General features: G+C 39.7%; 32 protein-coding genes, 2 long non-coding RNA genes and 4 other non-coding genes across 63 annotated transcripts; 17 read left to right on the plus strand and 21 right to left on the minus strand.

Annotated features, from left to right (window-relative positions):
• Window positions 1-1,742: 1,742 nt before the first annotated feature.
• LOC135680022 (transcription factor bHLH162-like) lies at window positions 1,743-3,723 on the minus strand. Its single transcript, XM_065194008.1, has 3 exons — window positions 3,477-3,723; window positions 2,732-3,031; window positions 1,743-2,056 (listed from the first exon to the last, which is right to left on the minus strand). The coding sequence occupies exons 1-3, from the start codon at window positions 3,606-3,608 to the stop codon at window positions 1,988-1,990; spliced, it is 501 nt and encodes a 166-aa protein (XP_065050080.1). The 5' UTR covers window positions 3,609-3,723; the 3' UTR covers window positions 1,743-1,987.
• A 5,055-nt stretch (window positions 3,724-8,778) lies between these two features.
• Window positions 8,779-14,361, minus strand: LOC135583141 (protein SICKLE-like). Of its 4 annotated transcripts, none has more exons than XM_065114789.1 (3): window positions 14,213-14,361; window positions 10,506-10,890; window positions 8,779-9,823 (listed from the first exon to the last, which is right to left on the minus strand). In XM_065114789.1, the coding sequence occupies exons 2-3, from the start codon at window positions 10,855-10,857 to the stop codon at window positions 9,192-9,194; spliced, it is 984 nt and encodes a 327-aa protein (XP_064970861.1). In that variant the 5' UTR covers window positions 10,858-10,890; window positions 14,213-14,361; the 3' UTR covers window positions 8,779-9,191. The 4 variants fall into 4 exon arrangements, with proteins under 4 accessions (XP_064970861.1, XP_064970998.1, XP_064970927.1 ...); XM_065114926.1 differs by having other exon boundaries at window positions 8,779-9,814; window positions 14,167-14,324; XM_065114855.1 differs by having other exon boundaries at window positions 8,779-9,817; window positions 14,167-14,324.
• Window positions 14,362-14,558: 197 nt separating this feature from the next.
• On the plus strand, window positions 14,559-18,864 carry LOC103988009 (pentatricopeptide repeat-containing protein At3g22670, mitochondrial). Of its 6 annotated transcripts, none has more exons than XM_065114410.1 (7): window positions 14,643-16,604; window positions 17,198-17,443; window positions 17,718-17,806; window positions 17,894-17,977; window positions 18,182-18,325; window positions 18,408-18,498; window positions 18,598-18,864. In XM_065114410.1, the coding sequence occupies exon 1, from the start codon at window positions 14,873-14,875 to the stop codon at window positions 16,559-16,561; it is 1,689 nt and encodes a 562-aa protein (XP_064970482.1). In that variant the 5' UTR covers window positions 14,643-14,872; the 3' UTR covers window positions 16,562-16,604; window positions 17,198-17,443; window positions 17,718-17,806; window positions 17,894-17,977; window positions 18,182-18,325; window positions 18,408-18,498; window positions 18,598-18,864. The 6 variants fall into 6 exon arrangements, 5 of the variants coding, with proteins under 5 accessions (XP_064970482.1, XP_064970545.1, XP_064970606.1 ...); XM_065114473.1 differs by having other exon boundaries at window positions 17,241-17,443; XR_001975616.2 differs by lacking the exons at window positions 14,643-16,604; window positions 17,198-17,443 and adding an exon at window positions 14,559-14,636.
• Window positions 18,865-19,173: 309 nt separating this feature from the next.
• LOC135594366 (ATP-dependent DNA helicase MER3 homolog) lies at window positions 19,174-35,949 on the minus strand. The gene is made up of 28 exons (XM_065087400.1): window positions 35,753-35,949; window positions 35,211-35,331; window positions 33,442-33,625; window positions 32,543-32,704; window positions 32,242-32,479; window positions 32,118-32,154; window positions 31,990-32,036; window positions 27,145-27,182; window positions 26,914-26,935; window positions 26,595-26,807; window positions 26,213-26,369; window positions 26,072-26,123; window positions 24,702-24,773; window positions 24,547-24,596; window positions 24,306-24,423; window positions 24,151-24,214; window positions 23,989-24,072; window positions 23,015-23,140; window positions 22,704-22,900; window positions 22,435-22,623; window positions 22,086-22,337; window positions 21,908-21,957; window positions 21,770-21,787; window positions 20,375-20,457; window positions 20,090-20,288; window positions 19,879-19,916; window positions 19,266-19,750; window positions 19,174-19,179 (listed from the first exon to the last, which is right to left on the minus strand). The coding sequence occupies exons 2-28, from the start codon at window positions 35,288-35,290 to the stop codon at window positions 19,174-19,176; spliced, it is 3,261 nt and encodes a 1,086-aa protein (XP_064943472.1). The 5' UTR covers window positions 35,291-35,331; window positions 35,753-35,949.
• A 220-nt stretch (window positions 35,950-36,169) lies between these two features.
• LOC135615900 (LRR receptor-like serine/threonine-protein kinase GSO1) lies at window positions 36,170-39,687 on the minus strand. The gene is made up of 2 exons (XM_065115007.1): window positions 39,394-39,687; window positions 36,170-39,319 (listed from the first exon to the last, which is right to left on the minus strand). The coding sequence occupies exon 2, from the start codon at window positions 39,309-39,311 to the stop codon at window positions 36,381-36,383; it is 2,931 nt and encodes a 976-aa protein (XP_064971079.1). The 5' UTR covers window positions 39,312-39,319; window positions 39,394-39,687; the 3' UTR covers window positions 36,170-36,380.
• Window positions 39,688-40,861: 1,174 nt separating this feature from the next.
• Window positions 40,862-49,037, minus strand: LOC135615954 (uncharacterized). Its single transcript, XM_065115108.1, has 8 exons — window positions 48,339-49,037; window positions 47,333-47,423; window positions 46,556-46,933; window positions 46,405-46,457; window positions 45,758-45,795; window positions 42,918-43,236; window positions 42,218-42,525; window positions 40,862-42,007 (listed from the first exon to the last, which is right to left on the minus strand). Exons 1-8 carry the CDS (start codon window positions 48,864-48,866, stop codon window positions 41,371-41,373), a joined length of 2,352 nt encoding a protein of 783 aa, XP_064971180.1. The 5' UTR covers window positions 48,867-49,037; the 3' UTR covers window positions 40,862-41,370.
• A 257-nt stretch (window positions 49,038-49,294) lies between these two features.
• Window positions 49,295-57,376, plus strand: LOC135616162 (uncharacterized). 2 transcript variants are annotated; one of them, XR_010488296.1, is made up of 4 exons: window positions 49,295-49,447; window positions 49,711-56,866; window positions 56,960-57,018; window positions 57,120-57,376. It is a non-coding gene; the product is annotated as an uncharacterized LOC135616162 (long non-coding RNA). The 2 variants fall into 2 exon arrangements; XR_010488291.1 differs by having other exon boundaries at window positions 49,711-57,376.
• Window positions 57,377-58,515: 1,139 nt separating this feature from the next.
• LOC103987955 (phosphatidylinositol/phosphatidylcholine transfer protein SFH8) lies at window positions 58,516-65,984 on the plus strand. 2 transcript variants are annotated; one of them, XM_009406440.3, is made up of 15 exons: window positions 58,516-58,772; window positions 58,867-58,993; window positions 59,910-60,210; window positions 60,836-60,935; window positions 61,542-61,808; window positions 61,920-61,997; window positions 62,097-62,198; window positions 62,285-62,334; window positions 62,428-62,527; window positions 62,610-62,708; window positions 62,785-62,901; window positions 63,299-63,431; window positions 64,589-64,992; window positions 65,357-65,431; window positions 65,519-65,984. In XM_009406440.3, the coding sequence occupies exons 2-15, from the start codon at window positions 58,960-58,962 to the stop codon at window positions 65,537-65,539; spliced, it is 1,881 nt and encodes a 626-aa protein (XP_009404715.2). In that variant the 5' UTR covers window positions 58,516-58,772; window positions 58,867-58,959; the 3' UTR covers window positions 65,540-65,984. The 2 variants fall into 2 exon arrangements, with proteins under 2 accessions (XP_009404715.2, XP_009404707.2); XM_009406432.3 differs by having other exon boundaries at window positions 58,588-58,772; window positions 58,856-58,993.
• A 492-nt stretch (window positions 65,985-66,476) lies between these two features.
• LOC135616087 (uncharacterized) lies at window positions 66,477-72,213 on the minus strand. The gene is made up of 4 exons (XM_065115288.1): window positions 72,024-72,213; window positions 71,260-71,904; window positions 69,443-69,871; window positions 66,477-66,887 (listed from the first exon to the last, which is right to left on the minus strand). Exons 2-4 carry the CDS (start codon window positions 71,849-71,851, stop codon window positions 66,721-66,723), a joined length of 1,188 nt encoding a protein of 395 aa, XP_064971360.1. The 5' UTR covers window positions 71,852-71,904; window positions 72,024-72,213; the 3' UTR covers window positions 66,477-66,720.
• Window positions 72,214-73,921: 1,708 nt separating this feature from the next.
• LOC135616234 (phosphopantetheine adenylyltransferase-like) lies at window positions 73,922-77,766 on the plus strand. The gene is made up of 6 exons (XM_065115451.1): window positions 73,922-74,225; window positions 74,309-74,380; window positions 75,190-75,249; window positions 76,866-76,960; window positions 77,069-77,138; window positions 77,264-77,766. Exons 1-6 carry the CDS (start codon window positions 74,037-74,039, stop codon window positions 77,369-77,371), a joined length of 594 nt encoding a protein of 197 aa, XP_064971523.1. The 5' UTR covers window positions 73,922-74,036; the 3' UTR covers window positions 77,372-77,766.
• Window positions 77,767-81,095: 3,329 nt separating this feature from the next.
• On the minus strand, window positions 81,096-90,467 carry LOC103987904 (U-box domain-containing protein 5). Of its 3 annotated transcripts, none has more exons than XM_009406377.3 (6): window positions 90,119-90,467; window positions 88,648-88,726; window positions 87,951-88,136; window positions 85,694-85,801; window positions 82,152-83,353; window positions 81,096-82,029 (listed from the first exon to the last, which is right to left on the minus strand). In XM_009406377.3, the coding sequence occupies exons 2-6, from the start codon at window positions 88,702-88,704 to the stop codon at window positions 81,258-81,260; spliced, it is 2,325 nt and encodes a 774-aa protein (XP_009404652.2). In that variant the 5' UTR covers window positions 88,705-88,726; window positions 90,119-90,467; the 3' UTR covers window positions 81,096-81,257. The 3 variants fall into 3 exon arrangements, with proteins under 3 accessions (XP_009404652.2, XP_009404644.2, XP_018674244.2); XM_009406369.3 differs by having other exon boundaries at window positions 90,102-90,467; XM_018818699.2 differs by lacking the exon at window positions 90,119-90,467 and adding an exon at window positions 89,337-90,075.
• A 3,269-nt stretch (window positions 90,468-93,736) lies between these two features.
• On the plus strand, window positions 93,737-94,786 carry LOC135598712 (glucan endo-1,3-beta-glucosidase-like). Its single transcript, XM_065094258.1, has one exon. It carries the CDS (start codon window positions 93,737-93,739, stop codon window positions 94,784-94,786), a length of 1,050 nt encoding a protein of 349 aa, XP_064950330.1.
• Window positions 94,787-96,108: 1,322 nt separating this feature from the next.
• On the minus strand, window positions 96,109-97,893 carry LOC135616455 (uncharacterized). Its single transcript, XR_010488344.1, has 2 exons — window positions 96,826-97,893; window positions 96,109-96,431 (listed from the first exon to the last, which is right to left on the minus strand). It is a non-coding gene; the product is annotated as an uncharacterized LOC135616455 (long non-coding RNA).
• An 8,228-nt stretch (window positions 97,894-106,121) lies between these two features.
• Window positions 106,122-108,201, plus strand: LOC103987897 (probable glycosyltransferase At5g03795). The gene is made up of 5 exons (XM_065101751.1): window positions 106,122-106,484; window positions 106,564-106,632; window positions 106,712-106,816; window positions 106,907-107,016; window positions 107,106-108,201. Exons 1-5 carry the CDS (start codon window positions 106,122-106,124, stop codon window positions 108,199-108,201), a joined length of 1,743 nt encoding a protein of 580 aa, XP_064957823.1.
• Window positions 108,202-114,096: 5,895 nt separating this feature from the next.
• Window positions 114,097-119,221, minus strand: LOC103987876 (wee1-like protein kinase). Its single transcript, XM_009406326.3, has 10 exons — window positions 118,933-119,221; window positions 118,789-118,849; window positions 118,639-118,705; window positions 117,663-117,929; window positions 116,885-116,946; window positions 116,668-116,777; window positions 116,553-116,593; window positions 116,326-116,471; window positions 114,955-115,308; window positions 114,097-114,434 (listed from the first exon to the last, which is right to left on the minus strand). The coding sequence occupies exons 1-10, from the start codon at window positions 119,142-119,144 to the stop codon at window positions 114,312-114,314; spliced, it is 1,443 nt and encodes a 480-aa protein (XP_009404601.3). The 5' UTR covers window positions 119,145-119,221; the 3' UTR covers window positions 114,097-114,311.
• Window positions 119,222-119,628: 407 nt separating this feature from the next.
• Window positions 119,629-121,301, plus strand: LOC103987861 (pentatricopeptide repeat-containing protein At1g77360, mitochondrial-like). Its single transcript, XM_009406313.3, has one exon. The coding sequence runs from the start codon at window positions 119,688-119,690 to the stop codon at window positions 121,194-121,196; it is 1,509 nt and encodes a 502-aa protein (XP_009404588.2). The 5' UTR covers window positions 119,629-119,687; the 3' UTR covers window positions 121,197-121,301.
• Window positions 121,302-123,528: 2,227 nt separating this feature from the next.
• Window positions 123,529-129,620, plus strand: LOC135616525 (rust resistance kinase Lr10-like). 2 transcript variants are annotated; one of them, XR_010488375.1, is made up of 5 exons: window positions 123,529-123,668; window positions 123,790-124,651; window positions 124,757-124,926; window positions 125,009-127,681; window positions 127,782-129,620. XR_010488375.1 is itself a non-coding variant. In XM_065115867.1 (4 exons), exons 1-4 carry the CDS (start codon window positions 123,647-123,649, stop codon window positions 126,115-126,117), a joined length of 2,163 nt encoding a protein of 720 aa, XP_064971939.1. In that variant the 5' UTR covers window positions 123,529-123,646; the 3' UTR covers window positions 126,118-129,620. The 2 variants fall into 2 exon arrangements, 1 of the variants encoding a protein (XP_064971939.1); XM_065115867.1 differs by having other exon boundaries at window positions 125,009-129,620.
• LOC135616580 (beta-1,2-xylosyltransferase XYXT1-like) lies at window positions 126,997-129,218 on the minus strand. The gene is made up of 4 exons (XM_065115943.1): window positions 129,084-129,218; window positions 128,871-128,948; window positions 128,495-128,617; window positions 126,997-128,416 (listed from the first exon to the last, which is right to left on the minus strand). Exons 1-4 carry the CDS (start codon window positions 129,208-129,210, stop codon window positions 127,224-127,226), a joined length of 1,521 nt encoding a protein of 506 aa, XP_064972015.1. The 5' UTR covers window positions 129,211-129,218; the 3' UTR covers window positions 126,997-127,223.
• A 2,821-nt stretch (window positions 129,621-132,441) lies between the features above and the next one.
• LOC103987842 (uncharacterized) lies at window positions 132,442-136,055 on the minus strand. Of its 2 annotated transcripts, none has more exons than XM_009406280.3 (3): window positions 135,932-136,055; window positions 134,185-134,253; window positions 132,442-133,503 (listed from the first exon to the last, which is right to left on the minus strand). In XM_009406280.3, the coding sequence occupies exon 3, from the start codon at window positions 133,473-133,475 to the stop codon at window positions 132,654-132,656; it is 822 nt and encodes a 273-aa protein (XP_009404555.2). In that variant the 5' UTR covers window positions 133,476-133,503; window positions 134,185-134,253; window positions 135,932-136,055; the 3' UTR covers window positions 132,442-132,653. The 2 variants fall into 2 exon arrangements, with proteins under 2 accessions (XP_009404555.2, XP_009404545.2); XM_009406270.3 differs by having other exon boundaries at window positions 132,442-133,537.
• A 3,227-nt stretch (window positions 136,056-139,282) lies between these two features.
• On the minus strand, window positions 139,283-153,324 carry LOC103987827 (pyridoxal kinase). Of its 3 annotated transcripts, XM_009406257.3 has the most exons (13): window positions 153,217-153,324; window positions 153,032-153,142; window positions 151,727-151,820; window positions 151,480-151,584; window positions 149,752-149,835; window positions 148,993-149,066; window positions 148,249-148,313; window positions 145,582-145,645; window positions 143,836-143,901; window positions 141,828-141,884; window positions 141,101-141,145; window positions 140,949-141,002; window positions 139,283-139,632 (listed from the first exon to the last, which is right to left on the minus strand). In XM_009406257.3, the coding sequence occupies exons 2-13, from the start codon at window positions 153,110-153,112 to the stop codon at window positions 139,492-139,494; spliced, it is 930 nt and encodes a 309-aa protein (XP_009404532.2). In that variant the 5' UTR covers window positions 153,113-153,142; window positions 153,217-153,324; the 3' UTR covers window positions 139,283-139,491. The 3 variants fall into 3 exon arrangements, with proteins under 3 accessions (XP_009404532.2, XP_064972373.1, XP_064972496.1); XM_065116301.1 differs by having other exon boundaries at window positions 153,032-153,309; XM_065116424.1 differs by lacking the exon at window positions 143,836-143,901 and having other exon boundaries at window positions 153,032-153,310.
• A 4,284-nt stretch (window positions 153,325-157,608) lies between these two features.
• LOC135616828 (uncharacterized) lies at window positions 157,609-159,287 on the plus strand. 3 transcript variants are annotated; one of them, XR_010488522.1, is made up of 3 exons: window positions 157,630-158,442; window positions 158,650-158,820; window positions 158,985-159,287. XR_010488522.1 is itself a non-coding variant. In XM_065116517.1 (2 exons), the coding sequence occupies exons 1-2, from the start codon at window positions 157,780-157,782 to the stop codon at window positions 158,710-158,712; spliced, it is 726 nt and encodes a 241-aa protein (XP_064972589.1). In that variant the 5' UTR covers window positions 157,609-157,779; the 3' UTR covers window positions 158,713-159,287. The 3 variants fall into 3 exon arrangements, 1 of the variants encoding a protein (XP_064972589.1); XR_010488525.1 differs by having other exon boundaries at window positions 158,995-159,287; XM_065116517.1 differs by having other exon boundaries at window positions 157,609-158,442; window positions 158,650-159,287.
• Window positions 159,288-163,172: 3,885 nt separating this feature from the next.
• LOC135616984 (delta(7)-sterol-C5(6)-desaturase-like) lies at window positions 163,173-166,251 on the plus strand. Its single transcript, XM_065116818.1, has 3 exons — window positions 163,173-163,555; window positions 164,585-164,890; window positions 165,821-166,251. Exons 1-3 carry the CDS (start codon window positions 163,321-163,323, stop codon window positions 166,111-166,113), a joined length of 834 nt encoding a protein of 277 aa, XP_064972890.1. The 5' UTR covers window positions 163,173-163,320; the 3' UTR covers window positions 166,114-166,251.
• A 481-nt stretch (window positions 166,252-166,732) lies between these two features.
• LOC135616895 (mitogen-activated protein kinase kinase kinase 1-like) lies at window positions 166,733-177,839 on the plus strand. 2 transcript variants are annotated; one of them, XM_065116718.1, is made up of 9 exons: window positions 166,733-168,392; window positions 170,886-170,970; window positions 171,160-171,222; window positions 171,547-171,704; window positions 172,233-172,308; window positions 172,406-172,465; window positions 173,611-173,718; window positions 176,868-177,113; window positions 177,320-177,839. In XM_065116718.1, exons 1-8 carry the CDS (start codon window positions 167,278-167,280, stop codon window positions 177,039-177,041), a joined length of 1,839 nt encoding a protein of 612 aa, XP_064972790.1. In that variant the 5' UTR covers window positions 166,733-167,277; the 3' UTR covers window positions 177,042-177,113; window positions 177,320-177,839. The 2 variants fall into 2 exon arrangements, with proteins under 2 accessions (XP_064972790.1, XP_064972726.1); XM_065116654.1 differs by having other exon boundaries at window positions 166,734-168,392; window positions 177,265-177,839.
• A 965-nt stretch (window positions 177,840-178,804) lies between these two features.
• On the plus strand, window positions 178,805-183,810 carry LOC135617024 (pentatricopeptide repeat-containing protein At4g19890-like). The gene is made up of 3 exons (XM_065116911.1): window positions 178,805-181,682; window positions 182,932-183,090; window positions 183,204-183,810. Exon 1 carries the CDS (start codon window positions 178,812-178,814, stop codon window positions 180,900-180,902), a length of 2,091 nt encoding a protein of 696 aa, XP_064972983.1. The 5' UTR covers window positions 178,805-178,811; the 3' UTR covers window positions 180,903-181,682; window positions 182,932-183,090; window positions 183,204-183,810.
• A 2,554-nt stretch (window positions 183,811-186,364) lies between these two features.
• LOC135583197 (metacaspase-1-like) lies at window positions 186,365-188,688 on the minus strand. Of its 2 annotated transcripts, none has more exons than XM_009406188.3 (5): window positions 187,702-188,684; window positions 187,289-187,619; window positions 187,101-187,221; window positions 186,806-187,000; window positions 186,365-186,518 (listed from the first exon to the last, which is right to left on the minus strand). In XM_009406188.3, the coding sequence occupies exons 1-5, from the start codon at window positions 188,225-188,227 to the stop codon at window positions 186,459-186,461; spliced, it is 1,233 nt and encodes a 410-aa protein (XP_009404463.1). In that variant the 5' UTR covers window positions 188,228-188,684; the 3' UTR covers window positions 186,365-186,458. The 2 variants fall into 2 exon arrangements, with proteins under 2 accessions (XP_009404463.1, XP_064973131.1); XM_065117059.1 differs by lacking the exon at window positions 186,365-186,518 and adding an exon at window positions 186,565-186,717 and having other exon boundaries at window positions 187,702-188,688.
• Window positions 188,689-190,050: 1,362 nt separating this feature from the next.
• On the minus strand, window positions 190,051-192,328 carry LOC103987775 (VQ motif-containing protein 9). The gene has a single exon (XM_009406178.3). The coding sequence runs from the start codon at window positions 191,021-191,023 to the stop codon at window positions 190,244-190,246; it is 780 nt and encodes a 259-aa protein (XP_009404453.2). The 5' UTR covers window positions 191,024-192,328; the 3' UTR covers window positions 190,051-190,243.
• A 423-nt stretch (window positions 192,329-192,751) lies between these two features.
• On the plus strand, window positions 192,752-194,272 carry LOC103987768 (uncharacterized). Its single transcript, XM_009406165.3, has one exon. The coding sequence runs from the start codon at window positions 192,752-192,754 to the stop codon at window positions 193,856-193,858; it is 1,107 nt and encodes a 368-aa protein (XP_009404440.2). The 3' UTR covers window positions 193,859-194,272.
• A 56-nt stretch (window positions 194,273-194,328) lies between these two features.
• LOC135592678 (small nucleolar RNA U54) lies at window positions 194,329-194,412 on the minus strand. Its single transcript, XR_010479186.1, has one exon. It is a non-coding gene; the product is annotated as a small nucleolar RNA U54 (small nucleolar RNA).
• An 82-nt stretch (window positions 194,413-194,494) lies between these two features.
• Window positions 194,495-194,576, minus strand: LOC135592674 (small nucleolar RNA U54). Its single transcript, XR_010479185.1, has one exon. It is a non-coding gene; the product is annotated as a small nucleolar RNA U54 (small nucleolar RNA).
• Window positions 194,577-200,680: 6,104 nt separating this feature from the next.
• On the plus strand, window positions 200,681-205,174 carry LOC135617254 (sulfate transporter 2.1-like). Its single transcript, XM_065117317.1, has 12 exons — window positions 200,681-201,176; window positions 201,257-201,305; window positions 201,425-201,632; window positions 201,733-201,907; window positions 202,404-202,469; window positions 202,563-202,793; window positions 202,886-203,012; window positions 203,350-203,636; window positions 204,201-204,394; window positions 204,472-204,545; window positions 204,633-204,709; window positions 204,817-205,174. Exons 1-12 carry the CDS (start codon window positions 200,871-200,873, stop codon window positions 204,970-204,972), a joined length of 1,950 nt encoding a protein of 649 aa, XP_064973389.1. The 5' UTR covers window positions 200,681-200,870; the 3' UTR covers window positions 204,973-205,174.
• A 3,853-nt stretch (window positions 205,175-209,027) lies between these two features.
• Window positions 209,028-209,099, minus strand: TRNAW-CCA (transfer RNA tryptophan (anticodon CCA)). The gene has a single exon. It is a non-coding gene; the product is annotated as a tRNA-Trp (tRNA).
• Window positions 209,100-211,899: 2,800 nt separating this feature from the next.
• Window positions 211,900-215,542, plus strand: LOC103987749 (very-long-chain aldehyde decarbonylase GL1-9). Its single transcript, XM_009406141.3, has 2 exons — window positions 211,900-212,708; window positions 214,650-215,542. Exons 1-2 carry the CDS (start codon window positions 212,460-212,462, stop codon window positions 215,190-215,192), a joined length of 792 nt encoding a protein of 263 aa, XP_009404416.2. The 5' UTR covers window positions 211,900-212,459; the 3' UTR covers window positions 215,193-215,542.
• Window positions 215,543-220,071: 4,529 nt separating this feature from the next.
• Window positions 220,072-221,632, minus strand: LOC135617364 (homeobox-leucine zipper protein HOX21-like). 2 transcript variants are annotated; one of them, XM_065117490.1, is made up of 3 exons: window positions 221,283-221,604; window positions 220,825-221,201; window positions 220,072-220,523 (listed from the first exon to the last, which is right to left on the minus strand). In XM_065117490.1, the coding sequence occupies exons 1-3, from the start codon at window positions 221,437-221,439 to the stop codon at window positions 220,176-220,178; spliced, it is 882 nt and encodes a 293-aa protein (XP_064973562.1). In that variant the 5' UTR covers window positions 221,440-221,604; the 3' UTR covers window positions 220,072-220,175. The 2 variants fall into 2 exon arrangements, with proteins under 2 accessions (XP_064973562.1, XP_064973623.1); XM_065117551.1 differs by lacking the exon at window positions 220,072-220,523 and adding an exon at window positions 220,539-220,730 and having other exon boundaries at window positions 221,283-221,632.
• A 3,696-nt stretch (window positions 221,633-225,328) lies between these two features.
• LOC135583203 (ATP-dependent 6-phosphofructokinase 5, chloroplastic-like) lies at window positions 225,329-238,529 on the plus strand. 2 transcript variants are annotated; one of them, XM_065117651.1, is made up of 14 exons: window positions 225,329-225,488; window positions 225,868-226,216; window positions 226,450-226,531; window positions 227,787-227,860; window positions 229,056-229,167; window positions 232,244-232,339; window positions 232,441-232,542; window positions 232,671-232,745; window positions 232,934-233,074; window positions 233,231-233,347; window positions 233,418-233,522; window positions 233,953-234,033; window positions 237,528-237,656; window positions 237,782-238,529. In XM_065117651.1, exons 1-14 carry the CDS (start codon window positions 225,476-225,478, stop codon window positions 238,016-238,018), a joined length of 1,713 nt encoding a protein of 570 aa, XP_064973723.1. In that variant the 5' UTR covers window positions 225,329-225,475; the 3' UTR covers window positions 238,019-238,529. The 2 variants fall into 2 exon arrangements, with proteins under 2 accessions (XP_064973723.1, XP_064973772.1); XM_065117700.1 differs by having other exon boundaries at window positions 225,333-225,488; window positions 237,851-238,529.
• Window positions 238,530-241,190: 2,661 nt separating this feature from the next.
• On the minus strand, window positions 241,191-245,613 carry LOC103987714 (uncharacterized). Of its 2 annotated transcripts, none has more exons than XM_065117812.1 (2): window positions 245,363-245,613; window positions 241,191-241,929 (listed from the first exon to the last, which is right to left on the minus strand). In XM_065117812.1, exons 1-2 carry the CDS (start codon window positions 245,588-245,590, stop codon window positions 241,510-241,512), a joined length of 648 nt encoding a protein of 215 aa, XP_064973884.1. In that variant the 5' UTR covers window positions 245,591-245,613; the 3' UTR covers window positions 241,191-241,509. The 2 variants fall into 2 exon arrangements, 1 of the variants encoding a protein (XP_064973884.1); XR_010488776.1 differs by having other exon boundaries at window positions 241,795-241,932; window positions 245,363-245,503.
• Window positions 245,614-246,075: 462 nt separating this feature from the next.
• Window positions 246,076-248,404, minus strand: LOC135617551 (rust resistance kinase Lr10-like). Its single transcript, XM_065117924.1, has 3 exons — window positions 247,619-248,404; window positions 247,361-247,530; window positions 246,076-247,278 (listed from the first exon to the last, which is right to left on the minus strand). The coding sequence occupies exons 1-3, from the start codon at window positions 248,305-248,307 to the stop codon at window positions 246,170-246,172; spliced, it is 1,968 nt and encodes a 655-aa protein (XP_064973996.1). The 5' UTR covers window positions 248,308-248,404; the 3' UTR covers window positions 246,076-246,169.
• Window positions 248,405-248,495: 91 nt separating this feature from the next.
• TRNAA-UGC (transfer RNA alanine (anticodon UGC)) lies at window positions 248,496-248,568 on the plus strand. The gene has a single exon. It is a non-coding gene; the product is annotated as a tRNA-Ala (tRNA).
• A 739-nt stretch (window positions 248,569-249,307) lies between these two features.
• On the minus strand, window positions 249,308-261,076 carry LOC135583207 (uncharacterized). 3 transcript variants are annotated; one of them, XM_065118016.1, is made up of 11 exons: window positions 260,859-261,076; window positions 260,495-260,638; window positions 260,237-260,419; window positions 259,977-260,076; window positions 259,853-259,883; window positions 258,624-258,666; window positions 257,945-258,097; window positions 253,390-255,586; window positions 251,441-252,821; window positions 249,792-249,875; window positions 249,308-249,607 (listed from the first exon to the last, which is right to left on the minus strand). In XM_065118016.1, the coding sequence occupies exons 2-11, from the start codon at window positions 260,551-260,553 to the stop codon at window positions 249,549-249,551; spliced, it is 4,290 nt and encodes a 1,429-aa protein (XP_064974088.1). In that variant the 5' UTR covers window positions 260,554-260,638; window positions 260,859-261,076; the 3' UTR covers window positions 249,308-249,548. The 3 variants fall into 3 exon arrangements, 2 of the variants coding, with proteins under 2 accessions (XP_064974088.1, XP_064974180.1); XR_010488799.1 differs by having other exon boundaries at window positions 249,542-249,607; window positions 249,792-249,948; XM_065118108.1 differs by lacking the exons at window positions 258,624-258,666; window positions 260,237-260,419; window positions 260,495-260,638; window positions 260,859-261,076 and having other exon boundaries at window positions 259,977-260,078.
• Window positions 261,077-261,305: the final 229 nt, after the last annotated feature.

Consider the following 261,305-nt stretch of genomic DNA (forward strand, 5'->3'; position numbering starts at 1 on the left):
ATGCCTAGAGATATCTGCATAAGTAGTTTGATGGTAAGCCTTAGTACAATGGTAAGATTATTTTTTTGCACACCTTGATATTGATAGTTTTGATTATCTCATAGCAATTATAGCTTTTGCCATGTCTAGATATAACTGTTCAGTACTATAATCTTTGAATGGAAGAAATTCCACAGTCATACCGATGAATTTACATTGATGTGATAGTACAGTGCTCCTCAATCCGACCAATCCTCTTCACTGAAATCGCTCCAAAGTGCGACGCCCGCTGCTGCATTGACGAGACATTGGCTCGTCTTCCTGTACTCTGTTTGGGGCCGAAGAGGTGATCACTTGTCGTTGGGTCGCCCTCTGACTAAGTCCTCAGGCCTCGATTGATTCAATGCCGTCGGATTGTTTTCGAGGAACTTTGACTTCAAAGACAATTACAAAATTAAAATTAAAATATAATAAAATTCAATTATATAATAATAATAATAATAATGGGTTTCATGTCACGACAAAGCGGTTAATGCTTTCGCGTCAAGAGTCGGTCCCCCGATGACGCACATCCATCTGTCGTGACTCGGGGATGCGTTCGTGGTCCTTATTGAGATCTGCCACCTCATTGTGGGCCCATCCGTGTTCCGTGACGTACGCTTCGTGGCCGGAAGACAAAAGCCTCGTGGGGACAATCGTAACCTCCGTCGTGCCGTCTGTTTCCTGCGGGCACCATCCGCCGACTGGCCTGTCGGATCAACGCACGAATCTGGAAGCGCCAACTGGACTACCGGCGGGCCAGGTCGCCCGTTGGTGTCGCACGAATCACCTCGCGCCTTCTCTTGCCCGTGGGGTCGTCGCTAGCATGTGAAAGCACCGGCCGCTAGGCCATGGAATCGGATGTCCTGAGAGGCTGGCGGTGTTCTCAGCTTGGAGTGTCTCACGTTCCTGATGTGTGACATTCATATGCGTCAATGATAGCATCGTCAGGTAGGAGAGGGATCACATCAACCGCAGCGTTTTATTTCTTGCACGGGGTTGATTCAATCCAGTCAAATAGCGTTTTCTGAACACTAACCATGTGTGCTCCTCCTCCTCCTCCTCCTCCTCTTATAGAGAGATGAGCTCAGCTTACGACTACTTGAGCTCCTTCTACTGCTTCCTCTTCTGTTCTCTTCCAGTAGCTTGAGAGAGAGTGAGAGAGAAAAAGATAGCAGAAGCTTCAGCTCTCTCTTTATAGAGAGAGGTCTTTCCTCCTCCTCCTTTTATAGAGAGAGGATCTTCATCTTGCTGTGGAGCATAGACTATACCTACCTTCATCTTGTTAGGCTTCTCTCTTTTTCCAGTAGCTTTACAGAGACAGAGAATGTGTGTGTGTGTGTGTGTGTGTGTGAGAGAGAGAGAGAGAGAGAGAGAGAGAGAGAGTTTTACAATATCATCATATTTGGTCATGATTTTTACCTTCACATTGATGGATTTTTCACATATTAAATTGTTTACAATATCATATTTGGTGTTAAAATTATATCCTATTTGAGTTAGGAAAAAACAAACCATATTTATCGAAAACTCATAATAAAAAAATTTAATCCTAATCTCATTCAATATTATATTAACAATCGTCTCGTTGTTTGATGCTCCATAGGATCGAAAAACCGTTTTGGTTTTATGCTCAGGCATTTATATGAAAAGATGACTAATTAAGAGGAAAATGAGAGGTATTGGAATAGTTGTCATTCACTTTTGCAATCTTATTACAATGTGCACACTTTTACACATACATAATTAAGGGACTTTAGCATAAGCATCAAACTTAGCCTCACATAGGGCTATTGCCAACTGGATAAGAACAAACACAGTGTCCATTCCATGATATCAATTATATTTTAGCTTCTAAGAAGAATCCTGATTCAAAGTTTGATTTGCATAATAACAGTTCAGTCACATGAAACTATTGTGACACTTTGTAAAGATTCCATGTTTTGAAGTAATCTTGCAGGTTGCATCCTCAACAAGCCAACTTCTTCAATTTCTCATTTACACTTGATGGCTCCAAACCAATTCTTGAACAAAAAGCCTGTGGATTAGAAGTAAAACAACCAGAAATAATGATCAGATATTATGCCTAATCAAGGTTTATCAAAATATTACTTTTTTTAAATATTTCTTTCACCAATTTGGTTATAGGAGAATTGATTTCTTGTCATTTGAAACAACTTGTGATGTAATCAAGTGTGCAAATGAACTGAGACAACAGTAAGTGAGAGTGCAACATATCTACATAAACTGTAGCTTAATTAATGCAAATGGTGTGCTCCAAATGTTATATGTTCTGAAAGAAAAGCAAAATTGAACACCTTCCTCCATAAGTAATTATTTCCAAAGGAGTAATTTACATTTTTTTTTTTTGTAGTTGATATGCCTAATTTTTGATATTTTATGTACATTTAAAATCATTGTCATATACACATTTATAGAATTGCTTTAAGAGAATTTAGAAAAAGACAGTTGTCAAGTTATTTATGGAAAGTCCTAAGCTGGTGAAGAATGCATAAAGACACAATTAACTGAATGAGTTTTCAATGAAACTGGAAAGAAATCTAAATTAAAGACAAAAATTCAAGGAAATAAAATGGTGATTTTGAACTAAGCAGGAAGCTCGATATCAGTTGTTCGGATGACCTTAGCTAGGATATGAAGATTGGTCATCCAAAAGTCTAGGTTGTCTAATGATGTTTGAGTCGATGATTACTTGACAGTGAATGGTGTGGAAGATCCTGCCACCCACAAGATTGAAACTGGCACTGATGACTTCAGCACCTTCTTCCTCGAGGACCCCGATAACCTTGCGAAACATGTAACTTGATCTCGACCCGGAAACGAAAGACACCAGTAGGGTAGAATCCATGCTTCTCACTTCAACCAGGAGGAAGTGTAAGTCTGCCGTCACACTCCTCATTTCCTTCTTCTGTTTCAGCTTCTCTATTCTCCCTTGCAGCTCTTTAATGTAGTTGAAAGCTTGGTCCAACTGATCTTGGTCTCTCATGGCACGCTGTTACGTTAGAAACAAGCAACAGATTAGGCCTTCATCATAGTAGAAAGCCTAAAATCATAGAGTTGCAAGTCGAAGATATCAGTCGTCTTAGAGAATCGAGGCAAGCAGGTTATCAGTCGTCTAAGACTCTCTCATCTTGGAAAGATGACAAGGAAGCAAAATTCTGTCGTAATATCTGAAAAGATGATTCTATATATATCCAGTAAATTAATTGTAAGAATATCTTATAAAGAAAAACATGTCATATGGGAAGCCGAATGAACCCTTAACATTCTATCTTCTTTCGAGTATAGTAATGTACATAGTATCGACCCCTGTAAACAGATGAGATGAGTTCAGTGTGGTGAGAGTGAATTCTAAAGCTATCAGAGTTAGATTTTTACCCTCTTCGCCCATCTATGCGTGTTATATATATGAATATATATGCGTATGTAATATGTACCTTGGACATGGTTGTGTCTTTGGGGATGAGGGAGGTCAGCTTGAAGCAGAGATTCTTCATGCAGATTCTCCTGTTCCTCTCCACAGTCCTCCTCTCGATCTTGGCACCTTCAACTCCAGCACTGGCCTTCATCTCTCTCTCTCTCTCTCTCTCTGTGCGTGGAAATGGAGAACGAAGAGAGAAAGAAGCAGTGGAGGGTATGCAGAAACCTAACAAAGGAGTTCTTACGAGAGTATACTTTGCCGCAAAGTTCTCTGAATATAAAAAGGAGAAGGAGAAGGTGAGATGATGTCCCTTTTGGTCGGCATGGTTACACGTTTTAAGCTAGATTAAATCAACCCCATGCAGAAAAATAGAACCTGTGGTTGCTGTGGTATCTCGCAATCCTGTCAATAGGAATAGGAATGTTAGGCACTTCCTTGCGAATGCGAAAGAGAGCAACCTCAACCAACACCCTTAATTACCTGCTGATTGACTTCACGCAACTCTGCATGCTCTTGTGATCCCTTCGACTACTGTTGCTCCGAGATTAGTGCAATAGTGGTTATCAAATCGGGCAGACCATCAATCCGGTTTAATCTCAGGCCGCCAACCGGTTGAACCACATGCTTGGGAATTATATGTAAAATATATAGATAATATTATAACATAAGTTTTATGATAAGAGTGAAAGAGGATGAGATGGAATGAGAGTGTAACAAATGTAACAAAAATATCTTTAATGATAAATAAAATTAAAAATATATTTTAGAAATCATTTGATCCAACGGTCTAACCAGTGAACTTCGACCGGTCCGGTCGGTCCGGGCTTTACACCGTTTCTAACCGCAGCGTCGTCGTGCGCCTTTAGATTCCTAGATTGTGTCGATGGAATGGTGTTGAGATTCGTGCAACGATCGTATGGGCCACTTGGCGCAATACGTGCCATGTGTACTTCGGCGCCGTGCATGACTTGAGACACGAATATGAAAGACACTTCTCGGTGGCGCGATCTAAGTCGCAACGAATGGATGACGCACCTGCCGGCGTGCGTCACACCCCCTTGTCGGTTGCTAAGTCGTGACGCGACGGCCGTGGTACGGCCGACCCTATCACGCCATAAGTCGCACGTGGAACGATTTCATCGGCGAGGATCGGTTAACGCCGCCGTGCCCCCAAGACGGGATGAATGAGTTCCGACCATGGACACCGGTCGCGTCAGAATGGAGCGCTCGAAGTCAAACCATGTCGATCTCAGAGTAGGCAATGGAGACCGGCAAGCAATTAAATTCTTTCTCTGTTCCTTTCTTTCTTCTTCCGCCCGGTTGGATTCCTCAATCTGCGTAGCCTCGACGTATCACAAATTTCTCTGCTCTATTTTGGTTGGCATCATGAGTTCCAATTTTCTCCCTTTGAAAACATGCATTACATGCCAAACGCAAATGTGTGATCCAAAGGAGATCATCGGATCCTTCTCGTACAGTAGGAATGATTGAGCAAGTCATGGCTAACGAATGCAAAAAGAGAAGCAAACAGTTCATGTTAACCTCAGTCGTCGTCTACGTTAAGATCGAGGATTTCTACGGTCGAACTTTTCGTTCGAAGGTTACAGTTTTCTTCTCTTTCATTCTTAAAATGAAAAAAATTCATAATCTTTATAATAAATAAATAGTTGGTTTCAAGCGATCGAGAATTCGAGATTTTTCGGTTCGATGGATCGATCGAATCCGAGTTTTATAAGTATATAATTCAAGCCAAAAGAAGGAAAAAGTAACGCCAAGCAACTCTGTTCTCACGCTTCTCTGCTTCCAGTGTAAACCCATCCCGGCGAGACGGCGGAGGGGTCGAGTCTCTTCTCGCGTCGCATCGAACGCGAGTCGTAGTGTGGCAAGCAAGTCATGGAGAGTGAAAGGGATGTGATGATAGCAGGATAATGTCAGTCGTCGGAATCAACTCGCGTCACAACGAATGCGACTCGTAATGTGGCAAGCAAGTCGTGGCCAGTGAAACCTCGACACCGTGAGAAGGCCCTCGGCCGGCTGCGGACTTTTCTTCCTCGACTCACCCATCCATTAGAAGTTTCTTTTCGATCGAGGATGCCAGCCAACTAAGTTGACGAAGATATCGGTATTACAATCTTTATTGTTCTTGGATTTTGATTCGTTTGTCCTTCGTAGGTTTGGAAATGAGAGCATAAACAATATTTAGTTCTTCTGTTCATGTTTTTGCTCAATGAGTTTTCCCTTTTTCTCTACTCACTAAAAATGTTATGTAGGATGAAATGCAATTTATTTATAAGAAATTTAATAATTAAGAAAAAAATTCTGCTACAAAAATTGTAGAAATCATATTAATTCTTCTCCAAAAGAGGAAACTACTGTCCATCTCTCTCCAAAGGTTATAAGGTTTTCAAGGAACAAATATGATAAAACTATAGTTATGAGGATAGATACAAAAATCACTTTGCAAGTAAATATTTAGATACATATGCTATTTTAAAGAAAACAAATGGTTACAGAATTAGACTTTTCTACTTTGGTTTCATAATGCGACTTCAGCTACAGTGTCATATTCAGTGTCACACAACAGAGTGATTGGTACTGTGGTTGAATTCTGCTGTTGCACTCATATTCAATCTATATCTCCAAGTTTGACAATAGGATGAACATCAATAGCATCTACATCCTGCCGAGCAATTAATTAAACAGCCTAAGATAAAAAAAAAAGTCAAAGCTATAATTGGTACATTGCATTTCCTTGGCCACCAGACTGAAACATACATAAGTTCAACGCAATGCCCTTTTCAAAGCAAGCAAAAAATTGCAGTTCCATAATCCTTTCATCTTGTTTCCATTAAGGAAAAATTGAGATAAAAAATATTTGGATATACAAGGATAATAAATAAGTGAATTTATGGTCACCGAGTTAGGAGATAGCAAGAGACGGCTACCGGCCATCTCTTCGAGTATCATACCACCTCCTTTGTTGGTATTAATTGCTTGCAAGATCTTCATAGCATCAGGCTTCCTTTTTTTTTTTTTTTTTGCATCTCCCAAGAACTTGGACAACAATGATGAATTGCTGGCAACAATTTCTGTAAGCTTCAACATAAGCTGCAATTTTCAGTATGGCAAGTGAGACTCTCAGATATCTCATTAAATTCATATCTAAAGCAGCAGGAAACTCTGAACCAACCATAACAAGAGAAGCTCTAGCCACATTTTTCGCTTCAGTATAATGTAAATTGAAATAGAAAGGAAGTAACCTGTCAAACAACAAAGGGCAGCAGCAGATCTCTTGAAAGCATATACCAAAGCTATACATGTCCATCTTGTAATGTAAAAGATTCAATCTAGAACGTGAAAATGCTCCATCAAATTTTACACACCCTAGAACAGAGAACAAATTAGACCTCTGAGTCAAACTTCATGTGCCATTCCAAACTTCTCTAGTAGCTTTAGTAACTTGTGACACTAAAGCTCAGGTATCGAAGGATGGAGCATAGTTATGAGAACAGCTACGAAAACCAGTAATATTATGAGAACAACACTTCTGGAGCCATATATCCAAGACTTCCCCCTTGGGATTTTGAGACTCACATAGGCAACATTAAAGCCAACAATTCTGAACATTTCATGGATATCCAATCAAAGGTTTTAAATATCAGACATACTGTATGGAATGATCTGGTCATTCGAGAGCGAACCAGCAAGCAAACTGGTTGGTCCACTTCCTATTTCATGTGTGTACCAGTTGTATGAAGCAAAACTGGCTGAACAGTTTGTCTACAGCTTTCAGAAATCTGTGAAGTTTAAAGCCTTTTCTATCTTCGTCACCGCAGATGTAGTCCATGAGGCACCTCCTCCGCTGCCATCTGCCACATCCACCTCGGCAATTGGCTCCTCCCATCACCACCACCTACGTGTCATCTCCTCCTCATCTTCCTCCTCTTCCCCCACCTCCACCTTCTTCAATTCCTCCTCTGGTTCCTCACTCCTACTACTCCCCTCTTCTCTTCCTTTTACTCTCTGGTCCGACTGTACCTTGTATCGAGCCATGGTACCCATATAGATTCAGCCACTGACCGATATCAGCATCACCTTTTTTCAGAGGAAAATGGGAAAACCCCCACTTCACAAGGGAGAAAAAGAAAAATCAAGAACAAACAACAAAGACAAAGAAAATGAAGATGAAGGAGAAGAAAAAACTCATAGTTGCTCCAAAGCTTCAGCTAGGTTGTACCATCTTTCCTGAATAAGCCTGCAGCACATGTGCATGCACTTGCATGATCATATTGATGTGCACATACATAGAACATGGAAGATAACTTTGAAACCACCACCAACATAATCTACAAGATCGAGATTATTTATCAAAATTAACAGCTAAAAAGTGATTAAAAAAAGAATGACACATTCATCACAAACAAACAATTAGACCATCACTCAAAAACCATGCGCATGTTCAACCAAAGTGTCCCATCTGACTCACCAAGCATGATTAACTCCAGTCTTTTGTATGCTTAGGAGTGGTTTTCATTACACAAAGGAAGATGTGGCTGCTCAATAAGGAATGGAGCAGTGGAAGTCAAAACTGGATTCTTTTTATTTTGGACTTCTCCAAATACTATGTATTAGATCTGGGACCTGCATTCTGTTTGCATGACTCCTATAAAGTAGTGGGGTGCCACTTTTATGTGTGACTACTGAACACATCTAAATGCCCATGTCAGATTTAATCCCTCATCTTAATTGCTTGTTCTCTCCCTCTTTTGTTGGCATTTTTGTTACCCATGTACATCATGAAATTAATTTGGTGACTGACTGATTGTGTTAATTATAGGAAGGCGAGTATTCTGTGTTGCATGTTGGAATTCAGATGATGCTCCTCCAGTACTTTCACCTTTTTGACTCTTAATTCCAATATCTCATGAACAATTTGTAATCATAAGAGGATCTCTAGCTTGAGAGAGCCCCCATCAGGTTGATCAGTCAGTAATAAGGAGGGGAACCTGGCAACTAATTAAGCCCTTCATGAATATGCTACTAAAAATTATAAATATTTGTCATATTCTACATAAAGATAGTTTTATATTAATTTTTTTGTGATAAGAGTCGTCAGAGATACTTTTTTGCTGCAAAAATAGCTACCCAGAAAACATTGATTGATATTTGGAAAAATAGTTTTCAGTAGTCATAGGAATTGGAACAAAGTACATAAAGAAACATTCTTTTGGGAAAGAAAAAATTCAAATCCACCATGGCCATTGAGCTCAGACAAGCCTATTTTGATCATATGTTGACCAACACAGTATTGCTTACTATTGCAGTTAATATTGCATTTGCATCATAATTTATAAATAAAACATCTTCCTACACACTAGAAATGAAAATTACACTGAGCAGCACATCAATTCCAATTGTCCAAGAATATTCCTGAGCCCTTGACTCAAATCTTAGGCTTACATATATAGCTTGTTAGCTTTGCAGATCAACTATATCAATACAGTTTCATTTGATACAGCAGTGCTTGATATTCAATCCAACTGCAACTTTATATGCATATTGCTCAAACAAACATCATTTTCTACAATCATTCTGCACCTAATTTAGTCGATCTTGCCAACAAAAACACTCATGATGCTGATAATCCTATCTTCGATGATCCATAATGTTATAGCTGTTGCAAAATATTCCCATAAAATGTCAGAAGCAATTGTGGGACTTAAGATTAAATTTAATCATGATTGATGGCCTCTTCAAAAGAATCTGCAAGGACCTCAGCAAGGCTCCACTTAGAATTAAGTTTATTGATACTCTGAGTCTCAGATACTTTACGTTTCTTCCCAGATATTGATTCTGGAAGCCAATATCCAGGGCCAGCCATTGGCTCCAGTATATTTCCAACAATAGGTTCTAAGTTGCGCCAAGGATCTTCAAGCATTGACTTACAGTAGTATCTCTTAGGTTTTCTTTGAACTGAGGCTTTGTCATTAGAACTTTGGCCTCTACCACAAGTAGCTGGTTTCAGACTTGAGCCACTGCTAATTTGTAGGCTACTGCCTCTGACAGAAATTGATTGTGGAGTACCACTACTTTGGGCAATGCTATTAGGGCTTCCCCAAGGTCCAAAATGAGGGCCTGAGAGAACACTAATTGGAGAGTTTGTGGGAAAGCCACGGATACCACCAGATCTATTCCAGGAACCTCGGCCACTAGCAGGAGTTCCTTGGTGCCCAGAGAAAGGAGTTAGCAACCGTACAGGGCTTCTCCACGGACTGCTATGAAGACCACATGATGGCATTTTGTAAGAAATAGAATCTGGAAGCTGGGACATATGAAACTGATTGTTCCCTCTTCCTGCTATAACTAGCAAACACAGAAGATAAGCAATTCCAACTTCTTTGTTTCATAAAAACAGTAACTATGTGTATATAAAAATAAAAACAATAATCACATTATCGAATTATACTATTATAGTAACTATTACAAAAATCATATAGAAGATCCAAAACTTATCATCATGTAGCTTTAAAGTCAACCATAAGCCTCTTTTGTGGTCCCAATGCATCTCTAACCACCATGCAGGTGATGTACAGGATAATGCAACAAAAAAAAAACATATTAGACAAATTCCAAATCCTATGACATCTCCATTTCCTAAAAATAATAGTATAGCTTCTCCTTTGTTTCATTTTCATACTCAAATTTTCAAATACCGGTCGATCCAACCAAGGACTAGTACGGGACCATAATACCATGTGGTTCAATACCGATTGATTTTTTTAATAATTTTTTTTCTAGAAGTATCAGACAATTTGAGTCATTATATCACCTGTAATACCATACAAGACCAACTAGGCATCAAAATCAATGTCAGGCCGAGACTCCTTGGTCATGGATGTTTTCTAGACCAAGCAGCATCAGAAAAACTGAAAGATAACTAGGTCACAACTAAATACTGCTCCAGTTCTAAACTAAACGAGGAAAATAAAAGAATAATAATGAAATCAATAGGAAGGTAAAGTAAAAAATATGAGGAATTGCTTACCAGTAGGAAAAGATGATGGTGCCGGATGATAGGGGTTTGAGGGAGTAAATCCGATGGTACCAACACCATGGCTGGAAGAGTTAAATCCCATGGCATCAACACCTCGCATCCTCTTGCTGGACGTGAAGGCTGACAGGGGATCGGTGATAAAGAAATCACTATTAGAGATGGATGGCTGGCACTCAAGGGCCGGTGGTGGCTGGATTGGAGAGTTAGAGATTTGAGGTAGCAAAAGGAGTGGTGGGGGAACAGTCAAGAGTGAGTAGGAGGGTTCCAAGATGGTGACCATGGCCCGAGAAGCCTGCAAGCTCATGGCCCGAAGCCTCTCCCTCCTCTTTGTGGACTCCTCCATGGAAGTGAAGACAATGATCCAAAAGGTGAAACCCTAAAAGACCACAATAAAGATACAAAATATTACATCATGTCAACATATCAGAAACAAGGCATCCGGCAGCAGAATACAAGTAATCATGTCCATAAGAATTGTCAACAATTCTGATAGGTGATTAATGGATAAATTGAAAGTGAAAACCCAAACATTCCCTATTAAGATCCACATAATCAATTATGCCAAATTAAAATTAACAGCCTCACTGTTCAGATTCACATAATTAGGTAGCCCAAGTGAATATTTAACAGCATAAAGGAGATATACTTGAACTAACATTGAGTAACTTATAGCAAATGAACAGAGTATAAACAAATTAAATATTAAAGTTACAATTAAGAATATAATGACCAAAGAAAACAAAATTTATAGGCTTAGTTTGAATTGAATTATATAAAAGATAGCTATTTCTCAAGAAGAAATAAACTAAAGTTATTCACATTTTGCACACTCCAAAGTATCATGTTACCTGTTATACCAACAACAATCTTGACTTTCTAGAGTCACAACCCATAAGGCAAGAAAACAGAACCACACTGAACTGGCTCCAATTGTCACTGAACCAACATGAATTGGGTTTAGTTTCCACAAGACCAGACTGAACCCCACTGAAGTGGCTCCAATTGTCACTAAATCAACAAGATTTGGGCTCAATTCCTGTTGAACCAGACAAGACAGGCCTGAACCAAGATTTCTAATCTAAGCATGAATACAGTGGGCCACAATGACCCGTGCAAGGCCATGCTATAGATCTACTTCTGTCATAACCCGACATGATAGTATAACCGACCCCATTAATTTCATTGAATTTAAACCAGGGTTCTGAATTTCGATGTATACCGCCCGATAAGGGCGGTACGTACCAATCCAAGAGGATACCAGTACGCGGACCATCCTCTATCGGGCAGCACCAGTGTTTTGACCGATACCGAGGCATACCGACTGGTACCGAGATGTACCGACCGGTACCGCCCCGGATTTCGACCGTTACCGAGGCATACCGATCGGTACACCCTAGCGTGGTAGGCGAAGGTATTTTTAATGTTTTTGGGTGTACAATCGTTACGCCCTAGCGTACCGACGGTATATACCGATACATACCGTACCGAGCAAAACTCGGTACGTCGATACGGACCGGTATTCAAAACCTTGGTTTAAACCACTAGTTCAAAATGCTTAAATCAAAGGTAACAATAGTACACTCATCAAACATCTTAATCTTTGCCCACTTCTGATGTGGGACTAATCAGAATTCCTAATATTGATATATATAGCAAAATCAAGAATAATATTATGTAATAAAAAAACTACTTGAGTCCTATAAGCCGATGTCACCCCCTTCTTTTCTTGCAACCCCAATCCCCTAAGCCGTCGAGTCACTACTTGTGTGATGCAATGGGAGGGGTTATATATATATATATATATATATATATATATATATATATATATATATATATATATATATATATATATATATATATATGGTGGTTTCCTAGGGTTTAAACCAAGGTATGCAATTTCGTACTGTACCGGAGTTTCGACGTTCGCTCGGTACGGTACGAAACTGTATACCGAGCGGTATACCATTCGGTATACCGCTCGGTATATATATATTTATATATATATATATTTATAAAAGGCGACGTTGCCTCGTTATATATATATATATATATATATATATATATATATATATATATATATATATATATATATATATATATATATATATCGTTCCGTCCGGTAGCGGGCGGTACGTACCAAACGGTATTATTCAAAATTGCATACCTTGGTTTAAACTACAAGGAAAAACCTTAAATTGATTTGATTTCAAGTTTTCCATAATGGGTATGGGCTGAATTAGGAAGAAGTTTCTCTATATATGCACATATGTTTAATTTAAGTAGGGTTCACTTTAAGAAATAAATTTTCAGTGATTATAACAATTTCCTTGTGAAAACCATGTAAATTATGGTAGCAATTCCTACTTAAACATATCATTTCCGTTTTTCGTTTAATGACCTTGAAAAAGAAATTTAATTTTCCAACTCGCCATCAGGTTTATAACCTCTAACAAATAATATTTTCAAAAGTACACTTGGGAAGGATCTTTTTCATTTGGCAAAATGGTGAAGGTGAATTTTGATCTCAAGACCTTGTAAGGATCTGATAGTGTTCTTACAAGCTAAGTAAGCTAATACCATTTCGAATAACAAACCTATATCGATGACTTGGATAGACAGATACATACCATGTGAGGTATGTACATACCACTATACTGTGTGAGGTATGTATCGGTCAATTAGAGCAGACCGCTTGAAACAAGAGCGGTCCACATACCGGTTCATACCTGGACCATTGTATACCACCCATTTCATATTGATCGAAGCAAGACAGCGATCCATAGCTAATACCTTAAGATTTGTAAGGGTAAGATTTCAAACCATCAACCTAAGGTAAATGAGTCAGGTACATCACCATCAAACTAATATTTTAGTTGTTACGATTGGAGAATGAAGATTCGGATCGTCAACCTATGATAAGTAAGTCGAATATATCAACGTTAAACTAATGTTTTAGGTGTACAAATCTTTATGATAAGGTTTTTGGAACCCTTAATTTAGGGTAAATGTACATGATATATCAAAATTTATGGGGTGAGGTTTTAAAGTCTCAACCTAAGATACGTGAGTGAGATATACCATCACCATAATAATATTTTCTGTTTAAAATTTCTGGCATAAGATTTTGAACAGGTATGTGAATCATGTCAATCACCATTAGAGTTGTGCATCTATCCTCAACCTAAGATAAGCAAGTCACGTATACCATCACTATATTAATGTTTAAAGTATTAAAAAAACAATAGAATGAGGTCCCAAGCCCTGATAAGTGAATCAAGTAAAGTTAGGAACGATCATGCACCTGTAAATTGTAATTTGAAAAACAAAAATATGGAACCAAATTCAATAACTGTTCGAGTTAAGTAAATATTATTGAATACTGATGTTGCAAAATCGAGTAGATAACCTAGTAATTCTACACCTATTTTACTAAAACAGATTTTTCCTTCTATTATGCACCCTTTTTTTATCCACTATAAAGACGTTCAATTGAAGCAGTTTTTTTATTCATCAGAAGTTCTAACATACACACAATAAAAAGGAAAAGGAAAGGCTTTATTAAAATATATTAAACGTAACAAAGATATTAATCAACAGGTTCGAAGAGATGATGAGATGGGAGGAACGAAAGGGAACGGAGCAAAGAAGAGACATCGGTTCAAGTCGTCGGCGATGACCACGTAATCTGTGGGGATTACCAGAGGCAGACACGGCTCCCACTCCGACGACTGCTCAACGGCTGGCGGCAGCTATCGGCGAGGAGCGGTACGGAAGACCTAGGAAAAACCGGGGGCTTCGCTTTTCTGTCACATTTTATGGTCGAGGCCGAAACCTACTGTAAAGGAACTGTTATGGGTCCCACTGGTGTTTTCGTTTCATCTTCAATTACTATGAGGGTAAAGGTTTGGGTAGATCAGTCAAAACAGAAATTAGCCGTCGGATCTGCGTAACCACCGAGACCCGTTAGAAACGGACTTGGGGTTCAGAGCTAAGAGTCTCCGTATCCAACACCAAGATCCGATCCGATTCCAACTTGGGCAGGAATTAGGGCTTCGCTTTCAACCAAAAACCCATTGGTCTTCTCTTTTATCCTTGGGGAAGGAGAGAACCGCCCCGAGAAAGGTACCTCCTCTTCCCAAAGTCGCCTCCTCTTCTACCATTTCCGATCGATTCTCGAAGTGTCCGCTTGTTCTATCGCTCTATTTTTTCCCTTTTCTCGAAATATATGCTTCTTGAAGTGTTCAAAGTTATACTCGTAATGTTCATGTTAAAATTGTCAAAGTTGGAATCTTTCATCTATAACGCGTTGGTTCGGTGATGAAAGTTGAATCTTTCATCTAGTTTTGTTTGGTCGTGTGATGTTAGCTTTGTTTGCGATGGCTCGATGTGGCCGAGTTCTCATGGTTCCTTGTCGTACCGTGCGACAGAAAAGTTCGGTGCTTTACAGCCTTTTTAGTGGCTTCTGCAACTCCGCTGATTTGCCGGAGCTGCCTGATTGGTTTAGGTACCCGCAGGGCCAGCAAAATTTTGTGGATTTTGATGATGATTTTGTACTTCCAACCAAGTTGGAATTTTTGGAAGATAGTGGTTGCAGTTTGAAGGCCCACGATTGGAGGTTGGATTATAGAAGGGGGTCTTATGATATCGATGATGGTGATAGTGATATCGATACAATCTGTAGCATCTTGAAGTCAAACTTCACATCCGTTGAAGCTGTCTTTCAAGCTTTAAATGGCTTCTGTGTACATGTGTCCGATGATTTGGTTGATAAGATATTGAAGAGATTTAGTGATGATTGGAGTCGAAGCTTTGGCTTCTTTATGTGGGCTGATACTCAAGTAGGTTACCAACACTCTCCTCATTCTTATGATATGATGGTTGACATTTTAGGAAAGTTGAAACAATTTAATGTGATGTGGAGATTGGTTGATGAGATGGTTCGGCTTGGGGGTTTGGTGTCACTGGCAACTATGACAAAGGTGATGAGAAGGCTTGCTGGAGCTGGTAGGTGGAATGATGCCATAAGAACTTTCCATCGCATTGAGAGCTTTGGTGTTAAGAAAGATACTATAGCCATGAATGTACTGTTGGACACTTTATGCAAGGAAAGGAGCGTTGAGCACGCAAGAGATGCCTTTTTGGAACTACGGATTGAAGTATGGCCTAATGCCAGTAGTTTTAATACTTTAATTCATGGGTGGTGCAAAGCACGGAAACTAGAAGAGGCTAGGAGAGCAATGGAGGAAATGAGAGAATTTGGTTTTAGTCCTTGTGTGATTACATATACTAGTCTCATTGAAGCTTATTGCTTGGAGAAGAACTTCAGAATGGTTGATGCGATCCTTGATGAGATGCGTGTGCATGGGTGTCAACCAAACATTGTGACCTATACTATTATAATGCATTCTTTAGGGAAAGCCAAGGAAATTCAAGAAGCTTTGATGATTTATGATAAGACGAAGACTGATGGATGTGCTCCTGATACGTCATTCTACAACTCTTTGATTTACATACTAGGTAAGGCAGGGCGATCACGAGATACCAATGACATATATGAGGAAATGTGCAAGAATGGCATCTCTCCAGATGTAACCACATTCAATACCTTAATTTCAGCTGCTTGTGATCACTCTCAGGAGGAGAATGCCTTGAAGTTACTCTTTTCTATGCAAGAAGTCCATTGCAAACCTAACATCGAGACCTACACCCCGCTATTGAAACTTTGTTGTAAACAGAAATGGGTGAAGATCCTCATGTATTTACTTGGACATATGTTTAAGAAAGATATTAGTCTTGACCTTAGCACCTACAGTCTTTTGGTACATGGGCTTTGTCGAAATGGGAAGGTAGATCAGTCATGTCTATTTTTTGAAGAAATGGTGTTGAAGGGGTTCATTCCTAAACAACATACATACAATATTCTAATTAAGGAACTTAAAAGGAAGAATATGGAGAGTTTAAAGGTGAAAATACAACAATTAATGCTGCAGGCTGAGAGTATGAAGCTATCTAATCTTCATGCAGTCAATAAGGATGATATTGAATGAAGGCCAAGTGATTGTTTGTGGTGGCAGTGTATCTCTTTCTGAAGTAAGTTTCACCTTCTGTTTCTTGGTCTTTGTGTGTTTCTTCTTGTCTACCATTTACTATTGTACGAATGCAACCCTTTTGAAGTGTTTTATCATTTTTTTTGTAAGAAGGTGTTAGATGTTTTAATTGTTTGCTGGACAACTTAATTTTTCTTGAGCAACTTAACTTTCAGTTGAAGTTTGTCTAGCTATCAATGAAGTGGGTTTTTACAAACCATACAAAGCAATCTTGATTCTCCTTATCCTCTTTCTTCGGCATACCGGTTCTTATCAAACTTGTATCACTCCAGCTAGCAGTTGGTATCGGTCCAGTATTGAGATTTAAAAACCATGGTCACCATATATTTTAATCGCCAAACTCCACATATCTAGTGATTTAGGATTCAAAAAGTAAGGTTCTAGTTTAAGAAGATTGATGACAATGTTTTGCACTGCTATTTTGCTTTTCTTCTTTTCTGAAACCCAACGGGACCTTAAATTGTATTTATGAGTGATAATTAAAGAATAAATAAATTTATAAAGAATATTTTCTATTTTGATACAGATTTCATTATCCTGATTTAGTGATGACATGGTAACTAATTGTAACCGTAGTTAGGGTAAGGCAGCTAACCTCTTTTGGCTGCTGGAGCTCCAGCTAAGGTTGATCTGGGCTCGGATTTGTTGAGTTATCATAGTGCTTCCTGGACCAAGCCCCCCTAGTCTATGCTGAGATGTGCGTCTCTAATCTACTCGGTGCTGATCGAAATGACTTGAGCTATGCTGTTTCGGGTAGCGCTGGCCTAGCTGTGCCAACGTAGGTTGTGCCGATCTCAGCTATGCACCAGGTACCCAGACTAGGTAAGTGCTGAGGATTTTATTGTGTTGCCCAGGTGTCAGCATTTTATTGTCCCTGACTATTTTATCATAACAGAAGGATTATCTTTCCACCTTTCTTTCATAATTTTAATTTGCTAATCTCTCCAGTGATCTATACACATGCATATGACAGTATCATAATCTATACACATGCATGTTGTAAGTAGTTCATTTAGCATTTAGTTTTTGTTTCTTTATCATTATATGCATTACTATTATCTCATCAGATTCTCATTGGTTTTGGTTTTGGTTTTAGCCTTCACATTATCTCTGCTGAGGATCAAGCAGTTGGGTCTATTTGTCTTGGAGATCATTGTTATCAATGCATTTGTCACGTGGGATGTGGTAAACATAGAAGTTTTCTGATAAATTTGCCACTGAAACATGCTTGTGTTTGCCTGCTAAAAGTGAACTCCAAAATTTCTGATTCAGGCTGATTTGCAGCAACCAGTGTTCATTTGTCCAAAGCAACATCTATGGTGGAAACTGATGGGCTTGCAGTGTGCCTAAGTCTAGGTGAGTGCCCAGGCTGTTGCCTGAACTGTTTGGAAAATGATGTTGATGTAAATAGCTTTGGGGACATTTCCTAACTTGCAAATAGTTTTTTGTTCTTCTCTTTTTTCTGTAAGAGAAAGTAGATCAGATCCCTTATGACTGAGCAACCCTCCTTCTCGAACTCTGTTGGCTAACTGCTGTTTATATGTGTGCCTACATTGCAAGGGTCTTCTCACTAAATTGAAATTTCAATTCTAGAGTTGGATAATGCTGTTGTAGCATTGTGATAACTTGATCCACCCGATTAACATGCCACACAGCGACAGAGGTGGAAACAAGGATCATCGACAACAGGCTCGCTAGCTCAAGGTGCAGAAACTATCATTTCTGCAGAAAACCTCATGCCACTGAGAATACATATATTTTGTTATTTACTTCTCTATATTTACAGTGAGACAGGAAGGTCTGAAAGGATGCCATGGTAGGATGAAGATTCATCAGCTGAAGTACTTCCCTTGCATGTTGGAGAAGCACAGAATCAAGTAAGCACAAGCATAACCAACTTATTTTGACTTTTATATTGTTCCGATATGTGTGCACTGTCAACTTTATGATTGCTTAAAGATGGTTTTCATTGCCAGCCCCCTCAACTTCGGCGCATTTGAAGCCCGTTCTTCATTTTCTGTTCAAGTGCTTTGTACCAAGTACCAATTCCATCATTTCAAATTTCATTTGTGAATGGATTATCAATCATTGACACTAATCTTATTATGTTTCCATATTCATCTTCAGCACATTTTAATGTGCGACTGAATAGGTTAGCATATCACTGTATTTAATGCTGTTCTTTAGAGGGCAACTGATGTTATCTATCCTCAGATTATGTACGAGTCAACTGGTTTATGCAACTGTTGCATATGGTCATTATACTGTAAACGGTAATTCATACTGCCAACAATAGCCCTACAAAAGGCAAGAGTTAGAAACTGCCACAAGCAGAACAAACGAGAGAATACAAAAGGCAAAAAGTTGCAACGATGGATTGCATTCATCACCCAGATAAGCTTTTTGGCATAGTAAAAGGCTCAAAAGAAAGATGCACATTGGTTCTTGGTTCAGGCACCAGTCATTCTTCCTTTGAAATCTAAGGTCGTGAGCAATAAAAGAAAAGGATGATGTGAGTAGTAATGCATGAAATTGTGGTAATATTGCCAAAGTTATGTCTGCGAATTCAAAACAATTAAAGAAATGAAAAGACACTCTTAAACCCAAGGAAAGATTCTGCCCTGAGGTTGTCATGTACACTTACAGAATGACCCTGAGAACAAATTGGGCTATCAGAAATTGGATTTGATTCATTGGAAAATGATCTTTTGCAGCCAACAGTTTGGACTATTTCCAGCGAGTCACTGCAGGGCTTGTTGCAGCCAGGTTGATGACAAGTCGGGCTAAGCTTGTAAGGAAGCTGTGGCTTTAGCACACTGTTGAGGTTACTAGTTGTCACGGCTCTTTCTGTCTCTGTCAGAAAGCTGACAGGGAGACTCAGTTCCTGGGAAACTTCACTAGGCTCTGAATCTATGAGGATTATGTGGTTTAGATCTGCCTCGACATCAAAACCTTGGTTCTTGGATGTGTCTCTCCTCAGAACTAAAGGTTGGCAGGCATAATCCATGACTTTTGATGTCAAGAGAGTTGGAAAACTTTTGGACTTCTTACGGATGTGCTCAAATATAATTTCTATGGACTTTGTTTTACATTCAGTTTCTGAAGGTTCCGGAGTCAAGGCATCCAATCCTGAAACAAATTTTGATTGTAAACACCGGGAAAATTCAAGGAAAAAAATTTGTTTCATAATTAGCTAAAGAGAGAGTTCAGGGGGTAGATTTTGGTAGGTATGATGGAGCAGCAAGTTGTACGCATACCTTTTCCAGTTTCTTCCTGCAGGAGATCAAAGCTGGGCCTATATCATTAATGCCGAGAGAACTGTGGTTAGTCAAGAATAAAAGTAGCAAAGTAGCAAGGTAGCAAGGAAGAGGAAGAGAAAAATTCATGATCCTACATGGTTGGCACATGTAATAGATATTAGCAATGTGACATTTGAGGTTGTACAAATAAGGTGGAAAAGCCACTTACATTGATGAATTTACCCTCAAGTTATCTAAATCCAGAGTTTCATCACACATGATCTTGGAGCTGCTTTTCTGATCATCCTCGATGAGATAAATTTCCTCTGGAAGTGCATAAGGCATAGAATCTTCACACAATGGTCCTCTAGTCATGATTGAATTGTTTCCCTTGGTAACTACAAGCTTCTCATGTACATCGAGGCCAACTTCGACATCAATGCAGTACATAAGAATTTGGCAAGAGGTAGATATAATTCAATTTAGGAACTCAGATGGAAATAGTAAATCTTACCATACTCTTCAAAGATTAAATCAGCTTTCAAAGTCACCCGTGCGTTCTGAGGACATGAGACAAGAACAGTAACAACATATGGGCTGCACACAAGTAGAGTACCTCAGCCATAGGTAAAGTATCAAAGGGTGCTTCTTTCTAATGATCGAGGACTAAATAGAAGATAAAACATTACAAACAGGAAAAAAAATCTCCCATCATCTTTCTTTTCAGCCATAAAACATTATTGTTATGTGTTATTGAAAGAATACTAGAAAATGACACAAAATAGTAAAAAGAAATTGATTTCCTTTACCACTTGATCGAGTTAAAATCATTCTATTAGAAAACTTACACGACGCACTATATTTTTCATATCAAGAAGTGGGTGCAATAATATGGATGATAAATATATGGCTTAGTCAAAACTGCATTTGACATGTTACTTGACTACGAAACTGAAATGACACTGCACAATGTTTTCATGTGAAAGCTAAAGACATGATTCAGACAAAGTTCAATTTGACATATTACTTGACTATGAAACTGAGGTGGCAAATTCCTTTTTTTCTTATACTGGATCTGCGCAATATTTTCATGTGAGTGATGCAGAGTTTTTAGACCAATTACACCAGTGAAACCTAGATTTAAGAAAATTTCTGAAGCCACTCAATGTCTGTTCAAGCTTCGGTGGGATTATGCATCTAGCCTCCAATATAGGATGCACGTCATGTGACAAAAACACAAGGAAACATCATACCTTGACAAAATACTTAATAGGATTGTCTGCATTATTTAAAAAACTCAATGTTGCAAAACAGATTATCTGATACAAAATTTCATATGCATGTACAGGACATGGAACAACATTATAGGGAGCCATCTCCGTGCTACCACCTTTATTTATACACATGCACCTGCATGTCACCTTGATTCAGAGTAACACTGTTGTGATCCTTACCATCTTCGGCAATTCCTATACTGGACTGCTATGATCAAATAGACATACTTTGCTTAAGAATTATCTTGGGCCAATTTAAGCTCCATAGGTTCTTAGTTAAAAATTGTATTTCATAGAATTATTAGTTGAGTTTGTAATTTCTTCAAAGTTCAAAAAGTTGGAATCATGTCTACTTAAAAGATTTAAATCTGTGGTCGATACTGGTTTTGATAACTGGTTGGATCAGTACAATATCTGTATGCTGCCAATATACCAACTTTTACTGCCCAATATCACTCGAAAAAAATTGGCGCCCAATGACAACAAGAACACTAAATTTGCCCAGTGACAACAATTGCCGACCTTCTTATGCATATCAACACACAAAAAAAAAGATGCAAAAAAGAGCTTGTAGAATCATATTATATAGGATGAAAAACTTGAAGAAAACAGTTGAATTTTTTTAGATATTGTACCTGGGAAATTCTTCAGCTCTGTAGTAAATAATCCAGACATGGTGGAAACATGAACAGTAGAAAAAGAAATGTTATGGTATCATAAACAAAAGCCATGAATTTATTATTCCTCGCAATTGGACCTATGCAGTAGAATACCTTATCTTTTCATGAAAGAGTATCATAGTATCTTCGTCTGAGCCTACCAACTGCACAAAAGACATTCTTTACACTTTCAGAACAACGAAATATTAAGAACAAGCGAGAGACTGAAAATTCATATATGGAATAAGGCTGCGTTGTATGCAAAGCAAGCAAACATAAGTATTAGACATACCATATCTGCATAATGGTGTTTAGTAGATGTAGCCGACAGACATGTGCGATTCAGTGTTACTATCAGTTTCAACTTTCCTGGCTTTTTGCATTCAGCCTCCTCCATCTTTATTTCGACCTTCGGAGGAAGTAATAACAGAGATTCTTTAACATGGTTTCCAAATGGATACTTGCGACCAGTAATTATTTCTATTTTTCTTGGATCAGCTGCTCCCAAGCTTTCGAATGAATTAATTCCTGCTGAATATAGTGCCTTACAATGAGGAAAAAAAAACACATTCAGGAAGAAGGTTATAGAGACGCCATTAATAAAATAATATAGCCAAGAAAAAGAGGCAGTCAAGTGAAACCTTTGCAGTGACCATTCCAATGCCAGGAAGTTGTTTCAGCAAGTAAGGACTGTTCTCCCAGAGTCTGTGGTGTAAGCATTTTGCCAGAAGAGTGGAAGTTATGGTTCCCTTGTAATTCTTTCTATAGATGAAACATTGTTTAATACATTTAGCAATCCTACACCCGCTCATGCATATTGAGTTCATGTCCTGCATTAATATCAACAACCCATGTAAGAAAAATATTAACAAGATTATGGGCTATATCATCAGCTACCAGCAGAGGAAACCTGGTTAAGGGATAAATCATGAACCAAAGGATCACCAGTCAAGCAGTCATTTGCTAGTACAAATATCTTCTCTTCTCTTGTCTGGATACGCTTTTTTCGTTTTCCATTTTCACTGAGCACATGGAATCGAAGCCGGCCTTCTTTATCAGAATTTACGTCATTCAGAAGTTTCTTCTCATTGCGCCTCAGTTGAATCCCTGAAGTATGGAGAAGGTGGTGTCCAAACAGGGATAGTGAGGTTAAATTACATCTATATCTGTTCCATTGAAACTACAAAGGGATTGTTCTTTATTCTATTTAAACCTACATACAAGATAACTCTTCAGAATGTGAAATGATACGAAGCACATCTTCTACACTGCAACTTCCAGGAGCGTTCACAATAAGCTTCATAGTATTAAATTTCAAGTAAAATTTTGTCATCAGGATACCAGGTTCTGCAATGTCAAAAGCTGAGTCAAAATTTTAAAAAAAAGTCACATTCTCTAAGTTACATGGATAGCATCATTGTAGGCAAAACTGCTGTTTCATCATTACCACTAACCCCACCAGATATGCACCAAACTAAAAATATGATGGAGACATTGAACCATTTCAAACTCCTATGCACCTAACAAGATACTATGAACAAGGATCTTTGCACACTGATTTAACCGAAGGAATTAAAGAGGCACAAATAAATGAACTGATAACAAAATTGGACTTCAACTTGGAGACAATTGTGTGATTCCACTGCAGTGGGTCACTTTCTTTTCAAATAAGTGCTATAGGAAAATGAAATTTCTGATAATAGAAGGCTTAACAAACTATTTCAAATTATTTCAAAGCACAAAACACTTTGATGGCCATCAAGCATTAGATGCCTGTCAACCAAAAGCAAGGATGATAATAAATGAAAAGCAATTTTCAACGGAAGGACAAGGTAGAGGAAGGAACGGAAACAATTCTAATGTAAATCAGGTGCAAGGTAGAGGAAGCAAATACTCTATGGAGCATCATCAACTGTCATCATATGACCTTTATTGGCAATCCACGTTCCTTGATATAATGCAAAATCTATGTTTTCCTCAGTTAGTTAACAGAAGAGAAGAAAAGTATCTTTAGCTTTAAAAGAAAAGAAAAGGCATGCATTATGTGCACTGAGCATTTACATGAATTCAGTCAAATCAGTTAGTAGTGATTTTGTTACCAAAATAAACAGTGATTTTGAATTATGAGGTAAAGTTTTCTGGAAATCAGTCAAATCCATACTCAAAATTGCACAAAACATGAGATACATAGGTACCTAAAGGTTTTAGCAGAAAACCATCATCATCTGTCCAGATCATTCCATGTTCTGACAACTCCTTAATCTTTTTAACACATATTTCTGTGATGAAAATAAGAATATTGGGATCACAAAAGTTGAGGACATACAGCTTAACAATTTTACAAATTGTGAAATAACCTTGCATGTGCTTTTCCAGACATTCATGAGGAATTCCTCTCTCTATGCCGTAGTTTTCTGGATTCTGAGTTTACAAATGTGGACTCAGATAACTGATATCAAATAACACATACAGATACAAAGTACAAACAACATAAATAGTGATGAAAGTGTACCTTCTTTATCCTGACATACAGGTATGAACATTTTAGCCACTCAATCGCTAAGCATATATCAGATATTATCAGTTGAACGATTTCGGCCGTCAGATGCTCCATTGCACATGTAAGCAATCTAAATCATAGGATTGTTATAGACAGAACCTAAGCATATAATTAAAACGACATATAAAGCTAGAAGAAGTAAACAAGAAAGTTCATAAGTCCAAATGCTTCTGAATAGGAGTTTGTGACATACTGAGACTCAACCATTTCACATCCATTTAGGAGGTTCTCGTACAAATGCACCTATAACATGAATTAGAGAGAGCTCAGATAATAAATTTTATCAGGGAAAAGCCTTCGAGTAAATAGAACAAGCATATGTCAAAAGGAATATTATTTGGATATAACTGTGTCCCTTCTTGTCATTATTATAACTGTTCCTGCATCATCAAATGGTGGCCGTCCAGCCCTGCCACACATCTGCAGAGACCCAAGTATAATGTTTTACTTTCTTAAAAGCAGTACGATACAGAGATTATTTGTAATAAGCTTAAAAAGTATAATGACATGCAAGGGTCACAATAACTACTCTTCAGCCATACATTCATATTAACCTGATCCTATTTTTGATATTGTCCAGAAATCATGATCACACAATAAATATGTAGTCACCGGCTCCATAAATTTGGTATCAGTTACACTTAATAGAACCCAAGAATAAAATCTGTCTCTTACTGTTATCAATTGTCCGTCAGACTGGTATGGTACAATTATCAAACCATACAATATGTCAGCATGGATCTGTACTAATTGGCACAGGAGGGAGGGAAGGTGGAGGAGGTATGGATTTGCTTACTGATGTTAATGAGCTGGACAGAGTGGATGGAGACAGTGGACAGATGGGAAGCATTGGTGACGTTGCAGCCAACAAGGAGAGCCACAGAGGTGTCAGTTACTATTGGTGCGGATGGCATAGGTCTGCTATCAGCAGCTAGTGACAGAGATGATGGAAGCATGGGCATAACATGCAAGGGGATCATGTGAGAGTTCAAGAGTAGGTTGCAGGGGCATGTGATACTGGCAAAGCCAGCAAGGGTAACAGGGAGGAAGAGAACAGTGAGGAACAAAAAAGTTCGGGAAAAAATGATGATGGAGAATAAGATTTGTGGTTATAAAATCAGGTATCAGTATCAGATATTAGATTTACCATCTGGTACAACCTAAAACTGAAAGATCATCAGTCTATGACTGTCATGCTATAAACCTAGTATCGAAATGGACCGGGCAAAATTTTTTGATCCAGGTATAGGTTTGGCTATTGGATCAGCAAATATCAATCCATACAGACTACTATAACCAAAACTCAAATCCTAAAACTATGGGAATGGTGAAACAAAGATTATTCTTGCACGTACATGGATAAACATAAATCCAGCAAACCAAATGCATTCATTAAGATTAAAAAAATCAACTTTTGACTTTTAAAAAGTCACAATTAAGATGAATATGCAAAATAATATCAAGCGAGTTTCGAAGTTCGAACAATTCACCAACCATGTGAACACAGGCTTTAGCTGTTAATTATATGCTAAAACCTTGAATCAAGGTGAAATACTGCTGGTTTTTCTTCACATTGTGCAAGTAAACAAATATACCAGAATTATCAGCCAAAAAAGCCAGCAAAATAAATTGATTTTTCATCCAAGTGGCTAAGCTTCAGGTTTTTTAATCAGTTTCAGGATATGGCACAGAGGAAGATAAAGGCAACAAGTAATTACCTGCAATACCATAGATAGCTCATATTCCATGTAGAGACCCTTCTCTCTGTTACTGTGGGAAAAAAAAAAGCAAAATCAATAAGAATTTGTGTAAATTTCAAAAATAAGCTGAGCTTAACTTTAAGTGCAATACAAACTTACAAATACTGTGTTGATTTGACCACTACTGTATGTGCCGGTAGATTGATCCCATGTGCAAGTGTGTTTGTAGTGCAGAGTATCTGGAGGTCGCCTTTCAGGAAGAGACCCTCAACAAGGTTACGGTCCTTCATGCAAAGCCCACCATTATGATAACCAACTGCAAAGAAAAGAGATGGCAGTTGATCACATGAACATTCGTGAACAAATCTCAATCAGATAATCTATTTCAAAACATCAAGGTAACTTTCAAAGATAGACCTCAGGTGAAGAGAAGAAATAACTAACGAAAAAGTAGACTGCATAATTAGGTAATATGTGCTTATGTTACTACTTGTCTCAAGCTGTCTGTACTAGATGCTGTGAGAGGACACAGAAATTATACCACCATGAATGATGCATGATTGCATTTGCTTGTCAGTAAAAGAGAGAGAAGCTTCCTTTAGTTTCTGCTGTTGTTCTATGGATTTTATGAACGGATTTGAATAACCAAGACTCATTGCAATCTGAGAAAGGCATTGTGCTGATTCTAGTGCTCCTTTTCTGGTAGAACAGAAGATTAGTGCTGATTTCCCTCTTGAATACTGCATGAGGATATCTGTAATATACTCTCATGACTTATAACTGCTTGAAATTGCAATAAAACAAACCAGGAAATTGGAGAAAAGAATGAGCTGTTCAAAAGATTTAACTTTTTTTCTTACCAAAAATAAAGTTCTGAAGGCGCTGCACCAAGTAATCAGATGATACAGCATAAGAACCACAAACAAAATGATACAGTGTAAGAATAAAAAATTACTATTGATCATATAACAAATGAAAGGTTAGAGCTTCTTGTCTTTGATGATCACTGGAACCTAAAATAAGTGACAGTGACTAGTGCAATATCACGTCAAAATTACTAAAATAAAGAATGTAAAAGGCCAGAAATTTACCCTCTCAAACAAAAAGTCATTTTTTGCTGGGGCATAGCCTGCATGGATGATAATAATCAATGATACAACATAAAAATGTAAAGTACACAGATTTAAGATAAAATAAAAACATCTAGTCCCTTGTACCATATAAGCCACTAATTCATTAAGCAAAACTTTGAGGAAAACATTGTTTCACACATCCATATGGAGAAGCATTATGCAGGCAATAGGTGTAGAGCTTAATGATATGTTACATGGATCTTTTAATGTCATTGTGATCTGTAGAGTCATATGTTTAGTTAAATTAAAAATATTTTAGTTTTTATTCATAGTTTCTATTAAAGCCTTTTCAGGTCTTTCTCTACTCTTCTCATGTCACTATTAAAGCCTTACATGGATCTTTTAATGTCATTGTGGTCTTTCTCTGTTTAATGTCATTGTGATCTCTAGGTTTCTTGAGCACATGTCCATACCAGTCCATACCACTGCTGATAGAGTGCTAAACTTTAAAATACTAAAGGAGTCATACATCTCTTGTTACATATTCTACTTAAACCCTAGTACACCTCATACTTGTTGTATAAAGATTGAATTTGGCTTCCTTTTACCATTCTTCTGCATCCATTATCATATACCTATATGTTGTATATACTATATACGCAAGATATGTTAGAATGTTGACCACAAATGGGATACATCTTTTCTACTAAATGTCAATTCATGATTCGTAGAGCAAGAACAATTTCTAAGAGAGTTCTTTGATTGATACTACTTAAAACTTACAGGTTATTCAGTTCGCATAGCAGACAGAATTTGCAATTAACACATTGGGATAGTAACAAAAAGAAATACATAGTTTGGAGTGAACGTTTAAACTGGAGTTACCAATATCATGATACAACAAGAATTTCAGTTTTGCATTTTGCAGCATGCATGCTGATAGAAGCTGTGCTATCTGGTACCTCTTGGCACGTTCTCTGCCAGTTGACAGAGTATGCGAATGTGCCGAGTCAACACTATGAAACCAAATGGATAAAAACTAAAGGACTGAGGTGGCAACGTCTCTTTTCATTTACTAGTACCTAACTAGTCAAAAAAGTATTTTGCTAATTAGCTCAAATGATAGAATTATAAACATAGTACTCCAAAGATGGTGCAAAAAGAGAAAGGATGCGATCAAAAGAAGATGAGAAGGACAAATTGACATATTGAGACCACTGTTCAGTTTCATTTTCCTTATCAGTGAAGTAAAATAAATAAATCTTTGTTTGACTGGTGCCTCAAAAAAATGGATCATTACCTTTTACTATTAAATCCCTTTCTAGTCTCTTACATCACACAAATCAAATGGTTAGGTATGAGTATGACAATGGAGTTCATAAGAAATATGTAATATGGAACAGAAGTGCCATCTAGACAGTAAGAAATGGATGCAGAAAGAGAAAACAAAAGAACTGAAAAAACAAAAAGAACTGTTGGGATAAGGCAGAAATACCAGAGAAAAAAGAAAATTAGGAAATTAAATTATCTGAAAACTGGGGAATTGTTTTTTATATTCTATTTGAATTAGTAAATAAATTTTGATTATACATCTTTGTGATATATAAGAAACCAACCAGAAAATCAGACCTATACAACATAGGAATTGCAAACCTTATTATCTTTTGTAAATGTGAGATCAACAGCTCAGCAACATTTTCACAACTTTCCTATGTTATAATCAAAATGAAACTGCAACGATTCCGGGACAAAAGAGTAACCACCAAAGCTTCTAAGAAAATATCTTGTACTAAAGAATGGATATCAAGCATTTCTCCATAGAAAAAGTGAAAATACATATTCACTATTCAAACTCGAAAATAATCTTTCATTTACTTTCTATTATCATCTTGATTTATGATGATGGTAGTGATGCTAGTGGCAGTGATTTCATTTACTTTCATATGCTAGTGGGAATAATTATGGTGTGCAGTAATGGGGCTAATTACATATTATCCCTTGTAGTTAGACACTCTTAGCATCCTGATCCCTAGGTTTAAAAAATTTACATTAGAATTCCTATAGTTATGAAAGTGAAACATCTAGGTCCATTTACCCTAACATCGTCGATTTTACTAACGAAAACATGAAAATAATGGACAAAAAAATAATTTCAATGTTTCAATTGGTAGTAGCGAACAGTGTCGATGGTGGCAGATGATGACACCACTAGAGGCCACAGATGTCTCTTGTGGATGAAGAGAGTAACGGCGAGAGATAAGAGTCGCTCTACATCTGTGTCGACACCAATGCAAATACAAAGTGGCAAAAGGGCCGCTCACTGCATAGGCATCGACGCAATTGCCGAGTAATGAAAGGGTCGTTCACTGTATTGGCACTTGCATCGACGCCGATGCAGATGCCAAACGACCCTTTCGCCGCTCGATAACTGTGTCGACGCCGACGCAGATGCAGAGTAGCGACACTCTGCATTTGTGTCAGCACCTATATAGATGTCAAGCAGCCCTTTCGTCGCTCAGCAACTACGTCAACACCTAGTGAGCAATCCTTTTGCTGCTCTGCATCTACATCAATGACCCTTTCATTGCTCACCAACTGCGTTGACGTCAACGTAAATGCAAAGCGGCCCTCACCTCTCGTCATTGCTCTCCTTATCCACAACAACCACTCACGACTCCCAACGGCGTCACCATCTGCCGCCATCAACTGAAATGTTGAAATTACCTTTTTATCCATTATTTTTATGTTTACATTGGTAAAGCCAATGGTGTTAGAATAAATGGACCTAGATATTTTACTTTCATAACTATAAGGATTCCAATATAAATTTTTTAAGCTGGGACACCGGAATAATAAGGAGGCCTAACTACAGGGGGTAATCTATAATTAGCCCGCAGTGATGTTGCCTCCTCCCACGAGAAGTGATGCAGGTCTTAAGGTGGTGTAGGGTCCCAAGATGGCATGGAGCCTGATGTTGTGTGGAGGAAAACCATATTTGATATCCCTGGTGAGATAGGCTGATTCACCATCTTGGTGTACTAACTTCCAATGTTGCATATAGCATCAATTTGTACATGATGGTATTTGTGCTCTTTGTCCCCCTCCAGTTAGCTATTTGAGGTGATAATGGTGTCATGACAACAATAGGCAATGGTGTTAGTAAAAGCAATGTTGATATCGTTATGATTGTAGAAGTGATGCAGGTCTCAAGGTGGTGAAGGGTCCCAAGGTGGCATGGGGCATGATGTTGTGTGGAGGAAAACCATGTTTGACGTCCCCGATGAGATAGGCATGATTAACCATCTTGGTGCACTAACTTCCACTGTTGCATATAGCATCAATTTGTACATGATTGTATTTGTGCTCTGTCCCCCTCCAATTAGCTATTTGTGGTGATAATAGTGTCATGACAACAAAAGGCAATGGTGTTAGTAGAAGCAATGTTGATATCATTAAGATTGTAGAGGTGAAATTAGCAGTCGAGTAGTGGTAGTGGCAATAATAGATAATGGCGAAAGCTAGCAACAGTAATTGTGATGGTGATAGTATTGACAGCAGTGGTTGCAATCGCAAGATGGTGCGAGGGTAGTGGAAGTAGTGTCAGCAGAAGCAAATAGAGGCAAAGAAAATGAGAAAAGAGATGGTGCTAATAGTGGTTCTGGTGCCAGTGATAGAGAGTATCAAAGGAAAAAAAATGACGTGGCGGTGGTTGAGTAGTGAGAACGACAGTAAAGCCATGCTAATACAGTAGTTGCATTCAGATGCAAATCCCTTCTTAATAGCAAAATAGCTACCTTGTTCATACAAATATTAATATTATTGATCAAACAGAATTGCAAAACAAGTATCAGACATTTGATAAATAAAGGAAAGAAAGACAGAAAAAATTGTAAACAAAGATTTTCTGGTGAGGTACACTGAATTCATTTTTTTCTTGTAGAAGCAACTGAACCTCATCTTGACCATGTGCCAGCGAGGCCATTTCCATTACTTCAAATTTCAAACTAGCCTCAGTAACCACTCTAGTTACCTGCCATTTAAATCACTCTTTGAAGATTTTGGAGAACTATTTTGTACTTTTCAAAATTCTTTACAAAATTGAGAAGTTAGATAACAAATTTTAAAAAATAAAATTTCATGAACACATTTTCTTGAGAATTTTTCTTATAGAAGACTTGAAAATTCTCTCGAAGTAAACACACCCTACATCAGCAACTAATATAGTATGCAGTTATGTACTACATAGACAATTAGTAAATGTGCATAGTGGTGTCTTAGAGGCAAATACTGAAGAAATATGACATAAAGTATAAGGAAACAGTGCTGAAATTTTGACTAGTTTGATAATCAGTTATTAATGAGTGAAGCCCAAATCAAGAGTATAAACTACTGAATGTTGGTTGCTTTAATCAGGAGTTCCAATATAAAAGTTAATGCCAATCATTTTTGTACTGGAGAACCCTAATAAATTGTTGCTTATATAAGTATATAATTTTTTGCCTTTCACCAATGCAAATATATAAACTCCTCTTGTCCTGGTCCTGATCTTTTATGATAGACAACACCTCTGTTCATAAAAAACTAATAATTGCTTCATTGGACCTTAATCCAACTCAAAGTCACTGACTAGTTTAGTGTATTTTCCCTCAACTATAACACGGCAAATCTCAGACACTGTTGTTTCTGGCTTTTATATGGTTTCAAGTTTAAACTTTCAACAGTCATAAAACTATGAGCACCTTCAGCAAATGCAGTAAAATATTCTTGAACTCTTTGTAGAAAAATGAAGAAATTAATAGAAAAAGAAAGGCAAAAAGATGGACATTGGCATGGTTAGATAGGAAAATGAAAGCTTGTTTATACCGAAGACTTTGGTCATCAATTGTACTGGCCTCATCTCTTCTCCAAATCTGTAATGCATGCAATAAAAGGATTTAAAAGCAGCTGTTGGGCCAACAAACTGCTGTTAGATTAGATTTACCATAGAATACCTTTTAATTCCTTGAGCTGGAACCGAGAGCCATTCAGCTGAAAATATCAAATCCAAAAAAGGGACAGCTCAGTGCTATCTTGAGATCCTTGAAGAAAATTACAATAAAATCAGTTACAACCTACCTATGTCTTGAATATTTGGAATTGTTGCAGAAACTGCAAGGAATCGAACATATGCTAGAGGACTAGAGCGCATCTCAGAAATTCTGGAAAGCATCTTTATTCTACTAATTATTGCTTCCAAAGTAGCTCCACGAGGATCATTGAGAAAGTGAACTTCATCAATGAGTACGAGCGCAATATCACTGAAGAAACTCAAATCACCATTCCTTGCACCATGACGGGTGACAGCATCAAACTTCTGTAATGCCAAAATCCAGATTAAAAAGGACCAAGGTAACTAAATATAAAGTTGATCCCTTACCTCAGGAGTAGTTAGAATGATATCTGCCTCTTGTATGTTCTTTGCCTTATAAGATTCATTATCACCTGTCATCTCCAAGCACTTAATTGCCAGTGAATGAAACTTCATACACCAATCACGAAGTTTTTCTTGTACCAAGGCCTTTGATGGAGCTATATAAATCTACACACATGTCAAATAACAGAATGAAAACTAGGTAAATATTTGACAAGTATTCTAACTTATGCTACCAGAACAATATTTAAATTATCAGGAATATATGTGCCTCGATAAGTAAAATAATTTTGCATTTGCACCTTGGTGAATCGATAAAGTGCAGGCCTTGGTACAATGGTAAGGTAGCTCCTTTGCAACTTGAGAGACTAGGGTTCAAGTCATGGAAACAATCTCTAAATATAGAGATACGGGTACATATATTGACCCTCCCTGATTCCCACGTTGGCAGAAGCTTTGTGCATTCGGTTTAGTCTTTACCTTAGGTAATATTTACTAGTGTATATTTGTTTTGTCTATTTGGTTTAAGTATCAAGAATTTTTTAGATGGTATAGGAATTTAAAGGCAGTTTATTCATTCTACAGGCTTTGAGTTGTACAGCTGAATGAGAATTTGTCCCAAAAATGAGTGACTGAGAATTCAGAGATCAACTACCAGAATGATGTACCGAATGGCTGCCAAGATACAATGCACTCACAATTGCAAAGATAGTATCAATTAGGAAAATGGTCTAACTGACTTGTCCATTCAGAACTATTGTATCATATTTGGAAACTTAGAGGTTAGGATGTATGGAAATATTTTCAATAGCTTGTTCTGAAGTTATAATCAATGAACATTTCAAATCTGACAGTTGTAAAAGAAGCATTATGCACAGTAGAATACACCTGAGTCAGAAACTTACTGTCTTAAGTGTTCCTTTTTTATGATTGAATTTCCCCTCTGAAGAAAGGAACTTTGACATAAGCCTAAGAATGCAGAGCTCGAAGAGCACTGTTTTACCGCTTGCAGTTGGTGCTGAGATGACCATGTTTATATCCGAGAGGAAGCAGCCAGAAAAACATTCACTCTGCAAAGAATTGAAGTACCTGCAATAGACAAACAGCACTATGTATAGAATTAACGATACTATCAACATTTTCTTTAGCACAAGTGCCTAGAAACATAATGCTTAGATATTTGTGCACATAGATTCAAATACATAGAGTACACTAAATGAATTCACAATTTACATGACCTTTTGAAATGGGACCAATTATGTATTATCCCCTATAGTTAGACCTTTTTATAATCCCGATCCTTAAACTTAAAAAACTTATATTGAAATCCCTATGGTTATAAAAGTAAAATATTTAACTTTATTTACCCTAATGTTGTCGGCTTTACAAACGAAAAATATAGCACATGACAGCACATGCATGAATGATATGAAAATAATGGACAAAATATAATTTCAACAGTGGTGGCAAACGGTAATGCCATGGGTGGCCGTTGTGGTCACGATCGACGAGAACGATGTGGTGGTTAGCCTTACTGATGTTGATCAAAATATCGACGACGAAAAGGAAGAGGAGGCAAAATGGTAAGGCATTTGCGTCGACACCAGAAGAGATAGAGGAGGGAGGTGAGGCATCTACATCAGCACTGCACCGCGCTACCTCCTCTTCCTCCTATGGCATCACTCTACATCTGCATCGGTGCCGGAGGAGGAAGAGGAAACAGGTGAGGCATCTACGTCGGCGTCGCACCACTCTGCCTCCTTTTCATTCTTACCGACCACTGCATCATTCGGTGTTGCACGGCATTGCCTCCTCTGCGTCGACACTACACCGCTCTGTCCCATCTTCATTCTCGCCAACCACTATATTGTTCTGTGCGACATCGCACTACCTCCTCTGCATCAACGTTGCACAGCTCTACCTCTTCTTCATTCTCGCCGACCACTACATCGCCATAAGAGGAAGAGGACGAAGAGCGGTGCGGCACCGACGTAGATGCCTCACCTGCCTCCTCTTCGTTCTCACCGACCACCACATCACCGAAAAAGGAAGAGGAGGCAGAGCATTGTCGCGCCGACACAAATGCCTCCTCTTCCTTCTCGTCATCAATGTTCGGATCGAAATCGGTAAGGCCAACCACCGCATCATTCTCGTCGACCACCACCACAGCAACCATCTACTGCGCCATTGTCCGCCACCACCACTAAATTTTTTTTTTGCTCATTGTTTTCATATTATTCATGCACGTGCTATCATGTGTTGTATCTTCCGTTGATAAAGCCGATAACATTAGAGTCAATGAGATTAAATGTTTCACTTTCATAATTATAAGGATTTCAATGTAAATTTTTTATGTCTAAGGACCAAGATGCTATAGAGGTTTAACTACAGGAATAATCTTTAATTAGCCCTATAAAATGCTTTGATTTTACAAATAAGTAGAACAGATTATGACCTGCTTTGTAAAATTATTTTCAAAGAAACAATAATTTTTTTCCAATAAACCTAGAAGTAAACACTCCCTCTAATGTTTGAAAAAATAGGAGAAAATATACAGCAGTTTGAAAAAGACTAACCCGGTTCCAGGGTCCACAATTATTCATTCTTCCCATTTCACAGTTTTAAAGAAAAAAATCAAACAACCGAGGAAGTCATAATTTTCATCATTCACCACCTGAAATTAAATGTGGAACGGAAGGGTTGTGGCAAGTCAGCTACAGGAATCAACGAGTGTTGATCTCTATATAATCCCATTTCTTAGTTCCTGCTGAAACTTGCAAGGATTTACACAGAATCTGGCAGGCAAAAAAGACAAAGAAGAATGCTTAACCAATTAGATCAAAGAAATAGGAGGGAAAAAGAAAAAGAGCGATACCCAAATCGACACATATCTAACTCCCAAATGGGTACACTTAGTCACAGCATTAAGACAACTAGTATGAATGAGATCGGAATCAACTCCAATGTCAGATATTAATCGAAACAAACCAATTTCGTCTGAGATATTATCCGAATCCTACATCGATCTACAACGTCAAATGCGAAACCCTAACCATCCTCAACAGTCGTACTTCACGAAAACTACTTACAGAGACCTGATGAACAGGTTTAGCCCTTCCCACCAAAGAAAACACAAAGAAATGGCTCCGATCTAAAAGAAGATCCAAATATGAGTCAAATCTAACCAACACCAGAGGAATCAACCTAGGAGTTTACCTTCTTTACAGGATATAGGGATTGGCCTCGGGAAAAGGACGACGGGATGGAAGAGAGTAGAAGCAGAAGGAGCGGGAAGGCTTGGCGACTTACTTCTCATTGCGATGTAGCCCGAGACAGAGCGAGCGAGAGAGAGAGAGAGAGAGAGAGAGAGAGAGAGCCTTCCTTCGCAAGGGTCGGGAAGCAATGAGCGCCGGGAAGACGGAAGATGGACCGCCTCGGCTTTCTCCCCCTTTTATAGGCGAATGTTAACGAGTCCCGTAGTTTAAAGCTACTGTTGTATTGAATGAATGCATTGGCGGGATGACACGATATAAACAATTTAACCAATTGAAGAGTTAATAGAAAAAAGAGAACCCGTAAAATTACCTAAAAATTAGCCAACGTGGCTAAGTTTTCGTGCTTTGCATGATAGACTATGTCTTTAATGGGCCTTTGCACTCCTTAATAAAAACATTTGTACGTTACAAGTCTCGCAAGCGCTAAACCGTGAAGGAAGAAGAAGAAGAAGAAATCGAGCACCGATAGAATGATATCAGAAGTGATCAGCTCACGATTCTGAATCATCCAAGTCGGTAAGAAGAAGAAGAAATCAAGCACAAATAGAATGATCTCAAAAGTGATCAGCTCACGATCCTGAATCATCCAAGCCACCAACTTCCATCTTCTGTTGGAGAATGCTAGTCTCAGAGGTAGAGCTCTGCTTCTCTGATGAAGTAACCATGCTCGTAGAACCAACCTTCCAGAAACTCTCGAACCTGTCACCGCCACCACCGCCCCGTCTCTCTTGCTTCTCTTTACACTCCTCGCCGTCGGAATTCGAGACGGAGACCTCTCTCCATTTGCTCCACAACCTGATGATGATGCAGAGCAACACCACACAGACGACAGCTGAAATGGAGACGATCGCAACTATGATGCCTGCCACTGCTGCATTGGACAGTCGACTCATGTCAGAGCTTGATGATCTTGTTATACAAGCAGTCAGTGGTGCACCGCAGAGTTTGGTTGCAGTGAAGGAGCTAACTGGGAAGCTCGAGAGCCCTGCGGGAATCCAGCCATAAAGAAGGTTGTTCGATAGATTGAGTCGATGGAGACTGGTGATCTGCTCCAGAGAAGCAGGGATTCGCCCGTCGAGATGATTGAAAGAGAGGTTAAGCCTCTCTAACTTGATAAGATTTCCGAGAGACGAAGGGATGTCTCCTGACAAGTGGTTTCTGCTCAAATCCAGCATCACCTGAAGCTCAATCAGCTGTCCGATCTCCGAAGGTATCGAACCAGTCAAGGAGTTCTCAGAGAGCCTCAGTTCATAGAGCTTCTTGCAGTGTATAAGCACTGCGGAAGGTATGGTGCCGGTGAGGTTATTCCGCTGCAGGTTGAGAACGTTTAGCGAAGTGAGCCTCCCGAGCTCCGGCGGGATCATCCCCGAGAGATGGTTGTCTTGTAGAGAGAGTTTAAGAAGCCCTGAGCAGTTCCCGATCTCTGCTGGTATCTGTCCACTGAGCTCATTCCATGATAGGTCGAGCTCTCCAAGAGAGTGCAGGTTTCCCAGCCAAGAACGGATGGTACCTGTGACCCTGTTCTTTCCAAGTAGGAGGTGAGTTAGTCTGGTGCAGTTTGAGAGGTCGGAGGGGATTTCCCCGGTGAGGTTGTTGGAGGACATGTCGAGGAAATCGAGCCATCGAAGGCGGCTGAGTTCGGAGGGGATGCCGCCCTGCAACAGGTTGTGGCCTAGTCGAAGACGGGCCAGGTTTGTTGACTCACCGAGTGTCGGAGGAATTACGCCGGAGAACGCATTGTTGGTCAAGTCCAGTTTGACGAGAGCGTTTGAGCCCAAGAGCGGTGAGATGCTCCCGGTGAACCTGTTGTGAGACAGGTTGATGATGGCGAGATGTTTGAGAGAGGAGAACAACGAGTCTGGGATCGGACCCTCGAGCGAGTTGTTGTACAACGTGATGAGGTTCAACTCGGTGAGGAATCGGAAGGTCGGAGGAAGAGTCCCCGAGAGCCGGTTGTCAGCCAAAGCCAAGGCCTGGAGCTTGTTGCAGTCGCCCAGGCTCGGAGGAATGGGGCCTGAGAGATCATTCTGCCGCAGCTGAAGCACTACCAGATTCGTGAGCTTCCCAATCGTCTCAGGGATCGGCCCACTGAAACTGTTCCCGAAGAAATCGAGCTCTTCCAAGCTCGAACAGTTCGTCAATTCGTGCGGTATGATCCCGGTCATCTGGTTCTCGTACAAGAACAAGAGCTGTAGCCTCTGCAACTTGCCGATCTCTGCCGGAATGCTGCCTGTTAGACCATTGTGGAAGAGCGACAGCATCTGCAGGTGGCTCAGGTTTCCCAGCCGCGGCGGTAAACCCCCGACCAAGCTGTTGTTATGGAGCACGAGATCGACGAGGTTGGTCAAGCGATCGATGTCCGACGGAATCCCGCCGCTCAAGCTGTTGTTCGAGAGATCGAGCGAGCGGAGCGAGATGCAATCCATCAGCCCCTGGATCGTGCCCGACAGGTGGTTTCCGGCGAGGTAAAGATTCTGCAAGCTTGAACTCTCGTCGCAGAGGTCTCCGGAGATGCTGCCTTGTAAGAGATTGTTCGACAGGACCAAGTACCGCAGATTCTTCAGCTGCCTCGTGGAGATGCTGATGGCGTCGGATAGGTTGTTCTTCGACAGGTCGAGGATTCGCAGCAGAGTCAAGCGATTCAGCTGAGGAGGAATGGTGCCATTGAGGGCGTTACCCAGCAAGTTCAGGTAGCTCAAGCTCGAAAGACCACCCAGAGCAGTGGGAATGGAACCAGAGAACTGGTTATTCGCCAGATTAAGAACCTGCAAGAAGGCCAGTCTTCCAATGGACGAAGGGATTTCCCCCTGGAGCATGTTGTCCGCCATGGACAGAACTTGGAGAGCACTGCAGCCACCGAGTTCGCCAGGCGTTCGACCGGTAAGCCTGTTCTGCTGCAGGTTGAGGGTCTTGAGGCGGTTCAAGTGGCCAATCTGGGCGGGGATGCTTCCGTTCAACTGGCATTGGGCGAGGCCAAGAACCTCCAACCCAGTGCAGTTGCCGAGATGTGGAGGGATCGTCCCTGACAACATGTTGTCTCCCAGTCGCAGAACCTTGAGATCTGTGAGAAGGCCGATCTCGGGAGGGATGAAGCCGGAGAGGGAGTTGGAGAAGAGCAGCAGTTCTCTGAGGCGCTTGAGCATGCCGATCTCAGGGGGGATGGGTCCGGCGAGGGAGTTGGAAGACAGGTCGAGCGTCTCAAGGAACGCAAGACCCGCGAACTTGGAGGAGACAGAGCCGGAGAGGCCGTAGCCGGACAAGTTGAAAGCGACGACGTGATTCCGGTCATCCGAGCACGTGACTCCATTCCAGCTGCACGTATCAGGAAGCCCTGGCGACCAGCTCGCCATGGCTCCTCCGGGGTCGATGAGGTCGGACTTGATGGCGAGAAGACGAGCAGCAGTACTCGTGGGGGTGCCTCCGCATGCGATCATCGCCACGAAGCTCCACGTTGATAGGGACAAGGCAAGCAAAAGGAAGTGCTTCGTCATGAAACCCATTCTGGAACCTGTATCAACAATGAGTTGGATCTCGAAGCAGTTCGCACTAGATTGCCGAAGAAGATGAGAGAGAGAGAGTCACCTGCACCGACAGAGTACGCCGTCGGAGTCTGAGATCGATCACCATGTGTGAGTGAGCAAGGAAGGTGAGCTATCTTAACATGACACAGCGAGTACGTGCATCCGATTCCATGGGTTGCGATGGAGCCAAAAACATGATTCAGAGCTTTCTTCAACCAAAGCTCACCTAATGCATAAAGAAGGAGAAGCCGGCAGCAGAACTGTCACAACCACCCCACCGAAGGAAGCCATGTTCATCACCCATATGTGGGTGGCCGGGCTTCTTCTCTTGGTCCCCAAACAGAGAACCTATCTGAGGAGATAACCCAAACCAATATAATAATACCTTAATTACTGAAATATTTCAAGAAAATGAGAAATAAAAAGGCAAACACAATATTTATATACTATTTATATATATAAATAATACAATTTAAATTTATAATTATTTTCTTTCACATAAGAAAGAAGCTTTGGATGCTTGAATTATTTATTCCTTAAGAATTACTTCAGAAATGAAAGAATATTTGTGAACCCCAACATCACTTTTCAAAGGACAAAAGGGAATTGGTAGAAATAAACCAAAAGTAGCTTAGGATTTTAGGAACGAGGAAGCTGCGGAGGTCCGTACTGATTGAAGGGAAAGGTGGTGAAGGAAGGAAGAGGAAGAACAAAAACAAAAGGGCAAAGGAGAAGGTGGGATGATTCGAGACAATACACGTAACGACACAACACAATGTTTCTTTCAGAAAACCACAGAACATGAATAAAGTGAATGGACAAATAAAACGTTACTGTAAAGGGAGCACCAATAATGGTGCCTCGTGATTCGTGAAAGTTTCTTCTTCCTCTCGAATCACTGAACTTTTGTTTCACGAGCTACGACATGAAAACAATATTTTTTTTTTTTGGACCTGATATTGAATTGGAGATCAAATTTTTTTACAATTGATTTGTTTTTTTTTGTGGCTAATGAATAGGATTTGACTTTGAGGAACCAAACTCGTGTAATTGTTATCCTTCTGGGTTAGTGGTTATACTACTTTTTGTCATTTTCCTGGTGAAATTACTTGGAAGAATGGAGAATTATGGAACATATTGAATATAATAGATTACATAAACAAATTAAGGTATTAAATTGCTTTAGTATGATCGAAACTAAAATATGAAATTTAAACTCACTTTGATATGAGAAAATCCTCTAATGTTTTTTGATGTGATCATTTCGATACTTTAGTCGGTCTTGAAACGGAATAAAAAATTTTAGCAAACAATTATTAATGTCTATGGCTTAGTAGGTTTTTTATAATCGATTTAACTAGAGAAAATATTTTGAAGTAGGAATGAAATATTCTACATCTTCATTATTGTTATTATTATCATAAAAGGTAAGATCTCATTCATCACATCAACATCCAGCTTGTGTCAATATAGCCCAAATCCACATATTGCCAAGCTTACATTTTGAAAGACAAATTAATGACTAAATATACTTCAACAGCAGTGGTTTTTCTCTCCAGTTGAAAAACTTGTTCATCCAAAAATTCTAACAGCAAGTTGATTTGACTGCTTAACATCAGTTCAAGTTCAGTCTGTGGCAGTTACATTTGAGTCATTGTAGTTGGCTCAATATAATTGTAATATTGAAATCTTCCATGACAGAACATTCATAATGTAGTATGCATTGCACAAAATTATGCTTCAGGCAACAAATCAGCACAGAAACTGGAAACTGTAAGCCTTTTCTGAGGTGTTGAGTCTCTAGGTATTGGAGCAAAATTATTCGGCAGGTTATATTTGATCGTGCCATCCATGATATAACTGGCTGACAATCTTTTCTGCTGGTTCATCCTTTTCATTATGATAATCAACACCAGTCACAAAAATCTACAACAGTAGCCAAGAAAATACCTGATTAGAGCTTGCTCAGCCTAAATTGACCAGCAAATCTATTTTAGGGATGACATCTAATGTTATCTTGATACATTCTCATAGTCTTCTATTTGTTCCCTGATATGCTGTCTTGGTCTGCTTCATCAGATTTGTCAACTTCGATTAGTCTTCCACACACCCATTTCTTCTTGAGATTCCTCGAAGGTACAGTATCTTTCCCTTCTGACGTTCTGATATCCTCTTTTTCAGAATTGTTTTCATATTTTACGGCCTTACCAACAACAGATTGACTCGTTTGGTTGCTGATCTTTTCTGATCCCTTTCCCACACTCTCAGTATCCACAGGTAAACAAAATCCTGTAGACTTCTCTGTACTTTGAGTAACTGTTGAAGGTTCCCAGCCGTTCACCGCAGGTTCCAGTGGTAACCGGTCAGAATCAATATCTGTATGGTTAATTCTACTTGAAGGGGGTGTATGAAAACCATTTACAAGTCTTTCTTTGAACTTCTCAATGCTTGGCACCCCTGGATTGCTATGGAAATGATTTAGTGGTCCACCAAAATCTAAAGATTTATCACTATAATCCTGTGTTGTTAACATTCCAGTCTCTATGTTTTCAATGGACCGTGTTGCCTCAGCAATCAGCTTCCTAGTTTCCAATAGTGAAGTTTGTGCAAGAGGGTTATTCAATGCAAACATCTCAAGGGCTTTTGCAGCCTTTTCTGCTTCAGCAATTAGTAACCTGATCATCCAAAAAGTAATTATAGTTATGATAATGGAGATGACTAACACACTGAAGAATGGTTATGCACAATGAATGAACAAAGAAAATAAACTAAGCTGGTTCTACCTTAAAGTACATAAAGCTAATATGTTGAAGCCTATGCCATCATATATTAAAGCAAGAAACATGGTTGCTTAGTTGTGTTAACAGTAAGCATGATGGACTTACTTAGCCCTTTCGGTAACCTCTTGCTTTTTTGCTTCCCTCGCTGCTCTCTCTTCTTTGATCTTCTTTATAATCTCAAATTTGAAACTTACCATTGGGTCTTTGTATAATGGAGTTGAGTTTTTCCTTCCCTTGGATATCACTTTCTTGATACTTCTGTCCTCATAGTTACTGATGCTGGGCTTCATGGTTTTCTTTCTCATGGTAATCTTCACAGAAGTTTCACCACTAGGTTTTCTTCGTATTCTTTCAGCTCCAATAGCTGTACCATGATGCTTAGCCATTGCACTGCAAACTCGAGCACGATATTCCTAATACAGAAAAAGATAATGTCAATCGATACTTTGAGGCTATTGGGGAATTAAGAATATAAATTGTAATTCTAAAAATAAACTCCACTCTTTTTTCTCAATACTCAGACTTGCTTATGACATCCTTCACATTGTTATATAAGTATGCTAACTGGAACTGGAAGTATCATAGACATGAATGCATCTAATAACTGTCTACTGTTATGAACATGATTGCACTAAAAAAATGATAAAAAATGAAGCTTTTGCCTTACATAAAATTGTGTGAAAGGAAAAAAAAAAGATAGCTAAAACAGGAAAATGAATGCTTTGTGAATCTTTTTGCGTGTCACTCTCTGAGAAAAGGTAAAAAATCATGCTATAGAAACTACTGCAGAAAAGGTAGTAATTACAGCATCAGCCCACTTGGCAGCAATGGCCTCTGAAATCTTTCTTCGCTGCTCAGGTGATTTTGGTGCTCGTTTACTCTCCTTTGTCCTGAGCTTTGTTTTCCTCTTCTCCATGCTCTCGAGCCACTGCCGCTTAAGCTGTTCATTCAAGATTTTGTATGAATCCCATTGCAACTCACCTTCACCAGCACAACCCCTTCTGGCAGAATCTGCAATACAATTCTGCCACTCAAAAAAGCACCCTTCCTGCACCATCAGCATTTCATGTCGTTTCCGCCAACCCTCACGTACTCCTGCACTAATTTTCATTCTTGTTTCCTCACTGCAACAATAATACAAAAAAGACAAATAATTTAATGCACACAAAGTTCTTGCGGTATTAACTTGGTCAACAATGAAAACATGAAAGCAAACCAGGTCAACCCACTTAGTTTCCAACATGGTAAAACTAGAAGGTAAGGATTTTCAGAGCAACTATGAGCACTAACTACTTATTTCAATTTAAACCCCTTCAAAAGGTGCCATTAAATGTAGAGTTCAAAGGGAAAAAGAATTTTCAGGTAAAACTTCAAAATTGTAAAGATTACATCCTAACAAAATCAAGTCTTCATGCATCTTATTGGTATCAATTTTATTTATCCTGAACGTCACTTTTATCATTTGAAAACAATAATGTATACGAGAGTCCAAAACAACTGCTGATAGTTTAACAATCTTCCTCAAATCTTTTGCATTTTTGAGTTCTTTGAAAACAATTTTTTGTTTTCTCAACATTATATTCTTCATTTACCATTCTCAATGATTATTGCAAACAAAAGTCTTGATGTTATCAATTCATAAAGCAACATAAATTTTATTTTAACTTGCTTGACCTTCAAACCAAAATAAGTGAATAGGCAACATCACCGCTCTATGTATCCATCAATTTAACTCAATCTATAGATATTGCCAATGCACCATAGTATGTTACATTTCAAGCCTTTAATTCTTGTGAAAAAACTTCAAGCATGCAAACTCCATACCAACATAGCTCAAGAGCATGTGTGATTTCCACTAGAATGGATATAATAATGACAACAAATCGCTTTTTCTATCAAGACATATGCATGACATTGTTGAATCTCAGATTTTGATGATGAAATCAATTGATGTGTTTGTGATCTAATCTGCGTTTTGAGTGATGCAAGACTAGCTTCGATTAAGGAGAGGCAAATTGATTGAAGCAGGAAGAATCGGATGTTGGACTGGAGTTGAACATGTCAGGAGATTGGACATCGAGCCGGAGGATCGGTCGATGTGTCGGCAGAAGGCTTCGGTTCGTGAATTCGGGCATAAGGCCAAGAAGATCGGACATTGCGCCAAGGAGACCGGATGTTGCGAGAAGACAACATGTTGATTGGGCAATACGCCAAAGGAGAAGACGATGCGCCGAAGGATCGGACGAAGCGCCGGAAGAACCAATGACATGCCAAACAACATATGATTCGTGCTTTGTAATAATTTGTCTAGATCGAGTTAGTTTAGGTCTAATTTAGTTGGTTTAGAATGTAATTACGCCAACTTTTGGGTCACTGAATGAGCTTTTCTCTTGACCCAAAATAGTTCCAACATAGGCCCAATTAGCCCATAATTGAGTTTGTCTAATTACATTCAAAACTAACTCAATTAGACCTAAACTAACTCAATCTAGACAAATTATTACAAAGCACAAATCATTTGTTATCCGACATGTCATTGGTTCTTCTAGCGCTTCGTCCAATCCTTCGACGCATCGTCCTCTCCTTCAGTGTATTGTCCAATCAGTATGTTGTCTTCTCGCAACATCCGATCTCCTTGGCGCAATGTTCGATCTTCTTGGCTCAATGCCCGAATTCACAGACCAAAGCCTTCTACCGACACGTCGACTGATCCTCCGGCCCAACATTTGATTCTTCCTGCTTCAATCAATTTGCCTCTCCTTGATCGAAGCTAGTCATGCGTCACTCAAAACGCAGATTAAATCATAAACACATCAATTGATATGATCATCAAAATCCGAGATTCAACAGACATAAGCATAACAACATAAAGAATTCTGTGAAGCATTTTCTACCAAGATAATATAGATTGTTTAACACATCTCAGACCAAGGATCTATATAACTGATAAGGCTGTCATATTCCAACTTCCAAAATGACAAAGGCCACAAGTGCAGCAGAATGTATTAACCATCACGAGATTTATTTTAGCCAAAAAAGAATGCTGCCACCAAGCTGAGTTGTTAAAGCCCCAGGACACATCAAGATGCCAAGGTTTCCCCAAGCCTCAGCATTAGTGATGCATCACAAAGTACGAGGCAAGGCATGTGTCTTACTGAAGAAAGGCACAAACGTAAGTACATATGAAAAAAAATTAAAGAAGTCAAAAGTGAAATCATTCTACAAGTGTGATGTAATTGCCATCACCTAGTATCTAAATAATAAAAAAACGCATTTTAGCCTGTTAGCTCAAGGTCTAGTGTTATGCCAATTATAAAAGACAAAACATGTGAAAAAAAGATAAAAGCATAGTTATGACAAGAAAGGGAAAAAATTAAAGAAGAAACGGAGAGGAGAAGACAACAATGGTGAATTGATATGTCAGAATGTCCAATTCTAAATGTTGTATCCATCTCAATAAAGAAAAATGTTCTGCATCAGTTCCATTTCTTTTCCTCCCAAGGAGATGAATTTTCATTCCTTTCACTATTGGCTCAAGATTTGTGCGTCAGTTATCTTCACACCTTAGGTCATTGATAAATTTTCATATAAGAATTTCTAGATCATAGTTGATGAATTTCATTGAATAGTCAAAGCAGAACTAACCTTTGAGCATGTCCCAAGTTCATTAACTTCATTTTGACCTGCACATCAATCAAGTTATTTATAACGAAAATAACCAGGAGTTGCCATAATCCAATAGAACATGTATGCTATTTGTGCAATGTAACTTTCTATGTCTGTAAAGATGTAAAATAGACTATCAATCTACGGATGGCAGGAAATAAATAGATATATCTCACTGCAGAAACTCTAGCATATATGATTGCCTGTACAAAAGTTCAAATAAAGGTATATGTCACTCCATATAGCTCTGTGAATGGTTTTGCAATCTCCAAGCCAAAGTTTAAATAAAGTTTTCAACAGATCCAGCATGCTGATTAATAAATATCAGTAGGCTGGTTTACTTACATTAAATATTCATATACCCCCAAAGCATACTAATCAGCACTCATATAACAAAAGGCAAATACCTAACAGATATAAACAACACTTCAAAAGATCGGGATCAATATAGTTCACAAGATATGGACAATTAAAATATATTTCAAATTTTCTTGAATTATATGGACAATTATGCCAGAAATGACAATTTCTTATGTACTTGTAATTTTCCTTGACAAAATTTAAACTGCTAATGACAGTTCATACATAATAATTTCACCTAGTTCCTAGTTCTTACATGACATCACCTTTGGATCCTGCATTGCTAATTTGGTCCTCTCTCGAATGCGCTGAAGAGTCTCTGTGAAAATTTTATATGAATAAGGAGATGTAAGAAAGATGTATTTCAGAAAACAGGGAAACAAGACTCAATGTAGTCAGTACACTTGAATCCTTTACCTGCACTGTGCTTCCTTCCCTTGTTCCATGGTACATTTCCTTTATTTGCTTTAGAAATCCTCATCCTTCTCAACTTTTCTCTGTCTTCTATTACAGAGGTTTCATCATTTGTTGATTCAATTTGAATTGCTTGAGCATCCAAGTTAGAATCTAGTAATTTGGTATCACATTCATGAGGAACCAAGCATGCTGGCATGCTAGTGGCAACTGCCTTCATAAGTTGTCTATTTTTATTGTGAAGACAAGATCCTTGAAATTTTACTTTTCTTGAGAAAAATATCTGATCCTTACACTTTAAACCCAACTTTCTTTCCTTTGGATGTGAAACTCCAGAAGCATCTAGCTGATTTCTGAAGTAAGTTTGAGAAGTAAAATAATCTGCAGCAAAAACAAGCAATAAAGAAACATATGTATGACAATAAATATTGTCCAAAAGCAAAAACTGGCATTTTTACGAACCATTAATTTAGTACTTGACTTGATGTCTCTAGTCTAATTGCATGGTGAAGAGGATGCGTCTACTCTAGATTAGGCATAATGAAGTGAGGAACCAATGTAACAGCTGCAGAATCAGGATAAAAACCTCCAACCATAACATTGGAAAGCACAAATACCATACTTCTGTCAATGCCCTCACACAAGAACTCACAAGATTGCAAGAAAATATTTCCATTTAAGAAAAAAGGAGAAGTCAAAAACTAAATTGTCAACTCTGCAGATGAAGGTAGAACTCTAGGGAGTAAATTAGCACAAAAGACTTCATATGTCCAGATTTACCTGTTAAACCACTGTCCAATCCCTCTAGAGATGATGTTTCTGTAATTTCACCAATCCGATCAAGATCTCTTGGTAGGCATTGCATGCTCACCTGGAAATGCATGTTAAGTGGCATGTATCAGCAATTGCTTATGTAAAGAAACAAATATATAGCTCGGTGGCCTTGCAGCAAATACCAGAGGAGCTTGGTTTTGTTACTATTATAACAACGACAACAACAAACCATAATGCTTGTTTTTATAACTAAGAAGTTGAAATAGTAAAAAAAATCATCAGAAATAAGTGTGATCAAATGGTGAAATATATCCAAATAAAATTCCAGTTTTGCCAACATAGCAAACTGGTACTAGCTGTCATGAGAATGCAAATGAAGAAGTAAACTAATCAAACTTTCTAATATAAAAATTGGAAGTACTCAAGGAAATTATCATTTACAAACACTTAGCCATCCAAGCATAGGAAAGGGCTGGTATGCTTGCAGTACCAAATTCTGGAGGGTGCATGCCATCAAGAATTAAAGAGTTCAAAGTTGTAATGTTACTAGGCCAAAAAATTTCAACGGCAGGCACAAAGCATATTAATGTTGCAAATAAAGAATGAGCTAAGAATCAGCTACTCTCAATAACAAACAATCCGATGAATCATTGGTTTGAAGTGAGCAACAAAAAAAAATACAAAGAAAAATTATCCTGACTGAGGGGAGATCCACTTTATAAACACTCGGATAGATTGTGTATTTTTTTTCTAACAGAACCGAAGATAATTTCTTGCAGCTTTAACATAGACGCTAAAGAGAGTACAGAATGCATGTATCAAGTAGGCGAGCAACAGAGTCGATAAAACATAAAACCATATTCATCCAAATAAATACTAGAGAATTATGTCAAAAGAATCACTAATCCAATGAGGTAAAACATACTCATGGTGTCAGAGATAAAGGTACTACAGGATATTCATTGCGTTTGATAATAAATTCTTATCCAGAAGATGCTCTGCCACAACAAACCTGAAGCTTAGGCTCCTTCCAATCACTAACGGGATCCAAAAGAAACCCAGCCAACAATGTTACGGCTGCTGAACCCATCATCACAAGGGAAAGAACGGAGCTATCTCCAAGTCGAGTAGAATCCAACAAAGAAGAGGAGGAATGAAATGGGAAGGGAGATGAGGAGGCCAAAACGGCAGCGCACGGACTGGCGGCGGTCAGGAAGAGCCCCAATAACGCGGCCGCCAGTACCGGATGCTTGCGCACACCGAGGGATTCAATAATCAAACTCAGGAGGCCACCGCCGCTGCCAATTGGGTTTTGCTTCACCTCCTCCCCCTCCTTGACTGCACCAAAGGAGCAGGAAACGGGGCCGCGAACTCCGACAAATGGGGGAAGGGGAAAGGACTTGGTGAGAAGACATTTGCTGCCGAACAAAGGGTTCCATCTGAGAAGAGGACGAGGAGGAATGGTCTTCGGTTCGGGCAGTTGGCGTAGAAAGGATGCGGCTTGAGGGAGTAGGAGCGAAGTGGCAGGGGCGGAGGCCATCTTGATTCTTGACCTAAGAGAGACACATCCAACGTGCTACATTACATAGTTCCGACTCGAGCGGAGAGAGAGAGAGGAGGAGGAAGACGAGGGTTTGATTTCATGTGGAAGGGAGCGACCGAGGGAAGAAGAGAGAGTGCGGTGAAGAGGGAGGGAGGGAACGACGGAGCGAGGGAGGCTTATCCATCCGCGGACGGATGAACACACCTGTGTTAAAATGGCGCTTACGTGGTGCCTTGCGATTGGAAGTGTCCCCACCGCAGGGCGGGCCCCAGCATTGCCTCAAATCACAGTACGAGAAGGTATGAGACGTCGTCCACGTTAACAGAGAGGGAGTACGAGTGCCTTACGGACGAATCCCCTCTTTTCCCTGGACCGCAATGGAGGCGGCGATTCTTCCCGCCAACTCTTGGGCTCGGTGTCGGGCCATTAGCCACCGGAGGGTCGCACCGCCAGATCCCCACGCCGATTATCATGGCGGTGATGAGGTCTGAACGCGATGGCGGAAGCAATCGGCTGTTTCTCTTGGGAACGGGGTTCGTCGGGCGATACCCGTACGATCGCATCACTAGACAAGGCTGGTAGAATCTAATCCACCCTTTTCCTTGTGAATTGTATCTCCTCCGTTTTCTCTTGTGGTTTATCTCCTCAATAGTAGTTGTTTAACCTAGATCGTTGCTTCTTCACCACGATCGAATTGGAATCCTTAATGTTTCAAGTAAATGTTTTTCCCATTATTTTTTGTTAATTACCTCTGTATTCTAGAGCTAGCTTCTTGTGAAGTATGTTATAACGTGCTTTTCATTTGGAATCTCATGGATCTTTCTCTTCCTTCCCTTTTCAGACATTTCTGTGGCATCAGTGTAAATGATCCTATGAAAAGAGAGCTCAAGGAGATGGGATTAGAGGCCTTTATTTTTTATGAGTTAAGCAACAATTAAGTTTTTTCTACCTGTAGACAATTTTATCATAGTTTATTGCGTAGTGTATTTAATTAAGGAAGAAGAATGTCTGATCGAGATTCCAAGCATGAATATGATGGCACTTTGTGCTATTTTATCAATGTCAACAGAGCAAATAAGGGCTATAAATTTTGTTCTTTCATATAACTTTACATATCGTAAATTTTGGTTGCCACAAATGCAGGCAACCAAACAGCTTCTTAGAGTGGCCTGAATGGATTCAAAGAGTTATTTACTCTTTCACCAATAGACATAAAATTAATCAATATCATTGGTTCAGTCAGACCAAGATGCGGTCCAGGCTCGGTGCTGGCTCAGGTCTGATTCGTCAATCAATCTGCAGTTGGGCTTCAATACAGACTGGAATGGGTTTGGTTCATACTCAGGTCTAGCTTGAGTCTGATTTGGGTTTGGTTCACTATAAGCAGGTTAGCCTAGACGAGCGCCTGGGATGCCTAGCAGCCAGCCTGAGGTGCTTGCCTAGGTCACACCCGACATGTATTGAGGTGCTTAGGGCTTGCTTTGCTTGGTTCGAGCGCCTATTAATATCACTGGCACACTAATGTCACGGACAAACTTCTAAACAAGATGTTTGATGTAATGCTCATGTATGTCCGTGTCTCTTGGTATGTTCATGCCTTGTACAGAATGTAGAGGGGCGGCCAAAGGCTTAATAGTCTCATTTTAGTTGGGTTGGTGGCCTCTTTAGGCTTGTAAATAAAGATTGTGTCATGTGGACACGTGCGAGAGATTTTCAGTCTGTAATGGACCATTTTACCCTTTGTTGTGCCACTGTTCAGAGCTTGTAAAGTCTGTTTGTAATTTGCATTGTCTATGAAGTGTTTTTCGGAGATGTTTGCTTGTGGATCCCGATTGAGGCGTTCTCTCTAACCCGTTCTCTCTTTTGTTGGTCCTAAGGGACAAAGGGAGGCTTCGGGGAGGCTGACCTTTGCGGACGGACACGCAAGGGTGCCGCACGACTTAGGCAAAACCAGCTAAGTCCGTGACAGATGGTATCAGAGTGGGACAAGCACTCATAGAAACACTTAGCATGCAAACGTGGGGGACCTAGCGGGGCTGCGTTGAGGGCAGTCAGCACACGCGCGACCGTTTGGGGGAAAACGGGCATGGAGATGTAAGGAAAAGGAGTCGCTCGGAGGAGCGGGCATCTAACATTGGCATTCAGAGGAATGGCCAACCCTTCGCGCAAGAGGCACCACGAGAACAGGCAAGCTTGGAAGAATTTGGAGCGCACAAAGGTTGGGATGGCTGAGTTTGAGCTACGGCTCAACGTTGACAACTATACTTGATGGTGCTCAAGGCAAGCGAGGCGCTTGGCAAAGGATGAGACCATGCAAGGTGGAATGAGTTGTTCAGCGATCGAAAGAGTTGTGCAAAGCTCACAGAGGTGAGGGGAATTGCTAACTCAAAGAATTCGATACTCATGCATGGGCTTGTATGCGGACGATGGAATGTTCGTGGCCATCCCAAGGCGACCGAAACTCGGCGCCATGGAGCATTGAAACTTTCTCTTCGGCATGTGAAGGATACGTCCGTAGGAGGCTGAAGTGTGCAATGAGTTCAGCATGTTGCTAGGCCTTGAGGGGTGCAGCGGGGACTGTATTGACGGGGAGTCGCAATCTAGCAAGTGCGTTTGCAGGAGGCAGAACAATGCACAGTTTGTTCAGCAGATCGGAGTAGTCCAAGGGGATGGTGGTCTCCGAAACGAAGAGAGATGTTGCTCCAATGGGATAGTTATCCAGGAGGGATAAGTCCCGGCTCTCCGAGGGAGAATCATGTGAGACGGACCTCACAAGTTGAGGAGGAGTACCTCAACAAACAACAATTCCACGAAGCTCGATGGACTGAGCAAGCGGCGAGGAGTCGTCGCATGATCTCGCTTGAGAGAATGCATTGGTGGATGCATTGCGAGATCAAGTGGGGGAGCGATCCAAAGCAACTTAAATGAAGGCACACTTGGAGTCGATATGGAGATCGGACTCAAGGGAGGGCTGACCCGTGGAATGGTGGGTGCGAGGGCCACCATCGACTCAATACAAAAACGAGGAGCGGAGCAACTTGGGTGTAACTTGGCGAAGTACCCAAGCCGCATGAAGGGAGCCAGCATAGAAGTTGGAACATGGAGCAGAGGCACAGTGCTTTCCCTAGACAGAGGTCAAGGACATGAACTCTTGCAGAGGCAGGAGTAGAATCATGTTGTTCCATGGGTCCTTCATTCTGACAGAGCGGACTCATCTTGCATGGTGCCAAAGACGAAGGGAGCTTCGGGGCACATGCACCTTATCTCGGAGGAGCATTTGATGGAGGAACTAAGGCGACTCAATTTGCGGAGGCGAAGTTGAGTTCAGAAGGCCTTAGCACGGGGCAAGAGGACGCAGAGGCGGGTACTCTTGAAGAATATGCCACAGTGTTGTCATTCAAGTTGCCATGAAGGAAGCGGTGCGCAGCGGAGATTGTGCTGGTAGGGGCAGAGGCCCAGGATCCAGACAATGGTGCACAAATTACAGTGAAGTCGGTGGACTTCGGGAGCTACTAGGCGACGGACTGTCCTAGAGCGGTGCTTCATCTAGGTGTGACCCAAGAGTGGGTGGATGAAGGTTGATTGCCAAAGGAGCGAACAAAATCGAAGGTGGAGGAGACCCTGCGATGTATTGGCAAAGGCCACACATGGAGGGTTCACAATTCGAGTTTATTCCACAAGGATCAGAATGCAATGGAGATGTCACCAGGAGGCGACATGGTGCAGCGGATCGTGGTGGAACAGTTCGTGGCAATGCGATACACACGACCTAGTCCCGGGAGGGACTATATCATATGGAGGTATGATCGGGAGCTACTGGAAGCTCCACTTCGGTGAACAACACGACGGCAAGAAGGGCTATGGATTTAAGGAGTGAAGGCCATGGTACCGCAGAGGCGGGTCTTTCGTGCGTGCATCGAATTTTGCATCGGATGAAAACCTTGGTCATCAGCATATGGGGGCTGTGTTCCACCAAGGGAAAAGTTCGAATGCAAGTACCAGTGAGTTCCATGGGAGGGACTTTATCATGCAGAGGTATGATCGAAGCAGCTGGAGAGTTGGACTGCTCCAGAGCTCATATTCGCTTAAGGGAGCCCGACAAGTCAGAGGACAAGGTCGAGTAAGCGAACGTTGCTACCAAGGAAGCTAAGGAGAACAGAATCGGTGCAGACCCTATAATGCGATGGCAGAGGCCATGCATGGGAGTTGCAGTCTGTCTTTCCATCGACCAAAGGAGAGCTGCTTGGAGAACACAGATGTGTTGAAGCAGGGGGTCGAAAAGGGCGAGGAAGCGACGACGAGTCCAGGGGGACTTAGCTACCCAAAATCAAGCATCAGTTAGAATGGAGGTGGACTCGGAGGAGTGCCACAGAGACATATCTACTGATTGTGAAGAAAAGGGATGCAGATGCGAGGCAACGGATAGTAGCGCCATGGGCATGGCTGCGCCATGGTACCGCAGAGGCGGGACTTCCGTGAAAGTCATTGATCCCTTGCTCTCATGGAGGGAGAGTGCTTGGTCGTGAAAGGGGCCGAGGAGGTGGAGCATGCAGAGGCAATCTCCAAGTACCGAGACAAGGCTGAAGGGCAGAGGCCGAGGAACTTCGTAAGACCGGTGTCAACAAGTTTCTCATCAAGATAGCCGTAAGTGAAGGACTTCGGGTCATGCAAGAGTGCACGACCAAGGAACGAAGCAAGCAGTACGTAGTGCTGTACCTTTGCTACTCAGTGGAGTAGGCGGCAGGGTTGATGGAGAAGACGGTACAATCCCAGAGGCGACCTCATCTATCAGAGAATTACTCCAAGTTGGGGTGAAAACTTCCTGCATTCCAGAAGTTCAATGGCATTGAGAAGGTGAATCACAGTAGCTAACTCAACGCAAGGAGTGCAAACACTTCAAGTGCTTCAGAAGTGTGAGCAAAGAGCAGGCGAAGGTTAGTAACCAGCTCGATGCATGAAGTACAACCTCGAGGAGGCGAGCGAAGTCAAGTATCCTTTGCCTTCTCAACTCTTAAGAGGATGGGAGAAACCGAGTACCCCAATTCTCTTATCTATCCAGCAGAGGAGCTCTGCATATGTTCAAAGACCCTTCGAAGATAATGGAAGACAATAGTTGTCAAATCCTCACCAACGGTGATCAGTGCTACTGAGAGTAGATTGTCCGCTTCATTTCCCAACGAAATGCCAATCGAAAGCGGAAGTGATGCGAACCTACTTGGATGCGACAACTAAGTGAAAGAAGAGTCAATGAGCAAATTTTGTGGAGGAAGGACCCAAAACTTCAGAAGTTTGCGAGACGATGCTCGTTAAAGCTCCAACAAGCATCCACCCAGTTCAAGCAGCATGAGGAATTTGAGAGACTGGCGCAATAAGGATGGTCTTTTCCTTCATCTGGGGGATCCGCAGGAATCAACAATGATCAACACAACTCAGCCAACCCCACACCAGAGTCAGAGTCATTGGTGAGTTGAAGCAGCATGGCGGATCAAAGGTTCGACTACTCAAAAACAGCAGCGGAGAGCAGCTAGGAGCCAAGAGGCGCATTGTAGCTGGAGCAGAAGATTGAAGACTCAGCAAAGGCGAGAAGTTGCAGTGTCGACAAAGGCTTCAACGAGGACGTCGAAGGAATAAGTGAGGGAGAATGTCACGGACAAACTTCTAAACAAGATGTTTGATGTAATGCTCATGTATGTCTGTGTCTCTTGGCATGTTCATACCTTGTACAGAATGTAGAGGGGCGGCCGAAGGCTTAATAGTCCCATTTTAGTTGGGTTGGTGGCCTCTTTAGGCTTGTAAATAAAGGTTGTGTCATGTGGACACATGCGAGAGATTTTCGATCTGTAATGGACCATTTTACCCTTTGTTGTGCCACTGTTCAGAGCTTGTTAGGTCTGTTTGTAATTTGCATTGTCTATGAAGTGTTTTTCGGAGATGTTTGCTTGTGGATCCCGATTGAGGCGTTCTTTCTAACCCGTTCTCTCTTTGTTGGTCCTAAGGGACAAAGGGAGGCTTCGGGGAGGCTGACCTTTGCAGACGGACACGCAAGGGTGCCGCACGACTTAGGCAAAACCAGCTAAGTCCGTGACACTAATCTACCATCACATGTTATAGAAGCAGAAAGCAATCTAAGAAACTATTTATTATTCTTGGTAAGTTTGAGATCTGTATGTGATGATAATGCACTCAGCTAATTTCGCCCACTACATGTTTTGACTAATTTCTAGTAACTAGCAGCTAATCAAACTGATTGATTTTAAATCTTTAATTTCATAATTATCTGTAGAGAAGCATGTGCTAGCTAATTGATTTCATAATCATGCAAATTCTTTGATTATATGAAGAGGTAGAGAAGTATGTATTTACAAAACTGAGTGTGTTTCTCTGCCTAATTGAAGTTCATGTAGTAAAGGACATGTACCAATGACAATTTTAGTTTTGCTTCATGACAACTAATGGTTTACTGTCAGCAAATCTAGATGTATTCATTCACCTGCTAGCAGAAAATCTTAGATTTATATGTTATATTTCAATATTGGATATATTTTCAAGGTGGATTGCCTGGATTCGAAAGTCTGAAGAACTCACTAGGGATCTTCTATGATATGGAATCTTCTGGCGGTGTTTTTTATGAATAAGAAGTTTAATTTAGATGACAGTACTCTTAAAATTAAAGTCTTTGGTTCTTTTTAATATGGTTGGTAATTATTTCGTGATTTCTAATATGAATCAAATTTCTCTAAGAACTAGGTTACTTGGAGGATAAGGAATTCAAAGTATGGAAAGATTTCTGTGTGAAGAAACAAATCTTGGAAATTAGGATATAGTTATTCAATAAATATCCTATGTATATAAAGTATTGATGACGAATGCATAATTTTTTTATATGAGATGTGTGGAAAAAAAAAAAACTTAAGAGTGCTTCCAAGGGAGTCTTAAGTTAACTCAAGAAGACAACTATAGTTATTATTTTCATAGACATTAGTAAGAGTGCCGAATCACAAAGCTTATTATCTTTTGATTCTCTGAATTGTTCCTTAATACTAGTATTGCCTCTTTGTAGGTATGTTTTTTGTTTTCTCAAAGTTTATTATTTTTTATTATCTGAATTGTTTCATAAGTATTGCCTCTTTTTGGTTGCATTTCCAAGTGATCCAATGATTTAAGATGACCCCATTGAAGACTTAGAAGCTGATGTAGGAGATGTCGTTGCTGGGACCTTTTGGTCCTCTTTATACTGAAGAGGATTATCTTTTGATTGTTAAAATATTATGTCTTTATAGTGTAAAACTTTTTTCTATGAAGATGATCGTGTAGACAAAATCACGACTAAGGGGACTCTTCTTGAGTGCATAGCTGCTGCTGGGTGGGTGTAAAACTATTAAACAGTCGTATACTAGGAGTCAACCCTCAATGTCACCCCGCTCAAGTCAACGGGCATTGCATTATGGTGCAAAAATCAATGAACTCATAATAGAGACTCCTATTAAAACAAAGATAAAGGGGCTTCTTATTTACTTTGAAAATGGGAGGAATTCCTCTCTTAAGAAGAGGAGGCCTAGAAAATCCTCCATTTTAAGATGCAAATAGACTTCTTATATGCAGATCATTGTGCTCGATATGCTAAGAGAATCATGATGTAGGATTAGGTCAAATGAACAATAAAAGATGCCATGTTAGGAGATGCTTCCCCACAATGCGCACCATCTTAACATGAAGCTACTGCAATAGTGTTAAGAGATCACTGAGCCAATCTTGGCATTTGTCCCCAACACTGATGCTATCTTTTTTATTCCCACTGTAAAAGTGTTAGTCATATATTTTTCGAATGCTCTTTCAGTTCTACAGTATGGTCACTTATTAGGTTAAGCTGGACATTCACTTTCAACACTTGGACTCATGGCATGCTGGAAGGGAGTGATCTCAACAAGCATGGTGCTATGACCTTGAGAGCTTTGATCGCATATACCTTTTGGTTAATCTAGAAGGCCCAAAATGAGGTAGTTTTTGGGAACTGCAAGAAAACTCCAAAATCCATTTTCTATCAAGTGATGGTGCATGGTTTTGATTGTATTCCTTCTTCCATATACGAGGGCCAACAAGATTTGATAAACCGGATCAATTTTAGATGGTCTCCTCTGCAGCAGGACTGGTATAGGCTCAACACTGATGGCACTTTTCATGAGCCATTCCAGGTTGGTGGGGTGGGATTTTTGCTGCTTCGTGACTCTATTGGCATCTGCTTGTTTGCAGGTGGCAAGAACACTGAAGGCAAAGGCAGCTTCCTCAACGAGTTGGCTGCTATTCGTGAAGGACTGCTGTTGTGTAAGGAGTGACGAGTGGGGAAAGTGGAAGTGGAGACGAATGCAGAATACATGGTACGCCTGTTGCCACGACACTGTGATCCCCCTTGGCGATTTACAACCTCATGCAAGATGTTTTTTTTAGATGCAAAAAATTTCTCATACTTTTTCATGAAGGAAATTGATATGCCAACTAGTTGGCAAATAGGGTTAGATCATTCAGATCTCAATTTTTGTTCCAAGGGAATTGGCCCAAAGCCTTCAACTTTTTTCTTCTTTTTTAGTACTGATCTAAGTTCGATATTTGAATTAATCTAAGCTGTTTTTTTTTTTTCGAAAAAGAAAATTATGAAGCTACTGCAAAGGTGTAGACATGTAGAGGGAAAATGATATTTAATCTCTTCTATTACCGAGTGTTAGGCTTACCTGATTTTGTGATTGTTTAAGTTCAGTCACGCTGGTCGAAAAGCTACAGATTCGGCCTTGTCAACGCATTCTGTGCATCCTAACCTGTCCAAGGGGGCACTATGGTATCGAGATGGTGACACCTGCGATAGTGAGTGACGTTGTCGCGAGGGAACCGATGCGAAGACAGGTATATTTGATCCTTGCTATGTATTATTATTATTTCCCCATCAAACAATTTTCTTTTCGGAATATTTTCCAGCTGCCATCCGTTATTAATCTCCCTCATGATAATTGTTTCTTCAAAGAGCCGATCTGCACCAGTAAATAACATTATTACAATCAGAGACATTCCAAAGCTAATATTCTTCTCAGAAAGACAAATAAGAGTCGCATCTCCCCAGCATTATCCTCCAACCAACCAAGATGGTCAGTCAGCCTGTCATCTCTTTGGTATCATCGGTTGACATTATATTATTGCAGTCAAAACTCATGTTTGGTGATGGTGAATAAGGTACAGCTTGCTTCAGCATTACTACGACCCAAAACTCTTTTATTTCGAGTTGGTGGTAGTTGATTAAAATGGTACTCAATTGCTTCTCTTAATTTCGAGTCGGTAGGGGTTGATTAAATAGTACTCAATTGCTGCTCATAATTCATTTACTTCTTAATATATATATCTGTAGTATTTGCAACATCTCTCCTATTGGCCCCACCTTATATGGGCCCCAGACTCGGACATCGAATATTTGGAAAATAAATGCTAATTCACATGTTTATGTCGCAATATCAGCGGTTTTCAATAATAATAATAATAATAATAATAAAGCCTAGAGAGAATAAAAATATCTTGAGGTCGCTTAAAACCGGCGCGTTCCGCTTGGGACCCACTATCCGCGGGGGGGCAGCACCAACCACGTGGCTTCTGTTGGGGCCCCGCACACTCGAGTGTTTGCAGCTTGCGGTTCGGGCCCTCACCGAAAGGCCCCCGATTTCTCGGCCGAGGAAGTCGCGATTCGTTTCTTTATCTACGTCGCTAGTTTCGCCTGCCCCCCTCATGCCCTTCCCGCACCTCAGCTCTGTCCGCTGTCCTACCGCCGCTTCTCCGCTGCCGTCCCCACGATCGATCTCGCGCCTGAACCTATCGCCTGCGTCTGGATCATCTCTGCATCCGTCTCGAGGCGCCAGATCTTTTGAGGTAGTTAGGTTCCGACTCCGGTTGGGGTTTCTGGGAGATCTGGGCATTCTAGGGTTTGCAATGGATTTCTGACTCGAATGTAGCTTCTTTGCAGGAGTAATTGTGCTCGCTTAGCCTCCTCTTCCTCATCCTCCCCCCGTGGTATTTTGATCGCGCTGGTTTGTTTGCCGTGATATGTCCTTGTGATATGTCGGGGCCACTGGATCGGTTCGCTAGGCCCTGTGAGTCGCTTTTTTCCTTTTCCTTGTGTCAGATCATAATGACTAGTTTAAATATGTGGACTTTGGATTTTTCATTTTAGATCAATCTGATCTGCTTGCTTCTTGTATGAGATCTTAGCAAAATACATCCTTGGTTGTTTATAGCTACTAGTAGGGTATCGATGTATGCTGTAGACTGAATTTGCTGTTGGGTTTCTGATTAATGATTAAGTGTCTCAATTTCTTCATGAGCTATCACCACATTCAAAGAAAAGCAGTATGTTCAATAAAAGCCCTTGGTGTTTAAAATTATTCATTTGTTGTTCCATGTTTTACAAACTTGAGTCAGGCCAATAAACATTAGGATGGGATTCATTTATTGATAAAAATTATCAATATTGCTGCTAGGTGGCTCCTAACACAGACCCGATGCATGGGATCCACGAGTGTGGATGCTACATTATCAGGTCTGTGACAGACCACATTACCGTTAAAATTTGCATGGGTAATTTACCCCATTTAAAAAGCATTTCCCCAAATGTAAACTTATTTGTTTCTGCCTCAAACAAGACTTTACCCAAATTTTTCGATCGGATTTATTGCTTGACCTGGCTTTAGTCATTTTGTATTTGATGTTAGAATCCAAATTTTGTAACAAACTTACAATGTACAAGCATTTTTTTTCCCTTTGTTTGGAATCAAAGTGATTAGTAGTGATGTGTAAATTTGTTAATCAGTCATTTGGCAAGATATTACAAAACATTTGGGATCTTTCTACTCTTGAAGCTCTATCATTCTATGTCACTCCATTTGTTTCCTTTTCTCAAGTGGCATACTCTTCCATTTGGCATAAGAAAAATTCTCTTGTTTTTCTGCATCCTTTATAACGTATCTTTATTCATTAATGAATCATGTATGACATCTTTACTTGTTATAGGCTTTGAGGGGTTTTCAAGCCATGATGAGCGAAAGGAACGAAAATCAGATATTGAAAATTCAGAAGATGAAAGAAGGACAAGAATTGGATCGCTGAAGAAAAAAGCTATAAATGCATCTACGAAATTTAGGCATTCTTTAAAGAAAAAGAACAGAAGGAAGAGTGATGGTCGGGTCGTTTCTGTTTCAATTGAGGACATAAGAAATATTGAGGAACTAGAGGCTGTTGATGCATTCCGTCAGTCACTAATTTTAGATGAATTGTTGCCTGCAAAGCATGATGATTATCATATGATGCTGAGGTAAGTTATTTCTCTTTTACCAATGTTTTGCCATTAAATATCTTTATATGCTTTTGCCATATATCTTTAAGCTTTTTTTGCAATTTTGACCCTTGTTACCTTCACGAAAACCACCTTTCTTTTTCTCTTGATCCATGCAACCAACCATGGTAGGGAAGATTTATAAGGCTGTCATGCTAATTCTTTCTGAGCAAGTCATTCATAGAACTTATCTACCTTTCTTGCACTTAAATTTGTATTGATTTGCACTAGTGCTTTTTATTTGTCTTTTTCAAGGCATCAAAATATTTCAGAGTTTTTTTTTCTGTATTTCATCCTCAATTATTGTTAATATGCAATTCCTTTAAGTCTGCTTAGCTTGATTTATAACTTCTAAGTTTTCCTTCTTCATTTGTCCTTCTGTCGATTCATACTTAGCCTTTCTGTTCCTGGATTATAGGTGTATAGTTCTTTCTAGACTGAAGAAGATTTTAATATTTTGTTTTCTTTTCACTAATTACCTGAAATATTGTTGTTTCTTCAATATTCTCATATACGTTTTTCCTTATGAAGCAAATTATGCTTACCTTGTTGCTTTGCAGTTAATTTTTCATGCCTAATATTTTGAAAACTTGTTTTCTTATAGATTTCTGAAAGCACGGAAATTTGATATCGAGAAAGCAAAGCATATGTGGGCCGAAATGCTTCAATGGAGAAAGGAATATGGCACGGACACTATTGTTGAGGTTATTACTTATTGAACCTCAAACACTATGAAGCAATTATTTAGTATACAACTGAATAGCTCTGTGAACACCTGTTAAAACGTATAAAATAATAGAGACCTCGGGAGCTTGTCATGTTTATGTTAAGTCAATTTCATGAAGATTTATTTGAGGCACATCTTCAGTGAATTTTAATAACCTAGGAATGGACATATTTATGAGTTTTGATATGTTCTCCTTATATTAACAAGTAAATATTAAACTGTAACATGAGATGCTTATATTAAAATTGTAAATCATCTCACGTGCTAGAATTTGCATTCAAAGGAATGACAGAAGTCATTATCTTGTTAAACTTATATCTTGTTTATTATCTGCATATTACTTTAAAGTTTAAACTGTTACTTTGGAATATAATTTTCTATTAAATTATTTCTAACTTTATATGAGTGTTTCTAAATGATTATGAATTTTTGGTTGGACAAATATAAAACCTTCTTGTAAACTAAACTGCATATTCTATTTTCAGATGTTGGCCTCCTTTTCCCCTTATCCCGTAGTAGCAGTACATCTTTTGTTTACATTGTCTTTACTTTAATTATCTAATTGAATTTGATCTTTCATCAGGACTTTGAGTATTCTGAGTTAAATGAAGTTCTACAATACTATCCTCATGGTTATCATGGGGTGGACAAAGAGGGGAGACCTGTTTATATTGAAAGGTTGGGGAAAGTCGATCCTAACAAATTAATGCAGGTCACCACTATGGAGCGTTATGTAAAATATCATGTGAAGGAGTTTGAGAGGAGCTTTTTAATTAAATTCCCGGCTTGTTCAATTGCTGCAAAAAGGCACATTGATTCAAGTACAACTATTCTTGATGTTCAAGGCGTGGTATGTTATAACAGACTCAGCAACATGAAGAAACATAAATTTTCTTTAGTTAGAATGTACAGTGAACTGATGCATCACTTCAATTCTTGACATGATCTGTCTGATTTATAGGGTTTGAAAAACTTCAGCAAGACTGCCAGAGAACTAATTCAACGATTGCAGAAGATTGACAATGATAACTACCCTGAGGTATACAAGACATAGTCATCTTCACTTGAGTGGATTTTGAATGTAGTAATATTCACATTGACTAGAAATGCCTGTACCTTGTTGAAACAATGTCTGTAGACCTTGCACCGAATGTTTATCGTCAATGCGGGCCCAGGATTCAGGCTTCTGTGGAACACTGTAAAGTCCTTTCTGGACCCAAAGACTACTTCTAAAATTCATGTAAGTTCTTTTTCATATCTTGATGAAATGGATCTTTACTCAGACGAGAAGATGCATGCTGAGATTGTTTTTCCAACTTCCATCAGGTTCTTGGAACAAAGTACCAGAATAAGCTGTTAGAGATAATCGAGCCCAGGTATGTCCTTTGCCTATTATTTTATACAACATTTGACCATGAAGGCAGGTGTTGACTCTACCTTATAACATATTACTCTGAATTATTCTCCAGTGAGTTGCCAGAGTTTCTTGGTGGTTCTTGTACTTGTGCAGATCATGGAGGATGCCTAAAATCTGAAAAAGGCCCATGGAAGGACCCAAATATACTGAAGGTATCTGTTAGAATCTCATTTTTTTCAACATTTTCTTTCCTTTTCATGTGCAGTATTTACCATGAGATTTGTTGGTATACAGATGGTCCTTAGTGGTGAAGCACAATGTGCCAGGCAAATTGTAGCTGTTTCAAATGGGGAGGGAAAGATCATTGCATACGCTAAGCCACAAAACCCAACAGTGAGTTCTCATTTGATATCGGTTCTTGCACTTAAATCAAATTTCTGTGGTACTGAATTATTTGTTGCTGAAACAGATAAGGGGTAGTGATACATCTACTGCCGAATCTGGATCAGAAGCTGAAGATATCGCTTCTCCTAAAGCAGCACGGGCTCATGTATCATATCCTCGCTTGACCCCAGTACATGAAGAGGTAAGTTTGTTTATTATAGTTGTTCAAGAGGTGTATAATCAGTTTTTATTTCCTGTTGCTTCAGAAAGGAAGCTGAATTTTCAAATTTTGCAGTTATTAATCTTCTCTAGCATTGCTTATGACACTGTTTATCCTCTTTTATTGTTCTCTTTACTGTGGACTTGCACAATATCACTAATTTTGCTTTCATAACAAGAATTAATTATGTCCTTTGTTTTTCTTTATTTGCAGTCTTTTGGCTGTATTCTGTTCTTAACTTTAGCTTTTAGTCTTTATGCCACATACACCTCTTGTTAACAGTGATAAATGTAGTTGCCTCTGAAATTGTGAAGATATCCATTGGTGGCGGTTGTAAGAAGTCATTATTAACATTTATGAATCTCGTCTCCTCCTGCAGGCAAAAATGGTTAAGGCAGCTAGTTTCTCTTCTGGATTTCCACAGTATGATGAATACGTTCCCATGGTAGACAAGGCTGTTGATGGCGGCTGGAAGAAAGAAGTCTCTAACAAAAGGCTATCTACATCTAAAGGTCCATGAATCTAATGTTTTTTTTAATAGTTGTTATTGCAAGTAATTTCATCTTTATTGCTGATAATTAGAGATATTGAGGATGATCTCAAATATTAATGTTATCCTACACTTGTTTGATTGTTGACATAACAAATCGATTTTATTTGTTGGTGATAAAGGACTATTTGGTCGGTCGGCCATTGGTGCGGCCTGTAAGCTCGCAAGAAATTGTCCGTTTTGGGCGATGGGCGTACCCGCACGGTTTTGTCCTTTCGGAGCATGTGAGCTTCAAAAGGCACCTCTGAGAGTAAGGGAGACTCAGTGGACTTATGAGCCCTTGGTTCCCATACTCTTCAACCAATGTGGGACTAAATGGTTTTATCAGTGCTCCCTCTCGTATGGGAGCAAGGACTCATAGCCGAGGTGCACGACTCAGGAGCTAGTTTGCTTGGTCGAGATGTAGGCCTCGGCCCCTCCTTCTAGCGCCAAAATATTAAGGGACTATTTGGTTGGTCGGCCATTGGTGCGGCCCGTAGGCTCGCAAGAAATTGTCCGCTTTGGGCGATGGGCGTAATCGCACGGTTTTGTCCTTTCGGAGCATGTGAGCTCCAAAAGGTGCCTTTGAGGGTAAGGGAGACTCAGCGGACTTATGAACCCTCGGTTCTCATATTCCTCAACCAATGTGGGACTAAATAGTCTTATCAGTTGGCAAACTATGGCTTCAAGATACTGGGTTTTCAATGGAGTTGACAAACTTCTTTAGAGCAAATAGATCTACATCATTTTACAATTTGGTCAATTATCTTATTTGTTTAATCACCAAAATCCATGGACCAAGCTATTTTGGGTTTCCTCCCCTCATCTAAATATCTTCTAAACGTCTAATTTGGAAGTTCAAATTCTTGCTAATCCATGCCATTTGCATCAACTTGGAAAAGTTCGGATGTCAACTTACATGGTTATTCAAAGAAGCACCTCAGAGTTCTGTAGGCTTGTCTATTGGTGATTACTTTGGGCTCTTTTTGGATCCTCAGCAAATTATTTGAATGGTTCAAAGAGAATAATTCCTGGAGGTGAATTTTTATTGCATTTGGGATGCCATGTAGCTTTTAACCTGTCATCATGCTGTATTATTGTTTTCTGAGATAAAGTTGGCTCATGTTATCTTCATTGCAGGAGAATGCTCTATCTATAAGACACACAACACTCCTCAAGGAGTTCAAGCTCGAACAATCCAATTCCTTGTGACCATCATCATGTATCTCTATACACTGGTTTATTCAGTCATCAGATGTGTGTCAAAGAGGCTAAAGAATGAAGTCTCTGAAATAGATGAACACGATCCTTCTTTTGCTGCGGATCCTGTGCCCAAGGAGGAATTCCGTCCTCCTTCACCTGCTCCTGTATTTACAGAGGCTGACCTCTTTTCACGCCTTCTAAGAAGGTTGGAAGAGCTGGAAGAAAAGGTGGACACCCTTAAAGCAAAACCATCTGAAATGCCTTCAGAGAAAGATGAGTTGCTCAACGCAGCTGTTTGTCGGGTAGATGCATTAGAAGCTGAGCTTATTGTCACGAAAAAGGTGTGCTTTGTCCTATCTATCTATTCCATAAATCTTAATCTAACACAAGTGCCTGTGTTATAGAAAGCAACACTTACTAGTGGAGCATAATATTCAAGCCAAAACATTGTCTTTCTTGTCACTTGAATTCTTTGATAAGTGAAACTATTCTCAAACCTGTTCTAGAAGTTCTTAAGTCATGATTTAGATGTCCTCATTGCCATGCGTCGTTTTGCACGTGTGCTTTTTTTTTTTATACATATTCCCTGCAGTCGTGCAATTAGTTAGCATATGCTCTCTCTTTATGTTTATGATATTTTTGCTGTTTATATTTGAGAATGTGTTCTCCTACATGCATCAATGAAATGGTTATGTTCTTTGGTAGGCTTTGCATGAAGCTCTTATGAGGCAAGATGAACTTCTTGCATATATTGACCGTCAAGAGGAGGCCAAGATGCGGGTTAGTCAGATGGTCAATTTCATAAATTCTGTCTATGCTGTCGATTGACAAGTCGAATAACTGACCTACTCTTTGGCATTTCTGCAGAAGAAGAAATTTTGCTTTTGAAGCAAGGGTGAAATGGATGCCTTTCACCACCTTGAACTTTGTCCCCTCTTCTGCTTAATGGACCATGGTTTTGATGTGAATTCATCAAAACACACCAGCCCACTGACTAGAACAGTGAAATAAACCATGAAACCAGACAGTTTGAGAAGTAAATAATCTAGTTTTAAGTTGCTGGCTCGCTTAATCTCTTTGGAAGCCACTTTGTGCTCTTATTCCAATGCTTTTGCCACCTGATCCATCAATATGCAGTGGCTTAGTGGACCAAGATTGGCGGTGGAGATCAACAGTCGTAAATAAATGATATCTGTTTTATTTCTCTGACAGCAATCATGGCATGATCCTTTTGTCACTACCGGCTTGGTTCGGATTGGCATATTTGCGATAATATGGATTTTGTATTCTTGTTGGAGTCATTGGTGTCGTATGGTCACCGGCCTTTGATGAATTTGATGTAGTCAGTCTACTATGGCCATTGATCTCTCTCTCTCTCTCTCTCTCTCTCTCTCTCTCTCTCTCAGATAAAATTTTGAAATTATGTTTTTATAGAATTTTTTTTAATTTCTGTACAATATTTCTTATTTTCTAAGAGATGAAATTATTCTTGACTTTGTCCCGTTGTCGCCTGATCCTCGCCACTTCTGCCCTCATCTATCCTTGGTTATCACCTTTGTCCCACTGTGAAATCCATAATCTTGTGGTGTTGTCGTGGAACACTCCCTCGAACATCCTTTGCGGACAACGAATGCGTGTGGGCAATGACTACAACAACAAGGGTGTGCAAGCAAGATCGTGTGGGCAAGGGCAAGGGCACACAAGTTTCTATAGATCTCGAGCAACTTTCACCAATTCGGAGAGAAAAAAAATCTTGATCATTAAGGGTGCAACCTTACAATATTACATCCATGTCCACTCCAAGAAGAAACCAAAACCCACCCCATCAAAAAGATCTTCAACAACACAATTATTCACTTCGGCATCAAAGAAACAACTTGTATCATGTGGGATTGACCCACCCAATCCAATTATATACAGAAAGAGCAACAGAAATGCTCGAAAGCTGAAGACCAATGCGTAAGCCCAGAGATCTTGTTCCGCTTTTACTTCCTTATTATGTACATGATGTTATTATGTAGTAGTATAAGCAAAGAAAACACTTAACAACTAGCACAAATCTTTTGCTTTCATTTTTCACGGCTCTCCGTGGCACTGCCTTCAGTTGTTGAAGACCTCGAGACAGGAAGATAAGACCATGCAACTGCAGTGGCACCAACAGTCACAAGGAGACCAACCGTGCACCAAAACCATTTCTGCCTTCTCTTGCGCCTGTTACGATGTTGTCGTGCCAATTCTGCAATGACAATAATCAATGATCAAAAGAAGCACAAATGTTCCTTTTACTGCTTTCACTTATGGGTGCGGAGATGGGCTCAGGTGCAGGCATGGTAGTTCATAATTCTGAGTGCAGGTAAAAGTTGGGTACATTATCTAAAACTAAACAGAAAATGTAACAGGTTAGCAAACTGAGAATATTGCATTAAAAGCAATCTACGTATTTCAAATATCATGTTAATAAAGTTCATTTACTAAAAAAAATCACAAAAGCATATCTGTGAAGTAGACTGAGCTAAAGCTGCTAGATAACAATAATCAACACTGCATGTAGGCTGATATCATACCTCCACAAAGCTTAGATGTCAATGGTACTTAGGGTATGAAAGTGATCCAAAATTGTTGCTTAAAGTGAAAGCTACCATCTAAATGTAAGACCACCAAACTTACAGAAATGATGCAGCCATGATTCAATTGGAGCAAATTGAAGCAACTCCGTTAGCGGCAAAAATGTTGTGGATCCTTGCAATAATTGTTGTGAATCTCACCAAACTAATGTCCAAATATCATGGTGATACATTTCAAAAAATTAATTCTCGCATTAAACATCAGATGCTTATTTATCTTTTAGGTATTCAAGATTGATAGAGAAAAAAACTATTTTTCTAATATATTATGTTCATAGCAAAGACTAAAAATATCAGCATAAGCCAACTAAAGCTGCAAAATATCTGGAAGAAGTTGATCCAAAATGTCAGATCTACAATGGTCTTCTCATGTCTCTCACAATAATTGTTGTAGGCCTCACCTGACTTCTCTTCAAAAATATTCTCATAAATTAAATTCAAAAATTTATTTTTCACATTTAATTTGGTATAATTGATTAATTTTCTTATTATTTATATGTAACAGATGAGCTTCATTCTAATAAATTATTTATAGCAAGATAACAAAAAAATCAAACTAAACCAAATAAATTGCAAGCCTATTAGGGATAAGTTAATCCAAAATGTCAGCCTTAGACCCTAACCTTCAAGTGAAAAGACTTCAAAGAACACTTCCTTTGAATCATAAAATTAACAAGTGTTTTGAATAATGAATAATTGTATCAAACTAGCAGCATGAATGACCAGTCATTCTCATAATGCCCCCTAAACTAGAATCCTGCCCCTGCTAATGAAATATGTCTAGTCAAATAAAAAGTCATAAAAATAAGGTCATCCATTTTTCTAATAAATTTATCATATCAGAATCAGCCTGACAGTGCAAATTAAGTGTAAGGTGAATAGAATGAAAATAAATATCTACTGTTAAGAAATGTGGCCTCAGTGATACATGAATCAAAGTTTTTTTTCTGTTTAAGGTTAACTACAATTATATTCCATCATCTCTCAATGATACCAAAGTTTTCCAACTGGAAATTCTGCAAGAAGGTAAAAACTGTGGAAATACATAAAAGGCTCCAGTATCTTCAGACTTCAACCTCTTGGTTAAAAGCTACAAAGAGGGATAGTTCTACTTTGAATCAGTGATTTAAAAAGCGCTAGGCGCCAAAAGGCGCCAAGGTCCAAAAATGCCCGAGGCGCTAGGCGCTCGCCCGAGCGAAGCGAGGCGCTAAAATATAAAAATATATAATATAATTAATAAATATAATTATTTAAAATTTTAAATAAAAATATGCTATTAAATTAAGAAAATCTAAGAGCGGCGGGAAGCAGTGGCGAGCGACGACAGCGGGAAAGGGAAAGGGAGCAGGAGGCGCGAGCAGCGGGAGGGCTCGCGGGAGGCGCGAGCAGCGGGAGGGCTCGCGGGAGGCGCGAGCAGCTTGGAGGGCTCGCAGGAGGCGCGAGCAGAAGGAAGGCTCGCGGGAGGCACGAGCAGCGGGAGGGCTCGCGGGAGTCGCGAGCAACGGGAGGGCTCGCGACTGGGTTCGCGGGAGGCGCGAGCAGCGACAGCGACGAGCAGCGGCAGCGGGAGCAAGAGCGACGAGCAACGAGATCGGGAGCGGCAGCGGGTTAAGGTTAGGCAAGGGTTATATCGGTTTAGTTGGTTCGATTGAATCAACTAACAACCGAACCAGGACCGAACCAGACCTAAAATCCTGGTTCGGTCACTTGGTTTACCCAGGCGCTCGCCCGAAGCGCCCAGCGCCTGGGCTCGGGCGAGCGCCCAGGCGACGCCTGTTTGAAGCGCGCCGCCTGGGACATTAGCGAGGCGCTCGGGCCTCACCTCGCCTCGCCCGAGCGCCTAGGCGAGCGCCCGAGCGCCTCTTTCAATCACTGCTTTGAATTTCCAAAGTTTGTTAACCAAAAAATATTGTGTGTGTGTGCATGTGTGTATGTGGTTCATCAGTCAGCAAATACTGATTAGTGAGACTTGCCCAAGGAAAAACCTGCAGTTCTCTTTATAAATTGCTATTCATAATCTTGATGACACTTACAGCCATGGAAATATCATATATGAATTCAAGACAGGATCAAAAGGATGGACAGGAATTATAGCCAATAACATGCTTGATTAAGACTAAGTGGAGAAGTAATGTGTTTCGCTTCTTAATGTAAATTTAGCACTCACCAACTGCTTCTTGGTTTCTTTGAGACATCTCCCTGTTTGCAGCTTCATAATACTGGAGGCGATCACGTAATCTAGCAATCTCAAAGTTCTTAGATTCAATTAGAGGTTCTGTCTCCATTTCAACCTCAGCACGAGAACAAGCCCTGCCTATGGCATCAGCCACAAAGCGTGAAACAACAATATGCTGGCACAACTCTGCAGGATCAACATTGGACTGTTTATCCACCTCAATGGTGAAAGTTGGAGCAGAAAACTTCAAGCCGACAAGTGACAGATGATGACTCAGCATCTTCCACTGGTTTTGCAAGTTCTCAACTGCTTCTTCAGTTTGCTTGCGTTTCTCTATCTCCATCAATAAATTCAGCCTCGTCTCACGCAGTTCATCTTCAATAATTCGATAAGATTGTGAAGTACCATCACTGGAAATCTCTGTATCAAGCAAAAGAAATTGAGTACGTCTAATTTATGGTCTTTAGTGAAATCTAGATCATGGATTGATTCAGTTACAAAATGATCAACTGTTAAGTATGTCATTAGAATACTGATCATCTGAAGAAAATATTAATGTGATCCGACAAGCCTCGAGAAGGCAAGCCACAATTTGATGAGTATGTCATTTATAGGTCTATCCAATGTTTTAAAAGTGGTTTATGCAGTTGCATATGTGGATCGATCGCAAGATGCACTTATTAGCAGATCAGCATTTAACTGTAATCAACTAACTTAAAATGCAATGACTTGTAATTAGACTGTAACCTCCTTTACAAGTTGTCAAGCTAGTATATTGTACTCTGTTCAATTTTTTTAAAATTGCCAAAATATTAGATACTTTAGATCAATCGCAAACAAAGAGGCTCATCAATTTGGGAAGCTGTTATTGGAATAAGAATTTCAGTGGAAGTTGAGTATAGATTTCTATCAGATATAACCTTCTCAACTAGCTGTGATATAAACATGTAAATCCTATAGTCGTAAGATAATGAAACTAACTTCTGTAACTGCACAAGCGAATATAGCATATTATATGCTGATAAACATTAGATGAATAAGCAATATAATGATTCATTCATTTAGGCTAAATGTAAGAGTTTATAGCACTTAGCTAATAATATTGCTACCATATGATTCTATCTGCATGCCCAAAGATGATGCATCCTTTGTGGCTTTGGGACTTTACTCTTGTTCGAGTTCCATGGTTTTTGTGACTTTGCTACCATATGATTCACAAGTTAAGAAATGCTTTGGGACTTTACTCTTGTTCGAGTTCCATGGTTTTTGTGAAAAATCCAGATGCTTTCAAGGTTGTGATGACCACAAATCCAAATGCTTTCAAGGTTGTGATGACCGAATCCATGAGACACTATGTGCTCAATCGACGCAACAACTTTCTATGTAATATAAACATCATTAAGTGCTAAAGATTTCCCTTTTGGACTTTTATATTTCCTGGAGTCCTTGACAAACTTATTTCACGATATGATTTCTTTTCCCTACCAATATTCTCACTTTCTTATGTTATTCTATTTACATATTAATCATCCCCATTTAATACAGGATCAGAGATTATACAAACTACTTTTCGAAACTTGACACTAAAGAACTATTCTACACATATAAGATATTCTATTGCAGAAAAACTCCAAGTTTTTCAGCTATTGTATGAGATCCACTGAATCGATGAAACTAGCATCAAACATCATATCAATAATAGTCATGCTTCATAACCTCAGATGGTACACATATTGTCGAATAATACCAAAAACAAAAAAAGAAGGCCAATAAAATCATAGTATTATCTGAGACCTATGAAAGTGTACCTTCAAACGCATCGAAATACTCCCCCGAAGGAGTACCGGGCCTCCAGCACACAGAACCATTACTTCTGTCGAGCTCAGGATTGCTAGAGGTGCTAAGAGAGTCCTGGGGATCAAAGAAATCCTCAGTCTCCATGTCTCCTTCCAAATCAACAGGGCATGGCTCGGCCAATTCCTCGGACCCGACAACCCCACTTTCCACATGCACGTCTTTAAGCTTCTCTTCCTGAAGTTCAACTGTGACCGAGTCCGGTTCACCTTGGCCTCCATGCGAAGCCCCGGGCTTCCCTTTCCCATCGAACTCGTTGCCATGAGAACCATTCACACCAACTTCAACTCCATTTCCATTGACGGCCTCAGCCTTCTGCACCACCTGCGGCGGCGGCGGCGGCGGCTGCAGTCGGCTTCCACCGTTGAGGAGGCGCGGCCCCCGTCGCTTGTGGTTGATGATGTAGGGAGACGCGGGAGGGAAAGACGAGGGGGAGTCCGGAAGCGGAGTGGACTCGGGAATGGCGTAGAGAGCCGGCGAGATGTTGGGGCGAGGGATGCACTTCGTCGCGGACGAGTTCGGAGGTATCGGTGGCCGCCCCACCATGGTCGGCGCCGGTGGAGGTTGCTCGGGAGCGGCGGGGCTCCGAGACTCCAGCCCTAGAAAGGTCAGTATCGCCGACCCAAAGCGAACCCTTGCAGTTAGCTAAAGATGGCGTCTATACCGACATCCAAAACCTCATCACAAATCATCATCAACAGCACAAACGAAATCTTACCTGAATATAAGGAATCAGCTTGGAACGGTGGAGAAACCGAGTCGAAGCAAATCAGCGAACGCAAAGATAGGACCGGTAAGATCGACAGCAGAGCGGAGGCGATCGATCGATTCACCCTAAAATTGGATAACCATCCATCAAAAACTGTAAGATTTGGGGAGTCGGCGAAACCCTATAATTTCAAAATGAGTTGACCTCCAAAATAAATAGAAAAACATTATTCTGCATATTATGATATATTTCACGCTACTATTTTTCTTACAGCAATCACATTTCGAATGACGCTCGTTGACCCAACGAACAATGTTAGCATTGACCGACCGAATTGATTTCTCTATATATATATATATATATATATATATATATATATATATATATATATATATATATATATATATATATATATATATATATATTCGAACTTTGTAATGGGCAAAAGTCAACGCAGTAATGGATGTTATTTTTTGTAATGTAGGATTAGGTAGATAGTAATGATGCAAATATTTGATGGGTACAAGATGTCGACTTTTGGGTCGGGTAGTTTGATATTTTCTTTATTTTGATATTTTTTTAAAACAAATTTTATTAGGATCGAGTCGACACCAAGAGGACACCAAGAGGAGAGGTGGATTAGTATAGCGGATAATAATGCCATCGGTTCAAAAAATCTTCGTTTTGATTAAAATCGATCTCCGAAGATAACTTGAAATTGAATGTTTGTTCGAATGTAAGTAAGGATTCAGTTTGTAATAAAGGTAAATAGCAAGAAGTAAATGCAAACCAGATTTTTATAATGGTTCGATCGTCGTGACCTCATCCACTCTCGATTTCTCTTTTCGTCGAAACCACCAGCATCCACTAACGGTCTTCATTCAATAGGCAAAGATCAATCACCTTTTTACAACTCTATTTTCCTTTTGAGAGAAAACCTTTACACCCCCATAACCTCTTCTTTTAAACTTCACTAACACTTAGAGTTTAAGAGAAGTTCATACAATATTACAACAGTGTTTTCTTTTTTTTTTTACTCTCGATTCTTGTGTATGTTAACCAAGGATGACAACGATATTTATAGGCCTTAAGTGAATTCAAACTTGAAACATAAAAGTATCTCATCCCTGATTTTCGAGGTACTGACGGTACCACAACCCAGTCTAACAATATAATCACCTGACACCCTACCACTAGGCGGTACTACCGCCTAGTTTAGCTACCGCCTAGTTTGGCAATACTACATCCCAATCGAATTAGGTCAAGAAATTACATTTTATTGGAGAGGTTTGGGTGGCGAAGTCAATTCATTCATGGTAGTTTGATATTTTCTTTATTTCGATATTTTTCTATAGCAAACTTAATATGTGGGGGTCGATACATAATTTTTTTATAAAATATAAAAAAATTAATGTAAAAATATTTTAAAATATATAATTGTCGTGTTTCACTTTCACAAATGTAATAGGATATGATGGTTTAAGGGTTGAAAATTTAGGTGGAGATGATAGATGTGGATTATTATTATTCCTATGTATCTGGATCATAAAAAAATGACGAGACTGATAGATCTGGATTATTATTATTCGTACGTATCTTTATATCAATTTAATGTTTATCGGATCTAATTTTAAAATTAATCTCATAATTTAATTTACTGATATACCCTATCATTGGTATATCAATCTGATCGTAGTTTGATCATTGTGAACTTTGAGATGACTTCTAAAATAAATATGATTTAATACGAAGCACTATCTTATATCGTAAGATCGATCATCGTATTACTAGTCAGACAAAAATAAAAAACCTTACATTTGGTTCAAAAGTTCAAATAAACCGTCTGAATTTAACAAATCCTAATATTGATCGGTGTGAGTCAAAATTTGACTGTTATCGATCGACCGTTCTGACAAGCAAAAGTAGCAGTGGAGGGAGATGGAATTCCGTCCAGATTCCAATAAGAGGGGGCGATAGCTTGGAAATAGGAGGCCGACTTGGTATCGATAGATTGAAGATGACATGACCTTTCCCCTTTCGATTCCTGGACTCTCTCCTCCCATGGATGATCTGAAGACGACGACCTCTCCTCCCTCGCCAGATCCCGATCCCCGTCCCGATCACTCGTCTCAACCTCCGAATTCGTACGCGGCTGTCGTGATCGGCGGCACCTTTGACAGACTACACCAGGGCCACCACCTGTTCCTCAAGGTCCCCCTTTTCCCTCTCCTTCTTGCCATGCGGGTTATCTACCTTGTGATGGTCTGCTTGTAGCTTAAGCTTTCGTCCTGTAGGCATCCGCGGAGCTTGCGAGGGAGCGCGTCGTCGTGGGGGTTTGTGATGGACCCATGTTGAGCAAGAAAAAGGTGCCCTCTTGTTCCTTTTTCTTCACCTTTTGTTCGATTTGCCTGTTTGGAAGCAAAAATAGGTAATAAAAATTGAATCAGAAAGTCCTAATCGTGCAAAGAACAAATCCGAAGCAAATCTTATTCTTATTCGCACTCTGCTGGTGTCCATATATCAACTATTTGATCTGTTATTCAGCTAATCATCATTTGACACAGCCATTAAGTGAGAGTTTTCCATTAGTTAATTGTCGTCTGTAGGACTCTCTATGACACCTCCAATGAGTCCCACTTCGAAAATTGGGAGAAGACTTTAGTTGGTCTATAAAAGACTGGATGAGTGTATTACCATTAACTTAAGCTTCAGCATTCAATATTACGTGGTTCTACGCTTATCAAGTTAGTAAGTCAATTATCCGACCAAAAGTTAGATTGTGAGGAATGATATCAAGGCTGACATGTGATATGTGAGGTTTGGTCCAGTGGTTGAGGGATACACGAGTGTGACTTAAGCATTGTAGATATTCTAGACATATCGAGTTAGCGAGTAGTTATCCTGTCGAGCTGGGTTGTGATACTCTTTTTAAGGTCAAAATAACAAAACACTTGTTGCTGCCCATCGAGACTGAGCAAAGCAATCGCTCATTGCTTACTGCACTGTTACAAAATCTAAAATTGGTTTAGTAACTTTAAGGAGTATTTTGATCCCAAACATGGACTCAAAATCTCTTATTATTTAGTCTACTGCTGACAGTTGCTACAAGTACTTTTGCTGAATTATTGGTTTTGAGGATCTAAACTCTCTTGTCTTTTGGTCCCTGAAATTGCAGTATGCTTTCCTAATAGAACCAGTTGAGAAGCGCATGCAAAGTGTGAAGGACTACATTAAGGTAATCTTTTGAGAGGTGCATCAGATATTCTACATTGCTGAATGAATATTGTTAATTATGCATCATTCAATGAGCAGTTCAATTGTGGCATACAGTAAATATCATGAATTTTATGTAGCTATTATCACAAAATTGGTATGCTAACTTCAGACTTAAAGCTGCTTGTACTTCCCATTTTGTTCATTTGGAAGATCTGATTAAGCATTCCTTGTCTCATGATCTAGCAGTTCTGTTTTGGTGCGACATTAGTTTCAGGCAGCAGAAATTTATTTGGATTTATGTATCACTTTGTCATTTATCTTAACTGTTTATTATCATTTTATATAGAACACTAAACTCTGAAAAATGAATGACAGGAAGGATAGGGAAAGATTTTTTGCTCATTTATATTACGTGTAGCTCCTTGCTTTTGTTGTTAACAGTTCAAGGGAGCAACTAACATACTGATGACCTGTCTGTGCAGTGAGTCCCTAGTTCTGATTCTTAAAAAAACCTTAGCTTGTACTAGTTTATAACTTTATTATTAATGTTTATATAATCATGTAATAGTGACTTGTGACAACATGGAGATCTATCATGAGCTAGAGCAATTTATGGTCGATTCACACGATTGTGTGCAGTTTACTTAAATGGTTGCAGTTTTTGATGAGATGATAATTGCAACAATCTATGGCTGGCATCACTCTTTGGTGATTCTTCAGGTTTCACCTTCTTTTTTCCTAACAAAATCTCATGTATAAGTGGCAAGTATTTAAAGAAACCGTTCCTTTTCTCGTCAGTAGTTTGTCGAGATAATTAGGCCTTCCTTGGAATGAGTTTCTATTAGGCCTTCATCCAGTTTCTATTAGCCAAGGTTTTAGCTGCTATGGCTGACATCACTCATGTATAAGTGGCAAGCCTTTAAAGAAACAGTTCCTTATCTCGGCAGTAGTTTGACGAGATGATTAGGCCTTAATTGGAATGAGTTTCTATTAGGCCTTCCTCCAACTTCTATTAGCCAAGCAGTTATGGCTGGCATCACTTTTTGGTGATTCTTCAGGTTTCACCTTCTTTTTTCCTATGAAAACTCATGTATAAGTGGCAAGCCTTTAAAGAAACATTTCCTTGTCATGGCAGTAGTTTGACGAGATGCTTAGGCCTTAATTGGAATGAGTTTCTATCGGGCCTTCCTCCAACTTCTATTAGCCAAGCAGCTATGGCTGGCATCACTTTTTTGGTTATTCTTCAGGTTTCACCTTCTTTTTTCCTATGAAAACTCATGTACAAGTGGCAAGCCTTTAAAGAAACAGTTCCTTACCTCGTCAGTAGTTTGTCGAGATAATTAGGACTTCTGTGGAATGAGTTTCTATGAGGCCCTCCTCCAGTTTTCTCAAAAGGAGAAAACTGTGAGCAGTTAGAATATGTGTCTCCACGACAATATCCGAGCCTTTGATCAAGCAATCTTCTATCTCTAAAAACAAGATCCAACTGTTGATGTTACTCGAAAGCTTTTCACAACTTTTGCTCATTTATTTGAAAAATGTTCTAATTCTTTCTGGGCCACTAGTGATTCAGATGTTCTCATTGTATATGTACACATACTTATTTTCTTTCCCACCACTGATTCTTTTTTTCAGTCCATCAAGCCTGAGCTGACGGTGCAAGTCGAGCCAATCATGGATCCATATGGTCCATCCATTGTAGATGAAAATTTGGAGGCAATTATTGTGAGGTATCATATCTATCCTTCAATCCTTATCGAATATACTCCTCAAGACAGAATCAATCACAATTCAGTCATTAAAAAGCCACATCTAAATCCTTTGGGTTTGTCTTCCAGTAAGGAGACATTGCCGGGAGGAATTGCTGTTAACAGGAAGAGGGCTGAGAGAGGCTTATCACAATTAAAGGTACATGAACATTAAAAATCCACAAGTATCTCCTGTTATTTTCTTACAAGTCAACCATAAATAATTAGTTTTTGATATTGTTCTAAAGGTCCGGTCGGTTGATTCTCATTGTTGTGTGAATGCAGATTGAAGTGGTGGATTTATTGCCAGAGGAATCTACAGGAACCAAGATAAGTTCTTCAACACTTCGAAAAATTGAGGCTGAACAAGCGATCATCAATAATCAGCAATAGCAACATCAACAACTAACACTTCGAAAAATTGAGGCTGAACAAGCGATCATCAATAATCAGCAATAGCAACATCAACAACTATCACATTCAGAGTGTCCCACATAGATACTACAAAACTACATTCAGAGTGTCCTACATAAATACCCTACAAAACTTTTTGACAAGGACATATGTTCGATTGTTCAAAGTTGTGCCGCAAAAGCTTACATCTTGTAGTATCCTTTTTACACACAGGAAGCAGATATATTTACGAGTGTACTTTCCACTATTGTAGTAATTTTATTTCTACAACTTGTCAACTAAAAAGCTGTAATTGTGAATTTCACAAATTCAAATAAACATTTTTATATGTTAGAAATTCTGATTTTACATAAAGAAAAGATATATTACATACATATTCTGTTTTGCAATTTTATTTCTTGATCTAAAAGAATTTCAAATGGTTCCTCAAGATATGAGCATTTCAAGTGCCATCAACAATTACATGGATAATACACTAAAAGGGAGGGAGGTGTCAATCCCTAATCCGTGTGTGAAGGCATTGACCTCGGTGATCAGTACTTCTCCTTCATCCAAGAACATCAAGTTCGAGTTGGATGGCTCCTCCATCTTTAGACTGTTTGCTGTAAGGGATTGATTTCCTGCAAAAGGTGTTCGATAAAATGACCAAACAGTTCAGAGAAGGATCCAACATGTTCTAATAATGATCATAAATATTACCTTATAATGCTTGCTAGGGTTGGAATTCTACATCAGAGAAACTGTGCAAACCAGCATCCCAAGCAGAAGCCCCATGAAACTGGAAATATCATGCCAACATATGTATGAGTTCATCTTATAATCTCCAAAACACGGAGCTACAGGAAGGTGTCAGGCACCGTAACAAGTGACTCAGAGGCATTCATGGCCATGTTCTCCAGTCGAAGGCCAGATAGATCGAACAGGTCTGACGACGCCCCAGTCACAGGACTGCTGCTGGAATTGCAGGATGAGTTCAACTGCACCATCACCAAATGGAGACCAAGATGTGGTCATGGAAGTCAACATTTGGATTCAGACTTTTACCTCTCCATCAAAGAAGTGCATTCTTGGATTCACGGCAGCGAGCTTCATTGACAGGAACTATTGGACGCACGAGGAGGAAGACGGATCAGTCACAGCTTACATCGTGGAAGGATAAAGATCGAAGGGTATGCGTACCTCGACTTGCCTTTGGAGGGACCGCACGTAACATATGACACCATCGGTCGAACAGTTAGAAGGCACATACAAACCAAAGAATTCACAGTGTTTCCTGCATGGAAGCGGCATGCTCTTTCAGCTACAACCGGCGACCTGCAAACCAAGTGTTGTACTGTTACTTCGCTGTCATGCAGCGATCCTGTCTCAAGCATTGCCCATTATGGATCTATCCTCTCTCGAAGTCGAATGGATGAGGATCCATGCAAAAGAGCAGCCGCTGCGTCTGTAGTTTGTGTAGGGGATCGGTACGAGGTGAAGAACAGGAAGAACAATGTGGAACACTAGCAGTGCTCCACCTTCTCAATCCCAACTGCTCCTTGCTTCCCTCAACGATTAAGATTTGAATAATGAAAATAAAATTTACTTTAGATTTAAGTTGTGCGACATATCAAGGATTCGGAGTTAATCTATGTCTAACGTCTGAGCTTATCGTAAGTCTAGTGTCAAGAATATAGAGGATTCGACGGATGATCCTATAAAAATTATGTCATAGGCGTATTCGATAAAGATCTCTCTTATACTTAAGTTGGTAGAGATTTAGATAATTCAATTGTACTAATGAGTAGTGTTCTTAGATAGATTAAATGATGCACTTGGAGGGTCTTTCTATAGCGAGCTTTAGTATCCGTAAAATTGAAATTGAAAATTGATCCGCGAGACGATTATACAGACGTCAATCAGATATTTTTATCGACATTGATTAAGCACGAGGCCTACAGGGTGATGTGTTTTAGATTAATTACGTGTCACTCCTTCTCATTAATTATTTATATATATATAAAGATATGATATATATGAACTTTCTTCTAATCTCAATGGAAGATTCATAAACAAGGTTTGCCCTAACAAAGAATTTAAGTTAGGAAGGAATACTATGAAACCTTTAATAAAAATTATCTTGAATTTGAATCTTTTTCTAATAGATATAGATAGGCCGAAGATGAAGGAAATAAAATTTATGTGGAAGAATATGTATAAAAAAAATCTAAATTTATGCCAAAGGAGACAACAAAAAAAGTGGAAGAATCCATGACTCAATTTGAGACTCGATCAACTCCAATTCATTTGTGGTTGTTAGTGCATGTTTGATGGGGCTTCTTCTACATCTACTTGCTCTTGCTAGGTTGGTCTTCCTTTTGGCTTGCAGATGATGGTGATGGTGAACGACACCATCTTGTCTATTGCAATTCAATTGTTTGAATCAGTCAAAGAGTGGCAAAGGGTCATATGAGGTTGTGGGGAGGGGGGATTTCTTATCCTACCACCTTTTCTATGTGTGGTCTTCTTCCATTCTAATGCATACATATGTAATCTATAAAGACTCAATATATTTTTTAAAAAAAATTAAAAAATCTCAATTAGCATAATAACTTTCAAAAATTCTTGCAGAATATATTTTTCTTTTTCAAAATGGTGATATTACCTTTGTCGGCCATCGTCTCCACCCAACACCGTTGCTGCTTGTCGCCGTCACCGAGGTGGTGATAAGCGAGAGGCGATCCTTGTGCCCCCTTCCTGCCTCGTGCAAGGACGCTAACCGCAACACCCTTCACCTGTGTCTCTGTCTTAGCCACTTATATTATGGGCAAGGACAATACGGGTGAAGTGAATAGGGACAAATCCGATAAGATCTAATGGAGCCCACAGAGACAAGGGCAAGTTCGACGATGGCGAACGAGGCCCACAAAGATAGAAAGTTTAACATGAGCCATCGAGGTTTGCGAAAGCAAGGGCAAATCCAATGAGGGCCAATAAGGCCTATGAAGACAAGGACGATAATGCAAAATAAATGCAACAACATATCCAATAAAGGCAACAACAAGTTCGATAGAGACAGCAAGCCCGACGAAGATAGGGGTAAAATAATATTTCAATGCAAAGAGAAATATTTTGTAAAAAAAATTAGAAATTAGGACGTTCTATAAAAATTTCTCAAAACTAAAGATTTTTTCAAAAAAATTCACCCAATATATATTTGTTTTGATTCACAGCGATCTGTCTTTCTTGGATACTAAAACAGGAAGGCATTGAAGACATGAAATCATTTCAGATAATGGAAAGAACATCATATCAATCGAAACCACGCGGAGAACATTGCTTTGGCACAACTCGAAACAACATACCAGAAAGGGAGGGATAAATCTGACCACATACACAAAGATATAGAAAATGCATGTTTATCCATGCAATAGATCACGACCACGGTAACACACCTTCAAAACTTGATTTCTAGAATTACTAACTTAACAGTGTGGATGATTCATCTTTATGATACAGAGGCAGTAAGTACCCAATACTTCTTTGTCAATCCATCGGCAAAACCGAAACTTGCTTTGGAAAACAACAGCTTAGAGAAACTTGCTTCTGGTACTAACAGCATGAACATAGACCCGATCTACCAAAACCCCACACCTATTTGTCTATACACTCAATCAGAAGAATGGACAGAGAAATATGGATGAAATATTGGAATACAAGTGGATGACCATAACATCTCAATCAAGTATTCCACCAAAAATGCATAAGCTTTACATAATCCTTCCTAACTATACAGGCTTAAGGAATGTGTATACATGTGTGTGTGTATATATATATATATATATATACAAGAATACCATACATACCTCAATGTCCAGCAAAGTGCCTAACAAGGAGTTGAGGACTGTGGTTTTGAGAACCACCTTATTTTCCTTCTAAAGAAACCGACAGATTTGGAATGCGGTCGTTCATTTGCAGAATGGCCTACAAAATGCTGCGTCGGTTCAGGTTCGGATTCAGGATTAATATATAAATTGACAAAACGATCACTGTGCCTGACATCTCTCAAACGATGGAGCAGCCTTTGAGAAACCTCCTTGCCCTTGGCATTCCCGTTAACAGATATATTAACAAGAGCTGGAATCACACCCTCATCCATGATCAATAGACAATTTTCAAAACTCTGAGAACATACGGCATAGAGGATATCCACTGCAAGTTCTTGTTCTTCTTTGCTGCCAGTGTCAAGCAGCTCAGATATGGAAGCAAGGCAGGCAGTGGCTTTGGCTACCAGTATGGCACCCTCTTCATTGCTGCTTATGGTCTGGATGATCTTTAAGCAAAGATGTACAAGTATTCCATCCATCATAAACGAGGCAAGTTTTGTTATGCATCCAGAGGATAAAATATAAGATTTTACATCCTTGTCAGCTGATAAATCAAGCAGAATGTTCAGAGAGAGTTCAAGGTACTTGGGAACTTCTGAGTCTAAGGATTTCAGAACAGTGGTTAGAACACCAGATGACAGAATGTCCGATCTACAGCTTGGATCCTGGGCCAGAATATGCAACAGCGTTAAAGCTTCTATACTTGTCTGAGAATCAAGAAAGGATAGCAAAAGCTGCAATGCATCTTCAGTCAAGGATGAGAGTTCAAACCTGGACAATCATCAAGATGACTTCATGAATACTGTAAATTGAAAAGGACTAGAGACAGAATATGGGATAGAGAGCATAAAACAGCAAACTTCTATATACAATGGAAAGATAAAGGTAACCACCTGTTCTTATTCAGGAAAGCGAGAAGTAACTTATTTCCATTTTTCATTGCTTGCGCATTGGCCATTTCACATGCATTCTTCAGAACACTAATTAATGCTTCTGCAAAACCATTGGAGAGCATAGCATGAGCCATCTCCTCATCACTTTCCAGAAGGCTTTTCACATTTTCCACTGCTTTGTCTTGAACGTCAATTGGAAGTTCCAAGAGTCTACAGAAAAATCTCAAAAACATTTCATGATTGAAGTTGGAGAACGACTGACATTGTTGATAATCATCACTCCATGAGAAAAAATGAGCATAGTCATCCTCTACATTGTTGGTGCTATTGACGTGGGGTGATTCTGAACAGTAACTAGCATCAGATGAGATAAATGAAACATTGCTGTGATCATTTTGAAGAAAATAGTGCCTAATACTCCCATCTAAAAGTGGTGCAGAAACATTCTTCAGACTTGATATGGAGTAACTATGAGTAGGTTCCCAGCAGTAAAAATCTGCAGGACTGCATCCGGAACAGGGTTCTGGAACCTTGATACCATGTTTCATGGACCAGTTAGTAATAAGATCCTTCATACAAGAATTCGGAACCACATAAAAGTTCTCCAGTTTTCTTTGAGTCTTTGGACATGTATCGTGTCCCTCACTAAACCATTTTTCTATGTATATCCTTTCATATGTTTGTCCAGAGGCTATAACTACAGGATCATACATCAATCTGGATGATATAGGACACACAAATTCCTCAGGAGGTATAGCAGCTTGACACAAATTCGTTGGAGCCTCACCTTGATCTCCAGGCTCATCATAATTTGAAGAACTACTAGTGCTGCTGGCAGAGTTCGTGTGTCTAGTAAAATTCTGACTACTTGATTTGTCATTCTCTTTGAGCTCATGACTATCCTGCCTAACATTCTTTCCATGCTTCTTCAGGAGGTACATAAAATATTTCACGATCTTCTCCTTTTTTGTATCAGACCCATCCAATTTATCAAGTAGTTTGTTCAAGGATCTTCTTTCTAATAAAATGGCCTTAGGAGATGTCAGCTTCAACCTCAGAGCTGCAATCTGAAAAGTCTCAAACTCTTCATCTTCACTGGTGTCCGCCCGGTGAAGCAGATCCAGTAAAGCTCTGCCAACCTCCTCTTCCGAAGAACCCACTTCAAATTTTGTGAGACTAAGATATTCCAAAACTGCAGCAATCTGTTGGTGATATCTAAATGTCAGTGCATCGGAATCATATTTTTCGAAACTAAGACTGATGCTAATCACAGTGATAAGCACATAAAAGAGAAACAGACTTCCTTTTGAGAAATTCATTATCAGACAAAGTTTTAAGAAACATATAGCCTGCATATTATTGCCAGAATACTGTGTAAGGTAGATAATCAAAAACTCAAAGCAACAGGGTCTAATTGAATGTGCTAAAGAATAACAATAATGCATTATCAATTTGGTATGCTATCTAGTCTATCCTGCAGATGGAAAAACCTGGTTAACCAGAAAGTTAATGGCATCAGAATTCTATTAACATATAAAAACTGGTAGAAATATATATGGTTAAGACTTAAGATTCAGTAATTATGACAGCAACATGGTTTAGTACGTGAGCAAAAACATTACAAGTAATGCAGGATAAGAACCTTATCTTTGTATAAGGTCATTCTAAGGAAAGAGAACAGTAACCTATTGGCAAAAGTTGTTAAAAAATAGCATACACAAGAACTACATTTCCTTCAATAAAAAATTCTATGCTAATTCATTTTGCCCTATTGTTTCCTCTTCTTCCTCCCCATCTAGGTTTATCTCAAATTGCTTATTTGGCAAAAAAAAAAAGCAATAATAAATGAACTCAGCTTTCTCTCAGAACCGAATTATATTAATATTTGTTACAATTGATGCTTTCAGAAAATTCCTTACTTATTTGCTTTAGTGAGATCAAATGCACCGTTTCTTGACAAAGATGATGAAAGAACTCCCTGTTAATATTTTATAAGACAAAACTTAGAAATCTCAAAGTGGTGACAATTAAACGACAAAAAATATCCTAAATCTTACATAATAGTTTAAACCAAGGTTTGTCGTACCATGGTATACCGCTCATTACGGGCGGTACGTACCGATCCAATAGGGGATCAGTATGGACAATACATACCAATCTATTGGTATATCCCACCGTACCATGCGTCAGTACGTCGATACTTACCGTACCAATAGCCGGTCGATACATCAGTACGGACCAATAAGGCGAACCATAGTTTAAACCAAGGATTGAAATATCGTACCGAACCGGAGTTTCGATGTTCGCTCAGTACGGTACGATACTGTATACCAAGCAATATACCGTTCGGTATATCGCTCGGTATATATATATATATATATAAGGCAACGTCGTGTCACCTTTTCCTTCTCCCACGTGGGGCGACATCGCCTCGTATATATATATATTCCGTCCGATAACGGGTGGTCCATGTACCAGTCAGCTGACGAACCGGTACGAGCGGTACGAGCAATATTATTTGAATTTGTATACCTTGATTTAAACAACGATAATCAAGGAAAAAAATCAAAATGAAAATGTTTAATCATGTCAAAGCTTGTTGATAGTTGACTAAGGCTACGTTTAGGAACACGTTTACATTTCTAATGTGCAATTGGAGAAAGGGGTTTGAGTGAATGTGTAGTTGTGAAATGCTTTGAGTGATTGATAAATAATAGATGAAAACTGTATTTTAAATGTATATTGATATAAGTTTTGTTTGATAAAATTATATTTCAAAAGTTCATTGAATATTTTTGACAAATTTACCCTTCTAATACTCTTAATATTTATTTAAAATGAATATATTTTTTATTTAAATTAATAAGTAAATAACTAAAATAAATAAATGACTGTATGTAATCTTATAAAAAAAAATCGTATGGCCCAAATATATAATAAATAAATAAATAATCATATAAATAAATATGAAATAATTTATTAAAAATAAATAAATAAAATTTCAATTTATAAAAAAATATAAATCATATTGGTTTCTCACTAAATCATTTTAATAATTTTGTAATTTTAGATAATGTTACATGGTGCCTTTGGAATTTGAAAAATCACATTAGCATCTTGCAAATATTGAAATGCTAATACTATCCTGATATAGTATCAGTATTTAAGCATTTCCAATGCAACATCCAAGTCCGATGCGATTTTAAAAAAAAATTATCAAGCACCAATTCACAATTAAAATATGCATTGGGCTCTTAATGCACATTTCAAATGTATTCCTAGACACACTCTAAGGACCTCAAAAGTTTTTAAATTTCGTTAGCAAGTGAACCAATATATATTACAACTCCAAAACATACTCTTAATATCAGGGTTTGCTGTAAGGTCACTTAATATTTCAAAATTGAGAACCAGTCCATGTGACTGCTGATCAATCACCAATCATAAATATATGGAAAACATTCTATCCCAAAGGTATGCAGATTGTAGTTATTATTAGTGCACAAATGTGAAATGTGAATCAAACTGCAATCCTGACTAACCTTAACTGCTAATGGTGGCGGTACCATAGTTTGAATTTGACATAGACTACGAATTAATGAGCTTCTTATCCTTTCACATCTTGATAAAGTTGTGTCCTTTGATATTGCCTGCAAAATTTATAGACATTCGAAAACAAGGAAATATGGGAACAAGTGAACAATAATATTTTATGAAAGGATAAATTAAAGGAAATAAAGCAATGCAAAAATTATGACGCATTATGTATGAACACACAATTATAGTTGATTAAAATTTTACAACAATCAAATAAATGTGTATGAAAAGTCAAGAATAGCTTCAACAATCAAATCTAGTTAAAATATATAGATTTTGTATCAAATTAGTAGCATAAACTGGCTCAAATCAAACTAGCATTTGTATAAAATCAGTGGCATAAACAGACACAAATCAAACAAATATTTCTAAGAAAATTCAAAGTGTGGGGATACATTCCAAACCAGATGGATGAAGTTTGTTGGCAAAGAATTATTTATCAGAGACAGCACAAAATTGAAAGAAGTGGTTCCACAGCACTTAAAGAGAGTCGATTATTACTCTACTAGATGCAATTAGATGATACAAGGATACCTTCCTTTGCCTTTATCAATGTCTCACATTTCCAGTGGTCAACTCATGGGTAGAGTTGAGAGACAATATGGTGTTCAAGTATCCTTTTATTACGATAGGAAAATTACAGATTACCCACCTGATAGATATCACAATTATCACTTTACCCACCAGAAATGTCAAAAGTGACACTCAATCTACCTAGTTATCAATCCATCAAATAGGTCATCTTTTTATTATTCATTGTCATGGGTCCATAGTTAAAAAGACAATAATGTATTGGCATCTTATAGGCAGTAATTAGAATGGGAGAGGAATGCAGTCAAGGCAAAATCAAGATCGTTTTGTAAGTCTAAATGCTAATTACTTTTTATCCATAAGTTATCATTGCATATTGAGGGCATTATTGTGTTGCAGGACTAACAGCAATGGATGACAAAATGGTTATGCAATAGATAGTAATAGTGACGTAATGATAATGGTAATGGTAACATATGCAATGGTAATGGTCGTAATGATAATAGTAATAGTCGTAATAGTAATGGTAATGGACATAATAGTAATGATAATGGTCAAAGTAACGGTAATGGTAATAGTCGTAATTGTAATGGTAATGATAATATACATAATGGTAATGGTCATAGTGATAATGATAATGGTATTGGTAAATAATGGTAATGGTAATGGACGTAATGGTAATGATCGAAATGGTAATAGTAATGGTAATCTTCCTCAAGGTCTTCAATTTCGAATAATACCGACGGTACATACCAGTCTGTCAGCAGACCGGTACATGAACCACCCGTTACCGTATATATATATATATATATATATATATATATATATACGACGTCGCCTCTCTTCTCCCCAAGCGGGGTGACATCGCCGAGGCGACGTTGCCGAAAAAGGCGATGTCGCCCCGCGTGGGAGAAGGGAAAGGCAACGCGACGTCACCTTTTATAAAAATATATATATATATAAATCTTATATATATATATATATATATATATATATATATATATATATATATATATATATATATATATATCGAGCGGTATACCGCTCAATATACGGTAACGTACCGTACTGAGCGAATGTCGAAATTTCGATACGGTATAATATTTCAATCCTTGATCTTCCTAGCTCTTCTAAACTCCAAAAAGAACATAGAAGAAATTAGTGATCGTATATCGTCGTTTCTAATTTACATGTATTCTTTATCTTCTTTTTCTTAAAATAAATATTAATCTTACAAAAATCTTGAGCATTTTGTCACAAATACAAACCATTTGGAATTTCTATGCAACTGCTAGTTATCACATGTGAATCCGGTTATGAATGTGTATTTTCCTTTAGATAAACAAAAATCAAATTCTTTCAAGAAAATACAGAAAGATATATCAAATCCTACTTATAAATTGTGTTGTATTAACATTATCCTTCCTATTCATATCCTCTGTTCTCAATCATGCTTCATGATCCTGAAGATAATAGAGTGAGGCATGTTGGTCAAGTTTACACTTATCATCACTTCATACTGTGGAATTAGTTTCTGAACTTACATTATGTAACATACTTCAAGAGTTCTTACGTGTAGTGCAAAGAAAGGTGATGATTAGTTATAGAACAATAATAAAAAATCCATATGATGTAAATTTCCGCAACAATCAAGTAAAACTATGAAAGTACCAAATAAAGCTTGCTGGATTCAGCACAGTGCTGAAGAAGTAGCTTGGCTTTGTCAATTGAAGTGTTTAAAGAGCATAACTCTTGTATCCCAGACGAACATCCTGGTCGAGCTGATTCTATTGCAGGTAGAATCAAATTGATATTGTTCAATAACTTTGTAAGCTCCAAACATATTGAATTGTTGACCTGAATAAAAATTGAATATAAAGAAGCATAATTACAAATTCTGGAATTTCAGATCTGGGTTCTCTAATGAGCTGGTAACAACAGCAAGAAAGGAGACAATGTCATATCGAGTATAAAATTCCTAAACTAAATCTCAATAAGTGTGATTAGTGTTGCACAACTCTCAATATGAGTCTTGAACTGTCAAAGAGAAGTGGTAGATTATTACCTAATCGACCATTTCATTAGTTTTGATTATAACACTTCTCCAACAGACTCAATATAGCACGAATACAGTGCAAAATTAAATATGCCAAAATGCCATCACACCAGCTTATATAAATGAATATAATATTACAAGTCATATGAAGCATATATCAAAGTTATAACACTAACAGATTTCAAACTTCAGGTTCATACAGACCAACATCAATAAAGTTAATCCAGGGCACTGGCAAACATTCAGAGGAAAAGACTGTGGCATAGTAAATAAAAGGGCTTAATAAAAGGGTGTAGTAAATAAATTATATACCTTGGTATCACAATGATTTTGAAGCTCTTTCACAACACCAGTAACATCAGTCCCCATCCAATAACAACCTTATATTGATCTGAAAAAAAAAAAAAAAGATGAGACATTCAAAATCAGTTAACTAAAAAACATATAACCACTATCAACACCTTAGAACACAAAATAACCTTCAAATAAACTTATTTGTAATCCATAAGACACCAAGCAATACTTGGATCATCGATGCCAATGGAAGTTAAAGTACTCAAAGATTGTTAAACACAAGTAGATGAAATACACATCAATCGGTCAATTATCGATGATAGTTTCTAGCAAGAAGTGAAAAAAGAAAGAAAAAAAGAAAGTCAAGCTTCAAAGAAGTAGAACGATCTAAAATAAACAAATAGCACTATTTTAATGGATTCTCGTTAAGAAACACAAGCAACAAAAGTACAGCAGCTTGATTCCTCATAAAAGGTATAGCAGCCTGGTACATCAAATTTAAAATAAAAATCACAGTGAAATTAAAAAAATATATATCAAGGAAATCCAAGATGCCACACTCAAAGTAACGAAAATGTAGATATTAGAAAAAACATAGGGTATCTCCAAGCTTTTCCCTCTCGTAGTGATACATTCACTGACAATGAGTTACAAGCCCAATAAAAGAAGACTGAGTAAGCAATTGGTCTTGATCCATTTAAACTTACACAATCCACTCAGCTAGGTAATTTCATCCTTAGGGGGAAAAGAAGAACTTAAGCAGAGAAAGGCCTTTGAAAGAATTTTGATTATTCATTGCAGGCAAAACACCTGCAGGGACAAAAATAATATCTAACATGTTATCTAAATTTAACTAGTATATTAAATAAAAGTGATCTTAGAAACACAAACACTTTTCTCTCCCTTTCTTTTTCCAAATAAGTAGATGTCCTGTTTACGCCCTAACATACACCAAGCAGTACGCCAATGTTATGCTGCTCAATGCTGTCTGGCAAGACTAAATGAGACAGCTGTTAATATAAGCAGGAACAAGAAACAGTTTCTAAATTCTATAGGTATTAATCTTTCTCAAAGATCTAATCATATAAATCTCTCCAACCACAACCCAATTAACAAAAGAGGAAAACTATCATCACCCGTACATATCTAGCAAAAAAACGAGAGTCAAGAATGACCATTCTTTTCGTTGTGCAAACTCAGAGCAAGACAAAGCACAATCATCCAGATTATATATGCCAACAATTTTAAGTGAATACCGGAATTAATTCATAAAAGGAACAAAACCAGAAGGAAAACAAGGATTTAGATATGCAGAGCTCGAAAAACAAATGAATTCATTACGAATTTGAGAGTTATTCACGTAGCGTAGCGAAAAATCTCCTCCATCCGATCAAACAATGTGTCAACAAGAAAGTAAACAGCGGAAGATCGCGTCTTTACTATCGGTATTCCTACTAGAGTAGAAGCATCACCATAAACAAAGACCTACTGAAGCCCTTCTTTCGAACCAGAGTTCCCGCTACCGCTTTCCTCCGGTGAAGGGAACAGAACCCCCGGAGGGAGTCGAACGGAGGGGGGGAAGCTGGTGACACAACTCGACCGAAGGTTAAAGGGGAAGTAAGAGGAGGGGAAAAGGGGGTTTGCTTATGAGGAGGAAGAGAAGCGAAGAGGAAAAGAAGAGGCCGGAGAGAGGTGATCCGAGACGGCAGAGCGGAGCCAGAGCAGCAGGGCTGCAGATATAGACGAGGACGAAACGATTGCAGCGGTGGGGCGGGGGAAGGTGAAGCCGAGTCCTACGCACCAGTGGGCGTGGGTGGGGAATGGGAAAATTCTTCGGGCAAATTCCCCTAAAACACCTCCAAAATCCCACAAAGCATCATATTTAAACAAAAATATCGTCTCATTCTCCACTTACAAAAATATCGTTTTATCATCTCCTTCATTAATTATAAATTATATTCTCTATAATCAATTATTTTTATTTTTTTTAATTATAATATAATCTTTATACTTACGAAAGTAAAATATTTAACCTTATTTTTTCTTATATGAAAATACTACACGTACTGAATGATAAAGATAAAGTCAACATATGCTTGGAAATAAATTTTATAATAATTATGTTAGTAAAATCGATGATATAAGAAAAAATAAAATTAAATATTTTACTTTGATAAATATATGAATCGAAATATAACTAATTACATAAGGTAATATATAATTAACTCCTCTTCCAACGTACTTGTCTCTATTATTTCTATGGGAAAAGATCGTGTGAGCTATGGGATAAGAAGACTAAGGAAAAAAAGGTCGAAGAGGAGGTAGAAACAAGCTACAACCGAGAAAGGCTAGCGTATCTTTTATTAGAAATTTTTATTTCTATTAGAAAATAAGATACACTTTAAAATGAAACAAAAAGAGGTGTTTTACGAAAAGTAATATAAACTCGGGGCATTTTGGGGAATTTACTTTTTTTTTTATTTTTCTTCATTTAAGAAAAACGTTGTTTTTACTAGCAAACACCGGGCACAATCCATCTCAAATAGAAAGACGCCACGTCAGAATAATGCGTTCCCAAATTAGACTTGGCCTTGTAGATTTGGTGGTGGTAGTTTTGACTTCACATCTTTCTAGAGAGAGAGAGAGAGAGGCAATCGCTTTGATTCTGTCTCATAGAACTTCAAACTAGAGCAGTTAAATCCATGAAATTTATTATTATTATTATATATATATATATACATAAATTAAATATCTGCTCTTCCATTTGGTCTGTGAGCATCACAAATAAATTAAATCTTTTTTAATGGGAATAATTTATGTCGAGGCAATTAAATACTGGCATCATCGAACAACCATTGAAATTTGAGCTCATCATGAAGACGACCGCCAGAGGTTGCAAGGTACAAAGATCATCGACGCTTCAACCGATGGCCAAAGAAAGCGGGAGATGGAGAAGAAGATCTGATTAAACCCAATAAAAGGGAACAAAATTGCTCGTGATGGAAGCATGAGCTGAGCTTGAGACCATAAATGCCGCCTTGCGGTGAACGGAGAGGATAAAGGTGAATTCCCGGGGGTCTCCGTCGGAAACATCGCCATCGAATTGACTTCTGCGCCAGTAGAAACAAACAATGACGACAGGAGAACTCGCAGTGTTCCCAAGATAAAGACGGCTGTCATATCATATTCACCCACCGGAAATCTCCGGTAATTCCCAAGGACCGGTGAGAACCGCATGACCGGATCTAAAGCAAACAGCCAATACCATCACTGACGCTTGACGCCGTCAATTATATTCCCTCTGCAAGGCTGGCTTCGAGTCGCACCATGGAGAACCTCGACCATACTTCACCGCCGGAAACACGTTTTCTCCTTGCACCGAGTCGTGAATCATTGCATTGCATCAAACAACTTGCTGTTGATCTGGTCGCAGCTGCTCTTCCAGAATCTAAATCAGCTGAGTCGTAGCGCTCGGCATCTGCTCATCAACGCAAAGGAAACTGGAAAAGTTGCAGCATTAGAAATCAGTATGGTAAGTGAAGAAGATATGTTCATGACCTAACACAGGATTATCTGATGTGATCGCTGTCGAGAGATGCTATTCTTCTAGAGAAGTGACTGAGCTAACAAGCAATGATTCCATGACCTACCTTTGACTTGATGATAACTTGTGATCTCACACTTGGAAGGCATCGAGTGAGCGAGATGAAGCACACATTATTGAGAACCATAATAACTCAGAAATTTGCCAGCCTTATTGCATTAAGAAAAACAGTAATATTTCGACAATAGTCAATGTCGTTTATTATCCTGAGAACAAGTAGGGTGTACGTTGGGCCACGGAGTTCTTGGGCATGAGAACGAGATACTCCACTCGTGGATCTCGTTAGGTAGACTATCGATTGCTTGGATGCAGGGAATGGATAGCATCAACTACAACAACACACTGCTTCCAACGTGACGCATGAAACTACATGTTGTGACCATAAAGCACAACAAAGATGTTGGGAGTTAAGATAATGTGCCATTTGAGAGAGACTTGGGGCCATATTAGTGACGATGACAAGCTAACTCTTCTTGGACGTTGGTCTATTGCATCGGCTCAATTTTTCTTGTTAGGTTTACAGTATATAATAGTTAATGGGCGTCTATGACGTCTAACTTGGGTCAGACCTTCAATATCAAATAGATTTTGATGATTACATATTACCCTCTATAATTAGCTATATTTAACATTTCAATCTTTATATTTTTAAAAGTTACAGTACGATTCTTATATTTATAAAAATAAATATTTAATTTTATTTCTCTTCGCATCATCGATTTAAAATACTATAACTAATTACATATGATAATATTTGATTAGCTCTCCATCTAATGTAAAAGAATAAAGACCTTGGGAATTGCCTTTCAAAATAGATCAATAAAATAAAAACAACATTGAAGGTTTATCAGACGAAGCATCATCATTCAGATTGTGTCTGAACAAATATACTCTTTATTTGCTTAAAGAGAAAAAAGTTACGGTAAGAATAGAGTTTAAAATTGAATTCTCTTTTGATTTCCAAGGGATATTTTTAGAACTTTGTGAAAATAATGATTGTATTCTTTAGAAGATTGGGAATATTATTTATTTTGATATAAATTTTACTATAGAAAGAGAGTAGTAAGTGAGTTAAATATCATTATTTATTCTGATCCTACTAATTGTTCGATAAATCAAACTGATTATTTGATTGGTAATTAATTAGTGGATGTGAATTAGTCTTGACTACATCATAAAATTATACATATATATATATATATATATATAATATAAAAAATGATATTTAGCTAATCTTCTACTCGGTCTCATCACCACACGTCTCGTGTTGGGAAGCTTTTGTTTCGTGTGAAGCGGAAAAGAAAGGCTGTCATGTAAAGGAGGGAGAAAGGCACGGTGATTCAAACACCATGGTCACCCTCAGCGCCTTAGTAGGCGCCCAAGTTTGTGCCGCTAAATAGCAAGCCATGAGCAGTATATATATAAGAGGAGGAGGAAGAAGACGCCATCATCCCTACCTCATCATTCGTTCTGTACATCAGAACTGCTCCTCTACAAAGAGCCATGACGAAGAAGCCCAGCTCTTCCCTCGTCCTCCTGCTCCTCCTCCTCCTCCTGGTTCCCCGGGCCGATGCCAGCATCGGCATGTGCGTTCCCACTGCTGCCGCCCATCTCGTCGACCCCGCCGTCCTCGTCAACCTCCTCAAGGCGCACTCCATCTCCATGGTTCGCCTCTTCGCCCCCGTCCCCAGCATCCTCACCGCCTTGAAAGGCACCGGGATCCGGGCCATGGTGGGCGTCGGCAACGACCAGATCGTCCCACTTTCGTTGGGCGGGCAGGACGCCGCCCTCCGCTGGTTGAAGATGCACGTGCTCGCCTTCCTGGACCCCAAGCAGCTCCGCTACCTCGGGGTCGGCAACGAGGTCCTCCACGTCGCCGAAGCTCTGATCATCCCGCACGTGGTGCCCGCCATGAACAATCTTCACAAGGCGCTGCAGCAGCTGGGCCTCGACGGCACCGTCAAGATCTCGTCGCCTCTCGCCTCCAGCATCCTCGGCGTCTCGATGCCGCCGTCGTCCGGGGCGTTCACCCCCTTATCCCTCCCGCTGGTCCGGCCCATGCTCAAGTTCCTCCAGGACACCGGGTCGCCCCTCATGGTGAACACGTACCCATTCCAAACCTTTATCCAGAATCCCCTCCACCAAGCCCTAAACTTCTTCCTCTTCCACCAAAACGCGCCGCCGGTCAAGGACGGCGGGCGGAGCTACACCAACATCTTGGACGTCATCATGGACGCCCTGGTGGCGGCGATGAAGAAGGAAGGGTTCTCAGGGATCCCGGTGTCGGTGACGGGGACGGGATGGCCGATGCAGGGGAACAACAAAGCCGCGACGCCGGCCAACGCGGCGGCCTTCGTGCATGGAGTGGTGCAGCGGGCGTTGGAAGGCACCGGCACCCCCATGAGGCCGAAGCAGGGGTTGGAGGTCTTCTTGTCAAATATGTTCAACCACCAGAACAACAGTGGGAATGAGACTAATCATGAGGTGCATTTGGGCGTCTTCAACCTCGATGGCACAACGGTCGTCAACGCCACCTTCGGACGTGCGCATTAGAGTCGGTGTCTCCATCGACCGCAGCGCCACAAACAACATCTAAGCTTTCTTCTTTCGTCTTCAATAACTTTAGTCTTCGGAGCCCCTCACTCTTCAAGCATGCAGTGATGGAGACTCGTGCGATTAATTTGCTTTCCTACCAAATAACGATTATTATTGGATTTATTATTTCTCCTTTGCAAACAAAAGATATTGACAGCTTATATAAATCGATCAATGTGTTACACAAACATATAAAATGAAGCAGTGAGTTCAATGTGTATCGACCAAAGCCACCTGCCAACAAATGGTTTTGGCTTGAGATGACTACACAATGACATCAAACATAATTAAGCTGCAGCAATATTGAGAGCATAAAGTTATTTCTTATAAACATGCGATACAGATTGTCAACCTAAACAAAAAGGTGGAAACAATGGGAAAGCATTTACCTGTTCATGCATAATATATTATTTAAGCTGTTCAACTACTGTTCTAACAACACAAGGAAAAAGAAGGTGTCAAATCACCTGCCTTTTCTAAATAGCTACATAATGGTTTTCCAATTAAAATACAAATGTAGACTTTTGAAATCACAGAGCAAAATAAAATTAGACTTCTTTAATGACAAGGAATTGGTGATGTTCTTGCCCAAGTATTACACAAGGAGAACTATTCAATATTGAAGTAATAATGAATTTTCTGAATAAAGCTTCTGTAGCTATGTTTGTGGACCAGCATATGCAAGCATTCATGTCACAAAGAGATGAATTTTCACAAATTCTTTTGAAGTAGTTACCCAAAAATCACATTCTAAGAGTGCAATTATATTAAAATATGTAATGGAATCATCAAGACAAATCTAAGCTCCAGTACAACTATTAAAAACTATAATTGGTTCAAACCAAAATTTGCAGATACTTCCAATCAAATAAAGCAATTTAAGAATGCAAACATCATGCCTTTAAAGTTAGACTTCTTTAATGATAAGGAATTGGTGTTCTTCTTGCCCAAGTATTACACAAGGAGAACTAGTCAATAATGTAGTAATAGTGAATTTTCTGAATAAAGCTTCTGTAGCTAAGTTTGTGGACTAGCATATGCAAGAATTCATGCCACAAAGAGATGAATTTTCACAAATTCTTTTCAAGTAGTTGCCCAAAAAATAATTGCATTCTAAGAGTGCAATTATATGAAAATATGCAATGGAATCATCAAGACAAATCTAAGCTCCAGTACAACTATTAAAAACTATAATTGGTTCAAACCAAAATTTGCAGACACTTCCAATCAAATAAAGCAATTTAAGAATGCCAACATCATGCCTTTAAACACAACTCAACTAATAACAAAATATGTATACATTCATATATCAAAATCTTATAAGTATATAATTGAGAAGGTGTTTGCTATTGATTATTTATTGGACAGTCAAGAAGGAAAATCCATTATTAGCCACTCAAATATGATCCACAAATCACTAAGACAAGGGAAGTTCACATTGAAAACCATACAAGTAGCATTCCACATCTCCTACTTGGCTGCTAAGCACATGGCACTGCTGCATGTCAACCATCATCAAGAGAACTATTGGATTTCTAGGAGTCTTTTCTCCATGGCTCTAGTGACCAAGGAACTCAAATCCTCAGCAATCCTATTGCAGCATCTGTAAGGCATTGTGTTCAGACCAATCAGCATGTCATACTAAAGACAAGGAGACTTCTTGAGAAAGCAAGGAAGTGGGAAGAAGATGGCTGCCCTTGGGAGGAGAATAATCTCATGGCTAAGTAGCATTCGCAAGTGCTAGGATGTTCCAAGAGCTCTCAAGGTTGTGAGAACAAGAATTTGGGTTTCAGGTGACGTATTTATCCTCTGTTTAACATTGATATCTGATTTCATGAGACATTGCTAGAGATCTTCACTGATCACAGTGTAATTGCAATTTTAGAGGTAGCAACTCATGCTAATGTAATATGTGGCTCTAACAAGACACAAGACCACCAAAAGAAAAAAGGAATGCCAGGTCCAGCAACGGAACTAGCGGCAGTGACGGAGAATACCAGAAAGAATATAGAAGACGATAGCTGAGAAAGGCCGCTGGATGTCAAAGCCTCTCTTGAGAGATCTCGATGGCAGTAGCGGGCGAAGACCGGCTTGAGGGGTCTCGCCGGAACCAACGGGCGGCGAAGGCTTGGCTAGGGTTCGTCTGCACGAATCGCGACCTCTTCACTTAACCTCTTATTTCCTCGTTATATAGTTTAGCCTTATTGAGTAGACTCGGCCAAACTTAAGCTGACTCGTTTGAGCCGATCGAGTTTAGCTAGTCGACTCGCTTGAGTCAACCGGGTTTAGTGAGTCGACTCGCTTACGTTTTAGTGACAACGTATGCTTACTGAGCAAATTGTTTATTTCAGGCGATTCCATGAGTAACACTCCCATGCATCAGCTGTTCTACCTAATGACCAGTTCTACTTGTACCTATTGCGGCGGGGGCATCGCTGTTAGCTCCCTGCTTGGCTAGGGTTCGGGGGTCCGGATGTCGGGGTCTCGTCCGGCGTCCCTCGGGGTCTTCCGGCAACCGAGCACGGTGGTTCGGGTTGGGACATTGGCTTGGGAGGTCGGGTCGGCAGGGAGCTCCGCCGCAGCGCCTGGAAGAGTTGTGGCCTCGGGCACCTGCACTAAGGTCGGGCCGAGGCACTCGACCCGACCCGTCCGACGGCCAAGTTAGCGATGTGGAGAGGGTTTTGGAGGAAGAGATGCCTCCATACAAGTGTGGTGTGTGAGTTTGTCCCGTCTTCTCCTTTAGTATGCGAGGGTATTTATAGGGAAGCTTACTGTGCTTGATGTGCCCCCTTGCGGGGGCAGGTAGCGTCTGACACTGGCGTTGGCGTGGCGTGCGAGATCGAGCCTGGACAGAATATTTAATGTGCCTTGGTCGGCGTTTCAGTCCGTTTGACTAGGTGCTGAGGAGTGATGCGTCATCTGGGACAGGTGTCGTCAGCCCCAGTCTTGTCGCCATTATTTCTCTCATCATATTCCACCCCCTGAAGGGAGCCACGCATCGGTCGTTGTTGTAAGAGGGGTCCGAGGCGTGGCTTCAGCTTTTAGTGCTCGTTCTCATAGAGCATCTGTTGATTCGTTACCGAGGGCGGAGTCCGAATTTAGCAAGTAAGGAAGGCTGGTCGTGCCGCGGTGAGCTCGGGCAGTAGGGGGTCGAGGAGCACAACGCAGGCGGGCAGGCCGCGTAGGCGTGGTCTCGGGTAGTACGGAGCCGAGGAGCATAAGGCAGGTGGGCAGGTAGGGCCGACGAGTCATAAGTCGGAGATCGAACTGGAGCGACTCGGGCTATGGTCTGAGCCAGCGAGTCGCAAGTCAGAGATCGAACTGGAGCGACTCGGGCTATGGTCTGAGCCAGCGAGTCGCAAGTCAGAGATCGAACTGGAGCGACTCGGGCTATGGTCTGGGCCGGCGAGTCGCAAGTTGGAGATCGAATTGGAGCGACTCGGGCTATGCGCCAAGGAGCACGACGCAGGCGGGCAAGCCGCGCGGGTGTGTCTTGGGTCATGGGCAACGTGCGACCGATGAGCACATCTCAATCGGGAAGCCAAGTAGGGGTCGTGGTCTCGGACAACGTGCGACCGAGGAGCACAACGCAAGCGGGCATGCCGCGTAGGCGCGTCTCGGGTTATGGGCCGAGCCGGCGAGTCGCAAGTCGGAGGCCGAGCTGGAGCGACTCGGGCTGTGAGCCAAACCGGCGAGTCGCAAGTCGGAGGTCGAACTGGAGCGACTCGGGCTATGAGCCGAGGAGCACCACAGGCGGGCAGGCCGTGTGGGCGTGTCTCGGTTGACACGCAGCCAAGGAGCACAACTCCGTCGGGCAAGTTGATCAGAGGTGGTCTCGGGCAACACGTTGCCGAGGAGTATGACGCAGGCGGGCAGGCCGCGCTGAGGTGGGCTCAGCCTCTCTCTAGTCTCCTAGGCCTTGCCAAAACCTGCAACGAATTGCATATGTGATAAGCACTACCGGTATCCAATACTCATGTGTTATCATAAGAGTCTGACAAATGGAGACTGATCATGAATATACCTGAAAGCTTCATCAAGCTTTTGTTTCGCCCTTTCTGCAAGGTACTCTTTGCAGTTTCTCTTCTAGTGCCCATCTTTACCACAGTGGAAGCACTGGCCTTTGTCCTTTGTTGGGTCTTTCTTAACAACCTTTGCTTTACCTTGTTTGCCCTTGCCCTTTCCCTTCTTAAGGGACCTTTCTGCTTTCCTTTTCTTTCTGGTCTCACCAGTGTAGAGAACTGACTTCTCTATCTTAATAGTACTCTCTGCCTCCCTCAACATATTGAGGAGCTCTGGGAGAGTCACCTCAAGCTTGTTCATATTAAAATTCATTATGAACTGTGAAAAGGAATCTGGTAGGGACTGAAGCACAATGTCCACACACAAGTTATCCTCTAGGACCATTCCTAGACCTGTGAGTTTCTCTATCCACTCAATCATCTTTAGGACATGGTTCTGAACCGGTGTCCCCTCAGTCATCCTAGCCCGGAAAATGCTCTTGGATATCTCATATCGTTGAGTCCTTCCCTGTTCCTCAAACAATTTGCGGACATGTAGGAGAATGGATCTGGCATCCATCTTTTCATGTTGTCTCTGTAACTCTGGAGTCATAGAGCCCAACATATAGCACTGAGCAAGAGTGGAGTCATCAATGTACTTCACGTAGCGAGCGATCTCATCCTCGCTTGCCCCTTCTTCGGGCGTAGGCATCACTGTATCAAGGACGTACACGATTTTCTCCGCTGTGAGAACAATTCTAAGTTACGGAGCCAATCCGTATAATTTGGACCAGTGAGGCGGTTGACATCAAGTATGCCACGTAAAGGATTTAAAAGCGACATTTTCTGAAAATAAAGATGTAGCAAAAATGAATAACATGCAGATTTTGTAAGAAATAAACTATCAAGATATGGACTTCTATCTTAATATGCTCCCACTATTTTACTAACGAGTCACGCGACACCCTTAGCACGTGAAACGGAAGTCTCCGGCAGACTTCTAGTGGGGATCAGGATCCAATCAGCGTCTTAGTGTAACCTCGAGGGACTCGACCAATCACACTAAGCCTAAAAGGTAGGCAACTCTTGCCGATCACAACTCCTTGTGATTCCCGTCCTGTTCGGCCTCCGAATCACCATGGCCTCGAGGGACTCGACCAACCATGATGCTCGGTTAAGTCAACACCTTCGTTACAAGATGAGTCTGATTTGATGATATACCCTCGAGGGACTCGACCAAGCATACCATGCCCTCAGGTCACCGGTGACATCTCTATGTCGTAAGCAAGATAGCGAATCGCGATATAGGTGAGTCTCGAGGGACTCGACCAACTCAACCTACACCGAGAATCGGTTCCTACTCGTAACGATGGAAGGCCACGTGGGTCAATCTAATTGCCTCACGTTTACCGACTTAATATTATCGAGAGATGTTTCTATAATTTGGTCTCCTAATATGACATGTCACACATATACATATTTAATATATATCTACATCGCATGCAAATATATATACATATCTAGTATGTGTATATGCAATCACACCAGATGATCATGGACCACAACCTAATATGATTAGGCCCGAGCCAGTAGGCCTAATCACTCACATCAAGATCTATGTGTGCAACGGTGCATCTCCATGCCCTGTGATCGTTCATCTCGTCCTCGTCGGTTCCGTCAACATCTTGATGCATCTCCATGCATCACGATCGTCCGTCTCGTGGGTCCCGCTATCGCATCCACGCTCCCGCTGCGCCTCCTCATGTGATTACAACTTAATCATAGGCACGCAGGCCCGACAATAAACGAGAAATATAATGGAGGTTCGTAGACCTCAATAATAATAATCACAAGTACACACATCACACGGTCCATGATCATCCGTCCACACATCATACATCATGTATAAATAATCATCATCATGTAGGACTACTAGATAATAATAAAAAATAATAATCAACTAAACCTTTTAATTAATTAATATTTTTCTGAAATCAGGGACATATAGGGAATTTCTCAATTCCTAAGGGTATTTTCGTAATTTGGATAAAAAGACAGAAACTGGAATTTCTTAAATTCACAGGGGCAAAAGTGTCTTTTTCCCAGAAAACCCTAATGCCCTACTATCCTTTGCTGCTGCCGCCGCCGCCGCCACCCTGCTGGCGGCGGCCTGTGCGGCGAGGGGCGGGGCGCTGCCCTCGCCTGCGGGCGGCACGCCCGGTGGCGGCGCTGCCGCTGCAGGTGGGCGTCGCCGCCTCCGCGGGCAGTTCTGCCGGCGGGGCAACGCCCGCAGGCGGTGCTGCCCCTGCAGGCGCCGCCGCCTCCGCGGGCGGTTCTGCCCGCGAGGCAGCGCCCGCAGGCGGTGCTGCCTCGCTGGCGGCCGCCCCTGCGGGGTTTTTGCCCGTGGGAGCAGCGGCCACAGGCGCCGCTGCCCTGCGGTGCCTCAGCCCGCGCTGCTGCCCCGCGGCGCCTCTGCCCGCGGGCTCAGCGGCCGCAGGCGCCTCTACCCGCGGGCTGCCAGCCCCGCCGGCCGCAAGCCTGCTGCAAGCAGACCGCCGGTCGGTTGCTGCAGGCACAGCGCTTGCGCATGCGCCGGCGCTGTGCTGCCTGGCTGCGGCTGCGGCTGCGGCTGCCTGTGCAGGTGGCTGCAGGTATGCAGATCGAGGGCAGCAATTGTTGCTCTGATACCACTGTTGAGAAATCATGAGGGCGACATCACAGCGGAAGAACAAGAAAACAAAAATCCCTGATTCCCAAAAAGATGTTCGTCGTCGTGCGAAGATTGGTGCGCAAAAATCCGCAAAACACAAAACTGCGTATAGAGATTGTGTTACCTAGGGAGATCGTATATCCCTGTTTCCTTGCAGATCAGGGTGAAGGAGCGACCTCCTCTCTAGCGGTGATCCACACAGCAGGGTTGCGACGACGCTCCTCAAAAAACTCCAGGCCTACTCTAGCCTATGGCTAGAGGCTGTGAACCCCTTCTATTTATAGAGATCCCGTATCAAACCCTAATGGGTCCTTCCCTAGTGGGTATTGGATCTGCATCCAATAAGACAAGGGCTCCGTCGGATATCTCATATCCGAACCTCTACTCATCGCAATGCATACCATATGTGTGTGACCCTCTAGGCCCAATATCGAGCTGGCCGTGAGTCATACCTGTTAGAACTCCTTCTGACTGAGTGAATTATTATCTCTGTAATAATTCACTTGACTCATCGACTACGGACGTACTAGGCCACTACGCCGTAGTCCCCAGACGATACAAGGGAATCCAATCCATTGGACTTGTCTGTCCTCAGTTACCATGTACCTATAGTCCCTCATCCATCCAATATCCCAGAGACCGTATATCGAGCATGGTGCTGTCAGACCCATACGGTTTCTACTCGAGTCTCACTCTAATCGGATTCTCCCGGAGAACTCTTTCTCTCTTAACCCGAATGACCCTGGCCAGGGATTTGTCTGAGCAAGAACACATGGGATATTCCTCTCATGACGCCAAGAGTGGATGATTCTCTGTCGACACTCAATAGCCCTCGTAAGGTCGACTGCCGCTCCCAATGACCAGCTGTACTAGATATGGGAACAACCAAACCTATAAGTCTGGTATCAAAGAGTGGAGCACTCATACAGGACATCCTTGATGTCTCAAGTCTAAGGACCAGATACACCACTAGGACTACGGAATCGCTGTATGACAATAAGGCATCATCAACCATCCAGCATTCCGTAAGCGGATCAATCAGTGAACTCATTCTCCAATGAGCACCTGTATTGTATCCCTAGTGTCCCTACACGAGCAGCTATGAGACCAGCTGCATCCATCATATGGACGGGTATACAACACACCAGTCTGTCCGGTTATCACGATGTCCCTCTCGAGTAACCTATGACCGGGATTATTTAGGATATGTGTTTAAAGGTGAATCGATCTCATTATCGTGATCTCATCACGATCTAATTCCCATTGCACAAATCCAAGAACATCACAATATATATGCATTTATGCAACAGTTATAAAGTGATATACGCCAAAATATAATAAGCAAAAAGATTCTGTATCGAGTCACACGTGCCATCACTCACGTGATTGGCTTGCTGGGCACCTATGACTAGCAACGCCAACACTACTGTCAGAGGCTACCAGGAATATGAGCATGCCCCCTGTAAGTAGGCACATCAAGAAACAGTAAGCTTCTCTATAAATACCCTCGCATTCTAAAGGGGGGGGGAGGAGACAACTTAGCTAAAGAAACCCCCTTTACCATCCACTGACTTGATCATCGGAGGGGTCGAGCCCAGCACCCCGACCCGACCTTTGTGCAGGTGTGAAGCCAAAGGTCCCCCTAGGACGCGCAGGCGAGGAGTTCCTGCCCGGAGAGGATAGCGATCCCATCCCAATCAGACCCACACAATCGATCACCTCAGCAGTCTCGGGATACGTCCCCGGGAGATCCCCCATCATCCGAACCCGAATCAAACCGCGTCGGCCCCGAGGCCACGGCGTAAGGTTGTTTACACTAACACTTGTTGATACGGAAGAGGACGTAGTTTAAGGCCACTTTGAAAGGTGTTGTCGACGTAGGTGTCGAAGGGGATCGTGTTCACCATGAGAGCCGACTTGGTCGATCAGTAGTAGGATGATAATGGAGACAGAGAGCTAAAGGAGGGTGGTGGTGGAGGGGGAGGAGGATCATAATCTATCATAATATCATGATAGATATGATAAATATTTTGATTAAATGATAAAAAAAATCCCAAGTTTAAATTATTAGGAAAAAAGTCTAATATATTTATGTCCCTCCCAAATATCTAAATTGCCCGGTGTCTTAAAAATTTAATTACTAATTTTGTCCACTTGTTTGAGAGTACTTGTAAGAGTCTCAAAACCTACTTAATTAGGCAACCAAGTTTTTTAAGTACATCGAAGGCATTCCTACTCAAGTCATCTCACTCAATCTTTGTTTGATGAGTCAATTGATTTTGGTCCTTCAATCACGGATCAAAATACTTAAATAGGAATTAATATAGTATACTCATCAGACCCATATAAGTCAATCACACACATTATCCACTTCCAATGTGGGACTAATGAGATATTACAATTCAGCTTTGTGTGTCACTAAGATGTGTCATGGGTCGATTTGGCCTTACGATCGTCGAAATGTGCTGTGGGTTGATTTAGCCTCGTGCATCATCAAAGTGCATTATAGGCCAATTTAGCCTTGCATGTAGTCGAAATGCGCTACGAGCCGATTCAACCTCAAGCATGTTAAAACATATCTTTGACTAATTTGACCACAGGTGTCTCGATTATTCACACGTGCCTCCAAGCGTTGGTTGCTTGGATCATGGGGGATTCTAAAAGATTATAATAATGACTCGAATAATATTTTAGATTGTGCCATGTGGTTCCCTTCTTGAAGATTCAGCTAAGCTTTCTATTATAAAACGATCGACCTTGCGAATGTACTTGAGAAGTCTTTTTTTAGTAGGTTTTTATCTTTGTGTTAATTATAAAGAAGGTGATACGCTTCGTTTCTTTAAGACTTAACAACGAGATATCGACCATGTGGCATCGATGCCACCCAACATTGAGGTGTCAGTCATCTGGTGCTGATGTATCAACCACGTAATGTCGAGATATTGATCATGTCATTATTTTCATAACAATTTTTTTAAAAATTAAAAAAAAAGTTCATAATATTAAATGGCATATATGAAATTTATCATTTGTGCAATAATATAGTAACCGAGTCTAATATCTCAATCGAGATTAATATGTCATCATCAACACTATGCCCAACGAGATTCAAGCATGACACGTCACCAAACAATCCATCAAATTAATACGATGCTTGATTGCATTAACCGTAACATTCTAAGATTAAATCGACCTTCCACGTCTAAAACATGTCCGACGATCCTACACCATTATTACAAAAGTAAATACTTATATTCTACACAACCTTTAGAAAAACCACTATAAAAGCCTCACTTGAACTCTCTCTCTCTCTCTCTCTCTCTCTCTCTCTCTCTCTCTCTCTCTCTAGCTCTCTCTAGCTCTCTACTTAGTATTCCATTCAGATCTTCCAAATTCTCCAAACTCATTTATTAGCTTTGGTATCAAAGAGCTTTTGTTTCTATCTCTCTACTTTGCATTCAATTCAAATCTTTCAAATTCTCCAAATGCATTTATAACTTATTTATAAATGCATCAAAATAAGTTAGGAAAAAGGTTGGAATAAGTTATAAATGCATCAAATTCGCTTATTGGAATCATAAATCAATGAAAAATCAATGGAATAAGTTATAAGTTGATTTGAAACAGTTCCAATAAGCGAATTTGATGCCGATCGAGTTATGCTAAGCAGCGACGCTCGGAAGGTGGCAAAAGAGAACTCGAAGAGGTCTCATTTCGGTGGCTTATGGAACTCAAACGTCGTCAACTTTGGGAAAGTCAATGCATTGCATTGTGACCAAACCAAATGGATTGACTCAACTCCTCCCTCTCCTCACAAATGGTTCGATCTATATGCAATTAATCATGTCTCCTCGTTTCCATCCATTATCTCATTGTGCATGCACGCATATTAATACAATTAATTAGATTCAATTTTATTATCAAATCATTTGATCAAATATTAACGATATGCTAATTAATTGAAGTATTTTTTTATAAAAAAAAATAAATTTGAAGTTGTTAATATATATATAAACTAATTTTTTTATAGAAAATATATGGTTATTGTGATAACCATTCCCATATTTTCTAGTAATTGATATGTATCCATCCTATTAAATGAATAAACATAAAAATCACATATTTTTCCTTTGAAGATTCTACTTTATTTTACATAAATGGATTTCAATTTTTTTATTGGATATGTGTTTCTGATTTGCTAAGCAGTGAATCATCTAATAATAATAGTAATAATTATAATACAATATTATTATTATTAGATCTCTTCAATTCAACTATCACATACATAACATGAGATGATCCTATTCTAATTAATTACCAATCTAAGACTTCTTACCATAGAAAACCTATGAGCCAACAACTACCCTCAACAATGACATTAATTACCAGCAAATCCATCACCTACACGTTAGGACTACAATGGTAATCGTCGAGGATAGTAGGGTCATTTTACCTGCAAATGGCCACAGTTGTGCTCCTCCTGTCTTCCCCCTTCTTAAGCTCTCGATTCACCCTCGTTTTCGAGACCGTATCGGGTTGGTCTCCGGCGCCAGCGGAGGACGCGCACTGACCACCGTCGCCGATGGACGTCATCGGAATTGAGAAGGCAGTTTCCAGCCGCCTCGGTTGCAGTGGCGGCCTGGCCGGCGGAGGGTGGAGGACGCTGGTCCTTCTCGTCGTTGCCATCGTCACGTCCGCTGCGACGCTCTTCGCGTCCTTCTCCTCCTCTACTGGCCGCGTCTCCATCTGGTTCTCGGTCCCTTTCCCTGCTCTCTCCTCCTACGGTGACGTCGGGTCCAATTCCTCCTCGTCGTGGCCTACTCTTCCACTCTCGCATGCTCCTCCGCCGCTTGCTCGTCCTCTTCTGCCTCTTGGTCCTTCTTCGTCCCCTGTTGCAGCTGCACCACCTTCTCCGTCACCGACTGCATCGTTCGTCGCCTCGGAGGTGTTGCTCCCTACTTTCTTACGTGGCTTAAACGTATACGTCGAGAACAGTTCACTGATTTCATGTCGATACACTGCAGACGCCGCCTTCCTCTGCACATTCTCCTCCTCCTGATACCGGTGGAACGGCGACGCCTTCTCCTACAGAGGTTTTTAGGCCTTCTCATGCTGTTTCTTTGTCTTCCACTCGGAGATTAAGTGTTTGATCTCTTGTTTTGATTCGGCCAGCCTGTGAACAACACCATCAACGAAGCTGTCACCATCAATCCGCCTTCTTCTCCAAGTGAGATTTCTAATGCTGCAGAAGTGAAGGTGCCGACTTCCTTGCGAGAGGTACACGTTTAAGCTTACTCTTCCTCGATTCGTGACCAGGTAACAGTGTTCTACCATTGGCTTCATAGGTGCCCTGTTTTGCTATTGCAGACGGATCTGCAGCTCATACAAGCCAAGAGAGAGATTGCTGCTGCACCAATGATTTCGAATGACTCTGATCTTTATCCTCCATTGTTCCTCAACTTTTCAGTCTTCAAGAGGTGAGGACGAAGGAAGAGTGTTGAACTGAACGGAAATCCCCTTCTCTAATCCAAAAGTCCTGAGAAATCTAAGCTTCAAATACTTGCAGGAGCTACGAGCTGATGGAGAGAATTCTGAAGGTGTACGTCTACGAGGATGGAAACCGACCCCTTTGCCACACACCTGTGCTCCGCGGCATTTACGCCTCCGAAGGATGGTTCATGAAGCTGATGCAGGAAAACCAGCAGTTCGTGGTGAAGGACCCCGAGAAGGCCCACCTGTTCTACCTCCCATATAGCTCGCTCCAGCTTAGAACTCATCTTTACGTCCCCGACTCGCATAGTTTGCAGCCCATATCCATCTTTCAAAGGGACTACGTGAACTCGATCTCTGCTAAGTATCCATTCTGGAACACGACGAAAGGGGCAGATCATTTCCTCGTTGCCTGCCATGACTGGGTAAGCGGTCTCCCTCTCTCTCTCTCCCTCTCTGCTTATGATCATGTCGTATTCCTCCTAGTGCAGGCACCTTACACAACAAAGCTTCACAACGAGTTGCGACAGAACACGATCAAAGCAGTGTGCAACGCAGATGCTTCCGAGGGGATCTTCGTCCCCGGAAGAGACGTCTCCCTTCCTGAGACGCACATCAGAACGCCCGAAAGGCCAGACAGCGACATTGGAGGAAGACCTGCGTCCGAGAGGGCTATTCTGGCGTTCTTCGCAGGACAAATGCACGGCCGCGTCAGACCGATCCTTGTCGGACAATGGCGGGGGAGAGACGAGGACATGAGGATATACGAAGCTCTGCCGGCGGCCATCGCAAGAAAGATGTCGTACGCCGAACACATGAGGTCGAGCAAGTACTGCGTCTGCCCCATGGGGTACGAGGTGAACAGCCCGAGGATCGTGGAGGCCATCCATTACGAGTGCGTGCCGGTGATCATAGCCGACAACTTCGTGCTGCCGTTCCAGGAGGTGCTCGACTGGAGCGCGTTCTCCGTTGTGGTGGCGGAGAAGGACATACCGAGGTTGAAGGAGATACTGCTAGGAATCGGTGAAGAGAGGTACATGACGATGCAGATGAACGTGAAGAGGTTGCAGAAGCATTTTGTGTGGCATGGGAGGCCGAGAAAGTACGATCTGTTTCACATGATACTGCACTCCATTTGGTATAATAGACTGAACCAAATCCCCGTCCAATAACACTACATACCATTCGTTTCATCCTTAAATATAGTTACTGTAATATATGTTACAATTCATTGAATTTTTTTGTTTTTTTGTTTTCCAAAACTTACTCTATTTTCACATTGTAAACAATCCTAATTGTATCAGCTTTTATACAACTCATGTTTCTTATGCAAATTGTATCTAACGATCCAATAAATATATTGGGCGAATCATATCCATCAACTGATAAACTGATACATATCGTCCGAGATGATACATCATCTTTTCACATAAGTTTATAGAGTTATTACAACCAAATATAAGACCAAGATGATACATCATCTTGACATATAAGACCAAGATGATACATCATCTTGACATCTCACTTACCAAATATCAAGATCCTAGACATCTTGTAGTAGAATCAGCAGATTCATCTAAAAATTTTACTAGCTTTTGCACCTACAGTGATACCAATCACGGTTCTACAAGGGGCGTTAAGTCAAACTTGAACCATATGGGTTGGTCCTAATCGCGGGGCGCTATGTGTTCGCGCCGCAAGGGGCGTTAAGTCAAACTTGAACCATATGGGTTGGTCCGTAACCAAAACCGAAATCCGACATTGGGGTAAAAATCATCAGATTCATCTGATCGTAAACAAATGGCTTCACTGTTCCCTGCTTCAATGAATTAATAAGCCTCGATTCATCGAATCAACTTTCTTGAAGCAGAGTGGGGACCTATTTGTTTATGTTCGTCCAAAGTTTGATGCCAAAGCATGCCAACATGTAAATAAATAATCCCTGTTTTGGAACAGAAGAGTAAACAAAGCCAAGAGACTGGGGAAGGTAGGGAGGAGAGCACAAGCAAAACTCCTGTTCCTAACCCTATAATGTGACTATCATCAACTCATGTTTTAAAGCTTTAGTAACCTAGAAACAGATCTAAGCTAAATCAAAGAGACCCTATGTGCTGCAACAAAGCTAAGTTACATAAGCAAATGGTCCTACTTTTTCTGGTAAGTAAACAAGCTATTTTTCACTGGAGAAAAGCCTCTCGGGAAGTCCAAACCAGTTGTATATCATGATGATTTACCAAAAGAAAAAGGAAGCAAAGTTTTTTTTGTTGAAGTTTTACTGCAGAGTATCCCAAATTCTGAAAATCCATGAAATGTTCTAAAAAAGTGAGATAACAACGGATGAACCGATTGAAATAATTTATGATGGATGAATCAATCTCATTTATGAGGGAAAAAAATAGAAAAAACTATACTAATTTAGAAGAAATTACACTAATCATAAACTGAGTAGTTGCACTCAGTAAACATCACTGGTTCATTCATTGCGGACCAGTTCAACCTGTTCGGACTATTATGGACCGAACATGTCTCAGTTGTTAAGAGTGTTACTAAAATTTTTAGAATTAAGGACATTCTGCAGTAAATTTAAAAAGAGGGACGTTCTATGGTAAAAACTCAAAGTTGGGTCTTCTTCTAAATAAATTGGCCATGCAATTTCAAAGAAAAGATTCTTTGATGTAGTTTACTCTTTTTTCAAAGTTTAGCCACACTGGAAAAGCCACAAGACTGTGGTGCTTGTGTCAGCTTTCCAGTCCTTTCATTCCCTTGTTCTTTGGCTGAGATGGACAGAGATGCCTTATGAGCATATTTCTTTGACATATTCCCCCCACCCACATATGCTGCTACTATCTCTTGTCTCTTTGCTTCACTGTCAGCTGGTGCACTAGAAAACAGAGTGTTCTTTAATGGGATGTGTGAAATCCAGGAGAACCATCCTTTTCTTGAGCACATCAACTCATCCTTACGTCACTGACGAATCTTGTGAGGTCCTGCAGCCCTAACCCAATACTGAGCTTCAAACCAGCATGAAGGATCATTAATGATCAATCACCCACCATCCTCAGATCTCAACAAATATTCTCTCCATTGATACTCAACCTTTGCCAACTTATAAACAAAGTAAAAGAGATGGATTGATTAAGTGGTCTTGAGACAAGGATAGAATTTGAGCAGTGTCAACAACCTACATATTTCAGCCTCCAAAATGAGGAGGCTATTCATCCTCAGACAACACAATGACAAAGTCAGAGTTTATACTGAGTCCTCAACTAATAAAGATCTATGTAAATGTAACAAGACAAGTATCCATTGTAGTCTTCAAGATGCAGATATCATTTACTAATCAAAGTTAAAGAAGAAAGAAGACATAAAATAATGAGCTGCAGTATGGTCACTATGCAATCAAAATCGCAAATATTATGTTGTTCCTCTAAATATAGAGTTGATCAGGACCAAGGTTTGCAAAAGCTTTGGCATGTCTTGGGATACTTGGTGTGCAGGTGAATAAACCAACAAAAACATGCCCAAAACGGCTCTAGGGTTGTAACATGCAAACTATCCCAAACCAAGATGCTTATACCGCCACAGATCCAACAACGACCGTAATGAATCGGAAAATTTCCGAATATATTCCCAAATGAATCAAAATCCAGAATTATATGATCTATATCCCTCTAACAAGGAAAATAAATAGAAAAATATCATCTTTTTAGCCGCAAAGATCCAATTTTTATCAAGTTACTCATCAGAACCGATCTTCCCAGATTCAAAGAAATAGAAGCCCAATCTCCGATTTCACTGATTTCAAAGAAATCAGTTCTATTCAACCACGAGCGAAATGGACACGACCTAATATACTTTTGGTTTCGAAATCCTCCCTCTCACCCTATAACTTTTCCGATCAAAACGAACAAGATTTAAACTTCATCAAGCAAAGAAAGACAATAATTACGATCGCCAAAGACCGGGACGAGAAGACCAGAAGAGGGACCAAAAGCTGCAGATTTACCCAAAAGAACCCACGCTTTTCGATCAAAAACCCGAGCGAGAGAGAGAGAGAGAGATAAAAAGGCTACCAAAGGGCACGCAGTCAATCGAGAGAGGGAATCGAGAAGCTTGATTTTCGCCAGGTATTCTCGAATTCACTTGATGCAAGTGAGGAAGCGAGCCAACGGGAGGGTCGACGGCGAGGGACCTGACCGGAATCCGGCGGTCAATCACCGAAGGGTTGGTTCCCGACCTGCACCAAGCGAACCCGAGAGTGTGGCGACGAGAACAGAGGATCGGGGGTGCAAGCAAAGGGGGAAGCGGGTCCTAACAACCCACTTTGATCGGGACATTAATGCTCGCGGACTTCAAGAATGGGACTGAGGTGAATTTAAGAAGGCCGGGCCGCGTCGGTGACGAGTCCGCGGCGAAAGGGTAGAATCGTCCATTCGTCCATCGCCGACCCCTTCCGTGTCGGCAGCACGTGCACGCCTCTCAGTCACGTGATCATTCGCAGAATGATGTGCCCTTCTATAATGATACGTCTCAAACAATCCTTTTCCCTCTCTCTCTCTCTCTCTCTCTCTCTCTCTCTCTCTCTCTCTCTCCGTCCTTTTAAAGCGGGCCCACCTCACACAGCTACACCATTGGATGAAGGAGGGAAGGAAAAGGAGAGGAAGAAACATCTTTGAACTCATTGGGTGATTCAATTTCGATTCCACCATTCGTGAACTAAAACCAAAATTGATGATTTTGGTTCGATTCCAAATGGATTTAAAAAAATTAAAATTAAATATTAATAAGGTGTATATCTTAATTAGGTCTCAAACTCCTAAACCACCGACGAATTCAGAATTAGAAACCTTACTATTCAACTTAACCTAACGATATTAGTTTTACTAATAAAAATATAAAAAATAAAAGATAAAAAAATAATTTTAATATTTTAATTGATAGTGACAGATAACGATATCGTTGGAGGCCGCAAATGATTATCGTAGATAAAAAAAACGATGACGAGAGATAAGGGTCGCTCCGTATTTGCATCGGCATTGATGTAATTAGTTGACTTTCACCTCTCGTCATCGTTCTTCTCATCCATAATAATCATTCATGGCCCCTGACGATACGATGTTGTTGTTCGCCACTATCGATGTCATTTGTCATCACTAACTGAAATATTAAAATTATCTTTTTATCATATATTTTTATATTTTTATTGATAAAATCGATAATATTATTATAAATGGATCTAGATATTTTATTTTCGTAACTGTATGAATATAAGTATAACTTTTTAAAGTGTAAATATTAAAATACTAAAGATAATTAACTAAAAAGAAGTAGGATAATAAATAATTAGCCCCTGTGGAGTACAATCTGACCATTATGTGAAGAATCTTGTTAGAGATTTCAATATTCATTAAAATAGAATTACTAACATGTTTGATGCACTTGTCACTTTAACAACATGTTCGATTGAGTCATTTTCTAGGCCAAGTATTTACACTCAAGAACCAAATAAACTGTTTGGTGAATTATAAAATGGAATGATTAGGCTAAAATTTTGGTATATATATAAACATATAATTAGAAAAGCAAAAGAAATGTCATGAAACAAAAGATGACATTAGTATAGTTTTTTTTTTTTGATGAAATTGATTTTAATTTAAGACAAATAATTGTACACCTAAACTACCAACTGTAAGCTTTCAGATAACTTGGTAATTGTCAAAATTTGACAAAAACAACTACAATAATTTGCAATACCATCATCATATGAACTTAAAAATTGTTCCACCAATAATTTATCTTGTGACGAGGATAGTAATTATGATAAGACTCGGCTGACGTCTGATGACGCCTCATGTCTCGATCGGCGCGACAATACCTGGTCAAACGGACCAGAACGCCGGCCGAGGCGCATTAACGTCTGCTTAGGCTTTGTTCTTCACGTCACGCCAACACCAATGTCATACGCTACCAGCCTGCCCCCTACAAGCAGACACATTAGGAAATAGTAAGCTTCCCTATAAATACCCTCGCATTCTGAACGGGAAGACAGGGGGAGACACACCAAAAAGACTTCTTCATTTGAAATCCCCTTCACATCAACTAACTTGATCGTCGGAGGGGTCGGGTCGAGCCTCTCGACCTGACTTGTGTGTAGGGATAAAGACGAGGCACCTCCTATCGCATGCCCAGGCGAGGAGTCCCCTCCCAGAGGAAACGGCTGACCCGTTGCGATCGGACCACCGCGGTCGACCACCTCAGCAGTCTCAAAGGTGGCTCCAAGAAGATCTCCAATCATTCAGACTCGAACCCAACTGTGTCGGCCCCGAGGCAATGGCTTAAGGTTGTTTACACTAACATTTTGATGCTAGAGGAAGGGCCCGGAATGTCGGGTGATCACCCAAGCGACTAAGATGAGCCCACGGCTGAGAGGTCACACCCGACTGAAGCCTCGGGGAAACATCCCCCGCACGGAGACCATCGTGACGAACACCGCACCACGACCTCAAAATGATATTGGTGAATATTCAATGACCCGGGCTTGTCGCCGCCCGACGGCGCCCCAGCCGACTCGACGCCCGTGTCATCCGAGGCATTTCAGGACCTCGCCCGTCAAGTCCGAGCTCTGATGGGTGTGGTGTAAGCCATTATCCCGCTCGTTCCTCATCCGGCGCACCCGCCTGCGATCGAACCACTGCGACAACACAAGGCGCTCGTTCGGGCCCACATGACACTTCCGGAGCCCCCCACTTCGCCTCAGGTCCAATCGGCCCCACTCGGGGATCCAGTGATGGCAAACCCGAGCGACCGTCCGGAACCCGAGGCACTCTCTTCGAACTCCCTATGGGCCTAGTTGCGCTTCGTCAGCTAACGACTTGACGAGATGCAAAAAGAGGTTAGCAGGTCCAAGGGAGAGCTCGAGGAGGACGCACACCAAAGGTCTCCCTTCACGCCCGAGATACGGGATCAAACAATCCCCCGGATTAAAGTTATTTACACTAACATCTTGTAGTCCTTTAAACCCAAATTTGCTAACATTTAGATGAAAACGCTTCTTAACTAGCCAAAATGACAATGTCTTTTTAGCACCCTTTGAAGGATACAAGAATGTTGTGTTCATATGACAAAAAAAGCGTGTGCTTCATAACATCTTTACAAAAAAGTTGGGCATCACATTTTCTTTGTATGGTACAGAAAGAGATGCACAAATTGTGCATATCGTGGCCCACCAAAAGCATTTCCAGTTCGACACAAAATCCATCTCCAGCTTTCAACTCGATCACTATCAAAGTTTAGTTAATTGACGATGAGGCTGCTTGCAGGAGAATCCTCCTGATTTCTCAAATGTAGGATGCTCCATTAGTTCTTTTGCAGATGGCCGCTTTATAGGGTCAGGATCCATCATAGCCTGCACAAATTTCACAAGTATCAGATGCCGGCACAGCAGTCTGGTCGATTAAATGGTCTTCTTTTATTACCATCATGTCATACATTTTTATTAGCACTAGAAATCCTGGAATTCAGTTGATAGTAACATTCCTAAGGAAGCTTTTTTTTAGTTAACAAAGGATTTCTAGCATGGCTGAGAAATTGCTAATAGCATCAAAATATAGTAAAGCATGAATGTTTACAGGTTCAAATTAGTTCACTTAAATTTCTAATCATTGTATAGAGTATAAGATATACTTCATTCCTACCTTCTTAGAAAACTAAGTTACTTGGAGAATCCAAGGGGTGAAGTTTCATTCATGAGTTCCAGAGATACTACATTAAGGGCAATAACAGGATGATCTTTTCGATTTCATAGCATGCGTCTTATCCACCAAGCAACAGGCTTTATTCAACTTGCATTCACTATTTGCACAAAAAAAATTAAAAAGTGAAAAATTACTGCAAAGAAAGTTTTATCACAAGCATGGAGGATATACCTTGAGTAAATTTTGAAGCTGCACAGTGTACCCAGGTAGCAATTGAATTTTGCCCTCTCTGAGGTTTGAGAACTGAGGACCAGAATCAGGCAAACGGGAACCCTTCACAAGCTCATAGACAGATGCTCCCAAGGAGAAAATATCAACCTTATCAAGATACTCATACTTGTCGTTTAACATCTCTTGAGGCATGTAACGTACATCACCTTCTTCGATCGGTAAACTCTTGTCTGTAAGTGTTGCACAACCAAAGTCTCCTAGCTTATAAACACCATCTTTCACATAAATATTTTCGGGCTTCACATCCAGGTGGGCTATTCCTCGTTCATGCATAAAGTGCAATGATTTGGAAATCTGTAGAACATCCAAAACAATTAATTTAAACAGTTGAATGAATTAATTCACATAGTAGTAACATCATTACAGGAATAAGCAGATGCAGTTTTTCTAAATGGCATTTCTTAAAAAGCATGAGTAAGATGGACCAATTTTAAAATAGAATACATGAAAAGTTAAAGAAAAAAAATTATAATTGGCTTTTGCTCATATCCTGTGAGATTAGTGTAACAACAGGGACAGTATGTACACAGAAGCCACCAGAAACTCTGCTCATGAATCAATATGTTTTAAGATATGGCTGGTAGTTCCTTGGATTATCTTATGAGTAGGTTACATATTATCTATTTATTAAGAATGCATGTTTCACTAAACCAAGCTATCTTATCTCTTGATTATTGTGTTTAATACAAAAGGCATCATGCAAATGTTTCATTTAAGTAACTTGTTTCCAGCTAGGGAAGGTTTAGTACATATTATAAGTGAATCAAGATAGATGATCTTCATTGATGATAATCAAATATGGCCACACAGATTGGTAGCATATACACATATTACTAGCCTTTTGGCAAAACATATTCGTTCTTGCAACTTCTTTCCATGACCATCATGAATATAACTGCCCAAAAAGAAAGCTCCAAACCTCTTGGAGTCACTACCAATAGTGATATACTAAACGTACATACTTCAAACTTCTAGTAATGCAAACATCTGCTTTGAACACAATTGTTGAAAATTCTCCATTATATTCTCTAAATCATGTCACTTCAGTTGCTCTCTCAGTAAAATTTTTGTTGCATTAAGGAAACCTCTTACATTATACTCTATGTTTTTATTTAATCTAAGATAATACCATATCTTTATCAGTTGCCATCAGTCAAATTTCAGAGTTTGCACTTGTGCTGCAAACTTATGCAAGTTAATACCTTATCTTTACAAGTTTCCACATTTGCACTTATGCCGCAAAATCAATCTGCTGGCAACAAATGAAATATCATGCAAAGCAAAAAAGTTTCAAGCAAAAAGATTTAGAACCTGATATATAATTTTGAAGGCTTCTCCACCCTTTAAAGTCTGACCTTTACTTATGGAAAGGCTTCGATCACAAAGTTCCATCTGAATATAGAGTTGCTCGTTTTCAAACCAAGATGTGTAATATCCAACTATATTTTCATGTGATCCTAAAAAAAAGAAACAATTAAGATAGACAATTATGCAAACAAGAAAAGAGAAGGTAGCTGATGTATGAAAAAGGAGAATACCTAAGGCTGCAAGAGTTTGAACTTCCATCAAGGCATACCTTCTGTAAAATTTGAGAGAGATGCAATATTAGACAACTTTTATCTAATTGAATGACTGAAATTTCATCCAAATTACCTTTCAATGTCATGACGCAATTGTCTGATGATTTGTTTCACTGCATACAAACAACCATCTAGTCTTTTCAGAACTTTGAACACACGGCTAAAATTTCCGCATCCAATTTGCTAGAGAAGGATACAAGTTACATCAGCTATAAGTTGTAAGCAATATAAAAAAGCTTGAAAGTCCCAAATATTACAAAAGGGTTTATTTATATGCTTTCAGCCCGGACCTCAATTTCATGGAAATCAGTGTGATATCGTGAAAGGCCAACTCCACCAATGGAAGGAAAGACTGCAGATATTAGCACCATGAATCATCAGTATAGTACATTAACAGGCACGTATATATATACATATGCATATATGTATGTATATGTATGTATGTACATATATACATATACATATACATATACAAACATACATACATATATATATATACACACATTTATTGGCAAACAAACCAACATAGATTTATTGACATAAAGTTGTCCAAAATTTACTAAGGCCTGGAGCTAAGTAGATATTCATTCAAAATCATGATTTTGAGCATGTATACAAACTTAACTGATGGCATTGAAACAAATAGGACAATTCAATAGATCAATGATATGGAATGGCTTTCCTTAACTAGGACCATGCTTTAACCTGGAGAATAGCAATTGAGGTTTTAATGTTTAAATATCACAAGGGAGAATGAAGCAGATTTACAAGAAAATAGTATCAAGAATAAAATTAAACAGTTTGGTGCTCATTTAGTCAATGTAATACAAACCTACATGTGCAGAAAATGCCAAATGGTATCTTCAATTTTTGTATGTAAGCCTTTAACTATGTTATCCAACTATTATCGGATGCAATTAGGCTCAAGAATATAATGAAAAAGGAGAAGATAGTTTAAATTTGGATGCAAATTATTGAGCAAAGGAATATAGAACAGCTTGGAATGAATATTCTGTCATCAAGAACATCAAAAACATAAAAGTTAAAATAATCAAGAAGAACTTTGACCTGTGGATTTAAATCTTCTGTCATCAAAGATACCTTGAACCTCTGATGCAACTGTTTTTATATATGGATTCCTAAAGCAGAGAGGAGGTGTAATTCGACAACGCAATGCAACTGCAGACTTAGAAACATAATTTCTTCTCTTTTGCGGCCCAATTTGAACTGACTTGCCTTCCACAATTTGATCAGAGTCACAATCATCCAACTGAACCTCCGCAACCTGTTGATGGCATGGAAAGATGGTGGAGAGGTATTTACTTGGAGAGCACCCTGCAAGAGAGAACAAGGTAGAATGCTGCTGATATTAGTTCTATATATTGAAAACAGAATGAAAATTGACAACTGACATATTAGAGCGCTTTCTGGTCCTAGAACCATTGAGAAATCCATTCAAGTTAGTAATTTATTTAAAAAAACTTAACTTATAAATGATTACCCTCACTATCTTGGACTATTGCTTATGGGAATGTGCTTTTGGCACTTCTAACACTCTATTGCCTTTTAGCTCGTCTCCTTTCTGTTTAAATATCACAAATAGAAAATGATGGAATCCCCCACTCTGGCATTTAGACAATAGAAAAAAGACAAACAAAGAGCACTGATAATCTTTTGTCTATTGTATAAAAAGAACTTCTGTGACAAATTTCAGTTCCCCTTAGGACATACTGCACTTAAGGACGTTTAACACCTATATTTTTTTTTTACATTCAAAAATATTAATTGGGTCAAAATAAATCAATAAAGAAAATATCTATTCAATAATGGTAAACCAGTAATCAAACAAAAATCTAAACACAGCCAAAATTAAACTCTGGGAGAAAGGATTAATTGGGCCAAATCATAGAGGAGTGAACTTCAACAGTAGAGAATGAGATACCAACTAGACAATCAAGTCTTTACTACATCAAACGCAAAATTAGCATTCTTAGTCTAGAAACCAAGGGTTAGAAAGAAAGCCCATGGGATGAACTAAGCATACCACTTTTGTGCCTCTTGTTCCTGCCATTTGTTGTCTTCTCCGGCGAGTTTGGACAAGGAATGTTCTCCTAAAAAGGTCCAAATCAGCAAAATGCAGGCTAAAGACTAACAACCACCGAAATCAAAGAATAAAAATAGCCATGGCTTTTACCTTATCGACCTCGAACCCATTATCAATCTGTTGGCAATCCGGTGTGATATAATCTGGAGTACTAGAAACCCAAAAGAGAAAAAGCCACGACGTTTAACAAGACCAGAACTCCCAATCAGAAGCAACAAAGGTGGAGTCACCTACCAGAAGAAATCTTGGCTGAGGATGCAGTCCTTATCTTCCCCTCCCTCCTCGGCACCGACGGGAGGTGCGTCGTCGCCATCCCCCTCCCCCTCCAGAAGTTTCTCGAAGGGGAAAGGTGAGCCGGTGGAGGCGGAAGAGAATCCCTGAAAGGGAGGAAAGGTCACGTGCCCGAGCTGGAAGCTGAGATCACCAGCGGGAAAATCACCCTCCATTTCCGTCACCACGGCCGCCGTCGCCCCCCTACTCCTTATCCCTCTCCCTCTCCCCTTAGGGGTTCTCGATCTCCTCATCTTCCCACTGCCCTCCGCCCCCTTTTAGTACATCGATTCCACTAATAACAAAAGAATGTAAAAAAGAAATGATTTAAATCGAAAGCTTGTCGACCCTCTGAAAAAGGAATTGGCGGGAGAAAAAAGATAATTTGTCGTTCTCGTACCCAACCAGTTTACCTCCTGCCTGTGACGTGTCACCCACCTGAGACCCCACTTATCTTCTATTCACAGATCGGTATGAAAGCGGGTAGGTGAGGTCTGAAGGACAGGGAACATTGAACTCTTCCTACCCGTTTGCTGGAATAGAAAAAGGAAATTTACTGTTGATTAAAATTGAACCGGACCGGGTTGTCGTTGATACTGGTTCGGTCTGCCTAGGGCCGGTTCGTCGTCCTCAGCGAAGTAACCCTCGGTGGCTTTGGCTTCTTACAGTTCTGCTGAGGTGTAATAGTGCAGAGAGGGAAGAGGAAGCGAAGGGGAGTCATGTCGAAGCGGCCGGCGACAGATGAGATCCCCCGTCCTGACTCCGGCAAGCGGCACTATGGAGACACCCCCGCTTCCGTCGTCGGGGACCAAAACCGTGGGTCTCCGCCCCCGCCGCGGTCGTCCTTTCCGTCCTACCTCGACGCCGGCCCCGAGTTATCCCCCAAGGCCCGGCTTCTGTGCGAGATTCTCGCCTCCAACCCGCCCACGGAGGTGGAGCGAGCCCTCGACGCTGTCGGCGTCCGTGTCTCCACCGAGGACGTGGAGGCCGTGCTTAAGTTCTCCTACTCCCAACCGGGCGCCGCTGTGGCTTTCTTCCGGTGGGCGGGATCCCGCCACCTCGCCGATCGCCACTCCCCCTACGCGTGGAACCTCGTGGTCGACCTTCTAGGGAAGAACCTACACTTCGAGGCCATGTGGAACGCCGTCCGCTCGATGCGCTCCGAAGGCCTTCTCTCCCTCGCCACCTTCGCCTCCATCTTCTCCTCCTTCTGCGCCACCGGCCGCCCCGATGACGCCCTCGCCGCGTTCGACACCATGAACCTCCACGGTGTCCCCCGAGAAACCGCCGCCCTGAACTCTCTTCTCTCTGCTGTCTGTCGCGAGGGCCGCGTCGCCACCGCGCGCCTCTTCTGCGACGGCGCCCGCTCGTCCGTAGCTCCTGACGCTGACTCTTTTGCCATCCTTCTTGAGGGCTGTGAGAACGATGTTGACCACCGGTCTGCCCGTGAGGTGTTCGACGATATGATCGCTACTGTCGGCTGGGACCCGGCCAACGTCCAGGCCTATGACTCCTTCCTCACCATCCTCGTCCGGTCGGGCTCCTATGGCTTTGCTGAGGCCCTTAGGTTCTTTGAGAAGATGAAGCAAAAGAGGTGCTTTCCAGGAATGAAGTTCTTTCGGGATGCCATCGAGGTGCTCGTTAAGAAGAAGGATGCCCACGAGGCAATGAACATCTGGGAGGAGCTCATGGGACGCAATGGGTGTTTCGCGGACACACCCATGTACAATTCAATGATAGCCTTGCAGTGTGATCTCAATCAGATCGATGTGGCTCTTCGGTTCTTTGACGAGATGATCATCTATGGAGCATTTCCTGACTTACAGACGTACAATGTCTTGATTCAGTTCTTGCTTAAGGGAAAGAAACTAAGGGAGGCTGCTTCTCTATTCAATGAGATGGTTAAGAACGAGTGCTGTCCAACAGCAGCTAACTGTGCTTCCTTGATGAAGACTTTGATGGATTCAGCAGATTTTGACATGGCCTTAAAGGTATGGAAGTGTATGACTGATAATGGCTTGCCTCCATTGGAGGAGGCCGGAAACATGTTGGTTTTGGCATTACGTGATGTGGACATGCTTCCTGAAGCTTGTAAATATGCAGAGGATATGATAGACAGAGGCATTAAGTTGAATTCATCTACTCTGTCTAAGCTGAGGCAGAGCTTACTAAAAATTGGTAAGGGTAGCATCCACGATCATCTCCTCAGAAAATGGAAATCTCGTTAGACAGTGTGTTTTGAATTTTTAGATGATCATAATACATTATGGTGTTACTTGTGATCCTAGCACATAATTATCTTTCTAATTCTACTTGAGTTTGTTATTGGCATATCATGAGATCACATTTTATTCTTGGATTTTTTTTCTCTCTTTCAAGTTATGTTTCTTTATTTTCTCTTTAATGAATTAGTTTAGTATTTTTGTTTTTTTGGTGTTATAATTGTTTAACTAATCCAATTGTGCTCCTGTGATAACCTATATTTCTTGAACTTTAATAAACTTTTCTACCCAAGGGATGATCTACGAAAATCCTTGATGAATGTGTAATTGAAAGTAACATTAGTTTCTCAAGGGAAAGATAAGTGTGCATGATGTAGTTGCAGAATAAGATGGTACAACAAGAACAAATCCTACAATCATGAAGTAACAGTGTTATCTTAACTTTAGAGTAGGTGACTAGGATTTGTCTGGTTTGTTTGAGATCATAGATTTTTTTTTATTTGGTGAAATTGACTGAGAATTGATTATAATCAGGCAAATGTTGGTCAGGATTGGCGAGACCATAAAGGAATTTAGCATTGTTGACCAATATTTAAATCATTAGGATTGTGCCAGAAATTGATCTAAATCAGTTAAAGATCAGCTGTAACTGATTGGATTGGTTGAATCGATCTAGGATTAGCCTATTTCTTTTTATCATTTTTTTACATATCATTGCCAAAATTCCATTTTGTGATAATTTTAGGATTTCACTCAGCTAATTTCATGAGCTACTGTATTTATATGATATTGCCAAGAAGCGGGAGATGATCATGCTTTTGACATGGTGGTCATGGAGGCACATCGTTTTCCAATAGCTTGGTGATAACTGGAAGTTGCACAAGAGGAATAGTTGTTCAGAGGAGAGAACATCACACATAAAAGGCCACTGGAGTAGTTGTATGGTGGGGACATTCTATAGGGTTGGAGAAACGATGAAGGATGACAGAATGAGACGGTGAGGATGATAAGGTTAGTGGCATTGAGGATTTGGGTATTAGCTTTACTCTTTCTTAGTATCAGTGGCCACACACTCAGTGTCTCAGTTCTCAAAGCCTAGAAACGATTTCGAGATTCAAGGCTGTCCTCCATTTGCTTGAATTTTCCGTGAGTGGAGGAGGCTTTTGGGTGATTTCTGCGTGTCTCATGTGTAGGAAGTAGAGGGTGACTGTTACTGCAGGTGCCTTGGAGCGCCAGCAGTGATGTGTGGTTCAGCCAGCTGACACGTTAGTACTTGGCCTTGGTCAGCCGAGGTCGATGGGCAGCCGGATTTAATAATTAAAGCTGACACCATCAGAGGTTGGTCTCTTGGCATTTCTTTTTAGTACCATTTCTGACATGTTGGTGATGCAAACTTTTTTCCTTGTTCAGATTTGAGTATTTGACACTGATTACTTCTTGCATCAAGTGTTGCATTTTGACTTCACAAACATTGATTGAGCGCGACAGGGAGATGCAATTCCTTCTGTCAAAACGGAAAGATGTTCTAATCACCAGAGATGAGAGGATCAATTTGGTGCAGTTATTCTCACAGATTATGGCATGGTTACTTTCTTTCTACCACAACAGGTGATGCTACATGTGTTTATCTTGATCCTTGTTTTGAAATGTATACTTAGTTATTGAAAGAAAATAGAGCAGCTTATGCATCGAAGCTGCGAGGTCAGATGTACACAGCCTAAAGTTCTCATTATCTACATCTTGTTTTTTACTTTCTTAGTGTTAAATGCAATGGGAGTGTCTTGAAAGAGAGAGAGAGAGAGAGAGAGAGAGAGAGAGAGAGAGAGAGAGAGTCTTACAATGCCTTGAAAGCCATGGGATGTTCTTGTGACATATATCATCAGCTCAACATGGATAGTATCGGTGGATATTGGATCAGATGATTTGTGTGTTGTGCTGTTTGTGAACTTGAAATGTACCTCTTCTGCCTTGACATCTGGGCTATTCTGTAGAATGTGAGTTATTGAACTTTAGCATTGTTGAAACTTATATGTGCTTTGACATCTATTGTGGCCAGTAGCTTAATGGGTGTCTGATGTCGTTCATATTAATTTCAGGGTTTTTTTATTTATTTGTCTTCTACTACTTTGGTTAGTACTCTGTGCAGACCTATAACCAAAGTCATCTTTCCTCTTATGAAAAATTACTAAGACCTTTTTTTTATCCCAAGAAAACAAAAGCTTTTGTATGACGTTTTGTGATTCAATTTGATTTCTCAGGCTTATAATTTACATGTTTACATGTGTTTTGTATAGTTGTTCGTCCCGGTTGGAGCGCGTGAGCTTGATCCCAAGAACTAGCCTGGATTGATGTCAACAGGGTTTGCGTAGCTTCACTTGAGGTGTACACGGAGGGACAAATTTGAAGACCACAAGTCGGTCTTTAAAGAAGAGAGGAAAATATCAGGGCTATTATTCATGGGTTTGTGGAAGAATTTTAGTGAGTAACGACTTCCAACTTAAGCGTGTCAAAGGATTGCAAGGTGCCTTTGGATCAACTATTCTGTTCTGTCAACATAGTTGCAGCTTTCAGAATTGTCTTCTTTTGAAATGTTGTGCAGTGTTTGGAAGATTGACAAGTAAAAGCAGGCTACCAATATGGACCAGTACTGCAGGGCTTCCACAGTCTTTGGCAGAAGCTGTGCGCGAAGAGGAGACTTGCTCTCTCCGTTTGCCTATGGCCGCCACCAAAGCATCAGCCATCTTTCCTCTGCTGCTGCTACTGCCACTGCTGCATCTCCTCTCTTCTGGATTCGCAGCTGCAGGACAAGAAGATTGCCCTCCATTCTCCTGTGGGCAGCTCCGGGACGTCAAATACCCTTTCCGTCGCAAAGATGATCCAGCTATCTGCGGGAACACAACCTACCAACTCAGCTGCGACGCCAACAGATCTACCATCAGGATTGGCTCTGCGGACTACTTCGTCACTCAGATATCGTACCTATCGTCCTATGATACTTGGATCCGGCTGGTGGATCCTAACCTCGCCAATGGAAGTTGTCTCCCTGCCCAACCTTTATCGCCCACCAACTTGTCGACCGCGGAATTCGATTTATATTCAAATTACTGGGCCAGTTTCATGAATTGCAGCGAGACGATCCAGAACGACACACGGTATCACCTCCTTTCATGTCTGGGCCGCAAGGACACGTATGTCTATGTCATCGTAGCCCCAGAAGCAGATGAACTGCTCTACCTTCATCCGTGGTGCGAGTATCTATCAATGATTCCGGTCGCTAATGATGCATCTTTGTTCGACGATCCACCGAGTTCAGCGATCGACGCATTCAGCATCCTGCAGAAGGGGTTCGATTGTTATATAAGTTCAGAGATAAGTACTAATTCAAATATTTCAGGATCAGATGGAAGCAGTCCTGACTGGAAATCTCCCTTAATTCACGAATGTCTGAAAGAAGCCACAAGGTAGCAGCTGCCTTCTGACCGCATCTACCGCCCCGCATGATGTTGAGATGCCTCGCGTGTTCCTCATTCAAGCGGTAGCTGACTTCTTCCGTTCATCTCATGCAGCATGTTCTCCGACCTAATAACCAGCAAGCAGCTACTATCCATCGTCTCCTCCGTGGTCAGAAGCGAGACTCATTTCCCAGCCTGCGTGGAGGATTACTTCAACAGCACTTTCATTTATGGGATTACCATTGCTGTAACCGTACTCAGTCTGATTGTACAGCTCTTGATAGGTATTGTCCCACTGTCATTCCCCGTTCTGCATTGCATGCTACCCTCTGGTTCTCAGCTTCCTTTGTTTCCTCTGTTACGCAGTACTGTTGATACTATGCCGGTTCGTGATGCCGCCGATCATACTCTGTGTCTTCCTTGCTCACAAACTGTGGGTCAGCCGAGCCTCCGTGGACACCGTGGAGAAGTTCCTCCGCGCTCAGCAAACGCTGACGCCCACCAGGTACGCCTACACCGACATCGTCGCCATCACACGGCACTTCAGGCAGAAGCTAGGCCAGGGAGGGTTCGGATCCGTGTTCAAGGGCGAGCTCGCCGGTGGCCTTCTCGTGGCCGTCAAACTGCTCGGCAACTCCAAATGCAACGGCGACGAGTTCATCAGCGAAGTCTCCACCATCGGCAGGATCCACCATGTGAATGTGGTGAGGCTGGTCGGCTACTGCGCCGAGGGATCCAAGCGGGCGCTCGTCTACGAGTACATGCCCAATGGCTCCCTCGACAGGTACATCTTCGCTTCCAAACCAACCACGGCCCGCACTTTTACCTCGGAAAAGCTCATCGACATAGCCATGGGCGTCGCCCGCGGCATCCACTACTTGCATCGAGGGTGTGACATGCAGATTCTGCACTTCGACATCAAGCCTCATAACATTCTCCTCGACCGCAATTTCACGCCCAAGATTTCTGATTTCGGACTCGCAAAACTGTATCCAAAGGGCAACAGTCTGGTGTCAGTCAGTGCCGCCAGGGGGACGGTGGGATACATAGCTCCCGAGTTGATCTCCAGGAGCTTTGGAATCATATCGCACAAATCAGATGTCTATAGCTTTGGGATGCTGCTGATGGAGATGGCAGGAAGGAGGAGGAACGTGGATCCTCGTGCAGAGAATTCGAGCCAGGTTTACTATCCTTCGTGGATATACGATAAGCTCGCTCGGCAGCAGGAGATCCAATTCGACGACACCTCGGAGATAGAGGAGTTGGAGAAGAAGCTGGCGGTGGTTGGATTGTGGTGCATCCAAATAAAGCCATCGGAGAGACCGACAATGGCAAAGGTGTTGGAAATGCTGGAAGCTGATGCGAGCAGCCTACCGATGCCCCCCAAACCCTTCTTTTCCTCCGTGGATTCCACTTCAGAAACAAAGACTTGCTTGGTTTCATCTTCCGCTGAGCTATCCATCATCTCGGAATGAAAAATCATTGTTCAAACGAGTAGAAATAAGCAATTGGAATGGTGCACTGCAATAAAGAATCCGAGAAGAGGCAACATGCCATAAAGGTGGATCAGTCAACGAGTCCTGTTTGGTTCGTCTAATGTAGTTATGAAGAACTCAGCTTTTGCCTGAAGACTACGAAAATTAATTGCCTGTTGTTTACATCTCATTTCTATATAGTTATCGATGTGGAGAAATCATTCTCTCTTCCGATGTACTATTTAGTCGCGTAACACTGGTAATTTAGTCGTACTAGTTAGTTCTTCCAGTGCTATAATTGCTTGTCTTTGAACACTATATTGCTTTTCCTTTCCCTGCCAAGAACAGAGCTATCAGTATAATTTCTTGTCTTCGAACACTGCAATGCTCAGCCTTTCCCCTCCAAGAACATAGAACTATAAATGTATACATGTAGCTTGATCAAGTTACAAGATCTAGATCTCTTAGGTGCCACAGATTCTGTTCTCAAGCATCTTAAAGAACTCATCGAGGAGAAAAAAAAGTATCTAATCAGCAGACTTGAGTACATTTCTTTGTTTCTGTGTACTAATGATGGTTTGGATGAAGGAGAGAGAGACCACCTCAGCGAGTAAATTCATGTTCTTCAGCTAATCATTGCAGATTTCCAACTCATTAATTGCTGAGATCTGTGAACTTGCATGGTTGGTGGCTTATTATTTTCAAGCTTCCTATTTTTCTTATAATTCTTTTAACATCATTGAGTGATCGTGTGGGACATCAGTCATCAAATTTAGATCATGTCGAAAACTCCAATATCAATCAAGAATTCACTTTCATTAAGGAAATGATTTATGGTCCACCATATTGTCACTTTCCATCCACTAATTGAGATTGAAGTAGCAGAAGACAAATCAACTTTGAAGCTTCTTATGGAGGATTTTTGACAGAAATGTGAAGATACAAAGCATCAGATGCATGATTAGTATGTGTTGATGAAACATTCCTGTGTCTCAGGCTCAACCACATCACATCGAAACCATTGGCAGTGTGACCGTAAGATGGATCATCAGAAAGAGAACAAAAAATGAAGGAAGAAGAAGAAATGAACATGCACTTGTGTGCTTCTACTGACGAAGAAGATCCATGGTTTTGAGCAAGAAAGGCCTGAACCTGTTCACATCGAGCCTCACGTTCTGCTTCGCCAAGTACACCTCCCCCATCTTGAAGAAGCCTTGCCTGTGAAGTGACTGTGGGTCTGTGAACACCGGATGATCTCTGGGGTACAGCTCCAGCAGCGTGCTCTCCTCCACCGTGATGTTGTACTCCAGGTAGTGCAGCCCGGCGTCCGAGGACGGGAATCTGAAGGTGTGCGAGGCCATGCCCTCCAGCTCACAGCAGGGGACGATCTGTATCAGCACGGCGTTCTTGGGGAGGAAGACGAAGTTGGTGAGCCCGGCGCCGTGCACTCCCATGATCGCGTCGCACGAGTTCACCACGCTCGCGAACCCCGCGACGTCGCCGAACTTGGCGTCCGTCCTCACCACCTCGAAGCCCGACGCCTCCGCCATCCGGACGATCTCCGGTACGTTGGTGAACCTCCGCTTGCCCTTTCTCTCCACCACCAGTAGCCTCGGCTTCTTGGTTGGGTGCTCGCGCAAGCTGATCGCGTGGTCTCGCGGCAGGGAGTAGGTGCCCCTCAGGAACTCGGTGAAGTCGAGCATGGAGTAGGCGTTGGGAGCTTGAGCGGGCTCGATGATGAGGTCGTTGTGGAAGCGGAGGCCGACCAAGACGTGCGGGTGGCAGAGGACTTCGTCGCTGTGGTCGAGATCGACGAGCTCGTACCGGGTGAGCCTCTTGATGATGGGCTGGTACTTGTGGAGCCACCACGGCTGGATGTTGGTGATGAGGAACTGGACGTCGCCGTCGAACTGCCGGGCCGTCAAGAACAGAGGGAGCAGCACGTCGGTGAAGTCGTGGTAGTAGTTCCCGGTGAATCCACCGAGCGCGAACACGATGGCTGGGACTGCCTGGTTGACGGTGCACCGGGGGAGGATTGCGGAGGCGCCGCCGTTTGCCGTTGCTCTCACCGTGACCTTGGGGATGTTCTCCATCTGCTTGCGGACGTAAGGCACGACCTTCCATTGTTCTTCCCTTGGTTGATGGGGGGAAACGAACACCACGGATGAGGACTTGCCGTGGATTCGAACGTCGCCCTTCATCTCGCAGAATTCAGTTCTCGGATTGTTTAAGTCGCAGATTGGCTTCGTCATCTGAATCATTCTGTCTTCTCTTTTTGGAGCGTGAATCTTTTCGGCTTCTGAGCAGCATCAAGCTCGTGTTGTTATGTTATCATTGAAGTAGATGGATCCAATTTGGCTAAGATGATCGAGCATACCTGGTTGCTTGGGTTCTCTCTTCCCTTCCTTGGTGATTGAGTGGGGAATAGTGGAAGAGTTCTTGCGGTGCACGCTCTCGTCTGCAGTGTTTCCATGCTGATCCTCTGTCTTTCTTCCTCGTTCTGCAAGAGAGAAAGAAGACGATATCTCAGTGGAATTAATCCTAAATGATTGGAAGAAGAGATTGCATTGAGTTCAGACGGGTCCAGAACTCGGTGTGCTCTCCAAAACAGGGATCATTGACTTCCTGGTTTCTTCCTCTTCTCAGGGCACATGGCTCTCTGTGTCCTCTCTCTCTCTCTCTCTCTCTCTCTCTCTCTCTCTCTCTCTCTTAGTATGCTTTCAAGATGAAGCAATGTCGATAGTTCTTCTTACCTTGATTTTGTAGTCTAATTTTGCCTTCCACCGCTTCGGTGTCGCGAACTCTGTAGGCTACAGATGGCTGCTGATCAACTGCAGAACAAGAGAAACAGAACAAATAAGGATCCAACGATCTCTGCGTCTCAAAACTTCTATAGACATAGAGATTACTACAAGAAGAAGAATAGCAGAACAACAAAAGGAATCGAGGGAGGAGAGAAGACTCACCGGAAGTCTCCGACATGGAGATGAAGTATGTTAAGATGACCACGCAGCATCCCACGAGCAACGCCAAACCGAGCTTCCGTGCCTCGAACCGACTCAAGTTCCGAACTACAGTCTTCTCGTATCCCATCTTCCGGGCGTCGCCGCCGCTGGTGGAAGCTTCAGCTGAAAGGAATCACCGGTGGTGAAGGGGAGAGTTGTACGGAACACACAGCAAGAAAGCTCTTCTTTTCCCCCCGCTTGCTGCCAAAGCCTGGTTGGGAATTCTCCTGTGGAATGGATCTGTGGGCTCTCTCTCTCTCTCTCTTCTTCTTCTTCTTCTTCTTCTTCTTCTTCTTCCAAACCCTGTGTAGCTTTGAGAGAGAGGAATGGGTGCAAGAGGTTGCATTTAAATATATCTCCAAAAAAGATACTCTTCATCTAAGGAGATGTAAAACATTGACTAGTCTGCTTGAGGAATTAGTCATCTCCAGTAGGCAAATCTCAAATGTTCATTTTCCAGAATTCCAAATCAAAAAAAATACACCTTTCTACTTTGTATTCTTTTTTTATTATGTGCTTATATGGATCATTAGTAGAAAAATAATTTACAAAAAATCAGAAGGAAAAAAAAGCTATTTTTATTCTCATCAAATGAAGTTTGTGTAAATGGTCAATGATTTTGTAATCTGAAACTCAAATCCAAAATAATTTTGTGATCTGAGTCTATAATCTATTATCTTTCATTAAAGAACACCTAAGCTGACAGATTGATTCTGTAAAACTGATATCATATTAACTGATCCTATAATTTTACAAAGAGCATGTGATTCAAGTTGAGGAAAAGTTGTGGTTGGCTTTGTTCTAAGACATTGGATAATACTTAAGTGAACCCAAGCTGACTTTTCAAAACTTTCAGCTGCCATCTCATACATGTGAGCAACATAAATGTTCCATGTTGAGTTGCTGTTTCAAGATCTATAAGAAGAACCATTGCACATTGTCATGTTCTGATTGATGACTACTTTTTCCTTTTTACTGTAGAGAGAGAAAGGAACACATCCATACCAGAGCATTTTACAAGTGACCAAAGTTCTAAGAGAGACTAATGCATTGCTGTACCTCCATAAGTAAGGTATTGAGTGTCCTAAAATAAATGTCACCTAATGCTCAAGATGCCATATGTTTTGCATGTGTATGTATGAGAGAGAGAGAGAAAGAGAGAGAATCCTAGGTTTTCTAGAAGCATTTCAACAAGGAAATTCTCAAGAGTATGATGACAAATGAGATCATGTTGGACACATCAAGTATCAACCTACTCATGCATGCTACAGTTTAACCTGGGATTTCTCTCCCATGGCTTGAACTGTGGGCTACACACCCACAGGACTTCCAATCAATGAAGCATCATCATGCTTCTTATTTCTCCTCCAACGTGTCTTGTCTCTTTGTCATAAAATAAAAAGCTGAAAGCTACCGAACTGGTAGTCCTATTGGCTTTGCCATCATTCTCACCCTCTTCTCATCATTATAGTTTGTACAGATACCAAAGCATCCCCTCTCTATGGTCTGCTAAAGATGAGCCATGAGCCATGCCCAATACACAGCTCTGCCTTCTTCATTAAGACCAAGTGATTGGTATCAGGACATATCCCACAATAAAGACAAGTTTCAGCCAGTCCAATTGGAGCTGGGAAGCAACTTGGTAACTTGTAGGACTCTAAAATGCTTTTCTAATATATAAATATACATCATCTCTTCTGCTATCATTGACTTGTATTATGGACTACATGTCATGGATGAATTTATTGAACCAGTCACAAAAAATTGAACAAGTCAAGTGAGTATGCTGTGACAGATAGATAGATCTAATAGCTTTAAAGATATACAAAAAGGAAGGTTCAACTGGTAAGTTATGTAATCAATTCAATGTTCCAACCACTCTGTTGAAATTGAGCAGGAGGATGATAAAGAAATGATGTATGAAGATGGACTTGGATCTAAATTATGTGCATCAATCTAAGTCCACTATGTCCACACCTCTCACAGGAATAAAAAGGAGGTTCATTGACTTTTGAAGCAAAATAATAGCAATGATAATAATAATATGCAGTGAACTTACATATCATAGTTTATTATCTGGCATGGAAGTGCATGAATTCCATTACTTGCCTCACAAAATATCTTGATATTACAGTGAACATTCCAACAGAGGCATCACATGTTGGGTTGTTTTCTTCCTTTTGGGCATTTTGTGGGGAATCCTTGAGTTGTTGAAACAGTAACTTGGAACATACTGTCCCTGTGAAGTTCTGGGAAGGGAGTACAATTATTGAAGAACAATATTGCAAGTTCTGTCGAGTTTGGAAGATATTTGAGATCAAAAATTCTGTAAGCTGTCCCCTAATAATTGAGTTTAATGCATAATCCATGAGTCGTCAATTGTCAAGCCAAAGTCTTACGGATAACTCTATCGTAGGTATCATCTAATGACTCACTAAAGAATTATCTAAATTTTATCCTTCTGAAATGCCATGGATTCCAAAATACAGATCCGAACAGAAAAGATTCCTCTACTTCTCAATCAAACCAATAAGAAGCTAAACATGTTGTTCATGTATAATAATAAAATTACTACAGTAGATGCAGAACTCTGGTTTTCTTTTCTGTTTATAGATATAAATTGGGATGTATATATATATATATATATATATATATATATATATATATATATATATAGCAAGTGGTATGAATTGTTTTATGAACCACATGGAGCACATGTGATGGAATCATATTGATCCATGAAATCAGTAATGAAAACACAGAGCAAGCTGGCTGTTAAATCTTGAAGAAATGTGAAATCATAGCAACCCAATTGGACTTTCCTTGAGCTCTGGGTGAACATATTGCGCTTTACAAAGATGAAATGTTTCATTTGCCGCTAATACGTCTGTTGTCTTGCAGTGGTGCTGAGAGAATTATATATGTAATATGGCAGAAGTAAAGCTTGTCGGGTCTTATGACACCGATTGTTGTAGGGTCATTTGCAAGCTCTTGAAGGCATTGACTTGGTAGAACTCGGTCCTTTGATTCATGGGTTTGATCATTGAGCCAAACAATCAGATTGTATGTTAAGTCATATGCATACATTATATCTACAAAAAGATATTATTTTATGTTTGTAGCAGAGAACATACGCCTTACGAAGAGTGGTGAACAAAGCAGACCTTCATGTTCTTTTCCGTTGTCCAGTCAATAGATCCTTCTATTGTTCTTTGCCTTTTTACATGAGACGAATGCTTTGGCTGTTCTTTTCGTTTTTGTATCCTTTGTTCCAGAGCAACGCAGAATCCAACAACTTCCAGAAATAAAAATAGCGAGATCAACGGCAACAACAAGAAGGCACTTTTCAAGCTCGTACAAGAACTTTCATTAGCAAAGACTAGGGATTTTGGCGATGCAGAAATGTCAGAATCATTCCGTAGTGTCCAATTCAATCAGAACTAATAAAATAGGCTAACCCATGGCAATCACAACTTAAAGAAGATTGATTTAGCATGGGATTAAGATTCAACAGATGCTTCCCTCAGACTTTTAGTTACTGTTAGTTCCGTCTGCAGAAGTTTTGCTTTCATGCTTTCCAAGCTCTACATCTGGCTCCACCGAGCAGCGATGAAGATTGTGTTTCTGGTGGTTGTGATGGTGGTGCCCATGCTTATGATGAGACTTCTTGGCATCTCTTGGCTTCCCTGTTTCGTACTCTTCCCCTGATGATTTGCCCTGGGAGGAGATCCTATTATGCTTGTGATCATCGTAACCGGGCGAATCATCTTCACTCGACCTGAGATGGTGCTTGTGCTTTGAGTGTCTTCTCCTTGCTTGAGAGTCTGAAGTAGAATCTTCATCACCTGACCTGTGATGGTGCTTATGGCGCCTAGAGTGACTCTTTCGGTTAGCTTTCTTTTCCTCGTCTTCAATGCTTGAAGGTGAGCTGCTAGAGTCCGTTCCGGATGAACATCTATACTTCCTCCCATGAGTGTGCCTCTTCCGGCCTGCATCATCGTCATCATTGCTATCATGATCACTGGAGCTTGAGCTTCTTTTCGTAGATCTGTGTTTCCTTTTTCCTCCATCTTCCGAGTCAGACTGGTCATGTTTCCGGTGCTTCTTGTGAATTCTCTTCTTTCTGTACTTCCTTTCAGAATCGCTGCTGTCAGAATCGCTGTCATAATCTGATCCAGAATGGGTCCTTTTCTTGTGTCTTGATGCCTTCAATTTCCTTTTTTTTGCTTCTGCATCAGCTTTTGCCTTGGATGCAGCTTCCAGCCTCTGCTCCCATTTCACGGGGCCCTCTTTCTTCTCCAGAATTTTCTTCTTCTTCTCTTCAACCAATTGCAAGAACTTTTTGCAGTCCATTTGATATGATACAAATATGACTTGAAGCCTGAATATCCATGAAATGATGCAAGGAAGTGCATCTCATAGAAGAGAAAGATCGATGTTAGTTCTTCTAGCATCTCATAGCACAACGGACTCAGTGTGCCATAACTCAATTGTCATCATCTGTAACTATCAATCTATAAACATATTTTTTTTAAAATGTTAAATAGACATGACTTGTAAGAAAACTTAGAGCAATGCCATCATTATCTGAGAAAATGCACTGAGCACAATCATATGCAATCATAAATCTTGCACAATCATATAGCTACCACTGAAACCATATCTTTTAGTATTTATAGAGCACAATAAAGAAAGTAATTCTAGACAGTCTCCCCATGATTTAGGGTTCACAAAATAATAAGTGCACAACAAAATAGACATCGAGAAGTTATAGAAAGAAAGCAAATAAAAGAACTTAAAATATAATCATACAAACTTTAGGAGTTCTTATAACTGACTAGTAATTTCCTGCTTTGGAGAACTTTGCTTATATATAGTCATTTATCATATGTATGCTACTTTAGATGAGCAGCAGGGACTAAAGTGCACCTCTATGAATCTTGGAGAGTGGTGAATGATAAACAATTTATGAAAATCAGACAGAAAAAACAATGAAATATAACAATCCCATGGAATACTTAGTTCAAAACAAACAAGAAGAAACACGGGGTCAGCTTTTCACCTTATGCAGAAGTTTCTTGCACGCTTGAGCAAATAGTCAATACCACTTCTTCCCAGTAATGATGAGAACCTAAAGTCACACAAAATAGCATGGAGTCATTTCCAAAAAAACAAAAAAACCAACCTAAATGATCATTAAAGTGTAATTACTAGTTAAATTCTCAACCCAGTTTCACCACAGTGCTAAACTCCTGTATTAAGCCTCTCAAACCCTCACCTAGGGTAAAAAAACGTAATGAGCAAATCAAGCAGAACATTATGCAACCATTCTTCTTATCATTAATGTGATCATTCTTCTTCAATGTTTTCCAATAAAATTAACATCAAGTTCACCAATCATGTCAGTTTGTTGATTCTTGTGATGCCAATTTTTGTTGAGAGATCTGGGTTTATCCATTTTGGTATGACTCCATATAATTGTCAAACTAGATTTTATCAATGCAGATGTAGTTTGTACAAAGATATATAATTACTAAACATCTGAAGGTGCTTTTAAGTCTTCGTCAACAAAACCAACAGGCTACAAACAGCTTACTCACAGCTTGAGGTCACACATTATTTTTCTATAAGAAGTCCATTCTCAAGCGTAGCATTTTAAAAACAAAAATTCTAGGAAATAGGTCTCAGATAAAATTAACACCCTTAAATAAATTATTCAACATGTCAGCAATAATAGGCATTTGTATCCCCTTATATCTCATCAAGCCTATGAGACAGTCACAACAACAAAAAGTCGGGAGCGATACAACACCACAATCCCCATACTTATGAGAAATACAATGCCTGAACCTATACAAAAAAATCACAACCATGTTCATACACTTAAAACATGGTTCAATCAATCATCTCACAGAGTATACATAAACATATTTAATAAATTTAATTACATCCTTATGGGTTCACAGTATCCAAATTCAAATAACAACATTATTAGAACCAAATTCAAGCGTAATACCATGTGACCCCACCTTGAGCCATGCAATTTACCGCATGTTTGTTGCAACACAACCTTTCTTTTTTTTCATAACTTTACTCGCTTTTCCCTTTTCTTTTTTTTTCACTTATTGCTTTGTTGCAATGGGATGCTATTATGTGCCAACAATAGATTCTTTTATTTTCTTTGACTTTAATAGTTTAAAGGCCAACTATGATCACCAGTGAAATCACAGTTGCTTTCCTAATCCAACTAGAGGTACAAGTTATGCTGTAGACAGATAGCACGCGGTCCAGGAACCCAAGCATATCCTCTTGACAGGCAAACAGCAAGACATCTTAACCGAACAAACCAAATCATTCAACCACATGAAACAAAGCAAGAAATTCCAACCACATATCTCCAATAATCAAATAATAGAAAAGAAGGCACAGATCACACTTATCCATCTTGATCAAGTAAGCACATTTCACCATAATCCTAGAAAACTAGCAAACAGCAAGCAAAGCGAACAGATCGACGCCTCTAACATGAGATCGAGTACCAAAACACGGAATATCAAATATCAGGAAGCCCTAACTCAACATCCTGAGGCCGCGCAAGCAAAGGAGGAGGAAACCCTAGATTTAGCGAGAAAACCCCGCAAAACGCCAATCCGCCTGCTAAAACCAGGGGATCGGCAGCCTAAGTCCGGAGATCCATACTCACCACCGACAAAACCCTAAAAGGACACCGCAAAAAGAAGGGGAGAAAGGGGATCTCGAGACGAGTGTACAAAGACAAACAAAGAACGAGAAGCGGAGCGAGATCTCACCGGACCAGAGAGGAAGAAGGCGTCGAAAGAAGGGGGATAGGCCGACCGATGGCTTCCTCTCGACTCCGCCCTCTTCCTGTCTTCTACCACTATTAATTAGCGCGGCGGCTGTGGCTTTTTGTTGGTCACGCCGGCATTATTCTATGTACGTACGAACGCGTCAATACGTACAAAGTACGGATGTGGAGGCGCGTGGAAACCGTCAAGCAATCCATTGGGCTTTGATGGACCGGCCCACATCTAAATAACTTCGAATTTATGTTCATTATACGAATTCCAATTAATCCGGTCATAAAAATAAAATAAAATAAAATTGGATATCAATATAAAATACATATCGATGCATTTTTAGCCAATATAATATTACAATTATATTTATAAAAAAATCAATTGTAGTAGTTAATTTTATTTATAATTATTACTCTATGTATGAAATTTTTTTATTGAAAATATCAATTAATTTAGTTGGTAAAGATCTTGATAATTTATTATAAGATTTTGGGTTCGAATCCCGCCTTCATTACTTGATCTTTAAAAAAATAATTTAAAATTTAATTAATTTTTTTAAAATATAAAAGAAATAAGTTGTGATAGATGATGGTACTGATAGATTTAGTTCGACATATATGAAAGGTTAAAGAATGATTTTAATTTTTTATGATTTAAATTATGATCTTTTAAATAGTAAAAGATAATCTAATGATTCTTATAATTCTTTTATTTTTGTTCTCAAAGGTCAAGGATTCTAAAATTCAAGTGACAGAGTTTTACCTAAGGTTAGTAATTTTTATCAATATATTTTAAAATTAAAACATTTGATATGATAACTCAGCTACCAAACACTAAGAATTTTAAATACTCATATGAAAAATTTTATACCAGACTCATTTAATTGATTCAAGTACTTTTTTTAGTAAGATCATCTGATAAAAACTTTAGTTATTTATAGTAAGATCTCATCTTCCACATTTATCTTTTATCAAAAGATAAAATAAGTCAGTAGCTTGGCAGGTACTTCTTTTTCATTACATATATAGGAAAAACTATGACAGAAGTGTGCCAAGAGTTCTTCATTCCTGGTTTTGCATCTGCTTGAAAGATGGTGAAACCATGTCACTTGATCCTGGTCTGGGCATGGCAAAATCATGGCCTCTCTGAACCATCAACTTGTTCTTAATTGATCTCCAAGCAATGTTGTTTGGCACCCTCATTACTGTAACTAATGCCTCAGAGTGGTCTTATAAAATGTATTTGCAAGGACACAACCACACAAATCAATGAACTATTCTAGTCCAAATGATTCCTTGGCCTGTCCTCTGGCAGGAGACAATGTGGTACTCTTTATCTCTTTTAATGGCTACTCATTAATCACTGTCAACTTGTCATTAACTAAGCACACATCATTAGGAGGTCAGCAGGAATTTGTACCCAGTTAGACAATAAACATCTTCTTTTAGCTCAGAAGGTCCTGACAATTGCTTGTGGCAATGAATCAAGATGTACCAAATCTTATGTAGGTCAACTCTCTACATGCCCTCACCACACCTTTATCTGCTTATAAACCTTGAAGGTACACATTTGATAATTAACTTGTGTACAAATTTTCGACCATCCAAGCTGTTAATCACAGAAAGTTTCCTGTAGAACTGTGTATTACTCCTTTAACTTGGACTGTTCAATGGATTTAGAAGAGGAAGCCAGTTCAGAGCATAATAGCAATCATCATTGTGCATTCCAGTGGCCTCTGGCTTCCAACTAAAGCATGCCATCTAAGGCAGGGCATTTGTGAGATCTAAGAAGTCACAGTGCTTGATTGATTGTTATTGGAATTGCCAAAAGTCAACTTAGTACATGCAAGTTGCAGCCAATAGATTCATTCAATGTAATAACTACAAACTCTTATCCAAAAGGGAGAACAGATACCCTCTTCATCTCTATATACACTGTTTCCGGAGGTATCTTCCTTCCATTCACTCTTGGCATAGAAGGAAGGAGGACTGAGATGGCCACCATTGCCAAGAAGATGGTCACTGCACTCCTGCACCACACTCGACTGGGATCCATAGTGTTCGCAGTGCCTGATGGGATCAGAGGACTGGTGGAGTGGCTGGCTGATCAACCATTCGCTGCTACCATCACCCCATGCTACAGTGACTGCATGCATGTCTGCCTGAGGGTTCATCAAATGCCCTACTTTCCTGTTCCAGGAAATGTAATCAGCTCAGGTGCAGCATGGTAAGCCGATCATGTTACTGATCCTTGGTGTAACTCGAAGGGATGTAGTGAATGGTGTTCTTGTAGCTGCTGTCATGGAATAGTAGTAGTAGCTGTTGCTGTTCTTGTGCCATGATAACTTCATTTCTGCATATTTTTGTTGAGGGTTGAAAGCTTCTGAATTCTTTGTTTGCTTCCCTAAAATCATACCTTGGCACTGATCTTTCCGCATGTACAGTAACTCTTTGTTTTGACTAGGCTTGAAGTCTGAGAGAGAGAGAGAGAGAGAGAGAGAATCCTTCCTGTGTCCGACTCCAAGTTTCTCTTCTCCTTGTAAGAATCCTACAGTACACAAGGTGAATTATATCATGGCACGCCACTGGGGCCAAAGGATTAGAGCTTAGGTGACTCGTACTTCCCCTGTTCCAAGAAGAGTTCATGTGGAAGGATCAAAATAAGTTTCAACAAAGTGAATTTATTTAAGGGCACAAATTGTGAAACAAACCAAATCAAATTGATCTGGTTTCTTTCTTCCTTTCACAAATCAATGCAACTCCACCACCCTCTCTTCCACTCTTCTACCACCATTGCCTCATCTATGATCTTCTTCGTTCTACCCCCTCATTCTTTTTTACCTTCACTGACATAATACTTATCGTTGATAGACTCTAAATTCTATCATGCTTATATCTTTCCTTCCTCTCTCATCTTCTTATCCGTCAACCTTGAAAAGTCTCTAAAATCAGCAAATATATATATATATATATATATATATATATATATATATATCTTCAATGAGCTAAATAATCAGTAAATTGAGCAAATTTTATAATGTTACACTTGTAAATAAACTATATTATGTTCGATTGTGGAATCAGAATGAAAATACATAAAATTAGGCAAACAAATTTTCTAGAAAAATGGATACTAATTAAGTATATCATATTTTCCTTTGATGGTGAAAATTAAAAGTAAATTGAATAATTTTTTTTATTATATTACACTCCAAGTCAAGATGAAATTATATCAAATTGAAATTAAAAGCCCCTAAAATTAATTTTCTTAAGAAAAGGGCTGAAGAAGAAATCATCCTTTCTGGTGGTCAGTACATGGCATGCTTCTGTTTCCAACACAGTGTGGATGAAATTTCAATAATATCAAAGTACTATCAAAAAAATAATATCAAAGTACTTTCAATGGAAGGTAGTTCCCTCAGTTTGACAAGTATATCCCATAGTACAGTTTATTCAAACAGCATCTCCACTAAAACAATGATGTATATTAGACGTAAACTTGTGGTTGTAATCTTATAAATTGATGCTTCAGCAACGATGATGATCGAGTGTTCAAGTGTACTCCTCTGCCTTGAATTTGACCTCTGGGTTCCTAATATCGTCTTGGCTTTGAATTAATCGGATCTCCAAACTGCTGGATTGCGGATCAAAACCTACTGATTTGTAGTCTTCTAGTGTTCTGTGCAGCAGGGCCTGCAAAAGGCAGAAAAAGCAGGCCGAAAAATAGATATGCGAAGAGCATTTAATGAATCACAGCTAGTTCTGATGAAAGCACAATTATTTATAGAAAGAAAAGAAGAAAGAAAGCATATCAACATGAAATTTGTACTGGGGAAATAGCCTAGAACAGGAGATCAGCATGAAAATGAAGGCCTTTAGTTTTCAGTGAAAATTTTAGGACCAAAGATTTCATATCAATGTTGCATAAGGATAAATGGAGATACAATTACATCTTGGTTGGCAACATATAGGAAGAACCACAAACACAAAGGAACAAACAATAACTGAGCTATGAATAGATGCAGATGATCAAGGAAACATGGCAATCTTAAACAATTAACACATGCAAAGCTAGGGCTTTTTACAAGGTTCATTTCTCAATCTCCAGAAGCACTTGCTTTATTCATAGAAGACCATGTAGTGGTAGAGGAGGGCCTAACTTGACTGCAGAACAAAGAATGTATAAATTGGACATATTCCTTAACAGATCAGACTGCTAAGCCTATATCTAGAGTAAACAGTAGACAAGTCCTTTCCATAGCTAACTTTTCTAGTACATTATTAACATTAGTTCAAGGTCATAAAAGATTTCCCTCGAACCCTATGTGAAAGCAACTAAGTGTATTGGAAATATTGGGAATCTTTCTTTTATTACAATAAGTGTATTTTTCAAAACTATAAAAGTGTGACATTCAAGATACAGAGTTTACATTACTGACAATGGTGTAGAGCAATAAAAGTTGTTTAGACTCTTTAGAGTAAAGCAGGAACTAGAGAAATCAAATCAGGTGCAGCAAGGATGCACATATGGGCATGACCTTTGGTGATTTTCTGTCCATTCTCACTCAAACTTAGTAGTCATAAAGGACCAAGTTTGACTTCAATTTTCTACTTAACAATGACTATGTCAGGTTGATTCCATTTACTACTGTTAGGTTTTGTGAACTGCAAGTTATTTTTTATGTCCATAATGGATATCTTAAATCAATCATTCTGTTCTATACCAACCTAAAATTTAAGCTCATTGTAAGTCCATTTATGAATTGCCACCTTATGGTTTACAGGTGATGCCGAAGTGATTTTCCTTTTGTCAGAAGAGCTTGGCACTAAATATGACAGAGAATGTGACACTTATAAACTAAAAAAGTAGCTTTTTCTGAGATGTAGCAACATTAAGAAAAGACCATTTAGAGATAAGACTAAACCAACTCTGTAAGTAAAGAAATCATCGGCAGGATTATCTGATGGAACATCAAAATGTTCATTTTAGTAGGCAGATTAAGGATTACCTGTAAACTCGATACTGCAAGCTCCGATGCTTTCTCAAGGTTATCTGGATATTTCTAAACATCAAACACCCAAGAAATAAATATTGTGTCATTCCACAATGCAAATATAACTATCTGTCGTAATTATGCTAAATTGCACTATGAAGCCTTACATTGCTCCATCCCAATAAAAGTGCTGTCATCAAATCACCAGTGCCCTGCAAGTCGTGACCCAGCATACATAAGAAAATATTAGTTATGTTCCATCAGATAGCAATGAAGATGAAGCAGTTCTCTAGAGAACGTGTATTAATTCTGGCTGCCAAACAAAGCAAATTTATGATCATATAGAAATTTCAAAATATCAATATGGGCAGTTAAAGAAGAAATCTGATAGATTGTGGTGACCAAAGAGGTGAAAAAGGATAAATATCGGCATGCATAGGAAAAAGCGAGATATTCTCTTAACTCATGACATCCAGAAAAACGAGAATGTAAAGAATAGAGAGTACAATTATACGACGATGCTTCAATTCCTAAAAAAATGTAAGAATAAGTCAGAGATCCTCCCTAAAGAAGTATAGGCTAATATTTGAGCAGCAAGCTAAATGCTGAAACACTCGGGTGACAGGTTCACCAAGTAAAAGCCAACAATACACCATAATGACATCATGTTTACATGGGGTAACTACCAAATATTGCCAACCTTACCAACAAAACCATAAGGCAAAAGAGATGTATAATCAAAGAGAAATATGAAATAGCTTGGTTTGATAGCAAAAGAGATTGTATGAACAGGATTCATTGACAATTTCAATTTTTCATCAAAACCAGAAAGGAAGAGAAGAACAGTCTACAAGAATCCACTAAAGAATTTCATCAATAATTTAAAATGCATACCGTAAAATATGCCGGAATCTTAGGAATGATTATCTTAAACTGATGCGGAGGTTGACCCTGCAAATCAAGCATGTAGCAGATATTGTGTTGTTCCAGAATGGATACTCAATTAAATATTAGTAATGCATTGCCTAAACAAAGAAAAGGACATTATTCACTGATTCAACATTAAATGTATGCCTTACTATTGTTTGCCATAAAAAATCCACTGAAATTTGAAGCATCACCAGGTCATGTATCACCACCACTGTCAACACCTTGTTGGTCATTCAGAATTTCTTTCTTGATCCTTATGATTTAGCCCATACTTGAGATACTAGCTCTATCATGTTGGTTTTAGCTCATCAGAAGCCTATCTAAGCAGAGCTATATACAGATAAACTTTAACATGGTCAACTATAATTTTTTACTGAAGGTATTTTCCACAAAGTCAATTTACTCTTAGTGCCAACACATAACCCGTTCTCTCCATTCTGCTCAAAGTCCAAACTTATAATCCTATTAACCTAAAAAATCCAAAATTCATTCTCACATCAGATGCTATCATTCTCATTGAATTGCCTGACTTGTGATAAACATATCAATTGTCATTGTATGGTTTGTGGCTAAAACCATGGTTTGCAATACCGTATCACAAGGTTTTTAATTTCGAATAATACCGCCCGTACTCGGCAGTACATACCAGTCTGTGATAAACATATCAATTCCCATTGTATGATTTATGTGACTAAAACCATAGTTTGCAATATCGTATCGCAAGGTTTTAATTTCGATTAATACCACCTGTACCGAGCGGTACATACCGATCCGCCAGCAGACCGGTACACGGACCGCCCGCTACCGGGGGGTACCGTCGATTGGGGACTGAGGGAGAAGAAAGAAGAGGAAGAAGGGGAAGAAAGAATAGGGAGAAGAAGAGGAGAACCTGGAGATCGACACCGCTCTCCCTCCTCGTCTGTCGACGACTTCTCATCCGCGCAGGAGAAGAGTCCTCGGCGTCATGGGGAGAAGAGAGGCGACGTCACAAAAAAAAAGATTTTTTTACTCTCATATATATATATATATATATATACCGAAATATACCGCTCGATATATAGTACAATACCGTACCGAGCGAATCTCAAAACTCCAATACAATACGAAATTTCAATCCTTGCCGTATCGTACCGTTTGGTGTGGGTGATATGTATCGATCTGAAAGAGGGTCAGTACGGGCGGTATATTGATATACCTTAGTGTACCATGTGTCAGTACGCTTGGTATAGCTCGGTACACCGGTACTATACGGTATTCAGAACCTTACTGCCTAAAACAACATTGATCTACATATATTCTTTATCAATCATAGCTGTTTCAAAAATCATGGAATCTAATGCAAATGTTGATTCATTCACTTCTAATATTAAGTGGGTGGCAATAACATTCTTGCCCCAATGAAGTTTGACAAAGCTCTCACAACCTTTCTAAAGTAGATCAATGAAAAGAACTTATTAGATAACCAGAATCGGTATCCTGTCACTACTCAAGTTAACACAGATTAACAATATACAGCACTTGCAATTAGTCATTCAAGTTCATCAGTTAAAAATTGTCAACAAATGAACAATTTAGCTTGAACAATATATTAAAGAAAGATGCATGAGCCAATGACTTTACAAAGGCATCTTTCATGACTATTAAAGTTAAAGTTGGAATCCAACATACAAAATTAAAGAATTCTTTTTCTTTAAAGAAAGAAGAAATAGAAGAAATAGAAAAAAATGGCTAGTAACATATTGTACATATAAAGTCTCATAAATCAAGGCTTATCTTACTCTAGAGGTTTAGCAGAAGTATAGGACGCAAAATTCAAATTCAAATGTATGTAGCACAACGATAAAATTGTTTCCACATACTTGTCAGAGAGTTTAGCATTGTCAATCTACTTAAAATAGTCCTCTATATTCAATCTACTTAAAATAGTCATCAGGTTGTTTTAACATGCACACTAATAAATTTGAAAAGGTACCTCTAATTTCTGATGACTACCAATTAGGAGTAGTTTGCCCTCTATATTCAAGCTAGTTATTACCACCTGGAGTTAAGAAACCAAATCAAATTATGCTATTAAAAAAAAGAAAATGTAACAAAAAAGTATTGTAACCAATGCATACTGAAAGGAAGGCACTAAATCATGAGCAAGAATTATACAATGCAAAAGAGTGTAAAATATAAGATTGATAAAGGCATGATCATGGTGCATGGAACTAAATGCCTGTTCAATTGACAATTTCAATGATAAATTGACAAATAAGGAAAACAATGAAATTATGGATCTATCAAGTAGTAAAATTAGAAAAAATACAAGTGAAATTGGTTCTCCAGTAAATAAAGTATTATTGTAAGACTTATTATGTGAAGTGTTTAATCACTTAATAGTTCATCATTATTTGTCTCAAAAGTCCAAAGAATCATGTTATCATAAGAAAATACTCATTGTCTTTTTCCATGATTAGGAGACCAAACTCAATTTTTAGTGTCAAATAAAAGAGTTGTCTTCTCAGTAACAGTATCCTCCTTGGGTAGCTCTTAATCATCAAGGCTCAAAAACAGAGTCATTGATCCAAAGATTTGGGGTAGGATACAAACAATGAGCCATAGATCTCAATATTTGGGGTTGGCTACAAAAATCATTTTCCTGCCATGTCTCTACCAAGGGGAAATATCATAAGTCAAGCGAATATTGTAGACATAATTTCTTTATTAGCCATGCTAAATAATGTCGAAGTTATTATTATCATTATCATTATCATTATTATACTAAATGAACCTTCCTTTGATGACAAGGAAATCTTTGTGTATTAGAGACTCGCAACTGAAAGGAATACGAAGGATCAGATGAGTGCAACTATAAGAATGAGTTCCCACAATCCAGATCCGATATGCCACACCTGCAATGGACAACCATACCACTGCCAGATGGCCTGTCCTTAGAAATCATTAAACAATATCAAAACTATAGCATTTATAACTTATTGTCAAAACCTAAGAGATAATAAGATGGGAGCTTTTCTGAATTGTTTATAAAAATTGCTTGTTTTATATAGATTTGGCTTATATAAACTGTTTATTACAAAAAATATGTGCATGCATGACAAGGTCTCCAGTTTCATGAGGCATAATATATGGCTGACACAGGCTCTATGCGAGGCCAATACTAAAATAGGCCCTTGGCATGGGGAAAAATGTCGTCCCAGTAATTCACCAACAAGTACGTCACAACTGACAGACCCACAATGACTGACAAGTACATTCCTATGGTGAGCACAGTGTGTGCATGTGCATGTGCATATATCTGAAGTACTATGAATTGTGAAATAGCATACTAATGCAATTACAAATTCTAGAAGTGAAATAATAAAATGTAAGTAAACATTTATCAGATTTTCAAAGATGGGCCAAGTATTGCATAACCATGTATGTCTTAACCGTCAGGCCAACATGGTTGACATGTACACTCCAATTGTAAGAATAAAGCATATGCATGTTGCATAAGTGCATGAGTATCTAGAGCACTATTGAATTTGAATGGAGTGCTGATGCAACCACTAATTCTAGAAGTCAATTACTCGAAATAAGATATACATTTTCGATTTTTAAAGATGGGCTAATATACCATTGCACAAGTATTGTTTGTCCAGTTAGACAAACAAGAACTTTGCAATCAAAGTTTGCAAGCAGTTCCTATCTACAGTATCATATGACTAGAATAAACCTTTGACGGTCCAGCAGCATGAAGAATATTACAAGCTTTCAACCCATCACTTTCCGATGTAATTCTACGAGATGAAAGAACCTTAATATTAGAAGGATTCAATTATAAAGAAAATCACATAGCAAAAGTAGCACTGTAGAAATATTATTACTGCTGACCAACAACAATTAATTAAGCCACCAATTTGAGGAAAAATTCTAGATAATGTTTTCATAATTCAAAAATGACAGTCCATTCAGTCGGAAGATACAATATATAATAATAGTCATAATAAGCAATGCAACTTAATTTGGACTCTATATACATGATTTTTTATCCTTATATAGCCAGTCTAGTCTAGAAAAAGGAGAATAATGTTAGGAAGTTGGCAGCCACCTTCGGACTTTTGACAGGACATATATGAATGTCAATCTAAAATTCAGCTGGTCTCTAGTGTAGAAAAAAAGGGCAAGTTATGTTAGGAAGTTGGCAGCCAGCCTCGGACTTTTGACAGGACATATATGAATGTTAATCATGAACAGTGCTAAACAGTAATAAGGGTCCATTATACAACTTCTATTGCTTTTTCTGCATGTGGAATAACATCACCTTTGAGAGATAGATTCACAACGTCAGACTACTACCACAAATATTGATTGATATGAGATCTTTAGCGATCCATCACAGATATGAAATGATAGTAGTGCATATTTTGCCAAAATAAAGAAAGCAATAAATATATATATATATATATATACCACATAAGTGGTATAAGAGTTGAACAAATAGTCATAAGGCAAGCAAAAAAAAAAGAACAGTAAAAATTAACTGTGAAATTTTGCATTTTTCCTATTTTTCCATTGGTTATTTGAATTTAATCTGAGGTCCCAGCTTATCAACTTTTGGCTTATGTTAAAATTACCCAATTTGAGTAAAGGATGATTAATTATTGGAAGCAAATTTCAATGTCCAGTGTATAATGTTTTAGCTGTTAGGGCTAAAGAACCAATCATTCATCCAAACTCCTAAGTGTCCACAGCAGTGTCTAACCTCTATTTACATCTTTAATGGGAAAAAACAAGAGAAGCAAGGAAAATAGAAACATAAATGTGTTTAACCATTTAATCGAATGCAATACTACTAAACTTCATCAATATAACAGTTCATGAAAATGGGATTTGAATACTATCGGGCGGTACATACCGGTCTGCCGGCTAACCGACACGCAGACCGCCTGCTACCGAGCGGTATCAGCTGGCAGACAGGAGGAGAAGCATGACAACGAGGAAGACAAGGTTGTGGCACTCGTTAGACAAAGAAGGGAGTTGGATGTGGCGGGACATTAAGAAGCGCTCCATCAAGCGGAACGCGATAGGGGTCGAATCCTCGCTCCGTCAAGCAGAATGCAATAGGGGGCAAAGGGTTCGTGGCCGCTATGGTCAGGGATGTCGTGGTCGACGACGAAGGAAGGGGTCCTGGCCAAGGTTGGAATGCTACTTCCCCTTCTTGCTCTCACCATTATCTTGGTCTTCTTCCTCACAGTCGTTGAGGGCGACAGTAGCGGGAGAGTGGGAGATGAGCTTGCCTTGGGCTAGATCCCCGCCAGATCGTAGGAGCATTGCAGAGTGCCTCGCAAGGGATGAGTTCGAGCTGGGGACAGAGACGACCAGTCCCATCCTCACCCACTTCACCATCACCCCCTTTTCATCTCCCGAAACCTTCTCGCATTCCTATTCCATCTCTCGAAACCCCTTTCCGTCTCTCGGAAACCATTTCAAACGTGAGATGGTTTCTTCTTAAAATAAGGGTGTACTGCTCGGTATGCCCTGGCTACTACTTGATATGTTGTACCATATAGAGCAAAGCTCAGTACACCAGTATGGAACAAAATTTAAAATCTTGATAAAATATTCTCTCGACATGCAACCAGTCTGCTCCTTGGTGGTTACATCCTCATCTTAATGATGCTCATCTGCCGTCATTTACATAAGACGGCTGCAACTGTTGTCTCAATGACCATAATGTTGGTATGGCACTTCACAAAAGTCCAAAGAGGCAGCTGAATTCTCCTCTGGCCACAATATAAGTTCAACTCCAATGAGGACATGATACTATGATAGACACTCCATAATATGTCATCTTCCTCTTTGACAAAACTTCAAAAAGAAAACCAAGAACTCTAATGAATACATAATTGACTTGCATAATGAACCTCGATTTCACTGACACTTAAATGGATCTAACTTTTATTCGAGAGCAAGTTGAGGCTTTGTGAACCTTTTAGGGTAAAAACTTGTATAATGTTTTTTCTGATTCTATTCTTCTTTCTCCTTAAATATCAAAAATAAAATAAAATGCTACCTAAATTCCTTTTGCAAGTCCCAATTCATCAAAAGTAGGATCCCTTGTGCAAAACACTACAAGGGTGAATTTTCATTTATAAAATCCTAGCTAAAACCAGACTGTAAAGAGTTTAATTTATTCCAGTGTGAGTGGTCAGTTGTTTAATTCCAACAATAGATCATCTGACAATATTATCAACATCCTGAATACAATCGTCTAATTACAGAACATACGGATTACAACACATTCCATTCATATCAAATACTTATATGATATTTAGAGAATTTTCTCATGAAACAAATGAGACTTCATGAAGATAATTTGAAGACTAAATTGCATAACAACCTCAATCCTGTCAGAAGCTCAACTTCAAACTGGTTAGGGGTCAGCATTGAAGCAACAGGAATAACCTAACATAGAAAAATATGTTAGTCTTGACAGCTAAATCTTGAAAAGGAAGTAAAGAAAAGAAAGAGAAAAAATGTAAAACTATCTTATATGCATAATCAGGAAGCTCAAATGTGATCTTGAATAATTAGGACAACACCCTGGAAAGGAATGAAGATCTCAAGCCAAAGAAACAGCTTGGCTTGAAGAACTTGCCTAAATCACGATGAAGCAACCTTATCATTGCAAATATTTCTGCTGTCTTAAAAAATGGAAATCTTGAATGATCTTATAGAAGAAATGTACAGTTCCTCTTTTGTCACTTGAAATGGAACTTGTAAGGCATAATAACTTGGAAAGTATTGCAGGAAATTGTGAAGCTTGACCCAAAATTTCTCAGTGCAACTTACAGTTCCACTATACAGAGAACATAGCATATATATTGGAATTTTCCATTCTTTCCTGGCTATACATTGTTTACATATGCTTTCATGCACATCTGTCCAACTTGCAAAAAGAAGTTTTACTATACAGTTATTAACATTAAAAATTCATATATAGAAAATTTATCATATACAGAAAATAAATTACTGAACAAAAATCCGATATGACAGTTCATTAGCTAATTTTAAAAGTTATTTAACAAATGAAGGAAACGTATGAATAAATGCCAAGATATAAGTCAAGTTATCAAGAACTGACCTTCTCCCGATATACAGACACCAGATCAGGCGGAACATATAGCTTTCCTTCATCTCCCATGACAGGATCACACACTAGCAAGAACAAACACAATCAATACCAGCACAAGGAAATCCTTTGCGAGCTAATCCAATCAACAGCATCACTTAGGCATTTTACCTACCATACGAGTTAGGCAACCTAGTACAACTTAACTAAACATAGCTCTATGGAAGATTTGACCAAAACTTTGTGTCTTCTCCAAATATGGAAACAGTCTAGAAGCTCAAGACTAATTAAAGTATATCTGAACCAATAATATCATTGAAAACCACATATATGGAATTTTTTTCTCAAAAAAACCTAATTTTGATCATCATGCTCCAAGCAAAGATTTATAAGATAAACTTTTACATGGGCTTAATTATGAAATAACAAACATAAATTTCAGAACATTAAGTATATAATCTAAAGGTCCTCTATAAGTTAACAAACATACTTCATTTTTTCTATCTTTTGATTTCTCCATTTTATGCCATGGTACAGAAATCAAAGTTTTATTCATATAATTCAAACAAAGAGTAAAGTTGAAACTTCTTGACAAATACAATCAATTGATGTCATATACCAGAAAAATTATGGTTAAGATACTTCTAAAAGAATCTGGATGATGAAATAACAGGAAAAAACTTTGGAAAAGGTTATGAATGTTGAACGAATGTCAAGTCAAACATTGCACCAATTTAAGAAAGATCTTAGGTTTGTCAGAAAAAAAATTACCATATATAAGTCCAGGATTGACCGTGCGTAATCTGTCCACAACTTGTAATACAGTATCTAAAAATGAAACAGAACCGATATAACCTGTAGATTTGCAAAATTAGATAAAAACATATTAGACAAAAAGCAAAGGTATACTATGAACAAATGATAGCCATTAAATAGAAATTGACGAAACCCTGATAAAAGGAACATGTTCCTTGCCCATGCATGTTTCCAGAATATTCAAACAACAAAATGAGACTTGTAAGACTTGCAAAACCTCATTAGTTACTTAAGTAGAAGGAAAGGTGTTTAATATGCAATTAAGTCACTCAAATGCATACTCACATCTATCCTACCGAATAACAAAGCTAACAAGATCAACAATAAGGTGCATCATTTGGGTGATTCAACATTTTAGGATTGGTTTCACCTCAAGATCATGGATTGACATGGATATTTATGTGTGATGCATGTTTATACTTCTACAAAGTTGTTGACAAACATAGTTCTGAATCTTGCAAGTAGCCTAATCACCAACTAAATACATCTTTGCAGTTACTACTAATCAAGTCATAAATAACTCTCAATTTTATTGGATATCTAGAAATTGTCAATGTCCATATGTTGATGGAACTCTTGATAAAATGCATATCACAAAGATGTAGGTTCCTCTTAGTTAATCTTTCTGTTTTACCCCAAGCTTTTCATAAAATCTAAAGAAACTTTCCAATGTCCTCATAATTCCTAATAAAATTTATACACGTACAGGTGATAGCTATTTACTCAATGGACTGTCCTGCCTCAATGGACCCTCTAATTAACTAATTTCTGTTTATATCAAACATTGAACTACTGAAGTTTCTGCACAGAATCCCTCCTTAACTAAACACTCAAATCTTGCTTCCTCCCTGCCTTCTCAGTGTAGGCACCTGTAAATGGTCACCTATAACAGTTAATTCTCTAGTAAAAGGAGCAACTTGATATCTTCAGTTGCAAAAGGATTTCTTTTGTACCAACTGCCATGAACTTAATTGACATACATCTCCACAATAGTTCTGATGCAAATGACCCCTGGCTGTAGCCAAGATACAAGTTATTGTCGTCATTCCATTGGTATCCATCAAGAAGCTTCTGGTGTGAATGAATAAAAACAATAAGGTAATCAAGCCCTGACTGGCCAGCCCTCTGATATGACCAGGCATCCTTGATCATGATCAAGGCCATAGGTCTTTTGACTCGATATTTCTAGTTTTGTTTGTTTATGTAACTACCTAATCCCAGATGAGATCAATTAATATCTAAATTCATTTAGAACAACCTGAGAGTTAACAAGACCTCATTCAAGTCTGTTGCCAAATCAGGTGTACATATATGTCAGGCCAATTAGGGACCTGAGAAGTGCCGATCTGTCATCTCATTAGGCTGGAGTCATATATCCACCATCCATTGTTGGATAGATGGTCCAGATATGGTAATTCTCCATATCATGAAGACATTAACAAAACCAAGAACTTGCATGGCTCATTTTAATAAAAAATGAACAATGTCTTCCGAAGAGAGCTAAAAACTGAAACACACAATAATTTGGTTCTAAAATAAGATTATAACAAGGTCTTGTGATGACAGAATAATCATAATGATAAAATGAAAATGTCTTGTTATCTGCAAGAAACTTTAATAGGTAGCTCATTTTACAGAATGGAGTAGAAATATGGCAAAACGGCATAACATGGAAAGGCCAACCTGTTAATAGATGAGTGTAATATAACAGATCATTTGCTGCAAGGCCTTCAATCAGATCGCACAGCTGTTGACCATTAAGAACTTGCCCTCTAAATGTTGGATATCCTGCAAACTAACCATTGGTTATACCACAAACTACGTTTTAATTGAAACTGCGCCCTGCTCAACCATGCACTCAGGCACATCGCAATGTATATAAGGCCTCTGATTCTGAGACTGTTGGAAAAAGTTGTGTAAAGCAGATTGCCTGTATGATTTGAAAACTGAACTGAGTTGATAGGATCAACATCATAGCCAAGAAGTTGAAGAGGAAAGACGGCAGCTTTGTTGCCAACATATCCCTGGGCACATAAAAACAGAGTCCAAGCATCACGATGAAGGATTTAACCCTAGACAAACTACCATGACTTTGTAGCAAAAAAAAGATACATATAAGATTCATCTAGGTACTACAGCAAAACCAATGCAACTAATGCAATTCAATCAGCTTGCAAGTCCTTATCTGTAGCTGACTACATGAAGGTGTCTCTCAGTATTATCATCCTAATTTCCTATATTTGATGAGTACAGAGGAAACCTAAAGCATGAATTAGCATGATAGCAATTAAAACTAAAAAGCATCTACTCTGATGAAGAAATAAATATAGAAAGAAGAAAGGAATTGCAATCATGTATATTAGTGACAAATTAAAAGGTATGCCGTGGGTACTACTTATGCCTGGAAAAGTAAACTATAACTTATTACTTAGTAGAGATTTCGAACTTGAACTGTATTTGAATAAAAAACTAGTGGGATCAGCAAAAGGTACTAAAAACAAAGCAGTATAGCCTAAGACTATTCGGCTACTATTGCCTTGGTTTGACCACATATAATCTCTCCAGAAAATAATTGTCTCGACCAGCAGCGCATTGACAATGATTCTGTACAGATATTCAGAAAGTAATTAGTTAAGACTTAATAGGCTCAGCTTTATCTGCTAAAGGTTTCTTCTAATGCTTCACATGACAAGGGTAGTTATAAGTAGCCCATTTGCATATATCCCGCTTAAAGTGATTATATGATCAGTGAGACTACAAATGAGGGCCAAAATCTTCCTCGTTTTTTATGATTTATTCCATCAGTTACAATGACGAAGAGCAATTCTAGACACGCAATTGTGTACCAGTTGGAGGAATCGGTGACCTTGATGACAGGGACGTTGGAGTTAGAAAACATGGTTCGAATAATCATACAGAGACTCAAAACGCCGCCACTGGGAATCGCATTAAGATGTCAATTAAACTTGCTCAAGCAACTGAGCCCTAAACGATATCGAGGCTACCTACAAATTAGCTCAACTCCTCAGATTCTTGTAGGAAAAGCCCGATGTCTAGAACAAAGATGACGCCTCTTACATCTCCCGCGGCATAACGCTCGATCAAGGTCGAGCTATCGCATGTCCTCATACCAACCACGGCATTGATAGAAAAATAACACAATTAGATAGATAGACAGAAGGGGCAAAAGAAAGGGTGTCGAGACGAGGAGCAAAGAGAAGACGAGGGGGGAAACCTGGACAGTGTGAGATTGGATGCTGAGGACGCGGCCGGTCTCGGAGGGCAAAGCCAGAGAGAGGATCGGAGGACGCGCCATGGCCGGACCTCCTCGATGGCCAAGGGAGCCCTAAAACGCCGCTCTCAAGAATCTAAGACCTTCTGGAACAAAGAAAGCAAACCGAGGGCGCTCTTTCGATGTACCTTCGTCGGAGAGCCTCGGGTTAAGTATTCTGGGGCGGCGGCGTGGTGAGAGGGCAGGTAGTTGCTTCATCGTATTTCATCACGGCTGACGCTGATGATGATGCTAATGTGTGTGTATATATATATATATATATATATATATATACGCACACATTATATATACGTGCGTGTGTCCTTTCAGGTTCCTATTTTTTTCCGTTGCTTTTAGATTAGTGCGCGGTTGATGTTACATGTTTCTAAGAAATTTTGTAACCTTATATTTTTTACAATTAAATATATTTTAACTAATTTAATTGGTAAAAATCTTAATAATTATCGTAGGACTTTGAATTCGAATTGTATTTTTATTTATATTTTATATAAATAAATAAATTAGAGACATTATATAGGATAATTTTTATAAAATCTTAACTTTTGAGTATGTTTTGGATATCGCTTCTCATTTTCAAAATACTTAAAGAGAAGCTCTTTTTTAAAAACAAATAATTAAAATGACCTAAATAACATTTGACAACATTAATTTTGAGGTTATAATATTTTTATATAAAATTAGTTATAGTGTTTTTTTAATAAAATTATAGTATTTTTTATTGTTGGACTAAAAATATTACAACCATATTGAAAAATATTGTTAATTAATACAACCTATTACATACATTAATTATTAATTTTATTACATTTAATACAATTTTATAAAATTATTTTATTTTATAATTCTTAAGTGATCAGGATGAAAATTAAAATATTCTAATATATTTAAAATAAATGAAAACAAATTATTTTTTATGTAGCCTTAACTTAAGCACATAATTTTTAAAAAATCTTATAATATTTATTTTATTTATTAACAAAAATAATACAAAAAATATTCTCACTTAGAATGATTTTGAATGGACCTACAATATTTTCCTCACTGAATCAAAACATTATAAATATAATAAAAATATTAATTTAATTTTAATTAGTTGATTTTTTATTGACTATAAACATCAATTTTACTATAGTTTTAGATTATTATAAAATTATTAATATGACAATTTGATTAATGTAGGATGAAAATTATGAAGGTATTAACATATTTCAAAATAGAGCATGATAAAAATTCTATTTTTTCACTTTGTCTTAAATTTAGATCTATTTTTTAAAAAAAACATTATAATATTTATAATAATTTATTATGAATTAACAATGATAAAATAATGAGACATTATCCAATTATAATTTTTTGCAATGGGGTTATTATGTTTTTGGTTCAATAACTAAAAACACTATGACCCCATTCAAAAATATTATAAACCAAAAATAATATAATTCCATTAAAAATACTATAATACTAGACCAAAATAACTCAAATGGGATTTTGATGAGAAACTGTTTTTTTGTTATTTGGAATTTTTACAAAGGGAGGGTACTCTTGTTGGAAAATATAGAAATGGGGGATATGACATGAGAAAAACCTAAAACCTATGGCTTTTCCCATAAAAACACCCTATTATATATATAGTGTTTTTTGAAGAACTCTCTTTTCTTACCATCTTATTATTTTGTTATGAGGCCCTAAAACATAACTTATCATGGATAATTCAAAACCTAAAAATAATAAATCAACTTTATCAAAGCTAATACTCATTAGTGAGAATATAATAAAATTAAGAAAAAATTCTCTCAAAAAAACCCTTATTTTTATAAATTCTCAATTAACGTCTTATTTTTCATTTATTTTTATTTAGCATCTAGTTTTCTAAAAAATAATATTGCCCCTAACCTCTATTTTGTCGATTGTTGCCTTTGCCTAATCGCTCTCGCCTCCTCTTCTCTTTTCCTATGTCATCTTTCTTGATGACTTGTTATTACTTGTTGATGACCTTGATATCACCCAATAGTGCCTCAACACCATTGTTGTTGACGATCGTTTACCACCTCTACCTCGCCTTGTCGTCATTGTTATGTATTTGATATAAGTTTTTGTTGTTTTGTACCTTTATGTCATGGTCGGGGTGCCAGCTTGGCTCGTCCTGAGTGTGCAAAATCACCAGCATGGCCTTTGAGCTGAAGTGTGTTAACCCGATGTTTGATTGAGGGGGGTATAGGCCTCATTCTCTTAGGTGTAGGCTGAAGATCACTCATTTAATTATTCGTCGGGTGCCTGCATGATTGAAATCGGAAAAGAGATTCTCGATTCTATCCCTTCGATGCTTAAGTTTACAATAGTTGGAGATGGGGGAGTTGGAGTGTGTGTGTGAGGTCCGCCCCCCAACGATGTCATACGGGTGGCTTTTATATATGTTTCTATGTGTGATCATACGTGGCAGCTTTAATGATCCATAGTCATCATTGTACACGGGTGTTTAATGCTCGCTGACATTGCAGGTGGTCGGTTTGTACGTTGGGTGTAGGCATCGTCTAGTCTACTCGATTCAATCTCATTCGACATTGCTTCTCACCTCCTATGTGGCCTGGTACATTATTGCACTGTCTTGTGCAGTCTTAAACAAAGTGGGTGCAAATGGATGGCGTCAAGTGATTAGCTGGCCTCAGGCTCATGGTACTGAGTTGGCTCAGTACGACATGTTGGCTTAAGGACACCACGCCGAGTCTATTATGACAGTTGGATGTGTCGCGTGAGGTGGATATCAAAATTTGCTATATCACTCATGGTTGTTGTTGCCGAAGTTATAGTATGCACTTATGGAGGAGTCAAAATTTGCCTTGAGCTAAAGTTCACTTCGAACCTCGCCATCGCTATATCATATCGTCATCGCTATATCATACGTTCGACTATCATATATATATATATATATATATAACACAATGTAAAGACGAAAGGCAATATCATCTTTTTAAGAAAAAAAATCTTAGAATAAATGAAAAAAGGATTATATAAAATTTTATAAAATAAAGATTAAAAAAATTACCCTAAAATAAAAATTTAATTTTTTTTATTCCACCTCCATTCTAAAATAATGTCAAGGAATACTATTTACATGTTAACTTAGACTCACCAAATCAATATTTTTATTGATCTCTAACAATAACAGAAGTCATAGCACCTTAGTCTTCAGAAGTTGCATCATCAATCTTTTTTTTATCATTAACTTTATAGAAGATAATATATACTTATATTTTTTTAATATATTTTAATAACGATAAAAGATTTATATAATCGATACCAAATAATCAAAACTTACGATTTTATTATTATTATTATTATTATTATTATTATTGGAGTTCCTAATAATATATTTTTTTATTTTTTCGGTTTGGTCACTTCTTACACTATTGATACTAATTTTTTAATCTTGTTCATAAAAAAATATGTAAATCTTATTAGAACATACTTATGTTATTTTAGATTTGTTTTTTCATTTTATATTATATTAAATTATATTTACTTATTTTTCATAAATAATTTTTTAATAGCTCTTATATATATATAAGATCAGAATCCTATTTCAACGATAAACAAAATCAAATCCTTTCTTAAGTAAAGAAGGAAAATAGACTGACGGATGACTCATCACGCCACCTTTTTGAATGAGAGACATCGAGTGTGCCGTCAACGGCGTGCGGCGTGCGGCGAACGAAGGGTCGATAGAGAGGCAGCGTCTCTGCCCATTCCATTGTCGGTTCGGATGTCTCGAGACACAGCGGAATCGGTTTCCGCAGATCGTCGTCATCGACTCCGAGAGATTGGACGGGCAAGTAGAGCAGCGCCACGGCACGGCCATCGCTGCTTCACCCACCCATCTGCCTTTTGAATGGGGAGGTGGGTGGTCCTGTAGGTGGGCCCCTCGCAGCGAGCCGAGAGTGGTGTCGCGGCGGTTACGCTTGTTTGTCCTCGGTTAGGTGTGGCGTAAGTGTGGCACTGTACATCTGCTAACTCGACCCGGATCCGACAATCTAATAGGATCTTAATACCATAAGTTATGGGTTCGGATGGGATTCCTGGATGGATCTGATCCGAGACCCAATCACAAGGAACGAAATCTGAGCTTATGATTGGTCTAATAAATAGAAAGTTCGATATGCCAAATACCCCATTGTACGTTATGGCAACAATAGTTGATGCACGTGCATACCCGCTCCTCGACCATCGCCTAGCGTAGGAGTGCTCACGTGACGTGCGACGTGGGCCACGGTGTCTCCACTGTAAACGAGGAGAGGAAAAGCTACATGATGGAATGACAACAATACCCATAAACCGAAACATCGACTGGTCCCGTGTGTGAGGTGTTACTCACATCACTCAGTTCATCCACTCAATTTTGTCCACGTCGCCTCTTACTCCTGTGGCTGGAAGTTATTGGATGATTTGTCATATTCGTGTTTCGCTCAACACATGGAACAGAACGATGCTTCTGTTAATATTATTTGTTTACTCCGTTTATAACCCCCATCGCCTTAACACCGCTCACTTCTCTTCCTCCACCTTCATCCTTCGACCTAAAACGTCGCCCACCTCTTCTCCTCAGCGGTTTCCCCAGTGGAGAAGGCGTCGTCGTCTTTCCCTTGTACGATTTTGAGGGACGGATCTGGTCACCACTGGGGAGGGGGCGAGGATCCATGGCGTTCTCAGCGGAGGCGGCGACCATGCCCTCCGAGACGGCCACTGCCGCGTTGTCGGCGGGCCGGGGGAGCCTTCTCCACAAGTTTTCATTCCCGATCTTCAAGACGTGGGGTAAACAGCGGATCCTTCGCTGCATGAGCGTGGACGGCAAGGGCGAGGCCGTCGGCGGCGGCTCGGGAGGTGCGAGACCGTCCGAGGTGGATGGCGAGGACGAGGAGGGGATCGAGGACGTGAGAGAGAAGCTTTTGGTTCACGTACGGGAGGCGGCGGACCGGATGAAGCTGGTAGTCCCGCCGCTTCCGCCGTCGCCGAGGGTTGTGAAGACCGTGACGGAAGCGGATCGGCAGGCGGAGGAGGACGCCGACGCGGAGCCCGAGCCTTCGTCGTCCCCTGCGTCGCGACCTTGGAAGCTGAGGACTAGGCGCCGGGGTTCTAGGGCTCCTTCGGGGTTCGAGCCGCAAACGAGCGCGTCTCCTGAGACGGCGGCGGAGAAGAGGCCGGTGCGGCTGAGGTCGGGGAGCACGGAACGGAAAGAGCGGCCCAAGTTCTCGATCACCCTCACGAGGGAGGAGATCGACGAGGACATCTATTCGGTGACGGGCCACAGGGCCCGCCGGCGGCCCCGTAAGCGTCACCGCGTCGTCCAGAAGCAGCTCGATGTGAGTCCTTCTGCTTACCTCTTTTGCTTCATCTTTTTCATTCTATCTTTGATATTATTTATCTACTTTTCGAATCGAAAACCGATTTCATTCGCCCGAAAAACTCATCTCTCTCTGTGCTCGGGTTTTCTCGAGAAAAAGAAATATTTTTTTCTTGGTTAAGAAAAAAAAAGATTTTACTTGATGTTAAATTTGATGCTGTACCAGTTGCTGTTCCCTGGTTCATGGCTATCGGAGATCACCCACGACACATACAAGGTCCCCGATTAAAGGCAACCTCACCTCCTGCGGTGTGACTCCTTCCCCTCTTCTTTCCGCCATCGCCATTGATTCATCTCCAAAGTCTCCCACCTCCGTCGGTTCCCCAAAAGCGTAGCAGTAAGAAAGCTCTTCTACAGTTCTTTTCGTAGAGTTATTACATCACTGGGTGTTTCTTTGCAGTTAGAATTAGCTCTGTTTGTCCTCTATTGTTGTTATGACATTATTGAAGGAAACATTCATAATTGCTCCGTGCTCATCTAATTGCGTGCCTGTTTCTGGAGGATGACACAGCTTTTGTGTGACGGGTTACACTGCTGCTGACACTTTTACGTGCCAAGAAGCGTAGCAGACATCAGAATCAACTGTTCCTCGTGCAAGGACGGGGGTGAGGTGGAGGAGCGAGGAAGGTTTCGTGAGTCGGAAGAAGGAAGAGGAGGGTTTAATGAAGGGGAGCGGCGGTTGCCCGGTAGGTGGTTTCGCGGAGGTGACCATGGCATGGTCAGCGCGTGGACGTTGCCACCCGTCCCTTCCTCTGCGGTTCCTGTATTTGCCTGAATAATACCACACACGATTGTTAGAGCTCCTATTGGTGCTTTTGGTGGGCCCCACAAGTAACGACCAATAAACATAGTAGACTTAACACGTGTCGATGTAGGAACGTTTCACGGCCGTCCAGTTCTGGAGGGAGAGAAGAACCCAATACTGCTGGGCCCAAGACAGGGCCCAGGGGTTTTAACCCATTAGGTGGGTCTTGCAGAACACCGCCTTTTGGGCCCCACATCTTACGGCCGACTTTTCGGTCGAATTAATCATAGTTAAGACGTGGGTTTGGTTAGGTTTAAGAACAGTTAAGACATCTCTGTTCTTCGTGCTTTCCATTTAAGCGCCTCTTTTGTTTCCACAAGTAGATTAATGACAGCAAAATTATTCATGATATAATTAACATGATCACAGAAACTCCTTTCGAGAGAGCAAACTCCAAATTTTCCTATGATACAACAACAGTTAAAAATCTAATGAAGAAGAAGAAAAAATTCTTCTCTCTTTGCTTTCCAGTTAATCTTTCCACTACATTTCTTGTCATTAATCTCTTCCATAGCTTCACTCGGATGAACACATCTCGGCTGCTCTGATTCTGCTCAAGTCAGAGGTTGCCCACATTCCGAATCCTGAGGTGACTGAGTTCCTGAAATTTCTTGTTTGTTGAAAATAGAATAATAAAATGTTGGATTTTGCAGTCAGAAGGTTGTTTTTGTGGTATGGCAGGATCTTGAATCTTTGACATTGGTGGAATCAGTAACCTTTGTCCTGTGAATAAAATCTACCTTTAGTTAGTATTATAGTTTGTAGCTCTTTCTGGATGCATTATCATTGCTTCAAATTACTCACCTTACAGAGTTTGTAATAGCATTTAACAAGAAAAAAATCCCAACAGGATCTTGTGTCGATGAACCTGAGGCTGGTATCTGCCATGTATCAAGTTTGTAAATGTAGCGATCCTTAAAAATTTTGTTCCCTAATTTAAGTGACATATTGTCGAAACTGTCAAGAATAGTTTGTGCATTCCTTCAGAAATTGAAAAGGAAAAGTTTCATATGTGGTTTCTTATCTCTCCGTGTAAAGTAGCTCTCTGATTTTTCAATAATTTCAAATGCATTGAGCTTCTCGTTAATCCCAAATTAAATAGTGAAATTTCTCTGAGTTGCTCTTATTTCCTGACAAATTTTCTGTTGCATTCAGAATGAACTTGAATTTGATCATTTTGGATCATGTGGTTACGTTCTGTCACGAACGGTTATCGTGCACCCGTAATAACTTTGTTCAATGAACCATTTGTCACTTTTGTTTACATGTAGAGTTGCTTGGCAGCATGTTTTGACTTAGTTTTATGTTCTTTTATGTGTAAAAATGTAAGTTCGAACAAGTTGCAGTGTTACAGTGTGACCGCTAATCGAACCGAGCAAAATAGTCCAAAATGGCTCTGTTTTCGCATGCCATGGGCTGTTTTATGCAGTCCGCTACTACACACGAAATGTCAGTTATCTCAGCACCTTGGAACCACCCGGGTGGCACCATGGGGGATAGGGCTTCGGTATAGTATCGGGCGTTAAACAATCTTCACAAGTTCGCACATTTTCTTTATAGGAACTTGTCTTCGCGCCCGGCACCCGATGAGCAGCTGTTTATGGACTTGCAGCTGTTCGTTCAACCCTCTAAAGTCTTTGTTTTCCTCCTTTCTCTGTTTTCTCTCTTGCACACAATGTGCTCGCTGAATTGCTTGTAACCTAAGTGAGGCGACAAATTGGCTGATTTTTGCGGATGCATATTGCAAGAGTGCTTCACGACTCAGGCAACTCAAGCTAAGTTCGCGTCTTGGCCACAATAGTGTCTCACGACTTAGGCAATTCCAGCTAAGTTCGTTACATTGTGGCATTAGAGCGGACAAGCAATTCGAGCAAGCAACGAAGGAACTTCGTAATATCGCCATGGCAAAGCATCGTGGCGAATCAAGCAAGGCGGGGTAAGCCAGACCTTTGCTCTTTTACAGGTCCTTCGGGACCTGAGTGAGGTTGCAAATTGGTTGACATTTGCAGACGCTTATCGCAAGGGTGCTCCGTGACTTAGGCAACTCAAGCTAAGTTCACGTGTTGACCGCAAAGGTGCCTCACGATTTAGGCAATTCCAGCTAAGTCTGTGACCGTTCGTCATGTCATTAATCCAGTTTTTTCACTAGGCAGATTCGGATATATATATATATATATATATATATATATATGTATATATATATATGTATATGTATATATATATGTATATGTATATGTATATATATATAATTTGTTACCTGAATTCAAGGTCAATGAGTTTACAGTGTATGAACAAAACAAAACATGTTGCTTTCTTGTAATCACATTAAGGTTTCCTTATTTGAAATCTATAAAGCTATGAGCATAGGGCTTTGAACTTGGATGAACTTTCGAAACTAGAACTGCGCATCTTTGTTGCTATGAAGGTTGTCATGGTGCCATTACAGATGTGATGTTTTGCTATCTCACTTGACATTTATTTGACTCTTGGAGTCTACTTCTTCAGATGAGTTATAGTTAGAATGAGAATGATCTCAAACTGTATGCTGTCTTCTTCCACCTTTCATCAATCTACCTGCGGACCACAAGTGATCATACTAGAAGTTCTATTCCTTTCAGAGTTTTTTCATATAGTATTTCCAGAGTTCATGATCTATTTCTCAATTGAAATTAATTTTCTTTAACTCTTTGAGCAACAGTCCACCAATCTAACATATTTTTGAGATCATTAACCTAATCCATATTATATTTTTAGTGATTAGCTGTAATAGTAGGTTCATGATGGCATAAGTAGGAGTTGCAGTACTAACATCAATCTAATGACATGGAAAAGCATATTGAAATGTTAGAAGAAGCTTTGAAAGTAATTGGTTATGTTTGACCTTTTTCATTCTATCCAAAAGATGATGGGATTTGATTTATTTGTGAGCTAATAATCCCACCAAGAAAGAATGTGGTTTTTCTGCTCTCAAAGTCCTGCAAGTGATTCAAAACACAAAAGCAATTAATAAAAGAAATTATTAACTAAAGAACGTAAAGAGCTGACACCTCGGAGGATCCATGTGCAAGTGTGTGTGCGTGTGAGAGAGAGAGAGAGACACGAGGCGCACGAGCTTGTCAGTGGAAGAGACATCACGCTGTAGTGTCGCCTCGCCGGAGGTAGGTGGCAGGATTCCCGGCTCGGCTGGCCGGAGGTAGGTGGCCAGCGTCCGCGGGAACAGCACCGCTGCGTCACCCGGGAAATATCCCGGGGGACGATACGAAGCCCAACATAAGTGTATCGTGGAGATCCGCAGGAGACCACGTCCACCCTTACATTTCTCATGGTCGATTCACTCTGCGTGGATAACAGTCATCCCTGGATTATCGTTCACACTACCCGTCTCGTGGCTTTTACCGCCACCACGGAAGTAGCCGCTCTCACGTTGCCCCACGGCGGGTTGTTTGTGTGGGACCATGTGATGGACGAATGACAAGTGTGTTTCTCCTGTTCGGTGGTTGTGCTGAGACACAAGTCCGATCGAGGATCCACGCCATTACTCCCTACCATATATAATTGAGGCTGTTCACCGTCGACTGCTTCGAGAGTCGCGCTGCAAGATAATTGTGTGTGTGAGATCTGCCGTATCTCATGGCCCCACGTGCCACAGGAGACAACAAATCTTCGCTGGTATTTTGTCTCTACTTTTTATCGCAATTAATCTTAAAAATAAATTAGATGAAATATAAGGATAAGATGCCAGTGATATATATATATATATATATATATATATATATATATATATATATATATATATATATATATATAAAATTGGGATTTTACAAGAGGGGTGGAAGGGGAGGTGATCAACCGGGCGGTGATGTGATCCGAAGCTCTAAACTTTAAGCGCAGCGAGAACTCGGATGACCATAGCAACAACCCCAAGCGGTGGTCCAGCGGACGCACCGGTCTCGGAACACGCAGGGTTCGTCCTTTTTCGCTTGAAGAGGTCGGATTCCGTTCGCTAATAGCGAGGTCGGGAGGAGGAGGAGGATGGAGGTGGAGAGGGCGGAGTACCTCCACCAGTTCGTGGAGGAGACGGACTGGTACAACGGCATCGTGCTCGATGCGCTCCTGCCGGGTGGCGGCGCCGCCTGGAGGCGGCTTCCCCGGCCGCTGCAGTCGTGGCTTCGCAACTACCTCGGTGGCAATATCCTCTACTTGGCCTCCGGCTTTCTCTGGTGCTTCTACATCTACCACTGGAAGCGAAACGTTTACGTCCCAAAAGGTCGTCTCTTTCTTCTACTTCGCTTTCTTTTGGAGTCGATTTGGTGTGATAAACTGTAAACAGTAAGCTTTGTATTCAATGGTGATTTCGTGCTCTCATTTGCTTGATAGAAGCTAAAAAATTTGATTCTTGATTTGAGGTGTAGTGTCCGTTTTGATAAATTTCTCATTTCCCTCTGTTTCTTGGTATGCTTGTTCTGTCATCTAAGTGGCAGATGCTGATTTGATGCAAAGTATGGCTGTGCTTGGTTTAGGAGCAGAAAAGGTAGAACGAATGCTGTCAAAAGAACTGCATTTTTTTGTTATGAGAAATCCACCATTGTAGTTCTTTGATTGGCTTAGCCTCAAGCCTCTGTATCAGGAGGAAATAAGGAACTCTTGAGAGGGAATTCTCTTGCTGTTCATAGAATCAATGGATTTGGTTGCTTGTCATGTTAAATCCTGCTGTTCATAGAAGGAATAGATGGGTCTGCCAGTGTTATTTTGACTTAAACAATTTGGGTTAGTGGTTCAATCTCATCAAGTGAATAGGTCTGATAATTGGTATCAAAGTGAGCCATATTTTGACCTTGATGTCTCTTGAGTGAGGAAGATTATGACACCCCATAACATTTTTAATTTGAGCGTAAGTATTATGGACTATTGAAAGGACGGAAATAATTTAAAGTTAATCTTCTGGGATAGGATAATCTTTCTAGTTTATCTTTTTTTTTTTTTTCCAGAACTCATTTAGTAGGATTGGCACTACATGCTAAATTTTTCTTTTTCGGTAGCATGGCTCATCTATCTTTTGGAACAATTTGATCGGCAGTACGTTTCTTTGGTTGCCATTACGGAACGTTGAGAGAACAATTTTAGCCCCGAACAATCTTTTCTTATGACAAAAGATGTTTCCTTTATCAGTGTCTATCAGATGGACTAGAACTGGTTTCATGGACGCACTAGAGGTTCATATTTCTTAGTATGTTTATGGCTTTATCCTCTTCTCAATGATAACCATCTTCTTGGGTCTTCTGTTTCTTTTTGGCAGATTCTATACCCTCAAAGAGGGCCATGCTTTTGCAAATATATGTTGCGATGAAGGCTATGCCATGGTACTGTGCTCTTCCGACGCTCTCAGAATACATGATTGAGAAAGGATGGACCAAATGTTTTTCCAGCATAAGTGAAGTTGGTTGGCCGATCTATCTTACTTATATGGCCATCTATTTAGTACTTGTCGAGTTTGGAATTTACTGGATGCACAGAGAGCTGCATGATATAAAGCCATTATACAAGTACCTTCATGTAACACATCACATCTACAACAAGCAAAACACTCTTTCTCCATTTGCTGGTAAGTTCACAGTACTTGTTGATTATAAAATCTTGATCGGTCCTCTGACTATCGATGTGCATTCATCTTTAGTTTTCTATAACATAAATTATTAGCTTTGTTTAGAAGTAAAATTTGTAACTAAGTTTGGTAGTTTTCTTTTAGTTGTAGATTTGTATTTCTGATTTCTGTTGCATCTGCACATGTTTTACATAAAACCATCATAGATTATAAGAACATGGCACAGGAATCTTATTTATGTTGTTAAGAAATTGCAATTGCAAGTATAGGGATTTGTAACTACTACTACTAGTTGTGCCAAAATAATCCTCTTATAATATTGTACTTTAAAGACATATTTCTGTGTATACGAGTACTATCGAAACTAGATTTCAACCTTCACAAGGAAATGACCTTATCATCCTTCTGCATGACCCTTCTGCACATGGTCGGGGAAGTTCTTCTTTCTCCCAATTACATGGCTAATCCTAAAGTTGGGATATTATTTGTTGTTGCATGGTAAGTTTATCGTGTAAATAATTCCACTTTCTCGGTCAAAACATTTATGCAGCATATTCCTTAGAGGTTGTGGAATGAACAGTTCAGGAAAACATTGAGATTGGTCAACCTGCTAAGTAGATGACACAGTTTAGAGTGATCATAGAATTGTAAGGTGAACAGTTGAGCCCTACCACTTAAATGATCAAAGGTTTCCTTGATGATCCTTTAAAGAACAGTCAACACTGTTCGTTTATGAATTTGTGGTTCTGCCGTATGTGTATGATATATGTATGGTGAATCAATCTAACGTGGGTAAGACAGAATATTTGAGAGGCAACACTATTTTGCGATAGCCTGTCTAAAGCAAAGAAATTGGTAGACACAGCAGCTTTCTTGGTCTGATATTGAAAGGCTAGAAAACTGACACTTTGTATCTCTCTTTCTCTTCAGGACTGGCATTCAATCCATTGGATGGGATACTGCAGGCCGTGCCGCATGTGATCGCTCTCTTCATCGTGCCAACTCATTTCATGAGTCACATACTACTACTGTTCATCGAAGCTTTATGGACTGCAAACATCCATGACTGCATTCACGGTAAGGTTTGGCCTGTCATGGGTGCCGGTTACCACACCATCCATCACACGACGTATCGTCACAACTATGGGCATTACACGATATGGATGGACTGGATGTTCGGAACCCTTCGCGATCCTGAGGAGGACCCCAAGAAGACCGAGTGATCCAGTCTTGTTTTGCTCCAAAGTTACCACCTGCTAATTCTACAAACTTAAAACCCTGTATTGAGTTGTAGATGGCCTTGTCTAATAATCAGGACTAGTTTCTAATCTTCTATGGCATGTTCATCTTGGATTGGTGCACAGTGAATGAGTGGATGAGTAAAAACTGTGGTGAGCATGAACTAAGACATGAATCAATTTGTGTTTGTCATGTCTTTCCACCATCCAAATGTTGTGATAAGTTCTCCTCACTGCAAAATGTTGCCTGCAGTCCATGTTATGCTGCACTATTAGAGTAGCACTTTGATCATCGCCATTCATCAAGACTAAGATAGAAACCGCACATCACGATCGCATGCACGTAATTGACGAACTTGTTCTTGTGGACGCAGCAGCGGGAGAAGGACTCGAGGGAGGAATAGAAGAAGAGGTGCCAAGATCAAAGAAACTTCGACGAGGATACCAATTGGAAGCATGATATTTAGGAATTGACTTCGACATCATAAAAAACAAGATAACTAAATGATGTTATTTGACCATTTTATTATCAGTTTGAGAAGCAGAGAATATTCAAAGAAAGATTACTCGTCGTTTAATTTAATATAGATATTTTTCTGCTCGAGGAAAAATCCACCGCGTGTGCTGGCAAATTGCGGCGGAGTATTGTTCTTCCGTAATGTCGGAGCTTTCTTTTCTCACCGGCACACTGTTGCTCTTTGTATCTTCCTTTTACTGCTGGATCTGTCATTCATCGGTTGCATCCATGGGTGGTGGCCCATTTGGTTCCCAAGAATTCCAGCGGCAGCTTCCGTGACGCCACAAAACAGCGGACGCCTTCCCGGAATTGAATGGCGGATGGGAAGGGGAGGAGATGAACCCTGCCATCGAGACCAAGTCTCCGCCGCCGGGTTCCGTGTTATTCCTGATCCCTTCACCCTCTTCCTGTTCGCTCTCCCGATTCCCGGAACGGCCAATTGTTTTTTGGGTTTCGCCTTTTCTTGGGCTCCGGAAGCATCAGAAACCCTAGCGTTTGGTCGAAATTTCTTGTCGATTCTTCTTGTTGGCTTCGAAGTTCGCATCTTTTTTATTGCCTTTGTTGCCGGTGTTGGTAAAAATCGTGCCTTGGGGGTCTCTTTTTCCTGATGGGTTTATCGCCGCCACCGACGTATGTTCTTAAACCGTAGGAGAGCCGCCTCCAGCTCCGGACGCGGCACGATGGACTCCAGCAAGCAGCAGCAGGTGACGGGACGGCGTCCGCAGCTGGTGCGGCGCAACGCGGTCAAGTACGTCGAGTATGAGGCCGCGGGTTCCTCTTCGACCTCTTTCTCTTCTGCCGCGACCGAAGAAAACCCCGACCTCCGCGCCGCACGACCTCTGGACCTCTTCTCGTCCGCGTATGCCCAACAGACGAGCTTCCGGATCGACGGAAGCATTGAAGGCGAGGTAGACATCCTCTGCCGCAGTCTCGGCCTCAACAGCCCCGAGGATTTCGCTATTTCTGAGGACGAGTGGGAGAGGCACAAGGCGCGGTTATCCTCCGACGTCCTTTCCAGGTCCAGGCTTCTCCAGCTGGACAGCCCAACCCATAAAGATCCCGCCTTTGCGTCTGAAGATCCAATCTTGGTGTCTGATCGGACTCCTTTGGAACCCATTTCAGCATCCGCAGAAGTGATTGTAAGCCAGATCGGTCCTGAAGAGGAATGTGGGCAGCTCACTGATGATTCAAAGGTCGAAACTGGGGTTGTTGGTGGCCAATCCTGTGTGTCTCCGAGTTCTGGGGGAGGAGGTGGAATTCGAGGAGTCCGGCCTCCAGTTCTTTCCCCTCCACCGCCAATGACAAAATTTTCATCTCCTTCTTTGAGACATGAGCCTTACAGTTCATCAACTCTTCAACCAGCTCCATTGATTTCCCTTGCAGTCACAGATGCAGCAAATTTGACTTCGGATATTGTCAGAACTGTTGCCCCAGAGGAAAGTGATCTTGAGGCACGTGGGAAGAAATCAGTGGATTCTGAGGAGAACAAGGGGAAGGGGGAGATTCTCGTGGGCGATGAAGTCAGTGAGGAGGAGTTGAGGGAACTGTGGTTGCAGGATACCCCCGAGGACTTCACAGGGACATCTTCTTACTCGACGATGAACGACGATGAGTCATGCAGTACGACTACTGAGACAACATTCACCATCTCACCAAATGGTAGGTTAAAGCGGAAGATAAAATCATGGATGCGTGGCATGCTCCTGGGTAGCGGTTCCTATGGAATGGTGTATGAAGGGATAAGCGAGTAAGTAATGAATTAAAATTATCTATCCAAGAAATTCTTGTTTCTTTATATGTATGGCTTAGATTCTTGAGGTTGCCATTTACCTACAAAATACTTCTAGTGGGATTTCAGTTACTTTTGAGAATACTCCCACGGTTCTTAAAGGAAACCAATTTATCCTAGTGAAGACAACCATAGTTAGTGAAGAATCCCATAACTTGACGGTGTTAATTATGGACTTTAAAATTGTCTGTTGTTGAGTACCTGTGGGATATGCACAGGTTAGTCAGTTGCAATGGTAAGAAATTGTAGCTTATATTTTAAGCAGAGCTACAGTTGTCTTTTTAGACAACCCTGTAAATAAGCAAATAGTTAACTTTTCCACAAATTGTACAATATGGTGGTAAAAACTATGAACATTATTTTTGTTTTTTACTCTTCCATTTTGAGGTGGATACATAGCCCATCTAAGATATCTACATAGTCAGCACAGGGAGTTTTAACTTGTCCTATCTTAATTTTGTATCTGCATATATATTTATTTTAGTTACACAGTTCAAATAACCTCATCCTAAGTTTGTCAGTCATCTTTTTCCTTCACGAGCACATTAATAAGGTGTTAAGATTTTTTCATGCCTTGTGATTATTTAGTGTTGAATATGTTGTGATTTCCAATAGTCCCATATTGGGCATTGATGATATAAATTGCCCGATTGGTCTGTTACTATTAAGGGCTTAATCATTTTGATTCATGTGCCTTTAGGCTTGTTATATCCAAGTCATTTGGGTTCATGGATTTCTTTCAGTCAATCACAACTAAAACATGTCAAAGTTTATGGTTTCGAATTATAATCAGATGGGATAAATCTGAGTCACCATTGGGCCATAGGCCTCACATGCCACCTACTAGTGAATGATTTTAAATTGCATTGGGTCTTTATGAGGACATTACTCCTTTGAATGTAGGAGATTATCATGCCACAATAGTCCCATATCAGAAGCTTATCGTTTAGATTTGTATATAGGTTATTTCAGTCTACCCATAATAATTAGGGTTTAAGCATTTTGGACGCCGTGATTTTTAGCCTATTGTATTGAGCAGGACTATTGAGCTGGGTCACAGACATACATATTTCTTAGAAGGGAGAAAAGTATCTAATCATGTCTAAGCTGCTAGTGATATGAAACTTAAGGCTTAGGAGTTTCTTTGGGGGGCTTAAAATAACATCTATGAAGTTGCAAAAAAAGAAAATAATATCGGTAATCTTGTAATGCAGATGATAGAAGGATGAAGATTGGAGGCTTTTAATTAGAGGTAGTGATTTTGAAGAACACTGACAAGCTTACTTGTGCCTGCCTAGTGAAAATTATATAAGTAGCTTACTGTGGATTTAGAATTAGGGATAGGAATAAGAATTTCAGGTTCTTGAGATATTTTTGTGTGAAGTCAAAGATGACTTAGAGGATGAAAGCAGACAATGGAATAGGAACTAATTATGTACCCATTGATGCATCAAGTTTTCAACACAAAGTATTAATATGGGAAACTCAATTATTTTATAGAAATTTAGAAGTTGAGAACAAGCCAGTTAGTATTAAACTGTGTAAACAATATGTTATGGATAGTTTTTGGAGAGAGATTAAAGAAGAATTAGATATGAAATGAGTATTTCTAAGAGTTTGGTTTGCATTCATGTTAGAGGCTGGTTGCTAGACATGAAGCATTTATAGGATAAAGTTCCTTGGTGTTTGACATTTGATAGTGAAGTTGTTTGATTCGTGAACGTAAGAGCAGAATGTATAAAGAGGCTATATTTTGTGATTTTGCCAATTAGATGTGTGTAAACCCATTAACATGAGTTGTCTTTTGTTGTTCAGAAATATTTGTGTATGCAGCCTTACTGTTTCATTTAGGTTTTATGCCTCTTTATTCAATTAAACTACATTTAGAATATGAAATCTCAAAAGATATTTCAAACTTTGAAGAATAAGCAGGTGTTAGTTCAACTCTTCTTTTTCTTCTTCTTCTTTTGAGAGAGGGAGATCTTGATTCCTCATAATTAAAAGTGTTGTAAGCTTTATAAATTAGTTGCTTAGGACTCATTAGTATGTATATAATGTGAATCACTAAATTGTAAATTGGCATGAGAAGTAGGATGAATAATCTTAGCTCACACTTGATGTTCACAAATTGTTAACTTCTTGGATGATCATATTTTCATATATCTGAGGTCTATAGGTTCCTCAACTGCTTGGTTGGTTCTAATTTCATGTATCCAAGTTCCATAAGTTCTTACTTTGTGTTAGTCTTTTCTTTTGTAAGCTTTATCAGCCAGACATCATTTAATGGTTATATATGTATATATCAGTCTTTTACTTGGAGATCTAGTTTCATTAAAACACAGTTCTCTTTTTTAAATGATATTTTCAGTATGCTCAGTAAAATATAATTCTCGAGTATTATTAAATTGGTGAATTACTCTTTGATTAAGGCATGTTTTTTCATTTGTATAGTGAGGGTATATTTTTTGCTGTCAAAGAAGTATCTTTGCTTGACCAAGGAAGCAATGCTGAACAATGTATTATTCAACTTGAGCAGGTAGGATAATGTCAATTTTTACCTTTACATTGATCTAGTTCACTAATTCTTTACCATTTTCAATATTGTTTGCAAGTTATTTTATCCTCTTTTCTAATTATAGATGTGCTGGGACTTTCATGGATCTAAATGAGTAATTGGAAAATTGGTTAAGTGTTCTCAACTTTCTTCCTTAACTTTTGCTTCCAGGAGATCGCACTTCTAAGTCAGTTTGAACATGAAAACATAGTTCAATATTACGGAACAGACAAGGTATATTGTTTTTCCAATCTTGCTATTTCACCACTTTAGCTTTTCATGAATTTATCTTCTGACAGATGTATTTATTGAATTTTATTTTTATTTGCATGCCATTAAAATTGTACCTTAAAAAAGGGGAAAAGCATTAGATAAATGCGTCATTATATAAAATCACAAGATAGGGATAGTTGAAGCTTTTAATTTTTATTATTATCCTTTTGGTAGATTGGAATATTTGAGATTTTCTTGACTAATGGCATAAATATTATTTTATTTTTCATGGTGTAATCTCTACTTCCATTCTCTAACTGATATGTGATATGAATTAATTTTTAGGAGGATTCAAAATTATACATCTTCCTTGAACTTGTTACACAAGGTTCGCTTTCATCTCTGTATCAAAAGTATCGACTGCAAGATTCCCAAGTTTCAGCATATACTAGGCAGATCCTAAATGGCCTAAACTACCTTCATGAGCGAAATATTGTGCACAGGTGATTCAGCTGTTTTAGTTTATGCCTATGCACTTATTTCATAAATTTGGTTTTGACAGGATATGATGTTATATTATTGGAATTTTCTTTTCTGAGCCAGTCTTTTTGGATCCATGTGCCATGATTTAACGATACATATGAATAAATTATGTCCCTGGATAATGGTGCATGCCACTTGTTTGTTCCTGTGGTTCTTGCATATGAGCAAACTGTGCAGTTAAAACTTAAAAGTTGATTTAGATTAAAATCAGTCAGTGTGTATAATGAGGGACATGCCACTTTTTGCATGCCGTTATCTTGGCAACATGCACCAACTGAGGCACCTGTGTTTTTGTTCTGATTTTACAGTTCTATTAATCCTCAAGAGCTAGCTTGAAGATAAGGACTGGATCTTCATATATTTTGAGATAAATGTTAAGCAAGGATTGAATATATGATTCTGATAATATTTCTTTTAAGTCTTCCCAGTCATTTTCTTTTCTTGCTTATGGAAAGACAACCTTAAGATGCTATCTTTTCGTTTCTCAGAGATATCAAATGTGCAAATATATTGGTTCATGCAGACGGCTCTGTAAAACTTGCAGATTTTGGATTGGCAAAGGAGGTTTGTCTATTGCCCTCTTGCTTTATACATGTGATACTTTGCATATCTAATGTGTCATTATATTCATATTTTATTCTGCTTCTGTGAACAACTTCAGATGACCAAGGTCACCTTGCTGAAATCTTGCAAAGGCAGTGTCTATTGGATGGCTCCAGAGGTTAGCCCTTCTTCATCCTAAATGAGAATATATAGATTCTTTTCCATCAACGACACCTAATCTGGAACCTATGCCAAAAGAATCTGTAAAATGCTTTATGAACATGGCAATATCTGATTATTAAACAAGATAATTCTTTGACAGGGTTGTGCATTTCAACAAATAGATTCATATAGAATAAATGTTTGGAATTGTTCATTATGAGCAAGAATGCCGTTTTAGGAACCGGACTCGTATTGGCCTGGTCGATGGTTAGTACCAGTGTACCAACACATGGTACACTGAGGAGGAAGGGGAGATGAATGAAGAGGTGGGAGAACGAGCAAGGAGGAGGAGGAAGGGGAAGGAAGAAGAGGAGTGGATGAAGAGGAGGAAGGTAGAGGTGCAAGCGCACTTGCTGGTGGTGCATGATGAGCGAGGCAAAATGGACAACAGAGGTGAAACGAGCGAAGAGGGTTCTCAAATATGACCCCTAAAGAGTGTTCAATATATATGTATGTATATATATATATATGTATGTATATATGTATGTATGTATGTATGTATGTATGTATGTATGTATGTATGTATGTATGTAATGAGTCGGACTGGACCGTCTAAAACGAGGGTGGTTCGCATATGGGTTCATTCCAGAATGAACATATCAGCCATTTCGTACCGATCTGGGGGAAATGATGATCCGTGATAAATTAATTTTGGTCTCATCCTCCTTTGAGACGACATTTTCTGAGCTTGTATACCACATGTCCATTCAAGTCTGAGATGCATCTTTGGCTGCAGCCATGAATCTGAGATGTATAATGATATTAATATGGTGATGTGGCAGTCAGGAAATGTTCTGCTAATGATTTATTCTTTAAAGCAGCATCATTTTATAGCGCCACCTGCTAACAGTATGTGATATTACATTCATTGTCACATGTGACCGAGGGGTTTTCTCTTCATATCTGACTTTATTTATACTAATATGCAAAAGAACTGTAGCAACTGCTTGTAGATGGTGCGTTAACCTGCCAAGCCCTATTTCTTGGATGAGAGCCAAAGTTATTTACTTTATTAAGTTTCACTTGAGAAGCAGTGATGAAGTTGTTCGAAATTTTAGATTCATTTATGAACAATGACATTTCTTAGTTTCAATATTCCAGGTTATTAATCCCAGAAGATCATATGGACCCGCTGCAGATATATGGAGCCTTGGGTGCACAGTTCTGGAGATGTTGACTCGTCAGATACCTTATCCAAATCTAGAGTGGGTGAGTAATTTATATATTAGGATTACATACTATCTATGTTTCCAATTTTTCAGCAAACCTTTTTTCCAGTTCAGTAATAAAATAATAAATTTTTACCTTCCCAGTCATCTCTTTTATCTGAGTTCAAATACCAGTCCCTATGAGCTGAATGACATTTTATGCAGTTGAGCAGCCAGCCAGCGAAAGACTAGTGAGTGCATAATTAACAAGTTAATTGGAGATTGACACAAATTTAGATGATTCGACCATATTATTTTAATAGCCTAATAAAAGATCAGGCCGTGTGAAGTATCAAAATTTTAAGCTGCTAATGGAAAGAAAAAGATGTACCAAAGGCTTGATAAATTAATTCTAGAAACAGACCACTTAAATCCAAATTGCAAGTAACTATCAAATTATTAGTTGGCTATATTTAACAAACTTTTTTTTATGAGCTATATTAGTTGGCTGTATGTAACTTATAAACTTGATGTTATGGGCTGGAAAACAGTTCTAGAATTTGGATAAAGAGATAAACGAAAAGCCAAAAATTGAGATAGGAATCTAGCTCAATTTTATTCTGTAGATGTCCAATTTCAGAGAACAGAGTAGTGGTTATTTGACATCTGTAGAGGATGATATTAGTAACAGTAATTAGCATGACCAACCACTCCATGTAAGTTGGTATTGTTGATGTGGCTGAATGGCAACCATATTTTCGTTGTGACTATAAATTGGATGAACAAAAAGACCTTGTTATTTCAAGTTTTCAACCCCTTGAGCAATGCTGCCAGCCATATTAAATGACATTCTTCTGAAAAAAGAAAAAAAAAAAAACTGGTTGTGCCTCAGTGGGGTTGCCCCAACTGGAATTTGGTTTCATGGCTGAGTTATGGAAGTTAACACTCGACATATTTGATATGTCTGTTTACACGCATTACCTGAACTCGCAATGGTAGGTTGTGTTCTTTAGCTCAGCTACCTATTTAGACAGGGAAAGAACTAGTGCTCGGTGAAAAGGTTTAACTGGAAGGAAGCAAGATGATCAATGGACCATGATTTTGCATGCCTAGCATATATGACGTTGGGATCTTATGGATTGTTGTTGTTGTTGTTATTTTGTCTTTGTTGCTGCTCCATTGTACAATCTCATTTTAACTTGAATTAAGCTCCTTTCTTATTTCTTCTCATATTACTTGGACTGTTCAGGGTAGATTTAAATGTTATCTATCTGGTACTTCTTGGTTGTTATCATGAGTCTCCCAGAACTCAATCAGATGAAGTCTCTATAATTTTGTTGCCAGCAAATGTTTACACCAAGATGAAAGTTAGTTTGAATTTTTCTAAAATTTTGAACCACACAATGTCTCTTTTCAAGGGAAAACAATAAAACTACGTATGTACTTACTATTAGTATTCTGTGGTGAAATAATAATAATGGCCAGTGCATAGTTTTCATGATTACGTCTTAACATTTTCAAAGGATGTGTCTCATAAGTAGATTATGTGGCAATACCATTATGCTAATTTAACAACTTAAATATTGCTAGAAGCTCTAATTAGGACAATATATAATGAAGTACCATATGCCATGTCAAATGCTCTGAAGGTTTTCATTTTGAAAATAGAACAGCACCATCAGACTAAAAGCATCCCTGATCTATGTATTCAGTTATCTGGCTTGGGGAGATAAAACCTGATATTGCCTGAAGTGGTAATGATCTACAGAAGACAAAAGAGAAAAAAACAACAACAAATTGGTTCTCAACAGTTAAAAAGATCTGTTAAATAGATGGATTTGTAGAGATTAGTCTTTAGATTTTGGCAGGTTACCAGTGGTATACTGTTCGAGAAATCAACTAGGATAAGTATAGGATGAGGAATTGACTGAACAACAAAGTTCTTATTGTTGTTATTATCAAACAAACTAAATAGGAGTACCATGTAAGAGAAAGAAAAACGCTCCAGGGAACAAGGTTTTCCATCTAGTTCCAGTACTGGTTTCAGTAATCTACCAGACTGGTACAATACTGGTGTTCCAGGTATGCCGATATATACCACTGGTACTAACCAATAAAAAAGTAATACTGACCACTACTTCACCATATGGTCTGATATCAGTCCCTTGCTGGACTGGTATTTGAAACCTTGACGGGGAATAGGAAAACATGGTTTAAGATGGGGTAGATAAAATAATAAGATGAAAAAGAGGAACTTCCGGCTTAAGAAATATTTATTTTTGTGAAATCAATCACATGAAGCCTCATTTGTAAGTCCGTGTTCCTCTTTTGGACGTCATTTCCATAAATCCCAATAGTCTTAAGGGTTCTATTTAATTAGGATGTTTGGAAAATTTGTACCATGGAGTTGTTTGAAATTTGAATAATGAGATGTCACTGTTCATGCTGCAGTAACAGGGACAGTGATAGCCCATTTATTTTATTAATTTATGATGTGCAAAACCCTTTGTTAAAAAACATAATGACACACAAAAACATGAACCCACCTGAAGGTCAAACTATTTACCCACCTGAATGTCAGATTGAAATCTGATATCAGGCCTTTGACTTGATTGAATTAGGTGGTTGTTGACAAAAAGTGCACAGTTCATGTTGGTGTTCTGGAATTTAGTTTTTAAATGGTAGGTAAATTTTTAGTGCAAATTCTTATCATCATCATGCTGAATTCCATATTGACGACACATTTCAAATGTAGATTTACTACTAAAAGTGTGCTAGGATTGTACTAGATATGAGAAGAAAAGAGTGTATTCTTGTCAAGTCGTGAACACGAATGTCATAATAGAACATCTATCTTAGTAGAAGGATTCCCTGCTGACTTCTTTCCTCCAGAGTGAAGGATGTAATTAAAATTATTCAGGAGACCATAGAGATATTGGTTCCCTTACTATTAAGAGTACTAGCTATCATGGCTAGCGTTTGTGATGGTTCGATGTATTGGTTTGCTTGTCTACTAGAGTTACCTTTCTTATTAATTTAAGTTCAAAGTCTTGTTGTCTTCGTACATTATTTAATTTGCCAGTTGTATATCACAACATATTTACTTGTTTGGAGGGATATGATATGGATATCAATGCACTTGTAACAGTGATGCCCTTTCCTTTTGTTTCCTTTATGATTGGGTAATAAATGATTCATTGTAATATGCAGACACAAGCTTTATATAGGATTGGCCATGGAGAACAGCCTTCAATTCCAAGCTACTTGTCTAAAGATGCACGTGATTTCATTAGCCAGTGTGTGAAAGTGAATCCAGATGATCGTCCCACTGCTTCTCAACTATTAGAGCATCCATTTGTCAGGAGATCAATGGGAACTTCTTGATGATCTAATTCGTCTCTGTTAATAATGAGAGATTAGTTGGCTAAAAAATAATGGCATTTCAAAAACATTAAGGTAAAGCATTCGATGTTCATTCTGAAATTTCAAGCAATCAATTTTGTGGTGGTCTAAGCTGTCGTCTCTTTTTCTTCATCATTTCTTTGTATATATGAATTGAATATCTTTAGATTTTACGTTTAATTTTGAACTCCATTCACCTGTGCAGATTTTTTGGTGACGCGCTGCAAATATGCTGAGAAAGTTTTTTTTTATGTTGCCAGTGTCTCATAAGAATCTTTGGTACTCGAACACCTTCATTTGTGATGACCTTTCGAAAGCTGATCGTAACCAATCGTGGAGAAGTCCATGTATTCAGCTGCCACAAGTAAGATGATGAATGGTCGATGTGTGTGCAATTATCGATCAAGATGAATGCATGTGTATGTTTCGAGTCCCGTTGTCCTCCAACAGTGTTGTTCATTTCGTGTAAATATTGTGTTTGTTGTGCTGATAATATAGGATTGACAGAGTGCTGCATTCTTTAGGTGTTGTTGGGAATGTGTATTGCCGTAAAGAAGAGTTACTAGGAAGGTTCCATGATATGGGGAGTACCAAATATGAGTCTTTTTCATCTGTTCTCCTCTTTCTTCTCTGATTTGGTTAAAGTGTTGTCTTCATATTTGAAGCTTGTACAAGTGGTGCATGGTGTGCACAGTTTGTATGCCTAACTGACATAATATTCCTATTTCATTCCTGATTCATCAAATACATTGTCTTCCTCATGGAGCTCATTCAATTGTATGTCGAAGATGAGGTTTTCTGAACCATCAACAGCACTCTCAATGTCATCAAATTCTCCTCAACTTCAATTGTATGCAGTGTTCAAACAGAAATCTTCCACAGACAAGTTCGGCCAAGATTCCTTCAAACTCTCCTCATGCTTTGAATCCAAAAGGAAGGAAAGTAAATGATCCAAGCTTTCACAGATACATATATCATCTTTCGCAATATGATCGTGCATGCAGAACAAGTTTCTTGTAGCAGATAAAGCAAGGCGGAGTTGGCATGTTCTCTAGTCTTATCCTCTCACAGGATAACAAGGAAGAAACCATGGTTTTGCTGCATATAAATACCAGCGAGATGGATCCACACGAACTACCAGAGTTGCAGCCTATCATGGCGATCAAAGACACGCCGTCGGCGAGCGGCTGATGTCGGTGGAGGAGTTCAGGGAATGGCTGAAGAGGTTCGACGGTGATAAGGATGGCTGCAACAAAAGTTACTGGATAAATTACTGGATATACATATATATATGTATATATATGTATATATATATGTATATATATGTATATATATATGTATATATACATATATATACATATATATATATATATACATATATATATGTATATATATATATACATATATATATGTATATATATATATGTATATATATGTATATATATATGTATATATATATGTATGTATATATATATGTATATATATGTATATATATATGTATGTATATATGTATGTATATATATGTATATATATATGTATGTATATATGTATGTATATATGTATGTATATATATGTATATATATATGTATGTATATATGTATGTATATATATATATATATATATATATATATATATATATATATATATATATATATATATATATATATATATATATATATATATATATATATATATATATATATATATATATAATACTCGTTTGGAAGAAGTCGGTCGCCAAATCGCGAAGGCATGCGCTTGTTCCACCGCTTGCTCGCTCCTCATTTCCGCTACTACTGCGCCCGCACCAACAAGACCAGGCCTTTCGCCGACCTCGTTTTACCCCGCCAACCCTCCCAAGATCCCACCTTTACACCGCAAAACCCTCCGCCCACAGTCTCCGAGGTCTGCAATCTGATCTCCCAGACCTACGAAGACGGCAACCAGAAACTCCGGTCCCTGCATGTCGACCTCACCGATGAGCAGGCGGTGGCCGCCGTTGCCCTCCTCGCGGAGACGGAGGGATCCATGGTGGCTTTCAGCTTCTTCCGCTGGGCGGTCGCCCGGCCCCAGTTCAGGCATTTCTTGCGGTTCTACGTCACGGCCGCGTGCTCCTTGGTCGACCTCGGTAACTTGGAGAAGGCGCAGGAGGTCATGAGCTGCATGGCTGTGAGTTTTTCCGAGGTTGGCAGGCTGAAGGAGGCCGTCGACATGGTTTTCGAGATGCGCAGCCAGGGGCTGCCCATCAGCATCCACACCATGAATTTGGTTCTTAGGGTGGCGGTTGGTTCGGGCTTGATTGAATATGCGGAGCAGCTGTTTGCTGAAATGCCGGCGAATGGAACGTATCCCAATTCGTGCAGTTTCAAGACGATGATCGCCGCTTATTGCAGGCAGGGCCGCGTTTCTGATGTGGAGAGGCTGTTGAGGACGGTGGAGGAGAGAGGTCATGGAATCGATAACGTTACATGCACGCTGGTGGTGGATGCATTTTGCAAGAAGGGTTGCGTCAGTTGGGTCTTCAGGTTCTTCCGCAAGATGCTGGAGATCGGTCTGGCTCCGAATGTGATCAATTACACGACTCTGATTGATGCGCTGTGCAAGAGGGGCAGCGTGAAGCAGGGATTTCAGGTGCTTGAGGAAATGGTGGGGAGGGGGTTAAAACCGAATGTTTATACACACACAGCCTTGATTGATGGGCTTTGCAAGATTGGATGGACTGATCGGGCTTTCAGGTTGTTCCTCAAGCTTGTGCGGAGCAACTCATACAAGCCGAATGTTTGCACTTACACAGCCATGATCAGAGGTTACTGCAAGGAGAGCAAGCTTAATCGGGCAGAAATGTTGCTGACGAGAATGCGGGAGCAGGGTTTGACACCCAACACCAACACCTATACCACTCTGATTGATGGACACTGTAAAGCTGGGAATCTGGAGCGGGCTTATGAATTGAAGGATCAAATGACCAGTGACAGTTGTCTTCCAAATATTTGCACGTATAATGCTGTTATCCATGGGCTCTGCAAAAAGGGAAGGATTCAAGAGGCTTATAGATTGCTTCAAGAGGCTTCAAACAAGGGGTTGCAGATGGATAAATTTACATATACTATTCTTATAAGTGAGCATTGCAAGCGAGACCACTCTTCTCGAGCTATGGAATTATTTGATGAGATGGTTGACGCAGGCTGCCATCCAGATATTCACACATATACCACTTTAATTGCTGCATTTTGCAAGCAAAGGAACATGGTAGAGAGCGAGAGGTTGTTTGAAAGATGTCTCAAGTTAGAGTTAGTTCCTACAAAACAAACATATACATCGATGATCGGTGGGTATTGTAGGGTTGGAAAAGTAACTTCTGCTTTGAGGGTTTTTGAGAAGATGATCCAGCATGGATGTTCAGCTGATGCAATAACATATGGTGCTTTGGTCAGTGGTCTCTGCAAAGAGTCTAGGCTGGATGAGGCAAGGGCATTATATGAGGCCATGTTAGACAAAGGTCTGGTTCCCTGTGAAGTTAGTCGCATTACATTGGCTTATGAATATTGCAAGAGGCAAAAATCAAACGTTGGTTTATCAGTATTGGAGAGGCTAGACAAAAAACAATGGACTCGCACAGCCAATATCTTAGTTAGGAAGCTCGGCTTTGAGGGACACGTAGATGCAGCAGGCATGTTCATCAACAAATTGTTGGATGAAGATCACAGCATTGACCGCATAACCTACGCTGCATTTATAAATGCATGCTATGAGAACAATAGGTATTCGACTGCATCAGAACTTTCTGAGAGGATTTCAAAGGGAGCACTTAGCTTTGTTAAGGACAACAGCACCATAACTTAAGCAGGACATAATACTTGAGCAACAAGTTGAAAAGATTGCCTATGTTCCTCATAAAGCTCAATGCGATGGTTGGCAAATTCTGTCCGATGAGTCAAAGAGAAATGTCAGCAAGTTTCTGATATTTAAATAATCAACAGCTCATGTGTAGATTGGTATTCATGTTCTAAGTGGTGCATGCACTTCTTGTGATGAAAACCATTCCATGACAGAATCTCACTGGGACAGGGCATGGTTAAGGCTATTTTTGTGATTCACCAACTTTGTATAAGTGCAAATGCAGTTAAGGTTGGGATTCTGGCAGATCTGCACATTTGCTGTTGGGTATGTAAAGTGGAATGTGGTTCTCTTTCTGGCAAAATGGTTTAGTGGTCTCTGCAGGTTTTGAAAGATTAGCTCATCAGTTTAATTTTGTGCATTGCAATCTAACTGAACTTTACAAACCTTGGGATATACATATATATGATGTGGCAGATGACACATCAGTGTCTCTCCACCTCAGTTGTGGCAGATGACACATCTCCCAAAACCAGAAACTGGATGCTGTCGGATTAGCAAATAGGGATCACAATCTGTTATCCATGTGCAAAAGAGGGGTCACACTAGTTTCATTATATGTTGGTGATGGCGTGATATCCAATAAGAAGCTCGATATTTGAGGCTTCCATGGTTTATGTGGCATCCACATAGATGATACATGAGCATCATATGAGTTGCATTTTTTTTAGCAGAATTCTTGTCTCTGGTGCAATCTGTGGTTGTAGAGCAACTTTGCTGCGATTGGTAAGCTTCTGTTCTTGTGTTTTTTGAAAAGATCTTGTACTGCAAGCTTCAAATGCTTATGAGGTGTGCATCTGGCTGACGATTGTGCCTCATATTCGTGGAACAGCCATGGTTCATGGATGTGTTGGAAAACTTTGAGGAACACGAATACACACTGATATAGTTTTCATGACATGGAAAAGCTTGTTCTCCTATGTGGTTCATCTTTGTTGAGAAACATGTTAAAATCTCTCACACAATGCATCATTGGTGACTGTAAAAGTATATGGTATGCAATAACATCCTCACACTTGTCTCAGTCATACCATATACTTTTACAGGTAAGCCATCAATTGCTTTTAGGCAGCTTTCATGTTGATTATTTGTTAGTTCTAAGTTGGCCATTTTGGTTAAAACCAATCACTGACTTAAATTTTTTTCTCTCATTTACATTCTTGTTCTTGTATACGCATATGAGCATCAACCCCGATGAAGTTACACCTATTTCCCTCTCATGTACATTCTAGTACAAGCATCTTCATGAACTCATAAAAAGTCCTAAATACTCTCTGGGCCTACCTTTATCATTATCCTTAGATCGGCTTGACTTTTGCAGATGGAAATAGTTTTTCACCAAGTCATTGTGGGAATTGAAATCTTAAACAAGGTCCATGAAAGCATTGAGACTAGAGGTGGTTTTGTTTCAAACATGCCAGGTTCTTATGGAAGCCTTTGCTTAAATAACGTGCTAATTATGACTTACCAGGAAGCATAACATGTATAAGCTTTTGTTGTATGATAAAAACACCCTTTTGGTAATTGATTATCAACATCTGGCTTCCTGTAATAAACAGTTGCTGAAGTGTGAGCTCATCTCAAGCTTGAACTTAGATTAGTTTGCAGATGTCATGGTTTTAGTTCAAAAGCACCAAATTTCCTTTGGGATTTGTCATTCTTATTCTCATGCCCCCTTAATTTTCCTTTATGCCCTCCAATTCTGGCAAGTTATTCTTTTCTGTATCTTCTCACATGCCTTATGGTAAACAATGACTTACTTCTTCCAGGTAGTGTGATCGTTTCTGTTGAAACTCTATGTATTTGGTGAATCATTTGCTAATTAAGAGATTTATTTTCTTAATCAAGAACCCTACAAAAGATTTCATCTCAAAGGAAAAGGCATTCTTTCTTCATGTTTGTATCTTCTGCATTCAATTTACTCCATTCTTGATTCAACAAGCACTCACATGAATCTTGAATTTTTTCCTTCCAGATTTATCAGGTCTTCCAAGATTTGGTGGACATAAGCTGTTTTCCAAGCTTTTGGCAACGAGAGCCTCAAATCACTTTTGCAGTCCAATCCTTATATACATTCCAAAGATGTCACTGCAGATAGTGGACTTGTCATTGTTGCGAATGATGACCGTGGAAGGTTTGCTTCTTAGAACCCTTTGCATTCCTTGATGACAAATTCTGTTGTTCTCTTTGTAACTATATTTAGGAGGACATCTACAAATATCAAGATCTCCCATAAATTCTATTCAGGTAAATGATCAATAAGAGGCAGTTGATGTTTTGTTGCTGGGAAGATTAAAGATTCACAAGCAGTGGCAAGGCAATTAACCACGGAAGCACCGAACAGAGATATCAATGTGGTTCGACTAATGGCATAAATACGCTTTGTTTCTATCACTTGATGTTGATTACTGATTTCCATCACGGAGAAAAGCCCGAGTAGATTATTATACAAAGGCGTACACCCAAGCTGCGTGCTGCCAAACCTGGCAATGTAGAACTTATGCCCTTCCAGGTTACATATAAATTTTTCCATTCCTCGTGAGATGTTGCTGATTACAGATAATTGTTTGATTCCTAGAAGGCATTAACTTTTGAGGTTGCCATTGTTTTCCAGTAGTTTTTCATCTGCACAGAGACAAGAATGTCCCAAAAGAAATAGGATTTTCTGCACTCTTTACAGTAAAAGGTTCATTCGTTGGTAGGACTGCTTGCTGTATTTTTCCAGTTTGATCATTTTAGTTGCAGCTAAAGCTAGATTGTGCTTTGCTTATTGCAAGCTTCCTAGAGAGATTCTTTCAATCCTTACACTGTAACAGGATGGAGTATCATCAATCTATTGTTGATTACCTGATAATGTATGCACAGGTTATCATATTTCTTCATGTTTGGCTATGACTACAGTTAATGTACTATACTAAGAACCCAAGTTGGCTCCAAAGAGAGCAAACATGTCGTAAAATAATCTAGTCAATTTCACGAGAACACGTGAAGATCCTACGACATCGTCCCTAACTTTCTCTTTGATCAAGGGGTCAAACCTCTAGTGACGAACCCTCCCGCTGTTACTTTACCAGTCTTCACTCTGACCGAGGTTAATTATATATTATTATACTATTCTTTGTAGTTAAATCTTTTTAGTATTTCAGTCTAGATTTAAAAATATATATTAAAATTTTTATAATTATAAAAATAAAATATTTAATCTCATTTACTTCAACGTTATTGATTTTACTAATAGAAGATACAACATGTATATGAATGACATGAAAATGATAGACAAAAAGATAATTTCAACGGTGGTGACAGATGATAACACCGTGGGTGACTGTTGTGGTGGTGGTTTGCGAGAACGATGCGGTGGTCAACCTTACCAATATCGATCCGAACATCAATGATAAGGAGGAAGAGTGATGAGACATTTGTGTCGATGTCGGAGAAGAAAGAGGAGAGAGGTGAGGCATCTATGTCGACGTCGCACCACTCTCTACCTTCTCTTACTTCTTCGGCATCGCTATGCATCTGTGTTGGCATCAAGGGAGGAAGAGGAGGCATGTGAAGCATCTGCATCACCAACGGTGAGGAGGGAGGAGAAAGATGAGGTAGAGTTGTGCGATGCCGAAGGAGGAAGAGGAGGCAGACGAGGCATCTGTGTCGGTGTAGCACAACTCTACCTCCTCTTCCTTGTTGACCATCTCATTGTTCAGTGTAGCATCGTATTGCCTCCTCTACATTAGTGTCACACTGCTATGCCTCCTCTTCATTCTTGCTGACCACTGCATTGTTCGGTGCAGCATTGCACTGCCTCCTCTACATTAGCGTCACACTGCTATGCCTCCTCTTCATTCTTGCTGACCACTGCATTGTTCGGTGCAGCATTGCACTGCCTCCTCTATGTCGATGCCGCACCACTTTGCTTCCTCTGCATCAATGCCACACCGCTCTACCTCTTCATTCTCATCGACCATCGCATCATTCGGTGCAATGTCGTACTACCTCTTCCACGTCAGTGCTGCATTGCTCTACCTCCTCTTTATTCCCGTTGACTACTATATCGCCAGAAGAGGAAGAGGAGACAAAACAGTGCGATGCCAACATATATGCCTCACCTACCTCCTCTTCCTCCTCTAGCATCGTACTGCTCTACCTCCTCTTCATTCTCGTAGACCACCACATTGTTTGGTATGGCGGCACTACACTACCTTCTCTACATCAGTGTTGCATTGCTATGCCTCCTTTTCGTTCTCGAAAATTACTACATCTTTCGGTGCGATGCCACACTACCTCCTCTGCATCAATATTGTATCGCTCTGCCTCCTCTTCTTTCTCGTTGACCACCACATCATTGGAAGAGAAAGAGGAGGTAGAGCGGTGTAGTATCGATGCAAATGCCTCACCTGCCCCCTCTTCCTCCTCTAGCGTCATATCCCACTACCTCCTCATTGTTCTAATCAACTATCACATCGTTCGGTGCGATGCTACATTGCTTCCTTTGCGTTGATGTCGCACCGCATCATCAGAAGAGGAAAAGGAGGCAAAGCGGTAGGACATCAATGCAAATGCCTCACCTCCCTCCTCTTTCCCTTCCGGCATTGACACAAATGCCTTATCTCTCTGCCTCCTTTTCCTTCTCATTGTCGATGTTTGAATTGATATCAGCAAGACCGGTCACCACCATTACAACCACCCATGGCATCATCGTTTGTCAGTATCATTAAAATTACCTCTTTATCTATCGTTTTCGTATCATCCACACACGTGTTGTATTTTCCGTCAGTAAAGTCGATAACGTTAGGGTAAACGAGATTAAATGTTTTACTTTCATAATTATAAAAATTTAAATATAATTTTTTTAAAATTTAAGGATCAAAATACTAAAGAGGTCTAGATAACATATAATTAACCCATACATATAATTAACCCCCGATGTTGTCGATGGCTGAGATCACGCAGATCACCAATTCTCCTCCTACCCCAGCTCACTCAGCTTGTTCGACATGGATGAACGATACTCCTCTCGCTCCTCTAAGCCCATCGCCAAAACCCGATTGATTTTACCGGGCGTTGGATGAGCAGCACATTCCCCTCGACACCTCCCCGGAGTAGAAGGTGGAAGTTCGATCAGAAGTCTAGCTGCACTCCGCCCCTCAATACCTCATGTGCCGAGGTATTCCTTTATATCAGGGATAAAGAACTCAAGAGGCCATTAGCAACACGGAGAGACAAATCAAATTAAAAGAATATATATTTTGTTCATATAAAGGGTCACTTGATGTGTAAAAGATTCTGTATTTTCTCAGTTGATAAAGCAAATTCAGGAAGAAACAAATTTACTTCTCTATTACAGGAAGAAGCAAATCCATTTCTTTGTCACTATAATAAGATATGCAATCCTATGAGAAGTCATGGCATGCCATCGAACATGGTTAATATTCTATAAATTTAAAGAAACATCCTCAAGTTCTATCATGAGACGAATACATATTAATATGAAAGGCAGTGGCGTTACAGGAGAAATGGCTTGCGGTAGATGTCAAACATCTCCGAGGAAGATAGCTGAGGCACCTGCAAGCCAAATTAAGCTCGCATTAACATGCTATACGACCAAAACTTGAGAGAAAGCGATACAACAGAGCTTCATGCGATAGACTCAGTGAATAGCTCGGCAAAGATCCCTATCGAACAGATCAAATTAGAGCTCCTCGTCACCCAATGCCACAATATCTACTCGAGTTCCTAATGCTTATCATATGACATTGGCATCCTATGGCATCAACATTCACCAAAGATGAGAGAGAGAGAGAGAGAGAAGGGAAGCAAGAAAGGGGGCTTTGTTTCATGAGAAGCTTTACCTGAGTTGACCCGAAGTTGAACACTTTCCTCATAAGAGAAGCAATTGGGCCATTGATGCTAATGCCTATGCCGGACGCACGAATTGCGGCGCGCATGGCCGTCAACAAGCGACCATAGGTAGTTCCTGGTTCACTTTCGATAGCTTGTATGAAGCTGTAGGTCATGGCACCCGTAGAAGCCGAGCCTGCAAATGCCTGCAGTAGGAGTTGAGATTGCAGTGATGTGATCACATGGAGTCGCTGTTTACTGGTTACAGAACACTCTACGTGAAGGAGAGGTGAAGCATGCACTCACCGAGGTGTCCGCTGAGGTCTGGTGGTCATCGCAGCCACTGATCAATATAGCCAATCCTCCGTTCGTGCCTTTGTATACGCCTGATGGTGCGGTGTGATTCTCCCACTGGTAATACCCAGCCCTGCTCAAAGCAACCCCGATCATGTATATGGTGCAATCATGCATGTATGTTGTGTGTAGTTCATCACCTGGACAGCCGGCAGAGGTAGGGGAGGTCGAGGATGGTGCCGCTGTGGCAGGCGTCGACGAGGGCGTGGAGTTTGACGCCGCGGCGGAGCGGCCGGACGAGCGTGTCGTTGATCTCGTCGTCCATGATGGTGCCGTTGGACTCGAAGTCCAGGGGGCAGAGCGCCTCGTCGAAGCCGTCCATCTCGTCGCCGCTGGAGTCCAGCCTCTGGACGCCGTGGCCCGAGAAGTGGAACACCAGGGAGTCACCGGCCACGCACCCGCTCACCAGCCACCGCATCGCCGCCCGCAAGTTCTCCTTCGTCGGCACCCGGTTCGGGTCCCTCTCCCCTTCTGCATGCGACAGGAAAAGGAACGACTCTGTTTGAGACGGGAACAATGGTGTTCGACTTGGTTCCATGGAGGAATTCCGTACCGGTGAGCACCAGGATGCATTCCGCTGGAAACCCGAACTTCTCAGTCAGCATGTACCGCATGCAGTTGACGTCATTCACCGTCCCCTTGAGCTCGTACTGCCGCCCAGCGTAGCTTATGCCGACGAGAACCGCCCTCTTCTTCCCACGAACCCGGGGAAAGCTCGACGGCTGACCCATCGTCGGGTACCCGTAAGAGCTCGACCCGCTGCTCCACGACGAGGAGCTCAGGGAGCTGATGCTGCTGCAGATGTTCAGCACCACGGCTTTGACGATGCCCACAGCTTGCCGGACCGGGTCTCGGGACCTCCCCACGTTAGTGGTGGCGCGGCAGGCGGCGCAACAGATGGTCTGAGCTTGCGGCGGCACGACCAGGCGCGCGCCGCAGCTGCTGCACTTCACGCTTGTGTTCTTCCTGCTCGACATGCTGTCTACTTCAAAGTCCATCGATGGCCATGGCCTTGCGGAAGAGCCTTCACCAGAGGTCACAAGGTTTTTTATTCTTTCCCTCCCCATCTGCCATGGCATATATGCCCATCGGAAAGTAAAACTAGATTCCTCCTGATCTCCTTTCCAGCGCACTACCTCGAAGGGTTGCGTTGCATTTAAGGTACTACATCAACGAACAGCACCTCGCTACAATGCCAAGATTTAGTCAACGAATGTGGACGACATAGGTCCTACTTTGACTCCAAAATGAACTTGCAGTATCTGATTGGACACTGGACGATGTGAACATGGTTTACATGACGAATTGAAGAGATCTCTATCAGAAAAGGCCTTTAGCATCACCATACAAGCAACAATGTCCCTTTCGTGCATTCGATCGAACACCTCTCGAGCTTGCGAGCGCACGCGCCCCACAAGAGTGATCTCGGAGGGTCAGGTGCAAGCATTTTCCCCGGTCCTCGTGATCAAGAGCGAGGTGCAAGAGTTGAGGACGATTGAGATGGAGAGAGCGTCGGAGACGGCCTCACGGAAAAGGGCGACGGCCTCACGCGGGCGGAGCGGCTCTCTCGAGCATTTCCTCGAACGCCGAATGATTTAAACAAGTGAATGCTGAAAGATAAGTCTTATAGATGTTGGTGATGTACTACTGTAGGTTAATATAAGAGATTACTAATTTAACCCTTATTTTTATTATTTATAATATTATTTTATTTTTTTAATATTTCTAGACTATCCCTTTGTAAATATATGTAAATAACATTTTTCTCTTCTTCATACTCTAAGTTGTTTTCTTCCTTCTCTTTCGTTTCTTCTCCTCGTCCATGGTCGAACAGCATTGAACATCGACGATGATGACGACACTAATAAACGATTGTAAGGGAAGAAAGAAAAGATAAAATTGATAAAATTAATATTATCAATAATAAAAAAAATATTTTTATATTTTAAGGTATTATTAATAAAAAAAAAGAGATTATGAATAACCAGTTTCTTTATATATGATGGATAATTTTCTTAAAAAACCTTATTTTTAGATTTTTTCTATAAGGTATGATTGTTTTTATTTTTTTCTTGAATGATGTCTCTTATTTTCTATAATCTTATAAATTTCTTTCATCGCGTAAGACTCCTTGTCGTCATCCTTCTTTATCTTTGCTTTGCTCGTACGATAGTGTCTCTTTTTTAAATTACTTTACTCTTTTAATTGAGCGACGATGAGGGACGAAAGTGACAAGCGAATATGATGAACAATGAGAGTCGAGAGACAAAGGGGTCGAGGGTTGAGGTCGATGATTGTGATGAGTAGGAAAGGCTCGACGATCAACATTATAGAAAATGATAAGGTGAAAATATGAAACACAAAATAAAAAAAAAATAAAAAAAGGGTACTTCCAATTCAGGCCACTTTTTGCATGCAATAGGTTAGAAACATAGCAGAAACCGGAAGCTTACTTTGATCTTTCAGCTGCAAAATCCACCGTTGTATATAGTTTATTCATATTACAAGATAGAATCTTACCTATCATCTCCCAAATGTCACATAAAATTCATAACCTAACCATTCTTTAGGCTTTTTGTTCCCGAGAGGTTCCAAACCAAAGCTTAGGCATTTTGCTGATCTCATCTATATTCTTCATCTTCCAAAAGACACTGCAAGTATCCACCTGTTCACCAGTGATATCTTCATATAGGAGAAGAACATATGCTTCTTGAGTCAGACTCCTAAGATTTCTTTCTAGATTTTACAAGAATCACAAGACCACATTGTCAGAATCATGGAATCATATCAAGTTGGTGGTCACTTATTCCTGTGAGCAAGGTGATTTAATTTATATTTTCCCCATCAAACATTAAACATGTTCACCACCTTTGGGAAGAACTGTAGGATGAGACCAGTCATATTTTTGACACTAAAAAGCAGCTTTTTCACAGAGATTTACATGCTTGTAATCCATTTACAAACAAAACACTTCTTTGTTGCTTTGGACACAGCATCAGATCTGTCCTAAAGGAGTCCAAGTTCTTGTTGATCACTGTATTTACATGCAGCTTACAAAGCTAAGAACACAAAAGAGGGTGGAATTCTATTAGTACTCAGCCTAAGTGATGGCTCAACATACCTTCGTCGAAGACCAGTGGAGAAGAGATGGAAACTTGGTGGCGTGAGGGCTCGCCCAACATTGAGCTCGGCAGCTGCACTACAGGTGATGTCGGCAACACCAGTCCCTGGGCCACCATCATCTCGTAAGCCGTCCCAGGGGACGGCAGTCGCGAGCCGAGCGGGGGGAGCACCAGCGCGGCGGTCAGAGACGGCTGGATGTCAGGCAGGCAGCCGTTCTGCAGGCGGCGCATGTATGCCGATATCGGCGATTCCGCCGCAGCGCTGACGGTGGGCAGCGGTGGTAGCGGCGAGAGCGGCGGAGGCCGGGTCCATGAGTCCAGGGGAAGCGGGCGGGGCGTGAGGTGGGCGAGCGGTGGCGGGCGAATGCGGTGGAGCCGGGAAGTAGGGGGAGGGCCGGGTGCGGAAGGCGGTGGCGCTGCAGGGCCGAGCTGGTGGCGGTGGGTCGCCGACCCTGTGAGCTTCTGGACGAGGCTGCGGAAGTCGCTCTTGTCGATGTTGTAGATCGGCGGCTGCGACGGCGCTCCTCCGCCGCCAGTCGTAAGCGCCGCCTGCTGCTCCCTAACCAGGCCAAGGTTGGGGCGTTTGGGAAGGGGTTTGGTTATCTTATAAGAAGCTCTGTTTAGAGACCTGAGAGAGCTGTGTAAGTGAGCACCTGCAGCAGTGGCATTAGTAACACCACTGCTGTTGTTGGCGGTGGCGGTGGCGGTGGCGGAGGAGGGCGACTCAGCAGAGGAATGGCAGCTTTTTGCCATGGCAGTAGCGTTGCCGACGTTGATGGACTGGTAGTGGTAGATAGGTTCATGTTACCATAAGTATTAGTATTAGTAGTAGTATTGTATAGTTCTAGGTAGATGTGCATCATCTCCTACGCAGTGTTTCGAGGGACCAATTAGATAGAGTGTAGGATCCATTAGACAATGGAGACCACCAGCAACCACAAGTTGTATGCTTGGCTTATGTGTTTGGTGGCTCGAACTAGACACAGGAGCAATACCATGAAGGAAAATGATAAGAGAAGATGATGAGTGTCGGATAACGACGACCACGTCAGAGCGGTGAGGGAAACGACGACCGCACGATTATACTTATCGTCATTGGGAGTGTAAGGTGTTCCCACGCAGAGACCCTTTGACCGCATAGCGCGGGTTATGACCGGATCAGAGACGTCCATCTGTAATCGAAAGGCTGGGGTTGGGATCGTGATGCGCCGCCTTTGTGGAGAAAGTGACGCGTCGTCTTGGGTGGGTGATCAGGTAAAGGACGAGGTCTATCCGCTGCTGGTGCAAACGGGCCAAAATTTCCCCACGTGTCCCACGGAGGTACTGTGGAGGAATAGACTTCTTTCTTTCCAGATGTATTTCTAAATTATTGAATAATATTTATTAATTATGTTACTTACGACGAAAGCGAAATTTCTGACCAACCTCTATAATTTTCTTCTATATATATATATAATTCCATGTGTCATGACAGCATAAATACTTGGACGTGTTCTCTAGAAGAAGGTTGTATTTTAACTTCTTTCACAGTGTTTATTTTTGCTTTACTCGCAATGAGACAAAAAAATCAAGGTAGGAACCAATATTAATCCTTGAAAAAATATAAATCATCAATAATCATTCTTAAACTAATTTAGAAGATTTATAAGTGATTTTTATTGATCGGACCCCAATTACAATGTTTCAAATGGAATCAGCCCCCACTAATATTATATCCCAAAATTCTTGTTAATGTGAAACCGGAAAGGATTATAACTTTATCCCCATAAATTAAAAGGTAATATCCATAAATTGATGTATCCTTAATTTTAGTATAAACCTCAACTCCAATTGAAGTGATAGTCACCCATCATCAACAGATGTAAGAGGCATTTAACCAATGAACCCTCCTAAACTCTTCGTTAACCACGCCAATAATGATCACCCACCTAAATTAGACTAGCGAATGAGACACGCATCGAACTCTGCTTTGCTCTTGTTGTCCAGCTGCCATTATTGGCTTAACAGCTTTCCCCACCTCACCCCACCCTTCTGCTAAAAATACTCCCTACATGCCACCCTATATATAAGTATATCAAAGTTGCTGTGTTCTTCACCAAATCCAAGGGCGCCAATCTCTCTCTCTCTCTCTCTCTCTCTCTCTCTCTCTCTCTCTCTCTCTCTCTCTTACCTCTTCCATCCCAATTAATCGATTGAGCATTTCTATAGATCAGAAGAAGTTTGGGGATTTTACCTTGGTGAACGGAAGTGTGGAACTGAGCGCACGCATCTCTAAGCGACTGAGCCAATCGTGTCCGTCCAAGTAGCTGATGATCCTCTGCCACCAATCTTAAAGCACGAGGGTCGCATTTGTCCGCGCGAAACACACCGGTGGACGCTTCTGCACCCGGTGATCTCATCGCTTCTCCTCCGTCCCTCTTCATTTCCCTGAAAGAAAACACACTCGCAACCGCTTTGCCCGGAAAGGAGGGGAGGTTCACGATGAAGAAGCCGAGCGGTGTCCGGCGACTTGTCCTCGGCGGCGAAGGTTTCATGACGAGACCGTCTGATCTCCGCGTCCGCCTCGTTGCCCGGTGGGCGCTCCTCGCCGTTGCACTTCTCTGCGTCCCCTGCGTCCAGGCAGCCCTCCTCCCCGGGGCCGACGTAGGTGGGGCCGTCGACAGCGACGATACCTTCTTACCGGCGCTCCTGCGGGATCTGAGGCGCCGCGGCCTCCTTCGGCCCGAGGGCAACGTCGTCATCTTCGATGACATGATCGCCGGCGATCGCAGCGCTACCTTGCCGGACAGCTCCACCGACTTCGTTTTCTCCTCCTCTGCCGTCGATTTCCGTCGCATTGATCGGATCCTGAAGGCCGGTGGCGTCGTGGCCGTTCGATCAGGTTCCAATCCGCCGGATTGCTTCCTCCCGCCGGCGAACTACCGCACGGCCTACGTCGGGCGGATCGGTTCCGATGCGGTCGTAGCGATGAGGAAGTCCTTCGCCAGCGGCGAGGGGGGAATGAGGCTACGACGGCTACTGGCGGTGCCTGCAGCGAAGAAGAAATCTCTGAGAGAACTGGAAAGCGCGATGCTGGAGCCGCCGATGCAGCGGGAGTGGGCGCGGAGGGCGAGGTACCTGCCGCAGCTAACGGTGGACGAGCTGGACGGGTACCCGCGGCGGGTGTTCGTAGAGGTGGCGGCAAAGGGGGACGCAGGCAGCGGCACGGCGTGGTTCGAGCGGAACTACCCCCGGAAGGGGCGCGCCTTCGAGGAGATCCGGGTGGAGGTGGAGGAGGGAGACGACGAGGGATCGGAGGCGAAGGAGGGTACATCATCATCGCTTGCAGAGTGGCTGCAGAGGAACGTGCGGGAGGAGGAGTACGTGGTGGTAAAGGCGGAGGTGGGGGCGGTGGAGGAAGTGATGGCGGAGGGAGCGATCGGTCTTGTCGACGAGCTCTTCCTCGAGTGCGATCACCAGTTGTGGGACGAGGACGAGAAGGAGAAGGGGGCGAGGAGCGGCCGGCGGCGGGCGTACTGGGAGTGCCTCGTGCTCTACGGGAAGCTAAGGGACGCGGGCGTCGCGGTTCACCAGTGGTGGAGCTTCTGAAACAATAGAACGACAGATGCAGAGATAAAAAAGAGAATTCTTATTTGAAATATATTTTTGGGAATAGATAGAGGAAGGATAGTTAAAAATAATAATAATGTATCATTAGCTGAAGTGATATGGTGACCTCAGAAACTGACATTGCAAAACCTTGTAATGACATTGTACATATGTTGATCAAAGATGAAATGTTTCACATTGTTCATTAGCTAAAGTTTTCATGCCCAGAGATATAATATTGGGAACCACATAACAAAAAAAGGAAGAAAAAAAAATCATAAAGATTGTGATAAATAATATAAAAACTATTTTTTTAAAAAATTATATATATAAACTTTGATGGTTTATTACAAGATCTTAAACTATTTTAATAATTCATCCTTTAAGAAAAATCCCAAGTATTTAATTGCAAAACCCCTAAATTACAGATTAAAGGCACAAATGAGGCATCAAAAGCGGGCAAAATTAGCAGCTCTCATACTGTATCTTATCAGCACTTCAAGTTTCCTCAGAATAGCGTATATTGTCAAAGACATGAATACGATCATTGAGCTGCACAGACAGCAAAAGAAAGTAAATTAAAATTCCCAATGAGCCATAGCAACATCAAAAAATTATGAATAAAACAGCACTAGCAGCTCTCATATTCCATCTTATCAGCACTTTAAATTTCTCAGAATAGCGTATATCATCAAAAAATGAATACGATCATCGAGCTGCATGGCCAAAAAAGAGAAAATGCAAAGTCCGTGTATGATTATTCATCTATTTCATTGTCTAAGTCTCGAGATCCCCAATGAACCATTGCAAGTTTATCGAAAAATCAGAAGCAAAATAACACTAGCAGCTCTGATTCTACAAACTTTTGATAATGCTGTTTAAAGGTCCACAAATAGCTGTTTACATTCATCCGTGAAGCCACTTGATCCATCGTAAGGAAAACAAACGTCAGCTTGGCTGTGAAAGTGACATAATCGATACATTTCCAGATACCAGACCAGTTATTGCAAGCAGGAAAATTCAAGCCCAAAATTAATGTGAAAAAAAGGCATGTTGTGATACCATCAAGAACAAAAGTTGAACTAAGAACATGAAAGCGATAGAAATGGTGGCCAAAAAGTGCAAAATAATGAAATAAACGAATCAAAATCTTCAATAAACCAAAACTAGAGCAAAATGAGTGGACAAATCAAAACATTCCCTCACACGGGTGTCACAACCAAAAAGAAAGGCGAAGAACGAAAGACTCGGGAAAATCTCAAGATAGACATCAAAGCACCACATAGCGCCAATATGGCCACGACAAATGCCGAGCCTTTCGCCGTTGTCGGCGAACCAGGCCGTGGGAATGGCCTTCGGGCAGGAGAAGCCCCTCGACCTCGTGGCTGCTCCTTGTCCCGATCGACCGGCAGATTAGGGGTTTCTGTGGCAACAGTATATATAGGAGCCGGCGGACCATCTTGGATATTAATCAGTAGAGAACCGAGCCGGTCGGTTTGGTTCATAATGTCAATTCGTCTGACCAAATTAAACCGGTCTATTTGGGCCATCTCTCTGTTGGGCCTCAGATTTAGGGGTTCCTTGGAGGCATCATGTAGTGCATCATTCACATCAAACAAAGTCTATGATCTCCTTCATAAAATTAAAATTGAAATTAAGAAATATATATTTTTGTTATGAAAAAGAAAAAGAATTGAGTATTATGTAAATATGTATAGCCGACAGGATTAAAAAAATCGATAATCAGACTATCGGCCAATTTATTTCTTTTTTTCTTAGAAAAACAATCATATGCAATTTATGCCTCATTGAACCCAATTTGTAGGTCATACACTTCTCATGCACTCATATCCATGCAATATTGGTTCGGGGTGTTCAAACAAATTCAAATTGTATCAAAATCGATTCGGATCTACCTAATCGAACTGATTCAAAATCAGTTAATCGGTTTATAATTTTAAGTAATTTTAAAATATATATTTTTCAATCGAGCCGAATCGAAATATTGATTCAATTGGACAAAATCGATATGAAATTGGGCCCATGTCATTTCACAAAAAGAAAGACAAAATTGGAATCTTGATCCAATTGGTTGGACCGTCGACGACGTAAAAATCATCACAAATTCCACCTTGGTTTGAAAAATTAGACAACAATATCAGCCATGTTCCTCCATGATCTTAACTATGTCAACAGGAGGACTGGTGCCAAGTAAGTTGATTAGCTTAAAGACAATACACTAGTCTTTCTCTCCAAATTCTACTTGATTTGATCATCTACTTCTGAGCCAGCTGCTGCAGATGTTATAGATACTGACACTTGAGGTGTTTGAGCTCTAATTTTTTGCTGAAGTTTATTAGACTCAGCTAGTTATAGCCAATCCTGATGGCAAGTGATTCACACATAAAGAAGGAAGAAGAGAATCACATAACTATTTTCTTTTCTCAGTAGAAATTTCAGTAGTTCAAACAGTCAATTGAGGGGCTTGAAGATATAAACATGCTTACAGTAGACAGAACTGTGTGTGTGTGTGTGTGTGTGTCTTTCTGTTCAGTTGATGTTTTGGCTCTGTTCTTTGTTCTTATACATGTAGGAACCCAATGGAATAGTCTCTCATCAATGTAGGTTGTATTCTTCCAATGAGGAAGACCATTTCCATGTCTCATATTTAGACACAAATCTAATGACTAAGTCAAAAGGAATAATCTTTCTATTTTACCAAAATTCATTCTCATAAATATTGTGTAATTCTGTTATATTCTCACGGTTCGACGTCCGATCTGATTATGACTGAGATTATAAATTGGAAAAATAGAACAATTGATTGCAGTATTTCAGTTTGATGCATCATGCCATTTTTCTGAACATTGATTGCAGTATTTCAGAAGCTGCACATATTGCTGCATTTCAGTAGCTCCAGTGCAAAATTGAGGTCAAGCTCCACAGGGAAGGCACTGTAAACAAGAGCCCTCCCACAGTCCCATGGATTGTCCCCCACCATTCAAGCCCTTTTTGAAGTCGCTCTTATCCACCATTCCTCAGATTCCTTCCTCGCAAAAGAATCAAAAGACTTCAACAACTGAAAGTGCAAGCCTGAAAGAAAGAAAGAGAAAAAGTTGCTGGATAAAGATCTAGTAGTCAAAAAAGAAACAGGGTCTTTTTGGGTCCCCCACTGTCTGAACTCCACTCTCAATGGTTGTGAATGATTTGGAACATATCCTTAAAACTGGGAAGAAGGGGAAACAAGAGCTCTCCACGTTCATTGTACTTGGAAGCAGGCATCTATCTACAGTCTCAATGGCATTTCTAGTGAGAGGTGGTAGTCTTTCAAGCTTTTTTCTTCCTAGGAAAAAGATGAGCTGATCCAACCTAAAATCTTTGTGTGATTTATCCTCCACAATGGAATTACTGGTGGAAGGTGGGTGCTTTTCAGGTTTTTATTTTTCCTTAAAAACAGATGCATTAATCCAACCTGAATTCTTTGTGTGATTTGTCTCCACACAGTGGAATTACTAGTGGAAGCAGGCAGGCTACCAAGATTCCTTTTTCCCTTGCAGAAAGAAGCATTGATCCAACCTGAAATCTTTGTGTGATTTATCATCTACAATGGAATTACTGGTGCAAGATGGCTGCCTTTCAAGCTCTTTTATTTTTCCTTGAAAGAAAGAGGCAGCCTAGCAAACTATCAGAGCCTTTATCTTTCCTTGTTGTCTTTGAAAGAAGGGACATTGCCTGATATCACTGATGACATAAGATGCAGCCTAGCAAAATATCTGTGCCTTTATCTAAGAGCTTTTTTTATTGTCTTTCTCTCTTTCAAAGAAAGGGGCATTTCCTGAATCATTTATGAGATATGAGTCATCCTAGCAAACTACCAGAGCTTTTATTTTAAGGACTTATTTTGGAGTAATGGTCACTATCTGAAAGTTGGATAAATGCTATTGTACAGGACAGGTTTTATTTTCATTCTGCAGTTCTAAGATTGTGTTTGGCAGCATGAGAAATTTTAGTTACATCTTTTCTGATGAAAAAAGCCTCTTTTGTTCAGTGGAAACATTTTAAAATCAGTGACAAGATTAATCTTCATAATTCTACAAGAAATTTGTATTTTAGATTTTTTTATCCTTTGAAAAAAATGAAAACATCTTCAAATAAGTCCTTTCCATCTATATCCTTTGAGAAAGAGATGCAGGTCTTCACTCCAAAACATAACAAACTCAGAGGAGGATGTATATGTAGTTTTCATGCACTTAATAAAAAAATCATCTATGACCAATTAGAAAATAATGGCATGTTTGTTGTGACTTCAGATTTTTCTTTCTTAGTTGTCATTTCTCTTACAGATTGCTGGATTCTACACAGACTACAGAGAACACATTCTTATTTCACCTTTTCTTCTTGTTTCTTCAAAGTAATTTCATTAAGTTGAAACTTTTTGTTAGTAGAAAATCTACTATGATCAGTTTTTTCTATAAACAAAAAACAATATTTTCAGTACTTTGCACAATTTATAGTTCCAGAAATGCTCCTCCTCCTCCTCCTCCTCCTCCTCCTCATCATCATCATCATCATCTGACAATCAAATAAATCCAATAATAAATATGTCAAAAATATCCTAAATTCTGGTGGGTTTGGCAAGCAACAAATTAAAGATGCACTTGGCTTTGACGCAATGAATGCATTTGATCCCTGGCATCTATTGCGCACAGGAACCAATGAAAGGGACCAACAGGTTGTTCCATATCCCACTTGGTGGAGCACTTGAAGAACTTGATCCAACAGAAAAGAAACATGTGTTTGTCCTCTACTCTTCTTTTTCCCTGTAATTTCTTAGGCAATTGTCTCCTGTTTCAGTTTGAATGTAATTTTGATTCCACAATGAATAGTGTTTCTCAAAAAAAGTTGTCTGTGTATCATTACAAATTGTGGTGTCCAAACCTAATGCAATTGATTCAACTTGTGACTATAGAACAGTCATTTCTGATAGTCAATGCATCACTCTACTTCCTAGGAATTTATTCATCCTTTTTTTATATGATTTAGAAATATCTGGTAAGCATGATGCATATGTCTGCAAAAGATATGGTGTAGGAGCTTGTTGAAAATTTTAGAAGATTTGGGGTAAAAGTCTGAAGACTCTTCTACTGTCCATAATTGCTTGTTGGATCTAGCTCTACCCTGGAATCTATCACACAGTCACAAGTATGATTTGCACTACTCAGAAGAATAATTATGGAAACTGTCCAAAATCAGAGGCTTTAGGCCCAGAAACAAAGCAGATATAATTAAGAGGAAATGAGAAGAAAAAGTATATGTGAGGAGAAGCAAATGAGACATATTACATGGTTACAAGTGTGTTTTCAACTTGTACAAAATAAAGTTACTTAGAGGATTAATGAAGTAAGCTATACAAAATCAGATGCTGTAGATCTAAAAGAAAAGCCAAAAAAAATTGCTTTGGGTCCCTAAGATCTTCAATAATATTTTTTAATGTGTTAGTCTTGTGAGAGAGAGCAAATGAGTCATCCACTCTCCTATTTTCCAAAAGTAATTTGACTTGTATTTCCTCCTCAGAAAAAGAAGACACATCAAAACATGCTCAAAATGAAGAATGTCATGTCGATTAGCACATATTAGCATAAATTGAAACTTGACATGGTTCATATCAATGAGTATCAGCACGTCATGTTATGCCGTGCCAGAGATGCCGACATGTGTCTGTCAGCTTTTGTCAGTGGCATGATACATAATTGTGCCAAAAAGATACAAACAAACACTGTGCCACTAAATGATGATCCTTGTTGGAAGATAGTTCAGGGGAATTCATAATTTTTCCACAATTAGGTCTTTTCCTCTTTGTTCTTTTGGAGGAGGATGGCAGTTAATAACAACCTGAGCTGGGACCTGACTATTTCTATTATGCGTGAATCATGTCTTATTCATTTGCGTGACAAAGTGAGTGTTGGTACTTCTAATGTGAAGGCCTTGAAAATGAGATGTTGTGAACTATTTGTGAAACAATCTAAAGCACATCCGTTGACTCTGAAACTCTTTGCTTTTGCAGAATCTACTTGCTCAACATGTTATCGCACAGCCGCTAGACTAACTATTCAAGTATAGAGCTTGTAACTCATTTCTTTTTCTCTAAGGGAAACATGAAGTCAAGCTTCAGTGGAGGGTATCATAGAAGCTCAAGGTCAAAAGATAGACAATTTACATCTATCATATCAAACATGTTATCCTTAATAGTATGAGTAAATTTGGTGGCCATGACTGTCAGTGGTGAAAGTGCAACAGTCAAGAACATAAATACATGCCAGGATTGTTCATATTTAGTTGCTGAAATCTTACTGTGATTGGTTTAGCAGGGAATAAATGACTGACTCCAGAATGTCAATGTACACTGAAAAGTGCTTATATCTTTTCAGAAAATTTTATCGGAAAAGATCAAGAAAAGTAAATAATTTGGTTATGGAACGACGCTGCTAGTCGAGCATACTTAATAGTCATCGTCACTAGATAGTACAATTGGTAGGGATGCCTTCCCCTGAAATGCTACAATCCTATGCTTGTCGCCGCTGGAGTGTCAAAAGCTGAATTATTATTTTTTCGAGTAATAAGTGCAATAAGTCTAATTCATTTCTAACAAGAATGATGCAGCAATATTATTATCATCCTTGCCAACCTACTATTCTCATGCGTCACCACAGAATCCAAGACAGCACATCCACACTGTCGAGACCTCCAACAGGACTAAAGTTCCTCTATATCTACCTCATCATTCCTCAAGCAAGTTACATGTTCAAGGTCTTCACACTTTTACCCATCTCCTATCTTTTTCAGGGAATTTCAACTCTGCAGAGCTTATAGACCTCACATTTCTTCCATGGAGTGCAGTGCTTGCAATCTGACTCTGAGATGGTCGATGCTTGTGGAAGAATCCTTATCCAGGACCAACAACGCATTTCAGTAAAGAAGAACTCAAGAGTTCGCCCAAACACTTCAAACAACCATGGGTTCCTTAGAGAATGAGCCTCCATCTGCAGCAGACCATGGCTTCAAAGGATCAACTCGGCCTGAGACGTTTCTGCTGGTGCTGAATGCTCCTCAACCCCCATCTCTGTGGCAAGAGCTCTCAGGATCAGTAAGAGGTGCAATCTTTCCTCGAGGAAACCAGCCTTCTTCACTGACCAAATGGGCAATCTCAGTGCTCCATGGCCTGTTTCCAGTGCTTCACTGGGGAAGAAACTATAATCTCAAGTCATTTAGGAGTGACCTGATGGCTGGTCTCACTCTTGCAAGCCTCGGCATTCCGCAGGTGGTTGCATGATCTATATGAACTAGTGCTTGTTCTTCCAGTTTGTTACTGTTTTCTTAAAGGTTTTTGATCCTTGGCAGAGCATTGGATATGCTAATTTAGCTAAACTGGATCCTCAGTATGGCCTCTGTAAGTTGTCATTCCATCTCTTGCCAAGTTTCAGATAAGATTGTCCTTCTGAACTCTTTCTGATGGCTGTCAAACTCCAATTTGATATCTAACTTCCATGGAATTTCATTGTATGATAGATACAAGCTTTGTGCCACCTCTAATATATGCTGTGATGGGTACTTCAAGAGACATAGCAGTTGGCCCGGTTGCTGTTATTTCTCTTCTTCTGTCCTCCATGGCTCAGAAAGTTGTTGATCCTTCTGTTGATCCTACTGCTTACAGAAAGCTTGTGATCACATCAACCTTCTTTGCTGGAGTCTTCCAAGCTTCATTTGGATTCTTCAGGTTACTGCTTCTTGCATTCCCAAGTTGTCTTATGGAACAAACTCTTTAGTAAATTACTAAGGAATTCTTATTTCTATTCCAATGTTTTGCTGTTGTTCAGATTGGGCTTTATAGTGGACTTCCTTTCACATGCCACAATTGTGGGGTTCATGGGAGGAGCAGCAATTGTTATAGGACTGCAGCAGCTGAAAGGACTTCTTGGGATCAGTCACTTCACAAACAACACTGATGTTGTTTCGGTCGTCAAGGCTGTTTGGGTTGCAGTTCATCATTCTGTAAGTAATGGAAACTAGAAAGATTCTCATAACAAGACAAATAAGCTGTGATCAGTGAGCTTAATTCCAAAGTAATGATCCAAGATCCTGTCCTAAAATGCTCCATTTTTATGGAAAGGCAGCTGATCTACTCGTTCTAGCTGAAAGATCAAGTAATATGTTACAATGCTAGTAAATTTCGTTATATTGGCAAAATCTATATTAAAAGTTCAATGAAGCCTAATCACAAAGTCACAATTTTTAGACCTCTGACAATATAATTTCTACTTTTGAAGCTCTTCAGAAACTCTTTTATCCATTCTTCCAATCCGATGGACCAGCTGCCTTATACAACAGTAGATTGAATTTGAGTTTGCATCCAAGAACTAAGAACTTATATGTCAAAATCTTTTCCAAAACATGAACATGAATATGATGGTTATTGCAATGAGTCGAGAAAGATTGCAACAAGTATTCATTTAACTTGGAATGATTTTTTGTGGCTTCCTGATTACAGTGGCACCCCGACAATTTTCTCATCGGATGTTCATTCCTCATATTCATCCTTATCGTGAGATTCATAGTAAGTAATGCAAATTTTGTCTTTCTCACTTCTTAAAAATTTGAAGACTTCATATGAACATCAGCTGAAGAATCACATTATACCTTGAAATAGGGTACGAGGAAACGGAAACTCTTCTGGTTGTCTGCCATAACGCCCCTGCTTTCAGTGATTATATCAACCCTTCTGGTATTCTTGACAAGAGCAGATAAACATGGTGTTAAAATCATTCAAAAAGTTAAAGAAGGATTGAATCCAAGTTCAGTCAAGGACATACAGCTGACCGGATCACATGTTGGGGAGTCAGCAAAGATTGGCCTCATTTGTGCAATCATAGCTCTCACAGTATGCCTCCTTGAACTTGATCAATACTGTTATCCTACATTTTTCCTCCATTTCAAAGCAGAAATAACCAGTTTGAATCTCATTTTCTTCAGGAGGCTATTGCTGTTGGCAGATCATTTGCTGCAGTAAAAGGATACCAACTGGATGGCAACAAGGAAATGGTGGCAATGGGCTTCATGAACCTTGCTGGATCCATGTCTTCTTGCTATGTTGCAACAGGTAAATTCAATGCTCAAATGTTTATCAGAAGAGATCAGAGAATCCAAAAATTTCTAGAGAGAGAGAGATAGATATAGGAAAATGCAACAGTCAAGATACTCATCTTCTGGATTGATGACTGCACTAATTCATCTATGTTTTGGCTGATAGGAAATCAATATTTGATTGATTCATTTTCTAGATTGATATTGATCTGTGTTTTCTTTTATTTTACATGAAATAAGATGGATCATGTACCTTGAAGCAATTACAGTAACTCTTATTCTTCTCTAAGAAAAACAACTAGAACAACTTCCTCCTATTTATAATTTATCCTTCACTGAATATAAATTTGCAGGTTCATTCTCTCGGACAGCAGTAAATGTGAGTGCAGGTTGCAAAACGACAGTGTCGAACATAGTCATGGCCGTCACTGTGTTCATATCATTGCAATTGCTCATGAAGCTTTTATACTACACACCGGTTACTATACTCGCTTCGATTATTCTTTCGGCTCTCCCAGGTCTCATCGACATAAAAGAAGCTTACAACATCTGGAAAATTGACAAGATGGATTTCCTAGCTTGCTTTGGAGCATTTCTTGGTGTATTATTTGGATCAGTGGAAATTGGCCTTCTGACTGCAGTGAGATACTTGGAAATGAATCTTTAGGTTTTGTTTTCAAGCATACATGTTTTCCCATATTCATATAAATAATTGTTGATAGTAAACTAACTTTCCCAAGTGTTGTGAGCATGTTTAATCCACAATTTATATGATAAATGTTAGATAAGTACTTCAATTTTTCATTATAAGTTCTATTCCTGACTATTGTCCATGACAAGATGAAAAGGAACATTTAACTGAATTTCTTGCATATTGTGATGACAAATACTTAGATCATTGCTTCCTCATTAATTATAAATAGATCATTGCATGCTTTTCATTATCTGTCAAGTTATACAAAAAGAATAAAAAATGGCAGCCATTGTTGTAATTGTTGATACCAAGTGAGCACCTTCTTTTCTATTAATTTTCTTCTTTTGATGATAATATGTTTGTCTTTCTATTATATGATCACAAGGATACACATGTTTAGCAATACATTACATCAGAATACTTGGGTTTAAACTCCAATTTAGCTACTAGAAATCAATCTTCTCGAGAAAAGCTGAGAAGAAGTTTCTCAATGATTTTCAATTGTCACAGGTTCTCATCTCCTTTGCCAAGATCATCATAGGTGCACTTCGGCCTAGCGTAGAGATGCTTGGAAGGATCCAAGGGACAGACACATTCTGCAGCATGAGACAGTATCCATCAGCTGCGGAAACACCGAATTTGATGATACTCCGCATCGATTCACCGTTCCTTTGTTTCATGAATGCCAATTTCGTAAGAGAAAGGTATGCTATAATCGATGAAGCTGATAAAACTTTCCTCTTAAATTGAAACTTAAACAGCATCAAACTTGTTGATCCAGGATTGTAAACTGGGTAACAGAAGGGCGCAACACAATGAAGGAAGAAACCAAATCAGTCATCATCGACATGACAAGTAAGTTCATTGGCTCCAAGAGAGCACACATCACACTCTCTGTTCTTCTTAGATATCATCATCTAGGTCTGAGCCATCTGGTTGCAGATGTTATAAACATTGACACATCAGGGATCTCAGCTCTTGAAGAAATCTACAAGAAGCTGGCCTCTGCTAGTGTTCAGGTAAGGGGAAAAAAAAAGAAGTAACCTGTTTTCAGAACAATAAACAATGTTTTTTAATTTCTCTGATCACTCTCGAGGAACTTTCATAGTGACTTTTTCGGGTGCAGCTAGCTGTAGTAAATCCCGGTTGGCAAGTGATTCACAAGATGAAGTTGGCCAGGCTTGTGGAGATGATTGGAGGAGCATGGATATTCCTCACTGTGGGTGAAGCTGTCGAAGCATGTCTTGGTGGTGCCAAGAAGGAAGACAACTGCAATGTTTGAAGCTGTATCACCTGTGTTGTAGCAATGGCTCTGTTGCTTGTGCTACAAAACTGAATTAGACCAACAATTCTCCTTTTTGCTTGTTGCAGTCCTATAGAAATCCGAGTGCTTATCCAGCAAATGTACCAAAACATGACAAATCTGTTCACCAAGGCCTTATGATCATACTAGTTATTGGATCTTTCTATAGATTTTGTTGCAAGTATTGTTCTCTGCATCAAGCAAAATTAGTAGATATCCTTCTTGATTTCTACCACTGCAAAACTGTTCTTGATAACGAGGTCAGACAGGTAGTTATTGGATCTTTTGTCTCTTGTTATCTTCAGGTCTATCATACCTTACAGCGCTAAGTTACTGACAGAACCAAAACACAGTCACTGACACAATGGATCTGACAGAACACTTTCCATGAACTGCTCTACCCCAAAATATTCGAGCATGCAGCACAAGATGAAGACATTTATGATGAACAGAAAGGTAACTGTCTCTGCAAAAATCTTGTTTGTGTTCTCCTACTAATTGCTTCGTCTGTTGCTGCTCCAAGAAATTAGCAGCTCAGTGCCTAATTTATGTAAGCTATGTACATTAGCATTGTCTTTAATAGATCTTGCTTGTGATGTTTGATGCGAAGATGTCAGCGAACGGCGTTAGATTCGGATGCCCGTAGCAGCCATCGCAGAGCTCAGGGAACGCACACCTCGAAGATGGCGACAGCATCATCAATGGCGGCTCCGAGTATGCGATGCTCACCTCATCATCCTGTCGAGGCTCGCTTTCGGTCCTCGCGCTCCGCGACAATGGCGACGCTGATGGCGGCTGCTGCCCTGCTTCGGACTCCGGCGACTGCTCGTCCGCGTACACCAGCTGAAGCCTGAGCCGCCCGCCATCCCGGCTCACACGGAAACAGTCGTGCCGTTCCGATCTGAACTCCTTGATCACCAGGCGGCCGTCGTCGGCGGCCGGGACGCGCATCAGCTTCGACAGCATGCGGCAGCGCAGCCTCCCGGTGCTCGCGAGCGCCGGGATCGGCGGCGGGAACAGCCGCCGCTGCCGCTTCCACCCGTACGAGCCCACGCAGGCCCGCTCCACGTCGAAGTTGCACTCGGGCGCCGCCTCGCGCGCGGGTGCGACTGCTGAGAAGAAGATGCTGCGATGGACGCAGTAGGGCCGGCGGGAGTCGGCGTCGAGGGTGAGAAGCTTGAGGCCAAGTGGCTCATGCAGAAGCATGCAAGCTGGAGTAGCAGTAGCAGTAGCTGTAGCAGTAGCAATGGCGTGTCTCCTCTTCCTCCAGCAGAAGAAACACCAAGGCATAGTCTGAAGACATGGCAGCAGAAAACTGAGCAACACAAAGCACTAGTTTTGGGTTGATGCAAATAGGGAAGTCATCTCCTGCCCACTGTCAATGATTTCATGAACACATCTCAAGAAAATATACAGCAAAAAACCAATCAAATCATATAAGCAATACAAGTTTTTGATGCAGTAAATGAATCAACAAAGATTAATAATTCAGAAGTTCATCATCACATCATTAGTTTAGAGGAAGAAAGGATCAATGATATTAGAGGAAGAAAGGATCCCTACCAATCTCCTCCTCCCCTTTGTGATCACCACCATTGTCAACCCTTTAATTTGAGAGGAAAGGTGATGCAAAATTAATATAGGAAAAGTGAGATTGTAATTGTAAGTGTTTCCATCTAATTATAACTCAACTCCTAATCAATTAGGAAAACCATCCAGACTCCAACTATCACCTCTAATCAAACTCTATTTAGTGCAATTTCTGACCTAAGATTAAATTCAACTCCTAATCCAATTAGGAAAGCCAACCAAACTCAATTTCTGATCTAAGATTAAATTCAAACACAATTAAAAGAAACACATACAAAAATATGTACAATAGTATAAGAGTTGAAAAAAACAAATAAAAGAGAATTTTGTATTGAATCTATCTTAGCACACTGATAAGAGGAGATTGTAACCCTAAATATATAGATAAACCCTAAAGAGTCATAGTAGTTTATCTAACATTGCCTCATAATGCTAAGATATCTAATTTCTCTAATGCAAATATTCGATAAAGATTTCTGTAAGCTGGTCTTATCATAAACAACAAAATATAGGAGTGATATCACTCATTAAGGATATGGATCCAATAACAGATGAAGAATCAAAGTAGAAAAAATCTAAGAAATTTGATTCTATCCTTAGTCTTTATCTTTTCAAGATGAACAAGTGCAAGAAGAAAGGACAGTGCATTCTTCAGTAAAAGAAATCTGTGGATCTTGAAAACACTGCTACAACATTACCTGGTGTTTCTTCAAGATCTATGCCTTCCGGCAGAAAAGAGAGAGAAGAATACTTCGCTCTGTGATCTCCTCTCTCCAAATCTCTCATTCTCTCCTTTGTTTCCAGGAGAGGGTGAGAATGTCAGTGCATTTAATATTATGGCAGGAAGTAAAAGTAGGAATCTGTAGAGAAAAAGCTGCGGTTCTTCCTCCCTTGCAGTACATGGGATTATATATGGAAGGCAGCAAATTAGAACTTATCTTGGCAGATCCATGATTCAGCCAGAAGAAACACTGCATGCACTTTGCACTTGCACGTTTCTCAAAGATGATGCAGTCAGTACAAGAGCACTTCCAATTCCCCCCCCCCCCCCTCTCTCTCTCTCTCTCTCTCTCTCTCTCCTGTGTTTCCAAGAGTTTCCAACTCTTTTGTGTGTGTATATATATATATATATATATATATATATATATATATATATATATATATATATATATATATATATATGCCAAATCAAAGTGATATGAATATATTCAATACAAATGGAGCAATACATATATTTTTCTTGGGAATTCCTGTACATACAAGATAGGCATAAATCTTGGGTTTGTTTTGGCTTCTTTGAGATTTGTATTTAGATGCAATGCTCAATATAAATTATATGGTAGGCATTGGAATTCAATAAGTTATAATTTAGTGAAAATATTGATAAAGATTATAGGAAGAATTGATGATTGGCAACATGAAACTACATAATTATTGATGTAGGAGGAAAAGATACTTGTTTTTCTTGTTTTAACATAGCCTAACTCACAAGTATTTAAGGTGATTATGGAGAACAAAGAAGAAGAAACAAGACTATGATAGTATAGAGCTTGGAGAGAAATTTGCTTATTAGGACAATTTGGTAATCCTATTGTATGACACAATTGATTGGTGCTATTAGGAATCTATTATGGAAATACAACAAGTCCACTATGATATGAGAGAGATAAATCACTCATGTCACATGAATTTCTACTAGCAAGTTGTTTAATTGAAAGGCATTTGAGACCTTTTGAAACACATCTAATTCTTCGAATTTATACGATGGCATAATAAAGTGAAAATTACTAAGCATTACCTCATGCGAGAATCCCTCATTTTCAACATTACATGTTTGTCGTTGTTTAGAGATCGAAAACCGAAAAAATGTAATTTAGAGCTAATCCAATGATGATTCTAAATTCATAATGTATATATGTATTGCTTTAAAATGTATATCTAATGGAAATAATCAATTAGTAAGATATTTACAAAATAATAAGAAAAAAAGTTTGGGTTGTTTCGATGGAACATATGATGGATGCGCTCTTGATATCCTTGACAATAATATTTAGTCATAAAATTTAAGTCAATTAGTCACAATTAAAATTACAACTATATAATATGAATACAAAATTTATTCAAAGATCTTATGTTCAATATATTTAAGAAACAAAGGAAGAAAGTTGCTTGTAATTAATGTCAACAATAAACTAATATACACTATCTACATGAGCATTAAAAGTTATGGGGCTTTGAAAATATAAATATATTGAATTTATAGGAATAAATGTGAAAATCATGATCTTTGGAGGGATGTAAATATATACATATAATATGATTTTTGCAAAAAAAAGAAAATAAAAAGTTAATGAGCTGGATTAACAAGTCATTTCAAACCGGGCTTATTTTGGGCCGGTCCGGTTCACCTGGCCCGGAAGAAGACAGATCACGAAAGATAAAAATGAACCCGACGTGAATCGAACACGCAACCTTCTGATCTGGAGTCAGACGCGCTACCATTGCGCCACGGATCCATTGACGTCTCTTCTTAATTATATATATATATATCAATAAATTAACTCTTCACTGCTTATAATTAATGTGATGATCTTTATTTTTCTTCGATCTGAGTAAAATCCAATGTTAGGGTTTCAAATAAGCAGAAATTATGTTAAATCATGATACTTGATGCTCAAATGCCGGTCTTCCAAGAAATATTATGATCATAATGGATTCTTGATCTCCTTAGTTGACAACTAGTTTGACACAGTTCTCTGCATATGAATGATATCATAGAAGAGATCCCCATCAAGCTGTTTATTACTATTTTCCTACCACATTCTTGATACTCTAATGGTCATCATCTGACCATTTAAATCCAACATAAATCTTTCTCTGCATGTACTTGTTCAGAGATCAAACAACAGTATGTAAAGATCACTGTTGAAGTACCATTCTCTGTTGACAATGCTTTGCCTTGTTCATGAAACTAATGTAGTGTACATTCAGACATCTTCTCAGAATTTAGGAGATTCTTTGAGTGCTTAAATAGATAGTTGACTGATAATTTGGCACATGTAGACCAACATTTTGTATCTGATTAGGAGAAGTGTTTATGTTGGTACATAATATGTGCTCTGATCTTCTTCTTGTGCAAGTAAAAAGCTGCTGATTCTTAGACTTCTATAAATAAAAATGCTGGTCTGCAAATTAGCTGCCATAACATATACATACTAGTTCTGATTTAAGTACCATCTTCATGTTCCGATTCTACCGATCGATCATACGAGCATGTGTTTTTTTGCACTTCCACTGATCCACTTGGTCTGCAGTTTAGTTTGCCATGCTTCTGCTTTAGCTCATATTAGTAGCTATGTGATGAAGCATTTTCTTGTCAGATTCCTAAGAAAGATGACAGAAAGCATTGGTTTGGTTTCACCCAGGAATCTGCTTCAGTCTCTATTCTGCAGCTTTATTGCACAAGCCTCAGGTATTGATTGCAGGAGAATGGATCTTTCTTGCTAAATTATGAGTTGTGTTCTGCTAATTGAAATGGATTTCATTGGCATGTCTTCTACTCATTAATCAAAGAACTTCTGAGCTTGTTTGACAGTGTGTTAGCAGAGAAATTAAGTGAAAGAGAGTTGATAAGAACATATAACTGAACCGGATCAAAGAGTTGAGCTTCTGTTTATGGAGACCAAGTTTTGAGTAGTGATCCAGCTTATTGTATGACATAGTTCTTCATTCTCTGATGTTACAAGCAGGATTCATGTATAAAACAAAATAAACTTGGCCACTGAGTTTTCCAGACAAAAGAACATACAACAGAAAATTTGAGCTTAATCTCTCATAGCTGGACAAGATCTTTCTCACTCTGGCACATAGATCATACTGGCACTTGATGTTTCTGTTGTACAAAGATACAGAATTAGATGAATCACATTATGCTCCTCCAACTACAATGATTTCCAACAAGCAAGAAGCTGACAATGACAGGGAGAGATGTAATCAAACAGGCACAACACAGCAAGGAAAACAAAAAAGAAAAAGGTCAAGTCAACCTCCTCTTGCTCTTGCACAACAAACAATCTAAAGAAGAGGTCAGGCAAGAACTGGCAAAACAAAATAAACCTGTCCACTGAGATTTCCAGCAAAACAAATGCATAAAACAGTTTATTTTCTGAGGTTGGATTATTGTTTGTGGTTCTTATATCTGGACAAGATCTTTCCACTCTGTGCAACTTGATGTTGTTCCTTCCATGTTCTGGTCAACTCTTGCATAAATATACAAAATTAGATGAATCACATGATGCTCCAACCAAACCTTCTCCAGCAAGCAAGATGCTGACAGTGACTAGGAGAGGGATGCAATCAAACATGTACACAGCAGACAGACAAAAACAAAGCAGGAATCCTGATAGTTTAGGTTTTTGGGATTACTGGTCATCAAATTCAAATTCTTTATCATGATATTAGGATAGATTGTAAATTTGAATTTTATATTTGTCATCATCAATCACCAATATGATGGCAAGAGAAAGTCTGTACCAATTCCATGGATACAATTTGCATCTTATACTAAAAAATCTTAATTGCATGTAATTACATATTATCCCTCCATCTCATTCATCTCTCTGAAATCATCCCCTGTTCATCATATAAAGAAACAACAGATCTGCATCACAACTGCTTTTTTCTCTTGGAAAATGAACATTTTTGTTTCTATCAGAATGAAAGAAAATTCTTTATCCACATAAGACAAAAAAAATCAGAAGTAATGAAAATGTCAATTGCTTAAGAGTTTTACAAATAATTAGAGGAGGGTGAGAAAAGAGAGAGAGAGATAGAGAGAAAGAAAGAAAGGGTGATAGTGATAAGAATAATATCAAAAAGTGAGAGAGAGAGAGAGAGAGAACCATATGATAGAAAGAAATACTGGTAGTGAGAGAAGATCACAAAAAATGAAAAAAGGAGAGAAGTCAGAGATGAGAGGATAAGATATAGATATTATTGAAAATAATACAAATATTTGTAACAAATAAATAACGCAAACTGATGGAGAGTTTGGTTCTTAATATTTTTATCCAATCCTAAACGAAATTACTAATAATAATCAGTTCTCAATTAATAATTAAACCAAATGTTAGTTAATCAAGAGAACTGTAAGTCCCACATACGCGTAGTCGCCGCCCAAGATTCTAACCCACCGTGGCTATCTCACAGATATCTAGCAAGTGGGCCCGAAACATGCCGGCCCCAACTCGGGTGTCGACGCTTCGGGGATCACTTGAGCTTTTTAGGACGCAGGAACCGTCGTCTCTCTCCGTCAGCTCGGGCCTCGTCACGCTTCGGTCGAACAGGGAGGCCAAGAGGACGGCCTCCCTTTATGTGGCTTCCGTCGCGCTTCCAGAAGGAGAAGAAGAAGAAGAAATCCCACCCCCTTCGGTTGCCCACAAAAAAATCTTCTGGCGATCTTTCCGGATTCCCGACGCTTTGTCTCCTCTCGATTCGATCCCATCCCTAGAAATCTCAAACCCGTTCTTGTTCACGAAATCTAGCGATCATTTGGCCTTAATCGGTCCTTTCACCCGCGGAAACCCTACAAGATCCGACCTTTCCCCGAATTCCGCACGTTGGGTCGTCTCTTGATTCGTTCTGGATATTTGGGAAGCGTAGCCCCGATTTATCTCCCAGTCGTGCTAGAATTCTCCCCAAAAATCTCAATTTTTTGCTTTCACGAAAAGTAGCGATCATTTGGCGTTAATCAGAACCTGTTCTTGATCCCCAGAGACCATAAAGATCCGACCTTTCCCCAAATTTCGAGTCTCAGAGTATCTCCTGATCGACTCTCTTCATCTCATTCGATGCTCGAAGTGGAACCCTAATTTGCCATGGGTATTCTTGAGACGATGGTATTTTGGGAAGGGTATGTGACCGATGAGGTGATGGGTACCTTCGCCCCTATCGTCCTTTACTGGCTCTACGCTGGATTCTACCAGCTCTTGCCACGGTTGGACCGCTACCGATTGCATACCAAGAAAGAAGAGGAGCAGAAGAACCTGGTGACGCTGGCGACTGTGGTGAAGGGTGTGCTGTTGCAGCAGGTCGTTCAAGCAACCATCGCTCAAGTACTCTTCTTGGTAAGAGTTCGAATGCCTTCTTCAAAGACTTACGTCGAACACCATGTCGGCGATTTGAGTGACAAATATTTTGCAGGGCTATCTTCAAATATTGTTAGGTGCTTATAACTTCGTGGTTTTTATTTCCTTGAAGATTGATAGGACGTCGTCGTTGCATTTCCACTTCTACTTGGATTCATAATGTGTTATATAAAAAGACAAACTTATTTGGATTTTCTATAGATGTGCCTTTCGTAACGTTCTTGAGATGCTCTTTTTCTTGCAATACTTTTTATTGCTATTTTTTAGCATTTGCCTTTTCTTTTTCAATGTCGTGTTATAGGTAAGTTGTAATAAGGGGACCAACAAATTCCCAAACTATTAAATGATCAAAGATCTTCTAGGAAAAAATGGCTAGATCATCATCCCTTTTAATTAAAGATCCAGAACAATAAGCCTTTGAAATTTATTAGATTTGCTACACTATATTTATTGACATAATTATGTGATAGATTTCTACCCATAAATTATTAAGATTAGTTCATTGTCATATAGAAACTAAAAGAGGCAATAAATAACTAGTGCAGATTGATTCATTATGGTGCACAAAGTTCGTCTTGTTACAGTTCTTGTTGTGCAGAGCGTTTAGGCAGTGATGCATTTTCTACAAACACTTGTACCAACTCATTAAATTTCCTCTCTACATGAAATAATAGACTACTTTTGGTGTTCTCATCTACTTTAACAAAGAAGACTTTTAGAGGTGCAGGAACCTGGAGCTTGCTTGTACTCTACTCTTTGAATCTAGCATCCTCAGCAGCCTACTCTTTGGCAGCTAATACCTTGTAAAGTAGCCTTTTCTATGTTTTCTGTTTTAACAAACTCTTTTTCTGGTGATTGGTATTATTTAGAGATCCAACACAAAATGAAACCGATTAACTTTGGTTTCCCGTAGGTTCTATTTTTCTTAATGATTTGGTCTGATTCAAATTTCTGGAAATTGTAAAAATTTGTTTCAGTTTGGGATTTCTCCTAAAAGTGAACCAAATTAAACTATATAGTACTTAATATGCCGAACACATGTGACGTTATTATAGTTCTTATATCACATGTAGATAGAAGAAATAAGGTTGACTTGTATGTCATATTAGCATCACAGTATTACACATTGTCACATATCCATCATACTGACTTTACACCAGAAACAAAAATGTGAGCACAACAAGGATTCTATTTTGGCATATTTTGTCTTCTCTATCTTTAGGTGTGTAACAGAAGTTGTTCAGTATCTTGTATCGCAGGTCTAAGTGAATTAAGTGCCACAAAGTTAACCCAAAGGAGCTGTCTTACAGTTTGGTGTTGCTATAATTAACCTATTGATGCATGGGCTAGACAAACTTTTAAACATGTAGGTTTCTCTCATGGCCTTTCAAATTTCTGAGTTGGGTCAGTCAGGGTGAACTTAGTTTTAACTTTTAAGTCTCCATGTTTGTTTTTAGCCAGTAGAATCAAGGTCATTTTATGAAGGAAATTTGGAATCTTGACGATTAATAGATGATCTCTAGTTTTTGGTCTGAGTAACCTTGAAGACATTTAACTAGTGATAGTGGAAATACGATCTCAGTGATCAAACAGCTAAATTCAAGCATGTGAGCTATCATATAAATATTGTTCAAGGTGCACTGACAGCATAGCCAGGGCAATTATGTCAGTGTCACAATCTTAACCTGCTTGGTTCTCCAGGTTGAAGGCCTTTAAGACATGTCGTTGTCGACTCCATAGTAGTAGTACCTTGGTAAAATGCCATTTATATGTTTTTTTTTTTTTTCCTTTTTTCTTTTAATGCAAGGCTCCTAATGTTTAGTTGTGAGAGGAAATCTATTAGGTCACTGAATCTGAGGTAAAAATTATATGAACGGTATTACTTCTGCAGTAGTATGTCATTGAACTCTTTTACTGCAGGTAACTGCCAAGGCAAGCTTATCAGGGGTCCCTGTTCAGCCATCAATTCCAGTTCAAATCTTGCAGATCTTTGTGGCAATGTTAGCATTGGACACATGGCAGTATTTCATGCACCGATACATGCACCAGAATAAGTTTCTGTACCGCCATATTCATTCTCAGCATCACCGCCTCATTGTTCCTTACGCGGTTGGAGCCCTCTACAACCATCCATTGGAGGGTTTCCTTCTCGACACTCTTGGTGGTGCCATCTCGTTCCTGATCTCAGGGATGACACCACGCACTTCGGTGTTCTTTTTCTGCTTTGCTGTGATGAAGACGATCGATGATCACTGTGGCCTTTGGTTGCCCGGTAATATCTTCCACATCTTCTTTCAGAACAACACAGCCTATCATGACATCCACCATCAGCTTCAAGGATCGAAATATAATTACTCGCAGCCGTTCTTCTCGATTTGGGACCGAGTGTTGGGAACTCACATGCCCTACAGCTTAGTCACTCGCCGAGAAGGTGGCTTGGAGGCGAGACCTTTAAAAGACTAGAATCGAGCAACATACAGATTTCCGAGTCTTGAGGATATATCGCTGCACCACTGCAACATCTAAAGGAAAAAATATTCTGCATTCATTGCACTTAAAGCTGTTTTATCTAGGAGATTAATTTTCAACCGCGGAAGATTGCTGGTTCCTTTGTATTTGTTGTGGTTAGCAATTGCCTCCTGCCATCTCTCTGTGGAAAATGCATCTCACAGTTTGAACAGCTCTAGATCTTTCTTGTTATGTAAAGTTTGTGCTGCACAAATTTTCTGCAAATTATGTACTACTGTAGTTCATCCTGTTTCGGAATTTGTTCTTACAATATGTGGAAGTATATGCTGGCTGCAGTTATTCTACTTACTATACTGTTGTAAATATTTCTCAGAGCAGTATAATTCTGGCTATTAAAATGATGAATGCAGGTAGTCTAGCCCTACATTTCTATCCGGACTCATCTCAAGCCTAATTATAGGGCAGTCAAATCTGGTCTAAGCAGATTGGATAGACCCAAATATCCACAAAAAAAAAAGAACCCACAGGTCAATCTATTTTGAAGCTCATAAGATTATTATTATGGATACCTTTTCCTTGCCAGGAAGGTTCCTATTTCTTTTTCCTAAATCTCTTTCATTCATTAAATTTTTTGTGCCAACTTCTCAATCGAAAAATACGAATGATTGTAATAGAGTTCTCAAATCTTGAGTCTCAAGTTCTCATCTAAAGACTTTCTGCATAATGCATGAGAAAGAGAGTATTAAAATCAAGTCTCAGCTCCATTATCTCAGCTTGGAATCTTTCTGCATAATGCATGAGTGAGAGAGAGAGAGAGAGAGAGAGAGAGAGAGAGAGTATTAAGATCAAGTCTCAACTCCATGATCTCAGCTTGGAATCTTATGATGCAACCAAAAGTAGGACCAGGGTTAATGCCTGGCATGAGTTGTTTCAGGTACTACAAACATTTCAATAATGAGTTGTTTAGGCCACACACAAACATGTTCTTCCTGCTATGGTGGTAGTTGCAGTCCACTCCCTATCTCCAATGTGCTTGCCACATGCACAAAGCTACTATACTCCTCTAAGCAAACAACCAAAATATTTTAAACAAGAAGATACAGAAGAACAGTTGGTACCACATGAAGAAATTTGAACTCAACAATCCAGACTTCTCTGTGTGCATGGTTCTCTAGTTGTGTGTTCTGAATTCTCATGGATATGAGAAAGATTTTGTTCTGACATTTAACTGGTGTTCTGACAAGAATGAGCTGAGCTTGCATGGCTAACTAAACAATGAAGCCATGCCTCATCTTTCTCATCAGAGAATTCATGCTCTGAAGAACAATCATCTGTTCTTCCTCAACCATGTTCACCCTCAATCAGTTCTTACAGGTCTACCTCTCCTAGAAATCAGAAGAAGAGAAGTTTGCAGGTTGACTTGCATCACATGGTAGGGAAGACTCAATCTGAGTTCTGATATCTCAACTTGTCAAGCCATGTGTTCTTGGGATATTTTCCTCATTGTCTGTGATGTTCTTTACTGCTTCACAACTGAGTGACTGGTCCAATTACTGATGCTTCTTTGGTTGGATTCAGAAAAATTCCTAACAAATGGATCTACAATATTTCTGACATTAAAAAGATGATTGATCTGAATACATTAGCATGTTCTGAATCAAGAATATCTCTAAAATTTGAGGAGATATGAAGTTAAGAAGAGCATATACATTGCTAATCATATCTTGCAACAAAGCTAAGAATTTGGAGTTCAGGAAGAAGGAAAAAGCTTATCTTTTTGCCATATACTCTCTAATTCAAACCGAAGAACATGGGATTAAATTTAGATTTAAGCTTGCAGTGGGATCAAATGACACAGTGTTGCATCTTCTGATGATACTTGGGTACATGGTCCCCCAACTTTGATTGCTCTACTTTTCTATAAAGTGGAACTCAGTACTGTAACCAAAAGAGTAGTCATTGACCTTCTTGTAAGTGGAACTTGAACGTGACATATCCTTTGTATGAGTCTGGTCCCCTACATGAGTCTCCAGAAGCTTGTGCTCTGCCAAACCTTTCACCAAGCTCCTGTTTGTTAGAAGTTTTTATTTTGGGCCTCACAAATAACTCAGACATAAAACAAACTAAAATTGATATTGTATAGAAGTTTGCAACTCAAATATAGTTTCAGTTTGTGCCTCTTTTTCTTTATTATTAAAGAGAGAGAGAGAGAGAGAGAGAGAGAGAGAGAGAGAGAGAGAGAGAGGATACATCTGTCCATCTAAATTTTGTTAGAAACTATAATAAAAATTTAAAGTTTTTATTAGAAGTTTTATTTTGGACCTCACAAATAACTCAGACATAAAACAAACTAAAATTGATATTGTATAGAAGTTTGCAACTCAAATATAGTTTCAGTTTGTGCCTCTTTTTCTTTATTATTAAAGAGAGAGAGAGAGAGAGAGAGAGAGAGAGGATACATCTGTCCATCTAAATTTTGTTAGAAACTATAATAAAAAATTAAATATATTAAATTAAATTAAATATATTATTTTATATAGTCGATTCTAAATAGTTGGAACGATACTTGTTGTTGTAAAAAAAGGATAAATTATTGCTCTTCAGAGCAATGATTCTTTCATAAATTTTCAGACTCCTAAGCTAAACTTTTTTCCTTGTAAATAATAGGAGCATCTAAATTAGCATAAATCTTGAATGGGCATTTCAATAGCTAATACCATAACATTACATATTTCCCTACAAGAAGGCTCATCGCATACTGTTTATATTAGAACATCCTACTTGGAAGCTAGTCAATATCTTTTTCCTTGAATTTTCTGGTAGAGAAGAAGCTACTAAATTTCTTATTTCATGAATTGGATGAATTTATTGCTTGAAGCATGAAGTATAACTTTAGTGGTTTCTAATGGTTTCTTGGGATGGTCTTTATCAATGTTTCTTCAAAACACAAAAGAAAACAAAACTCAGTGCCTTGAGCTTAGTTTTCTCTAATTTATTTCCTAAAAGAAGAACAGAAGCAAGATCAAGATGCCCCATTAAAAAAAAGAAAAAAATCTGTCTCCTACACTGTTTGTACCTGACAGTCATTGCAGTAAATTAATGAAGCTGATCATCCTCCACACAGCACATGAACAACACTTGAGAAATCTTCAAGGAGCCCTCTTTGTCTCCTCAGCCTACTGATCCACAGCTTGTTTTACTGCCAAGCTTCCAGGCCTGTGCAACATCACTTTGTCAGTGTGCTTCCACATGGAGCCAAATGCCACTGGCCAATCTTTGAACCAAACAGAACTATGTCAGCAGCATCTGCTTACCATGAGATCTCCACTATGAAAACATTAGCTGCACACTGGTTTTGAAGAACTAGTGCAGTATGTAATTTGACAGTGCAGAGACAATTATATATTACATGGACAGTTGATTGTATCATTAAATCAGAATGAAAGAACTCCTCTCAAATAATTTGCATTGGATATCATAAACTATGCTATGGATTTCCCATTTTCAGCTTAATTTCTGAATATGATGATATTTGATTAACACTGTCACATATAATGGTGTATATGGTATGAAAAATCATGCATGTAACTCAAAAAATAATGAGCTCTGTAGCTCCAATAGTTGTACTTGGTCTCCAAAATGCTGTCATCCTCAGAGCCAGAAATGCTAGGGGACACAGATATGTGTGCTTGTGAGTGCTCTGACCCACCCATGCTGATCCCCTGAAGAGAGCATGATGCCATGTCTTATGAGCTGCAATATCAAGTCCTTAAATTCCTTTTCCATTGATCTTCACATGCTCTCAAATTATAAATGATAATCTTTCTATATAAATAGCATAGAAACAGCCTGCTGGAATTCAGCATCTTATTATTCTGCACACCCTCCCTGGAGATTTAGACAATTGTTTCAGCCATAAACATAAAGTAGAAGTTTTAACAACAGTAGTATTACAATGATAATTAAGATTGGTTCTTGACATTGTTGTTATCCACTGATTCAGTGAGTTCTTTTCTTCAGTCAGTCAATCAGGTGTTCCTGAACAGTAAAAAATAATTTCCAGCTCCCACAAAAGAACAGAAGAGCTCAGAATAAGCTTGCAAAGTTCTGAACAAGACTTTGCAGTTGCACCATCATCACAAAAGTTTGCAGAATGGGAGATGGACAGTGAATCACATGCCCCTCTTTATCTCAAAAGTAGGACTTTTCTTGTGAGGTTGCCTTCCATTATCTGCAGGATTTTACTACCAAACCCAAACACCTCGTTGTCTTCCTCATGTTCTTTGCTTTCACTTGCATGCTCTTTCCATCTCATAGTCTCTCTCTCTCCCTGTGTCTCTCTCTTTATCTCAAACAGCATATACTTTAGAATAGTTACAACTTACATCCGATGATCTTGATTATAAGTCTGCAACAAGCAATCATTGAGGAAAAAATAGTTATTCAAATGATTAGTTATAGAGGAAAAGAAAGTTTCTAGTACATGGTCCATGTATGTAGGAGCCAAATAGTAGGATGGTCATTTTTTGTACCTTTTGGGTCTCAAGGCCAGGTTGGTGTCGGTAAAGCTCAACTCTTGCAGCTGAACTTTCCTGAGAACACCTGAAAACACACGTACCCTTGGCCTTCAAAATATCTGAACACAGTGTGAGAGAGAGAGAGAGAAAGAGAGAGGCTTATGTAACATGCAAAACTATAAACAAATCTAGCAAACAGCAACATTTATGTAAACCTAGTAAATTCTCCTTATATTTAGCACAGTGGAAGGCAAGGGAAATGGATATACTTTGTAGCTTGCAAGGAATTCTTGCATTTCCCTGACCTGTTTTCTTTCCTCGACTCAAAAGTAAAATGAGATGGTGGCCTCATGCACTTCTGAAAATTTGACAACCATATATATCTATATAGTAGAGTTCAAGTGCTGCTAATGCAGCAAAATCTTGTTACATCGCCACTGAGATGGATCAAACAGAGAGACTAATGGAAGTTGTGTTGATCTGACCATGACCAGAAGGAGGCAGATTGGTCTTCCATGCTGCACAACAAGTTGCTAAAGCTTCCTTCCGTGACGCCATGGTCTATTTTGGGGCATTGCAGCTCTGGCCTTGAAGAACTATGGAGGAGGAGGTGGTCAACATCAGCTGGTCTAACTGAGTGAAAGAAGGGCAGGCTTTGGTTGGGATTCAACGGGCTCTCTGTGACTGATGCTCTCGAGAGATCCAAGTTGATCTCAGAGCTGTTCTCACTTCTATTGCTGCTTGAACCTTCAGTCTCCTTGTTGAGGTTGATCATCTCTGATGTCTCTCTTCTTTTCAGAGACAAGATCTACAAGAGAGAGGTTTAAAGGTATTCAGCAAGATCTCCCAGAAACACAATGGTTATTGTAGAAGAGAGGAGACAAAAAGAGCTATATAATAAAAGAGAGGTTATTGTTGTTGACACCAGCATCATCATCCAAGTCAATTTGAGAACATGATGGATCCAATCATTATAAGAAGTCATGCATGCTAAGGCCAAAATTAGATCCAGATCCTACAAAACATCCAGCTACAGACTTTACAGATTGTTCCGTCAAAAAGGAGCTAAGAGCAATCAAGTAATTAGGGAGATGGGAATTCACAGGTACCTCAGCTTGGAGCTTCTTGTTCTGTTCATGCAAGCTCTCATTTTCTGATTTCATGGCCTCAAACTGCCTCTTCAGAACATCATAATCCTTCTCCAGTTGTTTGGTCTTCCACCTGGCCCTCCTGTTCTGGAACCAAATGGCTACCTGCCTTGGTTGCAGCCCAAGTGCTCCTGCCAGCTGCATCTTTCTCTCAGGCTCCAGCTTGTTCCCCTGCTCGAAGCTCTTCTCCAGTGTCCTCACCTGCTCCATCTTGAGCCTCCTCTTCTTCTCGCCTGTCTGCATGCCATCATCCGACAAGTCATCGTCGGCATTCATCTCTTCACCATTCTCGATCCCCGAGAAGGACATGGATCTCTTCCCAAGCATTGGAGCCATGACTGCACCACCATAACGCAAGGGTTCATAGCATGCTTGGTCTCAGTTTCAAGTAGAAGCATGGAGATGTGTGACAAACTTACCTCTGAGGTCTTGGAGATTATTGCATGGGATGGTGTGAGGATGCGGACTAACGGGGTTGGGAATTTGGTGCTGTTCTTCATGAAGGGTTTGCATTGGTAACACAAAATTTGAGGAGAAGAAGGAAGAGGATGATGAGGCCATACCATTGCAGGACATCAATTAGACTAAAAATTGTTGAAACAGAAAGATAAGAGGTAATATGGAGGTTGAGGTGGAGGCAGATAGAGATTAGTGAGAGAAGTGAGAGCTGAGGTGTATTGAAATGTGTCATTGAACACTGAAAAGAGAGAAGAATAAAATTGCATTATTAAGAATATTAATGGTATAAGAACAAACACACACCATTGGAATAAGTATACCCGTCTTTTCATCCTTCTTCCTTTCTTTACTGTAATGTTAACTTGTTTCAAAGAAAATCCTTAATCTTTTTTATCATTTCTAGTACTATGCTAAGTATGTTTAAGTACATTCCTTTTTTTCTTAGCTAATGATTACACCATAAATTAACTGGCCAATTATCACTTTATCATCCTTAAAAATTGTCTTCTGGTTGACTATAAGATGAATCCTGATGATACAATCAATGTTTCTTGGGAACACCAACTAAAACAGGTTTGTTCTTGTAGAAGTGCTTGCTATGGTTAGGAAACAAGTGTCCTTAACATGTTGGGACATGCTGAACATTTCTTCCATCCTAACTAAAAATGAGTGGAGATAAGATTGTTCCACTTGTTTTGTTTTCTTCTTCTCCACCAATGGGGTGTAGACATAAGGGTACCTCAATTTCTTCAGATGCAAGTTGGCCATTTCCACATCAGTAGGTGTGTATATATGTTTTTTTTTCTCAGGGGCAATCTGTCATATGGGAGATGAGTGAATCCAAATGAGATGCATGGAGGTATGTAGATGCCTGAGAGGGTAAAGAAATAATATGGAGATTCTTCACTAGAGAGAGAATGGGGGTCAGCTGACAACAATAATTTCCACAGAGGTGGACAAAAAATGGATTTAAAGGGTGGTGGTCCTTGAGAGAAAGAGAGGGCAGGAATCTAGGGGATGGATGTGTCCTTTGGGCTGCTGGGGTTGCTACCTAATCCACACACAGCTATTGTGGATCTGGTTTCACATCATCCATCAGTCCTGCACTACTACAGAGAGAGAGGGAGAGAGAGAGAGAGAGAGAGAGAGAGAGAGAGAGAGATTCCAACTTTATATTATGCTGTTTTCATTTTTATTTTCTGATTTTTTTGATAAATGGATTTTTTTTCCTGTTGTTTCAAAACTCTCTAGTTTCTTCTTTTCTTCTCTTTCTACTTCTTTTTTTTTTTGTAATTTCGACTTGTTTATTCCAAACATTTTGAAAGAGGTCTGGGGTTCTCACTCCATGAAAAGACAGAAACTGAAGGAGAAGAGGAGCATGAATCAGTGGAACCCCTATTACTAAACTGTAAAAGAAAATAGAATGGCCAAACTTCCATATATCCAAAGTCAGTTGATTATTTTTGTTTTACTGATTCATGTTTATCAAATAAAACCTTTTAAATTCACTAGACCAAGAAACAGAGCGTTACAGAGCCTACTATCCTCAAGGTTGGCCTGAACCATAGCTGAACCAGTCTAATTCTAGCTGAACAGGTATGAAATCACCCAAATAATACATAAACATCATGGAAATCTTTTAATATGGTTTAATACAAAAGTTTTGATGGTCATCCAAATCTGATGATTAAACTCTCAGTGCAATTCACTGGCATATAATTGACTGAGTTAAACATGGTACTGTGATTAACACCTTGCAGACCAATACAGGTTGCAGTGTCCTACGTTGACAGCATATTAATGTTAACTCTACTGAAAAATTATGGTCAAATTGAACAAGAGATTTTAATGTATTGGTCCTATGCACACAGGCTGAGGCAAATATACAAGTACCTTCTTGGAAGCCAAGGAGGATTTCAGATAACTTCTCTCATATGTGCTATATCAGCTGGAACTTCTTAAGAGGCCTCTTATCAGGAACCAAAAGAATGGTCAGTCAAACATGCATCTACCACTACTCTACCATGATCAGGAACCAAAAGAATTGTCATTCATTTGGATCAGTACTTTGGCTCCTGAAGTAACAGAACAGTGCATTTCTGACCCTGTGACACACTGTCAGTTTAGATTAACAATGAAATAATCATGCGATTATTTATGTTCCCTTGTTCTTAAAGAAAAAGGAAGATGTCTAATTTTTCCTATTCTGAGACTAATTTTTGCTTGTCATCCACCATCATTCTTCCTGAGGGAAATATGTGATGAGTGAACTCCCTAACTATGCTTATATAGATCAAGAATCTTCCATCCAAATTTCCTGAAAAGTTCATCAAGGCATGGTCTTCGGATCCCCTCAATTGAATCCAAAGGCTTACAGCTCAAACAAGATAATGAAATAGAGAGTTTAATATTAAAAAGAATGAGGGAGCCAACCATTTTTCCAGCACAAAGAATCAGAGAAGGGCTAGCAATTTAGAGTTGAATTTAGAGATATGCTAGAGATTTAGAAAGGTTTATGAACATTAAAATATTGGGCAAACTTATAATTTTCATAGGGTGTATGTAAGAAAGATTATTTTCATGACTTGAATCCTATATACTCGGACTCCAGATAACAATTAAGTGTGGTTTGTTTTGGATGTTTTAGATGATAATACTTAATTAAACATTTCTGCAGTTTTCTCAACCAAACCTTGATTCTTGGTTTGGTCATGCTGCTAAGCACCAAATGCATGAACCTTGGAAATTTTTGTGAACAAGTAAGCTTGTTCTTGTTCTTAACTTGAACTCAAAATCTTGATTGCACAACCAAATATAAGGAATGCTTAGTCAACTGTATGATAGTCAATGAAGTATTTGGACATTTGTTGGTGTGCATGCGTTACATCTAAATAAGGAACTCAATCAACAACGCCTGTAAGATGAGAAGCAGAATAGAATAACATATACTCACCATATTATAGTTGGAAGATTGCGACGAGTTGTTTGCACATTATCTGAATGTTTCCACCTACCAAATGTACTGTCTCATGCTGTTCACAGAGCAGTTGGCTGCAAAGATGCAGAACGCTGCCTTCGGTCTCTTGCATGAGTTGGGGACGAGACGGTGCTCCGTGAGGATCCAGCGAGCAAAAATAATAAGCAGAGGAGGACGTTTGCTCTGTACGGTAGCAACATAGGATGAGTCGGAGACGGAGCAGCAGGAGACTCACCGAAGACTACCAGGAAGCCAGGAAACCTCTGACGGACCATTGCCAGGCGGCCATCTTTCTCTGCTAACAAGGTGTTTGTTGGTTTGTTTCTGCTTCATGTGTTGCGGCATGTGATTGCGTTGGTCCACGTGGCACTAATAACTCGTAAGGCGTAGCGGAACACCTAACTTGGCTAATACAAAAAGGAGGGATTCCATCGGTGGCAGGATTGACGGCCAGGATCGTCTGATCATCTTCCTTTTGGTGGGCGTGCAAGCAGGAGGACCGTCGTTCTGCTCCGCGATCACCGATCGACCGCTCTCCGTGGAGGTCAGCGGCGGCAGGGGCAACCGGACGACCCAGAGCCCGTGGACTTCTGTCGCTCACCTCGCACCTTGAACTACCACGGGTGTAGGAGTCGGAGGAAGGCTTCCAGCAGCAACGAAGAGGATATCTTTCCCACGCCTTCGTCGGATCGGCTTACCTTTCTCCCCGATTTGATTAGCCTGAGGTCAGTCGATCGAAATCCTCCGATCGTACGTCTCTCCCAGTCTTGTTGATTCTGTGTGAACTCCAATCTCTGGATCTAAATCAACTGATTAGTGATTTCAAGATAGTGTCTTCATGCGTATGCTTAAGGTGTATCATCGTCTCAAAATCCCCACATAAGGCTTCTCTAGTTTCTCATACCACGTCTTGCCAAAAGTTTTACTTATGACGGTTAGGTGAAAAGTGGAGAAGGCATATGAGTTAGGTTCAGACCCTCTTGTATGACATCCTTCCCCTTCTTCTTGGATCTAGGTGTTTTAATTTCTCTTCCTATCCACCTTCTGGTCCTTTGTTTCTCCCTTGTGGATCCTGCCCATCTCCATCTCGGCATCTGCTGCTACAGATTTGTGCATCACAGGGGCTTTCTCTTTTGACATTTTGCATTGAACTTGCGAGTTTGGCACAATTGCTATATGCTAACCGAAGGTTCTGGTGTGATTGTTCTTTGATAGTTGCCCATGTTGGATCTGTTTCCGCAGTCCTGATTCATCGTATTCTTTGGAAATTTATTTTTTTGAATTTAGAGGTTTAAATCAGTGATTAGTTTGATGAGGAACAGCTGTAATTTGAAACCCTAATTATATATATTTTTGTCATAGTTTATTGGAAAGTTTTTGTACAATACATAATACTAATTTCAAAATAGTCACTGGATGGTTCGTTAGGACTTTGGCTAGGAATCCATTGGTCTGTTTTGTTATTTTGAGTATTTTATAGCTCTCAGTACTTTTAACAGGTTTCTCCATACATTCTAAATGTAATGATAAACAGCAATCTCATCATGTTTCAGTTGCTTGTTTTCCAGTTTGCTTCATCAAAGCTGCTCAACGCTTCCACATTCAGAGAATGGCCTTTGCTGCGTCAACTTATGGGGTTGATTTAATTAAAATGCATCCACATGGTATCCAGTTGTGTGAGAAGCATCCATTAGTACATTTGAGCAATTCAAAGATCAGAAGATTCGAGAGAATGATTAGAGCTGGATCCCAAATGACAAATTCTAGACCAGTCGTTAATAAACCAGAGATTGATTTTAGTGATCCAGATTGGAAAAGACACTTCCAGGAGGATTTTGATAAACGGTTCAATTTACCACATTTGAGGGATATTCTTGCCATTAAGCCAAGGCCAACTACATTCTCACTGAAGAGCAGGTTAAGCCATTTCTTTTATTTTCTTCTGTTTTTATTTAAGAAAAAACACCTTTCCTTATTAACTATTAAATATTTGGTTTTCCTTCAAGCAAAGTTTTTATCTTCTCTTGAGTGTTTCTCAGGATAGCTGTGCACTCTTGACATGTTGATTGTTGCTTCTTGCTAGTCCTTACAAGATCTTGTACTGGGAACATGACGATGATGACAATATTTTTGTTGTTTGGTTTTGATAGAATTCCTCTAGATGACGGTGATGGTGCAGCAACAGGAAGTTGGAACGGCTATGTGAATGATGATGACCGAGCACTTCTGAAGGCATTTCCCTGTCCAGATTTGATTTTTCTTTTTTTTCATGGATTACCTGTCAATATTTCTTAATTATTGGAATGGCTTGATTTTCTCAATTAAAATATTTTTCAATAATTATATGCTTAATAGTCGATAGATAACATGTACTACAATGCATGCTTTCATGTATAGCGTATCAATTTTGTTCTACTGAGAAGAAAACGGTATTAGTTCGTATATATGTGTATGCTTTTATGTGAAAGCTATGAAAAAAATCAGGAGTTCTTTAACTGAACAAATGTTTCTTTTTGCTGCTCTGCCAGTGACTAAATTAGTTCACTATTTTAATAATAGTTTGGAACAGTAATGTCATGCATGATTGAACAAAGCTAGCAATTTTCCTAATTTAAAGTCCAAAAACAACTGAAAACATATGCTTTAGTTAACTTATGTTAATATGACCAATTGTATGATAATTAGATGGGAGCAAATTGTTAATATAAGCCAATCGAAGGAAGTGACGTGGGATTTTTCCTATAGAAAAATTACAAAGTTATTAGTACATGTATTATAATCTATTATCTATTTGGTCGTATAGGCAGTTCTTTCTGGTGCCACCGGTTGGGGCTTTTTATCATTGGCCAAGAATGAGAAGTTAAAAGTTCTCTACAATATTGAAGAATCTCATTCCTGATTGTTTGCATCATTTCTAATTATTTGAACAGTTTCTTATCCATGAATTTTAAAGGAAGGCTGGTACAATATCCAGTTTGTATGTTGGTTCTAAGTAATTTACTAAAGTGTCATTCTCATTATTTTTGGATATAGTATCAAGGATTTTGTAGGTGTTAGCTAGCCTGATTGGTAAAAACTTTGTCAGATCTCTGCCCGGAAGGTTCTGAATTAAAAACTATATTCATCACTTATCCTTTGCCAAAAAGAAGAAAAGAATATTAGATAATATTGAAAAGATAAAATTATGCATCCACCTATAGTAAGGAGCATGAGTGAATTAACTGATATGCGGAAATATAGCCATCAATCTGGCAACGAATTGCATCCACCTACATCATGTAGTTAGTTGTGAAAGGCTATGAGTAGTATCCATGCACTCAATAGAAATTTCTTTAGATCTATATTAGTGTTCTTGATCATTCTTCCGAGCTGAAAATGGACCATCTTCATGAAGTTTAAGAGATTGGTCCTGAATGTCTCAGATACTAAACCTGTATGCGAGGCAATAATGAAACAGATCTTCGAACCTCAATATGTTTCTTGGCAGGTTATAAAGTTTGCTTCTTCAACTTCTGCTGGAGCAGAGTGCATTGACCCTGACTGCAGCTGGGTGGAACAATGGTATTTTCTAATAGTTGCTCAATCTCTTTTTTCTTTTGTAAATAGTAGCTAAGAGCATTGTAGGATTATTCTTTTCCGTATGGCATGTTGCATCCTGGATGTAGATATGGAGCAGCCAAGTGCACCAGGTTCCCACCAAACAGGGTGTCAATATTGAACAATTCATGATTACAGGATCCAGATCTGAACAAATTGAAACACAATTTGTGAGAGTGTCAATGTTGAACAAGTCACAATAACAGGATTTGAATCCAAACAACTTATAACACAATGTGAAGGAAAATTGAAAATCAAGACAACATGAACATGTTTAACTCTAAAGATGATAGTTTGACTTATTTAAGTAATAATAAAATTATCAATAATGTGAGCTAAATTGAAAAGTTTTAGATATGACACCCGAATTGACATAAATTTAGACATAAACATGCCTTGTCAGTTGTCACAATACATTGATAAGGATGTTTGAGGTATTGCTTAATTCTTGAAAAGCTAGATCATCCTCTTGTTTCCCTCTGAGCTGAATATGGTTTCAGGTTTAGTCCAGGTGGCCTTATAAGCTATAATGTAAACTGTATTTGTTGATTGTGTTACTCTTTTTCTTATTTTGATTCTTCCTTCAAACTCCAAGGGGTATTTTTTGTTAGTTAAATACCTAAACTTCTTTTAGCATATGATTGGTTATTTAAAGTTCAAATGGTTTGGAAATTATGACACTCTCATTGCTGATTTTCCTCAACATGAAAATTTAAGCACACAAAATTATGCGAAATTCTGTATTTTTCCCTTTTAAAAAGTTTGCATACCTTTTAAGCATGAAAGAAACTCACTGATACACCACAATGAAACAAAGATGCAAGTATTCAAATTGATGTCTTGTTTGGTGATTTGTCTGTTCTGCCATCTTTTATACGCAAGTATTTGATTGTATTTACAATGATATGTTGCTGAAAATGCTAAAAACTGAGATGACTGAAAGTACCAACTGTGTGAAAATTAAAGTTGGCTTGTAAAACAGAGAAGGGAGTTTTCAAGCCTTTGTGGCTCTTGCATTGCTTATGAGTTCCATCTGCAACCTATAGGTCATTTTGGTCAAATACATATACAAGCATGTCCTTAACCTATTGTGTTGTCATTGTTGTGCTATCTTGTATCTCCCTTTGTTTTATACTAATTGTTGTTCTTATATTTCTAGGGTGCACCGTGCTGGACCACGTAAGCAAATATACTTCGAGCCAAGGGAGGTAAAAGCTGGAATTGTTACTTGTGGAGGACTTTGTCCTGGTCTCAATGATGTCATTAGACAGGTTGGTCATCTCGATCATGCTATATTTTCATTTTCTATGTGGTTAGCAAGTGGTTCCACGTCATTTTCTATGCACAGATGTGTTCATAGGACATTCTCTCTGTAATTTTGAGCTATATGCATTTCTGTGAAAAAGAAAAAAATCCAAAGTGAATCAATGATCATGAATTTTGATCCTTATAATATCAGAATATTTATCTTTGAAAAATCATAATAGGTCCAGGGATTATATAACATTTTCTAGTAGCTTGAAGAAACTTGTCAATTGGTGGAACATCATTAATCATGATGTTTCTGTTTAGTCTTATGCCTTTCAAAAATTTGTTTTGATTGGTTTGGATTTCATAGTTGTAGATCTCTTGCTATGGGATATGAATCATGACTTGTAGCATTATGGCGTCCGATGTTTCAACTGCTAATATTCAGAAGACTAGATTTATAAAGAGTTAAACTAAAGAAATGGTCCATGTGTCTGTCTTACACAGCGCATTTTTCAATTGTTAGATATTATCTGTCCAACACCCTCACCAATAAACGTGAGATGGATATATGGTTGACCGGTTGATAGGAAGAAGAGACTAGTTTTTGTGTCTTTTGAGATATTCATGGTGCACAGGTTCTAAATCTGCAAGATGATGCTTCTTCCAAGCAAGGACATCAAATAAGTTGTTGCCTTTATATGATAACAGAATGAAAGAGGGAAAACTTCAGATGTTTATGCAAAGATCCAACTTTCAGGTAGCAGATCTGCTTTCAACAGAAGATGACAATAAGTAGAGAGATAGAAAAAATAGAGTAAGAATCAAAATAAAAAAAGAGGAGGAAAACATTACGACAATTATGTGGAGAGCCTCATGGTTAGATAAATATTAAATCCCCCTCCCAACACATTGACGATAACAAAAATTCATTTTTTATGTTTTATTTTATTTTGTGTTGACTAACAATTAATTTGTTTAAGTTACTGATCCATTCAAATTAGTTGAAATCTGAGCAAGTTGAATTCTTGAATTCTCAACTCAAACCCTGCTTGTAATGTCTTTCTAATTATGGGTAAATTTTTTTTAGGATGCATAGTGAGGTCATAGATTTTGCTGGATTTGAGAAACTTGCTCTTGCACTACTCATTTTGAACTTTGGATCAGTTCCTCATTGTAAGAACCATAGATGCTTGATGCTACTTTGAAAGTTTTCTTGTTTTGATTTTAGTTTGAGATTCAGCAGTTTCAACAATTTTAGCAGTTTTAATAATGTTGGTAGTTTTGGATCAATTTTGGTGGTTTCAACCTCTTCAGACCTGAATGAGTAGGATTTTAGCAAAAAATCATTGAGAAAAATGCATTCGAAAATTTCATAAGGAAACTAAAATTGGAAGGATGGGATTGGTTTACATGATTTTAATCGAGTATATCAATCTGTATCTATTGTATTTATGTTCTCAATAGAGCCATATGGTATCAACCAACAAACTAAATTTCCCTCTGGACTGGTCCATACACTGGCCTGAGCATGAACCAAAATGCGGACCATCTTTTTTGGGCAGTTTGGATCTGGTCCGAGCATGAACCGAGATGCAAACCATCCGTTTTTGGGCATTTCAGATCTGGCACTGGGGACACTGGGTGGTAATCCCTTTGAACTGGGTGATATCAGACCTAAACCGGGTGGTAAGAGCCCGGTCCATGACCTGAACTGGCCCTGGTCCAGATTTTTTTAGGTTTAAGTTTAACTCGACTCATGTCCCCTCAATCTCTCTCGTGCGAGGGAGAGCACTGCTCACCCGTTGTTGCCCAATGCCCAACACCCAATGCTACTCCAGGTACACCTCCTTCTCTTCCTCCTCCTTATCCTCTTCTACTTCCTCTCTGCCTCTTGCTACTCACTGCTACTGTTGCCATCCACTGTTACTCCTCTTCCCCTCCTCCTCCTCCTGTTGTTCTCCTCATCTCTCTCTTCTTTGTCTCCTCTTCTTCCATGCTTATTACCTCCTCCTCTTTACTCTCCCTTCTTGGTATGGGGGTATATACTGTCATACCATATATTGGTATACTAGAAATTTGGACTTGTATTGGTCCCACGACAGACTGGTATAGGTCTGTTATCCAAAATCACAACTCTTGGTATCTGGATTATTGGAATGGGATTGATCCAAATTGGGACTAATCCAAATTATTTGTAACTTTTCTTTTGTTACAAATAAAAAATTGGTACAAATGCCTCTTTTGGCATCTGGATCCACTATCGTGAGACCCCCCCCCCCCCCGGCCATGCCCCCCGCCCCCGCCCCCCCCCTCCCATTTTGCCTTATTGGAATGGGGATCAACAAATAGCCATTGACTGAAACAAGTGACCTTGGCTCTTACATTAAAGACTAGTTTTTGTGTTTTCTTAATTTTTTTGTTGATAATTCAATTAGTTGTTTGATTGATCCATCAAATTATGGTTGATCAAAAGATAGCTATAAGAAGATGGGAAAGGATCAGTTAGCTATTATCCCAAACAAGAAATAATGATATATGGTAAGCTGGTAAACTAGAAGGGAAGAAATAATAGAGGCAGATATTTTGCATGTTTTTAACTAGTAAGATTCATTGTTAGGGCAATGATAAACAAAGATTAGAGGAAAAATTTGAGGGATAGGGAAAGTAAGAAAAGAGAAAGATAAGGTAGAAGGGTGGCTCATGGCCAGAGAATCACAAGATACAATTAAAAGATGTCTGCAAAGATCATCTTTTTCTCTACTGTGACTATATACTCCAGAGTCCAGACAAAGTTCAACCGACAATTATACTTAATCTGAGTAAGATTCTTAGAACCCTTGGGCCCTAGGTGTAAATGTGGCATGTCTTCTTGTCTGAAGCAGGCAATTTTAGTCTTCTTTGTTTGTGCATGAAACTTGTGGTGGATTTATGCTAAGAGTTGACTAAAATTAAATAAAATGCAAAGTGTGAAGAAAATTGGCGTAGGTAAATGTTACTTCTGCAGTAGCTAATGTTACAGCAGTAGTTTTCTACTGTTCTATCATCAAAATCTTAATTTTAAGAAGCCATTTTACTTTTGTTTTTTTGTGGTTGCAGATAGTGCTCACACTTGAGAAATATGGGGTAAAAAATATTGTTGGAATCCCATATGGTTACCGTGGATTTTCTGATGAGGGCTTATCCGAAGTACCGGTTAGAACAATTCCATCAAGTTCCATAAATAAATATATGACTGGAAATTCTCTGTTCTCATGTCTTATTTAAAATTTAAAGATATCATTTTCTCTTTGCAGCTTTCACATAAAGTGGTTCAGAATATTAACCTTGCTGGTGGAAGTTTCCTAGGAGTATCTCGCGGAGGGCCTAGCACCAGTGATGTAGTTGATAGCATTCAGGTACTTCCTTGGATTTCCATGCTGTGTTTTTTATCTGTTGATGGGTTATGCTAAAGATTTAGTTGATTATCTCCTCGGCAGCATTTGGTAAATTTAGTACTAATTTGTGAAATTTTTGGTCAAATAAGGCCAAGAGAATTGATATGCTTTTTGTACTGGGTGGTGATGGGACACATGCAGGGGCACTTGCCATACATAACGAGGTACAAATTGAGTTTCTTTCTTGCATACAATTTAGCATACATCACACATGCACTAAAAGGCATATTTATTTCATTACTATGTTTTCATTGTTAAATATGTCAAACTTTGCTTGATACACTGAGAAGTTATAGTTATCAGCTTATCATCATAGTTTAATTTTCTGCTGATATGTTACTTTCTGCACCAGTGTCGCATGAGAAAACTGAAAGTATCAGTAGTCTGTGTGCCAAAAACTATTGATAATGACATACTACTAATGGACAAAACATTTGGTTTTGATACTGCTGTAGAAGAAGCTCAGAGAGTAATCAATTCTGCATATGTCGAGGTGAGAAGTTTATTTAATGCTCAATATGTTGATTATTCATCAAACTATTTGACCTTGTTTCTGAAATATTATTGTCTTGTTTTTCCTCAAAAATAAGAAATGTTGCTTTGTTTTATTTCTTCCTGGCCATTATTTTTTTAATTTTCTGTGACTTAGGCTCGCAGTGCATACCATGGTATTGGATTGGTCAAATTGATGGGAAGAAGCAGTGGGTTTATAGCGATGCATGCATCACTTTCTAGTGGTCAAATTGACATCTGTTTGATTCCAGAGGTTTGTAACATCCTTGTGAATCTCTGGATTTATTGTCATGGTCGGTTCACTGACTTACATGCAAATGAAGGTACCTTTTAATCTAGAGGGGCCAAATGGAGTCTTACAACATCTCGAGCATCTCATAAAAACAAAAGGAAATGCTGTAGTTTGTGTTGCTGAAGGAGCAGGACAAGTACGCTGATGTGCTTTGTAGACCTTTTTATTCTTTATTTTGGGCATATGTGCTTTTGAGTATGAGAATTTATAGAGTTCATCTTGAAGAATTATGCAGTATTGACTAGGACTTAATTATACTTTAGACTCTGGAGACTTATTACATGCTTGGAAGTTAAACTTTGTGAATCTTAACTTCTACAAACAGAAAGAAGTTAGACTAGAACTTTATGATATGTTCCACGAGTCCAGTGTATGCAAATTTTGGCCACCATTCTTCTGGGTGGGAGTAGATGTGTTTCTTCTCATATTACCTTGAAATGCTATGACACTGAATAAGCTGTATCTAAACTTTAAAAAATGAGTGTTCTACAATTTATTGGTGATATTGTTGAAGATATGTGATTTCCTTGAGCCACTTTTGTAATAAGCCTGTGATTGTTTTTCAGGATTATCTACATAAATCAAACACCACAGATGCATCAGGAAATGTGGTGCTTAGTGATATTGGAGTTCACATTCAGCAACAGGTGCATGTTCATTAGTACCTTATTTCAGAATTGTCTGATAATCTTTGTTGTAAAGGTGAAATGTAGTGTATTTTTTCAGATTTTTTAAGAGTGGAGTGGGTAAATTTTGCGAGGATGACTAAAATAGTTGAAGTTGCTATATTTTTAGACACTGAATGTTGATTGTGGCACCATATTTTGATATTTAGATGAATTTAAAGTTTGCAAGATAAATTTGAAGGAAATTTAGGGTGGTAGTTTGTCACATCTGCCTACTAAGACACCCAAAAAATTCAGGGGCACCAAGATCTGCCTCTTGCTTATTATCAATTTAACTAGAAGGATGCCAATTGTCACGAGCCCATACCCTTTATTGATAGCCCCGTATTTTGATAGTTTATGGTTATCGAAAGCATGGTTAGCCTTGTTATGCTTGAGAGCAAGATTTCAAAAATCAACCATACTGGATGGTAGGTACAATATTTACTGGTCTGAGTGGGACTGGCATGTGTACTGGGTGATTTCGTTTTGTTGGGGTTGCATAAGTTGTACTACTTGTTAAGCTTATCTTATCAGGTTTATTGGGCAGTAAAGTGACTGATACCAAAGGGTACAAGTCTGTAAGCCTACCGCCCAATATTAGTATCTTTTTTTAAAATTCATGACAGTTGTGGTGGCTCTCGGTTCTTTTTTTTTTCCTCCTCTCTCTTTCCCTTTACCTCTTTGTCTCTCTCTCCCCAACACTTTGTTATCGTCTCCTCCCTGCCACATCGCTGCCGCTGTCTTCTCCTTCTACCAGTATATATTGCCACCTCTTTCTCCTCACCCATTTTCCAATTGTTGAAGAACTTGTATAAGTTTTGGACCAAAAGTTTAAACCTTGCTTGGAAGTACAAGATTATTTATCTTATGACAGGTTTATCTTATCATTCAACCATATTTTTCCAACAAAAGATTCGACAGTTGCTTCTATATGTTGTCTTCTTTATAGAAAAAATTCAGCTTTAGTAGCCTGTTTTAATAAATTGCAACACTTTGTGGTTTTATCTAACTTATATGTTTCGGACATGTCATTTTCCATTGTAAATAAATATCATGTCAAATTTAATCATGCTTCAATGTCCAATAAGTTTAATTAAATATGTATGTGCATCATAGCTAATTGAGATTAGCATTTGGCAAAAGGCAATAAATGGATGTTGTACCTTCTTTTAATTTTCTTTTCTGTTCTGATTAGTTTCTATTGTTTTTACCCAATGATTTAAAAGTGTTAGGCGCCAAAAGGCGTTAAGGTCTAAAAACACCCAAGGCGTTAGGCGCTCGCCCGAGCGAAGCAAGACGCTAAAATATAAAAATATATAATATAATTAATATAAATTATTTAAATAAAAAATATACTATTAAATTAAGAAAATTGGGTACAAAATCATGTCATATTAATAAAAATTCTCAAAAATCAAAACAATAAAATTTTACATCAAATCTATTGAGTTGTTCTATACACTTGCCATTTATTCCGAAACTTAACAATAATTTTAAATAAATAAAAATTAATAACATTAAAATCAAAATAATATATTATTAATCTAATAAATAAAAATACTATTATTAGTATACAGTAAGCAGTATACTGTTAATATATTGTTAACAGTATAGTAAGAAGAGTGTGAGAAGACCAAGGCTGCTGAGGCAACGACAACGGTAGCTAGAGCGAGAGCGGCGAGCGGCAGCTGTAGCGGGAGCCGCGAGCGCTAGTGGGAGTGGGAGCGGGAGTCGCGAGCGGCGAGCGGCAGCTGTAGTGGGAGCCGCGAGCGCTAGCGGGAGTGGGAGCGGGAGTCGCGAGCGACGACAATAGTGACGAGCGACGATTGTGGCAGCGGTGAGAAGTCGGCGAGCAGCGATTGTGGCAGCAGCGAGTAGCGACAGTAGCAGCGGCAGTAGAGAACAGCGAAAGCGGAGAAGAAATCTCGACAGCAAAATCGTGAGTGTTAGGGTTGGGGAAGTCGGGGAAATCGCGAGAGGGAGCCTATCGGTGATTTAGTTGGTTCGATTGAACCAACTAAAGCACCTGAGATCGAACCAGACGTAAAACATTGGTTCGATCGCCTGGTTTAACCCGGGCGCTCGCCCGAAGCGCCCGGCGCCTGGGCTCGGGCGAACGCCTAGGCGGCGCTTCGTTGAAGCGAGGCGCTTGGACATGAAGCGAGGCGCTCGGGCCTCGCCTCGCCTCACCTCGCCCGAGCGCCTATTGAAATCACTGTTTTTACCAAATGTTTCAATTTTAGCTTAAACTATATACCATGATAGGAGGTGCAAGTCACATAACCTTCTATTTTCCAGCTTCTATCTCCTCTTTGCTTTTATTTGTAATTTTTTTCTTTACTTGATACAGAATGATTTTCTTTAGGTCTAATCCATCCAGTCATGGGAAATGATCCATGCAGCTGACCCTAAATAAATGTGACAAAGCTTGTTGCCATTATTATTCTTGTACCTTGTTTAGACTTAAGTGTCAATACATATGGACACATCAATCTGACTCAATATGTGTGTGTACCCAGGTTTCCCATGTCATGGATTGTCATTTTTCTGGTGAAAATTTCTTTAATTTTGTAGTGTCAGACTGTACTCCTTCCCTTTCATTTGACTGGTACACTCACGAAGACAAGTTTCGATATATTGGCTCTATGTCACATTCCAGCCATCCATCCACACACAATGATTTTCATTCTCGCAAATATTTGATTAGAGATACAGCTTGTAGTTACACACGAATTGATGATTTTCAAGACAGCATTTTAACCTCTATTTTCATATTATGTTATGTTTGATACTGGTAGATTGTTATTTTTATGGGAAGTTTCCTTATTATTTAAAAAAGGAATTCTTAGTTCAGTATAAAGGTAAATAACATGAGCCGTTTTTGTCTTTTTAAGCTCAAGATAGGATGTCTATGATTCCTACTTTCCGATTCTCTCATTGTATTGTAACACTTGATTAAAGCACCACATTTGTTTGGCATAAAATTATCTTTTGCACCCACTATTGCTTCTTATGATTCCTTCTTTCCTCTTAATGCTAATTTTTCAGCAACAGGTGCATGTTCATTAGTACCTTAATTGTTAGGCGTAAAATTCTTAGTTCAATATAAAGGTAAATAACATGAGCCATTTTTGTCTTTTTAAGCTCAAGATAGGATGTCTATGATTCCTACTTTCCGATTCTCTCATTGAATTGTAGCACTTGATTAAAGCACCACATTTGTTAGGCGTAAAATTATCTTTTGCACCCACTATTGCTTCTTATGATTCCTTTTTTCCTCTTAATGCTAATTTTTGAGTTGTATACCACATGTTTTCTAGGACTAACAATTTTCTTTAATAACTATAAACTGTTTTTAACTGCAAAATCGCTATGTAGAAATTTCCCCTAACGACTCTTTTTGATGATTTGATATGTTTATTGGATTACTTGTACTGTAGCAGCAGATTCTGATTCGTGACATTTTTCCACAGATCAAAAGACATTTCAAGGATATAGGTGTTCCAGCAGATGTGAAGTACATCGATCCAACTTATATGATCCGGGCTTGCCGTGCTAATGCATCCGATGCAATTCTCTGCACTGTATTAGGCCAGAATGCTGTAAGAATCACTAATTTTTCTGCTCCTCGTAGAAACATATATTACAAATAAAATTTCAGTCAAATCTTATGGCAAGTCATTTAATGGCTGATTTGGATATCTTCATTGTTATCCATTGTCTCCAGCTTCTATCAATGGATATTGGAGGCACAGTGCTGATTTTCTCGACTGAACTGCAGTTGCTTTATATTCAGGTACACGGTGCATTTGCTGGGTTCAGTGGCATTACAACCGGTATATGCAACACACATTATGTCTACTTCCCGATCACACAAGTAATTGAATCTACTAGGCACGTCGACCCAAACAGCAGGATGTGGCACCGATGCCTGACATCGACTGGCCAACCTGACTTCAATTAAAACTATACGGGTGACACCGAAAGACAATAAGGATGCAATTAGAATTTTCTCAACCTTGCCTGCTGTCAAATTTTGTGAGTTCAATGCGTGCCACAACTATATCCCATCTTGATTTGGGGAACGATAAAACCTCTGTTAGATGGTGTTGGTCTCTTGTTTCATTACGTCGAAGGGAAGTTATCATTGACCCTGCAGTTATCCTGTTTATGGTCTCGGATGTGATCTAATGAAGGCAAATGATGCATGATGCAGAGACATGCTAATCCGTTTTTCTGAGAGTATATTTACGTAAAACTAATTGTGTATATACCACGGGACTGGTGGCAGAGGCTGCGGAACCTCCTTGTTTCTTCAAGAATTCTCTTATTTTGCTGGAAGCTCGTCTACTGTCGCCTCCCTGCTATCGAGAGGCTTACGAATATTAGTGATGGGAGTTACATGTTATTTCGGTGAGGAAGGTCCTGACTCTGTGAATCGTATCTTTTCTCAATGCAATTTTTTTTTTCAAAAATTGTTTGGAAGCCATGTGCTGATAAGTTTGGAATTTCTTTTCAGTTTTTCGATATTTGGTACTTCGGAAACTTGCTAGGTGAGGGGGATTGATTCCTCCTCAAATGCTCTCTTCCCATGGGGGGGGGGGTGTTATTACAACCAGCTTGTGGTCAATTCGGAAAGCAAGGAGTGAGGGGGTTTTCCTCATCCTTTTGTTGTTTTCTATAAATTGCTTGCTTCTGTGACTAATCCCCTCAGGTTAAAGTTTTCTAAATATCCTGAAAGCTCAGTTGAAACATATCCCAAAATAATTAAGATGGGTGAAGCCAAAAGGACTAAACTTAACACAGATGATTTTTGGTAAGAATCGAAGGAGAAAGGCATCCGTTTCCTTCTTTGTTCGAGTGTTGGATTGTGTATTGTTGCTGGATTCTCTCATGCATCGTCGTTGTCCTGCACTCAACTGTGAGGCGAAGGTGTTTTTGGATGGACTAAGAATCGGCATTTAACAAGAAATATCCAAAATTCTCATTGGGATCGATGTAAAACATTTCCTTGATATTTATTTATCCTTCATTGCCCTTTCGGAAAATCTATTTACAATGCAGTATAACATAATTTTTAAATAGAAATAAAAATTATTATATATTTGATTTGTTTCCTCAAATCCCCCTTTTTTTTTTATATACATTAGTCATCGATTGGGCATTAGATAAAAAAAAGCAAAGTGCCTATTGTTTAAGTAACTGATTTAAATTCTTTTATGACGATTATTCTATGCCAAATCAAATAAATTACAATTATTTTTTCTGAAAATGAATTGGCCGGATTTACTCGGAAGTGTGCGAGGGAGTGACGGGAAACACTTTGGATTGCATCCTCACAACGGTTAAGGTGACGGAGAGAACACGCATCACTCCACAATCATACTTCAAATTCAACGTGCTTAGGTTCATGTAGAAGTGAAGAGGTTAAGCATGAAGGGTGCGAGGGAGTGATGGGAAACACTTCGATTCTAACCTCCCAACGGTAAAGCTGACGCAGAGAACACGGATCACTCGACAACGGGCTAATTACATTCTTTATAATTAGATAGTATATTCTAACAAGTTACATTGATATTTTTATAATTTTAAAAATGAAATATCTAGGTCTATTTATCTGAATGTCGTCGATTTTACCAACGTAAACATGAAAACAAAGGATAAAAAAAAAAAAAAAACTTAAACGTTTTAGTTGGTGATGATGGACGACATCGGTGGTGACAGACGATGGTATCGTCGGGGGCCGCGAGTGGCTATTGTGCATAAGAAGAGTAACAACGAGAGATGAGGGCCCGCTTGCATCTTTATCGACTTCGACATATATGTCGAACGGCATTTGCATCAACATCGTTCATGCGTTGGCAACTACATCTGCATCGACGCCGATGCAGTTGTTAAGCGGCCCTTTCACTGCTCTATATCTATGTCAACATAGTTGCTTAACGACGATAGGGCCACTCGGCATCTGCATCAGCAGTCCTTTTGCAGCTTAGCAATTGCATCGACATTTATGTAGTTGCCGAGCGGTGAAAGGGTTGCTCGACATATGTATCAGTACGGACATAGATGCCAAGCGGCAACTACATATGCATCGATGCCGATGTAGATGTCGAGTAGCATCTGCATCAACATTATTCAAGTTGTCGAGCGGCCCTTTTGCCGCTCTACATCTATGTTGGTGTCGACATAGTTGTCGAGTGACGAAAGGGCTACCAATGTAGATGCCAAGCGACCCTTTCACCGCTCGACAACTATGTCAATGCCGGCATAGATGCAGAGTGACAAAATAATCGTTCGGCAACTACGTCGGCGCCAGCGCAATTACAATTGCCAACACATAAACGACATTAATATATATGTCGCTTAGCATTTGCGTCAGCATCAACGTAAATGCAGTTGCCGCTCGACATTTGCATCGACACTGATGAAGATGATGAGTGGCCCTTTCGTCGCTTGGCAATTGCTTCGACGTCGATTGACAATTGTTGAACATCAAAAGGGTCGTCAATGCAGATGCCAAGCAACCCTTTCGCTGCTTGGCCGACGCAAATGCAGTTGCTACTCGTCAATGAGCGACCCTTTCGCCGCTTGCCAATTGCTTCGACGCCGATTGACACAGTTATCGAACATCGAAAGGGCTATCGATGCAGATGACAAGCGACCCTTTTGTTGCTTGGTCGATGCAAATGCAATTGTCGCTCGACATTTGTGTCGACACTGATGCAAACCCTTTTGTCGCTTGACAATTGCTTTGACGTCGATTGACACAAACGTCAAAAGGGTCATCGATGCAGATGCTAAGCGACCCTTTCGCTGCATGACAACTACATCAACATCCTTTTGTCGCTATGCATCTATGTCGATGTCGACGAAGAGCGACTCTCACCTCTCACCATTATTCTCCTCATCCACAATAACCACATGTGACCCAACAACATCACCATTCACTACTACCGATTAAAACATTAAAATTATCTTTTTTATTTTTATTTTTATTGATAAAACCGATAACATTATAATAAATAGATTTAGATATTTTATTTTTTATAATTATAAAAATATTAATATAATTTTTTAAAATATAAAGATTGAAATACTAAAGATAACTCATGAATTACCCACTACAATAAATAATCTGTAATAATTACCCTCTCTTGAATTCCATGACTGGTTGTTTGCTTGTCAAACTCTGACCAGCAAACACTTTCACAATGGGGCTTACAGTTTTGGAGCATACAAAAAGTACACACTCATCATTCTTAAACAGAATCGTTTTCAGTTGCTACTATCATTTTCTAAATCCAACTGATGGCAGAATTCTGTGAACGAAAAATGGTGATAAAATATTAACAGCACCCACCCTACTCAACAAGGTCGATAATGTAGCATTTGTGGCTTCTCTTTAAAATTAATGCTACATGATGTTATTCTTCTTTTATTTCTTGGTCAATCAACTCATGTTGCATTATTTTCAGAAGCCACAATCCCCATTAGGACACTTCCTCTATAATTTGTTACTTCAGAGTCGCATTTCGATGAACCGTCGAAAGTTTCTTGCTGACAAGAAGCTGGCTCAGACTCCTTTCTTGTGCCTCCAAATTCAGTTTCAACAGTATCATTACCCGAGAGAACAAACTGTGGAGTTCCTTTCAGATTGTCAGAAGCAATCCTTGCATCTCTGAAGGGCTGCAGGCATTTCTCTTTTGCAAATTGAACGCATGAGTCTTTTGCAGCTGCAAGACATGAAGCCATTTCACGTTCTTCACATTGCTCTCGCTCAGCATAATCCATGGCAGTTGTTCCAAACAGAAATTTCCACCATGGAGGTTTACACTTGTTAGATGCAGAGATTGAGCATCCAACACGTGCTCCAGCCTACTAAAAAGGGCCCATCATATAAAGAGAATAAGTGAAAAATTATAAAAAGTATCTTCACAAAGTTTAGGTTAATGATAAGCTTGCACAAAGAAATTGTTTTCTTTCAAGAAATATCAAATATATGAGTTGCATAAATAATAGGCCATATGCTAATACTTCAGATAATTTGCGATCTAACAACTAGACACTAGGCAATGAATTGAGGTATCTGGGATATCTTGTAGCAATCAATAAAACTTGAAATTTGCAGTAAGCAGAAATATTTTTTTGATAAAAGAAAAATTGTCAGTTCAGAAGAATTTAGAGATTTGATCAGACAACCATCAGATGAGCAGAAAAGAGTAAAAAGAAAATAGGAATTTTTTTTTTTGCACATATTCCACCTCAAACAATTGTATTTGCATACAAGCCACTCAAAAGTTCATATTTGTTCACACATACTTGAACAATAACCCAACCGGTCTGTGACTTGTACCTCTTTGTGAAAATGTGCCAAAAAAGGGAAAAAGAATACTTAAACCTAGTATATTCACCAATATATAATAATAACAACATATTTTAGAGAAAATATTGGTGTTTTTTTATTGTGGAGCAACTGTCAATCCGGGCTACAAAAACTCTGCGACCTAGAGCTGGTTTGTGCTCTTTAATATATGCAGCTGTTGTAACTTACTGCCTGGCAATCCTCCAACCAGCCAGCTCGGCCAGCGGCAAAGACCAAGTTATTATGAGACTAGTTTTACTAAAATTAAACTAAGAAAAGCCTCCACCATTCAGGGGATCTAACAAAATTAGCATGAAGCCTGAATTTTCATCTTTGTTTCATCTGCTGGAATTTTGTTGTTCCACTTCCAAAAAAGACATCAGATTGCCAAAGTAAAAAAGATCATTCTGTTAGCAAAATCTGCAGCTTATTCTATCAGAAGAGAAAAGGAAAAGGCTAAGAGAGTAAAAGCAACTTGACAAGTTTGAAGAGAAAATAGAAAAGTTTCACGACAGAAGAACTTACCATCAAAACCACATGTATAAGATCAAATTTTCTTTTGTGTAAGCCTTGGGTTCACACATTGTACCTCTTCATTTTTGAAGTCAAAATCCTCATTCCTCTTATCTTTCCTGTAGATTTTGGATCATAAGGTTTTGAAGGTTGCCAATATCTAACAGTGGTGTGGCTTCTTATGACTTCTCATTTATATTATCAAGTGACTTATGATTCTGATTTCTGATTAATGTCTGATCCTAATTTTCTTTATAAAAATAATGATTGGGCGTTCAAAGTTCACAAGAATGTTATTCGGCACTTCGAATTAGAGACACAATTTTGTCACCCAAGTGGTCTGCTTTCAACAATTGTTAATACCGATGGTAACTTGACAAGTTCAGTACCGATGGTCTACTTGAATGTAACCTAACAGAGAATAAAGTTACGACTATCAAATGTTGGGGCAAGTCTATTTAGAACAAGAAAACATTTGATACTACTAAATTTTCCTTCTATCATGATCGAGTTGAACATGGACAACTGCAGTGGGCAACATACTTCAACAAGAGCAAAGATAGGATTTGGCAACACTATACCACTAAAAGTTATTGACAAATGCATTATAATTTTGAGCTATTGATATATGCATCAGACTTCACATATGATAATAGATCAACCAAGCTAATTACAAAGTACCCCATGTACTTGGACCTTATTAGCATCACGGTTCCTATACTTAAAATTTTACATTATGATCCCTATAGTTCTGATAGTGAAACAAATAACCTCATTTGCCCTAGCATCATCAGCTGCATTGACGGAAAACATAACACATGAAACCATGTGCTGGATTGATGTGAAAGTGATGGGCATAAAGAAAATTTCAACATCCCTTTTGTTTCCAATGATGAGCAGCTTGGTGAGTGTGTTGTCGGTCGAGGAGCTGGAAGGGGTTAGACGACCTCCGTGGAGGAGGTGACGACAAAGGCAAAGGCTCCCATGAAGAGGGGGAGGCCCAGAGCCATCATGGTGAGGAACCTTTACGAGGTCGATGGTGAGGAACACAACGGCTCTAGACCTCCCCCTCTTTATGGGAGCCTCCACCAATTGAACGCGATTCGTTTAAAGGCTCAGTGTCACCGTCGCCCAGAGGCCGACGATGAGGAACACAACGATAGTGAGAGGTGAGTGATGGTTTCTCACGCAAGTTGGACCGATTCAATGAGGAACTAGTCCGATTGATTGAGCCCAAGTCTGACTTAATTTTGAGTCAGTTCACACAAAACCAAAAGGAAGGAAGAAAGAAGATGATACCTGATTCCCTTTCCCTTATGCCCCTCTCAAGCTATCGTTCCCTCACCCTCTTTCTACGCCTCACTCTCCCCAGTCCTCGGGGGTAGGCGACAAGCAACAGTGGTGTGTCACGAGTGGTGATGTGGGTCACGGTGAGGACCGTGGCATGAAACACTCCCACATGTTGCGGTGTGCTGTGTGAACGTGACCATGCGATTAGCACGTGATAGTTTCTCACGTGAGTTGAAATGTATAGGGTGGAGGCTCCCATGAAGAGGGGAGGCCCAGAGCTATTGCATTCCTCACCGTCGACCTTTGAACACCGCTGCGTTGGTAACTAAGCGACGATGGCACTGAGCATCCCGACAATGGTCACTCTCGCTACACCAAATGGCAAGGCAAATGGGCCTCCCCCTCTTCATGGGAACCTTTGCCTTCGTTAGCCTCATCATCACCTACCATCTCCGACCATCCAACCTTATCTAGCTCCACAACATAACTGACAGCACACTCACCAAACAGTTCGTCGTTGGAAACAAAAATATATATTAAAATTATCTTTTTGCTCACGTTGTATCACATGTTGTATTTTCCGTTAATGCAGCTAATGTTATTAGGACAAATGAGATTATTTACTTTATTTTTAAAACTATAAGGATTCTAATATAAATTTTTAAAGCACAGAGACCGTGATGCTAATAAGATCCAAGTGCAAGGGTAATATGTAATTAGCCCTAGTTCAACCTAATCATCATGCATTTAAAAAAACAGCAGTTCATCATCATTTAAAAGCTCTTTTTCTTCTGTTACTTTCCTCCGCCAGGTAAAACTATAAAACATTTTTCTCCTAATTACACGAATCTACCTACCTTTCTGGTCACAATAATACAACTCCGGACGATTCTGTTTGCGAAAAGACCTCGCATATAACATGACGAGAGCCATGAGGAAAACACTCGGATAAATCAAGAAGACAAACGCTGTATCAAAAACCATGAACGAATGTTGCTACGAGAGAAGAAAAAATTCGCTATTTTGGGCAGATCGAGACCCTACGCTTTCACGAATCAACCAAAACTCGCGATGTTTAGATTGGTGAAAAGAACAGAAATGGTAGAAAGAGAGAGAATGAGGAAGAGAAGCAGGAGGGGAAACCTCGCACTGGTCAATGATCATGGATTCGGTGGCCCTGTAAGCGGATCTCCATGCGGCGGAGTCTCTGAAGGCGAGGACGAAGGGGCCGGCAGCGGGATCGTCGGCGGGGCCGGCCGGCACGGGACCTCTGAGGAGCGGGCGCGCCGAATCGAAGGGGACGACGGTGGCAGACGCCGAGAACTCCTCCATGTCGCCCCGCAGGACCGCCGCCACTTCCTCGTCCTCCATTAGGGTTTGTGCAGAAGCACCCCAGCGATGGAGTGTCAACAACAGCTCGCGCGTCATTTATAGAGGGATCCGTGTACGTCGCATGAACATGCGACGGGCATTTTGGGCAAAATAACGACCTATCATTTATTAACATATAACTTCATAACATAATATAATAATAGAGGTATCATAAAAAGATAAACTCGTCTACAAAATAATTTGGAATACATATACACATGGGTAGGTCATATCGCCTATAATAGATAATCATAGTATATTCATAAACTCTCATATCACATATCATCACGTTTATGTGCATTCTCATATCACTATATATTAATACATTAAACATATTGTATCGTTAAATTTATGAACTCGAATTGCATCTTTGCCGCTTAACCTTAACCAAAATAAAAGAAAAAACATTGCAATCATAGATTTATCTTTCACATTATGAAATCATACTCGTCAATTAGCAGCAGCAGCAGAATTTTTCAAAGGGGTGTTCCAAAGATATCGACTATTTAGATATCATTATCGTGTCTAGTGTTTACAATTCTGAGAACATTTCTTTGTTATTCTTCTAACGATGATTTTTCATTCCGAGATGATGGATAGCTCAGCGGAAGATGAAATCAAGCAAGTCTTTGTTTCTGAAGTGGAATCCACGGAGGAAACGAAGGGTTTTGGGGGCATCGGCAGGCTGCTCGCATCAGCTTCCAGCATTTCCAACACCTTTGCCATTGTCGGTCTCTCCGATGGCTTTATTTGGATGCACCACAATCCAACCACCGCCAGCTTCTTCTCCAACTCCTCTATCTCCGAGGTGTCGTCGAATTGGATCTCCTGCTGCCGAGCGAGCTTATCGTATATCCACGAAGGATAGTAAACCTGGCTCGAATTCTCTGCACGAGGATTCACGTTCCTCCTCCTTCCTGCCATCTCCATCAGCAGCATCCCAAAGCTATAGACATCGGATTTGTGTGATATGATTCCAAAGCTCCTGGAGATCAACTCGGGAGCTATGTATCCCACCGTCCCCCTGGCGGCACTGACTGACACCAGACTGTTGCCCTTGGGATACAGCTTTGCGAGTCCGAAATCAGAAATCTTGGGCGTGAAATTGCGGTCGAGGAGAATGTTATGAGGCTTGATGTCGAAGTGCAGAATCTGCATGTCACACCCTCGATGCAAGTAGTGGATGCCGCGGGCGACGCCCATGGCTATGTCGATGAGCTTTTCCGAGGTAAAAGTGCGGGTCGTGGTTGGATTGGAAGAGAAGATGTACCTGTCGAGGGAGCCATTGGGCATGTACTCGTAGACGAGCGCCCGCTTGGATCCCTCGGCGCAGTAGCCGACCAGCCTCACCACATTCACATGGTGGATCCTGCCGATGGTGGCGACTTCGCTGATGAAATCGTCGCCGTTGCATTTGGAGTTGCCGAGCAGTTTGACGGCCACGAGAAGGCCACCGGCGAGCTCGCCCTTGAACACGGATCCGAACCCTCCCTGGCCTAGCTTCTGCCTGAAGTGCCGTGTGATGGCGACGATGTCGGTGTAGGCGTACCTGGTGGGCGTCAGCGTTTGCTGAGCGCGGAGGAACTTCTCCACGGTGTCCACGGAGGCTCGGCTGACCCACAGTTTGTGAAGAAGGAAGACACAGAGTATGATCGGCGCCATCACGAACCGGCATAGTATCAACAGTACTGCGTAACAGAGGAAACAAAGGAAGCTGAGAACCAGAGAGTAGCATGCAGTGCAGAGCGAGGAATACCAGTGGGACATTACCTATCAAGAGCTGTACAATCAGAATGAGTACGGTTACAGCAATAGTAATCCTAGAAATGAAAGTGCGGTAGAAGTGATCTTCCATGCAGGATTTAAAATGAAGCTCACTTCTGACCACGGAGTAGACGATGGATAGTAGCTGCTTGCTGGTTATTAGGTTGGAGAACATGCTGCATGAGATGAACGGAAGAAGTCAGCTACCGCTCGAATGAGGAACACGCGGGGCATCTAAACATCATGCAGGGCGGCAGCTGCTACCTTGTGGCTTCTTTCAGACATCGGTGAATTATGGTAGATTTCCTGTTTCTTCGAGGAATATTACAATTGAACCCCTTCTGCAGGATTCTGAATGCGTCGATCGATGAACTCGGTGGTATCACAAATGCATCATCAGCGACCGGAATCATTGATTGATACTCGCACCCCGGATGAAGGTAGAACAGTTCATCTACATTTAGGCCAACGATGACATAGACAAACGTGTCCTTGCTGCTCAGACAGGAAAGGAGGTGATACCGTGTGTCGTTGTGGATCGGCTCGCTGCAACTCATGTAACTGGCCCAGTAAACTGAATCGCAATTGATTTCGGTAGCCGACATGTTGTCGAAAGAATACGATTGCGTAGGGAGACCACAACTTCCATTGGCGAGGTTAGGATCCACCAGCCGGATCCAAGCAGAATAGGACGATCTGTACGATATCTGAGTGACGAAGTAGTCTGCAGAGCCAATCCTGAAGGTAGATCTGTTGGCGTCGCAGCTGAGTTGGTAGGTTGTCACCCCGCAGATGGATGGATCATCTTTGCGACGGAAAGGGTATTTGACGTCCCGGAGCTGCCCACAGGAGAATGGAGGGCAATCTTCTTGTCTTGCAGCTGCTAATCCAGAAAAGAGGAGATGCAGCAGCAGAAGCAGAGGAAAGATAGCTGATGCTTCGGTGGCGGCCATAGGCAAACGGAGAGAGCAAGCCTCCTCTTCACAGCGGTCGCTATTGGCGGCTTCTCGATCTTTCGATCACTGCATAATTCCGAAAGAAGACCAAAGTGTTCCCTTTCTTCTTCTTCCACATAAAATAAATTAGATTTATCACTCGTTAGAAAAGTAATAAATTAGATTTATTATAAAATAATAATAAAGGGGATGTAGCTCAAACGGTAGAGTGCTCGCTTTGCATGCGAGAGGTACGGGGTTCGATACCCCGCATCTCCAAAAAGCTTTTAAGATTTTTGTGTTTGTGTTTTAGCTAACAGAACTTGTGCTACTTAACTATTTAAGTACTCACTTCTTCCAGCAAATTTGCTGCTGCATAAAAACTCCACCAAGCTTAGAATATAAGATTTGGAAGCATAAAACATTCTGACCATAAACAAAATCAGTAGCTAACCTGATTTGTTCAGCACCAACGGAAGAATTATACAAAAGATAGGGGTCTTTGATGTGGTAATTTATCTTGACCTGTTATTGACAATCTGCACTGTATCTGCAAGAATCCATGCTTGTTGTTAACCTCAACCATATGTAACTTTGTTTCTGGATGTTTGAGAGGTTATGAAATGCTAAAGAAAAGGATTCTGATCACTGACCACCCATAAAGAAACAGAAACAGCTTCTTGCTCAGGAGCATTTTGTAGTCTTAATTAATTGTTGATGATATTTTTTTTCTGAACAAGTGTTAATAACATTCTGTTTTGGGAAGATATGAGTTCACTAAGTTAATAATAGCACATTATTTTTCCATCAGTGTATGCAGTGCTTCATGAAATAGTTACAATAAAAGATCCTGATATATGCAGAAAAACATACATAAGAATACAAAGGACTGTTTCCTGAGTAAATATAAATAGTAGCAGGGAATAAACAGGTCTTTCCTCCTCATTTGTATAAATCGATTGCAGAAAATCATATTCTTGCCTGTTCTTGTTCTGATGAATTTTGATATACAAAGACATGTTACAAGTGGAGAAAATACTGCACTTGGGATAAAACAACATTGCATTGCCAATTGGCAAATTAGCTTAACATATTATAGACATCAAAATCTACAGCAACTGACAGATGACAAGGTGGATGAGAATCCACAAATAAAGAACGAAAAGACAAAAGGATATTATATAACACACTAAAGCCGCCATATTGCATCTATTGGAAAATTGTAGCAATACACCTCTCCAGCTTCAAGTTATTTAGTATCACCTTGGCTTGGATTCCTTGCTCCGGAATGAAGATAGAGAGAAGAAAGAGCGTGGTGCTGCAAATATTTGAACAACAGATCAAAGAAGTCAATTTAACATTTCGGCAAGCTCTCAGTAAAGACAGAGAATAGTGGTTTTATCATTCAGCATGGTCTGAGAAGCCAGATGTGAGTATGCTGTGTACATTTTTCCAGACTTAATCATGTTTACTTGAGTATCTAAACAGGACACTGTTGTTACCTTTCAGGGAGCTTCCAGATAGATGGTCCTTTCTCAATTTGAAGTTTGCTGGAGGGTTTGGAATGGAGCTGCGTAATGATAGGGCTGCACAGAACTAATCGCTTCAGCTATCATGCTTAACATAACTAAGAGAAAGATTCTGAATCCCAAGTACTATCTGGTTTGCGATGAACATTTTTATAGGTTAGTTCGGAGGCCACAAGCATATGCAGTTACCAATCAGAAGAAACAAGTCAAGATGCCATCAGGGTATTTATTACACAAATCAAAGACATGAGAAGATAGTTTCTGATTGTCATCAACCACATAAGAAAGCAATGAATTGGAATAGCATACCTTTTTCCTAGATGGAGTTATATGGAATAGCATATCAAGCAAATCTTATTGATATTTACATCCTCTAACAGCTCAAAGAACATAAGATAATTAATTGCTATGGGTTTAACAGCTACCGCATCCTCAGATTATGTCAGATATCCACCAGTTACTCCCATGTTTGAGCCTCACGTTTTTCTCCTAAAATCTATGACTCACAATTCAAAGAAAAAGGAAAAAACTATTTATGGAACTGATAACTTCGTCTACAAACAAGCAGAGTGATAATCTAGACAAGAAAGTCTTTTTATAGAACTCAAGCATGATAAAAATAAGTAAAAGCTACAAGCCAACATCTAACAATGATTATTTGAATAGGCTTTGACTACAAAAATCAAGCATCACATAGGCAACTGATAACTTTGTCTACAAAAATCATGCATCACATAGTCAAGCCAATATCTAATAATGATTATTTGAATAGGGTTTGACTAAAAAAATCAAGTATCACATAGGCATCTGATAACTAATTCTACAAACAAGCAGAGTGATAATCTAGACAGGGTGGCCAACTGGTGGCCCAAACCCTATTTGCCAGAGGGATGGCACAGTCCCATTGTCATATAGATTATAATGAACCAACCAAAAAAAGAAAAGGAAAAGGTAGAAAGAAAAATATAAGAAATGTAGAAAAACCTGCTTTTGTCTGCAGCATCGAGGTTCTTCAATTCTATGATATCATCTGATACTAGCCAAAGGAAAGGGTCACATTCATGGGTCAAGCCTTATAGTAGTTCCATGGAATAAAGAGGTGAATGTTAGATTTTGTCAGCCAAACCCTCCTTTATCTTAAGGGAGAGACTAATAAGAGGAATCAACATATTTACCCAATAGAAACTGACCCTAATTTTATATAAAGTGAGACTAGTAAAGGAACCAACAAATTTTGATCAGTAAAAGAAAATAATAGGTAAAGGTCAATAGCAAGTTCTAGCCTTGACGTCACAATGAATTGCTTCTTTGCAGTCCTGTGATCAGAGTTTGAACCATGGAAACATCCTCTCTTGTTATAGAGGTAAGGCTGCATACATTAATCCTCCCTAGATTCTGTGTTGGCAGGAACCTTATGCACTAGGCTTGTCTCTGTGTAAGTGAGCCCTGTCTCCATGTTGGGACAGTACATACTAGTTACTATCTGACATGGAGTGGCACAAGGTTATCAGGAATCCTTGGTTTAGCATACGTTGGACTCCAGTAAAATATTGTGATCCAAGGAATCATAATTTTACAAACATAAACAGAATTTCATTTATCATACAGGACAAGAAAGCTACCTTGTTCAGGAAAGATCTCACCATCAGTGAACCTATCATGGGGGAGTGCATGTCCCATTTTTGGCTTCCACAGGTCATTTTCTGGTTGTGCTGCCAAGTCATGACCATCTATTGTTTCATCACCACCTTCAGAAGCTGTCAAAGCAGACACCCAATTGGTGACTTGACTCTCCACTCCCTTACTTTTCCTCCCAAATTTCAGTATTCGTTTGAAACCTTCTGTGACATCCATGCATGATTGTTGGGATGCATTGGCAACAATCATAGGCATCTGAGCAGTTCCCCATTTTTTTCTCATTCGAGAAGCATCTGTCTCCATTGTCTGATTCAGTGGGTGTAAATTCCATGATGCTGGACTGCCTACAGGTGAATCTATAGAGGCATGAATTTCTGATGCCTCATGTACACCAGAAAATGACTGGTGGAGGTGTAGGTCCCATGAATGAGGACTTTCTCCAGGTGACTCTTGTTCATTCCTTGTAGAAGTACTAAAGATAGGAGAATCAGGAACTTTATCATAATCTGCTTGAGATAGAGACCTTTGATCATCGTTTTCTGATCCAAAAATATCAGAGCTATTGTATCCTTGATTGTTTCTTGGCTTTTCACAATCTAAGATGAGAAAATCTACAGCCTTAGCATCTCCTTCGGCAAATGATATCTCTGTCTCCAGTACATCTTTAACCAGGCCGGATGAGTCCTCTCTATGAACTATACCCTCAAAAACCAGTCCATTCTTTTTTACCTTTGAAACTTTACAGGTTTTAGGTTTATGTATATTAGCTCCTAAACCAAGACCTGTAACTTTCTCTTTCCTGATTAAAGATTTAGCCTCCCTTCTCCTCTGGACTTTATCAATAAAATTGGCATTTGTTGGGCCCTTGGAAACCCCTAAGGGTGTGAGATCAGCGGTATCAGAATTGAGAGAAGAAAGGTCCTTCAATTCACTGGGTCTAGCTGTCCTTTTTCTCATGGAATGAGACCTTTGTGGCTTCTCTTCCTTAACAAGGTTAGCCGCTTCAATGATGCTCTTGCTTCGAGAAAATATTTTTCTTTTCTCTCGAGTGCTTACTCTGTTATTATCAGTGAATGGCTTTGCATTTTCCTTTATGAAGTCAGAGAAGTTGGGAAGTGATTCAGCAAGAGGATTTTCAGTTTGCGTCCTGCACTTTATGGGAACTGATTTGATAGATTTTACAGAAGGCTTCACTTCAGTCCAAGGCGTGGATGAAGACAAAGTTTTCATAGATAAAAGCTCCATGAGGTTAGTAATTTCAGAAGCATTATCACCAAAGAGATCATTGAATGATATATCTTGGCCATTATCAACTTGTTCGCGAACTTCCTCCAGATCTTCCTCTTCCTGAACAGACTTGATTGCCTGCTACCAGAAAGGTATCCTTGTTTAGTCAAAAACCATCACCTGTATATATATGTTTAAGGGAAAGACCACAGACAGCAAACCACCACAAGTAATAAGCAAATACAAAAGAGCTATATAAATTCTTGCTAAGAATAAAGGGAGTACACATATTATAAAAATGTTACAGAATCGCCAGCTACCCAACAGATAATAATGATTTAAGAAAAACCAGATAATAATGATTTAAGAAAAACCACATATTTGATTGACGTCAATCATAGAAATGAGAAGCTAAATAATTTTAGTATTAGAAGAATCAGACAAGCTATGATGCCATTCGTTTGCCACAGTAAATATTTTGGCGTAGATCTACATATCTAACAGCACTAACACAAGTAGGACAAATGAACAGTTTCAGTTCTTCAAGTTCACTGAGTATTCTGAAGTTGCAATGTTAGACCCTATCCATTTAGATCTAAAGATCTCACAAAATATCTGGAAATTAGTATGCAGCTATAGTATGATAACTCTAAATGAAATTAACGCATATACATGAAACTAAAGGATGGCTACTAGGAAAATCTACCTGGTTTTCGCTTCTTAAAGCTGGATTGTTGCTAAAATATCTCAGCTTTTCCACTTGGCGATGTCTATATCTTGAATACTGTCTATCAGCAGATACTGAATATATGGAATTCATCTCAGCCTGACTACAATCAAGGCTGTCATGCATTGCCTTCATTTTTGCTTCCTTCTGAGCCCCTTTTATTCCCCACTCTTCCTGTAGCTTCGCATTCCGTTTTTGCATGTACTTATAATAGAACTTTCCTCTGGAATCATCTGATGGGCTTAGTGTACCAAGCGCTTGGTTTATACTACTATCATTTTCCTCATTGCTTACCATCTTCAACAAGAAATTGGCATCAGAGTCTATCTCACTGTTAGAAGTCTCCCTCAGAGGGTTCGTCTCAGGCAGTTGACCAGGAAGTGCCACCGCAAGTGTTTTCTCCACAGCCATGGGAACATGTTTGTCTTGGACTTTCACAGGTCTATTTCTTCGAGAGGAAGCTGTTTGCTCGCTGAGTGTTCTGAGCTTGTGTTCAGCAAAATGCTTTTCTAACTCATTCGCCTTCATCCGTAATTCGTCATTTAACTCTTGATTTCCTTTTGGTGGTCTTGCCACCTGAAGTTGCCCCGCCAAGTGTGCAGAAGGTGGTTCAACCATCTCCAGCATTTCCTTAGCCTTCCTTAGAGGAACTGCAGGCATGCAATTTATTTTAGTATCAGCTATTTCATCAAGGCATCTCTCAGGATTAGCTGCTTGATGCCAATTTATTCCCTGGTGATCGGTATCTTCCTTTGTTTTAACTAGAGAAGATCCAAAAGTTGCATGAGAAGCAGCAGCATTTCCACCCCCTTCTTCGTCTACTCTTGAAGGAGAAGTTTTCCCCTCAGATTGATAAGCCAGTAAGTTATTTTCTGAAGACAGAACTGATGAATTTCCAAACTGAACCGGAGAATCTGATGGCCCTTTTGGTTTCACTAAAGGATTTACTCTTTTTTCAAATGTCCAGAATTGGTTAACTACCTTTGGTTGATCCTTAATTCCAGCACTACTTGCGCGAGAAGGAACCTCTCTAGTTTCGGTCTGCAGGCTTTCTTGATCTCTCGATCTAACCTGCTTAGTCACAGGTAACACAGGTTGTGATATATACAACAAAGTTTTTTGGTCTCCTATTTGCACTTGATCCTCTGCTTTTAGTTGGATGTGACACACTGCATAATCTTTCAAGCCAGCATTGCTCCCTAAAAAGCCTTTTTGGTGGACCATAGAAGCATCTTGATCACCCGATCCACAATACTTCATCCTGCTCATAGATGCACTCAAGTAACATGCGTCCTGCCCCCTCTCCAAGAATTGTTTGCCCTTGTTCAAAGAGAACTTGATACCTTCATCATCAGTACAATCTCCAGTGCTGGGAGAAGCTTTAAACTGGGACTGTGACAAAAGCAAAGAATAAGGGGAAGTGTCTGTTGTGCTTTTTTCGAGATCCAACCAGCATTGTGATGTTGCAGTATCCTCAAAACCAGAAACCTCAGCTTCTTCAGTTTTACTCATAGACTGAAGCTGTAAATTGGCAGATGTCGGAGTTCCAACATCACTCCCACTTTCTTTCTGGTCATTAAAGCTTTTACTGCTGCTGCAGCAAGGATCAATGCTCATGTCACTGGCACCACTCCACCTCCTCAATACTGATTTCTCTGAAACATCAGAAGGGAGCCTCTGCTGCTCCCCTTTACTGGCAAGTACCTTATTAATAACACCAGCTGTGCTGATATTTCTAGAACTTGCAGATTGTTCTTTCTGCTTGCCTTCAAAGAGGTTGATGCGGTCCTGCACACTAAGCCGTCTGAAACTCGCTCCACCCGATTGAGCTGGCACATTGGCTGATGAAGCAGGAGGAACAGGCTGCTCCAGCATTGCTCCTTCCAAACGCTGTTTGATGAGCTTGGCCTGCTGAGATGTGCCTGATAACGGTGTTGTGTTAAAATGTGATGGTTTGCTAATGTTGGGATTGTGAAGCTGAAGACCATCACCATCTGGTGGTTTGCCACCACCACCGTGCGCCAATTCTGGCTCATCTATTGACATGTCTGTGTTTAAGCTTGACGAGGATCTAATATTTCCATTGGCCGAGCTTTCCATAGCCTTTGACTGCTGCTGCTTGCCAATAAGCTCAGGATGTCTTTGAGAAAGCAAGATGAACTTTTTGCATGCTTCGCTGTTGCCAATGTCATGCAAGTTTCATAATATAAATTATCATCATTGTCAGTTTAAAGTTTAAAGTTTAAACAGACATTAAAAGATACAGGAGAAAGAGGAAATAGATGAACAATTACAAACAAGAACAGGAAATTCAACTGAGAACCTACTAATCCAACATCACGAACCTCAACAAATAAAAGAGGCCCTCATGAAATTTGAAGATAGAAAATATTTACACCTAATGTAACTTGATTATATGTTTAATAATCAATCACTACTATATAAAAAACTTACTCATAACATAGCTAGATTATTTATTCAATGATGACTAACCACTATTATGTTTTTTTTCTCAAATGATATTTGTTCATATGAGCAGTAAATTCAATGACTAACATTCTGGTTGACACATCATCTAACTGTAATTCAGGACAATCTGATCATAAAACAATAAACTGTCGGTCAGGAAAAGGAATGTTTAAGACAAGAATTAGACTCATTTTCTGGGGATAGCATCAACACCAAACTTTGCAGAAACACCTTGTAAATTTTGAAAATGGATAAGATTTACTCCTAACTTAACCAAATTATATATTAAAATGGTCACTCACCTTTATATATAAAATTTATTCCTAACATAACTAGATTGTTTATTCAATGATGACTCACCATTATTGTGTCTTTTTTCAATGATGTTTGTTTACATTGGTGGTAAATCAATCAAATTCAATGCCTACTATTCTAGTTGACACATCATACAAATGTAATTCAGGACAACCCATCATACCACAACAAACCATGGGTTGGGAAACAGGATGATTAAGACGTGATATTCAACATATAGGGATAACATCAACACCAAACCTTTCAGAAACACTGCATCACGGTTTCCAGATCCATGGACTGATCACAAGCCATATGGAGGAATCATGATGACATCCCTCCACAACTGTTAGATACTTAAAAAATAGATGCCCCAGCCACTAAGATTGATCCACACCATGTCCTAACTTGCCTCTACCAACCAACTTAACAAGTTAGATGGTACCAAAGTAAAGCCAGTGTATGCAAGGTGGGCTGACCTGCATAGCCCTCAACAATGGAGTCTTTTTTTTACTCTATGACAAGCCAAAGTGGCGAATAACGTGGACTGTTAATTTGCATGCATTTTTAATGTTAACAGAAAGAACCTATTAAGATGTTGCATTCATTAATAAAATTAGTCGCTCCTTCACCAACTATCTACAAGCTTTGTTGTATTATTATTTTAATAATTCTTACTGTATTTTCTTTGAGATGATCCTTCCTGCATGTCCATGCTTCTGTCATCATTCCTGATAAAATTAATCTGATAATTACTAGTGAGGACTACAATATGCAACCTCAGTATGCCGATCATCATGAGTATCCAAAGTCCAAACTAAAGTTTTTGTCGGTCAAGGTGTGTATACGACAAAAAAGGACAACCACCCAGCACATTTGCTCTAAATCCCAATGGTAAAATCACCAATGAGCTTGATAAATTTCGGTGTCACAAGCACAGTGCTCCAACATACATACAATCTGTTTCCACTGATTGTGACAAAAAAACAAGACAAAACTTTCAGATGTTAGGAATAATTGCAAACAAAAGTTGCACTCATACATTAGAAGGGAGACCCAAACCAGTCAGGTTTATAAAAGCTAACTGGCAGCAAGCAAGGGTAATAATATGATAATGCATAGATTGAGTAACTAAGACTGATTTTTGTTTGAACTCTGTTAAAAGCTAGGATTTTATGTTACTGCATAGATTTACTAACTAAGACTGAGTCAACCTGATACAGTCATGGCATGTCTACATGATCATAAACAAGAACAGCATGTGTCATACAGAATAAGGATGATTGAGATCATATAACCCATCATATTATACAAGAGCAGGGCAAGGGAGGAAATCAGACTAATCGGAGCCGTCACATCATAACACGGTGCAGCACCCTGAGCAGGCAAGGCATGATAGGGCTGCACAGAGCTGTGTCACGACCTCCAATTAGTCTGATTTTCTCCCTTGCTCTGCTCTTGTATATTATGTTATTAACTATGTGCATATGCCAATTGTTACTTTCTGTTGCTAGTTGATATAATGTACTGTATTTATGGTTGACTCAAATCATCCTTATTTTGTATGACACATGCTGTTCTTATTTGTGATCATGTAGAAATGCCGTGAATGTATCAGGTTAACTCAATCCTAGCTATTCAATCTATGCATTAACATATTATTATGTATGATTTGCTTGACTCGGTAACTGCCAAATCAGTTAAAAGCTAGGATTTTATTTCCAATTATCTGAAAAACATGATATATAGAGTTTAAAGTTGCAAAACTTACTTAAGATGATCTGCATCAAAGTATTCAGCAAAGAGAAGAAGCTCGGAGACATTTTCAATAGAAAATCCAGCAGAAATTGCACGGGCACAAGCAGTGGCCAGATCTTGCTCAAGAGTAGTAAGCCGGAGATCAATGGTTCTTAGAAGCTCCATCCTGTGGAGGATTAAAAAATAGTTCAATATTGATAACCAAAGAAACAGGAAGTAAACTTTGTGTTAGTCATTTTTTCTGCCAACTTCAGTTGATTGTCAGACTTGAAGCTTTTAGCTAATGGATATTGGAAGTTGCAAAACATAAAAGGACTCGTTGGCTGATTCATTTTAATTTTTCACCAACGAGGAGTCTGGGACATGTTCCCATTTCAGAAGTTAAATTCATGATAACATTCAGTGGGAATTAAAAGAAATCAAGTTGCAGGATTAAGAAAAAATGAATCAGTACTAAGAATCAGTCAAACAATCATTAATCCATAATTTTTATGATTTTACAAAAATTGACATCCTATAACAGTGTAGTCAAAAAAAAGATTCAAATTAATAACTAAGATATTACCAGAAACCATTCTAGTAATTGACAATCCTTAATTTGCTTTGCTCAGTGTTGATATTAATTGATTCACTTCAAAAAATTTGACAAATTCATTGTCTGTTCAGTGTAAGCAATTAGATGAGGAGCTCACTTTGTTGTATCTACAGTTGCCATAGTAGATGTGTCAACTTCACCTGAGGGAAATTCCAAAGATAATTCTTGTTAAGACGAGATGCAGTTTATGGAAGTTACACATCAAAAGAAAAAAAAAGATAAACCAAACATGAGTAATTTCCAAACAGAAAAATACAAAGACTGAAATGGTGCTTGAAATCTTACAGACACAAGAAATATATCAGACATAGGAATTCAGAGGAGTATGCATAACAAGAGGGTTATGTTGTAGATATTTATTATTATGGAAGATACCATATAATACACATCACTCTAGAAAAAAGAGTGGAAGCAAAATAGTATGAAAGGGTCAACATACGTAGCCTTACCTTTAAATATTTAAAGAGATTATTTCCGTGACTCAAACCCTGGTCTCCCAGGTCGCATAGGAGCAACCTTATTATGGTACCATTGTACCAAGTGGAAGCAAAGTAATGGTAGATACGAAAAGATTAAACATGATAAAAACATGTTAGTTTTCAGAAAGAAAATCACTACATGCTCTCATTCACATCATGTACATTTTCCACTCTGAAATTCCATGTTATTGCTCATAAAGTTGTAATCGTAGTATTGTGATGGCTGTTGGTGATCAAATATCAGCATACTTTATAGAATATCCACAATATACTATTTTCATTCATTGCAATATTTGATATTTTGAGTACTCTGAGATTCTGATTAGCATCTTAGTTTATATATGTAGATAAAATTCCAAAAACATGACTTTCCAAAACAAATGCAAAGTAGTAAAGGACCATCAAAGCATTATGTTCAAATAATTTTTTTTCAAGGCTCATTTTCATGTAGATGATTAAAAAGGTTGCCTCTTGCATATTAAGGAAAACAAAGAAGAAAGACACATAAAAACCATATAATGGTTTTAAAGGTTAATGGGATAGTATAGAAGTTGCTCACAGTGAGAAAATCATCTCTGTTTGAAGAATACACTTGGACACTGGTAGAACAATTAAGCATAAATAACACACATCCAACATATGCTGTACATATCCAGAGCACAGAAAATTTAGTGAGTAATTTTTCATCTCACAAAGGAAAACCAAGAACTCTGATCTAAAGGCTTCCATTAAATGCTAGAACTTGTAATGAGACAACACAAACAGGAAAACTCTACAGTATACATAATCCACTCAAGAAACAAAGTCAGTATTTAGAATAACAAGAAGAAAAAAAAAAAAAACATACCGAGTGTCCCAGCAAGCGGATCTCCTGCACCCTGGATCCGAAAGTATTATGTATTCAGACAATGCCAAGGGGAAGTTGATTCAAATTGAAATTAAATATGTTCGTCTACTGTCAAACACGTTACCTGTGAATATATTCTCCTGGCTCCTTCCAACTGTGACATCTCTGCATCATATGCATTGGCTGATTCCAGCACCTCAGGTGTACTGACAAACCGAACAAACCTGCAGCAATGCTTATTCTTAAGAAAATTGAACAAAAATTCTTTTCCGACCAACTAATATCTCGGGAGAGCAGGACTCGTCATTAATCATAAAAAAAACTGGCGCAGAGACTTTGTATTTGACGAATAAAAATTACAGCATTATCCCTATTCGACTCTACCTTTCGAGGGTTCCTTTGTTGAACCATGAGTCGCCATTCGTTAATCTCTGGACCTCAAGTTTTATTGACTTGCCTCCCTGTGCAGCCTGCTGTTCAGCAACCTTCAAATGAGTGATGAATGAATTCAACAAACCAGATGCAAGCTTCTCGGTCTTCCCGTTTCCCGAGATGAACAGATCACACCTACAAAAAGTGATTCTATTCAAGGCATTACCATAACACGGTATCAAAAAGTCCATCTCGACGGAGCATTCTCACCGTGACCGGCTGGGAGACAGCTGGAACACGGCGTGATCCAGCGGAGAATTGGAGTCCATTATTCGACCCAGCAAATCATCTCCTTTGTCAGCTCAATGTGAGGCCCCCCTCCCCCTCAATCCAAAATCCCCAGCCCCACAAACCCTGCAAGACCACAAACAAGTTCGCTAACCCTCTAATCCCAAGGAAATCACAACTTGTAGACCACATCAACATCAAAGCGCGACACAAATCAACCGCATCAAAACATCCACCGGACGATCCGCCACGGAACCAAAACCATACGCTGATTCGCCCACGGAATTCCACAATGCGGGAAGCATCAAAAGGCGACGGGACAGGGCCGATCGCGTCAAGAACGCACCTCGACGTCGCGTGGGCGGTGAGGTCTTATAGCGGACGCGGAGGACAGAAATCGAATCCTTGCCAAGTGCCGAGGCTGGTGGAGGAGTTGGATTTTGGCGTTGGCTTTACTCCTCTCAATCCATCTCCCCCTTTTCTTACGAGAGAAGAGACGAGAGAAAGTGTGTGCGTGAAGGTGGCGCTTTTTGGACAGCTTCTCAGCTGCTATCGTTACAAACAGAATCCCATAAATGACCTAATCGGCACAGATAAGAATTGTACTTTTTCTTTTTCTCACTATTTTTATTTGGGCCAATTTCGAGCCACAAATTTTATCTATTTTCCTTAATTTGACAAAATTAGTCTATTTATACATAATCTAGTAAAAATTAAGAGTTAATAAAGCTTTGTTAATCATATTATATTGTAAAACTATATTATTGAACTCTTTTTATATTATCAGTGAGAT

Source organism: Musa acuminata, chromosome BXJ1-1 (assembly GCF_036884655.1).
Source record: "Musa acuminata AAA Group cultivar baxijiao chromosome BXJ1-1, Cavendish_Baxijiao_AAA, whole genome shotgun sequence".
NCBI lineage: Eukaryota > Viridiplantae > Streptophyta > Magnoliopsida > Zingiberales > Musaceae > Musa > Musa acuminata.

Coding starts and splice junctions, on each gene's coding strand:
- LOC135680022 (XM_065194008.1), bottom strand. CDS start 3,608: ATGAAGGCCAGTGCTGGAGTTGAAGGTGCCAAGATCGAGAGGAGGACT. Junction 3,032..3,476: donor AAGACACAACCATGTCCAAG/GTACATATTACA, acceptor CTAACGTAACAG/CGTGCCATGAGAGACCAAGA. Junction 2,057..2,731: donor TCCACACCATTCACTGTCAA/GTAATCATCGAC, acceptor TCTAATCCACAG/GCTTTTTGTTCAAGAATTGG.
- LOC135583141 (XM_065114789.1), bottom strand. CDS start 10,857: ATGGAGGAGTCCACAAAGAGGAGGGAGAGGCTTCGGGCCATGAGCTTG. Junction 9,824..10,505: donor ACCATCATCTTTTCCTACTG/GTAAGCAATTCC, acceptor TGTGTTTGCTAG/TTATAGCAGGAAGAGGGAAC.
- LOC103988009 (XM_065114410.1), top strand. CDS start 14,873: ATGTTAGCTTTGTTTGCGATGGCTCGATGTGGCCGAGTTCTCATGGTT.
- LOC135594366 (XM_065087400.1), bottom strand. CDS start 35,290: ATGGGATTATATAGAGATCAACACTCGTTGATTCCTGTAGCTGACTTG. Junction 32,705..33,441: donor AAAAAGGAACACTTAAGACA/GTAAGTTTCTGA, acceptor ACATGTGTGTAG/ATTTATATAGCTCCATCAAA. Junction 24,073..24,150: donor TCTGGAAAAGCACATGCAAG/GTTATTTCACAA, acceptor TTTTCATCACAG/AAATATGTGTTAAAAAGATT.
- LOC135615900 (XM_065115007.1), bottom strand. CDS start 39,311: ATGGGTTTCATGACGAAGCACTTCCTTTTGCTTGCCTTGTCCCTATCA.
- LOC135615954 (XM_065115108.1), bottom strand. CDS start 48,866: ATGGCCTCCGCCCCTGCCACTTCGCTCCTACTCCCTCAAGCCGCATCC. Junction 47,424..48,338: donor GGAAGGAGCCTAAGCTTCAG/GTTTGTTGTGGC, acceptor ATGCATTTCCAG/GTGAGCATGCAATGCCTACC. Junction 46,934..47,332: donor ATTGGACAGTGGTTTAACAG/GTAAATCTGGAC, acceptor TTTTTGCTGCAG/ATTATTTTACTTCTCAAACT.
- LOC103987955 (XM_009406440.3), top strand. CDS start 58,960: ATGTCGGGGCCACTGGATCGGTTCGCTAGGCCCT. Junction 62,199..62,284: donor AGACTACTTCTAAAATTCAT/GTAAGTTCTTTT, acceptor AACTTCCATCAG/GTTCTTGGAACAAAGTACCA. Junction 65,432..65,518: donor AAGAGGAGGCCAAGATGCGG/GTTAGTCAGATG, acceptor GCATTTCTGCAG/AAGAAGAAATTTTGCTTTTG.
- LOC135616087 (XM_065115288.1), bottom strand. CDS start 71,851: ATGGTGGGGCGGCCACCGATACCTCCGAACTCGTCCGCGACGAAGTGC. Junction 69,872..71,259: donor GTATTTCGATGCGTTTGAAG/GTACACTTTCAT, acceptor TGCTTGATACAG/AGATTTCCAGTGATGGTACT. Junction 66,888..69,442: donor AAGAAACCAAGAAGCAGTTG/GTGAGTGCTAAA, acceptor TTGTCATTGCAG/AATTGGCACGACAACATCGT.
- LOC135616234 (XM_065115451.1), top strand. CDS start 74,037: ATGACCTTTCCCCTTTCGATTCCTGGACTCTCTCCTCCCATGGATGAT. Junction 75,250..76,865: donor GTGTGAAGGACTACATTAAG/GTAATCTTTTGA, acceptor TCTTTTTTTCAG/TCCATCAAGCCTGAGCTGAC. Junction 77,139..77,263: donor GAGGCTTATCACAATTAAAG/GTACATGAACAT, acceptor GTGTGAATGCAG/ATTGAAGTGGTGGATTTATT.
- LOC103987904 (XM_009406377.3), bottom strand. CDS start 88,704: ATGGGGACTGATGTTACTGGTGTTGTGAAAGAGCTTCAAAATCATTGT. Junction 88,137..88,647: donor AAAATCATTGTGATACCAAG/GTATATAATTTA, acceptor ATTTTTATTCAG/GTCAACAATTCAATATGTTT. Junction 85,802..87,950: donor AATCCAGCAAGCTTTATTTG/GTACTTTCATAG, acceptor TAAATTTTGCAG/GCAATATCAAAGGACACAAC.
- LOC135598712 (XM_065094258.1), top strand. CDS start 93,737: ATGACGAAGAAGCCCAGCTCTTCCCTCGTCCTCCTGCTCCTCCTCCTC.
- LOC103987897 (XM_065101751.1), top strand. CDS start 106,122: ATGGACGTCATCGGAATTGAGAAGGCAGTTTCCAGCCGCCTCGGTTGC. Junction 106,485..106,563: donor CATCGTTCGTCGCCTCGGAG/GTGTTGCTCCCT, acceptor GATACACTGCAG/ACGCCGCCTTCCTCTGCACA. Junction 107,017..107,105: donor AACTTTTCAGTCTTCAAGAG/GTGAGGACGAAG, acceptor AAATACTTGCAG/GAGCTACGAGCTGATGGAGA.
- LOC103987876 (XM_009406326.3), bottom strand. CDS start 119,144: ATGGAGGGTGATTTTCCCGCTGGTGATCTCAGCTTCCAGCTCGGGCAC. Junction 117,930..118,638: donor GAACAAGAGGCACAAAAGTG/GTATGCTTAGTT, acceptor TCTCTCTTGCAG/GGTGCTCTCCAAGTAAATAC. Junction 116,594..116,667: donor TTGCGTCATGACATTGAAAG/GTAATTTGGATG, acceptor CAAATTTTACAG/AAGGTATGCCTTGATGGAAG.
- LOC103987861 (XM_009406313.3), top strand. CDS start 119,688: ATGTCGAAGCGGCCGGCGACAGATGAGATCCCCCGTCCTGACTCCGGC.
- LOC135616525 (XM_065115867.1), top strand. CDS start 123,647: ATGGGTTTGTGGAAGAATTTTA. Junction 123,669..123,789: donor GGGTTTGTGGAAGAATTTTA/GTGAGTAACGAC, acceptor AATGTTGTGCAG/TGTTTGGAAGATTGACAAGT. Junction 124,652..124,756: donor TGTCTGAAAGAAGCCACAAG/GTAGCAGCTGCC, acceptor CATCTCATGCAG/CATGTTCTCCGACCTAATAA.
- LOC135616580 (XM_065115943.1), bottom strand. CDS start 129,210: ATGGGATACGAGAAGACTGTAGTTCGGAACTTGAGTCGGTTCGAGGCA. Junction 128,949..129,083: donor CTCCATGTCGGAGACTTCCG/GTGAGTCTTCTC, acceptor CTTGTTCTGCAG/TTGATCAGCAGCCATCTGTA. Junction 128,618..128,870: donor AATTAGACTACAAAATCAAG/GTAAGAAGAACT, acceptor TCTCTCTTGCAG/AACGAGGAAGAAAGACAGAG.
- LOC103987842 (XM_009406280.3), bottom strand. CDS start 133,475: ATGGACTGCAAAAAGTTCTTGCAATTGGTTGAAGAGAAGAAGAAGAAA.
- LOC103987827 (XM_009406257.3), bottom strand. CDS start 153,112: ATGGCGCGTCCTCCGATCCTCTCTCTGGCTTTGCCCTCCGAGACCGGC. Junction 141,146..141,827: donor AGATTCCGGCATATTTTACG/GTATGCATTTTA, acceptor CACGACTTGCAG/GGCACTGGTGATTTGATGAC. Junction 139,633..140,948: donor TTGCAGTATCGAGTTTACAG/GTAATCCTTAAT, acceptor TGCCTTTTGCAG/GCCCTGCTGCACAGAACACT.
- LOC135616828 (XM_065116517.1), top strand. CDS start 157,780: ATGGCGTTCTCAGCGGAGGCGGCGACCATGCCCTCCGAGACGGCCACT. Junction 158,443..158,649: donor TCGTCCAGAAGCAGCTCGAT/GTGAGTCCTTCT, acceptor ATGCTGTACCAG/TTGCTGTTCCCTGGTTCATG.
- LOC135616984 (XM_065116818.1), top strand. CDS start 163,321: ATGGAGGTGGAGAGGGCGGAGTACCTCCACCAGTTCGTGGAGGAGACG. Junction 163,556..164,584: donor AAACGTTTACGTCCCAAAAG/GTCGTCTCTTTC, acceptor TCTTTTTGGCAG/ATTCTATACCCTCAAAGAGG. Junction 164,891..165,820: donor CACTCTTTCTCCATTTGCTG/GTAAGTTCACAG, acceptor CTTTCTCTTCAG/GACTGGCATTCAATCCATTG.
- LOC135616895 (XM_065116718.1), top strand. CDS start 167,278: ATGTTCTTAAACCGTAGGAGAGCCGCCTCCAGCTCCGGACGCGGCACG. Junction 171,705..172,232: donor GAGCGAAATATTGTGCACAG/GTGATTCAGCTG, acceptor TTCGTTTCTCAG/AGATATCAAATGTGCAAATA. Junction 173,719..176,867: donor CTTATCCAAATCTAGAGTGG/GTGAGTAATTTA, acceptor TGTAATATGCAG/ACACAAGCTTTATATAGGAT.
- LOC135617024 (XM_065116911.1), top strand. CDS start 178,812: ATGCGCTTGTTCCACCGCTTGCTCGCTCCTCATTTCCGCTACTACTGC.
- LOC135583197 (XM_009406188.3), bottom strand. CDS start 188,227: ATGCCATGGCAGATGGGGAGGGAAAGAATAAAAAACCTTGTGACCTCT. Junction 187,620..187,701: donor ATGCATCCTGGTGCTCACCG/GTACGGAATTCC, acceptor TGTCGCATGCAG/AAGGGGAGAGGGACCCGAAC. Junction 187,001..187,100: donor AGACCTCAGCGGACACCTCG/GTGAGTGCATGC, acceptor CTCCTACTGCAG/GCATTTGCAGGCTCGGCTTC.
- LOC103987775 (XM_009406178.3), bottom strand. CDS start 191,023: ATGGCAAAAAGCTGCCATTCCTCTGCTGAGTCGCCCTCCTCCGCCACC.
- LOC103987768 (XM_009406165.3), top strand. CDS start 192,752: ATGAAGAAGCCGAGCGGTGTCCGGCGACTTGTCCTCGGCGGCGAAGGT.
- LOC135617254 (XM_065117317.1), top strand. CDS start 200,871: ATGGGTTCCTTAGAGAATGAGCCTCCATCTGCAGCAGACCATGGCTTC. Junction 204,546..204,632: donor AGTCATCATCGACATGACAA/GTAAGTTCATTG, acceptor ATCTGGTTGCAG/ATGTTATAAACATTGACACA. Junction 204,710..204,816: donor TGGCCTCTGCTAGTGTTCAG/GTAAGGGGAAAA, acceptor TTTCGGGTGCAG/CTAGCTGTAGTAAATCCCGG.
- LOC103987749 (XM_009406141.3), top strand. CDS start 212,460: ATGGGTATTCTTGAGACGATGGTATTTTGGGAAGGGTATGTGACCGAT. Junction 212,709..214,649: donor TCGCTCAAGTACTCTTCTTG/GTAAGAGTTCGA, acceptor CTTTTACTGCAG/GTAACTGCCAAGGCAAGCTT.
- LOC135617364 (XM_065117490.1), bottom strand. CDS start 221,439: ATGTCCTGCAATGGTATGGCCTCATCATCCTCTTCCTTCTTCTCCTCA. Junction 221,202..221,282: donor TAATCTCCAAGACCTCAGAG/GTAAGTTTGTCA, acceptor ATGGTGGTGCAG/TCATGGCTCCAATGCTTGGG. Junction 220,524..220,824: donor ACAAGAAGCTCCAAGCTGAG/GTACCTGTGAAT, acceptor TCTCTCTTGTAG/ATCTTGTCTCTGAAAAGAAG.
- LOC135583203 (XM_065117651.1), top strand. Junction 229,168..232,243: donor TCAATGATGTCATTAGACAG/GTTGGTCATCTC, acceptor TTGTGGTTGCAG/ATAGTGCTCACACTTGAGAA. Junction 234,034..237,527: donor GAGTTCACATTCAGCAACAG/GTGCATGTTCAT, acceptor ATTTTTCCACAG/ATCAAAAGACATTTCAAGGA.
- LOC103987714 (XM_065117812.1), bottom strand. CDS start 245,590: ATGGAGGACGAGGAAGTGGCGGCGGTCCTGCGGGGCGACATGGAGGAG. Junction 241,930..245,362: donor TGATCATTGACCAGTGCGAG/GTTTCCCCTCCT, acceptor CCTTTTTAGTAG/GCTGGAGCACGTGTTGGATG.
- LOC135617551 (XM_065117924.1), bottom strand. CDS start 248,307: ATGGCCGCCACCGAAGCATCAGCTATCTTTCCTCTGCTTCTGCTGCTG. Junction 247,531..247,618: donor TGTCTGAAAGAAGCCACAAG/GTAGCAGCTGCC, acceptor CATCTCATGCAG/CATGTTCTCCAACCTAATAA. Junction 247,279..247,360: donor GATTGTACAGCTCTTGATAG/GTAATGTCCCAC, acceptor TCTGTTACGCAG/TACTGTTGATACTATGCCGG.
- LOC135583207 (XM_065118016.1), bottom strand. CDS start 260,553: ATGGACTCCAATTCTCCGCTGGATCACGCCGTGTTCCAGCTGTCTCCC. Junction 260,077..260,236: donor AACAAAGGAACCCTCGAAAG/GTAGAGTCGAAT, acceptor GCATTGCTGCAG/GTTTGTTCGGTTTGTCAGTA. Junction 252,822..253,389: donor CTTTAAGAAGCGAAAACCAG/GTAGATTTTCCT, acceptor TTCTGGTAGCAG/GCAATCAAGTCTGTTCAGGA.